The 259,510-nt window shown below is 47.8% G+C and overlaps 1 protein-coding gene across 2 annotated transcripts; it reads right to left on the minus strand.

Annotated features, from left to right (window-relative positions):
• Positions 1 to 96,511: 96,511 nt before the first annotated feature.
• Positions 96,512 to 231,255, minus strand: RNF145 (ring finger protein 145). Of its 2 annotated transcripts, none has more exons than XM_063928406.1 (11): positions 230,974 to 231,255; positions 175,931 to 176,146; positions 141,711 to 141,819; positions 139,959 to 140,050; positions 138,268 to 138,503; positions 133,629 to 133,804; positions 110,535 to 110,675; positions 109,959 to 110,141; positions 109,730 to 109,877; positions 108,621 to 108,977; positions 96,512 to 98,193 (listed from the first exon to the last, which is right to left on the minus strand). In XM_063928406.1, the coding sequence occupies exons 2-11, from the start codon at positions 176,112 to 176,114 to the stop codon at positions 97,729 to 97,731; spliced, it is 2,091 nt and encodes a 696-aa protein (XP_063784476.1). In that variant the 5' UTR covers positions 176,115 to 176,146; positions 230,974 to 231,255; the 3' UTR covers positions 96,512 to 97,728. The 2 variants fall into 2 exon arrangements, with proteins under 2 accessions (XP_063784476.1, XP_063784475.1); XM_063928405.1 differs by having other exon boundaries at positions 230,970 to 231,255.
• Between the last annotated feature and the right edge of the window lie 28,255 nt (positions 231,256 to 259,510).

Here is a 259,510-nt window from a genome sequence, read left to right on the forward strand (position 1 = left end):
TTCAGGGTAAGCAGATGCTGCTGAATCTCTGTTGGTTAGTCAGTTCATGAAAGTTAGCCAGTACTGTGTAGCTTTGTATTTGTTTGTTGCTTACTGCAAATAGGCCTGGGGATTTGGTATTACACTCTGCCAATCCAGACCTAGCAGTAAGACTGGAGTCAGTCGTTTAGCTTGCTGGGGTTCTGTTATTACTCTGTGAACTTAGCAAGTTTGCGGCTGTATTCTAACACTTGCCTGTCTAATCCTGTCTCACTGTGCTAGGTGTCAGGGGTCAGTTTAGTGGCAGTAAGCTTAAACCTGTGCACTGCAAGTGAGAATCAGGATTGTGGAGGCTCTCCTTGTGTCTATCATTCCATCTCTGACCAAGGAGTTTACTGCCACACCCGTTGGTAACCCTTTAGGGTTTTGCTGTTGCCCTTAGCAACAGCATTTCGGGTTCTCTACGTATTAAAACACAACATCTTGCTTTTTACATCTGAGCAGTTCTAATACAAGGGAGATACCCAGTTCCTTAGCCTCTGGGCTTCTCTGTTCACTGTGTGTGTATTTTGTTACCCTATCACCTTCTGTGTACGTTATGTCATATTCCCCAGTTTGTCTGTGAGTCCATTTGTTTTTGCATAACAGTTCAAACACCAGTACATTCCTGCAGACACTGGAGTGCATAACAGTTCTGACACTAGTACTTTCCTGCAGGCACTGGTGTGCATAACAGCAGCAGATATAGTACGGTAGTCCACGGCTGTAGCTACCTCTCTGTCGGCAGTCGCTGGTCCATCCATAAGTATACTAGTATCCATCCATCTCCATTGTTTACCTGAGGTGCCTTTTAGTTGTGCCTATTAAAATATGGAGAACAAAAATGTTGAGGTTCCAAAATTAGGGAAAGATCAAGATCCACTTTCACCTCGTGCTGAAGCTGCTGCCACTAGTCATGGCCGAGACGATGAAATGCCAGCAACGTCGTCTGCCAAGGCCGATGCCCAATGTCATAGTACAGAGCATGTAAAATCCAAAACACCAAATATCAGTAAAAAAAGGACTCCAAAATCTAAAATAAAATTGTCGGAGGAGAAGCGTAAATTTGCCAATATGCCATTTACCACACGGAGTGGCAAGGAACGGCTGAGGCCCTGGCCTATGTTCATGGCTAGTGGTTCAGCTTCACATGAGGATGGAAGCACTCAGCCTCTCGCTAGAAAAATGAAAAGACTCAAGCTGGCAAAAGCACCACAAAGAACTGTGCGTTCTTCGAAATCCCAAATCCACAAGGAGAGTCCAATTGTGTCGGTTGCGATGCCTGACCTTCACAACACTGGACGTGAAGAGCATGCGCCTTCCACCATTTGCACGCCCCCTGCAAGTGCTGGAAGGAGCACCCGCAGTCCAGTTCCTGATAGTCAGATTGAAGATGTCAGTGTTGAAGTACACCAGGATGAGGAGGATATGGGTGTTGCTGGCGCTGGGGAGGAAATTGACAAGGAGGATTCTGATGGTGAGGTGGTTTGTTTAAGTCAGGCACCCGGGGAGACACCTGTTGTCCGTGGGAGGAATAGGGCCGTTGACATGCCTGGTGAAAATACCAAAAAAATCAGCTCTTCGGTGTGGAAGTATTTCACCAGAAATGCGGACAACATTTGTCAAGCCGTGTGTTGCCTTTGTCAAGCTGTAATAAGTAGGGGTAAGGACGTTAACCACCTCGGAACATCCTCCCTTATACGTCACCTGCAGCGCATTCATAATAAGTCAGTGACAAGTTCAAAAACTTTGGGCGACAGCGGAAGCAGTCCACTGACCAGTAAATCCCTTCCTCTTGTAACCAAGCTCACGCAAACCACCCCACCAACTCCCTCAGTGTCAATTTCCTCCTTCCCCAGGAATGCCAATAGTCCTGCAGGCCATGTCACTGGCAATTCTGACGAGTCCTCTCCTGCCTGGGATTCCTCCGATGCATCCTTCCGTGTAACGCCTACTGCTGCTGGCGCTGCTGTTGTTGCTGCTGGGAGTCGATGGTCATCCCAGAGGGGAAGTCGTAAGCCCACTTTTACTACTTCCACCAAGCAATTGACTGTCCAACAGTCCTTTGCGAGGAAGATGAAATATCACAGCAGTCATCCTGTTGCAAAGTGGATAACTGAGGCCTTGACAACTATGTATCCGCCGTTAGTTCACAGGGAACTAGACAATTTCTTGAGGTAGTGTGCCCCCGTTACCAAATACCATCTAGGTTCCACTTCTCTAGGCAGGCGATACCGAGAATGTACACGGACGTCAGAAAAAGACTCACCAGTGTCCTAAAAAATGCAGTTGTACCCAATGTCCACTTAACCACGGACATGTGGACAAGTGGAGCAGGGCAGGCTCAGGACTATATGACTGTGACAGCCCACTGGGTAGATGTATGGACTCCCGCCGCAAGAACAGCAGCGGCGGCATCAGTAGCAGCATCTCGCAAACGCCAACTCTCTCCTAGGCAGGCTACGCTTTGTATCACCGGTTTCCAGAATACGCACACAGCTGAAAACCTCTTACGGCAACTGAGGAAGATCATCGCGGAATGGCTTACCCCAATTGGACTCTCCTGTGGATTTGTGGCATCGGACAACGCCAGCAATATTGTGTGTGCATTAAATATGGGCAAATTCCAGCACGTCCCATGTTTTGCACATACCTTGAATTTGGTGGTGCAGAATTTTTAAAAAAACGACAGGGGCGTGCAAGAGATGCTGTCGGTGGCCAGAAGAATTGCGGGACACTTTCGGCGTACAGGCACCATGTACAGAAGACTGGAGCACCACCAAAAACGCCTGAACCTGCCCTGCCATCATCTGAAGCAAGAAGTGGTAACGAGGTGGAATTCAACCCTATATATGCTTCAGAGGTTGGAGGAGCAGCAAAAGGCCATTCAAGCCTATACAATTGAGCACGATATAGGAGGTGGAATGTACCTGTCTCAAGCACAGTGGAGAATGATTTCAACGTTGTGCAAGGTTCTGCAACCTTTTGAACTTGCCACACGTGAAGTCAGTTCAGACACTGCCAGCCTGAGTCAGGTCATTCCCCTCATCAGGCTTTTGCAGAAGAAGCTGGAGGCATTGAAGGAGGAGCTAAAAGGGAGCGATTCCGCTAGGCATGTGGGACTTGTGGATGGAGCCCTTAATTCGCTTAACAAGGATTCACGGGTGGTCAATCTGTTGGAATCAGAGCACTACATTTTGGCCACCGTGCTCGATCCTAGATTTAAAACCTACCTTGGATCTCTCTTTCCGGCAGACACAAGTCTGCTGGGGTTCAAAGACCTGCTGGTGACAAAATTGTCAAGTCAAGCGGAACGCGACCTGTCAACATCTCCTCCTTCACATTCTCCCGCAACTGGGGGTGCGAGGAAAAGGCTCAGAATTCCGAGCCCACCCGCTGGCGGTGATGCAGGGCAGTCTGGAGCGACTGCTGATGCTGACATCTGGTCCGGACTGAAGGACCTGACAACGATTACGGACATGTCGTCTACTGTCACTGCATATGATTCTCTCCCCATTGAAAGAATGGTGGAGGATTATATGAGTGACCGCATCCAAGTAGGCACGTCAGACAGTCCGTACTTATACTGGCAGGAAAAAGAGGCAATTTGGAGGCCCTTGCACAAACTGGCTTTATTCTACCTAAGTTGCCCTCCCACAAGTGTGTACTCCGAAAGAGTGTTTAGTGCCGCCGCTCACCTTGTCAGCAATCGGCGTACGAGGTTACTTCCAGAAAATGTGGAGAAGATGATGTTCATTAAAATGAATTATAATCAATTCCTCCGTGGAGACATTGACCAGCAGCAATTGCCTCCACAAAGTACACAGGGATCTGAGATGGTGGATTCCAGTGGGGACGAATTGATAATCTGTGAGGAGCGGGATGCACACGGTGATATATCGGAGGATGATGATGAGGTGGACATCTTGCCTCTGTAGAGCCAGTTTGTGCAAGGAGAGATTAATTGCTTCTTTTTCGGTGGGGGTCCAAACCAACCCGTCATTTCAGTCACAGTCGTGTGGCAGACCCTGTCACTGAAATGATGGGTTGGTTAAAGTGTGCATGTCCTGTTTATACAACATAAGGGTGGGTGGGAGGGCCCAAGGACAATTCCATCTTGCACCTCTTTTTTCTTTCATTTTTATTTGCGTCATGTGCTGTTTGGGGAGTGTTTTTTGGAAGGGCCATCCTGCGTGACACTGCAGTGCCACTCCTAGATGGGCCAGGTGTTTGTGTCGGCCACTAGGGTCGCTTATCTTACTCACACAGCTACCTCATTGTGCCTCTTTTTTTCTTTGCGTCATGTGCTGTTTGGGGAGTGTTTTTTGGAAGGGCCATCCTGCGTGACACTGCAGTGCCACTCCTAGATGGGCCAGGTGTTTGTGTCGGCCACTAGGGTCGCTTAGCTTACTCACACAGCTACCTCATTGCGCCTCTTTTTTTCTTCTTTGCGTCATGTGCTGTTTGGGGAGTGTTTTTTGGAAGGGCCATCCTGCGTGACACTGCAGTGCCACTCCTAGATGGGCCAGGTGTTTGTGTCGGCCACTAGGGTCGCTTAGCTTACTCACACAGCTACCTCATTGCGCCTCTTTTTTTCTTCTTTGCGTCATGTGCTGTTTGGGGAGTGTTTTTTGGAAGGGCCATCCTGCGTGACACTGCAGTGCCACTCCTAGATGGGCCAGGTGTTTGTGTCGGCCACTAGGGTCGCTTATCTTACTCACACAGCTAGCTCATTGTGCCTCTTTTTTTCTTTGCGTCATGTGCTGTTTGGGGAGTGTTTTTTGGAAGGGCCATCCTGCGTGACACTGCAGTGCCACTCCTAGATGGGCCAGGTGTTTGTGTCGGCCACTAGGGTCGCTTAGCTTAGTCATCCAGCGACCTCGGTGCAAATTTTAGGACTAAAAATAATATTGTGAGGTGTGAGGTATTCAGAATAGACTGAAAATGAGTGGAAATTATGATTTTTGAGGTTAATAATAATATGGGATCAAAATGACCACCAAATTCTATGATTTAAGCTGTTTTTTAGTGTTTTTTGAAAAAAACACCCGAACCCAAAACACACCCGAATCCGACAAAAAAAATTCGGTGAGGTTTTGCCAAAACGCGGTCGAACCCAAAACACGGCCGCGGAACCGAACCCAAAACCAAAACACAAAACCCGAAAAATTTCAAGTGCACATCTCTACTAATATCTGAGCTACACATTTAAAGATTTTTTTTACAGTTACCAATTTTCTGCCATATCACGCTGCATTTGCATATATCCGCCCACAAGTAGGATGATGTAGTGAGAGGAAAACATAGGAAATATGGGCAGATTATTGAGAATGCACACACACTGCTAGATATTGGGAGATTGTGGCAGATATTTTTGGTCTGGGCCCATAGATCAGGAAATTGATCGTTCGTGTGTGTGGGCAAGATTTTCCTGAATTATCGGCAAAACGCCAACACAATCGTTCGTACGCACTATACAATAACTTTGGTCGTTCTTCCAATTATTGGCAAATCTGCACAATAATTGTATAGTGTGTATCTATCTTAAGTCCTGGGATGCGCAGAGACTGCACAAACAGAATTTTAGCGGCTCAGCGTAAACATAGCATCGCACTCTTGCACAGCGAAAATACACTCCTCCTGTAGGCGGCGACTATATGAATGCAGGACAGCAAAAAACGCAGCCCAGCGATCAGATCTGAATGACCTTCATAATGCAGTGCACAATGATCTCACACCAGCAGAATTATTGACCTGGGGGTTCTGAATAGGACTGTCTGTCCCTGGATTGCAGCCTTACTCTCCATATGCTATAGTCTCAGGAGGTAATTCAGATCTGATTGCTGCTGTGCGTTTTTGCATTGCACGGGTACAAAGCGGATCGCCGCTCAGTGATGGGTTTGTGCGACGGATCCGCTCACACGGGCGATCACAAGGAGATTGACAGGAAGAGGGTGTTTGTGGGTGTCAACTGACCATTTTCAGGGAGTGTCTGGAAAAACGCAAGCGTGTCCAAGTGTTTGCAGGGAGGGCTCCTGACGTCAATTTCTGTCCCGGACAGGCTGATGTGATCGCAGCGGCTGAATAAGTCCTGGGCTGTGCAGAGACTGCACAAAATCTGTTTGTACTGCTCTGCTACATATGCGTTTGCTCACTTGTACAGCTAAAATACACTCCCCCTGTAGGCGGCGACTATCTGATCACAGCAGAGCAAAAATCACTTGCTAGCGATCAGGTCTGAATTAGACCCTTAGTACATAAGTAATGGGGACCACTTATAGATAAACAATGGCTGACAGTCACTAGTCAGCTAACAACATAATCACAAATTGACCTGAAAAAAAGCAGAATTTGCGTTTTGTGTGTATGTGAAGGAATGATCTAACCTCTGACTAATGTCTTCAATTCCCGCCTGATTACTGGCACAGTTAAATGAAATTGCTGATTGTACAAAGAAACACAGAAAACGTGTTCCCTTAATATTTTATGAGACAGGATTATGAGATTGTTCATGGGTATTTGCATTGATGTAGTTTAGTGCTTTCTGTTTAATTCCCTTTCACTTTTGCTTGCACAGAGATCGCCTTCATAGGACAATTCCATATTGCAATCAATATATTTTCCTCTGCTCTAATGAAGACATGAAGGGGAGTTTTTGATGTTTTAGATTATATACATGACATAAAATCCTTCATTTCAAAGATGTGACCATCACGTTTTAAATTGTATAAAATTACAATTAAAAATACAATTGAACCTTTATTTTAGGTGAATCTGCTTAAATGTGATTATTCCATGTGTCATGTTCTGATTCACTTCTTACTGAGTTAGTGTCTGTATACAGTGTCTAATTAAGGAATCTGCACATTGGGGGGAATTAAATTGCCGGCGAATGCCGTCACCCAGCCGAATATGCTCGGCAACTACCCAGTGCCAGATTAAAGTTCGCAAGGGCCTGGAGCTGAAATTCATGATGGGCCTATTGTGTGCCGCCATAAGGGGTCTCATCAGCATCATGGAGTTGGAGGGCGTGACTAGTGCTTTGTGGTACGTTCCGTACAAGGGGTGTGGCTAGCACGACGATGGGCATAGCTACCGCCTACCTTCAGCCACCTCAATGTCCTTATATACTGTATATGTATAGGTAGGCTGACTACAGTAGACACCTATGGTGATAGGCACTTATCGCACCACCTTTGTGCAGGCATAGATGTAAGTATTGCTACACTACCACCCACTTGAATAACTGTCGCCCATCAATCAGTGCTGAATAGAGAACGTCTTATCTACTACTACTCATAGATACATAGAAACATAGAATTTGACGGCAGAAAAGAACCACTTGGCCCATCTAGTCTGCCCATTTTTTTTTATCCTTTAGGTAATCGCAACCCTTTTTGAACCTTAATTCTTTGTAAGGATATTCATATGCCTATCCCAAGCATGTTTAAATTGCTCTACAGTCTTAGCCTCTACCACCTCTGATGGGAGGCTATTCCACTTATCCACTACCCTTTCTGTGAAATAATTTTTTCTTAAATTTCCCCTGAACCTGCATCCCTCCAGTTTCAGTGTATGTCCTCGAGTTCTAATACTTCTCTTCCTTTGAAGAATGTTTCCCTCCTGAACTTTGTTAAAACCTTTGGTATATTTGAAAGTTTCTATCATGTCCCCCCTTTCCCTTCTCTGCTCCATACTATACATGTTAAGATCTTTTAGCCTTTCCGGGTAAGTTTTGTGATGTAGGCCATGCACCATTTTAGTTGCCCTTCTTTGTACACTCTCTAATGTATTTATAGCCTTCTGGAGATATGGTCTCCAGAACTGGACACAGTATTCCAGATGAGGCCGCACCAGTGACCTATACAGTGGCATTATTACTTCTCTTTTCCTGCTACTGATTCCTCTCCCTATGCAACCAAGCATCTGACTTGCCTTTCTCATTGCTTTGTTGCATTGCTTTCCTGCCTTTAAGTCACTTGAAATATTGACTCCTAAATCCCTTTCCTCCTCAGTAGTTTCCATTATACAGGTTGAGTATCCCTTATCCAAAATGCTTGGGACCAGAGGTATTTTGGATATCGGATTTTTCCGTATTTTGGAATAATTGCATACCATAATGAGATATCATGGTGATGGGACTTAAATATAAGCACAGAATGCATTTATTTTCATATACACCTTATACACACAGCCTGAAGGTAATTTTAGACAATATTTTTTATAACTTTGTGCATAAAACAAAGTGTGTCTACATTCACACAATTCATTTATGTTTCATATACACCTTATACACACAGCCTGAAGGTAATTTAATACAATATTTTTAATTACTTTGTGTATTAAACAAAGTTTGTGTACATTGAGCCGTCAAAAAACAAAGGTTTCACTATCTCACTCTCACTCAAAAAAGTCCGTATTTCGGAATATTCCGTATTTCGGAATATTTGGATATGGGATACTCTACCTGTAGTACCCTTGATACTATATTTAGCCTTTGGGTTTTTGAGACCCAAGTGCATGATTTTGCATTTTTTAGCATTAAACTGTAGTTGCCATGTTCTTGACCATTTTTCAAGCCTAGCTAGGTCATCAATAATTTGTTTTACCCCTCCTGGTGTGTCTACCCTGTTGCATATCTTTGTATCATCTGCAAAAAGGCATACTTTCCCTTCAATACCATTTGCAATGTCACCAACAAAGATATTAAAGAGAACTGGTCCGAGTACAGATCCCTGGGGTACTCCACTGGTAACATTTCCCTCCATAGATTGCACTCCATTTACTACAACTGTCTGTTTCCTATCCTGCAACCAGGTTCTTATCCATTTAACTGTTTTATAATCCACCCCCACGCTTTCAAGTTTATTTAGCAGTCTGCGATGTGGGACAGTGTCAAATGCCTTACTAAAGTCTAGGGGCGGGATGTACTAAAGCAAAAATGCGGTAAAACCCCCGAAAACGGGGGTTTTACCGCATTTTCATATTTACTAAGACCCTACCGCAGCGTTTTCGGCGTCCAGGGTTTCGCCATCTCTGGATGGCGAAACCCTATAGAAGCCTATGGGCTTCTTTTCGCCGACCGCCGCAACCCGCCGACACCGTCGACCCCCGCCGCAGACGCCGACCCCCCTTCCCCCTGGCTTACCTTCCTCCAGGCTGCCCTGGACCCGGAAGGTAGTGTCCTCCTCCCCCTAGCAACGCAGCCGGACGTCCTTCCGGCTGCAGGGGGGAGGAGGAGGTGCCGGGGGCAGCCTGCTGCTGCTTCCCGGCATCTAGCCAGTGTGGGGACCTCGGGGAGGTGACGGAGACCCCCCCGCAGACCACCTAACAGGTATCGCGGGGGGCCTCCGTCACCGCATCGCGATGTTGATCGCATATGTTAGTACATATGCGATCAACATCGCTGCGGTAACCGGCGAGGGGCGGCGATGTATGTTAATACATCCCGCCCTAGATATGCTACATCTACAGCTCCCCCTTAATCTATTATTTTCATCACAGAGTCAAAAAAGTCAATAAGATTTGTTTGGCATGATCTACCACCAGTAAATCCATGCTGTTTTGGATCCTGTAAGTTGTTTGATTTAAGATATTCCACAACTCTTTCTTTTAGTAGTTTTTCCATTACTTTCCCTACTACTGATGTAAGGCTTACTGGTCTGTAGTTATTTGCTTCTTCCTTGCTTCCACTTTTGTACAATGGAACTACATTTGCTCTTTTCCAGTCCTCTGGAATGGCACCTGTATTTAGTGACTGGTTAAATAATTCTGTTAATGGTGCCACCAGCACATCTTTTAGCTCTTTTAGTATCCTTGGGTGTATCCCATCTGGCCCCATTGATTTATCCACTTTTAGTTTAGAAAGTTCAGTTAGGACCTTCTCCTCTGTAAATGTACTTTCATCTACCTTATTTTTATGAATGTCCTTGCAACATAACTAGGGCCCCTTCCCTTCTCCTTCTTTAGTAAATACTGAGCAAAAATAATTATTTAGGTGATCTGCTATTGCCTTGTCTCCCTCCACCAAATTCACACTGTCTTAATTCTTATTATTCCTCCATTTGATTTTCTCCTTTCATTTATATACTTAAAAAAAGTCTTGCCCCCTTTAACTACTGACTGGGCTATTTTCTCCTCAGCTTCTGCCTTTCACGTCTGATCACTTTCTTAGCAACCTTCCCTCAAATGCTGAAATACCCCTGTCAGGAATCGACTCACCACTGTTATGTCGGTCCGCCGGAGCGGACTCCGTCTGGGGTCACTGCATGTTGCTGTCACCTGTCGCCCTGCTCATGGATGTCGCCGCGGGCCTGGAGGCGCCTCTGGAGTCAACGGGCGTGTGAGTGCGCCGCGTCCCTGTCGGGCCGCGGCATGGCGCCGTCATGACAGTATTCCCCAGTGTAAGTGCGGCGGCCAATCCGGAGCTTGGCCGCACCCCCTTGACTCACTCCAGCCAATGCCTGCCGGTCAGGGGGTATATCAGGAGCTGCTGGGTGAGTCAGAGGTTGTCCTGAACTTTGTGTCACTCCTGCGACTCGTGTGTTTGGACCTGTTATCCTGTTCCTCCGTGTTCCTGGATATTCACCTGATCCTCCGTGTTCCTGGATACTCCCCTGTGTCTCCGTGTTCCTGGATATTCTCCTGTATCTGCTACTCCGTGGAACTACAAGCACCAGCACCACAGCAATACCTTTCTGGCTTCACACCTTCCACACCTGCAGTGTGCTCCAGCCATCTGCAGTAGAGACTCCCTATCCAGGTGCATTCTAACAACTCACCTGTGATTCAGCCTGCAAGCTGATTGTGCTTTCCACCAGCACAGTGGACATTAACACCACGTCTCCTGCATTGCTACCAGGTTTGCTACTACTATTCCTATCTCTGCTGGCTCCACGTTTTAACCATTCCGGTTTCATTTCCATGCTACAAACTCTGCCATAGACTTTCAGTTTCAAACCATACTATTCCATTGCCATTACCATTGCCGTTACCATTGTCATTTCCATTGCATTCGTTTGTTTACTTTCTGCTGCATTATTATCTGGACTTTTCTGTTATTAATAAATCTACATTGTGCACATGCGCAGAAACCCAGTACAGCCTCCTCACTTCATTCCACCTACCTCCACTGACCCACTAGCGCCCCCTCCGGGGACACAAACAAAACCGTCTCTGACAGTAAGTTCAGGACCCATGGACTCGGACGGTGGTCAGAGTGTGGGGTCAGGGGCCTTAAAAAATCTGGTCTCCCGTTTGGATGGACAAGAGGCTGTGCAGCAGCAGATCTTCCAGTTTCTGCAAGGGATGTCCTCCCGGATTGATACGTTACAACAATCTCTGCTAAGTGCGCCTGCACCTCCAGTTCCTGTTACCCCTGCACATGCAAGTGTAGGGGGTTCTTCTTCTCCGGCTGCATCTGCTCCTGTATCTCGTTTGCACCTGCCTGTGCCTAGCAGGTATGATGGCAGTCCGAAGTTATGCCGTGGGTTCCTCAACCAGTGTGAAGTCCAGTTTGAACTTTTACCTCATAATTTTCCCACGCCAAGATCCAAGGTTGCTTATATCATTTCACTGCTCTCTGGATCAGCCCTGAGCTGGGTGTCTCCTCTATGGGAACGTGCCGACCCGTTGATGAACAACTATGCTGAGTTTGTTTCCATCTTCAGACGCATCTTCGATGAACCGGGTCGTGCAACTTCAGCCTCCGCAGATCTTCTCCAGCTCCGTCAAGGGACTCGCAGTATGGGTCAATACGTCATCCAGTTCCAGACGCTAGCCGCAGAGATCCAGTGGAATAACCAAGCCTTAGTAGCAGCTTTCTGGCATGGACTCTCAGAGAGGATAAAAGATGAACTGGCAACTCGTGATATTCCTGAGCAATTACCCGAGCTAATCTCCCTATGTATCAAGTTGGACTCTCGCATCCGCGAACGCAACAATGAGCGTGCTCGTGCTGAGTGTCGCAAACCAAGAATGGTACCTCCTGTACAGTTGCAGCCTCCACCTTCTGATGAGCCTATGCAAATTAATAGGTCCCGCTTAACTGCTGAGGAGCGGTCAAGGAGACTCCGTGAGAGACTGTGTCTTTACTGTGCGGCAGTAGGCCACCAAATAAGTTCTTGTCCAGTGCGTTCGGGAAACGCCAGATCCTGACTTGTAAGGGAGGAGTCAAGTTGGGATCTTTCAAGCAAGCTCCTTCTACCCAAGATCTCATTCTTCCTGTGACCTTAGAGACGGCGGCTGGACTCCAATCTGCAACTGCGTTGGTAGACTGTGGTGCAGCGGGGAATTTCATCACTCAAGCTGCGGTAGACAAGTTTCATCTGCCGGTCTGTGAACTTTCATGTCCCGTCTACATTACGGCAGTAGATGGTAGCCGTATCTCTAAGGGGTATATCACTCAACAAACCAGGCCAGTGATACTGGGGGTTGGGTTCCTACATTCTGAGTTAATTAAGTTTTTAGTTATTCCACAGGCAACTCAGGAGATTGTGTTAGGTATGCCCTGGCTCCAGCTACATAACCCACAGATTGACTGGTCTACATTACAACTAACTGCTTGGGGGTCACATTGCCGTCAGTCTTGTTTAGCCCAAGTTGTTCCTGTCAAGACTTCTGAAATCAAGACCCCGTCTACTCTTCCTACGGCCTACCAAGACTTCGCTGACGTCTTCAGCGAAAAGGCCGCTGATGTTCTACCGCCCCATAGAGAGTGGGATTGCCCCATCGACCTTGTTCCTGGCAAAAAACCACCTAGGGGGCGCACCTACCCGTTATCTGTTCCTGAAACCGAAGCGATGAGTAAATACATCCAAGAAAATCTACAGAAAGGATTCATCCGTCCCTCATCATCACCTGCTGGGGCAGGTTTCTTTTTTGTTAAAAAGAAAGATGGAGGACTACGTCCATGTATTGACTACCGGGGACTTAATGACATTACCATTAAGAACAGCTACCCGTTACCTCTTATTACCGAGTTATTTGATAGGGTCAAAGGAGCCCGCATCTTCACCAAGTTAGATCTCCGCGGTGCCTATAATCTCATCAGAATCCGCAGCGGTGATGAATGGAAGACGGCTTTCAATACTCGGGATGGCCATTACGAGTACCTGGTAATGCCATTCGGGTTGAGCAATGCCCCAGCAGTGTTCCAGCACTTTGTTAATGAAATCTTCCGTGACGTTCTGTACAAATATCTCGTAGTTTACCTGGACGATATCCTCATCTTCTCTCAAGACCTCTCCTCTCATCGTCTCCAAGTCCGTGAAGTTCTCCGACGTCTTCGTGAGAATCGTCTCTACGGCAAGTTGTCCAAGTGCACCTTCGAAGTTGCCTCCGTACCCTTCCTGGGGTATATAATTTCTGGATCGGATCTTCAGATGGACCCGGCAAAATTGGAAGCCATTGCCAATTGGTCCATTCCGAATACTCTCAAGTCAATTCAACGATTCCTGGGCTTCGCCAATTATTATAGGAAATTCATCCGAGGCTTTTCAACTCTCATTGCTCCTATTACCAGCTTAACTCGAAAAGGGGCAGATCATTCCAACTGGTCAGAAGATGCCCTGGCTGCGTTTCAGAAAATCAAGATGGCTTTTATGACCGCACCAGTCTTGCTACAACCTGATGTTAATAAGCCATTCGAGTTGGAGGTGGATGCCTCCACAGTAGGAGTGGGAGCTGTTCTCTCTCAGATAGGAGCTGACGGGAAGATCCATCCCTGTGGATTCTTTTCCCGCAAATTTCTTCCTGCTGAAGTTAATTATTCCATCGGAGATCAAGAGCTTCTGGCGATTAAACTGGCCCTTGAGGAATGGAGGTACCTCCTGGAAGGGGCGAAGTTTCCATTTAACATCTATACGGATCATAAAAACCTGCTCTATCTGAAGGCAGCTCAGTGCCTTAATCCTCGCCAGTCCCGATGGGCTATGTTCTTCTCCCGTTTTAATTTTAAGCTCCATTTCCGCCCAGGTTCTCAGAATACCAAAGCAGATGCCCTGTCTCGATCCATGGAATCCGAGGACGAGATGTCCGATTCAGCACCACGCTCCATCCTGGATCCTGTGGCATTTGCCTCATCACAAGTTTCTCCAGCTCCGCCTCCTGGTAAGATTTTTGTTGCTCCTGAACTCCGTTCTAAGTTGCTGTCTTGGGCCCATCAGTCTAAGTTTACTGGGCATCCTGGTGTCCTAAAGACTTTTAAATTTCTCTCCGGGACATACTGGTGGCCAAAAATGAAAGTTGACATCAAGGACTTTGTAGCGTCTTGTCCTAAATGTGTGCAGCACAAGACTCCTCGTCAGTCTCCAGCAGGTCAACTACAGCCATTATCCATCCCCAGCCGTCCTTGGTCACATCTGTCGATGGATTTCGTCTCTGACCTTCCCTCCTCCCAAGGATACAACACCATCTGGGTAGTGGTCGACAGATTCACCAAAATGGCTCATTTTGTTCCACTCCAAGGACTTCCTTCAGCTCCAAAACTGGCTCAAATCTTCCTGCGGGAGATTTTCCGTTTACATGGACTACCCACTGAAATAATATCTGACCGTGGAGTCCAGTTTGTGGCAAGGTTTTGGAGAGCTCTCTGTTCTGCCATGCAGGTCCATCTCAAGTTCTCGTCAGCATATCATCCTCAGACGAATGGGCAGACAGAGAGGGTAAACCAGGAGTTGGAAACTTTCCTGAGACTGTACGTATCATCTTCCCAAGATGACTGGGTGGATTTGCTCCCGTGGGCCGAATTCGCTCACAATTTCCGCTACCACACAGCTACTGAAACCACTCCGTTCTTCGCTGTTTATGGGCAACATCCACGAGTTCCTGATTTTCAAGACCTTCCTAGCATCGATGTTCCTGCTGCCACTACTGTCCTCAGTCAGTTCTCAACCATCTGGAGGAAGATTCATACTTCACTCAAAAAGGCTTCTGCTCGGTACAAATTCTTTGCCGACCGCAAGAGACGTGCAGTTCCCAGCTTGAAACCTGGGGATAAAGTCTGGCTGTCAACCCGGAATCTTCGTCTTAAAGTGCCTTCGATGAAGTTTGCACCACGCTTCATCGGTCCTTTCTCCATCGAAAGAGTTCTAAATCCTGTGGCTTACAAGCTCAAGTTACCCTCTTCTTTGCGTATTCCTAATGCTTTCCATGTCTCTCTCCTCAGACCATTAGTCCTGAATCGCTTCCAAAGAGCTCTTCCAGTTGGCCCCAGCATTCCAACTCAGTGGGGCATAGAGTTCGAGATAGAGAAGATCCTGGACTCCCGTCACCGGTATGGTCGTCTGCAATATCTCATCGACTGGGCCGGTTATGGTCCTGAGGAGAGGAGTTGGGTGAACTCTGCTGATGTCCACGCTCCCAGGTTGGTCCGTGTTTTCCACAGGTCTCATCCTTCCAAGCCACGTGGGTGTTCGGTGCCCACCCATAAAGGAGGGGGTACTGTCAGGAATCGACTCACCACTGTTATGTCGGTCCGCCGGAGCGGACTCCGTCTGGGGTCACTGCATGTTGCTGTCACCTGTCGCCCTGCTCATGGATGTCGCCGCGGGCCTGGAGGCGCCTCTGGAGTCAACGGGCGTGTGAGTGCGCCGCGTCCCTGTCGGGCCGCGGCATGGGCGCCGTCATGACAGTATTCCCCAGTGTAAGTGCGGCGGCCAATCCGGAGCTTGGCCGCACCCCCTTGTCTCACTCCAGCCAATGCCTGCCGGTCAGGGGGTATATCAGGAGCTGCTGGGTGAGTCAGAGGTTGTCCTGAACTTTGTGTCACTCCTGCGACTCGTGTGTTTGGACCTGTTATCCTGTTCCTCCGTGTTCCTGGATATTCACCTGATCCTCCATGTTCCTGGATACTCCCCTGTGTCTCCGTGTTCCTGGATATTCTCCTGTATCTGCTACTCCGTGGAACTACAAGCACCAGCACCACAGCAATACCTTTCTGGCTTCACACCTTCCACACCTGCAGTGTGCTCCAGCCATCTGCAGTAGAGACTCCCTATCCAGGTGCATTCTAACAACTCACCTGTGATTCAGCCTGCAAGCTGATTGTGCTTTCCACCAGCACAGTGGACATTAACACCACGTCTCCTGCATTGCTACCAGGTTTGCTACTACTATTCCTATCTCTGCTGGCTCCACGTTTTAACCATTCCGGTTTCATTTCCATGCTACAAACTCTGCCATAGACTTTCAGTTTCAAACCATACTATTCCATTGCCATTACCATTGCCGTTACCATTGTCATTTCCATTGCATTCGTTTGTTTACTTTCTGCTGCATTATTATCTGGACTTTTCTGTTATTAATAAATCTACATTGTGCACATGCGCAGAAACCCAGTACAGCCTCCTCACTTCATTCCACCTACCTCCACTGACCCACTAGCGCCCCCTCCGGGGACACAAACAAAACCGTCTCTGACAACCCCTCACTGACCATCACTCCTAACCTCATATTTTACCTAGAGATGAGCGGGTTCGGTTTCTTTGAATCCGAACCCGCACGAACTTCACTTTTTTTTTCACGGGTCCGAGCGACTCGGATCTTCCCGCCTTGCTCGGTTAACCCGAGCGCGCCCGAACGTCATCATGACGCTGTCGGATTCTCACGAGGCTCGGATTCTATCGCGAGACTCGGATTCTATATAAGGAGCCGCGCGTCGCCGCCATTTTCACACGTGCATTGAGATTGATAGGGAGAGGACGTGGCTGGCGTCCTCTCCATTTAGATTAGATTTAGAAGAGAGAGAGAGAGAGAGATTGCTGTGATACTGTAGATTAGAAGAGAGTGCAGAGTGCAGACAGAGTTTAGTGACTGACGACCACAGTGACCAGTGACCACCAGAGACAGTGCAGTTGTTTGTTTTATTTAATATATCCGTTCTCTGCCTGAAAAAAACGATACACAGTCACACAGTGACTCAGTCTGTGTGCACTGCTCAGCCCAGTGTGCTGCACATCAATGTATTGTATATAAAGCTTATAATTGTGGGGGAGACTGGGGAGCACTGCAGGTTGTTATAGCAGGAGCCAGGAGTACATGATAAATAATATTATATTAAAATTAAACAGTGCACACTTTTGCTGCAGGAGTGCCACTGCCAGTGTGACTAGTGGTGACCAGTGCCTGACCACCAGTATATTAGTAGTATTGTATACTATCTCTTTATCAACCAGTCTATATTAGCAGCAGACACAGTACAGTGCGGTAGTTCACGGCTGTGGCTACCTCTGTGTCGGCACTCGGCAGGCAGTCCGTCCATCCATAATTGTATTATATACCACCTAACCGTGGTTTTTTTTTTCTTTCTTTATACCGTCGTCATAGTCATACTAGTTGTTACGAGTATACTACTATCTCTTTATCAACCAGTGTACAGTGCGGTAGTTCACGGCTGTGGCTACCTCTGTGTCGGAACTCGGCAGGCAGTCCGTCCATCCATAATTGTATTATAATATATACCACCTAACCGTGGTTTTTTTTTCGTTCTTTATACCGTCGTCATACTAGTTGTTACGAGTATACTACTATCTCTTTATCAACCAGTGTACAGTGCGGTAGTTCACGGCTGTGGCTACCTCTGTGTCGGAACTCGGCAGGCAGTCCGTCCATCCATAATTGTATTATAATATATACCACCTAACCGTGGTTTTTTTTTCGTTCTTTATACCGTCGTCATACTAGTTGTTACGAGTATACTACTATCTCTTTATCAACCAGTGTACAGTGCGGTAGTTCACGGCTGTGGCTACCTCTGTGTCGGCACTCGGCAGGCAGTCCGTCCAACCATAATTGTATTATATACCACCTAACCGTGGTTTTTTTTTCATTCTTTATACCGTCGTCATACTAGTTGTTACGAGTATACTACTATCTCTTTATCAACCAGTGTACAGTGCGGTAGTTCACGGCTGTGGCTACCTCTGTGTCGGCACTCGGCAGGCAGTCCGTCCAACCATAATTGTATTATATACCACCTAACCGTGGTTTTTTTTTCATTCTTTATACCGTCGTCATACTAGTTGTTACGAGTATACTACTATCTCTTTATCAACCAGTGTACAGTGCGGTAGTTCACGGCTGTGGCTACCTCTGTGTCGGCACTCGGCAGGCAGTCCGTCCAACCATAATTGTATTATATACCACCTAACCGTGGTTTTTTTTTCATTCTTTATACCGTCGTCATACTAGTTGTTACGAGTATACTACTATCTCTTTATCAACCAGTGTACAGTGCGGTAGTTCACGGCTGTGGCTACCTCTGTGTCGGCACTCGGCAGCCCGTCCATAATTGTATATACCAGTGACCTAACCGTGGTTTTTTTTTCTTTCTTTATACATACATACTAGTTACGAGTATACTATCTCTTTATCAACCAGTCTATATATTAGCAGCAGACACAGTACAGTGCGGTAGTTCACGGCTGTGGCTACCTCTGTGTCGGCACTCGGCAGCCCGTCCATAATTGTATATACCACCTAACCGTGTTTTTTTTTTCTTTCTTTATACATACATACTGCAGTGCCACTCCTAGATGGGCCCGGTGTTTGTGTCGGCCACTAGGGTCGCTAATCTTACTCACACAGTCAGCTACCTCATTGCGCCTCTTTTTTTCTTTGCGTCATGTGCTGTTTGGGGAGGGTTTTTTGGAAGGGCCATCCTGCGTGACACTGCAGTGCCACTCCTAGATGGGCCCGGTGTTTGTGTCGGCCACTAGGGTCGCTAATCTTACTCACACAGCTACCTCATTGCGCCTCTTTTTTTCTTTGCGTCATGTGCTGTTTGGGGAGGGTTTTTTGGAAGGGACATCCTGCGTGACACTGCAGTGCCACTCCTAGATGGGCCCGGTGTTTGTGTCGGCCACTAGGGTCGCTTATCTTACTCACACAGCGACCTCGGTGCAAATTTTAGGACTAAAAATAATATTGTGAGGTGTGAGGTATTCAGAATAGACTGAAAATGAGTGTAAATTATGGTTTTTGAGGTTAATAATACTTTGGGATCAAAATGACCCCCAAATTCTATGATTTAAGCTGTTTTTTTGTGTTTTTGGAAAAAAACACCCGAATCCAAAACACACCCGAATCCGACAAAAATAATTCGGTGAGGTTTTGCCAAAACGCGTTCGAACCCAAAACACGGCCGCGGAACCGAACCCAAAACCAAAACACAAAACCCGAAAAATTTCAGGCGCTCATCTCTAATTTTACCATCTGTAATTCATATCACCACACTGAAATACCCACTTTAAGAGACAGTTTCTATAAAGGAGTCTCCTATTAATGAACTAAACGTGATCTTGTAACTTATCCTATATTATTCAACTATATGTAAGTGGATTTTTTGTAGGAACTGTTATTAAATTTTTTCTACAACAGGTGGAACCATTTACACCTTATATGAATAAGCTAATTTAGCTGAAAAGGGCTTTGATATTTATGTGTTTTTATTAGAGATAAGCGGGTTCGGTTCTCAGAGAACCGAACCCTACCGAACTTCACGTCTCGAGCCCGGATCCGAGTCAGGCTCGGGTTTTCCCGCCTGACTCTGAAACCCGAACACGGCAAAACGTCATCATCCCGCTGTCGGATTTTCGCGGGATTTGGATTCCATATAAGGAGCCGCACGTCGCGGCCATTTTCACTCCAGTCTCGGAGAGTGTAGTGAGAGGACGTGTCTCCGTCCTCCAGTGTCTGTGTGGGGACGGGAAAGTGGGGTGGCAAGTCTTGTGCTGTGTTGTGCTGCTCAGTCCAGTCCAGTGTAGTCAGTGTATTGTGCTGCATCAGTCCAGGCAGTCACAGTGTTGGTGTCCTCTCCTGCCAGTGTAGCTGTATAAAGTGTTGACTGTGTTGTGCTGCATCAGACCAGTGGTAGTGTCCTGTCTCATCAGTCATTCCAGTGACAATATACGCTGCTGCTATATGTCCACTGCTGTCGTATTATAATAATAATAATAACAACAACCACCACAAGTCTCTTACAGACTATTGTTGTGTTGTGCTGCATCAGACCAGTGGTAGTGTCCTGTCTCATCAGTCATTCAAGTGACGATATACGCTGCTGCTATATGTCCACTGCTGACGTATAATAATAATAACAACAACCACAAGTCCCTTACAGTGTAGCTGTGTTGTGCTGCATCAGACCAGTGGTAGTGTCCTGGACATCAGTCATTCACGTGACGATATACGCTGCTGCTATATGTCCACTGCTGCCGTATAATAATAATAACAACAACAACAACCACATGTCCCTTACAGTGTTGTTGTGTTGTGCTGCATCAGACCAGTGGTAGTGCCCTGGCCATCAGTCATTCCAGTGACGAGGCAGTCACAGTGGTATACGCTGCTGCTATATGTCCACTGCTACATTATAATAATTATAACAACAACCACAAGTCTCTTACAGTGTTTCTGTGTTGTGCTGCATCAGACCAGTGGTAGTGTCCTGGCCATCAGTCATTCCTGTGCCGCATATTGTGTTATATAACTCCAAAAAAATAATGGAGAACAAAAATTTGGTGAATAAAATAGGGAAAGATCAAGAACCACTTCCTACTAGTTCTGAAGCTGCTGCCACTAGCCATGACATAGACGATGAAATGCCATCAATGTCGTCTGCCAAGGCCGATGCCCAATGTGATAGTAGAGGGCATGTAAAATCCAAAAAGCCAAAGTTCAGTAAAAAGACCCAAAAAAAGAAATTTAAATGGTCTGAGGAGAAACGTAAACTTGCCAATATGCCATTTACGACACAGAGTGGCAAGGAACGGCTGAGGCCCTGGCTTATGTTCATGACTAGTGGTTCAGCTTCACATGACGATGGAAGCCCTCATAACTGAGGTCTTGACACTTATGTTGGTGTTAGACGTGCACCTGGTATGCGCCATTAGTGCAGTGGGATTTAGACAATTGATGGAGGTATTGTGTCCCCGGTAACAAATCCCATCTAGATTCCACTTCACTAGGCAGGCGATAGCGAGATTTTGCCATTTTATTCCAATGATTTGGACGTAAAATTACAGTGATTTTGCCAATTAATTTCAGTGATTTATAATTATTAATTACAGAGATCTTGCCAATTAATTCCAGTGATTTATAATTATTAATTACAGTGATCTTGCCATTTAATTCCAGTGATTTGGACGTATAATTACAGTGATTTTGCCAATTAATTTCAGTGATTTATAATTATTAATTACAGTGATTTGGACGTATAATTCCAATTGGAATTGTTTGTGTCGCTTGGCTTAGTCATACAGCTACCTCATTGCACCTCTTCGACATCTTTGCATGAGGTGCTGTTTGGGGCCTAATTTTTGAAAAGTGCCATCCTGTGTGACACTGCCGTATGAGTCCAGGGGTACTGATGTATTAGTCCTGGAGTACTGCCGTATAAGTCCACCAATTGCAGAATTTTTTTAAAAGTGACTGGAGCGGGCTGGAGATGCTGTCAGTGGACCGAACAATTGCAGACCCACTCTCAACATTCAGCCACTGCGTGACACTACTAGATGGGCCAGGTGGTTGTGTCGCTGAGCTTAGGCCTACAGCAACCTCGGTGCACCTTTTTTTTCTTCTTTGCATCATGTGCTGTTAGGGGCCTTTTTTTGATATCTGCCCTCCTGTCTGCCTCTGCAGTGCCATGCCTAGATGGGCCAATTGTTTGTGTCGCTTGGCTTAGTTGTAAGAGGGTGGCGGTGCAGTGTAGTGCCTGCTGCCGTGCAGGTGTAGACTCACTACTCACCAGGCGCCGTACTCTCTCACCTTCAGGTACCGGAACCTTCAACGGACCTGGAAATCTTCAATCGGACCCAGACACGATGACCTAGGGGGAAGGAGATTGCTGAGTGCCGTTCCTCCTAACTGTGGACCGAAACGCCCTCCGAAACAGAAAAATAGAGCTTTCGGGCTAGGGGAAGGTCATCCTGGGCGCATGGCCTCAGAGCCCGAATTTCACCTATCGGTACTCTCGCACCAGGTGTAAATTCAACCTTGCACCTGCGTGCAAGGTTCACCGTTCGCCCTGAAGGAAGGGAGACAGAAAGGGACAAACACACACTGAAAGGAACACACGGACAGAGGTGTTACTCACCGTTGTCAGTCTTGCACTGCAATCCTCCTCTTACTTACAGGTCCCTGTAAGGAGGCAAACAAGCAAACAGCCGTGCAGGGCCTAACTGAATCCTGATGTAACACCACTACACTAACTACAACAGCAGAGCCTTCAAACTAGCTCTGTGTGTGTGGTGCGACAAAACTAAACAAACTATAGACAACCTTGGCCCTGCACGGAAAAAACATACATCACAAATATCACAGTACAAGGTTAATCGGTGCTGTACCTTTAAATCCCTACCTGCTCTCTGGGGGGTGGGCGCCGTACAGCCTAACCACCTCCTGTACACTTACTTATACGGGGCTTAGGCCAAGCGGGCCTCCCTACCTGTACACCTTGGGGTAGCCTGTGCCTAGTGCCCAGTGCCACCTTTATTCACCTTGGGGGGGGGAAGTAACCCTCTATTTGCTGGGCCTAGTGCCCCCTATTTATCCACAGGCCCGAGGCCTGACTTTACCCTCGGGCCTAGCATCCGCCTAACTTTGGGCCCGTTGGGTGACCTGGGCCTAATGCCCAGGGCCACCTTATATCCCTTGCGGCCGCTAATGAACTAGGGCCTAATGCCCTCTAATATTCGCGCAGGCCTAATGCCTGATGTTGCCCACGGGCCTAGTGCCCGCCTACAGCGCCACAGGCCTGTGGCCTGACTGTGCCCATGGGTCTAATGCCCAAACACCTGGTGGTCTAGGGAGGAGAGAAGGGGGGGGGGGGGGGAAAGTGACAGGCGCCCTCACCGAGGGCCTACCTGTCCGTTGGGAGAGGCACCAGGGGGGTGCTTCGTTAGCTCTTCTGCATCCCTCCCCTGGTGGCCTCTCCGGATCTTCAGCCGCACTCTTCTGCCGCTGGCCCGTCCTGGCCAGCTGCGCCGCCGCCTCTTCTCTGTGTCCAGCCGCCGCTGGACATCTTCTCCCGGGATGCAGGCATCTTCTGGCCTCTTCCGCGCCCACCTTCTTCTCATCACCGCTCTTCGGCGCGGCCTCCCGTCTTCTCCTGCTCCCGGCGGCATCTTATGTCCCATCCAGGGGGCGGGGCCTATGACGCGGCGAGCGCCAATTGGCTTGCTGCACCCGCTTCTGATTGGCCGGCGCCCCGCGAGCCGTGTTTGGCTCACGGAGGGCGCCGGATTTGAAAAGACGCGGCCGGTGCTTCCCACTGGCGGCCAAATTGACGCCAAGTTTGAAACGCCACGCCGCGCCGCTGCCAGTCTGGTGCAGGGAAAAGTCTAATCCCTGCACCGGACACCCGCCGCTGCACTTCTGATGTGCCCTGTGACACAGGGCACATCTCTACATAGTCATACAACTACCTCATTGCAATTCTTTTTCTTCTTTGCATGATGTGCTGTTTGGGGCCTTTTTTTTTTATATCTGCCCTCCTGTCTGCCCCCTGCAGTGCCACTCCTAGATGGGCCAGGTGTTTGTGTTGTCCACTTGTGTCGCTTAGCTTAGTCATCCAGCAACCTCGGTGCAACCTTTTGGCCTAAAAACAATATTGTGAGGTGTGAGGTGTTCGGAATAGACGGGAAATTAGTGGAAATTAATGTTATTGAGGTTAATAATACCGTAGAAGCAAAATTACCCCCAAATTCTGTGATTTTAGCCGTTTTTATGTTTTTTTCAAAAATCATCCAGATCCAAATCCAAAACCATAACACCTTTTGTGTTTTACCAAGGCAAAACCAAAACACGAAAGTGGAATTAGAACCAAAACCAAAACACAAAACACGAAAAAAAGTGCCCGCCGCACATCTCTAGTTTTTATATATGTTTAAGTGAATTTTGTGTAGGTTTTGGGATTCTGTCAGCAAACCGGCATTCGGGATGCTGGCAGCCGGAATCCCGAAACCGGGATCCCGACATCGATCACAATGCCAGTGCCATAATCTCGACTGCCAGCATCCCAAACATAAGTATGCTGGGGCAGGTTAGGTTAGGCTGTAGGGCGGGTGTTTAGGCAGTATAGCAGGGGTGGGGAACCTCCGGCCCGCGGCCCGTATAAGGCCCGCGAAGCCGTTTGCACCGGCCCACCCGCTTCTCTCAGTGAGACACGCCTCCCCTCAGTCCGGCGGCAGCGTGTCTCAGCTGTCAGGACAGGGAGGAGAACGCGGCGGCGGCGTGTAGGACTTAAAACCAGCCGCCGGTTCGTGAGCCAATCAGAGCTCGCGGACCGGCAGCCAATCAGGAGCCACGGCTGCCGGTCCGCGAGCTATGATTGGCTCTCGAACCGGCGGCTGGTTTCAAGCCCTACATGCTGCCGCCCAACATAGCCGCGCTCTCCTCCATGTCCCGCCGAAAGGAGCAGCAAGCAGCGGTAAGCAGCAAGGGGGGAGGGGGTGGCATTTGTATACCTGGCACGAGGGGGGTAGGTGTGGCATTTGTATACCTGGCACGGGGGGGCATCTGTATACCTGGCACTATGGGGAAACCTGTATACCTGGCACACTGTGGGGGGCATCTGTATACCTGGCACTGTGGGGACATCTGTATACCTGGCACTGTGGGGGGCATCTGTATACCTGGCACTGTGGGGACATCTGTATACCTGGCACTGTGAGGGGCATCTGTATACCTGGCACTGTGGGGGCATCTGTATACCTGGCACTGTGGGGACATCTGTATACCTGGCACTGTGGGCGCATCTGTATACCTGGCACTGTGGGGGGCATCTGTATACCTGGCACTGTGGGGACATCTGTATACCTGGCACTGTGGGGGCATAAGTATACCTGGCACTGTGAGGGGCATTTGTATACCTGGCACTGTGGGGGCATCTGTACACCTGGCACTGTGGGGACATCTGTATACCTGGCACTGTGGGGACATCTGTATACCTGGCACTGTGAGGGGCATTTGTATACCTGGCACTGTGGGTGCATCTGTATACTTGGCACTGTGGGGGGGCATTTGTATACCTGGCACTGTGAGGGGCAATTGTGGATCTGGCACTGCACTATTGGGGGCATATGTGTATCACGTCCCATTTTAACTGGCCACACCCATTTTTTTGGCGCGCACACACAGTACCTCTAAGGGGCAGACCTACTGGGGGGCAGGGTAATTTTTTAAGTTGAGAATTTTTGTATGGCCACTGAAGGATTATATAAATATTCAAATGGCCCTCGGTAGAAAAAAGGTTCCCCACCCCTGCAGTATAGGGTAGGTTAGGGTAAGGCTGTGGAAGCGAGGGCTAGGCACCACCAGGGAGGGTTATCTGCAGGGAGAGAGGGTTAGGGTTAGGCTGCGGGGAGAGAAGGTTAGGGTTAGGCTGCGGGGAGAGAGGGTTAGGGTTAGGCTGCGGGGAGGGGGGTTAGTGTTAGGCACCACAATGGAGGGTTAGGGTTCGGCTTCAGGGTGATGTGAGGGTTAGGCACCACCGGGGAGGTTTAGGGTCAGGGTGCAGGAAAGGAGGGTTAGGGTTAGGGGGGTAGGAGGTTAGTGCTAGCATACTTACCTAGTAAGTGTTTCTGGGATCCTGTGTGTTTGGAGGCCCCTGTCAGTATTGTGTCCGCTGGCATCCCGATACCATCCCGTAGGTGTTATATGTATTCAGGATAATAAAAATGTATTTATTTGAATAATGTTATGTACACCAGTGCCTGCAGGAAAGTACTGGTGTCAGAACTGTTATGCACAACAAATGGACTCACAGACAGACTGGGGAATATGACATAACGTACACAGAAAGTGATAGGGTAACAAAATACACACAAAGTGAACAGAGAAGCCCAGAGGCTAAGGAACTGGGTATCTCCCTTGTATTAGAAATGCTCAGATGGGAAAAGCAAGATGTTGTGTTTTAATACATAGAGAACCCGAAATGCTGTTGCTAAGGGCAACAGCAAAACCCTAAAGGGTTACCAACGGGTGTGGCAGTAAACTCCTTGGTCAGAGATGGAATGATAGACACAAGGAGAGTCTCCACAATCCTAATTCTCACTTGCAGTGCACAGGTTCAGTTTACTGCCACTAAACTGACCCCTGACACCTAGCACAGTGAGACAGGATTAGACAGGCAAGTCTTAGAATACAGCCGCAAACTTGCTAAGTTCACAGAGTAGTAACAGAACCCCAGCAAGCTAAACGACTGACTCCAGTCTTACTGCTAGGTCTGGATTGGCAGAGTGTAATACCAAATCCCCAGGCCTATTTGCAGTAAGCAACAAACAAATACAAAGCTACACAGTACTGGCTAACTTTCAGGAACTGACTAACCAACAAAGATTCAGCAGCATCTGCTTAACCTGGAAAGAGGCCTTATAAAGCAGGTGCTGTCCACGCCCCACTCAGACCTCACAGACTGTGAGCACAAAAACCAGCACCGGATCCCCTGCCGTGCACAGAGCCTATAACCACTGCACAGCAAAAGACCCGAACCGGAGTATCAGCTGCGCTCAGGTTACTCCGCTAGTACTTGTCTCCCGGTTGCCATGACGACGTGACAGCACAGGGCAGGAGACCCTAACAGTACCCCCCCTCTGACGAGGGGTCAAAGAACCCCTACCACCGGGTTTATCGGGGAACTGCGAGAAGAAAGAGCGTATCAGTCTGGGGGCATGAAGATCACAACTGCGCACCCACGACCGCTCCTCCGGGCCATACCCCTTCCAGTGCACCAAAAATGACAGCCGACCCCGAACCACCTTGGAGTCAAGAATCCTTTCAACAACAAACTCCCTCTGGCCACGTATCAGAAGAGGGGAAGGTCTTCCACTGGAAGAAGGATTCCTAATCGCCCGTTTTAAAAGGGAACAATGAAATGTTTTATTGATACCCAAAGAACGGGGCAGATCTAACTGAAATGCCACCGGATTGATAACCCTGGTGATCTTATAAGGGCCGATGAACCGGGGGCCTAACTTATGAGATGGCTGTCTCAACTTCAAATTCTTGGTAGACAACCAGACGAAGTCTCCTAATTTGAAGCTGCAGGGTCTTTTCCGCTTATCAAAAACCCTTTTGGTCACTAATGACACAGACACAAGGGCTTTCTTCACTTTCCGCCAAATACCTCTAAGGACCGAAACCACAGAGGAACCACCAGGCGTGGAGTCCAGGGGGTCAAAAGAATTGGCCTTAGGATGATGCCCATACACACAAAGGAAGGGAGAGATCCCTGTAGCAGAGTGAGCCGCGTTGTTATAGGCAAACTCCGCCATGGACAGATGAGCAACCCAGTCAGTCTGACACTTGGAGACATAACACCTGAGGAACTGCTCCAAGGACTGGTTCACCCTTTCAGTCTGCCCATTAGACTGCGGATGGTAGCCTGACGACAAGCTGACAGAAATCTGGAGATCGGAACAAAATGCCCTCCAGAATTTGGCCACAAACTGGGATCCGCGGTCAGAGACCACATCAAGTGGCAACCCGTGGAGACGCACAACATGCAGCATAAATAATTCAGACAGGCGTCTGGCCGATGGCAGCCCAACCAGTGGAACGAAGTGCGCCATCTTCGAAAACCTGTCAACGACAACCCAGATGGCTGTCATCCCCGAGGATTTGGGCAAGTCCACCACAAAATCCATTGAAATGTGGGTCCATGGCTTAGATGGGATAGAGAGTGGATGTAATGGGCCAACAGGAACCCCTCTAGGAGTCTTATTTCGGGCACAGATGTCACATGCCCGAACCCACTGATCCACATCCTTAGCCACCGAGGGCCACCACACCGCCCTAGATAGCAACTCCCGAGTTCTGGCAATACCCGGGTGACCTGCCGACTTCTTGGCATGGAATTCCAGGAACACTCGCTGTCTTAACCTAGGAGGCACAAACAAAAGACCTACCGGAAGGTCTGGAGGAGCCTGCTCCTGTGCTCTAAGGACTAATGATAAGAGGTCCTGGGTAATGCCCACTTTAATACATGATGGGGAAACAATGGGCAACGGCTCCTCGGTGGTCTCCTGGATTGGAGCAAAACTCAGCGAGAGCGCATCAGCCTTGATGTTTTTTGACCCAGGGCGATATGTTATCAAAAAATTAAAGCGAGCAAAAAACAAAGCCCATCGTGCCTGCCTGGCATTGAGACGCTTCGCTGACTCTAAATATGCCAGATTCTTATGGTCAGTGAGAATTGAGACCACAAACTTAGCCCCCTCAAGCCAGTGTCTCCACTCCTCGAGTGCATCCTTAATAGCCAACAATTCCCGGTTACCCACGTCATAATTCATCTCGGCAGGCGAAAATTTACGGGAAAAGTAAGCACAGGGATGAAGGCGATTATCAGACACTCCCATCTGAGAAAGCACTGCCCCAATACCCATCTCAGTGGCATCCACCTCCACCACAAAAGGACGCTCTGGATCTGGGTGTCGCAGCACCTTGGCCGAAACAAATGCCCTTTTGAGACGGGCAAAAGCCGCTTTAGCCTCACAAGACCAGTGAGCAACATCCGCCCCCTTCTTAGTGAGTGCCACCAAGGGTGCCACTATAGACGAAAATCCAGCGATAAATCGTCTATAAAAATTCGCAAAGCCCAGGAAACGCTGAAGCGCCTTCAAACTAGTGGGTTGCACCCAATCCAGGACTGCCTGTACCTTGGAACCCTCCATTTGGAAACCTTCTGGGGAGATAATATATCCTAGAAATGCGATTTGCTGAACTTCAAATTCGCACTTCTCCAGCTTCGCCCCAAGCCGGTGGTCTCTGAGTTTCTGGAGGACTAAGCGTACATGCTTCCGATGTTCCTCCAGGGAATGGGAGAAGATTAGGATGTCATCTAAGTATACAACTAAGAATCTATCCAAATATTCCCTGAGCACATCATTCATGAAATCCTGGAAGACTGCCGGGGCATTACAGAGCCCAAAAGGCATCACCAAATATTCATAATGCCCTGAGTGGGTATTAAAGGCAGTCTTCCATTCATCCCCCTCTCTTATTCGGATTAGATTGTACGCACCGCGTAGGTCAATCTTAGAAAAAATGGTGGCAGTACGAAGCTGGTCAAACAAGACCGAAATGAGAGGCAGTGGGTATGAGTTTTTAATCGTGATACGGTTCAATTCCCTGAAGTCGATGCAGGGTCGCAACGAACCGTCCTTTTTACCCACGAAGAAGAACCCCGACCCAACTGGAGACTGTGAAGGTCTGATAAATCCCTTAGCCAAGTTCTCCTGAATGTACTCTGCCATAGCCTGAGTCTCAGGACGTGACAGGGAGTACAACCTGCTCTTGGGAAGCTTAGCATTTGGCAACAAATCAATGGCACAGTCATAGGGGCGATGGGGAGGTAGTACCTCCGCAACTTTTTTGGAGAACACGTCCGCAAAATCTGCATAACACCCTGGCAATCCTGGCAAACTTAGCTGCGAGAGCCTGACTGGAAGGCTCAAGCAACTCCTGAAACAATCAGTACCCCAACTAAGAATCTCCCCAGAGACCCAGTCAAATTGAGGATTGTGGGCCCTTAACCAGGGTAATCCCAACACCATTGGGGCAAAAGTACAGACAGTCACATAAAAGGACAATTTTTCAGAGTGTGTGGCTCCAATAAACAAAGAAATCTGGCTAGTGCAAGAGGTAATTTTACCTTGGGATAATGGTTCCCCGTTTAACCCACAAATCTCAATTTCCGATGCCAAGGGTACTAAGGGAACAGAGTGTTTCAGGGCGAATTGGCGGTCCATAATAACCCCGTCGGCCCCACTGTCCACAAAGGCCTCAGTCTTGACAGTTTGACCGAGGATCTTCAAGGTCACCGGAATGATAAAAGTCTTCTTGGGAAATTCTGACTTCTGGCCTGACAGGATATTTCCCATCACCCTCAGGCCCTGAAGTTTTCCGGCTTTTCTGGGCATGATACTACCACATGACCTTTATTCCCACAGTACAAACACAACCCCTGCTGTCTCCTCCGCGTCTTCTCACGCGAGGACAGGCGGGTAGCCCCAATCTGCATAGGCTCCTCGGAAAATTCCTCAGAGTCTGAGGTTCCCTTGGGAAGGAAGGAAATCTCAGTCTCCCTTTCAAGCCTACGCTCTCTCAGCCGTCTATCCACCCGGATGGATAACTGCATGAGCTGATCCAAGCTATCAGGCAAGGGATATTGTACCAGTTGGTCCTTTATCTGGTTAGAAAGACCTCTTCGGTACTGGTGTCTCAGGGCTGGGTCATTCCACTGGGTATCATGGGCCAACCTCCGAAACTCCGTACAGTAAACCTCAACTGGCCTTCGCCCTTGCTTAAGGATCGAAATCTGAGCCTCGGCTGAGGCCGTCTTGTCAGGGTCATCATACAACATGCCCAGTGCCGTAAAAAAAGCATCAACACTTTTAAGCGACGGACAGTCAGGCTGCAACCCATATGCCCAGACCTGTGGGTCTCCTTGTAGCAAGGAAATCACTATGCCCACCCGCTGAATCTCCGACCCAGAAGACTGAGGCCTAAGCCGGAAGTATAGCTTGCAGCTCTCCTTGAAACAAAAGAACTGCGAGCGATCTCCAGAAAAACGATCCGGGAGATTTACTTTCGGCTCCTTAACCCCTGCAGGTGCTGCTGCTGCGGGAGCTCCGCCAGCAGCCTGGGAGGTGTGCATTTTAATGGACAGATCATTAAATTGTCGAGTCAGGACCTGCACCTGATCGACCACCTGTTGCAACGTATTTTGAGGGGTATGCTCCATATTCCCACAAAATTTCAACAGGAGTATTAGGCTGCTGAATATGTTATGTACACCAGTGCCTGCAGGAAAGTACTGGTGTCAGAACTGTTATGCACAACAAATGGACTCACAGACAGACTGGGGAATATGACATAACGTACACAGAAGGTGATAGGGTAACAAAATACACACAAAGTGAACAGAGAAGCCCAGAGGCTAAGGAACTGGGTATCTCCCTTGTATTAGAAATGCTCAGATGGGAAAAGCAAGATGTTGTGTTTTAATACATAGAGAACCCGAAATGCTGTTGCTAAGGGCAACAGCAAAACCCTAAAGGGTTACCAACGGGTGTGGCAGTAAACTCCTTGGTCAGAGATGGAATGATAGACACAAGGAGAGTCTCCACAATCCTAATTCTCACTTGCAGTGCACAGGTTCAGTTTACTGCCACTAAACTGACCCCTGACACCTAGCACAGTGAGACAGGATTAGACAGGCAAGTCTTAGAATACAGCCGCAAACTTGCTAAGTTCACAGAGTAGTAACAGAACCCCAGCAAGCTAAACGACTGACTCCAGTCTTACTGCTAGGTCTGGATTGGCAGAGTGTAATACCAAATCCCCAGGCCTATTTGCAGTAAGCAACAAACAAATACAAAGCTACACAGTACTGGCTAACTTTCAGGAACTGACTAACCAACAAAGATTCAGCAGCATCTGCTTAACCTGGAAAGAGGCCTTATAAAGCAGGTGCTGTCCACGCCCCACTCAGACCTCACAGACTGTGAGCACAAAAACCAGCACCGGATCCCCTGCCGTGCACAGAGCCTATAACCACTGCACAGCAAAAGACCCGAACCGGAGTATCAGCTGCGCTCAGGTTACTCCGCTAGTACTTGTCTCCCGGTTGCCATGACGACGTGACAGCACAGGGCAGGAGACCCTAACAAATAAAGAGAAGTCTCCTATCAATTTTATCAATAAGCAGAAATATACCAACAATATTCCCCTATTTGTGTTTTGTGTAGGGCCAGTCAAGCAACAAGTCATTTTATTCTAAGATAAATGTATTCTATAGCACCAGTAATAGATGTTACTAGTGAGCAATAACTGTTTCTCTTGATTTCTGCATTGTGTGTCCTCCTCTGTGCCCCCCCCCCCCTCTGTCCATTATTATGCCCCTCCTCCTCTGTCTATTATTAGTCCCCCCCTCCCCCTCTGTCTATTATTAGTTCCCCTCCCCGTGTTCATTAATACTCCCCTCCCACACACTGTCTATTATTATGTCCCACACACACACACACACACACACACACACACACACACACACACACACAGTCTATTATTATGCCCCCCCACACACACACTGTCTATTATTATGCCCCACACACACACACACACACTGTCTATTATTACGTCCCCCACACACACACACTGTCTATTATTAGGCCCCACACACACACACACACACACACACACACACACACACACACACTGTCTATTATTATGCCCCCCTCACACACACTGTTTTGTTCATGTTTGTAAATCCAGTCATCAGGACACAGAGACATGTGAGTTCACTGCTGTGCTGTTTTATTTCATCACCAACTCCAGACACACTGCACACTGGACCACCCACTTCCCGGCATCCCCCTGGTCCCAGGGACCATCACTGAAGATTCAGACTTACACAGATTAGTAAAGGAGTGTCTACAAATATTAAGCATTCTAATACACTAACATCACATCCTATTTTCTTTAAAGATAAGCCCTGTACGCTTCAATGCAACAATTAACAACGTCATATTAAGAACATCATCTAACACGTTTCAATGAGTCTCTCAGGTCTGCGTATTTCCCTTTTGGGTCTTTCATACACAGTCTGTGTTTCATCTACCATGTTGGACCTTTCTAGAATCGTGGTTTGTTCACCATTATGAGGATCATCATACATGTCAGATGAAGGGTATTCTTCAGTTATGTTGTCTTCATTATGGTTAGGTTGAGATCTTAAATCCACCCGATTTCTTCTTACTTCCATTCCACGCTCTGTACTTATAGTATAAGATCTTGGTGCTACTTGTGCTTGCACAATACCTTTCTGCACCCAAATACCTTTCACGTGATCTCTGAGACGGACTTGGTCACCCAATTTTAGATCAGGTAAGCTATTTGTTCGCCTGTCATGGAACAGTTTCTGTTTCGCCTGTTGACGTTCCTTACTCAGTCTGACCAACGCTGAGTTATGTGTATTAATCAGTTCATCATGTATCGGGAGATTTGCTCTAGTCCTCCTTCCCATCAGCATTTGTGCAGGAGAAAGTCCATTCTGTAAAGGTATACTGCGGTAGATTAAAAGACTTTTGTAGAAATCTTCTTTGCCTTCTTGAGCTTTTTTCATGAGACTCTTTACAGTTTTTACTGAACTTTCCACCAACCCATTTGAGCGTGGATAGTGGGGACTTGACGTAGTATGGACAAATTCCCACTCATCAGCAAATTGTCTAAATTCAGCACTGGAAAACTGAGGACCATTGTCAGTGAACACTTATATTGGAACACCATGCCTTTGCAAAGATTGACTTCATGCAATTGATTACAGCTTTACTAGTAGTTGTATGTAGTGTCTTCACCTCAGGGTAGTTAGAGTAATAATCAGTCACAACAATGTACATTTTCCCATTACAATCAAACAAATCTGCGCCAACTTTCTGGTACGGTCTCTCTGGCACTGCGTGAGGACTCAGTGGCTCGACTTGTTGTTTCGGTCTATACGTAAGACATAATTCACATGTAGCTGTAGTCTGTGCTATGTCTTGGTTCATTCTTGGCCAATACATAACTTCACGCGCTCTCCGCTTACATTTCTCTTCTCCTAAGTGGCCTTCATGTATCTTGCACAGCATAGTTTTTCTTAGTCGTGCAGGTATGACAAACCTATTGCCTTTGTAAATAATACCATCGACAACTGTAAGGTCACTGCGGTACATCCAATAATCATGGATAGACAGCGGGCACGCATGTTTTTCTGCTGGCCAACCTTTCAGAATGATATCTTTCAACACTTTCATTGCGTCATCTGTCTCAGTTTCTTTCCTAATCTGTTCTTGTCTTGCAAGAGACACTGGTAGAGAAGCTACGATCAAATTAACATAGGCTTCTATCTCTTCATCCATCAGACTTTTGGAACCTTCACTTTTGTCCACAGCGCGAGAAAGTGTATCAGCAATGTACATGTATTTGCCGGGACAGTACAGCAAATGTACATCATATTTCTGTAGTCTGATAAGCATTCGTTGAATTCTCATGGGACAGTCATGTAATGATTTAGTCATGATGGCTACCAATGGCTTGTGGTCAGTTTCCACTGTAAATGTTTGACCATACACAAACTGATGAAATCGCTCACATGCATATGTGATCGCTAGAAGTTCTTTTTCTATCTGAGCATACCTTGTTTCAGCACTTGTCAGTGCTCTTGATGCATAGATTACTGGTTGCCATGTATCCTCATGTTCTTGTAACGGCACTGAGCCTAGGCCAAATTGCGAAGCATCTGCTGAAATTCTTATTATTTTTGTAGGATCAAAGAATTTTAGCACTGGTTGCTCTGTAATGATCTGTTTCAAGTTTTGCCAACTTTCTTCTTGTTGATGTGATCACATCCACTCGTTATCTTTGTCCAACAACCATCTAAGAGAGGCTGTTCGTTCAGAGAGTTGAGAAATAAACTTTCCTAAGTAAGTAATCATTCCTAGGAATCTTCTGACGTCGTCTTTGTTGTTAGGACGTTCTATGTTCACTATGGCTGATATTTTCCTTGGGTCTGGTTTTACACCTTGATCCGAGACCACGTCGTCCATAAAGGTAAGTGTATTCACGTCAAATTCACATTTGTCCTTGTTTAGCTTTAGATTCACTTTCTTGACAAGTTCCATTACTTGTCTCAATCTAGAATCATGTTCTTCCTTTGTAGATCCCCAGACAATAATGTCATCCATCATTGTTTCAACACCTGGAATATGTTCAAAAATCATGTGTATCTTTTTGTGATATACTTCTGGAGCAGACAATATTCCATATGGTAGTCGAAGAAATCTGTATCTACCTTCTGGTGTATTACATGTACAAAGCTTTGAGCTGGCCTCATCTAGCTTCATTTGCCAGAATCCTGAAGATGCGTCCAATTTACTGAACCATTTTGCTCCCGCAAATTGCGACATGATTTCATCTCTGGTTGGTAGTTTGAAATGTTCTCGTTTAACAGCTTTGCTTAAATCTCTGGGGTCTAGACATATTCTGAGTTGTCCATTTTTCTTTTCAACAATTACTAAGGAGCTTACCCATTCAGTAGGCTCATCAACTTTCTGTATCACACCCAAGGCTTCCATGTGATTTAACTCTTGTTTCAGTTTTTCTCTCAGCGCAAACTGCACTTTTCTACAGGGGTGTATCACTGAAGAAACTTGTGTTTCTATATTTATTTTATGCTTTCCAGGCAAACAACCTAGACCTTCAAACAAGTCTCTGTATTCTGTAAACATCGATTTGCAGTCATCTTCTACTTGTGATGTCACCATAAGAACTTTCTTTAGCAATCTTAGTTTCTCACAGGAACTTAATCCTAGAATCGGTTGCACATTTTTATCCACAATCAGTAGAGATGTTTTAAACTGTTGTCCCTTATATTTCAGTGTCACTAAGCATGTACCTTTCACAGGAATTTCCTCCCCAGTGTACCCTGTAACTTTCACTTTGGCTGGATGAATTTTAGATTTTACTCTAAAAGTCTTATAGTCTTGAAACGATATTAAATTCACCTGCGCGCCAGTATCAAGCTTAAAGGGAATGACAATCTCGTTCACAGTTAAAGGGACAATCCATTCTTTCTTATCTGCACTGCAAAGTTCAATGCAATCCACAAAGAATTCCTCTGTTTGTTTAACAGCATGCACTTTGGTTGTTTGACTTCTCATTTTACAGCATTTGGCAAAGTGATTAAGTCTAACACATTTCATGCAGGTTTTACCATAAGCAGGGCACATTTTAGGATTGTGAGCATTTCCACATCTACTACACATTTCCTTGTTAGACTGTGGCCTAGACTGCTTCATTCTTGAGAATGGAGGTTTGCTTGGCTCTGTTTTCTGCACTACATCAGCTTCCTTGTGTAACTTTTTGGCTTGAAATCTAGTTATTTCTGCAGATCTGCACAGTCACTGCCTTTTCTAGTGTTAGGTCTTGCTCTCTCAGCAATCTCTCTCTGAGTCCATTATCAGGTATTCCACAGACAATACGATCTCTAATCAGTGAATCCTTTAAATCACCAAACTCACAGGTTTTACTGAGTGATTGCAGCTCTGTATCATACTGATCAAATCCATCTCCAGACTTCTGATCACATGTGAAAAACTTATATCTTTCATATGTCACATTTTTCCTTGGCACAAAGTAATCTTCAAACTTTTGCATTACAGAAGATAGCACCATATTCTGCCCCTCATCAAACTGAAAGCTATTATAAATGTCCAGCACATCCTCTCCTATCACATGGAGAAAAATGGATGCCTTAGTTTTGTCAGCCTCTGTATCAGCTCCACGTGCAGCAAGATATATATTAAACCTTTGCTTAAATCTTTTCCAGTTTTCAGACAAGTTGCCAGACATCAACATGCCGGTTGGAGGAGCTAGTTTATCCATGGTTACTCACTGTTTGAAGAGAGGAGCACACGGCAGGCTTTGCAGACACTGAGTATCACAGCCTTACGGACTGCTGCATGATTCTTTCACACTACTGAGAGCACTAGCAGTCCAAGTTAAACTTCTTCTGACACCATGTTTTGTTCATATGTTTGTAAATCCAGTCATCAGGACACAGAGACATGTGAGTTTACTGCTGTGCTGTTTTATTTCATCACCAACTCCAGACACACTGTACACTGGACCACCCACTTCCCAGTATCCCCCTGGTCCCAGGGACCATCACTGAAGATTCAGGCTTACACAGATTAGTAAGGGAGTGTCTACAAATATTAAGCATTCCAATACACTAACATCACACTGTCTATTATTATGCCCCCCACACACACTGTCTATTATTATGCCCCCCACACGCACACTGTCTATTATTATGTGCTCACACACACACACACACACACACTGTCTATTATTATGTGCCCCCCACCCACACTCAATTATTATGCACCCCCTCCCCACACACACGCACACACACACACACACACACACGGTCTATTATTATGCCCCCCACCCCATGTCCATTATGGTGATTCTCCCCTTTGTATGTTTGGTGTTTGTGTCGTTCCATCCTGAAGTTCTATTACCTTCTTCTCTCTTCTTTGTTTCTCTGACTTGGCTCCTCCTCCAGGCTGTGGCCACGGTTCTTCTCTCCACTATAAGTCGCTGACAGCCAGGAATGTCAGGTGCTGCCAGCGATATAGCAACAGGCAGCTCTCCGCCAGTTAGGAGTATCTAGTGGTGCCTCCCGTCCTCAGTACACCCAGCCATGGCATCGCTTAGCGGCACCCACGCAGAGCCCAGCACGGTGGTGCCTATGTGACGTCATGCGGCGCAACGTCACATGGCGAGTGAAGGCACGCTATGCGGCGCAGGGAGGGTTTTAAAACCTTCCACTGCGCTGCCCTTTGAATGTACAGTGAGTCCGTCCACGGTTGTGTCCTGACACTGAGGACTGAGAGGTTCCCCAGGTTGGGTGTGGAGAGGGGGTCTGAATGGGCATCACCCCTGGTGGTGACAGGAAATTATTTTTGCCTGTCTCCAGCGGATCCTCCTTGGTGGTGTGGGCCTATTTTCACGGAGGGCCTGGAGCTGCAGCCCTACCCGCCCCATTGTTAATCCGGCTCTGCAACCGCCGCACTTTGCGGCAGCAGGAACTTGCACAAAATTGTGCACTACCCCATAGGGTAGTGAGCACTCTTGTACTAAATGGGGTGCAAATACAGTAGGCAAAGGATGCGCGAAAGGCTGCTGTTGCTGGCATTTAAACATTTCCCTTTATAGCCGTGAATTCTTACCAAGTTCTTATATCTATAAATGCTTACCAAGCATTCCTTATGTCTGTAACAGCTTACCAAGCACTTCCTATGTCTTTAAGGGCTTACCAAGCACACCCTGTGTCTTTAAGGGCTTACCAATCACTGACTATGTCTGTAAGGGCTTACCAAGTGCTGCCTATATCTGTAAGGGCTCACCACGCACGCCCTGTGTCTTTTAGGGCTTACCAAGCGCTGCTTATGTCTGTGAGGGCTTACCAAATCACTGCCTATGTCTGTACGGGCTTACCAAGCGCTGCCTATGTCTGTACGGGCTTACCAAGCGCTGCCTATGTCTGTGAGGGCTTACCAACTGCTGCCTATGTCTGTGATGGCTTACCAACTGCTGCCTATGTCTGTACGGGCTTACCAAGTGCTGCCTATCTCTGTAAGGGCTTACCAAGTGCTGCCTATGTCTATGATAGCTTACCAACTGCTGCCTATGTCTGCACGGGCTTACCAAGCGCTGAATATGTCTGTACGGGCTTACCAAGCGCTGCCTATGTCTTTACGGCCTTACCAAGCGCTGCCTATGTCTGTACGGGCTTACCAAGCACTGTCTATGTCTGTAAGGGCTTACCAAGCGCTGCCTATGTCTATGAGAGCTTACCAACTGCTGCCTATGTCTGTATGGGCTTACCAAGCGCTGCCTATGTCTGTACGGGCTTACCAAGCGCTACCTATGTCTGTAAGGGCTTACCAACTGCTGCCTATGTCTGTAAGGGCTTACCAAGCGCTGCCCATGCCTGTTAGGGCTTACTAAGCACTATCTATATCTACATGTGCTTACCAAGTAGCAGGGATGTGTGGTGAGGAAAATGCCTAAGGAGGCACTGGCTAGTACCAGAGTCAGATTTACACACAATATATGAGCCCAAGGGTGCATGTGGGCATTGCACAGGCACAGCAGTATATACTGCTGGAAATTTGGTGAATTTTGATCAGAGATGTGTGGAAAAGATAAGCAGGAGAGGCACTGACTCACCTACCATAGGCTTTTTACCCCAGAATTTTGACTACAATAATTATTAGAATAATACAAAGAAGATATTTCTAACATATTCTTTGTATTTTTTATATATTTTATACTGTCAAACCCCTGGAGTATATGTTAGTATGACAGGAAAGGCTCTGCCTCACCTCACTGCATGTCACTGCCAAGTACCTCCATATACCTTTAAAGACCTGCAAACAGTTCCAATTTTTTTGTGACAAAAAGTGTAGTGACCCATTGGTCTTACTAAAGTGTTAATTGTTTGGGGTGGATGAGGTACTGTATGGATAGGCTACCTCAGGGCGTGGTCAAATCTGTTCATATTTTCCCATCTAAAGTGTTGGCAGGAATTTCTAAAGGCCCCCATTATATCTATAAATATTTATCACGTACATCACATACAATATGTCTGAAAATGGACACCAGTGGACACGTAGGTCGTCAAATGCTCTTCATACTTTACAGATGTAGCCACCTTTATCTTGACCGATTCTCCGCCTAGACGGACGTTTAGTCACGCTAAGGCGATAGCTTAGCTTGCTGAGTTTAATCACAGGCAGGCGCGTTGAGGCGATTCTAGATACTCAGCATGCATTACACATCTCCACCACTGGGTGGCTAATGCTCCACTAATCCAGTACTTTCGATCGTATAGCGGCAGATTGATCTACAGCTCTGGCAAATGGTCAGTGACGACTGTAATGTTAATAGATGGGGACCAATGGTCAGACGGTGAGAGTTCTCAATATAAATAAATAGTTTATACAGACACAAACGAATATGTTAAAACACTTGTGTATGCAGACACAAGATTGTGTTTGGAGACGCAACTAATTGTATAAAAGGAAGTATGTACAATGCATAAACACCGTGCTTTTGAAATACAAGTAGAGTATGAGCGTCCGAGTTCCCGTGACATTCACTTTATTATAATTTTTTTTCTTTGTTATACATTCAATGGAAGGGTGCACACAGGTTTCACATAAATCTTGTCTTGTAACCTGATCGGAACTCCCTACCTGTCTACTGCATGAACTGTGCAGGCTTCCAGGGGGGAAGGGGAAAGTGGGTAGGGCGAGGCAGTGGAAAATACCGTGTTCAAAGAACGGGCAAATGCTGAAGGAGCGTCAGAATCCCCTAGCTAAAATACACAGGGTCGATAGGGATAAGCGAGGTCTATGCACATAATGATACACCAGACCCCATCGCATCACAAAGTGACAAAATGTCTGAGGCACATGAACAGGTAGCTAGGGGATTCGACGCTCCTTCAGCACTGCCCCGTAGCCTGCAAGACCTATGCCGTCACTCGCTCCATAGCTGAGTGCTGACACAAGGTGGATGTTCATGTGCCTTGGACATTTTGTCACTTTGTGATGCAATGGGGTCTGGGGTCTCGTTAAGTGCATAGACCTTGCATATCCCTATCGACCCTGTGTATTTTAGCTAGGGGATTCTGACGCTCCTTCAGCATTGCCCCGTGACCTACAAAATCTGTGCTGTTACTTGCTCCATAGCCGAGGGTCTCCATGGGGCAAGGAGTCACAGGCGGTAGCCATTTCAATTGAGTCAGCCCTGCTACAGAATTGTATGTGTACCGTATGGTGCATAGAACCTTAACAGTACAACCGCTCCTGCAGCTTTGCCCTGGTTTATGTGAATAACTCCCTCCCTGTCTACTGCATGACCTGTTCAGGCTCCCAGTGGGGAAGGGCGATGGGCTAGCGGGGTCGGTGGAAAATACCGTGCTTTTGAAATGCAAGTACTGTATGAGTCCGAGTCCCCAGTATGTTCTTCTAGTGTACTAATTAGCACGACAGATTGTAACGTACAGTGGCAAGTTTAATCTTTCTATGTATAATGGAGAGATAAAAGCTCCTCTGTAAGTTCCTAGATGCCAAATCACCGTCCTTAGTATCTCTGCACAGTATGTTCTACTAGTGTACTACTTAGCACGAACAGCTTTTAACTGGATGCCAAATCACCGTACTTAGTATCTCTGTACAGTATGTTCTATTAGGGTACTAATTAGCACGAACAGCTTGTAACGTACAGCGGCAAGTTTAATCTTTCTATGTATAATGGAGAGAGATAAAAGCTCCTCAGTAAGTTCCTGGATGCCAAATCACCGTCCTTAGTATCTATGTACAGTATGTTCTACTAGTGTACTACTTAGCACGAACAGCTTTTAACTGGATGCCAAATCACCGTACTTAGTATCTCTGTACAGTATGTTCTATTAGGGTATTAATTAGCACGAACAGCTTGTAACGTACAGCGGAAAGTTTAATCTTTCTATGTATAATGAAGAGAGATAAAAGCTCCTCAGTAAGTTCCTGGATGCCAAATCACCGTCCTTAGTATCTCTGTACAGTATGTTCTACTAGTGTACTAATTAGCACGAACAGCTTTTAACTGGATGCCAAATCACCGTACTTAGTATCTCTGTACAGTATGTTCTATTAGGGTACTAATTAGCACGAGCAGCTTGTAACGTACAGTGGCAGGTTTGATCTTTCTATGTATAATGTAGAGAGATAAAAGCTCCTCCCTAAGTTCCTGGATGCCAAATCACTGTACTTAGGGGATAATTCCAAGTTGATCGCAGCGGGATTTTTGTTAGCAATTGGGCTAAACCATGTGCACTGCAGGGGAGGCAGATATAACATGTGCAGAGAGAGATAGATTTGGGTGGGGTGTGTTCAATCTGCAATCTAATCTGCAGTGTAAAAATAAAGCAGCCAGTATTTACCCTGCACAGAAATAAAATAACCCACCCAAATCTAACTCTTTCTGCACATGTTATATCTGCCTCCCCTGCAGTGCACATGGTTTTGCCCAATTGCTATCAAAAATCCTGCTGCGATCAACTTGGAATTACCCCCCATAGTATCTCTGTACAGTATGTTATATTAAGGTATAGAAATGCTAAGCATGGTAATTTGACATCTTGGAACATAGGTAGGAGTTTTTATCTCTCTCCATTATACTTAGAAAAATACAGAGATACTAAGTACGGTGATTTGGCATCCAGTTAAAAGCTGTTCGTGCTAATTAGTACACTAGTAGAACATAATGTACAGAGATACTTTCCTGTAACATTCACTTTATTTATTATTATTTTTCTTTGTTATACATTCAATGAAATGGTGCACACAGGTTTCACGTAAATCAGAGTGGGCGGGGGATTTTCCTACATACAGTAGTATACTGTTGCACGTCTTGTAACCTGATCGGAACTCCCTCCCTGTCTACTGCATGTACTTTGCAGGCTCCCAGGGGGGAAGGGGAAAGTGGGATGGGGGTAGGGCGAGGCAGTGGAAAATACAGTGTTCAAAGAAAAGGCATAATCGAAACCATGGGGAACTTTGCGGTGTATCGTTATGTGCATAAACCTCGCTTATCCCTATCACCCCTGTGTATTTTAGCTAGGGGATTCTGGCGCTCCTTCAGCATTACCTTGTAGCCTGCAAAACCTATGCCGTTGCTTGCTCCATAGCTGAGTGCTGCCACAAGGCAGGGGTTCACGTGCCTCGGACATTTTGTCACTTTGCGATGCGATGGGGTCCGGTGTATCGTTATGTGCATAGACCTCGCTTATCCCTATCGCCCCTGTGTATTTTAGCTAGGGAATTCTGATGCTCCTTCAGCATTGCCCCGTAGTCTACAAAATCTGTGCTGTTACTTGCTCCATAGCCGAGTGCCTCCATGGAGCTAGGAGTCACAGGCGGTAGAAATTTCAATTGAGTCTGCCCTGCTATAGAATTGTATGTGTACCGTACGGTGCATAGAACCTTGACAGTAGAAACTCTCCTGCAGCTTTGCCCTGCTTTATGTAAAACTTGTGTTTTGTCAGTTTGCTATGCGATCGAGCTTGGTGTAACGTAATGTGCATAGACCTCGCTTATCTCTATCGCCCCTGTGTATTTTGGCTAGGGGATTGTGACGCTCCTTCAGCATTGCCCCGTAGCCTGCAAAACTTATGCCATCTCTCACTCCATATCCGAGCGCTGCCTACCACGTGGTGGGGGTTCAGGAGCGGCGGCCATTTTGCCAGTGTGCTATGCGATCGAGTCCGGTGTACCGTTATGTGCATAGACCTCGCTTATTCCTATCGCCCCTGTGTATTTTAGCTAGGGGATTGTGACGCTCCTTTAGCATTGCCCCATAGCATGCAAAATCTGGACTGTTACTTGCTCCGTAGCCTAGGGCCTCCGTGGGGCAAGGAGTCATAGGTGGTAGCCATTTCTATTGAGTCTGCCCTGCTACAGAATTGTATGTGTACTGTACGGTGCATAGAACCTTAACAGTAGAACCGCTCCTGCAGCTTTGCCCTGGTTTATGTGAATAAAAAATAATAATAAAGTGTCTGGAAAAAACTAACATGCATTCGTACTTTAGGAATCGAACCAGGGACTCTGAGTATAGGAAGCGGAACACTCAGTGGTGCAAGTGTGTGGGTACGGGTGGGTACGGTGTACCCGTAAGAATTTATCTGACGGACCGCCACTCCTCTTCCCTCCCTCCCTCTGCTGCTCCCCGCGGCACCCGCCGCACCTCGCCGCACCGCCGCTGATGTGAGGGAAGGAGAGTGCAGCCTGCGCCTCTCCTTCCCCTCAGTCTCCGGCAGGTGTCTCAGTTTAATTCAGTGCCGATCCGTGAGCCAATCAGAGCTCGCGGTGCAAGCTCTGATTGGCTCACGGATCGGCGCTGAATTAAACTGAGACACCCGCCGGAGACTGAGGGGAAGGAGAGGTGAAGGATGCGCTCTCCTCCCCTCACAAAGACAGGATGGCAGCGGTAAGCAGGGGGGGGGGGCATGTATACCTGACACTGGGGGATATCTGGCACTGGGGGGGGGGCATGTATACCTGGCACTGGGGGATATCTGGTACTGGGGGGGCATGTATACCTGGCACTGGGGGATATCTGGCACTGGGGGGGCATGTATACCTGGCACTGGTAACATATCTGGCACTGGGGGACTTGTGTACCTGGCACTGGGGGATATCTGGCACTGGGGGGCATGTATACCTGGCACTGGGGGCATATCTGGCACTGTGGGCATATCTGGCACTGAGGGCATACTTGTGTATCTGGCACTGGGGACATTTCTGTATCTGGCACTGGGGGCATATCTGGCACTGTGGGGGCATTTCTGTATCTGGCACTTGGGGGCAATGTATATCTGACACAGTGGGGGCATTTGTGTATCTGGCACTGTGGGTAATGTGTATCTGACACTGTGAGGCAATGTATATCTGGCACTCTGGGGTCATTTGTGTATCTGGCACAGTGAGGCAATGTGTATCTGGCACTGTGGGGCAATGTATATCTGGCACTGTGGGGCAATGTATATCTGGCACTGTGGGGCAACGTGTATCTGGCACTATTGGGGTCATACGTGTATCTGTCCCTCCCCCCATATGTGTATCACGCCCCCATTTTAATTGGCCACGCCCCATGTGGCATCTGGTCACACCCATTTTTTGGGCGCGCACACAGTACCCGTAAGACATTTTTCCTACTTGCACCACTGGGAACACTTCACCACTTCGCCGCAGACAGATGAATAAATCCATTGGTTTTGATTATGCTGTAATGGCTACAGGATTAGGACACTAACATACTGTACAAAATTCCTAATCTCAAGAGGCAATAGTGAACTTCTAACACGTCCATTTGCGACAGTGTACACTACTGGTTTTATGTTGTTTTGTCTGCGGGACTTGGACGCTCACAAGTACTGTAGATGGATCATATACTGTATGCTGTACTATTTGCATCTGTACCGTATATACTGTATTAAATAGTGCAGCGTAATGAGTATTTACTGTATTAAATAATGCAGCGTAATGAGTATTTACTGTATGCAGCGTAATGAGACGCCTTAGTAAAGTAGTACTTATTATATATTTCAGTATTGTATTTTACGGGAGACCACACGCATGCGCAGTGGTGATTGTAAAAAGCGACATCTGGTGGATGATCGCAGGTATTACACGTAAAGTTAACGCCAAACGTTCTGTCTGCCTCCGTGCAATTAGGTACGCCTCTCTGTGACTAGGCGCGCCTCCCTATGCCCCGGTACGCTGCGTATGCTCGATCGGGACAAATGCCTCAGCCAGTCAAGATAAAGGTGGCTACATCTGTACATCTTAATGGCCAGACCCTTTTTATTGTTTTTCCACTGTATCACCTTAATCAGATGGTTTAGTCAGTATATTCTGCAGCTTTTTCAGGACATAGTGTGCTTTGTTTTAATACCATATTGAAACAGATATGATTATATCCATATGTGCCTACTCTCCCGGAATGGGCGGGAGGCTCCCGAAAATTGAGTGGCGCTCCCGGCCTCCCTGAAAAGTGGACAAGTCTCCCGACTGGACCTCTTAACTTCCTACCCGAAGCTCCAGAAGTCACCTGCAGTCGCCCGCAGTTGATGCTGTCTGGCAGGAGGTCCGATTATGTGATTTTCGCTGAATCGCGTCATCGCAGCCCACACCCTAGCTCACAATGCCGGTAATCTCAGCATTGTGTAGTGGGGGAAGGGGCCGCCATGACCTGATTTTGCTGCCATGCTCCGGGACCGCTTCCATTTGGCATCACTGCTCCATCCCCCTCATGCTGCGGCCACGCAGCAAAAATACCCTGTTCTTTTATTCTTCCCACAGCTATGTACTAAGCACAACTTTCACAACACGCACTTGCTACTTACACTCCCACTCCCTGCAGCCTCACGTGTCCCTGGCATTCACCCTCAGCCATTCCAGCCGGCGCCAGCTGATGGGCGCTGCCATGACAGTCTGTACCAGCTAACCACCGTACCACCAATGTGAGATCGGTATGCTACCACATGATGTCTGTGTCCAATCCCCTGTGAGCAAGGGATATAAGGGGACTTCCTTTGCAGTCAGCCAGCGCCAGAGCAATGGGTCTCCTCCCAGAGATATAGCCTGTCTCCTGCTAGTGGCTAGCTATATTGCAATCCCTGGATAAAGTATAAAGAAGACCTCTGAGTGTTTTCCCAGCTTACTTCTGTATGTCAAGCTACAGTACTCACAGCTGTATAGGAGATAATTAGAGTTGGTCGCAGATTTTGCTTTCGCAGCAAAATCTGCAACCGTATACAGGTATTCACATACTGTGGGCCACCCAGCACAGGGCAAGGCTGCCCAGCATGTGTGACGTCGCCTCATAATGCGTTCGCAAATCAATTGCGAACACATTGAATATGAATCATAAATAAAGAGAAAAGTCCAGAAGCAGAACAATAGTCCCTCCTGGAGAAGGTCATGTTGGGAGGTATGGCAGTTGCTTCCAGCCAGTGCAGTGTTGCACTTTGTCACAACCATATCCTGATTCCTGAGTTCCTGTAAGCAGAACTCTAGGTCCTTAGTGCTAAAGGCTACAAGTGCAGTTGCTATCTGCTGCACTGCAGGTTCCGGTCTGGTTCAGAGTAACCCTCCAGTTCCAGTCCAGTCCAGCATAATCCTCTGGTTTCAGTTCAGTTCAAAGTAATTCTCCGGTGTCTCTGTATGTTCTTGTGATATCCTCCTCAGCTATCTCCATTCCCTGGCGGTCATCCTAGCCAGTGGCGGAACTAGCGAGCGGTGGACCCAGGTGCAACAAAATGCTTTGCCTCCCCCCCCCCCCGATCATCCCGTTCCAAGTCCACCCCCTCACCCCTGGAGAGGATCTGGTGAGGGTGACCTGCTCAGGGCCAGGGAAATGGATACCTAGCAACAGTGCCGTAACTAGACATGTTAGTGCTGTGTGCAAGAAACAGCATTGGCGACCCCCTTTATGTAAACTAGGGGCAGTGCGCGCCACAGGTGCGTGCAAAAAATATAGGGGCATGGCTTCATGGGGAAGGGGTGTAGCCACAAAATAATACCAATTCATATTACAGTGCACAGCAGTCTCCATTATTCAAATTACGCCGCACAGTAGTGCCACTACACCAGGTAGAGCCCCTTTTACACATTACGGCGAACAGATTCCCCTATTTACACATTACGGCAGACAGTGTCCTCTTTTTACACATTACGGCAGACAGAGTCCACCTTTTACACATTACGTCAGCCAGTCTCCCTTTTTAACACATTATGGCAGACAGCGTCCCCTTTTTTACACATTATGGCAGACAGCGTCCCCTTTTTACACATTACGGCAGACAGCGTCCCCTTTTTTACACATTACGGCATACAGCGTCCCCTTTTTACAAATTATGGCAGACAGCGTCCCCTTTTTACACATTACGGCAGCCAGTCCCCCTTTTTAACACATTATGGCAGACAGCGTCCCCCTTTTACACATTACAGCAGACAGCGTCTCCTTTTTATACATTACGGCAGACAGTCCTTCTTTTAAACACATTACAGCAGACAGCGTCCCCTTTTTACACATTACGGCAGACAGCGTCCCCCTTTTTTACACATTACGTCAGAGTCACCTTTTTTATACATTACCGCAGACACCGCCCCCTTTTTACACATTTTGATGAAGAAGAAAGAAAGAAAGAAAGAAAGAAAGAAAGAAAGAAAGAAAGAAAGAAAGAATAGATTATGCTTACTGGCTCCTCGGTGTAGGCAGTCAGGTAGATGATGATCCCGGGCAGGCAGGGAAGGAGGAGGAGGGAGGGGGGACTCGGTAGCCGCAGCAGTGCAGTGTAATTGGTGGAGGCGTGCTGCTGAACCTGTCCTCTCCTTCCACATAGGCTGGCCGTCGCTGCTGTGATGAGGGAAGCACATCCCAGCATCCACAGCGGTGGAGGACAGCCTATATGGAAGGAGAGGGGCAGCTGCAGCAGCGTCTCCACTAATCACATTGCGCTGCTGTGGCTCCAGTCCCCCTCCCTCCTCCTCCTTCTCCCCGTGGCTCCTGTGTCCCTGTGCTCTCCTCCTCGGCGGCCCACAGCGGCAGACGGCATGTAATGAGTCAGTTTGACTCATTACATGCCACGCTGGCTTTGGGCCCCTTCATAGTGGCAGGCCCAAGTGCAAGGCACCGCTTGCACTTGTGGTAGTTCCGCCACTGGTTCTAGCATACCTCCCAACTTTTGTCTGTCGTGAGGAGGGACAAATACACGTACGGCTGCCCGAAAAGGGGGTGTGGCCTACTGACAGGGGGCGTAGCCTACCGAAAGGGGGCCTGGCTTCGCGGAAGGGCCCGCGGTCATGAGCCACGCCCCTGTTTTCATCACTGAGGGGGCATGCCCAGCGCTCTGCGAGCTGCTGGCATACCCCCTCTCCTCCTGTCTCCACTGAATAGATGCTGTGTGCACGGCGTCTATTCACCGCGAGTGCAGGAGCCTCCCAACTGCCCCCCCACCGCGGGACACTGTGGCCCGCGGGTGGCACAGCGGGACAGTCCCCAAAAAATGGGACTGTCCCACGAAAATCGGGACATTTGGGAGGTATGTCCTAGTGACTCTGGGCCTAATTTGGACCTGATCGTAGCGGCTACGATCAGCCACCCTGACATGCGGGGGGACGCCCAGGCAGGGCTAGTCCGTCCCGCATGTCTGGCCCTTTCCCCCGCCTCACAGGTTAAAAGCATCGCACGGTGACGATTCTTTTGTACCTGAAGAGTAACTCCATACCTGCGCACTGGCAGGGAGCTACCCGTCGCTCTCTGGGTCGCAGCGGCTGCGTGTGATGTCATGCAGACACCGCGGCCCACCCCCCACAAGGTCTGGGCACGTCTGCAGTGCTCGGACCGTGCCCTCAAAATCAGGCAGAGGCGATCACTGGGCTGAGATGCTTATAGCATCTCTGGCATGCGCCGGCGCACTGCGGTGCCTGTGCAGTTCAGACCTGATCGACCGCTGTGCAAAAACGCACAGCAACGATCAGGTCTGAATTAGGCCCTCTGTTCGCCAGCAGTGCATTCCTTGTACCTGAGATATTATCCTGTTTCTTTGAACGTTGGAACGGTGCGAAATCCCATGTCATCGATGTTTGCTTCATCTCCGGTGTCACGTGATACACCCACGTTTCATTGCTGCTTGTAACAATATGCTGACTCCCTCCTCATGGTACTGCATCAGGTACACAAGAGACATCCCCATCCTATTGGTTTTGTGAACTTCAGTTGCTCATAAATGATATTGTGCACAGTACCCACTGAGATATTCAGTTTGTCAACAATATCACTCACTTGAATGCATCTGTCCGCCTGAATCAGATCTTCAATACGGCACAAATTGTCATCTGTGGTGGACGAGCTTGGCCAGCCAGATCGCTGCTCAATTTGAACGTCTGTCCTGCCGTTATCAAAGACCGTTCACCAATCCCAAACCTGTTCCCGTGACAAGACGTTATCACCGTACACCTCAACAAGATAGCCAAGAATTTCAGCTGCTGCTGTGTCCTTTAGATGTAGAAATCTGATCACACTACGCACCTCAATGTTTGGCCATGTTTCCTCCAGCCCCGCCATCTTACAGCTGATGCTGGGACAGTATGACTGATATGATATGATATAATAGATACGAGAGGAAGCAGTGGTCTATCTGCTCTGGCCTGGTGGGAAATTAGAATGCTATAGAGAATGACACAAATCTGAGATACCTTACTTATACCCCTTTTCCAAATAGTCGTGTAATTGCCGGGTCTACCCGGGTCAGGCGCAGTGGAAACGGCTTTCAAAAAATAACCCAGGTAATCTGACCCTGGCAATCTGACCCAGGTCTTGAGCAGGTGTTGAACGCGGGTAGGATCCGGGTTACGCGGCAGTGGAAACGGACCCTACCTGGGTTATGTGGCCCGGGTAATGCTTCTACACGGTGATTGGAGCTTCTGGGGTACTGGCAGATGATGATATTTGTCAGTACCCCGCAGAGACAGCACATGGAGCATTGCAACAGCGCTGTTGATGCTGATGCTGAGCACATAGGCAGCCTGAACCACCCGCAGGTGACCCACAGCCTCAACTGCAGGCTATCCCAAAGCCTGTCCATCAGCTTAACCTACAGCCTGTCCATCAGCTTAACCTACAGCCTGACCAGCAGCCTTAACTGCAGCCCACAGCAATACTGTGTGCAATACTGTGTGCAATGCTGTGAGCAGTCCCCCTCCCCACCACCACCACTCCCCTTATGTTTACTCATCTTTGTGAGCCAGAGAAAAAAAAAATTCTAATGACAACCATAGTGATTTATATCCCTTTCAGACCGCAATAGGTGGGTCACATTCGGGAGCCGTACACGGGTGCGACCCGCCTGAGCCCCTTTCTCACTGCTGTCCCCCGGGTTGGTGATGTCAGAGGTGAAGTGTGCGGGGGCGACCTGGGTTGAAGCCGTATTCAACCCTGGGCACTACCGCTCAACCTGGGATATTTCCCCTGGGCCCTTTCAGAACTTACAGCAACCTGAGTACCTGTGCCCTCATGTGCAATAACCCAGGTTACAAGCTGGCGGTCTGAAAGGGGTATTAAAGGGCTGACCCGGGTTCAGTGGAAATAGGGCTGACCTGGAAAAGACCCAGGTCAAAGTGCAGTGGAAACGGTGTCTGATGCCGGGTCCGACTTGGGTTGGACCAGTGTTCAAAATCCTGGGTCTGACCCAGGATTTTGGTGGAAAAGGGGTATTATTGAACCACTCTTGTATTATAAAGACAGTTACTGGAGAGGTATTATGGTAACTCACACTCCTGTGACCTCTGCCTTTTCTGTACCACATCAGCCTTATGCTGGCGCATAACGGAATGACTTCCGGTGCTTACATGAGCTCTCACAAAGTAGCAATATCTCATTCAGAACTACATGTGCATGCCTGTTTATCTTTTGGCATCAGCAGGACTGGCAGGTAACCATGGCGACAACCTCAAGCTATACTTTTTCTTGCCTAGTAAAATGCCCATAATGCTTTGCCATCATAGCTGGTTATGGTTTTCTATATAAAGAGGTGCGGGATGCGGTCAAGATCCCGCCGGACGGAATCCCGGCGGGCGGAACACCGACACCGGAATCCCGACTGGCACAATCCCAGCATATTCTCCCTCTGTGGGTGTCCACGACAACCATAGAGGGAGAATAAATTAGTGTGTCGAGCGTAGCGAGGCACCGTGCTCGCAGCATGGCGAGCGCAGCGAGCCCGCAAGGGGCTCCGTTGCGCTCGCCCCCCTGTCGGGATTGCGCCGGTCGGGATTCTGACCGCCGGGATCCTGTCCGCCGGGATTTCGTACTGATCCTAGAGGTGCAGAATATGTGTGCACTACAGTATCTATTACGTATAATCTATAATGATCCACCTGTTGCTCTTAACCCAAGTACCCTGAGAAACCCACAACATCCACCCCTCAAGCGGTACTTGGCTCAAGAGCATTAGGTGGACTTTTTTTGTTTTTTTTATGACTTAAATGGTTTGACTTTTTGACACATTCATCTTATCTGTTATTAATGATGTAATCGCATACAGTAACTCTGCAATATGCTTACCTACCTTGCTTCTGTAAGCATGATTTTGGTTGATCCTTACACTGTCTAGTTTTACATTTTTGTGTATTTGGCAGTGTCTGCCCTGTGTTATGATCTCTATAAATCATTTGGATGGATATTTCATATAATGTTTTTGTACAAGACTTGCTGTATTATGCTAGGTTTTGAGTGTCTGTTTTATATGATGCATCAATTAAAAAAAATATATTTTAGCAAAATAGTAACGTTACACTTACAGTGACGAAGACCATCTTACTAATAAATGACCTCAACCAAACAAACCAGGCCTGCGATAAATGTAAGGGCAGGAAATAACTTTGCCTTCAATTTAACTTTCTTGCCTAAAGTATATTATGGCATTTCTGTAATACAACAGCAGCATCTAGTGGTAACAATTGGGTGGTACATGTTCAATCTCCTATATAATAGCCCTATTCTGTGACCTTGTGATTCATTTGCTAACGCTGGGCGGAGTCACAACAGTGGGCGGAGTTATTCAAATGAGTCACAGAGATCTGGCCAAATCTACAGGAGACTAGGAGCAGAAGCAGATAGCATGGGCATTGGGCATGGCACAGGCAGGGCTGCATACCTCCCAGCTTTCTGCAGGAGCTTTCTCCAGGCAGAAGGAGGGAAACACACTCGGCGAAAAGGGGGCGTGGCTTCACGGGAGGGCCCCCGTTTTCGTCAGTGAGGGGGCTTGCCCAGCGCTCTGTGAGCTGCTGGCATGCCCCCAGGGGCTGATTATGAGTCCGGGGGGCACAGGGCACTTGAAACAGGGGAGCCCTATTTCATTGCTGTGCCTGCTGTGGGTTGGGGGCGTGACCTAATCGCGCCCGCGCGGCCACGCCCCCTTATGCAAATTCCGATTTTTATTTTTATTTTTTTTATGGCGGCCACGCCCCCTTATGCAAATTCCGATTTTTATTTTTATTTTTTTTATGGGATTTTGGCCCCTCAGCTAGGGCTAAATCCAGAGGACGTGGTCGCTCCCCCTACACACCCGCACAGGGAGAAGAAAGCAGAAAGACTGCTGCCTCCCTGCAACACCACAGACCTGCCAATATGCAGCAGCGTGTGCTGACTGTAGCACAATGCTGCCGCTGTTGCTGGCAGGACGGGGGGAGCTTCTGAGCTGGGACAGAGCTACTCCAGCCGGGGGTCCCCCTAAAACTGTGGGGCCAACGGTACGTATCCCCTGGCCACCCCCCCCCCCTTAATCCGGCTCTGCTGCTGGAACCCCCCCCCCCCCGTAATCCGTACCCCCTGATGCCCCCTCTCCAGTGGCGTAACTACTGCCCCCGCAGTCCTCGCGGTGGCTTGGGGGCGAGGGCTGCGGGGGCGCCACTGATTTACAGCAGATTGACATGCGGACGAGCGTCTGCATGTCAGTCTGCAGTCTCCTTCCCTCCGCCGCTTGTTGGAGGGACACGGAGGGACAGCGCGCCTCCCTGTGTCCCTCCTGCTGCATCATCTCCGGCGGCCGCGGGTCTAATAGGGGGAAGTGCCGTCCGTGAGCTCTAATTGGCTCACGAACCGGCACTTCCCCCTATTAGACCCGCGGCCGCCGGAGATGATGCAGCAGGAGGGACACAGGAGAGACGAGTGTGCCCTCCGTGTCCCTCCAAAAAGCGACGGCGGGGGGGGGGGGGAATATCTGGCACTGGGGGCATATATGGCACGGGGGGGAGGAATTTCTGGCACTGGGGCATTTCTGGCACTGGGGGGAATATCTGGCACTGGGGGCATATCTGGCACTGGGGGGGAATATCTGGCACTGGGGGCATATATGGCACTGGGGGGGGGATATCTGGCACTGGGGCATATATGGCACTGGGGGGGGATATCTGGCACTGGGGCATATATGGCACTGGGGGGGGAATATCTGGCACTGGGGGGGGGATATCTGGCACTGGGGCATATATGGCACTGGGGGGAATATCTGGCACTGGGGGGGGGATATCTGGCACTGGGGCATATATGGCACTGGGGGGGAATATCTGGCACTGGGGGCATATATGGCACTGGGGGGGATATCTGGCACTGGGGGCATATATGGCACGGGGGGAATATCTGGCACTGGGGGGGAATATCTGGCACTGGGCTCATATATGGCACGGGGGGAATATCTGGCACTGGGGGGGAATATCTGGCACTGGGGGCATATTTGGCACTGGGGGGGAATATATGGCACTGGGGGCATATGTGGCACTGGGGGGAATATCTAGCACTGGGGGCATATGTGGCACTGGGGGGGGTATATGTGTACCTGGCACATGGGGGGGACGACTATATTTGGCACTGGGGCATGTAAGTACACTGGGGACATATGTGGCACTGGGAGCACAGCTCTAGCAACAAGGACTACCTCCTAGCAACGAGCATGACACCCAGTGCATGAAACACCTGGCAACGAGCATGACACCCAGTGCATGAAACGCCTGGCAACGAGCATGACACCCAGTGCATGAAACCCCTGGCAACGAGCATGACACCCTGAGCATGAAAACCCCTGGCACCGTGCATGGAACCAAGAGCATGAAACTCCTGGCAACGAGCATGACACCCAGTGCATGAAACCCCTGACAACGAGCAGGTAATTGAAAAGTAATTAGAAGCCTTACTGTAGGACTTAATGTGTAATGGGCATTACGGTGTGTGGCATAATGTATCACGGACATTGCGGTGTGTGTCATAATGTGTCACAGGCATTACGGTGTATGGTATACTATATCGCGGGCATTGTGATATGTGGTATAATGTCTCAGGGTCATTGCAGTGTGTGGCATAATGTATCACGGACATTGCGGTGTGTGTCATAATGTGTCAGGCATTACGGTGTGTGGTATACTATATCACGGGCATTGTGGTATGTGGTATAATGTCTCAGGGTCATTGCAGTGTGGCATAATACATAACGGGCATTGCGATGTGTGGCATAGGGTATAACGGGCAGGGCATTGCGGTATGTGTCACAGGCATTACGGTGTATGGTATACTATATCACGGGCATTGTGGTATAATGTCTCAAGGTCATTGCAGTGTGTGGCATAATGTGTCACAAGCATTGTATGTGCTATAATGTATCGGGCATTGCAGTGTGTGGCATAATGTATCACGGACATTGCGGTGTGTGTCATAATGTGTCACAGAAATTGTATGTGCTATAATGTATCAGGGGCATTGCAGTGTGTAGCATAATGTATAACGGGCATTGCGATTCCTGTCATAATGTGTCACAGGCATTACGGTGTGTGGCATAATGTGTCACAGACATTACGGTGTGTGGCATAATGTGTCGGGGGCATTACAGTGTGTGCATATTGTGTCGTGCATTATTGTGTGCGGCATAATGTCTAAGGGCCATTGCAGTATGTGGCATAATGTATACTGGGCATTACTATAAGGAGGAAAAATGACAAATAATGTAAGGGGCATGAATCAGGATTATTTTTCTTTCCTGTGGTGGCCAACGTATGGGCGTGCAGGTTGCAAAACTGGGGTATAAGGTAGTCTTTTCCTGCAATACCACGCCCCTTTATGCGAAACCACACCCACTCCAACAAAACCACGCCCCTTTTTGGCGCGCGCATATTTATCCCTTTCTTGCTCCCAATTATGGAGCATGAAGGGGGGGGGGGGGGCGCCGAACAATTTTTTGGCTTGGGGGAGAAAAATTTCTAGTTACGCCACTGCCCCTCTCCCTCTGTCTCCACTATTCACCGCTGCTCTGCTAAGCAGAACAGCGAGTACAGGAGCTTTCCAACTGCCCCCCCCCACCGCCGGACACTGCGACCCGCGGGTGGGACAGCGGGACAGACCCCAAAAAATGGGACTGTCCCGCGAAAATCGGGACATTTGGGAGGTATGGGGGTGTGTGAGGGGTATGTCATACAGACAGACGGGCACCGGCTCACTGTGTGCTTGACCCCCCACATCGGCATACTCAGCAGGGTCTCTCTGGTGCGGAGGAGCGTCACTTTCTGACACACTCCACGCTTCTTAGCTGCAGTTTAGTGGGGCACCTGCCGCTGTGCAGGTTCCATACTGCCTCTGTTATCTCCAGCCCCGGCAACCCCACCGCTAGCTGCAGCGCTGCCACCCGCAGTGGAGTGCGCCCAGCTCATTCACACACTTTAGCTGGCGGGTAGCGCTGCAGAAATCCGAGCTGCTTGCAGGCTCTGACCCACTCCTCCCTCCAGCCGCAGCATCTCCTGGGAGCTAACCAGTCACTCCCAGTCTCCCCTTACCACAGTGCCCGGAAGCCGTGAGGTCCGCGCCACGTGCATGCTATGACCCCCTCCTCCCTCCAGCCGCAGCATCTCCTGGGGGCTAACCAGTCATTTCCAGTCTCACCTTACCACAGTGCCCGGCAGCTGCGCGAGGTCTGCGGTGTGTGACTGAGGAGGGGGAGAGGGATGCGGACTGGCAGAGAAAGCAGGACTCCAGCCTGAGAGAGTCAGCCATGCCAAGTCTCCAGCAGCAGCAGATCCCAACAGGTAGGAATGGAACAGCAGCAGCCAGCAGCAGTGAATCCGGTAAGACACATCTGTCTGTCACCACTGTTTTGTCCCTAATACCAATCTCTCCCGTGCCCTGTGTTCTGTCATGTCCCTGTCACCCCTGGCCTTGCCCTGCCACCCTTATTCTGGCCCTTTCACCCTTATCCTGGCCCTTTCACCCTTATCCTGGCCCTGTCACCCTTATGCTGGCCCTGTTACCCCTATCCTGGCCCTGTCACCCCTGTGCTTGCCCTGTCAACCCTATACTGGCCCCGTCACCCCTGTCCTGGTCCTGCCGACCCTACCCTGGCCCTGTCACCCCTATCCTGTCCCTATCATTTCTGTCCTGGCCCCGTCACCCCTGCCCTGGCCCCATCACCCCTGTCCTGGCCCCGTCACCCCTGTCCTGGCCCCGTCAACCCTGTACTGACCCTGTCACCCCTGTCCTGGCCCTGTTACTGCATACCCTCCAACTACCTTTTATGGCATGTACAGTACCCGCAGCGCCTCCAGACCTCTCCCCAATGCACTACACCTCCGCACCTTCCCCTCCACCACATGCGGCACTCCACCCCTCCCCCACATGCTGTGCCTCCAGACCCCCTACACCACCCGTGGCTCCCACTCCTCCACCCCTTCACCACCCACAGCACCTCCAGGCCCCTTCCACCATTCACCCCCCTTATACGTCTCCCCCCACACCAGCCCCCCTCCACCCGCAGCATCTGCAGACACCCTCCTCCATCAGCGGTCCCCCCCTCACCCACCCCGCCCCCACCAATGGCACCCCCGCACCTGCCCCTCCACCACCTGCAGCACCTCAAGACCTCCTTTCCCATCCGCCGCAACACCCGTACCTGCCCCTACCCTACCCATGGTGCCTGCGGTCCCCTACCCAACCCCCGGCACACCCATCCCACAGCACCTCCGGAACCCTTCACCCATCCACAACATCCCCACACCTGCCCCTCCCCTGCCGTGGCACCCCTGCCCCTCCCCCACCTGCAGTGCCTCCGGACCCCTCCCCCATCTGCATCCCCCACTCCTCTGCCCCTCCCCCACACGCAGCACCTCCCGAACCTTCCCCATCCGGGCCCCACTCCCACTTCTGCCTCCCCTCCACCCGCAGCATCTACAGACACCATCCGCAGTCCCCCCCGCACCCGCTACATTCTGTACATCGTGCCCTGCAGGTGCTGTTCACGCCGTCGCAAGGGGCTGCGCCTCCTTCACCATCGCACGCCCTTTCATTGTGCAATATTTAACCACTAACAAAGGAATGCAGGTAATACTCCATATAATACAAATATTAAACCCCAGAAAGGCATGCAAGGGTTAAGGGGGCGTAGCCCCTTGCGACGGTGTGAAGATCGCCAGTAGGGCGCGGTGAAGCACCTAGTATTAAGTAAGTGTACAAAATAATTATTTTGACACTACTTGATTGAAGATTTTGTTTATCACTTCTCTTACTATGGAATCTGATGCTGGTATGCTATTACAAGCAACCATCCTATGATTAAACAACTGTCCTGACATTTGCTAAAGAGTCCTCTCTTTAGCTTGTTAAAACTTTACAAATAAGTAAACACATATAAAGGCCGGGATGTAATGGAGTTCGGTAGCAGTGTGGTATACCAGACGAACTTGCACATTTTTTTAAAGGGTCAATCATGTACAAGGCTAAACCATGCCTTTAACATGATTGCACATGAATCCCAAATCTAGGTGGTCTAGGTGTTCTAGGTGGTCTACAGCAATCGTAGGGCACATAGATAACTAGTATCTATAGGCTGTGCGATTGAATCACACGTCCGTGTGTTCTACACAGCACAACGTGATACCATTGTGTCATATGCGCTGTGGAAAAGCTTACGCAGACGTGATTGTATAGACAAAGGGGTTTTCTTTGATAACGTCTGGAAATCTCCCTGGTGGACTTCCATTGGAAAGGGTGAAGCAATAGTTATTAGGCAACTGTTTTTTTTTTCACCCTACAAAAATTCCAGTGGAAAGATACCGAAAAGGAATTTTTCGCTGCCCCTCTCAGGAAAATATTCCAACAGGGCCTCCACCGAAAAGAAATTGCGGTGCTGTAAGGTCTTATAGGAGCCCTAAGTTGGGTATATCATGATCCACTATCAACAGTGTATCATAGTAGTGGCCAGCGTGGGCGAGAGCAAGTGAAAGGCACTCGGAGAGACTTTCACCGTCTGCTTGCATTGTGTATTTTGGTGCTTGTGGGAATTTTTTTTAGTTATTAAAAAGACCCACAAATAAGGGAGCCAGTTGCTCAAGCGAGAGACGTTTAGCCAGGGTTCAGGCTGGAGAATTGCGGCCGAGAGGGTCAGCAAGGTTTATTATGTGTGAGAAATATGGCTCACACACGGAGGCTTTTTGCAATGAATGGGTACGTATGACTGCTAAAGATAGGGCATCATTCCCTGGGGTGGGTAGCTTTGAATCAGAGGTACTGCAGAACATAAGGATTAAAATATGTCTGATTAAATCTAGAAAACAAAAGGTCAGACATACCGATTGTTTAAACCTATGGCAGCAAGAGGGGGAGGTGCAGAAGGAACTAGCTCGCACAGCAGATTCCAAACCTAGCGGGGAAAGCGATTGTGAGTGCACCACCACCACCATATGTTGATGGGGAGAAATTGGCTACAAGCAATGGTACATTGGTAAAGGATAGGAAAGTGATTGATCAGTGTGTTAACCCTAACCCTTGCCAGTTGTATCCCATCTTAAATTTTCCCCTGGATTGTGAACAGGAAGATGAGGCCAGCATGATATCGGCACTCTCTCTAGCAGCCACCATAAGGGACACTCAGGTGGGCACGGCCCAACCACCAAGAGCAGTAGCGATACCCCCCAGCGGAGGGGTGAGTGAGGTTGTGTCCACTGGTAAGTACGGTACCATACACTATGCAGAGACGATAGCTCCCCGCATTATGGAATCAAACAAAAATGATATAGTTGACTGAATCCTGTCAGGGTGATTGCAGTTCCCAATGGGAGAACTGACAGTCAGGGAATAACTCCCATCAGGAACATTGCCATGCATTGTCCTTGGTCCCGAGCAGAGTTAAGGTCAATTATGTCAGAATTCCCCAATCCCAGAAAAGATTTAGTCGGATACCAGAGATTCATTAAAGAGTTGGGTAACGCCCATGAGCCCACAAATAAAGATTGGCGAACAGTGCTACAGATGTGTCTACCCTCAAATATTGACATCCCAAAATTCATAACAGATTGTAAATTAGATGCAGAGGTACCTCTCACTGATGAGTACAATCAGGAGAATGTAAAGCAAATAAACCTGCAATTAGGAGTATATTTCCCTACTGTTGTTAAATGGAATAAAATCTTCTCCATAAGACAAAAGGAAGGTGAAATGGCATCCGAATATTTCCATCGAGCACTGCAGGAAATAGCTAGATACACTGGGATCGAGGATATTAAGGATAATGCACACCACAGGGAGGTAGCTGTTTCTGTGTTGATGGACGGTTTAAAGGAATCACTAAGGACAAGGGTGCAAACCTCTCTACCTAATTGGAGAGGTATCTCGGTGGTTGCGCTGAGAGAGTCCGCTATCGAGCATGATCGTAACATCAGTAAGCACAGGGAGTTGCAAGGAGATAAGCTGATGATGGTAAGTATACAGACTCTTACAGAAAAACCCCATCAGTCAAAACCCCAGACCCCTGCTGTTTGGAAAAGACCAAGAATATGTTACATTTATAAAAAGGAAGGACATTTTGCCCAGGATTGTAGGAGCAGTAGGACACATAACGTATACAGACCCCCTAGACCTGAATACGAAACACACTACAATTCACATAATTGGGACCAGGGACCACATAGGAGAGATTACGAGCCACATACAGGGGAAACAAGGAGGTACCCACCAAGGAGAGACTGGCAGGCCTCCGAAAACTCACAGCTACCCCCCTCACATATTGTAGTTGCCAATGCGCTGCTGGAGGGTCCCACTACACAATAGGGGTTGGGCCACACCTGTAGCCTGCAGCCAGTGAAGTTGATTGCTAGCCTTGGTAGTGAACCTGAGGTCATGGTTGATGTAGCTGGTGTACCATTACCTTTTCTTGTAGATACAGGGGCGGCCAGGTCAGTGTTGAATTACACATCAGGTGTAAAAACCACTGGTAAAACTATTTCGGCAATGGGAGTAACAGGAACGGTGCAACAATACCCTTTGAGTAGACCTGCAGAGATTACGTTAGGGCCCTTGCAGACAAAACATTCCTTTCTGCTGGCTGCATCGGCTCCGACTAATCTACTCGGCAGAGATTTATTGTGTAAAATTAGGTGTGTCATATATTGTACACCTGAGGGTGTTTTCTTGGATATACCTGAGAACCATGCTCAAGAAGTGCAAGATATACTAGACACCCCTCAAAGGCTAATGTCGCATTCTACTGTTATAGACACGTGTCCATCAAAGGTAGAGAAAATGATCTCGCAAATACCGGGTTCCCTTTGGACCAAAGATGGACAGGACACTGGATTGATGGCGAATGTAGCTCCAGAAGCAGTACAAGTGAAAGATGGCAGGATAGCTTCAAAAATCCCTCAATATCCTCTGAAGCCAGAGGTAGAATTAGGAGTGTACCCCGTCATAGAGCGGCTGCTACAGCAGGGCATCCTAGTCAGGACATCCAGCACCGCCAATAGTCCCATCTTCCCTGTGAAAAAGAGTGGGGGGAGGGGTTACAGGCTAGTGCAGGATCTAAGGGGGATAAACAAAATAGTTGAGAGCCAATTCTCCGTAGTGCCCAATCCAGCTATCATCCTTATGCAAATTCCCTCTACCGCAAAATTCTTCACTGTCATTGATCTCTGTTCTGCTTTCTTTTCTGTCCCTCTTCACCCTGACAATACCTCTTTGCCTTTACGTACAGGGGAGTACAGTACACCTGGACTCGTCTCCACCAAGGTTTCATTGACAGCCCAAGTATTTTCTCCCAGGCCTTGCATGACTGTTTACAATCCTTTCAACCTGAGAGTGGATCAGTGCTAATACAGTATGTTGATGACTTGTTGTGTTCTGACTCACTCGAGTCGTCCTTGAAAGATACTAGACAGCTTCTGTTTCATCTTTCCCAGACAGGACACAAGGTTTCAAAGGATAAGTTGCAGTTGTGCCGGACCAGGGTTAAATACTTGGGACATTGCTTGACACAAGGACTTAGGCACCTGACCGCTGATAGAATACAGGCGATTCGGGACATGACCTTGCAACAAACTCAGCAACAGGTCTGCACTTTCCTCGGAATGTGTGGGTACTGTCGGAACTGGATTCCAGGGTTCTTCATACTAGCACTACCCTTACAGGAGATGGTCTCTTCGAACAAACTAGAACGGGTCTCACACACAGATGAGTCCGAACTGGCATTTGAGAGACTAAAACAGTGCTTATCTCAAGCACCTGCGTTGGGTATGCCAGATTATGAAAAGCCCTTTGAATTGTACCGTACTGAAAGTGCTGGGTGCGTGGCAGGAGTCTTAACACAGAGACATGGTGATGCCAGCAGCCCGGTAGCCTACTACAGTGCACAGTTGGACACCGTAACGCGGTCTCTCCCCACTTGCTTGCAAAGTGTTGCAGCGATAGCTTTGCTGGTAAGTAAAAGCGAGGACGTAGTGTTAGGACACGACTTGACCATCCATACACCTCATGTAGTATCAGCCTTGCTAAACTCCGTCCAAACCAGACATGTCTCATCTGCTCGGTTGACAAAGTGGGAATTATCACTGATGGCTGCTGCAAACATCACCATTAAGAGATGCAGCTCACAAAATCCTGCAATTTATCTGCCAGGTGTGCCTGAACAGGCACAAAGGGTGGAGGATGAGAATGATGGTGAAGGAGGATTTAGTGCAGATACTGATACGCATGATTGTATGGAATACCTGAACTAAACTTTCACTGCGAGACCTGACATCAGTGACAACCCACTGGAAGGAGTAGATTTTACCTTCTACACTGACGGTAGTTGCCACAGACAGACGGAATCGGGAGACCTGTGCACCGGTAACGCAGTTGTAGATGACAAAGGTATTATAGAAGCTGAACCCCTTGGCCCACCGCACTCAGCACAAGTTGCTGAGCTGATCGCCCAAGGTAAGTCAGCTAATATATACACGGACTCTAGGTACGCCTTTGGAGTGGTGCACGATTTTGGGGCCCTGTGGCGCCTCAGAAATTTCATGATGGCAGCTGGCACACCTGTAGCGCATGCGTCTTACATCAAAAGGCTCCTGACAGCAATACAGGAACCAGACAGAGTGGCTGTTATCAAGTGTAAAGCACACACTTACAACCAAGACCCAGTCTCACTTGGTAACAGCCGGGCAGACGAAGCTGCTAAATCAGCAGCAAGCACAACCATACAAACGAACATCACATCACTGATGACATTTGAAACAGTTAACATGCAACAGTTAATTGAAATGCAAAATTTGTGTTCCCTACAGGAAAAGGCAGTCTGGAAGGCGAAGGGATATGGTCAGGAGTCCTCAGGACTTTGGACAGATGGACACTGTAAGCCAGTGGCGCCCAGAGCATATCTTCCAAGTCTAGCTGAGGCGGCACACGGTCTGACTCATCTGGGCAAGGAAGGTATGTGCAAGCTGGTAAGAGCCTACTGGAGTGCACCAGGATTCTCTTCTCATGCAGGTAAGAAAGCAATGACATGTCTTACTTGCTTGAGGAAGAATATTGGTAAAGCAATACCAACGGAGCCATCCCATATCCCTCCTACAGACGGACCTTTTCAGGTAATACAAATCGACTTCATACAGTTGCCACCCTGTAGGAATTTAAAATATGTGTTAGTATGTACTGATGGGTTTTCCAACTGGGTAGAAGCATTCCCTGCTGCCACAAATACTGCTGTGTTCACTGCAAAGAAAATTGTGCAGGAATTTGTGTGCAAATAATGGTTTCCCTAGAATGATTGAAAGTGATAGGGGTACCCACTTTACAGGTGAAGTCTTTCAGATCATGTGCAAACTGATGGGAATTAATAGCAAGCTGCATACTCCGTACCGACCACAGGCGAGTGCGAAGGTGGAGAGAATGAACAGCACTATTAAGAACAAGCTGAGCAAAGTGATGGCTGAAACTGGATTGCTGTGGCCAGAAGCTTTGCCACTCGTGTTGTACAGCATCAGAACCACTCCCAGGTCACCGCTTAACTTATCACCCTTTGAAATTCTTTTTGGTCGACAACCCCATGTAATGATAGACCCCCCAGGATGATTTGAAATGCAATAACGAAATAACTGTGAAATATTTGGTTAGGATGAGCCAGCAGCTGAGAAATCAACAAAGAAATCTAAAGCTGGTGATTCCTGACCTACCGAACAGTAATTGTCATGACATTGAGCCTGGGGATTATGTGATGTTTCAAAATTTTCTACACTCAGGTTGCCTCATAGACAGGTGGGAAGGACCGTACAAAGTCTTGTTAACCAGCACAACAGCACTAAAAGTTGCCGAAAGAGAGACTTGGGTCCACTCGTCCCATTGCAAGAAGGTCGCTGACCCGGAGAAAACTCGTGACAAAGAGCAAGGTGAAGAGAACCTCGTATCACTAGAGAGTTTATTCCAAGAAAGCTGAGAGGCAGGACTGTTGAACGGCACCTGAGTGCGGAGAGCAACAAGATCAAGTATGGTTGTCGCACCATTTTCTTTTTTCATCCCCCCTGCATTTTCCTTTCTTTTCTCCTCCTTACTTTCCTCTTTTCACATAACGAAATGGATCTATCACAAGAGACTGCGTTTCGGGTTCTGCTAGTAATTCTGTTTTTGCTCAGGACAATTTGTTTTGGTGAGGGTCCCAGAGAAGTCGAGCAAGGATCTGGAATGAGTTCTGATGGCGAGTACGAATTTGTAGGATCTCAGGAGCAGCACATCACTCGAGTAAAGGCTGGTATCAGTAAGCGCTCTGGTAGTCATGGAGCTCGGAGACAATGTGAGGGGTTATTGTCTGATGAATATTGTATTTGTAAATATTGCGAGAACATAGTCGAAGATGGGTGCATCCATAGATGTCAGTCCAACAGTAATATCGATATGGACCGACATCCATTGAGTGATTACCACTCATTAGTGGGTAAGGTCTTAAACCAGACAGAATGTTGGGTGTGCTCACAAGTACCTCAAGGACAGAGTAAGTCGGGGATTAGTGCCATATCCTTTAACGTTAGATGAGGTACTCGAATTATGGGGTGGGAGACCGGTGGACAAGAAATTCAATATATCTAGGCCCCCTAGCTTGAAGCTCCACCAGTATCATGTAGATAGATCACTAATATGCTTTAATGTCTCCAATTTCTGAAAACCCGGAAATTGGGAAGTAACCTGGAATAACGAGACAATGACCTTTTCACACAAAGCTGATAGGATTCCTATCGACTCTGAACTTGTACGCAAGATAGCCAACAGTGGAAAGTATTTTCGGTACCGGTATACATGTGGAAGCAAAACCATGTGGGTTGGAAAGGTATCGCAGAGGTATTGTGCCCATATCATGCAGCCCAATACTTGTACTGAGCAAATGAGAGAACTAGGGATTGGTTTCTTTACCTGGAAAATTTGCAATATGGTGTTGTTACATTATGTCCCCTATGTTCTCCCAGATGATGCCTATTTCATATGTGGGAGGAAAGCTCACTCCAAGCTCTGAGGGATTGTGTTACATTGGAAGGGTACTACCAGAGGTCATGACCTTAGAGCACGATAAAATGAAAGACATTCACAGCAGCGCTCAGACTCCTTATACTCATACTCACTATGAACACATAATCGAGAGACACATCATAGATAGGGCAGAGCACACAGCCTCTGATTTGATCCATGAATCCACCGGGATTCAAATTCTTCTCGCATTAGACATCACCTGTACTGCCAGAGGAATTATAAATTTTAGGTACATCCAAACTTGATCTATAATATCACGGAGATGTATGATGACACCTTCAGGTATACGGGCAGGGAGTTACAAGCCTACAAGACAGAGTTGGTCCAGCACAGGATGGTCCTGAATTATGTCACGGCTGTGATGGGTGGGTACTGTGTCACTTTGGCAACTCGTGAAGTGCTGTACATACATTACGAACAGCACTGATGACCCCACGGAGATCATCGATCAAAGGATTGACGAGATCTTGCAATTGAAGTGGGAGTTCCGGAGGAGACACAATCTTACCTTGACGGCTGTGGGTAATGAATTGACCGGCTGGGTCTCATGGTTAAACCCACTCAAATGGTTTTCTGGATTAGGAGAGTGGGTGCAGAATGTAATTGCAAGTGTAGGAAAGTTTCTCCTTTGTATCCTGGGTGTCGTCATAATTATTGGTTTGATATTTAGGTGTGTTCGAATTCTGACGCGGCTCAAGCACAGCACAAATTTGATGAGTCTAAGGAGCGAGGGCGTTGTTACAGCAGCAGATTTGATTTATGATCCATCCATAGAGACAGTGTTATGATAAGGATTGCAAATGAATTTCATGGCCTGTTTCTTTCACCATTTTTCTCTGTCTCCCCCTTTACCCAGAAAACATCCAACCGGAAAAAACGTCAACCCTACCCAATGTTTATGTGAATGTATTTTTATATATATATATATGTGTCTTATCTTCATCTCTGCAACCCTCAGTTAATGGCACACATAGTCGAAAGGTGTTATACACATATAGTAGCATTCACATATGTTCCCCCTCCATGTATCATCAACTAAATGTGCTCCCCATTTGTTGGAATAAGAAGCCGAAAAGAGCTCGGTAGTGTTTGTATGCCCATTTACAGACCCTTAATACAGGATGAGAAAGATTAATGTATACTTCACAATACCTCAAAGCTTACTTAGAACATATACGGCACAATGATACATGCCCCTCAGACATTGATTCATACATACATGATTTTACTATCCCACTAGGCTATACATTTCCCACCTACAACTCTCCCCCGATCATCCAAGCTTGTATGTAAATTGTATAGGTAATATTTTTAGTTTATTAGTTAAGAGTGGCAGTTATTGATGACTGCCAAAGGGTGGACTGTCGAAGTCGGAAAATATTACAGTACACACATCACGTACAAACTCCACACAGATGGCCTCCATGTGCATACTTGTTCTGCCATGTGTGCACATATTCGCAAGTTGCATATGACCGCTCACGCGATCCTGCGTATTAGCGCGTGGTATGAGTAATTATGGTAGCATTTGTACTCGCATGGAAAAGCCACAAAGACGTATCACATATTTAATCCACAATGTACACATAGCCTACATGCACCACACCAGCAAGTTATACTTGTTTAAAAGGTACAACAACAAAGGGAATCACCTTTACAGGATATGAGGGGACAGCATTAGGTTATGAGGTGGTGTTTGGTATCCAGCTGTAGGGTATTTTAAGGGCAACATTCTGGTAGCAGTTTGCAGAAGATAGCACGCTCCTGCGCATAATTATGCGCAGGAACAGAATATTACTATTATACTGTGTTTACTGTACTTTGATATGCATCTGGAACCCTGTGGAGACCAACTGCAAGCACACCTGGAACAGACATCGCCCACCTATTCAAACCAACCTATGACCCCTCCTGTACTGTAAATGACCAGCCCTTTGACTTATAGATGAAGAGGTTACAGTTTCTATTGTATTGTGTTTTTACCAACTGTATAAAAGCCAAAGCTGCCTAGCCGGTCACTCTCTCTCTGAAGGTCATCTTGCTTGATTGATCTGAGCACCGGACTGAGTGGCGCTGGCGAAACCAAATGTATGTACCATTGTATTGTAGCCTCTTTTCTCTTATTGTAATTGTATATTTGTTGTAACCCCCTTTTATCAATTATATGTTGGCGGGTCGGATCCCAACTTCTTAAATGGTGTTTTGTCTCTTTCCCTGCTAAGGTTATAAGTGTATTTCAGCCACACGTGAAGCTGCATTGTGCTCTCAGTGTGTCGGTGTGTGTGCATGCACTGTGTGTACTTTGTACGTCCGTCGCAGCGTGTGTACGCAAAGTGCGTACACGGTACGGGGCTTTTGTACACTAACTGAGTAAAAGGTATGTAGAGTAAGGATTGAATACAGCGGCCGCAGCGGCTCAATTTTAAAGTGTATTGAGTGTATTTAAAGTATTGCTTTTAGTCCTGTAAGTAAATCAGCATTTACAAGAATAAACAGCGACACTGCATATGGCAGATTTGATAACAAGACATAAATCACATGAAACATAAAGAAGATTAAAACTGTGCTCATCAGATAATGTTTCCTCAACATATTTTTGTTACTAGTAAAAGAGGGAATATACACATTGCAGTCCCAAAAAAATCAATTGACCATTTTACTGTTTGGTCATGTGTGAACCACGAGAGACCCAATACGTACAGTTACTGTCAGGTAACTATAGAATCAAACATTTGTTATAATACTGTACATGTACCAAATGTCTTATTAGTTTGCACAGTTGGTGTCTCTGCATGATCATGGTCGGACTGGCCCACCGGGGTGCAGTGTGGGCCCCACTGCGCGCGTGCGTGCGTGTGTGAAGGGGATCATGTTCCAGACTGTGCACTTGAAATGTACATTATACAGATGTTGCCTTATACTGCACTGGACTATGTGGTATTTTCTACAGTGCATACCTGTTATTAATCTGGCACATTATCATGCATGCACTAGCAGTATTTACTATACTTTACTATAATATTTATTCTCTATTGGTTAACCAAACCACTGTGGTAGCTGGCCACACCCACACAGGAGAATGGCCACCCCCTAAACATGGGCCCCTATAAATGCATTCCCCGGTGGGCCCTCCATGTCCCAGTTCGACACTGTGTGTGATGTATCAGAGTGCAGCAGTAAAAGGTCTGTTTGATCAAATTTGTCAAGCGTTATTGTACTATGAAGTACATAATTTGTACCTTTGAATATAATTTGACCAGAGAATAATCCATGTCACTGCATGCGACAGATTAATAACTATAGACATCAATCACATAAACCAGACAAGGGGTTTAGCCTGTGATTATCAAATGTTTGTTAGTAGTAACAGAGGGAATATATACAGTGCAGTCCCAAAGACACCACTGACCATTTCTACTGTTTGGTCATGTGTGAATAGTGAATGACCAAATGAGAGTACTCAGAAACTGCACAAAACTTTTTTGTACCGCTCGGCTGCACAAGCGTTCGCACACTTGCAAAGTGAAAATACACTCCCCTATGGCGGCGACTATCTGATCGCAGCGCTGCAAAAAATAGCTAGTGAGCGATCAACTCGGAATGACCCACAAGGTCTGTAAGGTCTGTGTACAAACTTCTCAAAGTATGTGTAAAACTTCTCAGGTACTATAAAAGCAAGCATGTAGAAACCATTTAACCCACTAGTAACACCTTATAAAGCAAACATTGCAATGATAACGTCACCTGGTCTCAAAGACGGTATGTTTTTTTGTCTGTGCTATTCTATTCTGTTTGAGGTTGTTGGGAACCCTTTTCCATTCTCTATCAAGAAGGCTTGTGTCTTAACCACAGTCCCTTTGGTTCCTGACAAACCTAGTTCTTACGGTACAATGGGGGTCATTCAGATCTGATCGCTGATCTGCTAATTTTGCTGTCCTGCGTTCAGATAGTCGCCGCCTCCAGGGGGAGTGTATATTCGCTGTGCAGGTGTGATCCTATGTGTACGCCGAGCTGCTAAAATCCACTTTGTGCGGTATGTGCGCAGCCCAGGATTTACTCCTACAGTGCGATTACATCAGGCTGACCGGGGCCGGAGCTGACGTCAGACACCCTCCCTGAAAATGCTTGGGAACACCTGCGTTTTTCCGGACACTCCCAGTAAACGGTCAGTTACCACTCACAAACGGCTTCCTCCTGTCAATCACCTTGCGAACGCCCGTGCGATCGGATTTTTCGCACCATCCCGTCACTGACCGGCGATGCCCTTTGTTGCTGTCTGACGCGCATGCGCATTGTGGTGCATATGCATGTACAGTCAGTACCTGATCGTCCGCTGTGCGAAAACGCACAGCAGCGATCAGATCTGAATCACCCCCTATGACTTGTGTATCTTGACTGATCATCAATGAACAGGGGCGTAGGATGGGCGGTTCCGGTGGAGCTCGAGCTCTAGGCGCCCAAGACAGTACAGGCCGCCGCAGCTGCATCAAGTCTCTCCCTCCCCTCCCCTCCCCTCCCCTCTCCTCCCCCCTCCCCTCCGGTCCGTGACTTGCGTGTGACATCACGCGTCACAGGCACGGACGGGTGGAGACGCGGCCAGCAGCAGTCAGGAAGCAGGAGCGGGCAGGTGAGTTTTTTGTTTTGTTTTGTGTTTGCGGAGCTACCAGGGGGCACAGCTACAGGGGGCATAATTACTCTGGGCACAACTACTCCGGGCACAGCTACAGGGGGCACAACTACTGGGGGCAAATCTACAGGGGGCACAACTACGCAGGGCAGCTACAGGGGGCACATCTACTGGGGGCAAATCTACAGGGGGAACAACTACTGGGGGCAAATCTACAGGGGGCACATCTACTGGGGGCACAACTACTGGGTCCATAACTACAGGGGGCATAACTGTGGCCACGCCCCTTCCCTATGAAGCCACACTCCTATTTTTGCTGCGCACTATGTTTAACCTGTGGGTTTGTGGGGGAGGGGCGCCATAGGAAACTTTCGCCCTGGATGCCACAAGGTCTACAACCAGCTCTGGTGGCCACGCCCCCAATTCAGTACAGGGGAGGAGGGCGCCAAAACATACCTTGCTCTAGGCACCATGACACCTTGCTACACCTCTGTCAATGAAGATGAGAAAATAATAATTCAATGCTCGTTGGTCCACATACTTCTGCATGTTCTCCAGTGTCAAATCCGCAGGTTGTTCAGCTCAGCCGCTGCCTGCTTCTGGAAAAGATTTCTAAGTCATTGTGTCTTTCATGCATAGATTACATTATATAACCCTATTTACTGGTATTTTCTGATGAGTGTCGGGGAGAGTGATGGTAACCCTTACCTTTTCCATCCCCAGTCATACCGTGTCTCTTTCCATCGATCTTTCCAAACTGGGCAGCAGACTATTAAGTGACCAAGGGACTGATTCAGAGTTGTATGTAAACCCGATGGTTTATGCACAAGTCCAATGTTTACCGCTCTGCAAATGTGCAGTATCTGTATACTGTGCTGTTCTATCTGCGATCTCATTCGCAGTGCCCCAAAACCGTATCATGAATGACATGCTGCGGTCATTGGGGGGCGCTGGTGAACGTTATCAACACAGGTGTGGCGTACCCGTCTGAGGCCAGGGTCTATGCCTTTCTACTCCGATATCCTGGCCCAAGCAGAGGAGATCCATCACCTATTCTGAGTAGATTTTATCGCACTGTAGGAGTAGGTCCCAGGTTACGCACAGACAGGAAAAAACATTTGATGGCGAGTTGCGAACGGATTTGCAGCTGACCAGCATTTGCTAAACTTTTCGCACAGTGTACGCAGATATTCACGGGGCGAGTACTCACTCTGGGCGGCGATTATCGGGTCACAAACCTCTGCAAATTCACAGAGGAGCGATCAGGTCTGAATTAGGCCCTTAGTTTGATACGGTTTTGCTCGAAATATAATTTATTGCTGACATTAGCTCTTTCATTGCACTTTGTTTCTGCAGTTCTACATTTGTAAAATGTATTACCTTTCCATATTACAGTATTTTGTGACAGATCTTCTCTTTAAACTGTAAGTTCTACCTTATTAGATTGACCACTGTGAACAAATCTTGATAATACAGTATGTTGTTCACATGTAGAACCAGTAGGTGTCGCCACAAGCCTATAAAAAACATCATATTCTTTCTAACGGAACCTAAAATGCAGAAGACAGGTCCTTATTCAGCTTCAGTTGTAAAAATTGAAAATTGTCTGATTATCGGCTGACTGTGCATGCACTACCGCATCGCACGTGCAGGAAGGCCTAAATGCTTTTGCAATGTAATCACAGGCCCAGCAAAGTGCGATCACATAACAATTGCCAAAAAGTGGTTGTTTGTGGGACGTTACATGGTATTTCTGGGGAGTGGTTGGAAAAAAGCTGGCGTGTCGTGGACGTTTTCGGGGTGTGCATCTGACGGCAGATGCGATTAAAAACATGGCGCTGCTGTGACTACAGCTGCATAATATCCTGCGTATGCATGGGACAACCGGAATTGTCGACGGTACTGAATTTCTGCGTTTGCATCACAATTATGCGAATGCATACGCAAATTTGCAAATGCATCGGTGGACGTCTTTTACCTTTCTGGACGGCTCTTCACATGAGTTTTTTTGTTCTAAGAAAATCGCAATGTCTGTCTTAATAGCGACCCAAGCTGAATAAGGCCCACACTTTTTGACGGCAATCCATATAAAAGCTCCATGAAATTTTGGGGTGGGGGAATTATGAATGACCAGTTTTAAACGTCAGGTTTCTAATTGTCACTCATCACATTTTGATCTCCAAAACACCAGATCCAACAGTTTAGAGCGGAGACCACTGCTATTCTAAGTTGGAGGACAACAACGTATGTTCAGGTGCCTCAGCAAATGCTAAGTAGCCATGGACCTTTCCTGGTATCTTAGAGGTGTATGGGTTGTTGGGTCGATTCAACTTAGGTCGACATGCAATATGTCGACAGGGGCAATGTGTCGACATGGTCATTAGGTCGACATGTACTAGGACAAAAGGTTGACATGGGTTTTTGGACTTTTTTGGTGTAGTTTTTTTCCGTAAAGTGACGGGAAACCCCAATTAGTGCACTGTGTTCGTTCGCCATGCTTCGGGCAAGGTGCCTCGCTCCACTACCGCTGCGCTCGGCACAGGTTACCATTCCCAATTGTAGTCCACGTGGATCGTCAAGTATGAAAAAGTCAAAAAAAGTCCAAAAAATGAAGATTTTTTTTAAAAAAACCTCATGTCGACCTTTTGACCTGTCGAGCTAGTACATGTCAACCTAATGACCATGTCGACCTATTGACCATGTCAACCTAATGCATGTCGACACTCAGTGGTCAACCTAATGACTGTTGACATAAGCTGTGTCAACCTAACGACCGTATCCCTCTTAGACAGTGTGTACCTGCATTAAGAAACAAAACATCTTGGGCTCTGTCTAAACTGTTATTTATTGGATGGTCAGCTTGTGGTTCCCTGGTGAGCACTAGTTACTTTTGTGCTATGTATTGTGAGATCTGTTATTTGCTTTATTCTATTCTACTCTTAGACCAAGAATACTTCTCACGTAGGTCTTTTTTTATACGTATGATACCATGGGCCCAACGTAATAGGGTAACTCACAAAGCAGCAATGTTAGTAAGGCAAAAACCATCACAGTATATATTGCGAGAGATATATAGAAATGTGTGCAGTTTACCCATTTTACAAAGCGGGAGGTACAATTTCTTGACTCACATGACATTTAGAAATTACTTGAAATCAGTTGAGGGATTGTACTTGGCATCCTATTTAATAAAAGACTAGCGCAGCTCCTCAACTCTACGGGGGGGGGAGTCAAGTGTTGTGCACACCGGTGGCCATTAGATGGCACCCAATGGAGCAATTTAATTGTTGCTCTGTTCGGGCGCTCACAGCCGTTGGCGCTGACATTGCGGCTATGTTGTTCCGTCATGTTGACGAGCTAGTAAGTAGTCTCTGTATAAATAATAAGAAATCGTTATTTATGCAATAAAGCTGATCGTTCTACTATTCGTCTGGCAGATGTTACAGCAACTAAAAATAGGTAGAACTGCCACAACATGTGCATCTTTAGTTTTTTTTTTTTTTTTTAAGGATTCTTGTGAGCAGCGGGAAAGGTAGGAACATGTATCAGAGTTCAAATTCCCATGGACTTGTCAGAGCATCCATAGCCTCTGCCCTGATTCTCTTGTGGCAGTAGCAGAGTCTTTCCACCTCTGGGTTGTGACCAGATGCCACAAGAGGGTCAGCTGCTGAAACACTTTTTGGTTCAGCTCGGACTCTCTTGGATGAATCTATTGCTACCCAGTCGTTCCTGCTCACCACATGCATGGCTGTTAAAGACATTAAGGGGTTCTGCCTTTAGCAGAAGTGATGTTTTCTCTAACGTCCTAAGTGGATGCTGGGAACTCCGTACGGACCATGGGGGATAGCGGCTCAGCAGGAGACTGGGCACAACTAAAGAACGCTTTAGGACTACCTGGTGTGCACTGGCTCCTCCCTCTATGACCCTCCTCCAGACCTCAGTTAGAATTTTGTGCCCGGCCGAGCTGGATGCACACTAGGGGCTCTCCTGAGCTCTTAGAAAGAAAGTAATATTTAGTTTTTTTATTTTCAGTGAGATCTGCTGGCAACAGACTCACTGCTACGAGGGACCTAGGGGAGAGAAGCGAACCTACCTGCTTGCAGCTAGCTTGGGCTTCTAGGCTACTGGACACCATTAGCTCCAGAGGGATCGAACACAGGCCCAGCCTCGGTCATCCGGTCCCGGAGCCGCGCCGCCGTCCCCCTAGCAAGAAGACGTTCCTGGAAATCGGCGGCAGAAGACTTCGGACTTCATTAAGGTAGCGCACAGCACTGCAGCTGTGCGCCATTGCTCCCCAGGCACACCACATACTCCGGTCACTGATGGGTGCAGGGCGCTGGGGGGGGGGGGGGGGGGGGGGGGCGCCCTGGGCTGCAATATAAGTACCTTACTTGGCAAATTAACACATAATATAGCCTTTAAGACTATATATGTGTAAAATCCCCTGCCATAACTGTATAAAAAAAGCAGGAGAAGCCCACCGGAAAAGGGGCGGGGCTATCTCCCTCAGCACACTGGCGCCATTTTCCCTCACGGCTCCGCTGGAAGGATCGCTCCCCAGGCTCTCCCCTGCAGTTCCAGACTACATAGGGTAAAAAAGAGAGGGGGGGCACTAAATTTAGGCACAATCTGTGATATATAAGCAGCTATAAGGGGTAAAATCACTGTGTAGTGTGTATCCCTGTTTTATATAGCGCTCTGGTGTGTGCTGGCATACTCTTTCTCTGTCTCCCCAAAGGGCTTTGTGGGGTCCTGTCCTCAGTCAGAGCATTCCCTGTGTGTGTGCGGTGTGTCGGTACGGCTGTGTCGACATGTTTGATGAGGAGGCTTATGTGGAGGCGGAGCAGGTGCCGATAAATGTGATGTCACCCCCTGCGGGGTCGACACCTGAGTGGATGGATATGTGGAAGGAATTACGCGACAGTGTCAACTCCTTACATAAAAGGTTTGACGACATATCAGATGTGGGACAGCCGGCTTCTCAGCCCGTGCCTGCCCAGACGTCTCAAAAGCCATCAGGGGCTCTAAAACGCCCGCTACCTCAGATGGCAGACACAGATGTCGACACAGATACTGACTCCAGTGTCGACGATGATGAGACTAGTGTACATTCCAATAGAGCCACACGTTACATGATTACGGCAATGAAAAATGTGTTGCACATTTCTGATATTACCCCAGGTACCACAAAAAAGGGTATTATGTTTGGGGAGAAAAAACTACCAGTGGTTTTTCCCCCTTCTGATGAATTAAATGAAGTGTGTGAAGAAGCGTGGGCTTCCCCCGATAAGAAACTAGTAATTTCTAAAAGTTACTAATGGCGTACCCTTTCCCGCCAGAGGATAGGTCACGTTGGGAGACATCCCCTAGGGTAGATAAAGCGCTCACACGCCTGTCAAAGAAGGTGGCACTACCGTCTCCGGACACGGCCGCCCTAAAGGAGCCTGCTGATAGGAAGCAGGAGGCTATCCTGAAGTCTGTTTATACACACTCAGGTATTATACTGAGACCAGCTATTGCTTCAGCATGGATGTGCAGTGCTGCAGCTGCGTGGTCAGATTCCCTGTCAGAAAATATTGATACCTTAGACAGGGACACTATATTGCTAACCATAGAGCATATTAAAGACGCAGTCTTATACATGAGAGATGCACAGAGGGATATTTACCGGCTGGCATCTAAAATAAGTGCAATGTCCATTTCTGCCAGGAGGGGTTTATGGACTCGGCAGTGGACAGGGGATGCAGATTCTAAAAGGCACATGGAAGTTTTGCCTTACAAGGGTGAGGAGTTGTTTGGGGATGGTCTCTCGGACCTCGTTTCCACAGCGACAGCTGGGAAGTCAGCATTTTTACCCCATGTTCCCTCACAGCCAAAGAAAGCACCGTATTATCAGGTACAGTCCTTTCGGCCCCAGAAAGGCAAGTGGGTTAAAGGCGCGTCCTTTCTGCCCAGAGGTAGAGGAAAAAAGCTGCAGCATACAGCCAGTTCCCAGGAACAAAAGCCCTCCCCCGCTTCCTCTAAGTCCACCGCATGACGCTGGGGCTCCACAGGCGGAGCCAGGTACGGTGGGGGCCCGTCTCAAGAACTTCAGCGACCAGTGGGCTCGCTCACGGGTGGATCCCTGGATTCTACAAGTAGTATCTCAGGGGTACAAGCTGGAATTCGAGACGTCTCCCCCTCGCCGTTTCCTCAAATCTGCCTTGCCAACAGCTCCCCCGGACAGGGAGGCAGTGCTGGAGGCAATTCACAAGCTGTAGTCGCAGCAGGTGATAGTCAAGGTACCCCTCCTTCAACAAGGAAGGGGTTACTACTATTCCACAATGTTTGTGGTACCGAAACCGGACGGTTCGGTGAGACCCATTTTAAAATAAGAATTTACTTACCGATAATTCTATTTCTCGTAGTCCGTAGTGGATGCTGGGGACTCCGTAAGGACCATGGGGAATAGCGGCTCCGCAGGAGACTGGGCACATCTAAAGAAAGCTTTAGGACTATCTGGTGTGCACTGGCTCCTCCCCCCATGACCCTCCCCCAAGCCCCAGTTAGGATACTGTGCCCGGACGAGCGTACACAATAAGGAAGGATTTTGAATCCCGGGTAAGACTCATACCAGCCACAACAATCACACCGTACAACTTGTGATCTGAACCCAGTTAACAGCATGATAACAGAGGAGCCTCTAGAAAAGATGGCTCACTACAGCAATAACCCGATTTTTTGGTAACAATAACTATGTACCAGTATTGGGCGGGAGAGTGCGGATGACTCTGCAGCACCAAATGAGAGAACTCCAGGTCCTCCTCAGCCAGGATATCAATTTTGTAGAATTTTACAAACGTATTTGCTCCTGACCAAGTAGCTGCTCGGCAAAGTTGTAAAGCCGAGACCCCTCGGGCAGCCGCCCAAGATGAGCCCACCTTCCTTGTGGAGTGGGCATTTACAGATTTTTGGCTGTGGCAGGCCTGCCACAGAATGTGCAAGCTGAATTGTACTACAAATCCAACGAGCAATAGTCTGCTTAGAAGCAGGAGCACCCAGCTTGTTGGGTGCATACAGGATAAACAGCGAGTCAGATTTCCTGACTCCAGCTGTCCTGGAAACATATTTTCAGGGCCCTGACAACGTCTAGCAACTTGGAGTCCTCCAAGTCCCTAGTAGCCGCAGGCACCACAAATAGGTTGGTTCAGTTGAAACGCTGAAACCACCTTTGGGAGAAACTGAGGACGAGTCCTCAATTCCGCCCTGTCCGAATGGAAAATCAGATAAGGGCTTTTTCAGGATAAAGCCGCCAATTCTGACACGCGCCTGGCCCAGGCCAGGGCCAACAGCATGACCACTTTCCATGTGAGATATTTTAACTCCACAGATTTAAGTGGTTCAAACCAATGTGACTTTTGGAACCCAAAACTACATTGAGATCCCAAAGTGCCACTGGAGGCACAAAAGGAGGCTGTATATGCAGTACCCCTTTTACAAACGTCTGAACTTCAGGGACTGAAGCTAGTTTTTTTTGGAAGAAAATTGACAGGGCCGAAATTTGAACCTTAATGGACCCCAATTTCAGGCCCATAGACACTCCTGTTTGCAGGAAATGTAGGAATCGACCCAGTTGAATTTCCTCCGTCGGGCCTTACTGGCCTCGCACCACGCAACATATTTTCGCCAATTGCGGTGATAATGTTTTTACGGTTACATCCTTCCTGGCTTTGATCAGGATAGGGATGACTTCATCCGGAATGCCTTTTTTCCTTCAGGATCCGGCGTTCAACCGCCATGCCGTCAAACGCAGCCGCAGTAAGTCTTGGAACAGACAGGGTCCTTGCTAAAGCAGGTCCCTTCTTAGAGGTAGAGGCCACGGATCCTCCGTGAGCATCTCTTGAAGTTCCGGTTACCAAGTCCTTCTTGGCCAATCCGGAACCACGAATATAGTGCTTACTCCTCTCCATCTTATCAATCTCAGTACCTTGGGTATGAGAGGCAGAGGAGGGAACACATACCCTGACTGGTACACCCACGGTGTTACCAGAGCGTCTACAGCTATTGCCTGAGGGTCCCTGGACCTGGCGCAATACCTGTCGAGTTTTTAATCATGTGGAAGACTTCTGGGTGAAGTCCCCACTCTCCCGGGTGGAGGTCGTGCTGAGGAAGTCTGCTTCCCAGTTGTCCACTCCCGGAATGAATACTGCTGACAGTGCTATCACATGATTTTCCGCCCAGCGAAGAATCCTTGCAGCTTCTGCCATTGCCCTCCTGCTTCTTGTGCCACCCTGTTCTTGTTCGGGCACAAAGATCTAACTGGGGCTTGGGGGAGGGTCATGGGGGGAGGAGCCAGTGCACACCAGATAGTCCTAAAGCTTTCTTTAGATGTGCCCAGTCTCCTGCGGATCCGCTATTCCCCATGGTCCTTACGGAGTCCCCAGCATCCACTTAGGACGTTAGAGAAATTTGAAATCCTTGAACACCTATATGAAAAGGTTCAAGTTCAAGATGGAATCGCTCAGGGCGGTTATTTCAAGCCTGGAGGAAGGGGATTGCATGGTATCACTGGACATCAAGGATGCTTACCTGCATGTCCCCATTTACCTTCCTCACCAGGAGTACCTCAGATTTGTGGTACAGAACTGTCATTACCAATTCCAGACGTTGCCGTTTGGTCTGTCCACGGCACCGAGGGTATTTACCAAGGTAATGGCCGAAATGATGATACTCCTTCGAAAAAAGGGAGTTTTAATTATCCCATACTTGGACGATCTCCTTATAAAGGCGAGGTCCAGGGAGCAGTTGTTGGTCGGGGTAGCACTATCTCGGGAGGTGCTACAACAGCACGGTTGGATTCTGAATATTCCAAAGTCACAGCTGGTTCCTACGACACGTCTACTGTTTCTGGGGATGGTTCTGGACACAGACCAGAAAAGGGTGTTTCTCCCGGAGGAGAAAGCCAAGGAGTTGTCGTCTCTAGTCAGAGATCTCCTGAAACCAAAACAGGTCTCGGTGCATTACTGCACGCGAGTCCTGGGAAAAATGGTAGCTTCCTACGAAGCAATTCCATTCGGCAGGTTCCATGCAAGAATTTTTCAGTGGGATCTGTTGGACAAGTGGTCCGGATCCCATCTTCAGATGCATCGGCTGATAACCCTGTCTCCAAGGACCAGGGTGTCTCTGCTGTGGTGGCTGCAGAGTGCTCATCTTCTAGAGGGCCGCAGATTCGGCATACAGGACTGGGTCCTGGTGACCACGGATGCCAGCCTTCGAGGCTGGGGGGCAGTCACACAGGGAAGAAACTTCCAAGGGCTATGGTCAAGCCAGGAGATTTCCCTACACATAAATATTCTGGAACTAAGGGCCATCTACAATGCCCTAAGTCAGGCAAGACCCCTGCTTCAAAACCAGCCGGTACTGATCCAGTCAGACAACATCACGGCGGTCGCCCATGTAAACCGACAGGGCGGCACGAGAAGCAGGACGGCGATGGCAGAAGCCACAAGGATTCTCCCATGGGCGGAAAATCACGTGTTAGCACTGTCAGCAGTGTTCATTCCGGGAGTGGACAACTGGGAAGCAGACTTCCTCAGCGGGCACGACCTCCACCCGGGAGAGTGGGGACTTCATCCAGAAGTCATTCAGCTGATTGTAAATCGCTGGGAACGGCCACAGGTGGACATGATGGCGTCCCGCCTCAACAAAAAGCTAGAAAGATATTGCGCCAGGTCGAGAGACCCTCAGGCAATAGCTGTGGACGCTCTAGTGACACCGTGGGTGTACCAGTCGGTTTATGTGTTTCCTCCTCTTCCTCTCATACCCAAGGTACTGAGGATAATAAGACGAAGAGGAGTAAGAACTATACTCATTGTTCCGGATTGGCCAAGAAGAGCTTGGTACCCAGAACTTCAAGAAATGATCTCAGAGGACCCATGGCCTCTGCCGCTCAGACAGGACCTGCTGCAGCAGGGGCCCTGTCTGTTCCAAGACTTACTGCGGCTGCGTTTGACGGCATGGCGGTTGAACGCCGGATCCTGAAGGAAAAGGGCATTCCGGAGGAAGTCATCCCTACGCTGATTAAAGCTAGGAAAGAAGTGACCGCAAACCATTATCACCGCATATGGCGAAAATATGTTGCGTGGTGTGAGGCCAGGAAGGCCCCAACGGAGGAATTTCAGCTGGGCCGTTTTCTGCACTTCCTACAGTCAGGGGTGACTATGGGCCTAAAATTGGGTTCCATTAAGGTCCAGATTTCGGCTCGAAAGAACTGGCTTCACTACCTGAAGTTCAGACATTTGTTAAGGGAGTGCTGCATATTCAGCCCCCTTTTGTGCCCCCAGTGGCACCTTGGGATCTCAACATGGTGTTGAATTTCCTAAAGTCACATTGGTTTGAACCACTTAAAACCGTGGATTTAAAATATCTCACGTGGAAAGTGGTCATGCTGTTGGCCTTGGCTTCGGCCAGGCGTGTGTCAGAATTGGCGGCTTTGTCATGTAAAAGCCCTTATCTGATTTTCCATATGGATAGGGCGGAATAGAGGACTTGTCCCCAATTTCTGCCAAAGGTGGTTTCAGCTTTTCATTTGAACCAGCCTATTGTGGTGCCTGCGGCTACTCGTGACTTGGAGGATTCCAAGTTGCTGGACGTAGTCCGGGCCCTAAAAATCTATGTTTCCAGGACAGCTGGAGTCAGAAAGACTGACTCGCTATTTATCCTGCATGCACCCAACAAGTTGGGTGCGCCTGCTTCAAAGCAGACTATTGCTCGCTGGATCTGTAGCACGATTCAACTTGCGCATTCTGCGGCTGGACTGCCGCATCCTAAATCTGTAAAAGCCCATTCCACAAGGAAGGTGGGCTCTTCTTGGGCGGCTGCCCGAGGGGTCTCGGCTTTACAACTTTGCCGAGCAGCTACTTGGTCGGGGTCAAACACATTTGCTAAATTCTACAAGTTTGATACCCTGGCTGAGGAGGACCTAGAGTTCGCTCATTCGGTGCTGCAGAGTCATCCGCACTCTCCCACCCGTTTGGGAGCTTTGGTATAATCCCCATGGTCCTTACGGAGTTCCCAGCATCCACTTAGGACGTTAGAGAAAATAAGATTTTACTCACCGATAAATCTATTTCTCGTAGTCCGTAGTGGATGCTGGGCGCCCGTCCCAAGTGCGGATTGTCTGCAATACTTGTATATAGTTATTGGTTAACTAAAGGGTTATTGTTGAGCCATCTGTTGAGAGGCTCAGTTATATTCATACTGTTAACTGGGTATAGTATCACGAGTTATACGGTGTGATTGGTGTTGCTGGTATGAGTCTTACCCAGGATTCCAAATCCTTTCCTTATTGTGTCAGCTCTTCCGGGCACAGTATCCTAACTGAGGTCTGGAGGAGGGTCATAGAGGGAGGAGCCAGTGCACACCAGGTAGTCCTAATTCTTTCTTAGAGTGCCCAGTCTCCTTCGGAGCCCGCTATTCCCCATGGTCCTTACGGAGTTCCCAGCATCCACTACGGACTACGAGAAATAGATTTACCGGTGAGTAAAATCTTATTATCTCATCCTCTTTTGGATCTTTGTACCTCTCTGCTTGTTTATGGTCAATGGAGAAAAATGCTGGAGTGCTCTCCACGCTGCTTTGGTTTTGAGCAGATTTGCACGTAACTTTTTCCTGTTCGTGTTCACAGACCGTGAGCTCTGTTTTTGCCTAGGTGGGCTCCTCAGCTGCTTCTTGGTAGTCAGTACTATTTACTGTGGCTCTGAGATCACAAACTTATCTTCCTATAATTCCATATGCCACCAAGTGAGGGCCTTGTGGGTCCCTTGTGATAGCCATATTGATCCAGGCTGCCTGGCTTGTGATCCCAAACTTTGAGCATTTTTCCTGTAGTTTCCTCACGGGCCAGGCTACTGACGAAAAAAGGATGCCAACGGCCAAGGTCGAAGAAAACATACGCAAGAGTCTTAAACATACCCTCATAGAAAATAATTTGAGAGCTTGAATTTCATTGGCCTGACTCCAAATTTTTTGGATCCTACGGAAAGGATTGCCTTGTCCCTCTGAGTGCCTATATACATCTCTAAAAATTAAATGTGATGATTGGTTTTCTGGGACCTTCATGGGTGAACAATCAATCAATTGCTAAGTATTGACTTGGTTTTATGGTTATTCTTGCTTAAACACAGAACTAATCTGTACCCCCAACATGTACAACAAACAATATACCGGTCTATGCTCCACTGATAACGTTGAGATCACCTACCCCAAATGGAGTTTGATTCACAATAGACAGAAAAAAATAAGATTTTACTTACCGATAAATCTATTTCTCATAGTCCGTAGTGGATGCTGGGGACTCCGTCAGGACCATGGGGAATAGCGGCTCCGCAGGAGACAGGGCACAAAAGCAAGCTTTTAGGATCACATGGTGTGTACTGGCTCCTCCCCCTATGACCCTCCTCCAAGCCTCAGTTAGGTACTGTGCCCGGACGAGCGTACACAATAAGGAAGGATCTTGAATCCCGGGTAAGACTCATACCAGCCACACCAATCACACCGTACAACTTGTGATTTGAACCCAGTTAACAGTATGATAACAATGAAGTAGCCTCTAAAAAAGATGGCTCACAACAATAATAACCCGATTTTTTGTAACAATAACTATGTACAAGTAATGCAGACAATCCGCACTTGGGATGGGCGCCCAGCATCCACTACGGACTATGAGAAATAGATTTATCGGTAAGTAAAATCTTATTTTCTCTAACGTCCTAGTGGATGCTGGGGACTCCGTCAGGACCATGGGGATTATACCAAAGCTCCCAAACGGGCGGGAGAGTGCGGATGACTCTGCAGCACCGAATGAGAGAACTCCAGGTCCTCCTCAGCCAGGGTATCAAATTTGTAGAATTTAGCAAACGTGTTTGCCCCTGACCAAGTAGCTGCTCGGCAAAGTTGTAAAGCCGAGACCCCTCGGGCAGCCGCCCAAGATGAGCCCACCTTCCTTGTGGAATGGGCATTTACAGATTTTGGCTGTGGCAGGCCTGCCACAGAATGTGCAAGCTGAATTGTACTACAAATCCAACGAGCAATAGTCTGCTTAGAAGCAGGAGCACCCAGCTTTTTGGGTGCCTACAATATAAACAGCAAGTCAGACTTCCTGACTCCAGCCGTCCTGGAATTCTATATATATATATATATTTTCAGGGCCCTGACAACGTCTAGCAACTTGGAGTCCTCCAAGTCCCTAGTAGCCGCAGGCACCACAATAGGTTGTTTCAGGTGAAACGCTGACACCACCTTAGGAAGAAACTGGGGACGAGTCCGCAGTTCTGCCCTGTCCGAATGGAAAATCAAATATGGGCTTTTGTAAGACAAAGCCGCCAATTTTAACAATCGCCTGGCCCAGGCCAGGGCCAACAGCATGGTCACTTTCCATGTGAGATATTTCAAATCCACAGATTTGAATGGTTCAAACCAATATGATTTGAGGAATCCCAACACTACGTTGAGATCCCACGGTGCCACTGGAGGCACACAAGGGCTGTATATGCAATACTCCCTTGACAAACGTCTGGACTTCAGGAACTGAAGCCAATTCTTTCTGGAAGAAAATCTATAGGGCCGAAACTTGAACCTTAATGGACCCCAATTTGAGGCTCATAGACACTCCTGTTTGCAGGAAGTGCAGAAAACGACCTAGTTGAAATTTTTTCGTGGGGCCTTCCTGGCCTCACCCACGCAACATATTTTCACCACATGTGGTGATAACGTTGTGCGGTCACCTCCTTCCTGGCTTTGACCAGGGTAGGTATGACCTCTTCCGGAATGCCTTTTCCCTTAGGATCCGGCGTTCAAAACCGCCATGCCGTCAAACGCAGTCGCGGTAAGTCTTGGAACAGACAAGGTCCCTGCTGGAGCAGGTCCTTTCTTAAAGGCCGATGCCACGGTTTCTCTTGGAACAGACATGGTACTTGCTGAAAGCAAATCCCTTCTTAGCTCCCGAGGCCATTAGTCCTCTGTGAGCATCTCTTGAAGTTCCGGTTACCAAGTCCCTCTTGGCCAATCCGGAGCCACGAGTATAGTTCTTACTCCTCTATGTCTTATAATTCTCAATACCTTGGTTATGAGAAGCAGAGGAGGGAACACATACACCGACTGTTACACCCACGGTGTTACCAGGACGGCCACAGCTATCGCCTGAAGGTCTCGTGACCTGGCGCAATACCTGTCCCATTTTTTGTTCGGGCGGGACGCCATCATGTCCACCTTTGGTCTTTCCCAACGGTTCACAATCATGCGGAAAACTTCCCGATGAAGTTCCCACTCTCCCGGGTGGAGGTCGTGCCTGCTGAGAAAGTCTGCTTCCCAGTCGTCCACTCCCGGAATGAACACTGCTGACAGTGCTATCACATGATTTTCCGCCTAGCGAAAAATCCTTGCAGTTTTGCCACTGCCCTCCTGCTTCTTGTGCCGCCCTTTCTGTTTACGTGGGCGACTGCCGTGATGTTATCCCACTGGATCAATACCGGCTGACCTTGAAGCAGAGGTCTTGCTAAGCTTAGAGCATTATAAATTTGCTCTTAGCTCCAGTATATTTATGTGGAGAGAATTCTCCAGACTTGATCACACTCCTTGTGTGACTGCTCCCCAGCCTCTCAGGCTGGCCTCCGTGGTCACCAGCATCCAATCCTGAATGCCGAATCTGCGGCCCTCTAGAAGATGAGCACTCTGTAATCACCACAGGAGAGACACCCTTGTCCTTGGATATAGGGTTATCCGCTGATGCATCTGAAGATGCGATCCGGACCATTTGTCCAGCAGATCCCACTGAAGAGTTCTTGCGTGAAATCTGCCGAATGGAAGCGCTTCGTAATAAGCCACCATTTTTACCAGGACTCTTGTGCAATGATGCACTGACACTTTTCCTGGTTTTAGGAGGATCCCGATTAGCTCGGATAACTCCCTGGCTTTCTCCTCTGGGAGAAACACCTTTTCCTGGACTGTGTCCAGAATCATCCCTAGGACCAGCAGACGTGTCGTCGGAACAACTGCGGTTTTGGAATATTTAGAATCCACCCGTGCTGTCGTAGAACTACTTGAGATAGTGCTACTCCGACCTCCAACTGTTCTCTGGACCTTGTTCTTATCAGGAGGTCGTCCATTTTCTTTGAAGACGAATCCTCCTTTCGGTCATTACCTTGGTAAGGACCCGGGGTGCCTTGGACAATCCAACGGCATCGTCTTGAAACTGATAGTGACAGTTCTGTACCACGAACCTGAGGTACCCTTGGTGAGAAAAGGCAAATTTTGGGACATGGAGGTAAGCATCCCTGATGTCCCGGGACACCATATAGTCCCCTTGTTCTTTGCTATCACTGCTCTGAGTGACTCCATCTGGATTTGAACCCTTGTAAGTGTTCAAATTTTCCAGATTTAGAATAGGTCTCACCTAGCCTTCAGTACCACCATATAGTGTGGAGTAATACCCCTTTCCTTGTTGTCGGAGGGGTAATTTTATTATCACCTGCTGGGAATACAGCTTGTGAATTGTTTTCAATACTGCCTCCCTGTCGGAGGGAGACATTGGTACAGCAGACTACAGGAACCTGCGAGGGGGGAAACCTCTCGACATTCCAATCTGTACCCCTTGGATACTACTTGTAGGATCCAGGGGTCCTGTACGGTCCCAGCGTCATGCTGAGAACTTGGTAGAAGCGGTGGAGGGCTTCTGTTCCTGGGAATGGGCTGCCTGCTGCAGTCTTCTTCCCTTTCCTCTATCCCTGGGCAGATATGACTCTTATAGGGACGAAAGGACTGAGGCTGAAAAGACGGTGTCTTTTTCTGCAGAGATGTGACTTAGGGTAAAAAACGGTGGATTTTCCAGCAGTTGCCCTGGCCACCAGGTCCCATGGACCGACCCCAAATAACTCCTCCCCTTTATACGGCAATACATCTTTGTGCCGTTTGGAATCTGCATCACCTGACCACTGTCGTGTCCATAAACATCTTCTTGCAGATATGGACATCGCATTTACTCTTGATGCCAGAGTGCAAATATCCCTCTGCGCATCTCGCATATATAGAAATGCATCCTTTAAATGCTCTATAGTCAATAAAATACTGTCCCTGTCAAAGGTATCAATATTTTTAGTCAGGGAATCCGACCAAGCCACCTCAGCTCTGCACATCCAGGCTGAGGCGATCGCTGGTCGCAGTATAACACCAGCATGTGTGTGTATACTTTTTAGGATATTTTTCAGCCTCCTATCAGCTGGCTCCTTAAGTACGGCCCTATCCGTAGATGGTACCGCCACTTGTTCTGATAAGCGTGTGAGCGCCTTATCCACCCTGAGGGGTGTTTCCCACCGCGCCTTAACTTCTGGCGGGAAAGGGTATACCGCCAATAATTTTCTATCGGGGGAAACCCACGCATCATCACACACTTCATTTAATTTATCTGATTCAGGAAAAACTACAGGTAGTTTTTTCACCTCACACATAATACCCTTTTTTGTGGTACTTGGAGTATCAGAAATATGTAACACCTCCTTCATTGCCCTTAACGTGTGGCCCTAAAAGAAAATACGTTTGTTTCTTCACCGTCGACACTGAAATCAGTGTCCGTGTCTGGGTCTGTGTCGACCGACTGAGGTAAATGGGCATTTTACAGCCCCTGACGGTGTTTGAGACGCCTGGACAGATACTAATTTGTTCGCCGGCCCTCTCATGTCGTCAACCGGCTTGCAGCGTGTTGACATTGTCACGTAATTCCATAAATAAGCCATCCATTCCGGTGTCGACTCCCTAGAGAGTGACATCACCATTACAGGCAATTTGCTCCGCCTCCTCACCAATATTTTCCTCATACATGTCGACACACACGTACCGACATACAGCACACACATAGGGAATGCTCTGATAGAGGACAGGACCCACTAGCCCTTTGGGGAGACAGAGGGAGAGTTTGCCAGCACACACCAAAACGCTATAATTATCCAGGGACAACCTTTATGTAAGTGTTCCTCCCTTATAGCATTTTAATATATATACATATCGCCAAATCAGTGCCCCCCCTCTCTGTTTTAACCCTGTTTCTGTAGTGCAGTGCAGGGGAGAGCATGGGAGCCTTCCCACCAGCCTTTCTGTGAGGGAAAATGGCGCTGTGTGCTGAGGAGAATAGGCCCCGCCCCCTTTTCGGCGGGCTTCTTCTCCGGAGTTTTAGATATCTGGCAGGGGTTAAATACATCCATATAGCCTCAAGGGCTATATGTGATGTATTTTTCGCCATACAGGTATTATACATTGCTGCCCAGGGCGCCCCCCCCCAGCGCCCTGCACCCTCCGTGACCGCTGTGTGAAGTGTGCTGACAACAATGGCGCACAGCTGCAGTGCTGTGCGCTACCTGATGAAGACTGAGAGTCTTCTGCCGCCTGGTTCCGGACCTCTTCATCTTCAGCATCTGCAAGGGGGGTCGGCGGCGCGGCTCCGGGACGAACCCCAGGGCGAGCCCTGTGTTCCGACTCCCTCTGGAGCTATGTCCAGTAGCCTAAGAATCCAATCCATCCTGCACGCAGGTGAGTTGAAAATCTCTCCCCTAAGTCCCTCGATGCAGTGAGCCTGTTGCCAGCAGGACTCACTGAAAATAAAGAACCTAAAAACTTTTTCTAAGTAACTCTTTAAGAGAGCCACCTAGATTGCACCCTTCTCGGCCGGGCACAAAAACCTAACTGAGGCTTGGAGGAGGGTCATAGGGGGAGGAGCCAGTACACACCATGTGATCCTAAAAGCTTGCTTTTGTGCCCTGTCTCCTGCGGAGCCGCTATTCCCCATGGTCCTGACGGAGTCCCCAGCATCCACTAGGACGTTAGAGAAATAGGATTTTAATTACCTACCGGTAAATCCTTTTCTCGTAGTCCGTAGAGGTCCACATTAGTACCATGGGGTATAGACGGATCCACTAGGAGCCACTGGCACTTTAAGAGTTTGAGAGTGTGGCTGGCTCCTCCCTCTATGCCCCTCCTACCAGACTCAGCCTAGAAACTGTGCCCGAGGAGACTGACAACTTTGAGAGAAGGATTTTACACAGATAGTGGCGAGATTCACACCAGCTCACGCACAAGGCAAACCAAGCTAACTAGCTTGAAACATTAGCAATGGCTGAACAAGGGGGCAAATTCAATAAGGATTGCAAAAATTACAAATTAGCAAAAATTGCGAGCAAAAGCAAAATTGCGAAAGCACGCCCAAACGGAAAAACTGCAACCGTAATTTAACAAAAAGGTGGCCTTGTGAAATGTGCAACTATTGCGAAAACCATCCTAATAATCGCAATTTTTGCATGCATATTACAAAGGTAAGCAATTTTTGCGTACATGTTTTTGATGTTGCTAACAACAGTGTTTTTCCCTTAAAAATTGCACAACCTACTTTCCTGCACCCAAATTAAAGAAAGTACTCAACAATTGTAAATCAATTCAATCATCACTTAATTGGTCAAATGATCTTGTGGTAATTTAGCAATTATCATCTTAAAGACACCATAGTGTTTTTCTTCAAACATTGACTAATGCCCATAACTGTGTTCAAATATATTCAACTAGAGCGTGTGAATTCTAGCTTCTAAACCCTACACAACAGCAATTATTGGTATATGTTTTAACAAAACACACTTTTTTTGGAGTCAAAATATTTTAATTTGGAAACAACAGTAACACTTATTAAAAAAAAGAGTTGTTTTTTTTATTGTGAAGTGGTCAGACATTACATATTGTTTCTTTACATACCTTACTTTAAGGAATTATGTGTAAATATTTGTTTTAATAAGTATACAAATGGAAAATAAAAAAGATGGTATTGCTGTTCTTCAACATATGTATGTGTGTAGCGCACAAATAAAAAATAAAAAATGTATGTGGGTATGTTTTGTTTAACAAAAAAATGTTGGTTGTTTAAAATAAAAAAAATGTTAGGAAGCTAAATGTCATTCAGCAGATAATCAAAATGCTTGTAAAGGTTGTTTTACATTTGCTTCTATCAAATTGTCAAACCTCGACTGTTAGTAAGTGTAAAACACAAATCGATTAGTAACATATATTTTCACAATCAACATGTGTTACAGAGTAACAATACCTTACATGTTTCTAAGTACCAATACAGCTGAATGAAGTGATTTGTGGTCTGAGGTGTGAGCTTCTTCAGCATGGTGTAATGAAGCAATGATTGCAGTGTACGTGCAGTCTACAACTGAGATCAGCTTGTGCAATTTTTAAGGTTAGACCTGTAATCACTCAGAAACTGCACATCAGAAATGTGCGATCTGTTGTAAAAGTTGCGAATACACCGTCCACCGACCATCAGCATACGCCCAAAACACGCCCCAGTTTTTTGCGAGTCCAGCCCTTTAAGTACGCCCCCTACTTTTCGTAGTGCATACGCAGTTTTTGCTAATTCTCAGAAATTGGGGGGGGGTTCTCAGTTTTTGCTATTTAAGTTGCAGAATTGGTGTTTTTACACATTTTTTGGTAATTTTGCTGATTTGTGATCTTTGTTGAAATAGGCACAATATTACTTAACTAAGTAACAAAACAGTACTCAACCAAGAACTAAGTAGTACTGAACTAAGTAACCACTGCAGGATCACAAAGCGCTGGGCAGGTGCCCAGCATCCTCTACGGACTACGAGAAAAGGATTTACCGGTAGGTAATTAAAATCCTATTTTCTCTTACGTCCTAGAGGATGCTGGGGTCCACATTAGTACCATGGGGATGTACCAAAGCTCCCAGAACGGGAGGGAGAGCGCGAAGGCTCCTGCAGAACTGATTGACCAAACTTCAGGTCCTCAGCGGCCAAAGTATCGAACTTGTAGAACTTTGCAAACGTGTTCGACCCAGACCAAGTAGCCGCTCGGCAAAGCAGTAAAGCCGAGACACCCTGGGCAGCCGCCCAGGAAGAACCCACCTTACGAGTAGAGTGGGCCTTAACAGATTTTGGACACGGCAATCCTGCCGTAGAATACGCATGCTGGATAGTGAACCTGATCCAGCGAAAAGTCGTCTGCTTAGAAGCAGGACACCCAAGTTTCATGGGATCATACAGGACAAACAGAGAGTCCGATTTTCTGTGACGAGCAGTCCTCTTCACATAGATTTTCAGAGCCTTTACAACATCCAAGGACTTTGATGAAATTGAGGAGTCAGTAGCAACTGGCACCACAATAGGTTGGTTGATATGAAATGCCGACACAACCTTCGGAAGGAACTGCTGACGCGTTTGCTCCATCTTCATGGAAGATCAAGTAAGGGCTCTTACAAGACAAAGCCTCCAACTCTGACACACGTCTAGCAGAAGCTAAGGCCAATAAAGTGACAGCCTTCCACGTGAGAAATTTTGACCTCAGCCTCCGGTAGATGTTAGAACCAATCCGACTGAAGGAACTGTAACACCACGTTAAGATTCCAGGGCGCCATAGGCGGCACAAAGGGAGACTGGATGTGCAGAACCCCTTTCAGAAAAGTCTGAACCTCAGGGAGGGAAGCCAACTGTTTCTGGAAGAAAATGGATAGGGATGAAATCTGGACCTTTACGGATCCCAACCTCAGGCCAATATCCATACCTGTTTGCAGGAAGAGGAGAAACTGTCCCAGTTGAAACTCCACCGTAGGAAACTGACACCAAGATACATATTTTTTCCAAATATGATGGTAATGTTTAGACGTTACCCCATAGGTTCCCAAACTGTGTGCCGTGGCTCCCTGGGGTGCCTCGGGACACTTGCAGGGGTGCCCTGGGTTGGTGGTCCAGGACCAATTCAAATTATTCATGGTCAATATAATAGACCACAGGTTCTCAAACTCGGTCCTCAGGACCCCACACGGTGCATGTTTTGCAGGTTTCCTCACAGAATCACAAGAAACATAATTAGCTCCACCTGTGGACCTTTTAAAATGTGTCAGTGAGTAATTAATACACCTGTGCACCTGCTGGGTTACCTGCAAAACATGCAGTGTGTGGGGTCCTGAGGACCGAGTTTGAGAACCACTGTAATAGACAAAACCAGTGCTGGTGGCTGCCAGTCATAAAATATATAGCCAAACAGAAGCAAATCTTGTCTCACCCACACAACTGACCCGAAGGATGACATATAAACGCGATCTACTTAATGTAATATTTATTTCTAAATTTCTCAATAAGAAATTTTTGGCCTAGGGGTGCCGTGAAAAAAATTCTGATATTCTAGGGCGCCGTGATTCAAAAAAGTTTGGGAACCACTGCGTTACTCCTTTCCTAGCCTGTATCAGGGTAGGAATAACCTTGCTTGGAATGCCCTTACAAGCGAATATCTGGCGTTCAACCTCCATCAAACGTAGCCGTGGTAAGTCTTGATAAGCGAACGGCCCCTGCTGCAGCAGGTCCTCCCGAAGAGGAAGAGGCCTTGGCTCTTCTAGCAGTAGATCTAGAAGATCCGCGCACCAAGCCCTTCTTGGCCAGTCCGGAACAATGAGGATTGCCTGAACTCTTGTTCTCCTTATGAGTTTTAGAACTCTTGGAATTAGTGGAAGTGGAGGAAACACGTACACCGACTGGAACACCCACGGAGTCACTACGGCGTCCACCGCCACGGCTTGCGGGTCCCTCGACCTGGAACAATACCGCCAAAGCTTCTTGTTGAGACGAGAGGCCATCATGTCTATTTGAGGTACACCCCAAAGATCTGTTACCTCCGTGAACACCTCCGGATGGAGGCCCCACTCTCCTGGATGATCGTGTCTGCTGAGGAAGTCCGCTTCCCAGTTGTCTACTCCCGGAATGAAGATTGCTGGCAGCGCCAACGCGTGTTTTACTGCCCAGTGGATGATTCTTGTTACCTCTGACATTGCAGCTCTGCTCTTCATTCCACCCTGTCAGTTTATGTAAGCCACCGTCGTTACATTGTCCGACTGCACTTGAATGGCTCGATCTCGCAGAAGATGGGCCGCTTGGAGAGGACCATTGTAGACGGCTCTTAGTTCCAGAATGTTTATTGGAAGGCTGGATTCCAGGCTTGACCACCTTCCTTGGAAGGTTTCCCCCTGAGTGACTGCGCCCTAGTTAGGGAAGCCAATCCTGGGCCATTTTTTCAATCCTGGGTATCGGGATTGAAAAGTGGCCAATCCCAGGTTTCCCAGGATTGGCTTTTAGCTATGTGGCCGCCCCCTCGCCCCACCCCACACACATAACTCACCATATTCCGGGGGCGGGTGAGTGGGGGGAACAACTTCTGATCGCTGCTGGCGGCTCCCAGCAACGGCTGACGGCGCATGACCTCTCACGATGCGCTGGGGAGCTGGAACAAGGAAGCCGGGCAGCGTCTGACCGTCCTGTGGACGCTTAACGCTGATCCCTCAATCCCCGGGATTGGAGCTTCCAATCCCGGGATTGAATCCCGGCCATTTTTGGCCCTAAATCCTGGGAACCCACCGATCCCGAACCCAGGATTGGCCACCATAGCCCCAGCTCTGGAGATTTGCATCCGTGGTTAGAAGGATCCAGTCCTGAATCCCAAACCTGCGGCCCTCCAGAAGGTGAGGTAATTGCAGCCACCAGAGGAGTGAAATCCTGGCCTTTGGCGACAGACGTATTCTCTGGTGTATGTGAAGATGGGGCCAAGACCACTCGTCCAGGAGATCCAGTTGGAAGAACCGAGATTGAAACCTCCTGTACTGCAGCACCTCGTAAGAGGCCACCATCTTCCCCAGAAGGCGAATGCACTGATGAACCGACACCTGGGCTGGCTTCAGGACATCCCAGGACCATTGTTTGAATCACCAAATCTTTTTCCTCTGGAAGAAACACCCTCTGCACCTCCATGTCGAGGATCATTCCCAGAAAGGACAACCGCCTGGTTGGTTCCAAATGTGATTTTGGAAGATTCAGGATCCAACCATGTTCCCTGAAAAGCTGGGTCATGAGAGCTATGGACCGTAACAGCTACTCCTTTGACGATGCCTTTATCAGCAGATCGTCCAGATATGGAATTATGTTCACCCCCTGTCTGTGGAGAACCATAATTTCCGCCATCACCTTGGTGAATACCCTCGGTGCTGTGGAGAGGACGAATGGCAGGGCCTGGAACTGAAAATGACAGTCCAACTTGATGCGGCAGCCAAAATCGGAATGTGGAGGTACGCATCCTTGATATCCAGGGATACCAGGAATTCCCCCTCCTCCAGACCTGATATCACTGCCCTTAGAGACTCCATTTTGAACTTGAACTCCCTCAGAAAGGGGTTTAGTGATTTTAAGTTCAGAATGGGCCTGACCAAACCATCCGGTTTGGGTACCACGAAAAGGTTCGAATAGTAACCCGTGTTTCGCATTTGTGGAGGGACTGGTACAATGACCTGTGCCTCCACCAATTTCTGGATGGCTCCATGTGGGGTAGCCTTGTGTGCCGGCAAAGCTGGCAAGCCCGATTTGAAGAATCGATGAGGGAGATCTGGAAATTCCAGCAGATACCCCTGGGATACAATATCTAGTACGCAGGGGTCCAGGCCGGACGAAACCCAGACGTGACTGAAATGTCAGAGTCTCTTCCCCCCTACCCTGCCTCCAGGCCGCGCTGTCCACCGTCATGCGGAGGACTGTGGCGTACCTGAAGCAGGCTTCTGTCCCTGGGAACCCGCCGCAGCAGGTTTCTTGGATTTTGGACGGCCTCCTGCCACCTCTAAAGAAGATGGTGGACGGTTTGGCCTCTCTCGGTTTAGTAACCCGAAAGGACTGAGATGCAGGTGAAGAAAAAGGTTTCTTCGTAGCAGGAGCTGCTGAGGGAAGAAAAGGGGACTTACCCGCCGTAGCCGTGGAGAGCCACGCATCTAGCCCTTCCCCAAAGAGAGCCTGACCTGTGCAGGGTAGGGTCTCCACACCTCTCCTGGGGGTAAATTTACTAAGATGGGAGTTCTATTTAAGATGGGATGTTGCCCATAGCAGCCAATCAGATTTCAGGTATTATCTTCTAGAAGGTGCTAGATAAATGAGAAGTAGAATCTGATTGGTTGCTATGGGCAACATCCCATTTTAGATAGAACTCCCATCTTAGTAAATGTACCCCCTGGATTCCGCGCCGGCAGACCACTGGCACAGCCACAGTCCTCGACGAGCCGAGACAGACATGGAAGAAATTCCTGCAGCCATTGAACCCAGGTCTTTCATGGATTTCACTATAAATCCTGCAGAACCCTGAATGTTACGTGAAAACAATTCAACGTCACTTTTATCCATTGTATCCAAATCCTCAAGTAATGTGCCTGACCACTTTACTACAGATGTATCCACCGTTATCTTGAGTAGTTTTCTGTGCCTAGTCACAACATGATTTATTAGCATAAACCCTTCAGCTATTGTTCTCAACTGCAATACAACACAGAGAACAATACAGCAGGGGATTAAGTCATTACAGCAGGGGATTAAGTCTGACTGGCCAGTCACAGTTAATCCTATTAACCGTCAAGATAAATGTGGATACATGTGTATAGCTCAATTTTGCGATCAGCCGGTTCCTTTAAGTCAGTACATCCGGGAACCGGTAAACCACTTTTTTTGAAAGTCTGGATACAGACGCGTCCACTATGGGTGTGTTTTCCCATTTCTTTCTATCCTCCTCAGGGAAGGGGAAAACAACCAGAACCTTTCTAGGGATCTGACATTTTTTCTCTGTGTTTTCCCATGCTTTTTCAAAAATAGCATTTAATTCTTTGAACGCAGGGAAGGTTAGCGAGGCTTTCTTATTATCAGTGAAGTAAGCCTCCTCAACCTGCTCAGGAGTTGTGTCAGCAATATTCAACACATCTCTAATAGCCTCTATCATCAACTGCAACCCCTTTAGCAAGAGATGCGGCCTCCCTGAGCACATCCCCATCACCGTCTGCCGTGTCCGAGTCGGTATCCGTGTCGTCCTGCATAATCTGGGCAAGAGCACGTTTGTGTGAACCTACAAAAGGGGGGTCCTGAGGTAACAGAACCGGACCAAACTGCCATAGAATTGTGTAAAACCTGAGTTGCAGATTCATTCTGAGGAACCCTAGTAGAAATCTGAGAAATCATAGTTTTGATAGAGGATAACCACTCAGGCTCCCTTGCTGGTATCAGTGCACTCCTGATTACATAGAATGAGATCATCTTGAGAGGACATATCCTCAGCCGCATATGACACAGAGTCCCTGGACATAGCTAACTGGAGACCTCAAACACCACACACACACAGGTGAGACTTAACAGAGTTTCCCCCCTGAGAATGGCGAGAGAGAGACAGAGATTGGAGCCAACCCAAACACAGTGCTGTTTTGATAAAGGACACCGCTTACCAGCGCCCACTGTGTACTGTAATAGTTACACAGAACTAATTTACCGCCTCCCCCCTTCCCTTCTACAACCGCCTGGTACCGCACAGGAAAGCTGGAGTTGCTTGGAGGGACAGCTCTGTCAGCGTATGTGTACAGGAACTGCAGGCAAGAAAATGGCGCTGAACGCTGCTGGGTCCGCTTTGAGAAGCTCCGACCCTTGAAGATGGCGCCTCTTCCTACACAAATTCTTTATACTGGCCTGAGGATTCCGTCCCCTGTGAGCGTCTGAGTACGGAGGATTCTGACGCTAGCCTGGGGATTCAGTCTCCGGTTAGCGTCTTTGACCAGTGTAGGGTATTAAGATGCTGGCTCAGGACTGTGTGCCGCTGAGCCTTCCCGGAGCGCAGCCTCTCAGAGCTGCGCTCCTATCCTTGTGCCGCCATATCTAGTCATCGCCTGACCTTCTGGCTCTGTAAGGGGGTGGTGGCATGCTGCCGGGGTGAGCGATCCCCTGTGGCGGGGAACGTTCGATCCCCTCAGGAGCTCAGTGTCCTGTCAGCAGAGATAGTGGCGCAGACCCCGCAGTGCGGACAATACTCCCCCCCCCCCCCCCCCCCCCTTAGTCCCACGAAGCAGGGAGGCTGTTGCCAGCAGCCTCCCTGTAATATAATAAACTCTAAAATAAACATTTACTACTACAGAAGCTCTGGAGAGCTGCCCTAGCTGTGACCGGCTCCTCCGGGCACATTTTCTAAACTGAGTCTGGTAGGAGGGGCAGAGGGAGGAGCCAGCCCACACTTTCAAAATCTTAAAGTGCCAATGGCTCCTAGTGGACCAGTCTATACCCCATGGTACTAATGTGGACCCCAGCATCCTCTAGGACGTAAGAGAAATAATGGAAATAGTCTGTATGCTGATTCAGCCAATCACTGGACCACTGATCAACAGTCTGCTGGTTATAAACTAGAAGTGATGGGTCTTCTGTTTTGTTAAAGCAGACCAAGTAAACAGTTAACGCCCATACACACTAAACGAGCCCTCACCAACGCAGATATTGGTGGCGGCGGCGGGGACCCGGTGGGGTGCCGGCATACACACTTGTGTGTGTGTGTGTGGGGGGGGGGGGGGGGGGCGTGGAATGACACCACTGTCGTTAACAAGGACCTCCCTCGTCTGTACATGTTCAGACGAGGGAGGGGGTCGTTAACGATATTGAGTGTACACAATAGACGAGATTGTAAAAGATCTTGCTCAGAATGGCCCTTCTGAGTGATATCTTTTATTTTCTCATCTAGTGTGTATGGGCCTTTACATTTTCCTTTTCGCAATACTGTAGTTGAAAGTGAGGGTCTGTGTCAAAATTGTTATTGCCTACATTATACCAATAGGTAAAAGTCACTTGGTGAGGAAAGTTTCACTAGCTATATAAACATTGAATGAGGAAGTTCAGAATATTACCCATTGGAGCTTATTCAGTTGTACGCTGCTGTGATTGTTCCACAATCTTTTGCAGTAGTCACGCTTACCAACTGTATGTAATGCTAGTATCAGCCCTTCCCATGGTGTACATAGATACATCTGAGTGTGCAGGGACTGAGCTGTCCACTTTGCCCATCTTTAGACACCACCATTGATCGCACCATCGAAATTTGCACCAGCCCCATGCGAAGGGCAGAATATCAGAGTATGGCCTCCAAATGAAAGCATCTAATGACACGCCTGCGACACTCCCGTAAGAAGGACCAACTGCGCCTCTGCATACACACCACGCAACGCATGCGCTGTACACATTTTTTTGCAATTTAAATACATGCACAGTTGGGTGTGACTCACGCTCAACTCATGGAATAATTCAAAAGGGGTTATCCAACTTCTAACTACTAATTTATTGTTTTATGCATTGAAGACACATTGTTTGTTTCTTTCATTCTGCCTTTATGTGCTTTTCAACCATATCTTTCATCAGCATCATCCCCCCCCCCCCCACCAGCAAAATACAATGCAACAATTCTTGTAAACAATCTTTGGATCCAATAAAATTGGTCGTCTACACATAGAAAATACATTCAGGTTCTTTAACAGAGTAAAAACCCCAAAACGTAATGCATGTTTAAATATAATTTATTAAGACATTCAGCCATGTCTGTCAGTCTACATCCAAATGTACCACTAAAAAAAGAGCAAATTAAACTGTTATCTAAAATAAAGAGTCACATTTTACATCAGAAAGATTGACCTCAACCTTTTTTCCTTTTACAGCCAATGTGTACTAGTATAAATTAATAATTTTTTTTTTTTTTTTTTTTTTTCTTATCAAAATTCACATAAAAAATTGTTGTTTTTTTCTTCCAACTAAAGCAAAGATCAATGTAAAAATTTAACACGACATACTGGTCGGGGCCAAAATATGAAAAGAAACCAAAACAAAATTCTCTCTCCATCTCAGAGTGCTAGCTCTACTGACAGCCTCAATATGGCATTTGCTGTATTTGATCATACACAAGAGATATGTACTCATTTCCAAAAAGTGCAAATATTGCCATTAACACTGTATTCTTTTTTTTTTTTTATAATTACAAGACCTCAGTAATGCGATTCATCTGCCCCATCTGTGCTATGAAGCTCATCCCACAAAATAGTGGTCACCTGAACTCCAAAAATACTTCATATAAGGGCTGAATAGCACTGCGACGCAATACTACTGGAAGAAAAATAAAATAAAAAGAATTTGCAGGGTCCACCGACTTGTTCATGATCCAGTGATGTCCCCGCCCCTTTAAATTCCCCCGATTGTGTATACTTCAAGTGCAAGCAAGTGAGCATGCAAGTGTGTAGCATCCTCTTCAAGGAATCACACCAGCGGAGTCAACTCCTTCCCCCCATGCTTCCGTCCATTCAGTCAAAACAGAACGTGATTGGTGCCTTTCCGTGTAGATGTTGATGGCCTTGAATCCTCCTAATTTAAAATAAAAAGATTCGTCTGCCATAATTCACAGAACGTTATTTAGCAGTAAAGGGGATGGAAAAATAAATGGTAAAACAAAAACACACTTTTCCCCATATTGAGCACCCGCAGACATGAGCAGTAATCGGTATCCATCGGCAGTGGTTGGCAGAGGTCAGAAAGAATTGTTTAATTATCGTCTTCAGCACTGAAACATTAAAAAAGAAAAAAACTGAGATCCACATGGGAAATTTTTTTGCATACGCTTTGATGAATGTCAGTGCTAAAGTCCTTTTCTGGAATTGCAGAATGCTGCATGTGGTAAGGATGGGGTTTGGCTTTGAAATGACAAGTCCCAGTGGGAGGCAAAGATTACAATCAGAATCCTGCGCAAACTCCGCTCGCTTGGGAAAAACAATTCTCTTTAAAGTCTTCGCCCTGCGGTGTGTCGGAAAGGTGAGCTGCCCTCCTGCAACACGCTCTGTCAGCCAGCCCTTCATTGTCTTTATGAAGAACCTCCTCTGTCTGTTCTGGATTACTCTCTGGAGACTCGGGGGAGTTAGTGTCTCTTGCCTGCTCCGATTCTAAAGTGCCCTGCCGCCGCTCGTTTTCTGCCACAGCTTCCGCCTCCTGCCCCCTGGTGACGTCTACTGGTTGCGGCTGGAGTGTATTGACTTCCGGGGCAGGGATTGCACCAGGGCCAGGTTCGGCCCCTGCCTGCTGAGACAGAGACTTTAGCTGGCAATGGCATAAAGGACAGGTCTCCTGCACATACAGCCACTTTTTAAGGCATCCAGCATGGAAAAAATGACTGCAGGGAGTGATGACAGCTGAATTCATGTCCTGAAAGACACAACAACAAAAAAATTACAATTTAGAAGTAAATCCAGGTTTCCCAAAAATTTATTTGTGAATGTCTGTTGAAGCTTGTACAGACACATTTTACTGAAATTACCAGTTGAACACTGGCTGCCAGTTTACAGATAAGCTGCAAATGTCCCACTTTCCTTAGTAACTTCAATGACCCCATGGACAAAACTGTGAACTACAGATTATTTACATGGTTGCAGATGTATAGAATTACCAACCAACGACAGTACTTCTAAGCATACACAAGGATGTAAAAAACAAACACGAAACACCCATATCAAGTTTTCATATAATCAATAACCAACTGTAAAAATGAAAATAAGATTTTACTTACCGATAAATCTATTTCTCATAGTCCGTAGTGGATGCTGGGGACTCCGTCAGGACCATGGGGAATAGCGGCTCCGCAGGAGACAGGGCACAAAAGCAAGCTTTTAGGATCACATGGTGTGTACTGGCTCCTCCCCCTATGACCCTCCTCCAAGCCTCAGTTAGGTACTGTGCCCGGACGAGCGTACACAATAAGGAAGGATCTTGAATCCCGGGTAAGACTCATACCAGCCACACCAATCACACCGTACAACTTGTGATTTGAACCCAGTTAACAGTATGATAACAATGAAGTAGCCTCTAAAAAAGATGGCTCACAACAATAATAACCCGATTTTTTTGTAACAATAACTATGTACAAGTAATGCAGACAATCCGCACTTGGGATGGGCGCCCAGCATCCACTACGGACTATGAGAAATAGATTTATCGGTAAGTAAAATCTTATTTTCTCTAACATCCTAGTGGATGCTGGGGACTCTGTCAGGACCATGGGGATTATACCAAAGCTCCCAAACGGGCGGGAGAGTGCGGATGACTCTGCAGCACCGAATGAGAGAACTCCAGGTCCTCCTCAGCCAGGGTATCAAATTTGTAGAATTTAGCAAACGTGTTTGCCCCTGACCAAGTAGCTGCTCGGCAAAGTTGTAAAGCCGAGACCCCTCGGGCAGCCGCCCAAGATGAGCCCACCTTCCTTGTGGAATGGGCATTTACAGATTTTGGCTGTGGCAGGCCTGCCACAGAATGTGCAAGCTGAATTGTACTACAAATCCAACGAGCAATAGTCTGCTTAGAAGCAGGAGCACCCAGCTTTTTGGGTGCCTACAATATAAACAGCAAGTCAGACTTTCTGACTCCAGCCGTCCTGGAATTATATATATATATATATATATATATATATATATATATATATATATATATATATATTTTCAGGGCCCTGACAACGTCTAGCAACTTGGAGTCCTCCAAGTCCCTAGTAGCCGCAGGCACCACAATAGGTTGTTTCAGGTGAAACGCTGACACCACCTTAGGAAGAAACTGGGGACGAGTCCGCAGTTCTGCCCTGTCCCGAATGGAAAATCAAATATGGGCTTTTGTAAGACAAAGCCGCCAATTTTGACAATCGCCTGCCCGAGGCCAGGGCCAACAGCATGGTCACTTTCCATGTGAGATATTTCAAATCCACAGATTTGAGTGGTTCAAACCAATATGATTTGAGGAATCCCAACACTACGTTGAGATCCCACGGTGCCACTGGAGGCACACAAGGGCTGTATATGCAATACTCCCTTGACAAACGTCTGGACTTCAGGAACTGAAGCCAATTCTTTCTGGAAGAAAATCTATAGGGCCGAAACTTGAACCTTAATGGACCCCAATTTGAGGCTCATAGACACTCCTGTTTGCAGGAAGTGCAGAAATCGACCTAGTTGAAATTTTTTCGTGGGGCCTTCCTGGCCTCACCCACGCAACATATTTTTACCACATGTGGTGATAACGTTGTGCGGTCACCTCCTTCCTGGCTTTGACCAGGGTAGGTATGACCTCTTCCGGAATGCCTTTTCCCTTAGGATCCGGCGTTCAAACCGCCATGCCGTCAAACGCAGTCGCGGTAAGTCTTGGAACAGACAAGGTCCCTGCTGGAGCAGGTCCTTTCTTAAAGGCCGATGCCACGGTTTCTCTTGGAACAGACATGGTACTTGCTGAAAGCAAATCCCTTCTTAGCTCCCGAGGCCATTAGTCCTCTGTGAGCATCTCTTGAAGTTCCGGTTACCAAGTCCCTCTTGGCCAATCCGGAGCCACGAGTATAGTTCTTACTCCTCTATGTCTTATAATTCTCAATACCTTGGTTATGAGAAGCAGAGGAGGGAACACATACACCGACTGTTACACCCACGGTGTTACCAGGACGTCCACAGCTATCGCCTGAAGGTCTCGTGACCTGGCGCAATACCTGTCCCATTTTTTGTTCGGGCGGGACGCCATCATGTCCACCTTTGGTCTTTCCCAACGGTTCACAATCATGCGGAAAACTTCCCGATGAAGTTCCCACTCTTCCGGGTGGAGGTCGTGCCTGCTGAGGAAGTCTGCTTCCCAGTCGTCCACTCCCGGAATGAACACTGCTGACAGTGCTATCACATGATTTTCCGCCTAGCGAAAAATCCTTGCAGTTTTGCCACTGCCCTCCTGCTTCTTGTGCCGCCCTTTCTGTTTACGTGGGCGACTGCCGTGATGTTATCCCACTGGATCAATACGGCTGACCTTGAAGCAGAGGTCTTGCTAAGCTTAGAGCATTATAAATTTGCTCTTAGCTCCAGTATATTTATGTGGAGAGAATTCTCCAGACTTGATCACACTCCTTGTGTGACTGCTCCCCAGCCTCTCAGGCTGGCCTCCGTGGTCACGAGCATCCAATCCTGAATGCCGAATCTGCGGCCCTCTAGAAGATGAGCACTCTGTAATCACCACAGGAGAGACACCCTTGTCCTTGGATATAGGGTTATCCGCTGATGCATCTGAAGATGCGATCCGGACCATTTGTCCAGCAGATCCCACTGAAGAGTTCTTGCGTGAAATCTGCCGAATGGAAGCGCTTCGTAATAAGCCACCATTTTTACCAGGACTCTTGTGCAATGATGCACTGACACTTTTCCTGGTTTTAGGAGGATCCCGATTAGCTCGGATAACTCCCTGGCTTTCTCCTCTGGGAGAAACACCTTTTCCTGGACTGTGTCCAGAATCATCCCTAGGACCAGCAGACGTGTCGTCGGAACAACTGCGGTTTTGGAATATTTAGAATCCACCCGTGCTGTCGTAGAACTACTTGAGATAGTGCTACTCCGACCTCCAACTGTTCTCTGGACCTTGTTCTTATCAGGAGGTCGTCCATTTTCTTTGAAGACGAATCCTCCTTTCGGTCATTACCTTGGTAAGGACCCGGGGTGCCTTGGACAATCCAACGGCATCGTCTTGAAACTGATAGTGACAGTTCTGTACCACGAACCTGAGGTACCCTTGGTGAGAAAAGGCAAATTTTGGGACATGGAGGTAAGCATCCCTGATGTCCCGGGACACCATATAGTCCCCTTGTTCTTTGCTATCACTGCTCTGAGTGACTCCATCTGGATTTGAACCCTTGTAAGTGTTCAAATTTTTCAGATTTAGAATAGGTCTCACCTAGCCTTCAGTACCACCATATAGTGTGGAGTAATACCCCTTTCCTTGTTGTCGGAGGGGTAATTTTATTATCACCTGCTGGGAATACAGCTTGTGAATTGTTTTCAATACTGCCTCCCTGTCGGAGGGAGACATTGGTACAGCAGACTACAGAAACCTGCGAGGGGGGAAACCTCTCGACATTCCAATCTGTACCCCTTGGATACTACTTGTAGGATCCAGGGGTCCTGTACGGTCCCAGCGTCATGCTGAGAACTTGGTAGAAGCGGTGGAGGGCTTCTGTTCCTGGGAATGGGCTGCCTGCTGCAGTCTTCTTCCCTTTCCTCTATCCCTGGGCAGATATGACTCTTATAGGGATGAAAGGACTGAGGCTGAAAAGACGGTGTCTTTTTCTGCAGAGATGTGACTTAGGGTAAAAAACGGTGGATTTTCCAGCAGTTGCCCTGGCCACCAGGTCCCATGGACCGACCCCAAATAACTCCTCCCCTTTATACGGCAATACATCTTTGTGCCGTTTGGAATCTGCATCACCTGACCACTGTCGTGTCCATAAACATCTTCTTGCAGATATGGACATCGCATTTACTCTTGATGCCAGAGTGCAAATATCCCTCTGCGCATCTCGCATATATAGAAATGCATCCTTTAAATGCTCTATAGTCAATAAAATACTGTCCCTGTCAAAGGTATCAATATTTTTAGTCAGGGAATCCGACCAAGCCACCTCAGCTCTGCACATCCAGGCTGAGGCGATCGCTGGTCGCAGTATAACACCAGCATGTGTGTGTATACTTTTTAGGATATTTTTCAGCCTCCTATCAGCTGGCTCCTTAAGTACGGCCCTATCCGTAGATGGTACCGCCACTTGTTCTGATAAGCGTGTGAGCGCCTTATCCACCCTGAGGGGTGTTTCCCACCGCGCCTTAACTTCTGGCGGGAAAAGGTATACCGCCAATAATTTTCTATCGGGGGAAACCCACGCATCATCACACACTTCATTTAATTTATCTGATTCAGGAAAAACTACAGGTAGTTTTTTCACCTCACATATAATACCCTTTTTTGTGGTACTTGGAGTATCAGAAATATGTAACACCTCCTTCATTGCCCTTAACGTGTGGCCCTAAAAGAAAATACGTTTGTTTCTTCACCGTCGACACTGAAATCAGTGTCCGTGTCTGGGTCTGTGTCGACCGACTGAGGTAAATGGGCATTTTACAGCCCCTGACGGTGTTTGAGACGCCTGGACAGATACTAATTTGTTCGCCGGCCCTCTCATGTCGTCAACCGGCTTGCAGCGTGTTGACATTGTCACGTAATTTCCATAAATAAGCCATCCATTCCGGTGTCGACTCCCTAGAGAGTGACATCACCATTACAGGCAATTTGCTCCGCCTCCTCACCAATATTTTCCTCATACATGTCGACACACACGTACCGACATCCAGCACACACATAGGGAATGCTCTGATAGAGGACAGGACCCACTAGCCCTTTGGGGAGACAGAGGGAGAGTTTGCCAGCACACACCAAAACGCTATAATTATCCAGGGACAACCTTTATGTAAGTGTTCCTCCCTTATAGCATTTTAATATATATACATATCGCCAAATCAGTGCCCCCCCTCTCTGTTTTAACCCTGTTTCTGTAGTGCAGTGCAGGGGAGAGCATGGGAGCCTTCCCACCAGCCTTTCTGTGAGGGAAAATGGCGCTGTGTGCTGAGGAGAATAGGCCCCGCCCCCTTTTCGGCGGGCTTCTTCTCCGGAGTTTTAGATATCTGGCAGGGGTTAAATACATCTATATAGCCTCAAGGGCTATATGTGATGTATTTTTCGCCATACAGGTATTATACATTGCTGCCCAGGGCGCCCCCCCCCCAGCGCCCTGCACCCTCCGTGACCGCTGTGTGAAGTGTGCTGACAACAATGGCGCACAGCTGCAGTGCTGTGCGCTACCTGATGAAGACTGAGAGTCTTCTGCCGCCTGGTTCCGGACCTCTTCATCTTCAGCGTCTGCAAGGGGGGTCGGCGGCGCGGCTCCGGGACGAACCCCAGGGCGAGCCCTGTGTTCCGACTCCCTCTGGAGCTATGTCCAGTAGCCTAAGAATCCAATCCATCCTGCACGCAGGTGAGTTGAAAATCTCTCCCCTAAGTCCCTCGATGCAGTGAGCCTGTTGCCAGCAGGACTCACTGAAAATAAAGAACCTAAAAACTTTTTCTAAGTAACTCTTTAAGAGAGCCACCTAGATTGCACCCTTCTCGGCCGGGCACAAAAACCTAACTGAGGCTTGGAGGAGGGTCATAGGGGGAGGAGCCAGTACACACCATGTGATCCTAAAAGCTTGCTTTTGTGCCCTGTCTCCTGCGGAGCCGCTATTCCCCATGGTCCTGACGGAGTCCCCAGCATCCACTAGGACGTTAGAGAAATATTGAAAAGTATTTTTACCCCACAGTTTTGTTGGGACCACAAAACGAGGAATGCGGTGTAATGCTTAGCATTACTGCCTCACAGCACTGAGGTCAAGGGGTCGATTTCAACCACAGCCCTAACTGTGTGGAGTTTGTATATTCTCCCCGTGCTTGCGCGTTTCCTCCGGGTACCCTGGTTTCCTCCCACAATCCAAAAATGTACTGGTAGGTTAATTGGATCCCAACAAAAATAACCCTAGCATGAATGTGTGTGCATGTATATATGGTATGGAATACATGTAAGCTCCACAAGGGCAGGAACTGATGTGAATGGTCAAATATTCTCTGTAAATCGCAGCAGAATATGTGTGCTATATAAATAACTGGTAATAAATAAATAATACATCTTTAAAAAAAAAATTTTTTAACTGTGTTGTATTGACTTGGGTACACACTGCTCGATATATCTGCAGATCAATTGATCTGCAGATATATCTAAAGCCGGATCGGGCAGTGTGTGGTGTGTACACACTGTCCGATATGTCGTGACTGACGTCATGAACTCAGCCGTCAATCAACGCCGGCTGCTGCAGCATGTGTACGTGTGGTCGGCTGTCCAGCCGTTCACACACAATGCTGCACCAATATATCTGTAGATAAATTTGTCATCGCGTGTGCTGCAGGGCCGACGCGATATGTCTGTAAACGATGGCGTTCACAGAAATATCGTTGTTACACACTGGCCGACGGACCCGCGATATATTGTCCATTTAATAGAACAGCTGATATCATCCAGTGTGTACCCAGCATAAGGTTCATTCAAGTTGTCCCCGATAAAACTGCCATGCTCATGCAGGGGGAGAAAGCTCTTCAAGTATTCAAGACTGCTGTGCCTTTGTAAGTGTGCCTGTTAAGTGTAGTGGGGTTATCACCAGCCTTGGGAGAAGAGTGAAGTCATGTGACTGTTCTGTAAACTTGTCTGGATGTTCTCCAGTGACAGGAGGGGAGGAGACTATGCTGGTGTGAGGAGGCTGGAAATAAATCAGGCACCACAGAGCTGTTGGAAGCTACTGCCCGGATGACTTCTTACATATAGCTTCTACTATTTCCTAACAGTTAACTAGTGATTTTATTTTAATGAAAACACCTGGAAAAATCTCTATAAGCCCAGGCTACCTCCCCAGCTACTGGTGTTGGCAGATTGAGCAGCCCTTCTCCCACACAGGGTCATCCACCTGACAGGGAAAACAGATTCATGATATCAGATATCCTGCAGTCACTCTTACCTCTGCTGTATATGGATGTTGCTGGTTGTCTAAGACAACCTGCAAGAAACGGGGCATTCACACTGGTACCTGTAACTTGTAAGGTACAGGTATCAGATGTGGTTAAACCATATGGGGAGATACTTTAACAAACACAACAACAAAAAATAGGCTTTAAACATAACATATGTCTGCCCATATGCAGAGCTTGGGAAGCGTACCAGTAGTCTGTGCATCTGGGTTTACGCCAAGCTCATATCACATGACACTTATGTCCACTTGTGTCTATATTCTAAAACATTTATTGTATGTGCAATACACACATGCTATTCTGTATCAATTAACACATAATGCCATGGTTTGTAGTGATAAACAACTTCAAACCACAAAAAAAAAAAAAAAAAAGAAAGAGAAATAATTTCCAAGACACAGGAAGAGAGACACCTCACTCCCTCCAACTCACAGGAAATCATGCCCCAGATGCGCCACAGCACAATAATAATAATAATAATAGGGAGGTATGAATGGTGTTAGCATTACTGCCTCACAGCACTGAGGTCATGGGTTCGATTCCCACCAAGGCCGTAACTGTGTGGAGTTTGTATATTCTCCCTGTACTTGCGTGGGTTTTCTTCCTCCCACAATCCAAAATATACTGGCAGGTTGATTGGCTCCCAACAAAATTAATCCTAGCGTGAATGTGTCTGTGTGTACATGTGATAGGGAATATAGATTGTAAGCTGAACTGGGGCAGGGACTGATGTGATTGGGCAGATATTCTCTTTGAAGAGCAGCGGAATATGTGTACGCAATATAAATAACTGGTAATAAATAAATAATAATACAACTAGGAAGAAGGCTGGGAAAGCCACTGAACCACCGTTCTGCAACAGCATCATAAAGCCCAATATACCAAGTGCAGACGGTCTTAAAACAAACGCAAAATCAATTAAATCAGCTCGATTGCAGCAGAAATAACTTGCAAACACACAAAGAAAAAAAGCACACTCACAAAACTGTGATCTATGCCAACGCAATGAAGAACCCATCAACGGGGTAACAGCCAATCACAAGGGTTCAGTAGTGCTGGCCACTGTCATTCAGTATTTGCACCTGCTGCTGCAGATAATACGGAGCTCTTTAACGTACAGTCTCCATGTGTACTCATCTGCGCAAATACACCCCTGCTGTAGATGGCCTGCAATCGATATGCCACAACCCATCAGGTAGCATCCACAGTGCAGGCAGCACTATGTGGCTAAGTCGCACAACTCTGCATGGATGAATGGAGAGGGAATTACATCAATAACTAACGTGGGTCATTTCCATTGGACATTAGTGTGCTCCCCACATTCTCACCCCATCCGCACTGCTCCCATAAGACCAGGACATTTATAATTTTCTCAAAATAATGTTAATACAGTTTTCCTCCATCTGTTGGTTCCTGCAAATGTATTTTTCGCTTATTTTTCTTCTTACAGCGTACTTCCACCCCACTGTGTGCTGTTCCTGAAATATTTACCTCCACTAATTGCACACCCTGCCAGCAGCACCAGATGGCTGCCTCGGATGGTTCCTCAGTGGGCAGGGTGTGCTTCATTTGGATCTTTCCGTGCAGGGTATAGCATGCCTCTACACCCGTGTCAGATTTCCCATACATGCATTTGGCCCTTGTACGGCTCATCTCCCACAGTATAACCTTCGTAGTGTGCCCAACATGGCTGCCTCATCTGGTACGCTTGTGGATGGGATTAAAAATACATGGACCTGGTGGTTTTGTTGGACCCCTACTCTAAACTTCAGGACTCTGCAATCTCCCCATTTTCTGTTATCTGTTGTAGGGGTAGACTATTCCACCCTGGGTAATTCTACGCAGTGCAACAAAGATGGCTGCCGCACCTGGTACCTTGTGAGGGTGGAATACACAACCCTTGGAAGTTATTACCCAAAATGCCTACACCAATCCTGTATAATGCTTTCTGTGTGCTCAAGGTTTTCTTTTATGCCTGTGTAACTTTATCTATTGCTGTATTACTTAAATCTTCTGTATTATGTGCATTACTTTTGATGTCTGTAAAGCACCTTGAGTCCTGTTGGAGAAAGAGCACTATATAAATAAAATTATTATTATTATAGTGCTTACTCTGCATTAAACCTAAAGAGCGCAAGGTAGTGGTATTTATTGTGAGGGCAGTGCATGCTGGGTATTCCGGTCAACCTGGCATAACTTTGATTATATAGTGAGTCAAATTTTTACTGTATGGACTATATATATATACAAAAAATCCATACAATAATGCTGGAACTCAAATGCTGTTACGTCATTACTTGCCCTGGTACTATCCCGGCACTCACCGGACTTCCAGCAGCAGAATAAAAGGCTACTGAATCTGTTCAAATCAGGTTCAACGTTTCGGTGTCTCCACCGTTATCAAGAACTCCAGGAGTTACATACATATACACATACACACACAGAAGCAATCAAATGCTTGCTATATATGGCCAAAGAGTCCTAAGCCTTTAATATGGACTCTGACTGTCATTGGCTGAAAGACTCACTGTGCAGCAAGACCTTCCAACTCTAGGGACCGATAATTATATCACTGTCAGTAGATAATCATGTGATCCACTCCCCTAATTATCTTATCACTCAGCATCCAACAGACACCCCTTATGTGCCCACAACAGTTTCAGCTGCAGAATGTCAGGGGGATGAGCTATCACAAATCACCTCCACTTTGTTGGGCCCTCACCTCGCAATGAAAACTTAGCGAAAAAAAATTGACTTAGAGAAATAGCAGGGGCCTGGGTAACACCGCGGCTTATAGAATTCCAGCAAGGGCGGGTTCAATTAGTCAAATCATTTTTAACGTGTGGAATGCAGCTTTAAGACCTTGCATGGGAACAGAGCAGCACTGAGCAGAAATGTTCCATAACTCATAGGTACAGACAGTTTAGAAAATGAAAGTTAATGTCCTATTGGCTACAACACCTCTGTTCACGTAGCACCGGGCTATTTAACCCTTCCACTGTTATTCCCTTATAGAGCATGCTTCTACTTTGGCATCTTCACAGCCAAAAGTCCTCAAGATTGTTACGGGTATGAATGTACCATAGAGTTCACAAAAAATAGCCAATAAATGTAATTTGACTGCACACCAAGGTGCATATAAATTCTACCTAATAGACTAGATTCATATTTGTAGGGCTACTACACACCTGGTAGCATATAGAACAGATGTCGTTGTGTTGCTCCAGTTGCTCTTTGGTGGCGATAGGTAAGGATTTGATCTTATTTACAGCGTCCCTGCGCAGCAGAAAGCTCTTCCATCCAAGCTGTGCCCGCAGCCAGACGTTATAGTATGAGTGGATGAAGATGATCATGGACCCCATTACAGTCCATTCCCCGAAGACTGTCTCTGAGACACCGTAGGCCACCACGCACAACGCCACTAGGAATTCTAGCAGGCGGTAGGTTCCATTAACGTAATAAATAACATCGTCCATGTTTTCAACTGGCTCCTTGCGAATCTCCTCAATCATAAACAGAACGTAGATGAAGAGAGTGCCCAGTACCTGTGGAGAGAGAGATAGGAGTGTTAGAGTGGGATTACGTCTGGTCTTCCAGCTTCTGGATGTTACCTCCGTATGGAGAACTGGAGATAAGTCAGCGGTGACACAGCAGGAAGCCTTAGGGAGTAGTACAGAAATAATGTACATCCAATTATCCTACCAATCATGCTATGGGAACCATTTACAGACATATTAAAGCGTCTCTGCTGTCTGTAAATTGATGTTTACATTATGAGTCCGACGCAGAGATGAATGCCAGTCGGCAATAACTGGTCAGGTATTACATAAACAGAACTAAATACGTATATATTCTCCCGCGTGTAGTTGTATGCCCCTATCGGTGAACTTTCTTTGACGCCAGTCATTTTCAGTGTGCACTATACTAGGTTATACTATACTAGCATTATACTAGGAGCAAAAGACCAGTTTGACTAAAAGGTGTAATTATAAGTATACAGATGGCAATACCCTTTCTAAATGTCGCCTAAGGGCAATTTCTCCCCTACCACCCTGCATAGACCCATTACCTGCAAGTGGAAAACGTCTCTGTATACCACGTACTTGCGTACGCACAGCTCTGGAGGATGTGCAGGTCAAAAACACGCAAGTCACGCTCCGCAAAACCAACTTCTGTTCAATTCTGCATCAGCCCCAATTTGAATCAGCTTCCAATAATTTTTACATGAAAAATCCCCCTCCCCCGTCACCCACATAGCTAGTCCAGGCTAGTTAAACAGACCAAGAACCTACTGTACCTGCAGAGAAGTGAGGATACTGCTTGATATTATAATCAGGAGCCAGAAGTCCATGTGGAAGAACTGGCAGATCATGTAAGCCATATAGGAAGGGAAAATCAGAAGGAACAAGCACAGGCTGACAGCACGGAAGTGCTTCCACAGGCTCCTAGAGAATAAAAGGAAGATATATAACATAATACTGCGTTTTGGGGTACTCCAGGCCCTACAATGGCCTAACGCTACTCACTTGTCTCGTGATGCCCCCAGAGCGAGGACGATGGGGTCGGCTATCTCCAGCATAGACTGCAGGATGGAAGCCACCACTATAAACAGAATAATGCTGAGAAGGAAAGCTCGATGGACTACTTGTAACTCTATCAGACCTGTCTGCACAGCAAGGATCAGCAAAGTCACCCCTTCCGTCATACCCCTGGAGAGAGAGAGAAGACTGCCAGTGACAAACCATTCACATATACTGTTCACACTAGGACAACACCACAATCTTGAATAAGCCGCTTTCACGAAATAGATACAACCAGACAACTTTATTCTGAATTTTGACAAATGGTTGTTCCGTTTGTCAAGCGTTTAGATCTACTGTCTAATCGAATCAAGCAATACAGTAGATCTGGTTATACAGCTGAGGAGCTAAATGCCTATGAAGTAGAGAACAGCCAAACACATATGGAAGTAAATATCTGCCCACAGGACTGGAAAACTAGTCTGCAATGATGATTTTGTGTACAAGTTCCTCCAATAATTCAATTCATATCTAAATGACAGAGAGAGACTGATACATGGAAATCTTTCGGAGGGGGCTCACCTGTTCATAGCAGGATCATTCATGAAGGCTCGATACCCCTGGAGATAGAACTTGCAGAGGGTCAAGACTCCAAGAGCCACAAAGGAAACCGTGAAGACCAAACCCAGGAGAGAGTAAGGTGTACTACAGCACTCTGCAATGCTGGAAGATAAAGTAACATAAAAGACAGCATTATTACCACATACTTACAATATGCCAGCATACTACGCAGCACTCTACAAACAGTAGTGAAACAAGTCAGGGTATAAACATTGTGGTAAGAAGGCTCCACAGATGTGTCCTCATACTTCTTGCCTTAATAAACCATGCAGCAGGAGATGCCTGGCGTGAGTCAGCTGGCAGCTCCACTAACTTCAGGCATCTTTTTTGCATCGCTATGCTGATTAAAATATGTGGCACGCCTATATTCTGCAACTGTATCTGCATACGAAATGCTACGTTAGTGATTTCCATGAAAACACTGTAATGCAGCATTTCGTATACAGATACAGCCACGGTCGCACACAGAATATATACATGCCACATATCATTTTAATCAGCAAAAGCTGCTTGTGCGCCCTATTCACATAGCGATGCAATTTAAACACATTTAGGGCCATATGCAATTGCGGTCGAATTGCCGCAAATGTCGAAAAACGGGGCATTTTCGACACAAAAAAAAATGATTCGACAATGCAATACAGTACTTTGACAAAAAAACGGCAGTTTCAGATTCGACTTTTTGCAATTCGACAGTTGTCAAATTCGACATGTCTGCAATGGTAAAAATGCGGCTTTTCGACAAAAGTATATTCAATTGAAGAATGTCGATTCGACAACAGTGCTTTTCGACAGTCATTTCGTCAATTTCAGTCTGCCTCATTTTGCTGGCGGCATCTAATAAAAAAATTTTTAAAAACATGTTTTTTTTGTGTGTTTTTTTGTTGCTAATAGCATATCTATTTATATTAGAAGGGATTATCTACTTGGTTTGTCTATTAGGAGCCACAAGTATTATTTCATATATTTTTTAAAATATATATATATATATTTTTTTATTTTTTTTACAGACTAAAATAATATGGAGAGATCAGAGCATGTTTTTCAGTGGAATGGAGTGGGAATGGGCTAAAAACCCTTAAAAAAAAAATGCGTGGTGTTCCCCCTCCTAAGCGTAACCAGCCTCGGGCTCTTTGAGCCGGTCCTGGTTGTAAAAATACGGGGGAAAAATTGACTGGGGATCAATTTTAACAACCAGCACCGGGCTCTGCGTCCGGTCCTGGTGCAAAAAATACAAGGGACAAAAGACGTAGGGGTCCCCCGTATTTTTCACACCCGCACCGGGCTCCACTAGCTGGAGAGATAATGCCACAGCCGGGGGACACTTTTATACCGGTCCCTGCGGCCCTGGCATTAAATCCCCAACTAGTCACCCCTGGAGGAGTGGGGACCCCTTAAATCAAGGGGTCCCCCCCCTCCAGCCACCCAAGGGCCAGGGGTGAAGCCCGAGGCTGTCACCCCCAACCAAGGGCGGCGGATGGGAGGCTGATAGCCAAGTGTCAAAGAATATTGTTTTTTTGTAGCAGAACTACAAGTCCCAGCAAGCCTCCCCCGCAAGCTGGTACTTGGAGAACCACAAGTACCAGCATGCGGGGGGGAAACGGGCCCGCTGGTACCTGTAGTTCTACTGCAAAAAAAATACCCAAATAAAAACAGTACACACACACCGTGATAGTAAAACTTTATTACATACATGCACACCGACACACACATACTTACCTATGTTGACACGAAGAATCGGTCCCCTTCTCCACGTAGAATCCACGGGTTACCTGTAAATAAAATTCTACTCACAAAAATCCTGTGTAGATCGGTCCTCTTAGTTTGTAATCCACGTACTTGACAAAATAATAAAACGCAAAATCCGATCCACGCACTGAAAGGGGTCCCATGTTTATACATGGGACCCCTTTCCCGGACTGCTGGGACCCCCCCGTGACTCCTGTCAAAGAGGGTCCCTTGAGCCAATCAGGGAGCGCCCCGTCGTGGCACTCTCCTGATTGGCTGTGCGCGTCTGAGCTGTCAGGCGGCGCATAGCACTATGCCGCTCCATTATATTCAATGGTGGGAACTTTACGGTCAGCGGTTGACCGTGAGTAACCTCAACCGCTGACGCAAAGTTCCCACCATTGGATACAATGGAGCGCCTATGTGCTACATTGTATCTCGAGTGCGCCGCCTGACAGCTCAGACGCGCACAGCCAATCAGGAGAGTGCCACAACGTGGCGCTCCCTGATTGGCTGAAGGGACCCTCTATGGTCCCGTCAGTCGGGGAAAGGGGTCCCATGTGTAAACATGGGACCCCTTTCAGTGCGTGGATCGGGTTTGCGTCTCCTGATTGGCTGTGCGCGTCTGAGCTGTCAGGCGGCGCACTCGAGATACAATGTAGCACATAGGCGCTCTATTGTATCCAATGGTGGGAACTTTGCGTGCCACGACCCCTGTCAATTTTTTCCCCGTATTTTTACAACCAGCACCGGCTCAAAGAGCCCGAGGCTGGTTATGCTTATGAGGGGGGACCCCACGCATTTTTTTTTCCAGGATTTTTTAAACACTTTTGTGCCGTCCATGAAGTCGAATCCAGGACGCACACTATGGTCAATTGGTCCGTTTTTTCGACAGCGGGACTGTCGAATCTGTCTTTTATTGAATATGTCGAATTCGGGTCCCGGCGGGAGGGTGTCTGACTGTCGAATTTAAAAACGGTAGAATTCCGGCGCAATTGCATATACCCCTATAATGGAAAAAAGTCGCACATAAAGACTCTCTGTGCTACCGAGTAACGCCACAGCATGGTGTGACTAGAAGGGCTGTTTAACGTGACTGCAGCAAAGATGTAGGAGGACACATCTGTACAAACAAAAACTATACAAAAACTTACTTGAAAAGTAACACACTAAAATCATACCACTATAAAATGTTACTGAATTACGCGTCTACCATTTCAGAGTCTTCATTCACTTTGAAAAGCATTGGTAACATGTAAATAGGGACATGACCCTGCCTTTCCTTAAAATTAGGTGTGCTTTATACAAATATAACCCTCTAAACAGACAACCAGCACTTCAGGTCTAACCTGCTCCATTTTTCTGCGGGCTTGAAATTTTGGCATCTGACAAGGTGTTAAGTGCTTGCACATTTACAGGATAATACAGAGTAAATGGGTCACGTAGTGCACGGAACACACCACAGACTGGGATGAATTTATGAAGAAGCTGTCTGATGGGGAGTCTTAAGATAAGGTTCTGTGAATCCCAATGACGCAATAAATTGTGTTTAGTGGCCTCTGATAGGGCAAGCTTTTCAGAGTAAAACACGACAGGAAGAGAGTAAAATCAACTAGAAGGGGAATTAATCAAAGAAATCCAAAAGAAAAACACGATTTCTGGTAAAGAGAACCTCCATCATGTTTTGAAATGTATGTATATTCCACGCCTCCAGCTTCTTTCATGTTATCACAGTTGATATCCCTCTTCATACCACACTCTACTTAAATCAGGTTTAGAAATTCATCTCCTTGTCATTTTTGATGATAAATTTTGAAAGAGAAAACCTCAATCCTAGCGCTGAACAGTTAAAGTCAGCAATAAGTTAAGTAAAATTGTAGGAATTTAGGGTTTAAAACTCCTTACCCACTGGGGTTTAAATGGGGCAGCTGCCTTGTCCCTGTAACCTACATGTGGGAAAAAAAATTAACCTTGCTTGCTCTACTTTATAAATTTCAAAGTAAATCTTGCACTTTATTAAGTCCAGCCATCATATGTAAACACCCACTAAGGTTTAAACAAGCCTTTATAACAGAATTAGACTGTTTTTCAATTGGGTTATGCAATATATGTACAAGTCCCATCAAAATGAATGGGCCATTTAAATGAACAAAACGTCACACATTGAAAATAGTTGTAACCACATCAATATAGAGATTAAATCAGTCAACTAATGTGATCGCAAAGCAGGGAGTCTACAGGATTCTTTTCTCCTCTGTCCGCCAATCATATCTGCCAACATGGGAAACCTCTTATGAATGGCTAAAAGGAAGTACAGGTCCATTCAGTTCAAAATTTTCACTTCAATAGACTTTTTTTTTTTCAGAGTTCTGTTTGTTATGTTATACATACAGCACTTCAAATAAAGCATAATGGAAAGGGGACCCCTTACTGTTAAGCTGGGACCACTCCAGTGGTCTCAATATTGCTCATTACCTGGGGTTTCTGTTAATGCATTTAAAAACGCATGAGACTGCTTTAAGTGCTTAACAGACTTACGCGAGAACACATTGCGTTTTCACGCTTTTCACATGCAATTTGCTTCGCTTTTTTCAGCAATAGTTTTCAATTTTTGAAGGGGTGGGACTTCAAGTTGTCATTGATGTTAAAGGGGGCTATACACAGTATTAAGAACTGGGGTATGTAAACTTTTGATCAGGGTCATTTGGATAGTTTCTGTTGTCATTATGATTTAAAAAGAGTAAACACAGTTGTTTGACAATAAATGGCTTCACCCAACCACTAACCATGAGTGAAAGAAAAGTTTGTGCGTTATCATTCATATTCTCTGACAAATGGCCAGAAAATCACAAATTCTGCTAGGGTATGTAAACTTATGAGCACAACTGTATATTACCCAAACATGACAAATATATACATATAACCGTTTCAAATAAGCAGCGGAAAATGTAGTACATCAGAGAAAGAATATTCAAATAGACATAGGTCAAGCAGTAAATTATACCAATAAATAACTTCTGATAGGACTATGGGGCTATACTGGACAAGTAAATAGATTAAAATGTATGTATAGTTAGTTAAGATGGGGGAAGGGGGAGGCACTGTCACCTTCTGTCATATATTCATGTCATGGCATCCATTTAACCATTTGAGAGGAAGCTGAAGAGAAATAAGGCATAAAACTCAGTTTCCATGGTAAAGTGGAATTGAATCTTATTAATAACCAGCGTTATAGGAGGGGTAGACGATTGCTTCCAGTTTTGGGCTATTGCCGCCCTAGCTGCAATACATATGTGTCCCAGCAGATCTCTTTGATGAGGTAATACATCCGCAGGGAAAATATAGTATATGTAGTAAAGCTAAAGCCGGAGATGGGATTAATGACAAATTCAACACGTTATTAATCAGCTTGAATATCTCGACCCAGAAATTTTGTAGAGAGGGACAGGTCCAGAAAATATGAAAAATATTGCCTACTTCTCCACAATTACACCAGCAGTACTTTGAACAGGATTGCCAAAAAGTGTGTAGTCTATCAAGAGTTAAGTATAATCTGTTTAGAAGTTTGATATGCATCTCCGTGTGATTCAAACACCTCGACATTCGATAGGATGAGGTAAATATCTGTTCCCACTGAGCATCAGACAGTGGGAGTCCCAAGTCCTCCCATTTCAACTGCACATTTGATTTAGAAATAGGGATCAAGCTTAAGAGACTTGTACCAAAAAGATCTATCTTTTTTTGATTAGCTTTGGGATAGACGCGCTAAAATGGCCTGGAATATCTGACATGGAGCCCCAACTTATCTAGGTAAACCTTTGTACCAGTGCTGAACCTGAAGAGAATGAAATAATTCCCTACTCGGGAGGTTGAAACAGGACTGCAGTAAAGAAAATGGAAGGATAGTATTACCATCCAAAAAGTCACCTAAAACACTCATATTAGTGGAATACCAGTTAGAAAGATTAAAATTGGGACTTAATTTAGCTATAGCATGCAATGAAATTCAAGCATAGGGAAATAAATGAGCAGGGAGACGGCATATCAATTTGTCCCAGATCTGCAAAGTTGTTCGCACGGATGGGAGAAGGGCTAAGGAAGAGGGTCATAATCTCAGTTGTATTTTAAGAAGGTCTTCTAGTCTTCTAAAGGAAAAACTGAACTCCTCACTCTTTCAATGGATACCCAACTCGCTTCAGATGACACATCCAACCAATGTTTGAACTGAGCTAAAACACATGCCTCCGGGTAAAGAACCAAGTCAGGCATATCTAGTCCTCCATGTCTACGAGGCAAAATCATTCTACTTCGGGCTAATCTAGGCAGGTGCGTTTTCCACACATAGCGTATTAAAATAGAACAACAATTATCTAAATATTTTGTGGGGAATAAAAAGGGAATAGTACGGTATAAATACCTCAGTTTGGGCAGGAGAGTCATTTTGAAAGCTGCGAGATGGCCTAACCAGGAAATATCATAAGATAACCATGATTTAGTCAGATCTAGAAAATTATAAATTATAGGGGGTAAGTTGGCTTCAAAGACAGAGGAAGTAGAGGGAGGGATATGGACCCCTAAGTATTGAAGTGAAGCAGAACGCCAACTGTATGGATATTGTGATCGAAGAGTGGATATTATTGGGGCTGGGATATTAATAGGGCGAGCGTCTGATTTTGTTGTGTTCATTTTACAGTATGAAACTTCACTATATTTTTGTAATATATCATGTAAGCATGGGAGAAAGGATAGCGGATCTATGATGAATAAGAGGACATTGTCCGCAAACGGGCATCATTTATGTGAATAATTGCCAATCAACACCCCTGGGAAGTCTCTAGACATCCACATTTTTTCAGCAAGAGGTTCTATGCCTAAAGTGAATATCAAGGGTGATAAAGGGCAACCCTGCCTTTTCCCATTTGTAATTGGAAATATATCAGATAGGAAGCCATTGCTAAATGCCCGTGCAGAGGGGGAACTATATAGAGCCAGCACTGAAGAAAGAATCTGACCATTAAAAACCAAACTTTTCCAATACCAAGCGCATATATGACCAATTCAGCCTATCAAATGCTTTCTCTGCGTCTCAAGAAAGGAGAAAAAAAAGCCAGTGCTGGGATTAATAAAATCAATCATATCGAATACTCTATGGGTGTTGTCAGAGGCCTGTCTTCCAGGTACAAATCCAATCTGGTCAGGATGGATCAGGGACAGTAGATATTAATGTAAGCAAGTAGCAATGATTTTAGCAAATATTTTAACATCTCCATTCAAAAAATCAATGGGCCTATAATTTTGGCAATGCGCTGGGATTTTACATGGTTTAGGAATGGTTATTACCTGGACCACTAACATTTCCTTCGGAAAAGCGCAAAAAGAAGACACTTCATTATATAGTGATGTTAATGTATGAGACACATGATTGCTTAAAGAAACATAGAACTCATTAATGAAGCCATCTGGGCCAGGGGCTTTACTACGAGGGAGTGAATTCAACACCTCTTGAGAAGTCCATGGGGCATTCAATAATTCTAGTTGTTCTGTTTTGGGAGAGGGGAGGTTAATATCCGCTAGAAAAGATTGTACAGAATAAAAAGTGGGTTGAAAGGTGAAAGGGTCAGATGAAAAGTTGTATCAACTATTACAGTATTTGGCGAACTGGTTTGCTATATCGTATGGATTGGACAGCTTATTACCTTAGGGAGAGATCAGGAATTTGATCCTATTCCTGGCCTCAAGAAGTTGACCACTCCTTCGAAGGTGGAGGATGCTTCTTTGATGTAGAAGGTACTTTAACGGAGATGTCCCAATCAGCTAGTAGTTTGACAACTGCGTCCAGATTAGACACTACGTATGAGGAATTCTCGTGTGTGATTATCAGTTCCACTGGGAAGCCCCATCTGTATCTGATTTCCTGAGAGCGCAGTGTCTCTGTGATAGGAGCAAGGGATCTGCGTTTAGAGATGGTCAGTGCGGAGAAGTCCGGAAATATTTGAAGACCTCCAAGAGTATACGAATCAGATGCCGTTCTTGCAGCCTGGTCGTAGAGAAATGAACTCGGAGGAGCGTATCTCGTGGGTATGAAGCAGAGACTGACCAGGGCTTAGGAAGGCGGTGAATCCGGTCAAAAAGTAGATCTCTCCCAACTTTGGGAGTAATTTGCGTAACAGTGTCATGACATAATCCAGGAGTTCCAAATTGCCCACCGAGTCTGGGATCCCGCGGATTTTAATATTGTTCCTCTTTGATCTGTCCTCTATATCTGCCATTTTATCTTTAAACGTCTCCATTTCAACTTGCTGTTGGTCATGTGCTGAGACAAGCTCACTGTGGGAAGTCACAAGTTCTTCCATTTTACGCTCAAGGTGGTTTTTTCTGTCACCTATAGCAGTTAACTCTACTTTGACTTCACGTATAGCTGCGGAGAGGTCCTGGGTGACCTATAATTTAAAGGCCGCAAGGACTTGACACAATGTCTTAACAGTAAGGGGATCTGTGGAGTTGGGGTCCACTCCAGGGACTGCTAAAGAATGAGCAGCGCCTTCCACAATGTGTTCAGATATACCTGTTAGTGTGACCCCAGTAGATGAGGATGAGGCACGTACACTTTTTTTATTAGAAAAAAACATAGGTGGCGGGAGTGTGCCTATGATTTTTTTAGGAGGCATTTCAAGACGGATAATACGGAGAGATATATGAAAAAATAAAAAAGGGAAAAATAAGATTTTACTTACCGATAAATCTATTTCTCGGAGTCCGTAGTGGATGCTGGGGTTCCTGAAAGGACCATGGGGAATAGCGGCTCCGCAGGAGACAGGGCACAGAAAGTAAAGCTTTTCCAGATCAGGTGGTGTGCACTGGCTCCTCCCCCTATGACCCTCCTCCAGACTCCAGTTAGGTACTGTGCCCGGACGAGCGTACACAATAAGGGAGGATTTTGAATCCCGGGTAAGACTCATACCAGCCACACCAATCACACCGTACAACCTGTGATCTAAACCCAGTTAACAGTATGATAACAGCGGAGCCTCTGAAAGATGGCTTCCTTCAACAATAACCCGAATTAGTTAACAATAACTATGTACAATTTATGCAGATAATCCGCACTTGGGATGGGCGCCCAGCATCCACTACGGACTCCGAGAAATAGATTTATCGGTAAGTAAAATCTTATTTTCTCTATCGTCCTAGTGGATGCTGGGGTTCCTGAAAGGACCATGGGGATTATACCAAAGCTCCCAAACGGGCGGGAGAGTGCGGATGACTCTGCAGCACCGAATCAGAGAACTCCAGGTCCTCCTTAGCCAGAGTATCAAATTTGTAAAATTTTACAAACGTGTTCTCCCCTGACCACGTAGCTGCTCGGCAAAGTTGTAATGCCGAGACCCCTCGGGCAGCCGCCCAAGATGAGCCCACCTTCCTTGTGGAGTGGGCCTTTACAGATTTAGGCTGTGGCAGGCCTGCCACAGAATGTGCAAGTTGGATTGTGCTACAGATCCAACGAGCAATCGTCTGCTTAGACGCAGGAGCACCCATCTTGTTGGGTGCATACAATATAAACAACGAGTCAGATTTTCTGACTCCAGCTGTCCTTGCAATATATATTTTTAATGCTCTGACAACGTCCAGTAACTTGGAGTCCTCCAAGTCACTTGTAGCCGCAGGCACTACAATAGGCTGGTTCAGATGAAATGCTGACACCACCTTAGGGAGAAAATGCGGACGAGTCCGCAGTTCTGCCCTGTCCGAATGTAAAATCAGATATGGGCTTTTGTAAGATAAAGCTGCCAATTCTGATACTCTCCTGGCAGAAGCCAGGGCTAGAAGCATGGTCACTTTCCAAGTGAGATATTTCAAATCCACCTTTTTTAGTGGTTCAAACCAATGAGATTTTAGAAAGTCCAAAACCACATTGAGATCCCACGGTGCCACTGGAGGCACCACAGGAGGCTGTATATGCAGCACTCCCTTAACAAAGGTCTGGACTTCAGGGACTGAAGCCAATTCTTTTTGAAAGAAAATCGACAGGGCCGAAATTTGAACCTTAATAGATCCCAATTTGAGACCCATAGACAATCCTGATTGCAGGAAATGTAGGAATCGACCCAGTTGAAATTCCTCCGTCGGAGCACTCCGATCTTCGCACCACGCAACATATTTTCGCCAAATTCGGTGATAATGTTGCACGGTTACTTCCTTCCTTGCTTTAATCAAAGTAGGAATGACTTCTTCCGGCATGCCTTTTTCCTTTAGGATCCGGCGTTCAACCGCCATGCCGTCAAACGCAGCCGCGGTAAGTCTTGAAACAGACAGGGACCCTGCTGAAGCAAGTCCCTCCTTAGAGGTAGAGGCCACGGATCTTCCGTGATCATCTCTTGAAGTTCCGGGTACCAAGTCCTTCTTGGCCAATCCGGAACCACTAGTATCGTTCTTACGCCTCTTTGCCGTATAATTCTCAATACTTTTGGTATGAGAGGCAGAGGAGGAAACACATACACCGACTGGTACACCCAAGGCGTTACCAGCGCGTCCACAGCTATTGCCTGCGGATCTCTTGACCTGGCGCAATACCTGTCCAGTTTTTTGTTGAGGCGAGACGCCATCATGTCCACCATTGGTCTTTCCCAACGGGTTACCAGCATGTGGAAGACTTCTGGATGAAGTCCCCACTCTCCCGGGTGAAGATCGTGTCTGCTGAGGAAGTCTGCTTCCCAGTTGTCCACTCCCGGGATGAACACTGCTGACAGTGCTATCACATGATTCTCTGCCCAGCGAAGAATCCTTGCAGCTTCTGCCATTGCACTCCTGCTTCTTGTGCCGCCCTGTCTGTTCACATGGGCGACTGCCGTGATGTTGTCCGACTGGATCAACACCGGTTTTCCCTGAAGCAGAGGTTCTGCCTGGCTTAGAGCATTGTATATTGCTCTTAGTTCCAGAATGTTTATGTGAAGAGACGTTTCCAGACTCGTCCATACTCCCTGGAAGTTTCTTCCTTGTGTGACTGCTCCCCAGCCTCTCAGGCTGGCGTCCGTGGTCACCAGGATCCAATCCTGTATGCCGAATCTGCGGCCCTCCAATAGATGAGGACTCTGCAACCACCACAGAAGAGACACCCTTGTCCTTGGAGACAGGGTTATCCGTAGGTGCATCTGAAGATGCGACCCTGACCATTTGTCCAACAGATCCCTTTGGAAAATTCTTGCGTGGAATCTGCCGAATGGAATTGCTTCGTAAGAAGCCACCATTTTTCCCAGGACTCTTGTGCATTGATGTACAGACACCTTTCCTGGTTTTAGGAGGTTCCTGACAAGCTCGGATAACTCCTTGGCTTTTTCCTCCGGGAGAAAAACCTTTTTCTGAACCGTGTCCAGAATCATCCCTAGGAACAGCAGCCGAGTTGTCGGCATTAACTGGGATTTTGGAATATTCAGAATCCACCCGTGCTGTTTTAGCACTTCTTGAGACAGTGCTAATCCCATCTCTAGCTGTTCTCTGGACCTTGCCCTTATTAGGAGATCGTCCAAGTATGGGATAATTAATATGCCTTTTCTTCGAAGAAGAATCATCATCTCGGCCATTACCTTTGTAAAGATCCGAGGTGCCGTGGACAATCCGAACGGCAGCGTCTGAAACGGATAGTGACAGTTTTGTACAACGAACCTGAGGTACCCCTGGTGTGAGGGGTAAATTGGAACGTGGAGATACGCATCCTTGATGTCCAAGGATACCATAAAGTCCCCCTCTTCCAGGTTCGCTATCACTGCTCTGAGTGACTCCATCTTGAACTTGAACTTCTTTATGTACAGGTTCAAGGACTTCAGATTTAGAATAGGCCTTACCGAGCCATCCGGCTTCGGTACCACAAAAAGAGTGGAATAATACCCCTTCCCTTGTTGTAGAAGAGGTACCTTGACTATCACCTGCTGAGAGTACAGCTTGTGAATGGCTTCCAAAACCGTCTCCCTTTCGGAGGGGGACGTTGGTAAAGCAGACTTCAGGAAACGGCGAGGTGGATCTGTCTCTAATTCCAACCTGTACCCTTGAGATATTATCTGCAGGATCCAGGGATCTACCTGCGAGTGAGCCCACTGCGCGCTGTAATTTTTGAGACGACCGCCCACCGTCCCCGAGTCCGCTTGAGAAGCCCCAGCGTCATGCTGAGGCTTTTGTAGAAGCCGGGGAGGGCTTCTGTTCCTGGGAAGGAGCTGCGTGTTGCTGTCTCTTCCCTCGACCTCTGCCTCGTGGCAGATATGAATAGCCCTTTGCTCTCTTATTTTTAAAGGAACGAAAGGGCTGCGGTTGAAAAGTCGGTGCCTTTTTATGTTGGGGAGTGACTTGAGGTAGAAAGGTGGATTTCCCGGCTGTAGCCGTGGCCACCAAATCTGATAGACCGACTCCAAATAACTCCTCCCCTTTATACGGCAAAACTTCCATATGCCGTTTTGAATCCGCATCGCCTGTCCACTGTCGCGTCCATAAAGCTCTTCTGGCCGAAATGGACATAGCACTTACCCGTGATGCCAGTGTGCAGATATCCCTCTGTGCATCACGCATATAAAGAAATGCATCCTTTATTTGTTCTAACGACAGTAAAATATTGTCCCTGTCCAGGGTATCAATATTTTCAATCAGGGACTCTGACCAAACTACCCCAGCACTGCACATCCAGGCAGTCGCTACAGCTGGTCGTAGTATAACACCTGCATGTGTGTATATACTTTTTTGGATATTTTCCATCCTCCTATCTGATGGATCTTTAAGTGCGGCCGTCTCAGGAGAGGGTAACGCCACTTGTTTAGATAAGCGTGTTAGCGCCTTGTCCACCCTAGGAGGTGTTTCCCAGCGCTCCCTAACCTCTGGCGGGAAAGGGTATAATGCCAATAATTTCTTTGAAATTATCAGCTTTTTATCAGGGGCAACCCACGCTTCATTACACACGTCATTTAATTCTTCTGATTCAGGAAAAACTATAGGTAGTTTTTTCACACCCCACATAATACCCTGTTTAGTGGTACCTGTAGTATCAGCTAAATGTAACGCCTCCTTCATTGCCAAAATCATATAACGTGTGGCCCTACTGGAAAATACGGTTGATTCGTCACCGTCACCACTGGAGTCAGTGCCTGTGTCTGGGTCTGTGTCGACCGACTGAGGCAAAGGGCGTTTCACAGCCCCTGACGGTGTTTGAGTCGCCTGGACAGGCACTAATTGATTGTCCGGCCGCCTCATGTCGTCAAACGACTGCTTTAGCGTGTTGACACTATCCCGTAGTTCCATAAATAAAGGCATCCATTCTGGTGTCGACTCCCTAGGGGGTGACATCCTCATATTTGGCAATTGCTCCGCCTCCACACCAATATCGTCCTCATACATGTCGACACACACGTACCGACACACAGCAGACACACAGGGAATGCTCCTAACGAAGACAGGACCCACTAGCCCTTTGGGGAGACAGAGGGAGAGTTTGCCAGCACACACCAAAAGCGCTATATATATATATATATATCAGGGATAGCCTTATAATAAGTGCTCCCTTATAGCTGCTTTGTTATATCAAAATATCGCCATAAATTTGCCCCCCCCTCTCTGTTTTACCCTGTTTCTGTAGTGCAGTGCAGGGGAGAGACTTGGGAGCCGTCCTGACCAGCGGAGCTGTGAGAGGAAATGGCGCCGTGTGCTGAGGAGATAGGCCCCGCCCCTTTTCTGGCGGGCTCGTCTCCCGCTATTTAGAGAAATCAGGCAGGGGTTAAATATCTCCATATAGCCTCTAGGGGCTATATGTGAGGTATTTTTAGCCTTTATATAGGTTACATTTGCCTCCCAGGGCGCCCCCCCCCAGCGCCCTGCACCCTCAGTGACCGCGTGTGAAGTGCGCTGAGAGGAAAATGGCGCACAGCTGCAGTGCTGTGCGCTACCTTTAGAAGACTGCAGGAGTCTTCAGCCGCCGATTCTGGACCTCTTCTGACTTCAGCATCTGCAAGGGGGCCGGCGGCGCGGCTCCGGTGACCATCCAGGCTGTACCTGTGATCGTCCCTCTGGAGCTTGATGTCCAGTAGCCAAGAAGCCAATCCATCCTGCACGCAGGTGAGTTGACTCCTTCTCCCCTCAGTCCCTCGCTGCAGTGATCCTGTTGCCAGCAGGAATCACTGTAAAATAAAAAACCTAGCTAAACTTTTTCTAAGCAGCTCTTTAGGAGAGCCACCTAGATTGCACCCTTCTCGGCCGGGCACAAAAATCTAACTGGAGTCTGGAGGAGGGTCATAGGGGGAGGAGCCAGTGCACACCACCTGATCTGGAAAAGCTTTACTTTTTGTGCCCTGTCTCCTGCGGAGCCGCTATTCCCCATGGTCCTTTCAGGAACCCCAGCATCCACTAGGACGATAGAGAAAAAAGGAGAGAAGCTGTAAATGTGTCACAGCCCCTGCGAACAAACTAGTATGCCGGATCCAATATAGGGACGCTATGTATGCATGGTAACACTGAGTGGAGGCATAGCGAGGCCAAAGTGCATCAAACCTTTATCCAAACATAATTACACATAGAACTTCCGTGAAGGGCTGTGTAAAGAAAAGTCAGATATGAGATAAGATATGAGATCGAATACTAGAGGAGACCAAGGTAAACTCCTTCAGCAAGGTACTCGCATATCAAGGTATAAACTTCAGGATGGATCCTGCAGCACAGTATAACGGTGTAATATTCCCATCAGAGTGAGTTGGTGAAGATGGGTGGTAGAGGACAACTCAGGGTAGAGAGCACCATTCCAGGTCCTGCCTAAGACTGGGTCTCTGACAATGTTTCAGGACTGTAAGCTGCAGGCTGCACCAGGATCCAAAATGGCCGTCTGCTGTTACTGTGTCCCTGCTAGACAGACCTCTACATTGCACTCTCCCAGCTGCTGTGAGAAAGGGCTCAGTGTTTCTCAAGGCCCACGGTCTCTGGGGATTGCCAGGGGTACCTCCGGATATGTTTTCAGCAAGCTGGGGCCGTCGGGCGGTCCCGCAGGGTGATTTTCAAGGCTCCGGAAGTCCCGCCCAGGTAGGCTCTAAAATTTAGTCCCCGGCTTCTGGGCAATAGGTAGGCTGCAATCCGCGGGAGCGTCTAAAACGGCTCCCCGATTCCGCCGCCCCCAGAAACTGTTCCCAGCAGTGTACTGTGGCTGGGGAGAGTCAGTGTGGTATGCTGCAGAGCTCCACTTACACACGTCTTCTCTCTTAAACAGCTAGGCCACTCCCTATTTTCTTGAAACAAAGGATATATGACCTTTTGAGTAATATATACACTAGACATATACTTTGCTCAAAATGGACTGTTCAGTGTCCATACACACTAACTATTCATTATAGTTCAGGCACTGGTTTATTGGTGTCTAAATATATTTACTGTTCTAGCCATAAACCAATCATATTAATAGGCAACTAGAATAGTAAACACAAAGATCTAGAGTAAGAGTGTTCCGTACGAAGTGTAACTGCAGCCCATATGATTTACTCACCAGTTATAAAATACAAGGGATAATGACCAGACATAGGCATTTCTATAATGGGTGCAGTGTGTGCCCTGGGGGCCCACACCATACACACTGCACCCACAGAATATACTTACCCTTCTGGAGCCCCGCGGCGGAGGCCCTGTTGTGCGGGCACAGATCACTCGGAAAACAGCCGCCAATGCCATTTCCGATTGATTTGCACATGCGCACTGAAGGTGTCCCCAGGTACAAAGCACGGGCGCCATGTTCCCGGAGACCTGCACATGCACAGTAGACTCTGGCATTATGCCAGAGTCTACTGCTGCCGGAGAGGAGGGGGTCCGCGACGGAGGCTGCATGCGGGACCCCTCCTCTCTTAAAACGCTGCTGTGACTAGTACTTGTAAAACCAGTATAACTACGAGTTTCAAGTGTTAAATAACCAAATGAACTTTCGGATTCTCATCAACTCAGAAAAACATGCACTGTACGTTCATTTCCAGCCTAATCTCTGGAATGTGATAAACTTGCCGAGCCAATGAATATTACACTCTCACTTTGACCAAATAACATTCCAGCCCAGAACTTGAGGTCGCTTGTGTTATCTGCTTTGCATCAGCCACACCTCAGCAACTGATTATACAAAGCAGGTTGTCAGCGATCATCTTGGGTGATGGATATAAGGAGATCACGAGCAGCCTCGGTAGTATCCTGGACAAGGCTCCCCTGACAGCTAAACCCTGCCAGGTGTTCTGAGCAGAGCAATAACAGCTGCATCAAAACTGTTTTTCTAGATGAAGTAGTATGATAAGGGCTTTACAACTGTAAGTCAGCCAGAAAATGTTTACTGTCACAGATGAAAAGATGATCATAGTCATCAGAGAAGGGCCCAATTGATGTGATGTTGCTTTTAATATCACCGGCTTGGCAACATGTTGTTTAACTGGGTAACCGATACCTCTCCAAATTCATTAAAATGTTGGATTATCGCATGGAAGATCTAAAAACTATTCCTACAAAGCTGGAAGCATTTTATGAAGTTTGGAACCAATTGACACTTTTCTGGGTCAGATGGAGTGGCCCAATGCAGAGATTATAGTCCAAAGTAATTTTATTTTATTCCACATAGTTTTTTTAACGGTTTATTGGATTTGCCAGATGGGAGAATTAAAGTGTTTTTTTTATTATTTTATTTCCTTTTCTTTCTCTCTCTATTCCTTCCAATTATATGATCATTTCAAGAAAAATAATTAAGAATATACTGTATAATTATACATAATTTATATAAAAATCTGTGCACTTCGGTGACTGCCCATATACATTATAATAAGAATTTACTCACCGGTAATTCTATTTCTCGTAGTCCGTAGTGGATGCTGGGAACTCCGTAAGGACCATGGGGAATAGCGGGCTCCGAAGGAGGCTGGGCACTCTAGAAAGATCTTAGACTATCTGGTGTGCACTGGCTCCTCCCACTATGACCCTCCTCCAAGCCTCAGTTAGGTACTGTGCCCGGACGAGCGTACACAATAAGGAAGGATTTTGAATCCCGGGTAAGACTCATACCAGCCACACCAATCACACCGTACAACTCGTGATATGAAACACAGTTAACAGTATGAAACAATAGAGCCTCTCAACAGATGGCTCAACAATAACCCGATTTAGTTAACAATAACTATGTACAAGTATTGCAGATAAACCGCACTTGGAATGGGCGCCCAGCATCCACTACAGACTACGAGAAATAGAATTACCGGTGAGTAAATTCTTATTTTCTCTGACGTCCTAGTGGATGCTGGGAACTCCGTAAGGACCATGGGGATTATACCAAAGCTCCCAAACGGGCGGGAGAGTGCGGATGACTCTGCAGCACCGAATGAGAGAACTCCAGGTCCTCCTCAGCCAGGGTATCAAATTTATAGAATTTTGCAAACGTGTTTGCCCCTGACCAAGTAGCAGCTCGGCAAAGTTGTAAAGCCGAGACCCCTCGGGCAGCCGCCCAAGATGAGCCCACCTTCCTTGTGGAATGGGCATTGACAGATTTTGGCTGTAGCAGGCCTGCCACAGTATGTGCAAGCTGAATTGTACTACAAATCCAACGAGCAATAGTCTGCTTAGAAGCAGGAGCACCCAGCTTGTTGGGTGCATACAGGATAAACAGCGAGTCAGATTTTCTGACTCCAGCCGACCTGGAAACATATATTTTCAGGGCCCTGACAACGTCTAGCAACTTGGAGTCCTCCAAATCCTTAGTAGCCGCAGGCACCACAATAGGCTGGTTCAGGTGAAACGCTGACACCACCTTAGGGAGAAACTGGGGACGAGTCCTCAATTCTGCCCTATCCATATGGAAAATCAGATAAGGGCTTTTACATGATAAAGCCGCCAACTCTGACACTCGCCTGGCTGAAGCCAAGGCCAATAACATGACCACTTTCCACGTGAGATATTTCAGATCCACGGTTTTTAGTGGCTCAAACCAATGTGATTTTAAGAAACTCAACATCACGTTGAGATCCCAAGGTGCCACAGGAGGCACAAATGGGGGCTGAATATGCAGCACTCCTTTCACAAATGTCTGAACTTCAGGTACTGAAGCTAGTTCTTTTTGAAAGAAAATTGACAGAGCCGAGATCTGTACCTTAATGGAGCCCAGTTTTAGGCCCATATTCACTCCTGCTTGCAGGAAATGCAGAAATCGACCTAGTTGAAATTCCTCTGTTGGGGCCTTTTTGGCCTCGCACCATGCAACATATTTCCGCCATATGCGGTGATAATGCTTTGCCGTAACATCTTTCCTGGCTTTAATCAGCGTAGGGATGACTTCCTCCGGAATGCCCTTTTCCTTCAGGATCCGGCGTTCAACCGCCATGCCGTCAAACGCAGCCGCGGTAAGTCTTGGAACAGACAGGGGCCCTGCTGCAGCAGGTCCTGTCTGAGCGGCAGAGACCACGGGTCCTCCGAGATCATCTCTTGAAGTTCCGGGTACCACGCTCTTCTCGGCCAATCCGGAACCACGAGCATTGTGTTTACTCCTCGCTTTCTTATTATTCTCAATACCTTTGGTATGAGAGGTAGAGGAGAGAACATATAAACTGACCGGTACACCCACGGTGTCACTAGAGCGTCCACAGCTATCGCCTGAGGGTCTCTTGACCTGGCGCAATACTTCTCTAGTTTTTTGTTTAGGCGGGACGCCATCATGTCCACCTGTGGACGACCCCATTGATTTACAATCATTTGGAAGACTTCTGGATGAAGTCCCCACTCTCCCGGGTGGAGGTCGTGCCTGCTGAGAAAGTCTGCTTCCCAGTTGTCCACTCCCGGGTTGAACACTGCTGACAGTGCTAGTACATGATTCTCCGCCCCTCGGAGAATTTTTGTGGCTTCTGCCATCGCCGTCCTGCTTCTTGTGCCGCCCTGTCGATTCACATGGGCGACTGCCGTGATGTTGTCTGACTGGATCAGCACCGGCTGGTGTAGGAGCAGGGATTTTGCTTGACTTAGGGCATTGTAAATGGCCCTTAGTTCCAGAATATTTATGTGAAGGGCAGTCTCCTGACTTCACCATAGTCCTTGGAAATTTCTTCCCTTTGTGACTGCCCCCCAGCCTCGTAGGCTGGCATCCGTGGTCACCAGGACCCAGTCCTGTATGCCGAATCTGCGGCCCTACAGAAGATGAGCACTGTGCAGCCACCACAGAAGAGACACCCTGGTTCGTGGAGACAGGGTTATTAAACGATGCATCTGAAGATGCGATCCGGACCACTTGTCCAACAGGTCCCACTGAAAAATTCTGGCATGGAACCTGCCGAATGGAATTGCTTCGTAAGAAGCTACCATCTTTCCCAGGACCCGCGTGCAGTGATGCACCGATACCTGTTTTGGTTTTAGGAGGTCTCTGACTAGAGAAGACAACTCCCTGGCTTTCTCCTCCGGGAGAAACACTTTTTTCTGGGCCGTGTCCAGAATCATTCCCAGGAACATTAGACGTGTCGTGGGGACCAGCTGTGACTTTGGGATATTCAGAATCCAACCGTGCTGGCTCAGCACTTCCTGAGATAGTGCTACTCCCACTAACAACTGTTCCTTGGATCGTGCCTTTATTAGGAGATCGTCCAAGTATGGGATAATTAAAACTCCCTTTTTTCGAAGGAGTATCATCATTTCCGCCATAACCTTGGTAAATACCCTCGGTGCCGTGGAGAGTCCAAACGGCAGCGTCTGGAATTGGTAATGGCAATCCTGTACCACAAATCTGAGGTACTCCTGGTGAGAATTGTAAATGGGGACATGCAGGTAAGCATCCTTGATGTCCAGGGATACCATGTAATCCCCCTCGTCCAGGCTTGCAATAACCGCCCTGAGCGATTCCATCTTGAACTTGAATTTTTTTATGTATGTGTTCAAGGATTTCAAATTTAAAATGGGTCTCACCGAACCGTCCGGTTTCGGCACCACAAATAGTGTGGAATAGTAACCCCGGCCTTGTTGAAGTAGGGGTACCTTGATTATCACCTGCTGGGAATACAGCTTGTGAATCGCTGCTAGCACCGCCTCCCTGTCTGAGGGAGCAATCGGCAAGGCGGATTTTAGGAAACGGCGGGGTGGAGTCGCCTCGAATTCCAGCCTGTATCCCTGAGATACTATTTGAAGGATCCAGGGATCCACCTGTGAGCGAGCCCACTGATCGCTGAAATTCCTGAGGCGGGCCCCCACCGTACCTGGCTCCGCCTGTGAAGCCCCACCGTCATGCGGCGGACTTGGAAGAGGAATCGGGGGAGGACTTTTGTTCCTGGGAACCTGCTGTTTGCTGCAGCCTTTTTCCCCTGCCTCTGCCTCTTGACAGAAAAGACCCTCCTTTTCCCCGCTTATTTTTCTGGGACCGAAAGGACTAAACCTGATAAAATGGCGCCTTCTTAGGCTGTGAGGGGACATGGGGTAAAAATGCTGACTTCCCAGACGTTGCTGTGGAAACTAGGTCGGAGAGACCATCCCCAAATAATTCCTCCCCCTTATAAGGCAAAACTTCCATGCGCCTTTTGGAATCTGCATCTCCAGTCCACTGGCGAGTCCATAAGCATCTCCTAGCAGAGATGGATAATGCACTTACTTTAGATGCCAGCCGGCAGATTTCCCTCTGTGCATCTCTCATGTATAAGACTGAGTCTTTGATATGGTCAATTGTTAGCAGGATCGTGTCTCTGTCTAACGTGTCAATATCTTCTGACAGTTTATCTGACCACGCAGCGGCAGCACTGCACATCCATGCTGACGCAATAGCTGGTCTGAGTATAATGCCTGAGTGTGTATATAACAGACTTCAGGATCGCCTCCTGCTTTCTATCAACAGGTTCCTTAAGGGCGGCCGTATCCTGGGACGGTAGTGCCACCTTTTTAGACAAACGTGTGAGCGCTTTATCCACCTTCGGGGGTGTTTCCCAACGTAACCTATCCTCTGGCGGGAAAGGGAACGCCATTAGTAGCTTCTTAGGAATTACCAATTTCTTATCAGGGGAAGCCCACGCTTCTTCACACACTTCATTTAATTCATCTGACGGGGGAAAAACTACAGGTAGTTTTTTCTCCCCAAACATAATACCCTTTTTTGTGGTACCTGGATGTAAATCAGAAATATTTAACACCTCTTTCATTGCCTCAATCATGCAGTGAATGGCCTTAACGGGCATTAAATTTGACTCATCGTCGTCGACACTGGTGTCAGTATCCGTGTCGACATCTACTTGTGCCACCTGAGATAGCGGGCGTTTCAGAGCCCCTGATGACTTTTGAGACACCTGTCGTCAAATTTTTTATGTAAGGAGTCTATACGTGTACTCATTTGCTGCCATAATACCATCCACTCAGGTGTCTGACCCCCAGGGGGTGACATCCCTGCTAAAGGCATCTGCTCCCCCTCCACATCATTATCCTCCTCAAACATGTCGACACAGCCGTACCGACACACTCCACACACACAGGGAATGCTCCAACAGAGGACAGGACCCACAAAAGCCCTTTGGGGGGACAGAGTAAGAGTATGCCAGCACACACCAGAGCGCTATATATATACAGGGACTAACTGAGTTATGTCCCTAATAGCTGCTTTTCAATATAATATACTGCATACAGTGCCAATTTTAATGCCCCCCCTCTCTTTTCCCTCTTACTGTACTGTAGACTTGCAGGGAAGAGCCAGGGAGCTTCCTTCCAGCCGAGCTGTGAGGGAAAAATGGCGCCAGTGTGCTGAAGAGATAGGCTCCGCCCCTTTTTCGCGGCGTATTCTCCTGCTTTTTATGGGATTCTGGCAGGGGTATTTACCTCATATATAGCCCCAGGGGCTATATATTGAGGTATTTTAGCCAGCCAAGGTGTTTTTATTGCTGCCTCAGGGCGCCCCCCCCCCAGCGCCCTGCACCCTCAGTGACCGGAGTGTGAAGTGTGTATGAGGAGCAATGGCGCACAGCTGCAGTGCTGTGCGCTACCTTGGTGAAGACAGGATGTCTTCATGCCGCCGATTTTCCGGACCATCTTCTTGCTTCTGGCTCTGTAAGGGGGACGGCGGCGCGGCTCCGGGACCGAACATCAAGGCTGGGCCTGCGGTCGATCCCTCTGGAGCGAATGGTGTCCAGTAGCCTAAGAAGCCCAATCCGGCTGCAAGCAGGCGAGTTCGCTTCTTCTCCCCTTAGTCCCTCGCTGCAGTGAGCCTGTTGCCAGCAGGTCTCACTGAAAATAACAAATTCTAAGACTATAACTTTCTAAGAGCTCAGGAGAGCCCCTAGTGTGCATCCAACCTCAGCCGGGCACGAAATCTAACTGAGGCTTGGAGGAGGGTCATAGTGGGAGGAGCCAGTGCACACCAGGTAGTCTAAGATCTTTCTAGAGTGCCCAGCCTCCTTCGGAGCCCGCTATTCCCCATGGTCCTTACGGAGTTCCCAGCATCCACTAGGACGTCAGAGAAAATACTGCAAATACAGAAAAGAGCATGCGATGTAAATTAATCACTTACTCTATGAATACCCACAGATCACACTTTAAAACTCCCCTTTCCTACCTATAGGTCAATCCACTCGTTGGCAAAGGGTGAGATTTGCTGTTGTAAAGGCACAGAAACGCGGCACCGCATCCCTATTATTATTACATTTTATTTATAAGGCGCCATATGTGTTTCGCAGAGCCGTACAAAGGACAGTACAGGGAGACAAAACAGCATTACAGTAAATAAATAACAGAAATAGTGTACAGGTAACATAGAGCACCACACGTTCTCAAGACATAATACAGCTAAGATGTAAGTATTGAGGGATTGATCATCGTACTACTAGAGGCTGGTGGCCATAGATGGAGATGAGCCTTTACTTGCAGGGTAAACATGGTCTTTGAGTAGGGGAGAGCTACAAGTGAAATGTGTTGAGACGAGGGCTTAGATAACAAGAGGAAAGAGGGCCCTGCTCTGAAGAGCCTTCAATCTAGTGGGGAGGGGCGACAGACAGATGACAAGAGGTGCAGGCAAGTGGGAGTTAGCCTGATGGCAGTATGCAAGCAAAGCGGAGATGTTCACGGCATGAGGCAGGGGGGTGGAGGCGCGGCTTCAGGACTGGGTTATGCATCGGGAGGGTATGCTTTGATGAATAGGTGGGTTTTTAGTCCCTATCTCACCCCTAATTCGTACAATTCTGTACAAAGCTCTACGGTGCTGCAAACAAAATTGTACTAGTCCGAGTTGCTGCATAGTGCGACAAGGATATCACTAGCATCTGGATTGACCCCTTAGATTAGAGCCTTTTCATCTTCCCCAAAATGTAACAATAATTCCAAAAGGGTGCTGTGTGCTCAAACAACAGACTATACCTTGTAAGAAAGAGGAACAGCAGCCTCTCGCGGGACGTGGGCTGGTCACGTGTGCTGAAGTAAGTGTAGATTTGGAGTGCAAACAGGACCAGCCAGAACACCATGAACAGCACAGGGACCACAAGTTGGTTCCAGAGAGACATTCCTAGTGCGAGGAGACCGTAGACTTCCACCACCTGTAGTGTAACAACACAAAACACGATGGGTGACCAGTATCCCTGCAACCTGGGGTAGAATTATAGTGCCAAGTAAAAACACTCCTCTTTTAAAAGCAGTCAGACGTAAAGCACATACAAAGATTATACATTTTCTAGTTAATAAACACTTGCTTTGATCAGTTGTGTTATTTAAAATGAAAATCGATCATGTAATATTATACTTAGTAAACAGGACTGAGCATTGTTTAGGCTTAGGGGTATATTCAATTAAAAGTCGGATCCATTCCGTCATGTATTTGTCGAAATGGATGCGACAACCCCTATTCAATCTCATCTCAATTCGACTTTTTCAAGATGAATTGAGATGCGGACCCAGAGGAGGAGAGGGAGGGCGAGCTGCGGGGAGACCAGCTGGGACAACCGGCGGGAATACAGGGGAGATCAGCGCTACAGTAGCGCTGCAGCAGGGTGTCACATAGCCGCCCGACCTAACGGCAGTGTCCACTCGGCTCCAGCAAGCGTGCTGTAGCCGGGTGGAAGCTGCCGTGAGCGGCGCGGCTGTGTGACACCCTGCTGCAGCGCTACTGTAGCACTGATCTCCCCTGTATACCCTGCGGCTCTCCCCCCTCTCCTCCTCTGGGTCTGCATCTCAGTCCGACATCATTTGATGTCGGACTGAGATGGCCGAAAAGGGGGCCCCGTTTTCGACACAAGCACGTGGATCGGCAGCTATTCCGCCAATCCATGTGCTTTTCGACAAGTCAAATTCATTGACTAGTTGAAAAATTTAGGGATATATTGAATAGGTCGAATCAGGATTCGACCTTAAAAAGTCAAAAACTGCAGACTTTTCGACAGACGGCAGTTTTCGACTTCAATTGAATATACCCCATAGTGGCTACCAGATGACAATTACAATAAAACCAGGTATTTTATGGCCTCTTTTTTTTTGTTGAATGGAAACATTAAGAGAGTTTGTACAACATTCCTGTTGGCAGGGAAATATCTGTAAAAAGTTGCAAAACCTTCACGAAGGCCTGCAGTGGAAAACCACTGGCTTAGTTGCCCTACAAAGCATGTAAAGCCATCCTGCCACTCTAACCTGTTTGCTGTAATCCTCCCACCTGCTAGTGGACATGTTTCCCATAAAGAGAGGTGGGCAGTCTGACATGAATGGGAAACTGGGTGTATTCAAAAGATCCAGAATGACCAAATAATAGAGGGGGGGGGAGGTTAAGCTTTAAGCGGGAGGAGGTTAGGCTTAGGCTAGGAGGTTAGGCTACAGGCGGGAGGGGGTGTTTAAGCTTTAGGATGCGGGGGGGGGTGAGGAGGTTAAGCTTTAGGCTGCAGGCGGGGGAGGTGGAGGATAAGCTTTAGGCTGCAGGCGGGGGAGGTGGAGGATAAGCTTTAGGCTGCAGGCGGGGGAGGTGGAGGATAAGCTTTAGGCTGCAGGCGGGGGAGGTGGAGGATAAGCTTTAGGCTGCTGGCGGGGGAGGGGGAGGTTAAGCTTTAGGCTGCAGGCGGGGGAGGTGGAGGATAAGCTTTAGGCTGCTGGCGGGGGAGGGGGAGGTTAAGCTTTAGGCTGCAGGCAGGGGAGGGGGTGGTTAAGCTTTAGGCTGCAGGCGGGGGAGGGGGTGGTTAAGCTTTAGGCTGCGGGCGGGGGAGGGGGTGGTTAAGCTTTAGGCTGCAGGCGGGGGAGGGGGTGGTTAAGCTTTAGGCTGCAGGCGGTGGGCTATTAGGTTAAGCTTTAGGCTGCGGGGGGAGGTTAAGCTTCAGGCGAGGGGGAGGTTAGGCTGCAGGCAGAGGGGGGGGGGTAGGTTAGGCTGCAGACGGGGGTGGGTGGGGGGGGAGGGGAAGGTTAAGCTGTAGGGGGCCGGAGGTGGTTAGGTTTTAGGCTGCAGGCGGGAGGAGGAGGTTAGGCTGCAGGCGGGAGGAGGAGGTTAGGCTGCAGGCGGGGGATGGGGTGGTTAAACTTTAGGCTGCAGGCGGGGGAAGGGGTGGTTAAGCTTTAGGCTGCAGGCGGGGGGGGGGCTATTAGGTAAAGCTTTAGGCTGCAGGTGGGAGAAGGAGGTTAGGCTTTAGGCTGCAGGCGGGAGGAGGAGGTTAGGCTTTAAGCCTGCAGGCGGGTGGGGAGAGGTTAGGCTTTAGGCTGCAGGCGGGTGGGGAGAGGTTAGGCTTTAGGCTGCGGGTGAGGAGAGGTTAGGCTTTAGGCTGCGGGTGAGGAGAGGTTAGGCTTTAGGCTGCGGAGAGGTTAGGCTTTAGGCTGCGGGTGGGGAGAGGTTAGGCTTTAGGCTGCGGGTGGGGAGAGGTTAGGCTTTAGGCTGCGGGTGGGGAGAGGTTAGGCTTTAGGCTGCGGGTGGGGAGAGGTTAGGCTTTAGGCTGCGGGTGGGGAGAGGTTAGGCTTTAGGCTGCGGAGAGGTTAGGCTTTAGGCTGCGGAGAGGTTAGGCTTTAGGCTGCGGAGAGGTTAGGCTTTAGGCTGCGGAGAGGTTAGGCTTTAGGCTGCGGAGAGGTTAGGCTTTAGGCTGCGGAGAGGTTAGGCTTTAGGCTGCGGAGAGGTTAGGCTTTAGGCTGCGGAGAGGTTAGGCTTTAGGCTGCGGAGAGGTTAGGCTTTAGGCTGCGGAGAGGTTAGGCTTTAGGCTGCGGAGAGGTTAGGCTTTAGGCTGCAGAGAGGTTAGGCTTTAGGCTGCAGAGAGGTTAGGCTTTAGGCTGCGAGTGGGAGGAGGTTAGGCTTTAGGCAGGAGGTTAGGCTTTAGGCTGTGGGTGGGAGAGGTTAGGCTTTAGGCTGTGGGTGGGAGAGGTTAGGCTTTAGGCTGTGGGTGGGAGAGGTCAGGCTTTACGCTACATGCGGGAGGAGGTTAGGCTTTAGGCTGTGGGCGGGGTTGGTTAGAGTAAAGCTGGGTACATACCTAAAGATTTGTCTGGCCAATCTGTCTGGTGGGATCAAAAATCTGGTAATGTATGGGAGCAACTGACAACCAACCATTTGCTCCCAAATGCTGGAAATTGGATAAAAACGGACGTCTGGGTATTTTTTTTTTTATTATTATTTTTTTTATTAGTCAAATGGATTTCACCAATTTTTCTGACCAACTACTGTCTATCAGCGGTTGGGAGCAAATGTTAATTGTCATTTGCACCCATACTATACCAGACTTTTGTTCCCACAAGTCAGATTGGACAGGTAAATCTTTAGGTGTGTACCCAGTTTTAGGCTGCGGGTGGGGAGGTTAGAGCTGGACACTAGGGGAAGGGTTAGGGAAGAAATACTTTCAAAACGGCTGGTCCCTCAGGGGTCTGTACCAGAAGCGACAGTCACACGCTCCTTAAGGAACATTGTTAGTGTTCACTCTAGACTGTATTAGCAGGGCGCCGCGCCCTGCCCGCTTTTTAGCAGGCAAAACCCACCCTGCCCCTTTTGCGGCGCCCTGCTAGAACAGCCGCCCGCTTCCTGCCCTCCCGGCGTGTATAAATGCCGTGCGCATGTGCGCGGCATCCATTCACGCATTGGAGAGAGCTGGGGGAAGCGCCCCCCCCCCCCCCCCCCAACAGTGACGTCGCTCTATAGTAGCGTCTGGGGGCCGCACCGCCCCCTAAAATGATGTGGGCGTGGCCACGCCCCCCAATTTGCGTTTGCTTTCTCAAGTGAAAAACAACCGCCAGATTATAAACTGTGGTGATTGCCATTTGTTGTGGGTTCACACATATAGCCACAGCTAAATCTATGCTAAGTTTCCTGTCTTTATTTGGTTTATAAGGGGCTTCCCTGTCCAAATCACAATTTTATTTTTGGTCATGTTTCCAGTATTGAACTATACAGCGGTACAGAGCCTGTACAGGAGACAGCAGTCACAGCCCTGCAGGAAGCACATCCACTGGATCTTGGCCTGTGTGAAGGCCTGAAATCACACAGTACAATGGGCCCGATTCAGAAATGTACACAAACCCGATCTGTATGAAGTAAAGCGATCATCGGTCACCTGGGCATATGTCTGAGTCGGACTGCAATGGTATTGCAGTTGCAGAAAGGATTTATTCACAAAATGATTGACAGTCAGGGCTGCCTCAGCCTGTGATCCTGTATGCAGCTGCAATGTCTCCATCATCTCACTTCCTGCCGCCACACTGGGTGACCACAGGGCTACTAAAAATTTCGATAATCAACTGATCTGCAACTGATACTGCGACATAGTACGCCGGTGGGCAGTTCACTACAGATCCAGGCAGCTGCGGTATTTGCATATTTCTGCACAGTCGCTGGGTACACTTTTCCAGCTGCATTAGTGTACATGTCTGAATCAAGTCTAATGTACACCATGGGTTTCCCAGACCCCATGCTTCATAGTGCGAAAACACTATGCTGCTATAATACAGACATTACTAATCAGTATTGTACAGAGCTTACAAAACAATGGCTAGTGGAAATGCTGCAAAACTACATTAAAAAGCTGAGACAATTTCCCATAGGACATAGTAATTTTACCTGGACAAGCTCCCTGTATGCCGACTTGGCGAGATTAAAGGGCACCAACAGGTTGGATGCCAGAAAGTACAGCACTTCCAGTCCAGTGAAAATCATGGCAAATCTGTTAATGAAGACAATAGTCTCAACTGGAACAAGGCAGAGACGAGCCAGTAGGGGGAGCATGTGAGCTGAAAATAGCCAGATCTGCTTCGTCTTCATCACACAGGAGCACAATGTGCAAACGACCAGCTGCCCTGCAACACACAATGACAACCACTGCCCATTAAAACAAGTTTTTTTTAATATCAGAGTGGTCGCACTCTCTACACTGAGACCCTGAATTTCCACAGTTGCCAGCAGGGCCGGATTTGGGGGGGTGGGGCGATTGGGGCGAACACTCCCCCCACCCCCACCTTACAGATACAGCCACGCCCCCTAGGATCTTTCTGTTGCTGCAACTCTGGGCATGGGGGTGAGCTGTGATGTCAGTGCGTCTACTGTGAAGGGACCCACGGCCAGCCGGCGGCTTTGTAATGAGTCATTCTGACTCTTTAGTGTGCTGCTGCTCAATCGCTGTGATTAAGAGGATGCTGTCCGGCAAGAGGAGGACAAGGCGGAGGGACAAAATGAGGCTGCTTCTGGGACTAGTCAGATGACATGTACGTATTATGTACTGTCAGACAGCTCTATTCTGAATAACGGTACAGTGTCCTGTCAATGTTACTGCACTTTGTGTTGGTAGGCAGTGTGACAGGGCAGGGGTGCAGATAGTGAACTGCATTAGGAGAAGCTGCAGTTGCACTCACTTCCGCTATTTAATTATTCTGTAAAGTTATTTATCAGGTATGTGTTTCTATGCATCTTACGTTCTCAGAAATAATGCTATGGGAACTTTTGGCATATTGGTTATATCAAGGCAGTACATTAATGAGCAGCCAGGGTATATGACACTGCATTATATGAGGTGGACAGGTGTTGCATACAGGAAGCCTTAGGAATAAACTATTTTTATTGATAAAACTTGCAGACACGTCTTCGGGTTTTATGTAAGGTATCTAATGCAAGCCTGTGTACCCTACAGTTTTTCAAGTGCAGTGGAACTGTAAGTTCCAGCATACCCTGCTCATCTCAGGGCCCTTCTCTCTCAGTCTCCTCCTGACTGACTAGGAGCTACAGTTGAGGCGGCCCTGCTCTTGCCTCCGGGGGATGACATCAGAGTCTAAACAATGGGAGGGACAGGACTGGAAGTGGGAGGAGTAATGAGTAGAGAGAGGAGGAGTCTTTATATTAATGTTTAAACCGCCCCCTCCCCCCCCAAAAAGAACAGTCTAGATCCGTCCCTGGTTGCCAGTGGGTGCACTTTTATTTTACACATCCCAATTCCTGGTCATTTTTAATTTCTAAAGCGGCAGATGCAATACACTCACTTTAAAACCATCAATTTAGCAAACTAAAATGTGGGAGGAGAGAGGAAACATCTCACAGTTGTGACCATGCCAGTATTCGCACGTATTGTGTTACACTAGTACGTGATCGGAGATACACTCAACTCTTACATGGGAGAGATGTACAGCATGTAAGTAATATGATCTATAAGAGCTGTGATCTTCAATCTCTGGTGTGCTATATAATATGTAGTAGCTTTATTCATATAAAACAATGTTCTGTTTGTCTTGGTGGTGTTTTGTAAGCAGCTACATATCACTTACCTACAAGTGCTGCGATAAACCTGTTCATGGATAATGGCTCCAGATGCATGGGACCCTCATAGCCAGACTCCAGCTCGCTGCGGACGTAATCCCTGACACACAAAAGGATGAACTACAGGTAGAAGCTCACTAGCGCTACGCAAATTATTTTTTCATTAAACATGTTTCATTACAACCTATAGCACTGAAATCAAAACCATGTTCTTTGTGCAAATGTTAATTTCTTTGTGCAAATGTTAATTTCTATGTTAGCAGCCACTAAAAGGCAGCATGTGCCAGGCCTTGCTAAATTCAATGTAATAATAATTAACGGTTGATATTCCTCCAAAAACCTCCCATTCTCCCCCAGTCAATACAGCCTGTACAGTGGAAGCAAAGTCTGCACATGAAGAATTAGGATAGGGGGGGCAGCTGTATTAAGCCTGTGAGGTGATAAAACAGTGATAAGTGCAAGGTGATAACGCACCAACCAATCAGCTCCAATATGTAAATTGACAGCTATGAGCCGATTCACTGAAGCATTATCACCTTCCACTTATCACTTCTCCAGGCTTAATGCATCTGCCCCAGAGTAACTAACACTAATTATCTGTCATCATAGATGCATCAAATTCCCTTTTTTTTTATTTTGTTTTTCCTCTGGAAAGGACTTCAGTGCCCAGAGATAATAAATAGCATTAACTGCAAGGGTATACATAACTATGTAGTGTCCATAAGATCACACTTTCTCTGCAGACTGTCACCAAGTTCCAGCTGCCGCTGACATATTAAGCTGGTTACAGGAACCCATCATCTGGATGCCAATGGCATAGTAAATTCTAATGGCCTTAGACATTTGTTTGCAATCTCAACCAATGAATAATCTATTAGTATTTTATAATGGGCATGGGATGATATGATATGTGAACTTGACATTCATTAAAAAAAAAAAAATCCTAAAAACTAGGGACCAGCAGTGATTTATTCTAGGAGCATTGGCTACAAGCACCAGGGATTTATACGGGTGTAGTACTGGTGACCGGCGGACACCCACGAGTGGAAATAGTCCCTGTTGGTCGGCATGCCGACCATCGGGATAGTGAGCCGTCGGGCTCACGGAGGAGGTCATGTGACTGTCGGTCAGCTGACCGACGGTCACATGAATACCACCCATTTATACAGTTCTATAAAGCTTTATTATTATTACCAGTTACTTATATAGCGCACACATATTTTGCAGCGCTTTACAAAGTATATTGGGCCATTCACATCGGTCCCTGCCCCAGCGGAGCTTACAATCTATATTCCCTACCACACGTACACCACACACATGCACGCTAGGGTTTATTTTGTTGGGTGTCAATTAACCTACTAGTTTATTTTTGGATTGTGGAAGGATTCTACGCAAGCAAGGGGAGAATATACAAACTTCACACAGTTAGGGCCCTGGTGGGAATCGAACCCTTGACCTCAGTGCTGTGAGGCAGTAGTGCTAACAATTACAACCGTATGTGCTACCTCATGGAACTCCATGTCATATGTACACCTATGAGAATGTGGAGAGATTACACATGTAAAGCATACGTGATCTCCCATGACAAGTCGGAGTTAAAGGGCTTGTGAGTCAGCGATTATGAACTTCTGCACATTTAAGGTAAAACACCATGACGTTACAGGTGACTGATCTACAATTATGAGGCCCGATAATCTCTTTGACCCTGTAAATGTACAATCCAGTGCCTTTCATTCTATAAACAGGAAGTGTCTTCTCACCTGGAAATCTGGTGGCCGGTGTAGAGCAGCAAAGCAGTTACAAGGTAGAGGTACAGCTTAGCCAGGTGCTGTCGAGGTAAAGTCAGAAGTACAACACTCAGGATATAACCTGCAGGGAGAGAGAAGCAAGTAAAGACCTTGTGCTAGATAAAAAAGTACACAGATGTTTGGTAGGGTGGTCTTCAGTATGCCGACTGACGGGATCCCGGCGCACAGTATACCGGCACCGGGATCCCGACAGCCGGCATACCGACACTTATTCTCCCTCGTCCACGACCCCCCTGGAGGGAGAATAAAATAGACAGTAGCGTGGCGAGCGCAGCGAGCCCACAAGGGGCTCATTTGCGCTCGCCACACTGTCGGTAAGCCGGCGGTCGGGCTCCCGGCGCCGGTATGCTGGTCGCCGGGAGCCCGACCGCCGGCATATCGTAGTGAACCCGTTTGGTAGGAGGTGGGGATTTGTGTGAATGTGTGTGTGCGGGTTTGGAATCGTTCACTATAAGTCCTAGCCATCCATGCAAAAATGATCTGTGCAAATCTACTGCTGTAAAGCTATTGCAAAACTTAAACCAAAAGATGTCCAAGTCAGCACTGCCCAGAAGAAGTGGTCCATTACAGTTCAATGAATAGTGCCATTAAATTCAGTGTGAGAACCTTAATTCTAGCTGCACCTTTGTAAAGAGAACAAATGTCAAAGCCACGCAGTAAAAAGTGTTGCAGTATCAAAGACTAGTTACCAGCCCGTAAAAATGACAGAACATCATGAAAGTGATGTCAGTGCTGGCGGCTGTGTGCGGCCGAACGGAGCAACACTAATTGCTCCATTGGGCGCCATCAAGTGGCAGCCGATGCATCAAATACTTGTATTCCCCCCCCATAGATGTGAGATGCAACTTCAAAGGTAGTTACTACAACGCATCTGCAGGGAGAGTATAATACACAAGATGTATGCACTTACAAACGTGCTAATGTTAGAAGACTTTGCCAGTCCCTTTACCTGGTATACAGGACAGCTGGAAAAAATCCACAGGGCCAGCAATATCAAACGAAAAACACTTCTATCTAAGACTTGTAACTCATAACACACCGCAAAGCACATATTAGACAGAGGTCACCTGTTCTCTACCTGGCTCAGAGCTGCCAAGTCATCTACAAACACAAAATTGTTAGTGCATACACATGCATTTTTTATTTTTTATAATAAAAGTGTTTTCACGTGGTCTGTTGCTGGCCCTGGTGACTATTTTTTTATGGCTAACCTGCATCCAGGACAGCGGGACACGCTACCCAAAGAGCAGCATGAATCGCCAACATACCCCAAAACTGCAAACATCAGCACATTTCTATGCTGCATAATGAATGGGTAAGAGATAACTAAAGAGGTGAGGGGACTGCCAAAGCACTCCGTCTGCTAACACTGGCACACTTGTAAGCACATACATTTTATGGTCTCATTATCCTGATTGTCTTGGATTTGATCTGTTGTGACTTCATCTGGTGTTTTAGCACCGTGCCCATCCCTTACATTCAATACTGGAATGGTGGAAGATATCAAATCTTGAAATGTATTACAACTGAAAGGGGAGATAAACTAGCGTCTGATGTGCATCTACAATAGGCCTCTACAAAGCTGGGTACGCATTAACGCACGGCATCGCAGGCGACGATACCAGGCAACGGCAAGTGAATATACAACTCGCTGATACCGGCAGCGACAGAGCGACGGCAGCAGCCATGCTGCATTCGCCATCATGTGTCGCCCCCCCCCCGCTAGCGAGGTCTTCTGTCGGTCCTGCATTTAGTACCGACGGAGGATGTTGATAATACCGAAGCAGACTATGTGTCCGATATGTCTGTCCGATCTGCCGTAATGTACCCAGCATTAGTCTAAAACTAACCTATATAATTATTAAACACCCTTTTCAAAATAGGGATATTAAAAGTGTGTATAGATTTTCACCCAAGTACTTACAATTTAATATTAACGAGACTATAGAATTTATTTCATACATCCTCTTTCAACAGTCTAATTCATCTGTGTTGGGAATGGCAGGCTGACATCACAGGTCACTATGTGGGGATCCGGTCATGTGACTGGCGCTCGGGATCCTGGCGGTCACCCTGCCGGTGCCAGGATCCTGCTCGCTTACCAGCACGGCAGTCGGTATACCGACTAACAGGGACTATTCCCACTCGTGGGCGTCCACGACACCCATAGAGTGGGAAGAGAACCTGTGTCAAGTGCAGCGATTTTGTCACTGTCAATCTTCTGATCGCATACTGCAAGTTATACAGATCATGCTTCAAAAGTACAAATACTAGTGGAAACAGAAAGAGGGCAGCATAGTGATGGTGTGCAGCATTAAGTAAAAAGGGGCTGTGTACACTACACAACTTTCCAGCAGTTTCACTAGTGCATATCTGAATACTGAGTACTGTTTATAGAAGTTGTCACAGACACACAATTGAAGAGGATTACGATGTGAACAGATGGGGATCTCTTATATGCATGTCCTCCATTCTCTGCATGCTTAACAGAATGATAGGAGATTAAAAGGTAGGGAATTAATGAGCCCTATTACAAACAGATGACTAGCCACACATACTGCATGCTAAACTATTTTTGGGTGTTCATCAGGGATTATGAATAATCTCCTATATATAGATATCAATGACCTTATTACAATCTCATTACTGCTTGGGACTCAATGGGTCGTGCTATGCTTAAGAGTAATGTGTCTAATTAATAATCACATATTGTAGTAGTGCAATCTTTTGGAGAATGGGGTCAAATTATGAGGACCATAAAGGGGAATTCAATTATCTGCAGGATTTACTGTTTGCTTATAGCTCTTAAACCCGGTACACACGTTCTAATTATCCCAGAGATGTGTGCTGAGTGATCTATCAGTGACCGCTCAGCACACATCTCTCCCCTCGCTCAGCACACCGCGGTGAAATGAGCGATGTGCTAGATTGTGCCTGCATGCAGGCCAATCTAGCACCGGCCATAGCCATCGCTGTGGGATATACACACGAGAGATCCATGCTTAAAATCTAAGCAATCTAGTCAGATTACCGCTTGTACCGCTGAGGTAACTTGGAGTTACACTGGAGGAGCTGCGCGTCTCTGTCCTGTCAGCGTCTGTGTCCACTGCAGAGGGAAAATGGCGCTGGTGAGCTGCTGGATACTCTCAATGAAACCCCGCCCATCAATGGCGCGCAGTCTTCACACTTTTTTTTTTTATCCTGGCTGAGGAATCTGGTGCTTAAAATGGAGAAAAACGTTTTAAGGCTGTTGTGCCAGTATGAGTCCTGTGTACGGTGACGCAGTTGTGTACTGTGTCCAGAGACGCATTCTGTCCCATTTAGAAGCTGTGCGTCTCCGTACCCTCATGCCGCCATAATGGCCGGCGCCCCGCTAGATGGGACGGCGGCTCAGTACTCACCGCTCTTCATTCTTCTGGCTCTGTTAGGGATGGCGGCATGCTGCGGGACTGTACGCTCGCCATGATGGGCTTGCAAATAGGTCCCTCAGGAGCTCAGTGTCCTGTCAGCGGGGAATGGGACCATTAACCCTTCAAGAGGTTGGGCCATTCCCTCCCCCCTAAGTCCCTTGAAGCTGCATGAAAATAACATACATAGAAAATAAATGCAGAACACTCTTCAGGAGTTTCCTTCAGCGTGACCGGCTCCTCCGGGCATATTTTCTAAATAGAGTCTGGTAGCAGGGGCATAGAGGGAGGAGCCAGCCACCCTATCAAATTCTTAAAGTGCCCATGGCTACTAGTGGACCCGTCTATACCCCATGGTACTAAATGGACCCCAGTATCCTCTAGGACGTAAGAGAAAATAAGTTCCACCTCTGAAGCTATAAAAATGTGTCAGTGAGTAATGAAAACACCTGAACACCTGCTGGGTAACCTGGGAAATTTGAACTGTTTGAGGTCCTAAGGACCAAGTCCAAGAACCACTGAAATTTTGCTTTCCATATAGTACTTTAAAGTTTGGAAAGTAGGAATAAGCCAGACCATGTTAAACTTGTGGCTGTGTAATACTGACCACAGTTACTTACACATGGATTTGTAAACAATCACCAGCATATTATTTGATTTAAGAATATGTCATTTTCTAACAAGTACAATGTATAGTCGGATGCCAAAAATATTTCATTTTTCAATTTTTTAATTTCCCCAAGTAACTCAACAGCCTGGAATAACAGGTTTGGCATTTAGTGTGGAAAGGAGTCTTTTCGGGGAAGCAAATTTACATAAGCATTTTTGTAAACACATGTAAGTGTTCGGTAGGCGCCAGTGGTGCTCCGACTATGGTTTCAGCTAATGGGAAATGGGAAGGATGGGGGGAAGGGGGGGGGGGGGGAGCAAATAATAAAAGGTATCTACAGTTATGGACTGTTCCAGTGCAGCAGCGAATAGGATAGGACACATAAATACGGCAATTGTAAAGGACCACATATTAAAAGTTTAATGTTAAGAAAATTTGGCCTAATTCAGCATGGATTGCTACTCAGAGAAAACCGCAAATCGAGCAATTATCGAATGAATGCGCATGTGTAGTGTTCGCATTGCGCACGCACGAGGAATAATAGCGACAGAAAATGTGTACAGATCATAATTGCAATGTAGCCGCTGTTTGACTGACTGACAGCCGTTTTCTGGGTGTGTCAGAAAAAACATAGGCGTGCACAGGCGTTTTTTGGGGAAGGTCTCTGATGTCAGTGTAGACCACTTCCAGGCCGTCTCAGTCGCAGATTAGTGGCAGCCTCAGACCTACTCACATTTGCTCAGACAGAAATGTTTCTTCAATGTTCTGGGAATTGTGTATGCACATGCGAGTAGCTAGCGATCTGCGATCCATTCGCAATTTTGCACGGGGTGTTATTTTTTTTCCTGTCGGGGCAGCGCCTTTCTACTCGCAGACAAATGCAATTTCTAAGATTGATCCATGCTGAATGAGGCCCATTATGCATTCCAAGGGGGATTAGTAACCTAACTGTAAATTCCAAATAATAGAAGGGAGAATGGAGTTAAGGGGGCAGAAAAGGCATTTCACGCAGGGCAAGGACTCCAACTGAAGGTCAGCGAACACTGGAGTGAAAAATGTGTGTCCACTGTTATCCAGACTTTCAATCCCCATGAGTGACTGACTGGACCTTTGCAATTTGGCCCGACATGTGTGTGTGAAACCACCAGTGGACATCAAGTGTGAACAGAAAAATAAGGTTTGTTGGCGCTGAGCAGATCTGTGTGGGTTTACACCCTGGGATTAGCAGCCACCTGGTGAAGAGGTAGCCGGCCTCCTCAAACAACAAAGTAAAAACAGACAAATACCAGGTCAGCGTTTAATTCCAATGATGTACCCAGAAATATATATAAAACACTTTATTAAACAAAACTAGAAAACATATACACAATTTAAAAAGTATTAGACCAAAGTATAATAACCATATCAAACTGAGTCATATGGTACCACTAATATTGGCAATAGTTTACACTGATTGTAAAAAGTAGAAGGTCCTCGCTAAACCTTATATTGAGGAGACTCTCAATTTGATTTTGTCAGTCTCTCAAACTTAAATGGTAGCCCACAGTTTAAGCAGGAATAAATCCTTCAGAACCATACATAAAGGTATCCTCAATCAGTATCACAGCTGGAAAATGTCAATCACCTGAATAATCCACTGAATAAGTAATTGATGCAGGAATATAAAGTTGTATAATGACTGCTACTCACTGTATATTTAGAGTTATCCTTGCTACACAACAGTTGTTATAAAGGGCCGCTCTATATCACCCTGTGCACGGGTGAGAAATCCGTCAGCGCCACGATCCGTCAGCGGTACAATCAGGCAGGGAACCGCTCTCCACCGCGCGGCACAATATTAATACAACGGTCCGCCGTACACCCCCGGCACAGTTGAAATGGTGCTCAGCAGGACAGGGTGTGGGGAGTTCCCAGTGCAGTAGGGAGAGTGAATGATGCAGTCTCGTTGCAAGTGAGCAATTGCCGGCAAATGCTAGGGGACAATCAGCTGCTGTGAAAACGGAGCTTTGTTCTTGTGGGCACTATGAGTGTTAGCGACCCCTTCTCTCTGTACCCTCAACGCGTTTCTCCGCACCTCAGGCGGCTTTTTCAAGAGGCAGAGTGTTCTAAATATACAGTGAGTAGCAGTCATTATACAACTCAAATTGAGAGTCTCCTCAATATAAGGTTTAGCGACGACCTTCTACTTTTTACAATCAGTGTAAACTATTGCCAATATTAGAGGTACCATATACCTAAGTTTGATAAGTTTATTATACTTTGGTCTAATACTTTTTAAATTGTGTATATGTCTTTTAGTTTTGTTTAATAAAGTGTTTTATATATATTTCTGGGTACATCATTGGAATTAAGCGCTGACCTGGTATTTGTCTGTATTTATCAAGTGTGAACAGCTTAAACAGAATAATAGTCAAGACCAGCGGTGGCTGCAGCGCCGTCCAAAGTGTGCAAGGGGGAGCTGGCCAGGACATATGAACATACATTTGAAGTTGTATGTACCATATGTCCTGGCTTCCTTCCCCGGGAATCAGCAGCCGCTGCAGCATAGAACACACTGTATCATTGCTCAGCCTGTCAATCATCATTTAGCATGTTCATATGTCCTGGCCAGCTCCCCACTGCACACTTTGGGCAGGACCAATTCTGTATGTTTAATAAGGGAAAGCCTTTGTAGTTGTATGAATCACCAATACATGCACAAGTCCTGCTATCTAGAAAATAGTTTACAGAACCCCGTTAAATCTTGCTGATGTCACACACAATTATCAAGCGCATTCTCCAATAGCCACTAGCAAGTGATTCCAGGACATTTAGGGGCAGATTTTTAAAGCCTGGAGAAGGGATAAAGAAGTGATAAAGCAGTGATAAGTGCAAGGTGATAACGCACCAGCCAGTCAGCTCCTGTCTTTTTTCAAATATGTAATGATTGGCTGGTACAGTAACACCATGCACTTATCACTGCTTTATCACTTCTTTATCCCTTCTCCAGGCTTAATACATGTGCCCCTTAATGAGGAGGGGAACGTCAGGCAATGAGGGGTAGATTTTTAAATAGATTATTCAAAAACGGACAAGACCGAAATCTGGACCTTGATTGATCCCAATCTTAGGCCCGCATCCACACCTGCCTGCAGAAAATGGAGAAAACGTCCCAACTCAAACTCTTCCGTAGGAGCCTTCTTGGATTCACACCAAGACACATATTTATCCAAATACGGTGGTAATGTTTAGACGTTACTCCTTTCCTGGCCTGAATAAGAGTGGGGATGACTTCCTTGGGAATACCCTTTTGGGCTAGGATCCGGCGCTCCACAGCCATGCCGTCAAACGTAGCCGTGGTAAGTCTTGATACACGGACGACTCCTGCTGTAGCAGGTCCTCGCGAGGAGGAAGAGGCCGAGGATCTTCTATGAGCAACTCCTGAAGATCTGGGTACCAAGCCCTCCTTGGCCAGTCTGGGGCAATGAAGATTGCTCGAACTCTTGTTCTTCTTATTCTTTTGAGAACTTTTGGAAACAGTGGAAGTGGAGGGAAAACATATACCGACCGAAACACCCACTGGGTCACCAGTGCATCCACTGCTATCGCTTGAGGGTCTCTTGACCTGGAATAATATCTCTGAAGCTTCTTGTTTAGACAAGATGCCATCATGTCTACTTGAGGAACTCCTCAAAGACTTGTCACCTCTGCGAAGACTTCTTGGTGGAGGCCCCACTCTCCTGGATGGAGATAGAGTCTGCTGAGGAAGTCTGCTTCCCAGTTGTCCACTCCCGGAATGAAAATTGCTGACAGAGCTCTTACATACCTTTCCGCTCAGAGGAGAATCCTTGTCACCTCTGCCACTGCCGCTCTGCTTTTCGTTCCGCCTTGCCTGTTTATGTATGCGACTGCTGTTACATTGTCTGACTGGATCTGCACGGAATGATCTTGAAGAAGATGTACCGCTTGTAGAAGGCCGTTGTAAATGGCTCTCAATTCCAGAACGTTTATGTGAAGGCAGGCTTCCTGACTTGACCAATTTCCTTGGAAGCTTTCCCCCTGTGTGACAGCTCCCCAGGCTCGGAGACTTGTATCCGTGGTTACCAGGACCCTGTCCTGAATCCCAAACCTGCGTCCCTCTAGTAGGCGAGAACTGTGTAGCCACCACAGGAGCGAAATCCTGGCTTTGGATGACAGGATTATCTTCCGGTGCATGTGTAGGTAGGATCCAGACCACTTGTCCAACTGGTCCCACTGGAATACTCTGACATGAAATCGGCCAAACTGTATGGCCTCGTAGGCCGCTACCATTTTCCCCAACAAACGAATGCATTGATGGATCGACACGCTTTTGGTTTCAATATTTGTTTGACCATTTTCTGGATTTCCAGAGCCTTTTACACTGGAAGAAAAACTCTTTACTTTTTTTGTCCAGAATCATCCCTAAAAAGGACAATCTTGTCGCTGGTTCCAACTGCGACTTTGGAAAATTCACGATCCAACCGTGTTGTTGGAGCATTGACAGGGAGAGTGCGATGTCCTGCACCAACTACTCCCTGGATCTCGCTTTTATCAGGAGAACGTCCAGATAAGGAATTATATTGACTCCTTTTTGACGAAGGAGGACCCTCTGGAACTGGTAATAGCAATCCTGTACTCAAATCTCAGATAAGCTTGGTGAGGAGGATAAATGGGAACATGCAAGTAAGCATCCTTTATGTCTACTGACACCATGAATTCCCCCTCCTCCAGACTGGAAATCACTGCCCTCAGGGAATTCATCTTGAACTTGAACCTTTTCAGGTAGAGATTCAGATTTTCCAGGTTTAAGATCGGTCTGACCGAGTCGTCCGGCTTCGGGACTACGAAGAGGCTTGAATAAAAACCTTCTACTTGCTGTGACAAGGGTACCAGGACAACGACCTGATCCTGACATAATTGTTACCGCCTCTCTTTCTGGAAGAGAAGCTGGCAAGGTCGATTTGAAAAATCGCATGGGGGGACATCTTGAAACTCCAGTTTATACCTGTGGGACACTATTTGTAAGACCCATGAGTCCAGGCCAGATTAAATCTAGATTTGACTGAAAAGTTTCAGACGTGCTCCCACCCGAGCTAACTCCCGCAAGGGAGCCCCAGCGTCAAGCTGTAGATTTGGCAGAAATAGAGGTTGACTTCTGCTCCTGGGATCCTGGAGACGCTGCGGGTTTCTTTCCTTTTCCCCTTCCCCTACCTGCAAAGAAGGGGGAACCTTCGGCCTTTCTGCATTTGTTGGGTCGAAAAGACTGCATATGAGAGTGATGTGTCTTTTTCACCGGTGCAGGAGCATAAGGCAAGAATGTCGACTTACCTGCGGTAGTCGCCGAGACTAACGCATCCAGCCCATCACCAAATAAGGCCTCAACTTTATATGGGAGAGCCTCCATATTTCTTTTGGAATCTGTATCAGCATTCCATGGCGAATCCACAACGCCCTCCGAGCCGATACTGCCATGGTAGCGGCTGTTGAACCCAAGAGTCCAATATCCTTCATAGCTTCTAGCATGTATGCAGCAGCGTCTTTGATACGACCTAATTTAGGAGTATTTTCGATAGCACGACTCCCCCACGCGCAAGCAATGGTGGGTCTGAGCAGCGTACCATTGGCCACATAAATAGATTTTAACGTAGTCTCCATTTTGCAGTTCACCCAAACTCACTCAAAAAAGAGTATTTAGCTCGAGGGAAGGAGGGAAAGTTACCTTACATTTCTTTTCCTTATAGAAATAAGCCTTCTCCTGAGGTACAGTAGGGGCTTCTGTAACTTATAAGACCTCATTTATAACAATAATCATATATTGTACGCTTTTTGCCAATTTGGGATCTATCCCCCTGGAATCACTATCGTCGACAAAGGAATCAGAGTCCGTGTCGGTATCAGCATGTACAATGTTTGCAATTTCTTATGCGACCCAGAGGGGTCGCCTGCGGATGAAAGGGCAGAACTATGAAAAATCACATCTTCCACTGATTTTCTCCAGCTTTCTGCATGAGACTCAGACTTATCTAATCTCCTACTGATATGATTCACACTATCACGTATTTCTTTCACCCATTCAGGCTCATGGTGTGCCTGCGTCACCACATTACAACTGTGTCCCTAAAATGGCTCCCTCGGGGGAAGAGCTCCCTGCCTCAGACATGTCACACACGTGCACAACCACACCACAGACACTCCGGGACTTATAGGGGATAGACCCACAGTAAAATCTGTCAGAAGGACACAGATAGGAGCAGCCAGTTTACAAACCCAGCGCTAGTAACACAATGCCTGTGAAACATAGAATGCCCACTGACATGCAGCGCTTTTTTGTCAATACACAATTTAAAGCACCAATTTCACTGTGCCCCCCCCCCCTGTTTTGCACCCTGATACTTGTATTTAGTAGTGTAGGAGGAATAGCGTTTTCTCTGTAGCCTGAGGAGAGAGAAAATGGCGCTGAGCAGTGTGCTGGCTGACTGAGGAGGAAGCTTCGCCCCCGTAATGGCGCGTTTCTCCTCAGCATTTCTGAGGTAAATTTTTATACTGGCGGTGGTAGGACTGTGCCTTGGGATCTTATGCCCCTTTTCAGCCAGTTTTATAAGGTATCATGCTGCCCTGGGCGCGCCTCCCCCCGCAGTGCCTGTGTATGTGTGGGCAACATGGCGCGCTGCGCTCCCGCCAGCCACGCGGTACCTTTAACCGTCACCTTGAATGAAGATCTCACGTCTAACACTCACCTGTCTTCTGACTTCTGGCTCTGTGAGGGGTGACGGCGTGCTGTGGGAGTGAGCATCTAGACACGGCTAGCGTTCAGTTCCCTTCAGGAGCTAATGGTGTCCTGTCAGCCAGAAGCAGATCCATGGAACTCTTTAGGAAGTTGGTTCCTACTTCTGCCCCCCTCAGTCCCACGAAGCAGGGAGTCTGATGTCAGCAGATCTCCCTGAAAATAAAAAACCTAACATAAGTCTTTTCAGAGAAACTCAGTAGAGCTCCACTGGAGTGCATCCAGTCTGCCTGGGCACATTTCTAAAACTGAGGTCTGGAGGAGGGGCTTAGAGGGAGAAGCCAGTTCACACCCTTGAAAAGTCTTAAAGTGCCCATGGCTCCTGCGGAACCATCTATACCCCATGGTCATGAAATAGACCCCAGCATCCTCTAGGACGTATGAGGAAAAAAAAAACCTTCAAATTTCCTGAAACCGTATGTACTGATAATAGCATTTATGCGCATAGTTCTGTGCGCAATCCAAAAACATAGTTGTAAGTTAATTGGCTCCTAACAAAAATTAACCCTAGCGTGAATGTGTTCGTGTGTACATGTGGTAGGGAATATAGGGAGACATTTACTAAGCAGTGATAAGAGCGGAGAAATGAGCCAGTGGAGAAGATGGTGAATGTGTTCGTGTGTACATGTGGTAGGGAATATAGGGAGACATTTACTAAGCAGTGATAAGAGCGGAGAAGTGAGCCAGTGGAGAAGATGCCCATGGCAGCCAATCAGCACTGAAGTAACATCTATCATTTGCACACTATAAAATGATACAGAGCTGCTGATTAGTTCATGGGGCAACTTCTCCGCTCATATCACTGCTTAGTAAATGTCCCCCATAGACTGTAAGCTCCGATATGGCAGGGACTGATGAGAATGGCCATATATTCTTTGTAAAGTACTGCAGAATGTGTGTGTGCTATATAAATAACTGGAAATAAACAATTTTCTGCTGCGGGGTACATTGGGCTCCACAAGGAATGGACAATGGGGTGTAGAGTAGGATCTTGATCCGAGGCACCAACAGGCTCAAAGCTTTGACTGTTCCCAGAATGCATAGCGCCACCTCCTATATCCCCCCGCCTCCCTGCACAGGATCTCAGTTTTGTGGTTGGTGCTGCAGTAGCAGGCACTTAACAGAGGGGCTGCTCCAGGCAGCCCTAAGAAGAGCTTTTTTTCTGAGGAAAAAAGTGAAGACTTCAAGGGCAGCAGCAGTGTTACATGTCAGTGGACATTCACGGCTGCAGCTCCGGCTCTCCCCAGCGGCGCTGTACACTCCCGAGCCCTGGTTGCCGGGTAACTACAGCAGGAGGCTCCGGTTTTCTTATTGTAAGGCACACATGACGGGGGCTCTCCGGGATCGCGTGGCCGCGCTTCGGGAGGTGGTAAGTGGGTCCAGGCGCGGTCAGTGGGAGGCGGGCCGCGCGCGCTGGCGGTGGACACTGTGGCAGTACAGGCGATCCCACTAGATCACCACGGCATGGGACAGGTCAGGTTCTCTCTATAAACCGTTTTTAGAGCCCGCAGTACCCGGTGGTTTTGCCAGCAGGGGGATAGAGCTTGCACCTGAAGCCCCTCCCCCAGCCCCAGGGCACCATTTTCTGCAAATGTTCCCGCCCTGGAGCTGCATATCTGTCTCTCCCTCACTCCCTGTCAGTGTCTGCGGCGCCATTATCCCTCAGCTCACTATTCCTGGGAATGCTTGGGCAAATCCTCCTATGTAAAGCCGCCTGGTTGTCAGTGCTGTGACTTTACAAGACACTTAAGTATTCTACCTGCCTTTTAAGTCAGTGTTAGTTAAGAAAGAGTGCATTTAGTCAGGGTTTCCTAGTACAATTACCCTGTGATATACATCCAGTTCTTACTGTGTACTGTTATATCTATTGTTATATAGCTGTGTAAGCTAGTCCAGTGCAGTATTATTGTTAGTAATAACCTCTGCATTGTACAAACTGTGACTATTTGTGTGTGCATTTGATAGCTGAGTGGTGTCCATTTTGTGTCTTTCACTCAACTTGCTATCCCTATATTCTATAATCTGAGGGGGCTAGGTGCGTCAGGTTTTATCTAATATAGGATTTTCACAAAGATATACTGTATTACGTATTTTTCTCTGTGATTTAGTCACCAAAACTCTCCTTTATCTCTGCTGGTGCCGACTACACTGCGCAGGGGTTTGGGCTAGAGGTATTGTGCTGCTGACAAATTGTACTGTGTTACCTGATACTGCAAGTTATATCATGTCTGCTTCTGAGGGTAACGGTTCTGGGGCTGAACACACTGCCGGTGTTGCTGAAGCCGCCGATACCTATGAGGAGCATATAGCAGCTTTGGGCTCTGGTTCTGGGGGCTCCTTGCCCCCCAGTGGGACGGTGGCAACGGGGGCAAATAATGACCCGCCGTGGGCCGCTTTTTCCACGCTTCTGCATACGCTAGTTCATAAACTAACACCACCTATGGGACCCCCAATGCCGGTACAACAGTTTGTGGTCCCTGCAGCTAACCCGCCGTGGGCGGACGATTTATCTGCTCAAATAAAAGAAGTTGAACCAGTCCCTAACTACTAAAAAGTCTGACCGTCGCTCGCCTACATCCAAGGGGTCCTCTAAGCGAGCGCTGGTCTCCTCACAATCCACTGCTGTCACCTCGTCGGATGAAGACGGCACTTACACTGACCCCACAGGTTCTGACTCAGATACGGCTGATGGGGAGGGTGGTTCACATGTGGATGTTCCTGATCTTTTGGAGGCTATTAAGTTAATTTTACACTCTGACCACCTAATTGATATAAGTCAAGAACCCTGGGAAAACCCGGGTACGAAGTTTGTGCCTCAAAAGCAGATGCTGGCTCGCTATCCCCTCGCGCCGGAGCTGTCTAAGAATTGGAAAACGCCTCCTCCAGTGGACTCACATGTGGCTAGGATGGTGGTTTCCTCAGCTCTACCGGTCACCAACATCACGTTTCTAAAAGAGCCTACGGATAAACGTGTGGAGGGTTGTCTGAAAGCGATTTACACCCTCACGGGTGCAGCACAAAGGCCCACTATTGCAGCTACTTGGGCTGCAGAGGCCATTGAAGCATGGGCCTTGGAGTTAGATGCTGAAATCTCCTCTGACCATGCTAGGCAATGCTTGTCTTATATTGTCACAGCTTCTCGTTATATAAAAGAGGCGGATTCTGATGCCGGTATCCTGGCAGCCAAGGCCTCTACTAAGTCAGTCCTGGCTCGCCGGATATTGTGGCGGAGATCCTGGTCTGTGGATCTGGACTCTAGAAAAACCCTGGAGGTACTCCCTTTTAAAAGGGAGATATTCTGTTTGGGGAGGATTTAAATAAGATAGTGGCTGACTTGGCTACTGCCAAAACTGCCTGTCTGCCAAGTACTGCTCCTTCTGTGTCGAAGGCTAAAGGTACTTCCTTTCGCCCCTTTCATCCTTCAGGTAAAGCAAAAGGTCAGGCGTACAACAAACAGGTCCGCACTTCCAAACCTGGTAAGCCTAAGCCCAAAAGAGCCTGGGCCAGCTCCCAAGACAGATACGCCTGCCGCATGGGGGGGCGGCTTCTAGGGTATACCCAGGAATGGTTGAAGACCACTTCAGATGCCTGGGTACGGGAAGTCGTCACTCGAGGATACGCCATAGCCTTCAAAAACCGACCCCCTCATCGATTTTGCCAGACAGATGTCCCGTTGGACAAGACAAAGGCAAATACTCTACATTCGGTAGTACAGACCCTCCTGGATACAGGAGTCGTAGTACAGATGTCTCTTGCGCAGAGGGGCCGGGGGTACTATTCTCCGCTGTTTCTAGACCCGAAACCGAATGGGTCCTCCCGGCCCATTCTCAACCTCAAGGCATTGAACAGGTTTGTGAAGGTTTCCAAGTTCTGGATGGAAACCCTTCGCTCTATAGTTCTGGCCCTGGAACCTGGAGACTTCATGGTCTCCCTGGATATACAGGATGCTTACCTGCATATTCCTATAGCAGTGTCTCATCAGCAATATCTGAGATTAGCGATTGGCAACTGCTATTACCAGTTTCGGGCGTTATCTTTTGGTTTAACAACGGGTCAGGATACTGCCGTATTTGGACGACTTGTTAATCCTGGCAAATTCCCCAGAACTTCTCCTGCGTCATCTAGATGTGACGGTCCGGTTTCTGCAAGCCCACGGGTGGCTCATCAACTGATCCCTGATCAGAGCAAGGTGCATCTGGGAGCACTATTGGACACTCACAACCAGCGGTTGTTCCTGTCTCAGGAGAAAGTCCTGAAACTTCAGGACAGGATTTGTTGCTTCCTATCTCGTCCGCAAGTGTCGATACATTCGGCGATGCAGGTGCTGGGCCTCATGGTGTCAGCATTCGACATGGTGGAGTACGCTCAATTTCACTCTCGCCCTCTCCAGAGGCTGATTCTAGCCAAATGGGACGGCTTGCCTCACCGGATCAGGTCTCAAATGATCTCATTGACTCCGGAGGTCCGTCTGTCGCTGCTCTGGTGGCTCCGGGACCAAACAACTGTGCAGGGGCCGTCCGTTCTGGATATCCGACTAGGTCCTGTTGACGACAGATGCCAGTCTAAGAGGTTGGGGCGCGGTGCTGGAGCAACACTCCCTTCAGGGTCGGTGGACCAAGGAGGAATCTCTCCTCTCGATCAACATTCTGGAATTGCGGGTGGTCTTCCATGCGTTGAACCTGGCCCAGCATTTAATTCAGAACCGTCCTGTTCAAGTACAGTCGGACAACGCCACCACAGTGGCTTACATAAATCATCAGGGCGGCACTCGAAGCCGCCTAGCAATGAAGGAAGTCTCACGGATTCTACAGTGGGCAGAACGCCATCTACCGGCCATATCGGCAATATTCATTCCGGGAGTCCTGAATTGGGAAGCAGACTTTCTCAGTCGTCAGGACGTGCATGCCGGCGAGTGTGGCCTCCATCCAGAAGGGTTTCAACTCCTAGTGGAAAGGTGGGGCCTTCCAGACGTAGATCTGATGGCGTCTCGACACAATCACAAGGTTCCGGTCTTCGGAGCAAGGACAAGGGATCCTCAAGCAGCATTCGTGGATGCGATGGCGGTACCGTGGAGGTTTCAGCTGCCGTACGTGTTCCCTCCGGTGCCACTCCTGCCCAGGGTAATTCGGAAGTTCAAGCAAGAAAGAGGAATTCTGCTTCTCATAGCTCCAGCGTGGCCCAGACTGCACTGGTTCTCAGACCTGCAAGGCCTATCGTCAGAACGTCCAATTCTACTTCCACAACCCCCAGACCTCCTGTGTCTACCAGGACCTAGCCCGGCTGTCTTTGACGGCGTGGCTCTTGAAGCTTCCGTCTTAAGGGCTAAAGGGTCTTCTGAGGCGGTCATTCAAACTATGTTGCGGGCCCGGAAAACGGCTTCGGCTCAGATTTACTATAGGGTCTGACATTCTTACTTTGTTTGGTGCGCATCTAACGATTATAACGCTTCCAAGTTAAGTATAGCCAAGTTGTTGGCTTTTCTTCAGCAGGGCCTGGACTTAAGCCTGCGTCTGGCCTCCCTCAAGGTTCAAATATCTGCCTTGTCGGTGTGGTTTCAGAGAAAAATTGCGACCTTACCTGATGTGCATACCTTTACTCAGGGCGTGTCCAACCTCCCTATGTCCCGCCTGTGGCTCCTTGGGACTTGTCGGTGGTTTTGGAGGCGTTACAAGAGTCTCCGTTTGAACCTCTTGGTTCAGCTGACCTTAAGTGGCTTTACCTTAAGGTGGTGTTTCTGCCGGCTATTGCTTCAGCTAGAAGAGTGTCGGATTTGGGTGCCTTGTCCTGTTGTTCCCCATATCTGATATTTCACCGTGACCGGGCGGTTCTTAGGACTCGTCCCGGCTATCTACCTAAGGTGGTTTCTTCGTTCCACCTTAATCAGGAGATTGTGGTTCCGGCCTTTGTCTCTCCTGATCTGTCTCCCAAAGAGCGGTCTTTGGATGTGGTACGGACTCTCCGTATCTATGTGAAGAGAACTGCTTCTATTCGAAAATCTGATTCTCTTTTTGTTGTGTTTCACAAACGTGGCTGGCCTGCTCACAAGCAAACTCTGGCCAGATGGATTAGAATGGTGATTGCACATGCTTATGTGAAGGCTGGTCTCTCTGCTCCTGATCACATTAAGGCCCATTCTACTCGGTCTGTTGGACCTTCTTGGGCGGCCCAACGTGGTGCGACCCTTGAACAATTGTGCAAAGCGGCTACGTGGACCTCTGTGAACACTTTCATAAGGTTCTATGCCTTCGATACTGCCGCTTCCCAGGATGCTTCCTTTGGACGCCGGGTTCTTGTGCCCGCTCTAGTGCGTCCCCTCCCATAAGGAACTGCTTTAGAACATCCCCATTGTCCATTCCTTGTGGAGCCCAGTGTACCTCGCAGAAAGGAGTTTTAACAAGGGTAAGTTCTTACCATAAAACTCGTTATCACTTGGCAATACCAAATTTACCCAAAATGGCCTAAACAGCGTTTCTTTAAATTGAAAGAAAGTGAAATAAAAGCAAATGGGTATTTTTTTCCCTTTCTAAAGGTGGGTACACACTAGGCAATGTCCTCTATGAGCGACGTCGCCTACCGTTTTCCCTCCCGGGCCAGTCGGCGGCAGGGCGCACACACTGAGCAATATGACGACCATATTGCTCAGTGACATCATGCAGCGACCGGGCCAGGTAGGCAGCTCTTGGACGACCATTCAAATTGAGCTGCCTGGACGACCGTCAGCGAAGGTCATTAACGACCTGCGGGGCTACGCAACGCTGGTCGGCGGCAGCGGCATACACACTTGCAGAGAAAGAGTGACGTCGCTCATTTTCTCGGTAAGTGTGTATGCAGCTTAACCGTATTTAAGAAATACATTGCTGTTCTTGATTCAAAATTACTCCACCTTTCCAAAAATAAGATTTTACTCACCGGTAAATCTATTTCTCGTAGTCCGTAGTGGATGCTGGGGACTCCGTAAGGACCATGGGGAATAGACGGCTCCGCAGGAGACTGGGCACATCTAAAGAAAGATTTAGGACTATCTGGTGTGCACTGGCTCCTCCCCCTATGACCCTCCTCCAAGCCTCAGTTAGGAACTGTGCCCGGAAGAGCTGACACAATAAGGAAGGATTTTTGAATCCCGGGTAAGACTCATACCAGCCACACCAATCACACCATATAACACGTGATAGGAACCCCGGTTAACAGTATGATAACAAATGGAGCCTCTGAAGAGATGGCTCACAACAAAACCCGATTTTTGTAACAATAACTATGTACAGGTATTGCAGACAATCCGCACTTGGGATGGGCGCCCAGCATCCACTACGGACTACGAGAAATAGATTTACCGGTGAGTAAAATCTTATTTTCTCTGACGTCCTAGTGGATGCTGGGGACTCCGTAAGGACCATGGGGATTATACCAAAGCTCCCAAACGGGCGGGAGAGTGCGGATGACTCTGCAGCACCGAATGAGAGAACTCCAGGTCCTCCTCAGCCAGGGAATCAAATTTGTAGAATTTAGCAAACGTGTTTGCCCCTGACCAAGTAGCTGCTCGGCAAAGTTGTAAAGCCGAGACCCCTCGGGCAGCCGCCCAAGATGAGCCCACCTTCCTTGTGGAATGGGCTTTTATTGATTTAGGCTGCGGTAATCCTACCGCAGAATGCGCCAGCTGAATAGTGCTACAAATCCAGCGCGCAATAGACTGCTTAGAAGCAGGAGCACCCAGCTTGTTGGGTGCATACAGGATAAACAGCAAGTCAGTTTTTCTGACTCCAGCCGTCCTGGAAACATAAATTTTCAGGGCCCTGACTACGTCCAGCAACTTGGAATCCTCCAAGTCCCTAGTAGCCGCAGGCACCACAATAGGTTGGTTCAAGTGAAAAGCCGAGACCACCTTCGGGAGAAACTGAGGACGAGTCCTCAATTCTGCCCTATCCATCTGGAAAATCAGATAAGGGCTTTTACAAGACAAAGCCGCCAAATCTGAAACCCGCCTGGCCGAAACCAGGGCCAACAGTATGACCACTTTCCACGTGAGATATTTTAATTCCACCGTCTTAAGTGGTTCGAACCAATGTGATTTCAGGAATGCCAAAACCACATTGAGATCCCAAGGTGCCACTGGGGGCACAAAAGGAGGCTGAATATGCAGAACTCCTTTGACAAAAGTCTGAACTTCAGGCAGTGAAGCCAGTTCTTTCTGGAAGAAAATCGACAGAGCCGAAATCTGGACCTTGATGGACCCCAATTTGAGGCCCAACGTCACCCCTGCTTGCAGGAAGTGTAGGAATCGACCCAGTTGAAATTCCTCCTTCGGGGCCTTCATGGCCTCACACCAAGCAACATATTTCCGCCAAATGCGGTAATAATGTCTTGCGGTGACATCCTTCCTGGCTTTGATCAGGGTAGGGATGACTTCCTCCGGAATACCCTTTTCCTTTAGGATCCGGTGTTCAACCGCCATGCCGTCAAACGCAGCCGCGGTAAGTCTTGGAACAGACAGGGTGCCTGCTGCAGCAGGTCTTGTCTGAGCGGCAGAGGCCAAGGGTCCTCTGCCAGCATCTCTTGAAGTTCCGGGTACCAAGCTCTTCTTGGCCAATCCGGAACCATGAGTATGGTTTTCACTCCTCGCATTCTTATTATTCTCAGTACCCTGGGTATGAGAGGTAGAGGAGGAAACACATAAACCGACTGGTACACCCACGGTGTCACTAGAGCGTCCACAGCGATCGCCTGAGGGTCCCTTGACCTGGCGCAATATCTTTTCAACTTTTTGTTGAGGCGGGACGCCATCATGTCCACCCGTGGTCATTCCCAACGGTTTACCCGCATTTGGAAAACTTCTGGAAGAAGTCCCCATTCTCCCGGGTGTAGGTCGCCCATCGGAGAATCCTTGTGGCTTCTGCCATCGCCATCCTGCTTCTTGTGCCGCCCTGTCTGTTTACATGGGCAACCGCCGTGATGTTGTCTGATTGGATCAGTACCGGCTGGTTCTGAAGCAGGGGCCTTGCTTGGCTTAGGGCATTGTAAATGGCCCTTAGCTCCAGAATAATTATGTGAAGCGAAATCTCCTTGGAAATTTCTTCCCTGTGTGACTGCACCCCAGCCCCGAAGGCTGGCCTCCGTGGTCACCAGGACCCAGTCCTGTATTCCGAATCTGCGGCCCTCTTGTAGATGAGCCCTCTGCAGCCACCACAGCAGCGACACCCTGTTTCTTGCCGACAGGGTTATCCGCTGTTGTATCTGTAGATGGGACCCGGACCATTTGTCCCACAGGAACGTCCTTGCGTGGAACCTTCCGAAAATAATTATGCTTCGTACGAAGCTACCATTTTTTCCAGGACTCGTGTGCTTCCACTGGAAGAAACACTCTTTTCTGGTCTGTGTCCAGAATCATTCCCAGGAACAGAAGACGTGTCGTCGGGACCAGCTGTGACTTTGGAATATTGAGAATCCAGTCGTGCTGTTGTAGCACTTCCCGAGAGAGTGCTACCCCCACTACCAACTGTTCTTTGGACCTCGCCTTTATCAGGAGATCGTCCAAGTACGGGATAATAAAAACTTCCTTCTTGCGAAGGAGTATCATCATTTTCGGCCATTACCTTGGTAAAGACCTTCGGTGCCGTGGACAACTCCAACGGCAGCGTCTGGAACTGATAGTGACAGTCCTGTACCACACATCTGTGGTACTCTTGGTGAGGAGGGTAAATGGGGACATGCAGGTACGCATCCTTGATGTCCAGGGAGACCCTGTAATCCCCCTCGTCCAGGCTCGTAATAACCGCCCTGAGCGATTCCATCTCGAACTTGAATCTTCTGATATAAAAGTTCAAGTATTTTAATTTTAAGATGGGTCTCACCGAACCGTTCTGTTTCGGTACCACAACCATTGTGGAATAGTAACCCCTTCCTTGCTGAAGGAGGGGCACCTTGACAATCACTTGTTGTGATTATAGTGTTGAATAGCCACCAACACCGCCTCCCTGGCAGAGGGAGGTGCCGGTAAGGCAGATTTTAGGAAACGGCGGGGGGAAGAACGTCTCGAACTCCAGCCTGTACCCCTGAGATACTACTTGAGAAGGACCCAGGGATCCATGTGAGAGAGCCCACTGGGCGCTGAAATTTCTGAGACGGGCCCCCACCGTACCCGGGTCCGCCTGAGCAGCCCCAGCGTCATGCTGTGGACTTACCGGACGCAGGGAGGACTTCTGCTCTTGGGAACTAGCTGTGCGCTGCAGCTTTTTCCTCTACCTTTGCCTCTCGGCAGAAAGGATGAGCCTCTAGCCCTCTTGCTTTTCTGGGGCCGAAAGGACTGTACTTGATACGGTGCTTTCTTTTGTTGTGGGGTAGCCTGTGGCAAAAAAGTCGATTTCCCAGCAGTAGCTGTGGAAACGAGGTCTGAAGACCATCCCCAAACAGTTTTACCCCCTTATAGGGCAAAACTTCCATGTGCCGATTCGAGTCGGCATCGCCTGACCATTGCCGAGTCCATAACCCCCGTCTGGCGGCAATGGACCTAGCGCTTATTTTTGATGCCAGCCGGCAAATATCCCTCTGTGCATCACGCATGTATAAGACCACGTCTTTTATATGCTCTATTGTCAGCAAAATATTGTCCCTATCCAAAGTTATTTTCCGACAGGGAATCTGACCACGCAGCGGGAGCACTGCACATCCATGCCGAAGCAATGGCTGGTCGCAATATAATGCCCGAGTGTGTGACTATATCTTTCAGGGTAACCCCGCTTTTTATCAGCAGGTTCCTTCAGGGCGGCCGTATCCGGAGACGGTAGTGCCACCTTTACTGATAAGCGTGAAAGCGCTGTATCTACCCTATGGGGTGTTTCCCAACGTGACCTATCCTCTGGCGGGAAAGGGTACGCTGCCAATAACCGTTTAGAAATTATCAATTTCTTACCGGGGGAAGACCACGCTTCCTCACACACCTCATTTAATTTCTCAGATGCAGGAAAAACTACTGGTAGTTTTCTCTCACCAAACATAATACCCTTTTATGTGGTACCTGGGGTATTATAATAAATGTGTAATACATTTTCTCTAACGTCCTAAGTGGATGCTGGGGACTCCGTAAGGACCATGGGGAATAGCGGCTCCGCAGGAGACTGGGCACATCTAAAGAAAGCTTTAGGACTATCTGGTGTGCACTGGCTCCTCCCCCTATGACCCTCCTCCAAGCCTCAGTTAGATCTCTGTGCCCGAACGAGAAGGGTGCACACTAGGGGCTCTCCTGAGCTTCTTAGTGAAAGTTTTAGTTTAGGTTTTTTATTTTCAGTGAGACCTGCTGGCAACAGGCTCACTGCATCGAGGGACTAAGGGGAGAAGAAGCGAACTCACCTGCGTGCAGAGTGGATTGGGCTTCTTAGGCTACTGGACATTAGCTCCAGAGGGACGATCACAGGCCCAGCTTGGATGGGTCCCAGAGCCGCGCCGCCGCCCCCCTTACAGAGCCAGAAGGCAGAAGAGGTCCGGAAAATCGGCGGCAGAAGACGTCCTGTCTTCAACAAGGTAGCGCACAGCACTGCAGCTGTGCGCCATTGCTCTCAGCACACTTCACACTTCGGTCACTGAGGGTGCAGGGCGCTGGGGGGGGCGCCCTGAGACGCAATAAAAACACCTTGGCTGGCGAAAATACATCACATATAGCCCCCAGGGCTATATGGATGAATTTTAACCCCTGCCAGAATCCATAAAAAAGCAGAAGAAAAGTCCGCGAAAAAGGGGCGGAGCCTATCTCCTCAGCATACTGGCGCCATTTTCCCTCACAGCTCCGTTGGAGGGAAGCTCCCCTGGCTCTCCCCTGCAGTCACTACACTACAGAAAGGGTTAAAAAAGAGAGGGGGGCACTAATTAGGCGCAGTATTAACTATACAGCAGCTATAAGGGGAAAAACACTTATATAAGGTTATCCCTGTATATATATAGCGCTCTGGTGTGTGCTGGCAAACTCTCCCTCTGTCTCCCCAAAGGGCTAGTGGGGTCCTGTCCTCTATCAGAGCATTCCCTGTGTGTGTGCTGTATGTCGGTACTTTTGTGTCGACATGTATGAGGAGAAAAATGATGTGGAGACGGAGCAGATTGCCTGTAATAGTGATGTCACCCCCTAGGGGGTCGACACCCGAGTGGATGAACTGTTGGAAGGAATTACGTGACAGTGTCAGCTCTGTATAAAAGACAGTGGTTGACATGAGACAGCCGACTACTCAGCTTGTGCCTGTCCAGACGTCTCATAGGCCGTCAAGGGCTCTAAAGCGCCCGTTACCTCAGATGGCAGATATAGACGCCGACACGGATACTGACTCCAGTGTCGACGGTGAAGAGACGAATGTGACTTCCAGTAGGGCCACACGTTACATGATTGAGGCAATGAAAAATGTTTTACACATTTCTGATAATACGAGTACCACCAAAAAAGGGGTATTATGTTCGGTGAGGAAAAACTACCTGTAGTTTTCCTGAATCTGAGAAATTAAATGAGGTGTGTGATGATGCGTGGGTTTCCCCCGATAACAACTGATAATTTCTAAAATGTTATTGGCATTATATCCTTTCCCGCCAGAGGTTAGGGTGCGTTGGGAAACACCCCCTAGGGGGGATAAAGCGCTCACACGCTTGTAAGGGCTCTACCTTCGCCTGAGATGGCCGCCCTTAAGGATCCTGCTGATAGAAAGCAGGAGGGTATCCTAAAAGGTATTTACACACATACTGGTGTTATACTGCGACCAGCAATCGCCTCAGCCTGGATGTGCAGTGCTGGGTTGGCGTGGTCGGATTCCCTGACTGAAAATATTGATACCCTAGATAGGGACAGTATATTTTTGCCTATAGAGCATTTAAAAGATGCATTTCTATATATGCGTGATGCACAGCGGAATATTTGCCGACTGGCATCAAGTCTAAGCGCGTTGTCCATTTCTACCAGTAGAGGGTTATGGACACGTCAGTGGTCAGGTGATGCGTATTCCAAACGGCATTTGGAAGTATTGCTTTATTAAGGGGAGGAGTTATTTGGGGTCGGTCTTTCAGACCTGGTGGCCACGGCAACAGCTGGGAATTCCACGTTTGTACCCCAGGTCGCCTCTCAACATGAGAAGACGCCGTATTATCAGGCGCAGTCTTTTCGTGGACAAGCGGGCAAAAGGTTCCTCATTTCTGCCCCGTGACAGAGGGAGAGGAAAAAGGCTGCAGAAATCAGCCAGTTCCCAGGAACAGAAACCCTCTCCCGCCTCTGCCAAGCCCTCAGTATACGCTGGGGCTTTACAAGCAGAATCAGGCACGGTGGGGGGCCCGTCTCAATGAATTTCAGCGCGCAGTGGGCTCACTCGCAAGTAGACCCCTGGATCCTTCAGGTGATATCTCAGGGGTACAAATTAGAATTCGAGACGTCTCCCCCTCGCCGTTTCCTAAAGTCGGCTTTACCGATGTCTCCTTCTGACAGGGAGACAGTTTTGGAAGCCATTCACAAGCTGTATTCCCAGCAGGTGATAATCAAGATACCCCTCCTGCAACAGGGAACGGGGTATTATTCCACACTGTTGTGGTACCGAAGCCGGACGGCTCGGTGAGACCGATTCTAAATCTAAAATCTTTGAACACTTACATATAGAGGTTCAAATTCAAGATTGAGTCACTCAGAGCAGTGATTGCGAACCTGGAAGAAGGGGACTACATGATGTCTCGGGACATCAAGGATGCTTACCTTCATGTCAAAATTTACCCTTCTCACCAAGGGTACCTCAGGTTTATGGTACAGAACTGTCACTATCAGTTCAGACGCTGCCGTATGGATGGTCCACGGCACCCCGGGTCTTTACCAAGGTAATGGCCGAAATGATGATATTCCTTCGAAGGAAGTGAATTTTAGTTATCCCTTACTTGGACAATTCCCTGATAAGGGTAAGATCCAGGGAACAGTTGGAGGTCGGTGTAGCACTATCTCAGGTAGTGTTGCGGCAGCACGATTGGATTCTCAATATTCCAAAATCGCACCTGGTTCCGACGACGTGTCTTCTGTTCCTAGGGATGATCCTGGACACAGTCCAGAAAAAGGTGTTTCTCCCGGAGGAGAAAGCCAGGGAGTTATCCGAGCTAGTCAGGAACCTCCTAAAACCGAGCCAAGTCTCAGTGCATCAATGCACAAGGGTTCTGGGTAAAATGGTGGCTTCCTACGAAGCAATCCCATTCGGCAGATTCCACGCAAGAACTTTCCAGTGGGACCTGCTGGACAAATGGTCCGGGTCGCATCTTCAGATGCATCAGCGGATAACCCTGTCACCAAGGACAAGGGTGTCCCTCCTGTGGTGGTTGCAGAGTGCTCATCTTCTAGAGGGCCGCAGATTAGGCATTCAGGACTGGGTCCTGGTGACCACGGATGCCAGCCTGCGAGGCTGGGGAGCAGTCACACAGGGAAGGAATATCCAGGGCTTATGGTCAAGCCTGGAGACATCACTTCACATAAATATCCTGAAGCTAAGGGACATTTACAATGCTCCAAGCTTAGCAAGACCTCTGCTTCAAGGTCAGCCGGTGTTGATCCAGTCGGACAACATCACGGCAGTCACCCACGTAAACAGACAGGGTGGCACAAGAAGCAGGAGGGCAATGACAGAAGCTGCAAGGATTTTTCGCTGGGCGGAAAATCATGTGATAGCACTGTCAGCAGTATTCATTCCGGGAGTGGACAACTGGGAAGCAGACTTCCTCAGCACGACCTCCACCCGGGAGAGTGGGGACTTCACCCAGAAGTCTTCCACATGATTAAAAACTCGACAGGTATTGCGCCAGGTCCAGGGACCCTCAGGCAATAAGCTGTAGACGCTCTGGTAACACCGTGGGTGTACCAGTCAGGGTATGTGTTCCCTCCTCTGCCTCTCATACCCAAGGTACTGAGATTGATAAGATGGAGAGGAGTAAGCACTATATTCGTGGTTCCGGATTGGCCAAGAAGGACTTGGTAACCGGAACTTCAAAAGATGCTCACGGAGGATCCGTGGCCTCTACCTCTAAGAAGGGACCTGCTCCAGCAAGGACCCTGTCTGTTCCAAGACTTACCGCGGCTGCGTTTGACGGCATGGCGGTTGAATGCCGGATCCTGAAGGAAAAAAGGCATTCCGGATGAAGTCATCCCTATCCTGATCAAAGCCAGGAAGGATGTAACCGCAAAAACATTATCACCGCAATTGGCGAAAATATGTTGCGTGGTGCGAGGCCAGTAAGGCCCGACGGAGGAAATTCAACTGGGTCGATTCCTACATTTCCTGCAAACAGGAGTGTCTATGGGCCTGAAATTGGGGTCCATTAAGGTTCAAATTTCGGCACTGTCAATTTTCTTCCAAAAAGAACTAGCTTCAGTCCCTGAAGTTCAGACGTTTGTAAAAGGGGTACTGCATATACAGCCTCCTTTTGTGCCTCCAGTGGCACTTTGGGATCTCAATGTAGTTTTGGGTTCCAAAAGTCACATTAGTTTGAACCACTTAAATCTGTGGAGTTAAAATATCTCACATGAAAAGTGGTCATGCTGTTGGCCCTGGCCTGGGCCAGGCGCGTTTCAGAATTGGCGGCTTTATCCTGAAAAAGCCCTTATCTGATTTTCCATTCGGACAGGGCGGAATTGAGGACTCGTCCTCAGTTTCTCCCCAAGGTGGTTTCAGCGTTTCACCTGAACCAACCTATTTGTGGTGCCTGCGGCTACTAGGGACTTGGAGGCCTCCAAGTTGCTAGACGTTGTCAGTGCCCTGAAAAATAAGAATTTACTTACCGATAATTCTATTTCTCGTAGTCCGTAGTGGATGCTGGGGACTCCGTCAGGACCATGGGGAATAGCGGGCTCCGCAGGAGACAGGGCACATCTAAAAAGCTTTTTAGGTCACATGGTGTGTACTGGCTCCTCCCCCCATGACCCTCCTCCAAGCCTCAGTTAGGTACTGTGCCCGGACGAGCGTACACAATAAGGAAGGATCTTGAATCCCGGGTAAGACTCATACCAGCCACACCAATCACACCGTACAACTTGTGATCTGAACCCAGTTAACAGTATGATAACAAAACGAAGTAGCCTCCGAAAAGATGGCTCACAACAATAGTAATAACCCGATTTTTGTAACAATAACTATGTACAAGCATTGCAGACAATCCGCACTTGGGATGGGCGCCCAGCATCCACTACGGACTACGAGAAATAGAATTATCGGTAAGTAAATTCTTATTTTCTCTAACGTCCTAGTGGATGCTGGGGACTCCGTCAGGACCATGGGGATTATACCAAAGCTCCCAAACGGGCGGGAGAGTGCGGATGACTCTGCAGCACCGAATGAGAGAACTCCAGGTCCTCCTTAGCCAGAGTATCAAAATTTGTAAAATTTTACAAACGTGTTCTCCCCTGACCACGTAGCTGCTCGGCAAAGTTGTAATGCCGAGACTCCTCGGGCAGCCGCCCAGGATGAGCCCACCTTCCTTGTGGAATGGGCATCTACATATTTCGTCTGTGGCAGGCCTGCCACAGAATGTGCAAGCTGAATTGTACTACAAATCCAGCGTGCAATAGACTGCTTAGAAGCATGAGCACCCAGCTTGTTGGGTGTATACAGTATAAACAGCAAGTCAGACTTTCTGACTCCAGCCGTCCTAACTATATATATATATATATATATATATATATATATATATATATATATATATATATATATATATATATATATATATATATATATATTTTAGGGCCCTGACCACGTCTAGTAACTTGGAGTCCTCCAAGTCCCTAGTAGCCGCAGGCACCACAAGAGGTTGTTTCAGGTGAAAACGCTGACACCCCTTTATGAAGAAACTGGAGACGAGTCCCAGTTCTGTCCTGTTCAAATGGAAAATTTTAATATGGGCTTTTGTAAGACAAAGCCGCCCATTCTGACAATCGCCTGGCCGAGGCCAGGGCTAACAACATGGTCACTTCCCATGTGAGATATTTGTCAACAGCATGGTCCCTTTCCATGTGAGATATTTCAAATCCACAGATTTGAGCGGTTCAAACCAATATGATTTTAAGAAATCCCAACACTATGTTGAGATCTCACGGTGCCCCTAGGGGCACAAAAAAGCTGTATATGCAATACATCCTTTACAATCTGGACTTCAGGAACTGAAGTCAATTCTTTCTGGAAGAAAATCTACAGGGCCGAAATTTAAATGTTAATGAACCCCAATTTGAGGTCCAAAACACTCCTGTTTTCAGGAAGTGTAGAAATCGACCTAGTTGAATTTCCGTCGTGGAGCCTTCCTGGCCTCACCCACGCAACATATTTTCACCACATGTGGTGATGACGTTGTGCGGTCACCTCCTTCCTGGCTTTGACCAGGGTAGGTATGACCTCTTATGGAATGCCTTTTCCCCTCAGGATCCGGCATTCAACCGCCATGCCGTCAAACGCAGCCGCGGTAAGTCTTGGAATAGACATGGTACTTGCTGAATCAAGTCCCTTCTTAGCTCCCCAGGCCCTTAGTCCTCTGTGAGCATTTCTTGAAGTTCCGGGTACCAAGTCCCTCTTGGCCAATCCGGAGCCACTAGTATAGTTCATACTCCTCTATGTCTTATAATTCTCAATACCCTGGTTATGAGAAACAGAGGAGGGAACACATACACAGACTGGTACACCCACGGTGTTACCAGAACATCCACAGCTATCGCCTGAAGGTCTCATGACCTGGCGGAATACCTGTCCCGTTTTTTGTTCGGGCGGGACGCCATCATGTCCACCTTTGGTCTTTGCCAACGGTCCACAATCATGTTGAAAAACTTCCCTATGAAGTTTCCACTCTCCCGGGTGGAGGTCATGCCTGCTGAGGAAGTCTGCTTCCCAGTCGTCCACTCCCGGAAAGAACACTGCTGACAGTGCTATCACATGATTTTCCGCCTAGCGAAAAATCCTTGCAGTTTTCACTGCCCTCCTGCTTCTTGTGCCGCCCTTCTGTTTACGTGGGCGACTGCCGTGATGTTATCCCACTGGATCAATACCGGCTGACCTTGAAGCAGAGGTCTAGCTAAGTTTAGAGCATTATAAAATTGCTCTAAGCTTATTTATGCGGAGAGAATTCTCCAGACTTAATCACACTTCCCTGGAAATTTTTTCCCTGTGTGACTGTTCCCCAGCCTCTCAGGCTGGCCTCCGTGGTCACCGGCATCCAATCCTGAATGCCGAATCTGCGGCCCTCTAGAAGATGAGCACTCTGTAATCACCACAGGAGAGACACCCTTTTCCTTGGATATAGGGTTATCCGCTGATGCATCTGAGGATGCGATCCGGACCATTTGTCCAGCAGATCCCACTGAAGAGTTCTTGCGGGAAATCTGCCGAATGGAATTGCTTCGTAATAAGCCACCATTTTTACCAGGACTCTTGTGCAATGATGCACTGACACTTTTCCTGGTTTTAGGAGGATCCCGATTAGCTCGGATAACTCCCTGGTTTTCTCCACTGGGAGAAACACGTTTTTTCTGGACTGTGTCCAGAATCTTCCCTAGGAACAGTAGACGTGTCGTCGGAAAAAGCTGCGATTTTGGAATATTTAGAATCCACTCGTGCTGTCGTAGAACTACTTAAGATAGTGCTACTCCGACCTCCAACTGTTCTCTGGACCTTGCCCTTATCAGGAAAGCGTCCATGTTTCTTTTAAGAAAAATCATCATTCCGGCCATTACCTTGGTAAAGACCCGGGGCGCCGTGGACAATCCAAACGGCAGCGTCTGAACTGATAGTGACAGTTCTGTACCAGGAACCTGAAGTACCCTTGGTGAGAAGGGCAAATTTGGACCTGTAGGTAAACGTCCCTGATATCCAGTGACATCATATCGTCCCCTTCTTCCTGGTTCGCTATCACTGCTCCGAGTGACTCCATCTTGATTTGAACGCTTGTATGTAAGTGTTCAAATATTTCAGATCTCACCGAGCCGGTTGGCTTCAGTACCACAATATAGTGTGGAATACTACCCCCTTCCTTGTTGTAAGAAGGGTACTTTGATTATCACCTGCTGGGAATACAGCCTGTGAATTGTGTGAGGGGGAGACGTCTCGAATTTCCAATGTACACCTGGGATATTACATGTAGGATCCCGGAGTTCCCTTGCGAGTGTTGCTGAAACTCTTGAGATGACCCCCTACCGCACCTGAGTCCGCTTGTACGGCCCCAGCGTTATGCTGCGGACTTGGCAGAAGCCGTGAGGAGCTTCTGTTCCTGGGAATGAGCTGCTTGCTGCAGTCTTCTTCCCTTTCCTCTCCCCCTGGGCAGATATGACTGGCCTTCGCCCGCCTGCCCGTATGGGGACGAAAGGACTGAGACTGAAAAGACTGTGTCCTTTTCTGCCAATATGTGACTCGGGGTAACAAAAGGTGGATTTTTCAGCTGTTGCCATGGCCACCAGGTCCAATGGACCGCCCCTTTATACGGCAATACTTCCATATGCCGTCTGGAATCTGCCTCACCTGACCACTGTCGTGTCTCCGTCTGGCAGATATGTACATCACATTTACTCTTGATGCCAGAATGCAAATATGCCTCTGCGCATCACACATATATAGAAATGCATCCTTAAAATGCTCTATAGACAATAAAATCCTGTCCCTGTCAAGGGTATCAAAATTTTCAGTCAGGAAATCCGACCAAGCCCCCTCAGCGCTGCACATCCAGGCTGAGGCGATTGCTGGTCGTAGTATAACACCAGTATGTGTGTATATACTGTTATGATATTTTCCAGCTTCTGAGGGCGGCCGTATCTGGAAACGGTAACGCCATGTTTTTTATAAGCGTGTGAGCGCCTTGTCCACCCTAAGGTGTGTTTTCCAACTCGCCCCTACTACTGGCGGGAAAAAAGGGTATACCGCCCATAACTTTCTGTCGGAGGAACCCCACGTATCATCACACACTTCATTTAATTTATCTGATTCAGGCAAAACTACAAGTAGTTTATTCCCACCCTACAAAATACCCTTATTTGTGGTACTTGTGGTATCAGAAATACGTAACACCTCCTTCATTGCCCTTAACATGTAACTTGTGGCCCTAAAGGAAAAATACGTTTGTTTCTTCACCGTCGACACTGGGGTCAGTGTCCGTGTCAGTGTCTGTCGACCGACTGAGGTAAATGGGCGTTTTTACAAGCCCCTGACGGTGTCTGAGACGCCTGGACCGATACTAATTTGTCCGCCGGCTGTCTCATGTCGTCAACCGGCTTGCAGCGTGTTGACATTATCACGTAATTCCATAAGTAAGCCATCCATTCTGGTGTCGACTCCCTAGAGAGTGACATCACCATTACAGGCAATTTTCTCCGTCTCCTCACCAACATTTTCCTCATACATGTCGACACACACGTACCGACCTACAGCACACACATACAGGGAATGCTCTGATAGAGGACAGGACCCACTAGCCCTTTGGGGAGACAGAGGGAGAGTTTGCCAGCACACACCAAAAGCGCCATAATGTATATAACAACCCTAGAAGGTGTTGTTTCTATATATGGGCTCTTAATATATAATTATATCGCCAATTTATGCCCCCCTTCTCTTTAACCCTGTTTCTGTAGTGCAGGGGAGAGTGGGAGCCTTCCTCACCAGCGGAGCTGGTCAGGAAAATGGCGCTGAGTGCTGAGGAGAATAAGCTCCGCCCCTTTCACGGCGGGCTTTTCTCCCGGTTATTAGGAAAACTGGCCTGGGTTAAATACATACATATAGCCTTAATGGCTATATGTGATGTATTTATTTGCCTCTAAGGTAATCTATATTGCTGCCCAGGGCGCCCCCAGCAGCGCCCTGCACCCTCCGTGACCGAGATCAGTGAGCCGTGTAGCAACAATGGCGCACAGCTGCAGTGCTGTGCGCTACCTTCATGAAGACTGAGGAGTCTTCTGCCGCCTATTTCCGGACCTCCGTTCTGCCGTTCTTCAGCGTCTGTAAGGGGGATCGGCGGCGCGGCTCCGGGACGAACCCCAGGCTGACCTGTGTTCCGACTCCCTCTGGAGCTCAGTGTCCAGTAGCCTAAGACTTCAATCCTCCTGCACGCAGGTGAGTTGCAAGTCTCTCCCCTAAGTCCCTCGTTGCAGTGATCCTGTCGCCAGCAGGAATCACTGATTAGAAACCTAAAAAAAACTTTTCTAAACAGCTCTTTAAGAGAGCCACCTAGATTGCACCCTCTCGGACGGGCACAAAAACCTAACTGAGGCTTGGAGGAGGGTCATAGGGGGAGGAGCCAGTACACACCATGTGACCTAAAAGCTTTTTAGATGTGCCCTGTCTCCTGCGGAGCCCGCTATTCCCCATGGTCCTGACGGAGTCCCCAGCATCCACTAGGACGTTAGAGAAATATATGTTTCCAGGACGGCTGGAGTCAGGAAATCTGACTCGCTGTTTATCCTGTATGCACCCAACAAGCTGGGTGCTCCTGCTTCTAAGCAGACTATTGCTCGTTGGATTTGTAGTACAATTCAGCTTGCACATTCTGTGGCAGGCCTGCCACAGCCAAAAATCTGTAAATGCCCACTCCACAAGGAAGGTGGGCTCATCTTGGGCGGCTGCCCGAGGGGTCTCGGCTTTACAACTTTGCCGAGCAGCTACTTGGTCAGGAGCAAATACGTTTGTAAAATTCTACAAAATTGATATCCTGGCTGAGGAGGACCTCGAGTTCTCTCATTTGGTGCTGCAGAGTCATCCGCACTCTCCCGCCCGTTTGGGAGCTTTGGTATAATCCCCATGGTCCTTACGGAGTCCCCAGCATCCACTTAGGACGTTAGAGAAAATAAGAATTTACTTACCGATAATTCTATTTCTCATAGTCCGTAGTGGATGCTGGGCGCCCATCCCAAGTGCGGATTGTCTGCAATACTTGTACATAGTTATTGTTACAAAAATCGGGTTATTATTGTTGTGAGCCATCTTTCAGAGGCTCCTCTGTTATCATGCTGTTAACTGGGTTCAGATCACAGGTTATACGGTGTGATTGGTGTGGCTGGTATGAGTCTTACCCGGGATTCAAAATCCTTCCTTATTGTGTACGCTCGTCCGGGCACAGTATCCTAACTGAGGCTTGGAGGAGGGTCATAGGGGGAGGAGCCAGTGCACACCAGATAGTCCTAAAGCTTTCTTTAGATGTGCCCAGTCTCCTGCGGAGCCGCTATTCCCCATGGTCCTTACGGAGTCCCCAGCATCCACTACGGACTATGAGAAATAGAATTATCGGTAAGTAAATTCTTATTTTTCATTGCCTCAATCATGTAACGGGTGGACCTATTTGGAGGGTACACTAGTCTCATCGTCATCGACACTGGAGTCGGTATCCGTGTCGACATCTGTTTCTGCCATCTGAGGTAGCGGGCGTTTTTAGAGCCCCCCATGACATTTGAGACGCTGGAACAGGCACAAGCTGAGTAACCGGCTGTTCTGTGTCGTCGACCTTTTGTGTAAGGAGTTGACACTTTCACGTAATCCTTCCATAAGTCCAACCACACCGGTGTCGATCCCGCAGGGGGTGACATCACATTTACAGGCATTCGCTCCGCCTCCACATCATTATCCTCCTCATACATGTCGACACAGCCGTACCGACACACAGCACACACACAGGGAATGCTCTGACAGAGGACAGGACCCCACAAAGCCCTTTGGGGAGACAGAGGGAGAGTATGCCAGCACACACCAGGGCGCTATATATCACAGGGATATCACATATAAAGAGTGTTTTCCCTTATAGCTGCCTATATATATTGTACTTTCTTCTAGGAGCTCAGGAGAGCCCCTAGTGTGCATCCAGCTCAGCCGGGCACAGAAATCTAACTGAGGCTTGGAGGAGGGTCATAGGGGGAGGAGCCAGTGCACACCAGATAGTCCTAAATCTTTCTTTAGATGTGCCCAGTCTCCTGCGGAGCCGTCTATTCCCCATGGTCCTTACGGAGTCCCCAGCATCCACTAGGACGTCAGAGAAACAGCAAGAAGATGAATTCTACCCAAAGTTTTAATAAAATCTGCACTTGAAAATGATTACGCTTTTGTACACACTGACCCTTTAAAAGGAAGACATATTTGCTATTAGAGTGATGACAATTACTATTTCTATCAACAAATACAGCACAGAATTGCTACTGGTGAGAAAATCCACAAAGGCAGCTCTGAAGAGTTTTGAATCCAATTTATACTTTGGGCTCAGGTACTTATTTCCCTTTCTGTATTCCCTTCCATTCCCTTTATTCTTCTCTTATTGTTTACAAAACTCACAACAGTCAAGAAAGAAGAAAGTAGATGTTTAGAAGAGCAGAAATTCTTTTATAGACAGAGGACAGACACCCCAAGAATAACGAGCAGGGGGGGGGAGATTGGGAGGCGTGACGTACCAACATAATGCATGTTGAGTGCCAGGTACTTGTACTGGAAGAGAGGGTTGTTGTTGAGGTTGCTTCTTTGGATCTGCTGGAAGAAGGAGCTGACATCCCATCGATATAAGACATCTAGCAGCATAATGCTGGGTACGCGTAGGGCCACATTCAACATGGCTTCCAGTTTCTCTTTCGCGCCCATACTGGTTACCTTTCGAATGAGTTACAGTGAAACTGTGAAAACAAAAAACAAAACGACCAGTCAGATATCACATAAGCATCTATTCCAAACAAATAAGTAACTTCCAAACAAGTCAGTCAGCTTTGCCCCCTATCACCGTTAGAGAACCCTGAATATAGAGAAGTCCCCATTTTCAAAGGCACTGTTAAGGTTGGAAGAGCGACTCGTGAGCCAGACATGCAGGCTTGCTTTTCACAAATGCAGAGCATGGACTAATGGATTCATATACATGTGTTGGACCAACATTGTCACAGCCAGTACTGGATTAGAATAGACCTGGAATGGACATAAGAAAAGGGCCTAGTCCAACAATGAGCCCACGGCTCTGGTTCCAGTAATCACCACGTTTAATTTTTCTGGGAGAAATAAAACTCTCTGGCATCTCCGCGATAAACCATTGTGGAATGCATCTGCAACTTTTCTCTCACTACGCATAGACCAATCTGTGTGTAGCCAGGCATCAGCACATCATATACAAAATTAACCCCCCCCCCCCCCAGTGGTCGCTATATGTCATACATTACACAGCGAGTAAATTTTTGACCTTGGGGCTGAAAATGTTCAAGGGCCCATTCTGAGAAGTAGAGAATGTGTGGCCAGTGCTGTGTGGGCGTGTACACTTGCTGCACTAATCAGTCCCAATGTCTCCCTAAATACGTAAAAGTAGAAAAAATAAGATTTTAAACCTACCGGTAAATATTTTTCTCGTAGTCCGTAGAGGATGCTGGGGACTCCGTAAGGACCAAGGGGATAGACGGGCTCCGCAGGAGACATGGGCACTTTAAGAAAGACTTTAGGTCTGGGTGTGCACTGGCTCCTCCCTCTATGCCCATCCTCCAGACCTCAGTTAGAGAAACTGCCCAGAGGAGACGGACAGTACGAGGAAAGGATTTTAGCTAATCCAAGGGCAAGATTCATACCAGCCACACCGTATAACTTATGATATACTATCTAGTTAACAGTATGAAAAAACAACATAGCATCGGTCCAAAACCGATGAAACTATAACATAACCCTTACGTAAGCAATAACTATATACAAGTCTTGCAGAAGTAGTCCGCACTTGGGACGTGCGCCCAGCATCCTCTAAGGACTACGAGAAAAAGATTTACCGGTAGGTTTAAAATCTTATTTTCTCTAACGTCCTAGAGGATGCTGGGACTCCGTAAGGACATGGGGATTATACCAAAGCTCCCAAACGGGCGGGAGAGTGCGGATGACTATGCAGCACCGATTGAGCAAACAGGAGGTCCTCCTCAGTCAGGGTATCAAACTTATAGAACTTTGCAAAGGTGTTTGACCCCGACCAAGTAGCAGCTCGGCACAGCTGTAGTGCCGAGACCCCTTGGGCAGCCGCCCAAGAAGAGCCCACCTTCCTAGTGGAATGGGCCTTAACCGATTTTGGTAACGGCAATCCTGCCGTAGAATGCGCCTGCTGAATCGTGTTACAGATCCAACGAGCAATAGTCTGCTTTGAAGCGGGAGCGCCAACCTTGTTGGCTGCATACAGGACAAACAGTGCTTCTGTCTTCCTGACTCTAGCCGTTCTGGCCACGTAAATTTTCAAAGCCCTGACCACATCAAGGGACTCGGAATCCTCCAAGTCACGCGTAGCCACAGGCACGACAATAGGTTGGTTCATATGAAAAGATGAGACCACTTTAGGTAGGAATTGAGGACGAATCCGCAATTCCGCCCTATCCATATGGGAAACCAGATTGGGGCTTTTATGTGATAAAGCCGCTAATTCTGAAACTCGCCTAGCCGAAGTCAAGGCTAACAACATGACCACCTTCCAAGTGAGATATTTCAACTCCACCATTTTAAGTGGTTCAAACCAATGTGACTTAAGGAAACTTAACACCACGTTAAGGTACCAAGGCGCCACCGGAGGTACAAAAGGAGGCTGAATATGCAGTACTCCCTTCACAAAAGTCTGTACTTCTGGGAGAGAGGCCAATTCCTTTTGAAAGAAAATGGATAAGGCCGAAATCTGAACCTTAATAGATCCTAATTTTAGGCCCAAATTCACTCCAGTTTGTAGGAAGTGAAGAAAACGGCCCAGATGGAATTCTTCCGTAGGAGCATTCCTGGCCTCACACCAAGAAACATACTTTCGCCATATTCGGTGATAATGGTTTGATGTCACGTCCTTCCTTGCCTTTATTAGTCTAGGAATGACCTCATCCGGAATACCTTTTTCCGCTAGGATCCGGCGTTTAATCGCCATGCCGTCAAACGCAGCCGCGGTAAGTCTTGGAACAGACAGGGACCCTGTTGCAACAGGTCCTGTCTTAGAGGAAGAGGCCACGGATCTTCTGTGAGCATCTCCTGCAGATCCGGATACCAGGTCATTCGTGGCCAATCTGGAACAATGAGGATTGTTCTCACTCCTCTTTTTTCTTATTATTCTCAACACCTTGGGTATGAGAGGAAGAGGAGGAAATACATAGACCGACCGGAACACCCATGGTGTCACTAGGGCTTCCACAGCTACCGCCTGAGGGTCTCTTGACCTGGTGCAATACCTTTGTAGCTTTTTGTTGAGACGGGACGCCATCATGTCTATTTGGGGCAGTCCACACTGACTTGCAATCTGCGCAAAGACTTCCTGATGAAGTCCCCACTCTCCCGGATGTAGGTCGTGTCTGCTAAGGAAGTCTGCTTCCCAGTTGTCCACTCCCGGAATGAACACTGCTGACAGTGCGCTTACATGATTCTCCGCCCAGCGAAGAATTCTGGTGGCTTCCGCCATCGCCACTCAGCTCCTTGTGCCGCCTTGGCGGTTTACATGAGCTACTGCGGTGATGTTGTCTGACTGGATCAGAACTGGTTGGTCACGAAGTAATGCCTCCGCTTGACGTAGGGCGTTGTATATGGCCCTCAGTTCCAGGATTTTGATGTGGAGACAAGTCTCTAGACTTGACCAAAGACCTTGGAAATTTCTTCCCCTTGTGACTGCTCCCCAACCTCGGAGGCTCGCGTCCGTGGTCACCAGGATCCAGTCCTGAATGCCGAACCTGCGGCCCTCTAGGAGGTGAGCACTCTGCAGCCACCACAGGAGAGATACCCTGGCTCTGGGTGACAGGGTGATCCGCTGATGAATTTGTAGATGTGACCCGGACCACTTGTCCAGTAGGTCCCATTGGAAAGTCCTCGCATGGAACCTGCCGAAAAGAATGGCTTCGTATGATGCCACCATCTTTCCCAGTACTCGAGTGCAGTGATGCACTGACACCTGTTTTGGCTTCAATAAGTTCTTGACCAGAGTCATGAGTTCTTGAGCTTTTTCTGTCGGAAGAAAAACCCTTTTCTGGTCTGTGTCCAGAATCATGCCCAAGAAGGTCAAACGAGACGTAGGATTCAGCTGCGACTTTGGAATATTGAGAATCCAGCCGTGTTGCTGTAACACCTTCAGTGAAAGTGATACGCTGTTCAGCAACTTCTCCCGTGATCTCGCTTTTATGATGAGATCGTCCAAGTATGGGATAATTGTGACACCCTGCTTGCGCAGGAGCACCATCATTTCCGCCATTACCTTGGTGAAAATCCTCGGGGCCGTGGAAAGCCCAAACGGCAACGCCTGACATTGGTAATGACAATCCTGTACCGCAAATCTCAGGTACGCCTGATGAGGAGGATATATGGGAACATGCAGGTATGCATCCTTTATGTCCAGAGATACCATAAAATCTCCCCCCTTCCAGGCTGGCGATGACCGCTCTGAGCGATTCCATTTTGAACTTGAACTGTTTTAAGTAAAGGTTCAGGGATTTTAAATTCAAAATGGGTCTGACCGAACCGTCCGGTTTCGGGACCACAAACAGAGTTGAGTAGTATCCCTTCCCTCTTTGAAGCAGGGGAACCTCGACCATCACTTGTTGAAGACACAATTTGTGAATCGCATGTAACACTATCTCCCTTTCTAAGGGAGAAGTCGGTAGCGCCGATTTGAAAAACCGGCGAGGGGGCACCTCTTCGAATTCCAGCTTGTATCCCTGAGAAACAATTTCTATTGCCCAGGGATCCACCTGTGAGTGAACCCAGATGTGGCTGAAAAGTCGAAGACGTGCCCCCACTGGAGCGAACTCCCTCAGGGGAGCCCCAGCGTCATGCGGTGGATTTTGCAGAGGCCGGGGAGGACTTCTGTTCCTGGGAACTAGCTGTGTTGTGCAGCTTTTTCCCTCTGCCATTACCTCTGGCAAGAAAGGACGATCCACGTACTCTTTTGCTTTTATTTGAACGAAAGGACTGCATTTGATAATGAGGCGCTTTCTTAGGTTGTGAGGGAACATAAGGCAAAAAATTCAATTTACCTGCCGTAGCTGTGGAGACGAGGTCCAAGGGGCCTTCTCCAAATAATTCTTCACCCTTTTAAGGTAAAAACTCCATATGCCTCTTTGAGTCAGCATCACCTGTCCACTGTCGGGTCCATAAGACTCGCCTAGCAGAAATAGACATAGCGTTTATTCTGGAACCCAGTAAACTAATGTCCCTTTGAGCATCCCTCATATATAACACAGCATCTTTTATATGCCCTAGGGTCATTAAAATGGTATCCTTATCTAGGGTCTCAATTTCCGCTGATAAGGAATCTGTCCATGCTGCTACAGCACTACAAACCCAGGCCGACGCAATTGCCGGTCTGAGTATCGTACCAGAATATGTGTAAATGGACTTCAAGGAAACCTCCTGCTTGCAGTCAGCAGGATCCTTGAGGGTAGCCGTATCTTGGGATGGCAGCGCTATCTTTTTTGATAAGCGTGTCAATGCTTTGTCTACCCTAGGGGAGGATTCCCACCGTATTCTGTCCTTTGGCGGGAAAGGATACGCCATAAGAATCCTTTTGGGAATCTGCAGTTTTTTGTCTGGAGTTTCCCAAGCTTTTTCGCATAATTCGTTCAGCTCATGTGAGGATGGAAAGGTGACCTCAGGCTTCTTTCCTTTATACATGTGTACCCTCGTGTCAGGGACAGGGGGTTCCTCTGTGATATGCAAAACATCTTTTATTGCAATAATCATATATCGAATACATTTAGCCACTTTTGGCTGTAATTTTGCATCATCGTAGTCGACACTGGAGTCTGAATCCGTGTCGGTATCTGTGTCAACTATTTGGGATAGTGTGCGCTTCTGAGACCCCGAAGGTACCGGCGAAATTGGGACAGACATGGTTTGACTCCGACTGTTCCCTAGCCTCAGCTTTGTCTAATCTTTTGTGCAATAAATTTACATTAGCACTTAAGACATTCCACATATCCATCCAGTCAGGTGTCGGCGCTGCCGGCAGAGATCTTACATTCATACACTCCCCCTCCTCCTTAGGTGAGCCTTCAACCTCAGACATGTCGACACACGTGTACCGACACACCACACACACACACACACACAGGGAAGCTCTTTTCTGAAGACAGGTTCCCCACCAGGCCCTTTGGAGAGACAGAGAGAGAGTATGCCAGCACACACCCCAGCGCTATATGACCCAGGAAAAACACAGAATGTTTACCCAGTAGCGCCTTTATGTATGTATATGCGCCAATTATGTATCCCCCCCCCCCCCCCCTCTTGAAAACCCTCTGTCACCGTGAGTAAGCAGGGGAGAGTCCGGGGAGCTTCCTCTCAGCGCTGTGCTATGGAGAAAATGGCGCTGGTGAGTGCTGAGGGAGAAGCCCCGCCCCCTCGGCGGCGGGCTTCTGTCCCGCTCAAAATTCTTAAAAACATGGCGGGGGCTCTTTACATACATGTACAGTGCCCAGCTGTACATGTATATATGTACTTTTGCCACAGGAGAGGTTTATATTGCTGCCCAGTGCGCCCCCCCTGCGCCCTGCACCCTTACAGTGACAGATGTGTGTGAGGTGAATGGGAGCAATGGCGCACAGCTTCACTGCTGTGCGTTACCTCTATGAAGATCAAGATGTCTTCTGCCGCCTCTGAAGTCTTCTTGTCTTCTCATACTCACCCGGCTTCTATCTTCCGGCTCTGCGAGGAGGACAGCGGCGCGGCTCTGGGACAGACGGCGAGGGTGAGACCTGCGTACCAATCCCTCTGGAGCTAATGGTGTCCAGTAGCCTAAGAAACAGAGCCTTGAAACTCAGAGAAGTAGGTCTGTTTCTCTCTCCTCAGTCCCTCGATGCAGGGAGTCTGTTGCAGCAGGCTCCCTGAAAATAAGAAACCTAACTAAAGTACTTTCTGACAGGAAACTCAGGAGAGCTTCCTGAAAGCACCCAGTCTCCACTGGGCACAGTATCAAACTGAGGTCTGGAGGAGGTGCATAGAGGAAGGAGCCAGTGCACACCCAGATCCAAAGTCTTTCTTAAAGTGCCCATGTCTCCTGCGGAGCCCATCTATCCCCATGGTCCTTACGGAGTCCCCAGCATCCTCTAGGACGTTAGAGAAATTGTATTATTTTGTGAGGAAATTACAATTTTTCTGCTTTTAATTTATGGCAGCCATGTGGTCAGCCGGAGCGGTTAATCATCGTCATTGTTGTGTTTTCATGATGGGCCTATTTTTAGCTGAGGCCTGGAGCTCCGACCGCCATTCTGTTAATCTGGCCCTACCTGTACGAGATACTATCAGGACATGGTCCTATAGATGAGGGAATGGTTACAGCGATCTGGGACAGAGTGGGGAAAGCTGCAGTGTAATGTCTGGTAAACACTGAACAGTGGGGGGGTTTCTACATTGTTTATACCTAAAGTTTTTACTTTTTGCTTTAGTGGTCCTTTATGATGTTTGAATGTAACAATATTTTCTTCAAGAGCATAAGATAGGAAGTTGGTCCTACAGCACAGAAGTTGGTCCTATAGCACACCACAGCAAGAGCAGTGCATATAATTAAGTCAAGATATAGAAACGCATTCTTGTAAAATGGCTGTATGAAACAAGCTACACACAAGGGCCAATATAAAGACAATCACTTATTTCAAATCATGTATAGCTTGTTATAACATAGTAGAGAATATAACATGGTGAGGGAATTAAAGCAGAAAAATATTTTCAAAAGCAAAAATCAGGGGCTTTAAATCTCTCTGCAAAATCCGCACCCTATTGCATTTGTCCCCACTGAGTTTAAAAGATCTCCCTTTAATAAAATGTCCTAATACAAAATAAACATCAGACGCAAATCTCGGAATCATTCACATCACTGCACACTAAGGGGTGTATTCAATACCTGTTGGATCCAACAGGTCAATATTCAATGCCGGGCCAAACCAGACAGGTTTGGCCCGTTTCCGACAATGACAATCCTACTTTCTTTGAACGGGGCTAAAACCTGTCAGGATTCCGACAATTCACATGAAAAAAAAAAAATCAGCCGGCACTGAATAGGTCGGAACCCCTTCCGACCTAAACCTGACGGAAACTGCCGTCTTTCCGACAGGTACTGAATACACCCATAAGCGGTAAATTTCCTAAAGTGTGGGTTTTCAGAAGAGAGGTTACCCATATCAACCAATCAGATTCTACTTAAGCTTTACCTAGTACCATCTACAAGATAGTAGCTAGAATCTGATTGGTTGCCATGGGCAAAATTTCTTCTGAAAACCCACACTTTAATAAATATACCACTAACCGAGCAGGCAGTAGGACCATTAATCCCAATGCAGAGAGACAATCAGATACTCACACACCGTGGCCGTCACAATACTTGGAGCTCCACACTGAGCCTTTACTAGTAAGAAATGATGTGCCCGTATAAAAGTAGCCAATCCCATTCAGAAAGGACTTGAGAGCAAGGTAAGGGAGATGGATTCTAGCGTTTCTAGAGAACAATGCAGCTCAGTCTTGGAAAATGTGTCATCAGGATGGCATTATCACACGCAGACACACCATAGTTGAAAGTTCAAGGAACTGTAAAGATAAAACTGCTCCTTGTACACCAGCCACAGACAGGCAAATACGAAAGTCAAACTATTCAATAGATGTGCATGGGAGAAATCACGTCAGACGAAATGCATTCCCTGTACATTAAGGGCAATTAGATTCACTGTGCGACATAATAAATGAGCCTATATATTCCTAAGATAAATAACATACCTGAAATAACTAAAGTGTTTATAAAGCGGTCTATCCTGCTCGTTCACTCCTTTGTGCATTTATTACTATAATAGGAGGCAGCAGAGTAAAGGTGGGTACACACTAGGCGATAGGCTCTGTGAGCGACGGCGCCTAGTGTTTTCCCCTCCCGGGCTGGGCGGTCGGCGGCAGTGCATACACACTGAGCGATAGGACAACCATATCGCTCAGTGACATCACGCCGCAGCCGGGCAGGCAGCTCTTGGATGACAAAGTAAACAACGTCACTAAAGGGGGTACTCACGGAGCGATATTCTAAGCAATCTGACTAGATTGCTTAGAATATCAGCCTGATCGCTCCGTGAGTACCCCTTACAGCGATAGCGATGCGCAGCCCCGCGCATCGCTATCGCTGCTGCTAGATTGGCCTGCATGCAGGCCAATCTAGCGGGTTGCTCACTTCACCCGCTGGATAAAGTGAGCGCCCCCCCGTCTCGCACGCTCAGCACAGATCGCGCTGTGCTGAGCGGCGGGAGAGATGTGTGTTGAGCGGTTCGCTCAGCACACAACTCTCATGCATCGGCCCGTGGGTACTGGGCTTTAGGAAGGGTGAAAATGAGCGACGTCATTTTCTTTCTCTGCACCTTATGAGTGACACCGTGGTAATATACTGTTTTACAGCGACTCAAATACTGTAATAAACCATACTGAACTCTTTAATGGAAGTGCTTTGGATTAAAAAGGCAAAGACTGAACAACACATTTTACCTCCTTACATAAAAGTTTTGCCATTTACACCCTTTTCAGACAGAAAGTCTAATTAACCGTTGAAGCAGTTCTACCCGGTAATTTGCCAGTTGTCAAAGGGTCCTTTTTTCAGTGTGAAAGGGTGAACCCAGGTTTAAATTCCCAGTACTTCTACCCAGGAATTTACCAGGGTCAGACATTCGGGAATTTCGACCCAGGCTTACCCTTTCACACATACAAAACACCCGTGTTGATCCGCAAATTACCGGGTAGGAATACTGAACCCGGTAATTTGCTTGTCTGTGTGAAGTGGGGGGGGGGGGGGGGGGGGGGTCAGGCAGTAATCAGCAAAACTACCTGGCACTCAATGTCACGATTTTCAGACATTACTGTTTGAAAAGGGTATTAATGAACCTAAACCTGCCACGCTAGTGAACAGAACATATAGGGGTATATGCAATTGCGATCGAATTCCCGAAAATGTCGAAAAACGGGACATTTTCGCCCAAAAAAAAAAATTCGACAATGCAATTCAGTACTTTTCGTCAAAAAAACGGACTTTCCAAATTCGACTTTTTGAAATTCGACATTTGTCAAATTCGACATTTCTGCAATGGTACAAATGCGGCAATTCGACAAAAGTATATTCAATTGTAGTTTGTAAATTCGACAACAGTGCTTTTAGACAGTAAATTCGTCATTTTCAATCCGCCACACTTTGCTGACGGATTCTAATAAAAAATGTAAAAACATGTTTTTTTTTGTGTGTTTTTTTATTGGTAATAGCATATCTATTTATATTAGAAGGGATTAGGTACTTGGTTTGTCTATTTTGGAGGCACAAGTATTATTTATATATTTTTAAAAATATTTTTTTTATTTTTTATTTTATTTTTTAAATGGAATGTTAAAAATCAGAAAAAAAATTGTGTGGGGTCCCCCCTCCTAAGCATAACCAGCCTCGGGCTCTTTGAGCCGGTCCTGGTTCTAAAAATCCGGGGGGAAAACTGACAGGGGATCCCCCGTATTTTTAAAACCAGCACCGGGCTCTGCACCTGGTGCAAAAAATACGGGGGACAAAAAGCGTAGGGGTCCCCCGTATTTTTTACACCAGCATCGGGCTCCACTAGCTGGACAGATAATGCCACAGCCGGGGGTCACTTTTATACAGCGCTCTGCGGCCGTGGCATTAAATATCCAACTAGTCACCCCTGGCCGGGGTACCCTGGGGGAGTGGGGACCCCTTCAATCAAGGGGTCGTCCCCCCAGCCACCCAAGGGCCAGGGGTGAAGCCCGAGGCTGTCCCCCCATCCAAGGGCTGCGGATGGGGGGCTGATAGCCTTGAGAAAACTAGAGAATATTGTTTTTTCCCAGTAGTACTACAAGTCCCAGCAAGCCTCCCCCGCAAGCTGGTACTTTGAGAACCACAGGTACCAGCATGCGGGAGAAAAACGGGCCCGCTGGTACCTGTAGTTCTACTGGAAAAAAAATACCCAAATAAAAACAGGACACGCACACAGTGAGAGTAAAACTTTATTTCACACATGTCGACACACACATACTTACCTATGTTCACACGCCGACCTCTGTCCACTTGTCCAAGTAGAATCCACGGTGTACCTGAAAATAAAATTATACTCACCTGATCCAGTGTCCTGTGGTCTTTTATTATAATCCACGTACTTGGCAAAAAAACAAAAACGAACACCCGGACCAGGCATGGGACCCCTTTCCCCGAATGCAGAGACCCCCCCCGTGACTCCTGTCACAGAAAGGTCTCTTCAGCCAATCAGGAAGCGCCACTTCGTGGCACTCTCCTGATTGGCTGTATGCGCGTCTGCTGGCAGACAGCGCATCGCACAGCTCCCTCCATTAGTTTCATTGGTGAGAACTTTGCGGTCAGCGGTGGGGTTACCCGCGGTCAGCCGCTGACCGCGGGTGACCTCACCGCTGACCGCAAAGTTCCCACCATTGAATATAATGGTAAGGCTTTGCGATGCGCTGTCTGACAGCTCAGACGCGCATGGCCAATCAGCAGAGTGCCACGACGTTGCGCTCGCTGATTGGCTGAAGGGACCCTCTGTGACAGGAGTCACGTGGGGTCCCGGCATTCGTTGAAAGGGGTCCCATGTGTAAACATGGGACCCCTTTCAGTCCGTTTGGTCCGGGTTGCCGTTTTGTCGTTTTGCCAAGTACAAGGATTATTTAAAAAGATCCGGACACCGGATCAGGGGAGTATAATTTTATTCACAGGTACCCCGGATTCTTCAGTGACGAGGGGGGCGTGGCAGTCGGCGGGTCAACCTAGGTAAGTATGTACGTGTCGGCATGTATGAAATAAACTTTTACTTTCAAGGTGTGTGTCTCCTGTTTTTATTTGGGTATTTTTTTCCAGTAGAACTACCAGGTACCAGCGGGCCCGTTTTTCCACCCGCATGCTGGTACTTGTGGTTCTCCAAGTACCAGCTTGCGGGGAGGCTTGCTGGGACTTTTAGTTCTTCTGGAAAAAACAATATTCTATCATTTTACTCAAGGCTATCAGCCCCCCATCCGCAGCCCTTGGATGGGGGGGGGGGGGGGGGGGGGGGGACAGCCTCGGGCTTCACCCCTGGCCCTTGGGTGGCTGGAGGGGGGGGACCCCTTGATTGAAGGGATCCCCACTCGCCCAGGGTACCCCGGCCAGGGGTGACTAGTTAAATATTTAATGCCACGGCCGCAGGACGCTGTATAAAAGTGACCCCCGGCTGTGGCATTATCTGTCCAGCTAGTGGAGCCCGATGCTGGTGTAAAAAATACGGGGGACCCCTACGCCTTTTGTCCCCCGTATTTTTTGCACCAGCACCAGGCGCAGAGCCCGGTGCTGGTTTTAAAAATACGGGGGATCCCCTGTCAGTTTTTCCCCCGGATTTTTAGAACCAGGACCGTCTCGAAGAGCCCGAGGCTGGTTATGCTTAGGAGGGGGGACCCCACGCAATTTTTTTTCGTGGTTTTTGCCGGGTTTTTTTGCATTTTTACAAGTCTAATCAAAATCCGTCAAATCGGCCGTTTTTCGACAGCGGGACTGTCGAATCCGTTTTTTATTGAATATGTTGAATTCCGGCATCCACTTGCCGGAATTCGATGGTCGAATTGTGTCGAATTAAAAAACGGGCGAAAAATTTACGAGATTCGCCGGCAATTGCATATACCCCATAACATCTGTGCAAAAAATATATCATGTTCTGCTGAATAACGTACTGGGAAATGCAGGAAAAATGTTAGTAAATTTTATTTTAATTTACATTTTAAAAGTAATTTCAAGTTGTTGTTTTTTGTTTGGTTTTTAATTAAATATAGGTTCTGTCATCCCATTTGAACAATGTTTGAGTAACCGCTGATCAAAAAGGAAAGCTCCACAATTCACTCAATAAAAACTAAAAAAAAAATCCTAAATAGACCACAAGCTGCCTGCTCAGCAGTTATGTAACAGTAAAGTTTACTTAGCCCAGGCAGTTAGCCAAAAGTAACAAAGGGAAATAAGTGCTATAAAATAATCATCATTGTTAGCATAGACTTACACATTCATAACCAACAATACTATAGCTATGGTAGGAGCATTAAGGCAAGCTATGGACAGCCACAATTCTGTGTCATTGTGCAACTTGGCTCAACGCCAGTTACTAAAGAGATGGGTATTCACGATTCCATTATTTTTTCCCGACACCAAGAATGGGGCAGATTCAATTGTTTTGGCCGTCTAAAAATTCTGTCTAAACCAGACATTTTAGACGCCCAAACAATAGTCACAATTCAATTGCGTTTGGGAGCCAATGCACATTGCGCATGTCGCACCCAAACAGATAGGGTTTAGCTGCCTAAAACGGCTAAATTCCCTGAAAATGGACGCCTAAAGTGACCAGTTTACACACATTTTTTTCCTGCACCTCATCTGCGATAAAAAAAAAAAATGTGTCCTCCGCGGCCACTGGGCACCCAAATGGTAGAACAATTGAATTGCTACTATTGGGAAGCCATGGAAAAAAACATTTGAATCGGCCCCAGAGATTCTAACAAAGTAAAAAGCATGAAAACAGCACTGCTACAATATTAGCTAAAAAAGGCAAAATGCATCGAATCTAGGTTATAATGATATATGGGTAGCAACACTTATCATGGACATTGTGACTATAGAATTCCAACTTTGTTTTGGGGCCCAAAAAGCACCATTCTTAAGGCCTGCCAGATATATACATCAAAATGCATGGTTGGCGTAGTGGTTAGCATTACTGTTTCACAGAACGGAGGACTTAGGTTCAATTCCCACCAAGTCCATATCAGTGTGGAGTTTGTACGAGGGTGGTTAATTAAGTAAAGTAAAAAGACCTCTCATATGCAATGTTCTCTATTTCATTCTGATTTCTCAGCAGCCCTTACACTGCGCCATCAGTCAAACTGTTCCAATATCAGTCGTAAGATGGGTCTGGCGGAAGCATGATCACACATTGCGGTGCATCGTGTGATCAGATTTCTGCGTCTAAAGGGCACATCAGTAGCTGAAGTTCATCGCCACCTTGACGAGGTGTATGGTGGTAACGTCATGTCACAGAAACAGGTTGGGGTCTTTTGCACTGCCTATGGTGGACTTGCTTGGCTGGCCGTTCATCTTGAACGTCTGTCCTACATTTATCAAAGGCAGTACACAAAATCCCAAATACTTTGAAACATCGTTATGTATTAGAACCTTGATAAACCATGTTGATATGATTTATCCTACATCCGTCAATAAAATCATTTTATTACTGCCTATTATTCTATTACATCTGAATATATGTACATAGAGTAGACCAAACATATTAACACACACAAAGTACACTTAGAGATGACGAAATTGAAAATAACAAAGGGGTTGATTCGAATCAATTCAACGCAAATTGAATAGCGCCAGGAATGAGGTCCCGAAGCTATTCAATTTAGAGCGCTGCTATGTCGGAGAATGGCGCATTCTCCAACCTAAGCGCCCCACCGTGATGCTCTTTGCACCGAGCTAGGGCACAAAATTGCAGACCTAGTTTTGTCGGATTTCTGCTTGCACCCCAGGATGGGTGCAAGCAGAAATTCACTAGTCAGACTTAAAAGCGCACTAAACTGAATAGCTCCATGACCTTCTTCTCGGCACTAAACAATTTCTGTTGCATTGAATCGACCCCCAATGTTAGTTGTGGTTTTCTCCTGTCCTGTACGATTGTTAGGAGAGGAGTTTGTGGAGTCTTAGCTGATACTAGGCAGATTTAGTACCTCTCTGAAATGGTTCACCCTCCCTATTTCTCGGTTGTGTGTGAATTTACTGCATAGGTTAAGCCACTCAAATGAAGACCAAAAGGAACAAGAATGTGGAATAATACTAGAGGGATTCCCTTATAATAAGCTCTTTTTTTTTTTTTTTTTTTAAAGACGTCACGTGCGCCTTTGGTCACTGTATAAAAATTAAAACACAAAAAAAATTGTTTATTTATTACATCTGGTTTAAACAAAAAATAAGAATTTACTCACCGGTAATTCTATTTCTCGTAGTCCGTAGTGGATGCTGGGAACTCCGTAAGGACCATGGGGAATAGCGGCTCCGCAGGAGTCTGGGCACAACTAAAAGAAAGCTTTAAGACTACCTGGTGTGCACTGGCTCCTCCCACTATGACCCTCCTCCAAGCCTCAGTTAGGATACTGTGCCCGGAAGAGCTGACACAATAAGGAAGGATTTTGAATCCCGGGTAAGACTCATACCAGCCACACCAATCACACCGTATAACTCGTGATACCATATCCAGTTAACAGTATGAAACATAACTGAGCCTCTCAACAGATGGCTCATAACAATAACCCTTTAGTGAACAATAACTATGTACAAGTATTGCAGACAATCCGCACTTGGGACGGGCGCCCAGCATCCACTACGGACTACGAGAAATAGAATTACAGGTGAGTAAATTCTTATTTTCTCTGACGTCCTAGTGGATGCTGGGAACTCCGTAAGGACCATGGGGATTATACCAAAGCTCCCAAACGGGCGGGAGAGTGCGGATGACTCTGCAGCACCGAATGAGAGAACTCAAGGTCCTCCTCAGCCAGGGTATCAAATTTGTAGAATTTTGCAAACGTGTTTGCCCCTGACCAAGTAGCAGCTCGGGAAAGTTGTAAAGCCGAGACCCCTCGGGCAGCCGCCCAAGATGAGCCCACCTTCCTTGTAGAATGGGCTTTAACTGATTTAGGATGCGGCAGTCCAGCCGCAGAATGCGCCAGCTGAATTGTGCTACAAATCCAGCGAGCAATAGTCTGCTTAGAAGCAGGAGCACCCAGTTTGTTGGGTGCATACAGGATAAATAGCGAGTCAGTTTTCCTGACTCCAGCCGTGCTGGAAACATACATTTTCAAGGCCCTGACTACGTCCAGTAACTTGGAATCCTCCAAGTCGCTAGTAGCCGTAGGCACTACAATAGGTTGGTTCAAATGAAAAGCAGATACCACCTTAGGGAGAAACTGGGGACGAGTCCTCAATTCTGCCCTATCCATATGGAAAATCAGATAAGGGCTTTTAAATGACAAAGCCGCCAATTCTGATACACGCCTGGCCGAAGCCAAGGCCAATAACATGACCACTTTCCACGTGAGATATTTTAGATCCACGGTCTTTAGTGGCTCAAACCAATGTGATTTTAGGAAATTCAACACCACGTTGAGATCCCAGGGTGCCACTGGAGGCACAAAAGGGGGCTGAATATGCAGCACTCCTTTTACAAATGTCTGAGCTTCAGGTAGTGAAGCTAGTTCTTTTTGGAAGAAAATCGACAGAGCCGAGATCTGTACCTTAATGGAGCCTAATTTTAGGCCCATAGTCACTCCTGCCTGTAGGAAGTGCAGAAATCGACCCAGCTGAAATTCCTCTGTTGGGGCCTTATTGGCCTCACACCAAGCAACATATTTCCGCCATATGCGGTGATAATGTTTTACAGTTACATCTTTCCTGGCTTTAATCAGCGTAGGAATGACATCCTCCGGAATGCCCTTTTCCTTTAGGATCCAGCGTTCAACCGCCATGCCGTCAAACGCAGCCGTGGTAAGTCTTGGAACAGACAGGGCCCCTGCTGCAGCAGGTCCTGTCTGAGCGGCAGAGGCCATGGGTCCTCTGAGATCATCTCTTGAAGTTCCGGGTACCAAGCTCTTCTTGGCCAATCCGGAACCACGAGTATTTCCTTACTCCTCGTTTTCTTATTATTCTCAGTACCTTTGGTATGAGAGGCAGAGGAGGGAACACATAAACTGACTGGTACACCCACGGTGTCACTAGAGCGTCCACCGCTATCGCCTGAGGGTCCCTTGACCTGGCGCAATATCTCTCTAGTTTTTTATTTAGGCGGGACGCCATCATGTCCACCTGTGGCCGTTCACAACGATTTACAATCAGTGTGAAGACTTTTGGATGAAGTCCCCACTCTCCCGGGTGGAGGTCGTGTCTGCTGAGGAAGTCTGCTTCCCAGTTGTCCACTCCCGGAATATACACTGCTGACAGTGCTAGCACGTGATTTTCCGCCCATCGGAGAATCCTTGTGGCTTCTGCCATTGCCGTCCTGCTTCTTGTGCCGCCCTGTCGGTTTACATGGGCGACCGCCGTGATGTTGTCTGACTGGATCAGTACCGGCTGGTGTAGAAGCAGGGGTTTTGCCTGACTTAAGGCATTGTAAATGGCCCTTAGTTCCAGAATATTTATGTGTAGGGAAGTCTCCTGACTCGACCATAGTCCTTGGAAGTTTCTTCCCTGTGTGACTGCCCCCCAGCCTCGAAGGCTGGCATCCGTGGTCACCAGGACCCAGTCCTGTATGCCGAATCTGCGGCCCTCTAGGAGATGAGCACTCTGCAGCCACCACAGCAGAGACACCCTGGTTCTTGGAGACAGGGTTATTAGCCGATGCATCTGAAGATGCGATCCGGACCATTGGTCCAACAGGTCCCACTGAAAGATTCTGGCATGGAACCTGCCGAATGAATTGCTTCGTAAGAAGCCACCATCTTTCCCAGGACTCGCGTGCAGTGATGCACCGACACCTGTTTCGGTTTCAGGAGGTCTCTGACTAGAGATGACAGCTCCTTAGCTTTCTCCTCCGGGAGAAACACTTTTTTCTGGACTGTGTCCAGAATCATTCCCAGGAACAGTAGACGTGTCGTCGGAACCAGCTGTGACTTTGGAATATTCAGAATCCAACCGTGCTGGTGTAGCACCTCCTGAGATAGTGCTACTCCTACCAACAACTGCTCCCTGGATCTCGCCTTTATTAGGAGATCGTCCAAGTACGGGATAATTAAAACTCCCTTTTTTCGAAGGAGTATCATCATTTCCGCCATTACCTTGGTAAACACCCTCGGTGCCGTGGACAGTCCAAACGGCAGCGTCTGGAATTGGTAATGGCAATTTTGTACCGCAAATCTGAGGTACTCCTGGTGAGGATGATAAATGGGGAAATGCAGGTAAGCATCCTTGATGTCCAGGGATACCATGTAATCCCCCTCGTCCAGGCATGCAATAACCGCCCTGAGCGATTCCATCTTGAACTTGAATTTTTTTATGTATGTGTTCAAGGATTTCAAATTTAAAATGGGTCTCACCGAACCGTCCGGTTTCGGTACCACAAACAGTGTGGAATAGTAACCCCGTCCTTGTTGAAGAAGGGGCACCTTGACTATCACCTGCTGGGAATACGGCTTGTGAATTGCCTCTAGCACAGCCTCCCTGCCTGAGGGAGTTGTTGGCAAGGCAGATTTGAGGAAACGGCGGGGGGGGAGACGCCTCGAATTCCAGCTTGTACCCCTGAGATACTACTTGCAAGATCCAGGGATCCACCTGTGAGCGAGCCCACTGATCGCTGAAATTTTTGAGGCGGCCCCCCACCGTACCTGGCTCCGCCTGTGGAGCCCCACCGTCATGCGGTGGACTTGGAAGAAGCGGGGGAGGACTTTTGCTCCTGGGAACCTGCTGTTTGTTGCAGCCTTTTTCCCCTACCTCTACCTTTTTAGGCTGTGAGGGAACATGGGGTAAAAATGCTGACTTCCCAGCTGTCGCTGTGGAAACTAGGTCCGAGAGACCATCCCCGAATAACTCCTCACCCTTATAAGGCAAAACTTCCATGTTTAGTGGTACCTGGGTTTATATCCGAAATGTGTAACACCTCTTTCATTGCCTCAATCATGCAACGAATGGCCCTAGTGGACATTAGATTAGACTCATCGTCGTCGACACTGGTATCGGTATCAGTATCCGTGTCGACATCTGCGTCTGCCATCTGAGGTAGCGGGCGTTTTAGAGCCCCTGATGGCCTTTGAGACACCTGGGCAGGCACGAGCTGAGAAGCCGGCTGTCCCGCATTTGGCATGTCGTCAAATTTTTTGTGTAAGGAGTCGACACTTGCACGTAATTCCTTCCATAAAACCATCCACTCAGGTGTATGCCCCGCAGGGGGCGACATCACTTCTATAGGCATCTGCTCCGCCTCCACATAATTTTCCTCATCAAACATGTCGACACAGCCGTACCGACACACCGCACACACACCGGGAATGCTCTAACAGAGGACAGGACCCCACAGAAGCCCTTTGGGGAGACAGAGAGAGAGTATGCCAGCACACACCAGAGCGCTATATAATGCAGGGACTAACTGAATTATGTCCCCTATAGCTGCTATAATATTTACTGCACCTAAATTTAGTGCCCCCCCCCTCTCTTTTTTACCCTTTTCTGTAGTGTAGACTACAGGGGAGAGCCAGGGAGCTTCCTTCCAGCGGAGCTGTGAGGGAGAAATGGCGCCAGTGTGCTGAGGGAGATAGCTCCGCCCCTTTTTCGCTGACTTTTCTCCCGCTTTTTTAAGGATTCTGGCAGGGGTAATTATCACATATATAGCCTCTGGGGCTATATATTATGATTGTTTTGCCAGCCAAGGTGTTTTTATTGCTGCTCAGGGCGCCCCCCCCCCCAGCGCCCTGCACCCTCAGTGACCGGAGTGTGAAGTGTGTATGAGGAGCAATGGCGCACAGCTGCAGTGCTGTGCGCTACCTTGGTGAAGACAGAAGTCTTCATGCCGCCGATTTTCCTGACTTCTTCTTGCTTCTGGCTCTGTAAGGGGGATGGCGGCGCGGCTCCGGGACCGAACACCAAGGCCAGTTCCATGCGGTCGATCCCTCTGGAGCTAATGGTGTCCAGTAGCCTAAGAAGCCCAAGCTAGCTGCAAGCAGGTAGGTTCGCTTCTTCTCCCCTTAGTCCCTCGTTGCAGTGAGCCTGTTGCCAGCAGGTCTCACTGTAAAATAAAAAACCTAAAATATACTTTCTTTCTAAGAGCTCAGGAGAGCCCCTAGTGTGCATCCAGCTCGGCCGGGCACAAAAATCTAACTGAGGCTTGGAGGAGGGTCATAGTGGGAGGAGCCAGTGCACACCAGGTAGTCTAAAAGCTTTCTTTTAGTTGTGCCCAGACTCCTGCGGAGCCGCTATTCCCCATGGTCCTTACGGAGTTCCCAGCATCCACTAGGACGTCAGAGAAAATATATTTTGATATGTTCTCATTTTCTGTTGCATGTCAAAACAGTGGTTAATTGGAAAATAAAAGTTGTTCAATGTATGCTGCCATATTTTCAGCACTTCACATCACTGTGGCCACAGGTTTGATTTTGCGCAGGGTACTATCTGTGTGGAGTTTGTATGTTGTTTTCGTGTTTGTGGGAGTTTAAAGTAGGTGCTTAAGTTTCTGCCCACATTCCAAAATCATGATGGCAAGATAACTGGATTCTGACTAACCAAAACAAATGTGTGATGGCTGCCTGGGAATGTAGACTGTAAACTTAATTTAGGAGTTATGAGTGAGTGATGTGAAGGATTATATAGTCTTTGCACAGCGTTAACACATACATATATATATTTTTTTATTTTTTATTTTTATTTTTTTTTATTTCAGAGATGAACGGGTTCGGATTTATTCGGTTCTTAACGTCAGAATGATCACAAGTTTTTTTTTCTGGATTTGACATATTGGCTAACCAAAACACGGGACGTCCGTGAGCCAATAAGGAGATTCAGATTCTGGTAAATCCGAATAAAACCGAAACCGCTCATCTGTAAAAAAATAATAAGATTTTAAACCTACCGGTAAATCTTTTTCTCGTAGTCCGTAGAGCAGAGGTTCTCAAACTCGGTCCTCGGGGGCACACACAGTGCATGTTTTGCAGGTCTCCTCACAGAATCGCAAGTGAAATAATTAGCTCCACCTGTGGACCTTTTAAAATGTGTCAGTGAGTAATTAATACACCTGTGCACCTGCTGGGTTACCTGCAAAACATGCACTGTGTGTGCCCCCGAGGACCGAGTTTGAGAACCTCTGCCGTAGAGGATGCTGGGACTCCGTAAGGACCAAGGGGATAGACGGGCTCCGCAGGAGACATGGGCACTTTAAGAAAGACTTTGGATCTGGGTGTGCACTGGCTCCTCCCTCTATGCCCCTCCTCCAGACCTCAGTTAGAGAAACTGTGCCCAGAAGAGACGGACAGTACGAGGAAAGGATTTTTGTTAATCCAAGGGCAAGATTCATACCAGCCACACCAATCACACCGTATAACTTGTGATATACTAACCAGTTAACAGTATGAAAACAACATAGCATCAGTCCAAGACCGATGAAAACTATAACATAACTCTTATGTAAGCAAAACTATATACAAGTCTTGCAGAAGTAGTCCGCACTTGGGACGGGCGCCCAGCATCCTCTACGGACTACGAGAAAAAGATTTACCGGTAGGTTTAAAATCTTATTTTCTCTAACGTCCTAGAGGATGCTGGGACTCCGTAAGGACCATGGGGATTATACCAAAGCTCCCAAACGGGCGGGAGAGTGCGGATGACTCTGCAGCACCGATTGAGCAAACAGGAGGTCCTCCTCAGCCAGGGTATCAAACTTATAGAACTTTGCAAAGGTGTTTGACCCCGACCAAGTAGCAGCTCGGCACAGCTGTAGTGCCGAGACCCCTCGGGCAGCCGCCCAAGATGAGCCCACCTTCCTAGTGGAATGGGCCTTAACCAACTTTGGTAACGGCAATCCTGCCGTAGAATGCGCCTGCTGAATCGTGTTACAGATCCAGCGAGCAATAGTCTGCTTTGAAGCAGGGCCGCCGACCTTGTTGGCTGCATACAGGACAAACAGTGCTTCTGTTTTTCTGATCCTAGCCGTTCTGGCCACGTAAATTTTCAAAGCCCTGACCACATCAAGGGACTCGGAATCCTCCAAGTCACGTGTAGCCACAGGCACGACAATAGGTTGGTTCATATGAAAGAATGAGACCACCTTAGGTAGGAATTGAGGACGGGTCCGCAATTCCGCTCTATCCATATGGAAAACTAGATAGGGGCTTTTATGTGATAAAGCCGCTAATTCCGAAACTCGCCTAGCCGAAGCCAAGGCTAACAACATGACCACCTTCCAAGTGAGATATTTCAACTCCAGTGTTCTAAGTGGTTCAAACCAATGTGACTTAAGGAAACTTAACACCACGTTAAGGTCCCAAGGTGCCACCGGAGGTACAAAAGGAGGCTGAATATGCAGTACTCCCTTCACAAAAGTCTGTACTTCAGGTAGAGAGGCTAATTCCTTTTGAAAGAAAATGGATAAGGCCGAAATCTGAACTTTAATGGAGCCTAATTTAAGGTCCAAATTCACTCCAGTTTGTAGGAAGTGAAGAAAACGGCCTAGATGGAATTCTTCCGTAGGAGCATTCCTGGCCTCACACCAAGAAACATATTTTCGCCATATTCGGTGATAATGTTTAGATGTCACGTCCTTCCTAGCCATTATTAGCGTAGGAATGACCTCATCCGGAATACCTTTTTCCGCTAGGATCCGGAGTTCAACCGCCATGCCGTCAAATGCAGCCGCGGTAAGTCTTGGAACAGACAGGGACCCTGTTGCAACAGGTCCTGTCTTAGAGGAAGAGGCCACGGATCTTCTGTGAGCATTTCCTGCAGATCCGGATACCAGGCCCTTCGTGTCCAATCCGGAACAATGATTATTGTTCTCACTCCTCTTTTTCTTATTATTCTCAACACCTTGGGTATGAGAGGAAGAGGAGGGAATACACAGACCGACTGGAACACCCGCGGTTTCACTAGGGCGTCCACAGCTACCGCCTGAGGATCTCCTGACCTGGCGCAATACCTTTGTAGCTTTTTGTTGAGACGGGACACCATCATGTTTTTTTTTAGGGCAGTCCCCACCGACTTGCAATCTGTGCGAAGACTTCCTGATGAAGTCCCCACTCTCCCGGATGCAGGTCGTATCTGCTAAGGAAGTCTGCTTCCCAGTTGTCCACTCCCGGAATGAACACTGCTGACAGTGCGCTTACATGATTCTCCGCCCAGCGAAGAATTCTGGTGGCTTCCGCCATCGCCACTGAGCTCCTTGTGCCGCCCTGGCGGTTTACATGAGCTACTGCGGTGACGTTGTCTAACTAGATCAGAACTGGTCGGTCGCGAAGTAAGGTCTCCGCTTGATGTAGGGCGTTGTATATGGCCCTTAGTTCCAGGATGTTAGTGTGAAGACAAGTCTCTTGACTTGACCAAAGGCCTTGGAAATTTCTTCCCTGTGTGACTGCTCCCCAACCTCGGAGGCTCGCGTCCGTGGTCACCAGGATCCGATCCTGAATGCCGAACCTGCGGCCCTCTAGAAGGTGAGCACTCTGCAGCCACCACAGGAGAGATACCCTGGCCCTGGGGGACAGGGTGATCCGCTGATGCATTTGCAGATGTGACCCGGACCATTTGTCCAATAGGTCCCATTGGAAAGTCCTTGCATGGAACCTGCCGAAGGGAATGGCTTCGTACGTTGCCACCATTTTTCCCAGGACTTGAGTGCGCTGATACTTGTTTTGGCTTCAACAGGTTCTTGACTAGAGTCATGAGTTCCTGAGCTTTTTCTATCGGAAGAAAAACCCTTTTCTGGTCTGTATCCAGAATCATGCCCAAGAAGGTCAGACGAGTCGTAGGAACCAACTGTGACTTCGGGATATTGAGAATCCAACCGTGTTTCTGTAACACCTTCAGTGAAAGTGACACGCTGTTCAACAACTGCTCTTTTGATCTCGCCCTTATTAGGAGATTGTCCAAGTATGGGATAATTGTGACTCCTTGCTTGCGTAGAAGCACCATCATTTCCGCCAATTACCCTGAAATTGGTAATGACAATACTGTACCGTAATTCTCAGGTACGCCTGATGGGGCGGATAAATGGGAACATGAAGGTATGCAGCCTTTAATCCTAGATACACCATAAAATCCCCCCCTTCCAGGCTGGCGATGATCGCTCTGAGCGATTCCACCTTGAATTTGAACCTTTTCAAGTATAGGTTCAGAGATTTTAATTTTAAAATAGGTCTGACCGAACAGTCTGGTTTCGGGACTACAGCCAAGGTTGAGTAATATCCCCTTCCTTGTTGAAGGAGGGGAACCTTGAGCACCACCTGTTGGAGATACAATGTGTGAATTGTATTTAATATTATCTCCCTTTCTGGGGGAGAAGCCGGTAGGGCCGATAAGGAAAACCGGCGAGTAGGCACCTCTTCGAATTCCAGCTTGTAACCCTGAGAAACAATTTCTATTGCCCAGGGATCCACTTGTGAGTGAACTCAGATGTGGCTGAAGAGTCGAAGACGTGCTCCCACTGGGGCGGACTCCCTTAGCAGAGCCCCAGCGTCATGCGGTGGATTTAGTAGAGGCCGGGGAGGACTTCTGTTCCTGGGAACTAGCTGTGCCCTGCGCCCTTACCTCTGGTAAGAAAGGACGCTCCTCGTACTTTCTTGTTTTTCTGCGACCGAAAGGACTGCATTTGATAATGTCGTGCTTTCTTAGGCTGTGAGGGAATACAAGGCAAAATATCAGATTTACCAGCTATAGCTGTGGAGACCAGGTCAGAGAGCCCTTCTCCACCCAATTCCTCACCCTTGTAAGGTAAAACCTCCATATGCCTCTTTTAGTCGGCATCACCTGTCCATTGCATGTTCCACAGGGCACGTCTAGCAGAAATCGACATAGCGTTGACTCTAGAACACAGTAGACCAATGTCTCTTTGAGCATGTCATATATAAGACAGCATCTTTTATATATCCTAGGGTCAATAACATGGTATCCTTATCTAGGGTTTCAATCTCCGCTGATAAGGTATCTGTCCACGCTGCTACATCGCTATAAACCCCTGCCGACACAATTGCCGGTCTGAGTTGTGTACCAGAATGTGTGTAAATGGACTTCAAAGTACTTTTCTGCATGCTATCTGCAGGATCCCTGAGGGTAGCTGTATCTTGGTATGTCAGCGCTACCTTTTGGGTAAACGTGTCAACGCCTTGTCCACCTTAGGGGAGGATTCCCATCGTATCCTGGCCCTAGCAGGGAAAGGATACGCCATGATAATTCTTTTGGGGAACTGCAGTTTCTTGTCTGGAGATTCACGCTCTTTTTCACACAATTCATTTGGTTCATGAGAGGGGGGAAATGTTCTCTCAGCTTTCTTCCCCTTAAACATGTGTACCCTCATGTCAGGGACAGATGGGTCATCAGTGATATGCAAAACATCTTTTATTACAATAATCATATATTGAATACTTTTCTGCCAGTTTTGGCTGTAACTTTTCATCATCGTAGTCGACACTGGAGTCAGACTCCGTGTCGGTATCAGTGTCTATTATTTTGGATAGTGGGCGTTTTGAGACTCTGAAGGTCCCTGCGACATAGGGACAGACATGGGTAGATTCCCTGTCTGTTCTCTAATCTTTTGTGCAATAAATTTACCTCAGCACTTAATTCCACATATCCAGTCAGGTGTCGGCGTTGTCGACAGAGACACCACACACACACATTTGCTCCATCTCCTCCTTAGAAGAGCCTTTTACCTCAGACATATCGACACACACGTACCGACACACCACACACTCAGGGAATCCTCTTATCTGAAGACAGTTCCCCCACAAGGTCCTTTGGCGAGACAGAGAGAGAGTATGCCAGCACACACCCAGCGCTAATACCCCAGGAAAAACACACAATGTGTTTGCCCAGTAGCGCTGTAATACTATTATTTGCTGCCAATTATGTGCCCCCCCTCTTCTCTGAAACCCCCTTTCACCGTGGATAAGCAGGGGAGAGTCCGGGGAGCTTCCTCTCAGCTGTGCTGTGGAGAAAATGGCACTGGTGAGTGCTGAGGGAGAAGCCCCGCCCCCTCTGCGGCGGGCTTCTGTCCCGCTTAAATATAATAAAAACTGGCGGGGGCTCTTTATATATACAGTGCCTAGCTGTATATATATATATCTCTTTTGCCAGAAATTAGGTTTATATTGCTGCCCAGGGCGCCCCCCCTGCGCCCTTACAGTGACTGCCGTGTGTGAGGTGTGTGGGAGCAATGGCGCACAGCTGCACTGTTGTGCGTTACCTCAGTGAAGATCATGAAGTCTTCTGCCGCCTCTGAAGTCTTCTTTTTCTTCTTATACTCACCCGGCTTCTATCTTCCGGCTCTGTGAGGAGGACGGCGGCGCGGCTCCGGGACAACTCCAGGGTGAGACCTGTGTTCTGACTCCCTCTGGAGCTAATGGTGTCCAGTAGCCTAAGAAGCAGAGCCTTGAAACTCACAGAAGTAGGTCTGCTTCTCTCCCCTCAGTCCCTCGATGCAGGGAGTCTGTTGCCAGCAGGCTCCCTGAAAATAAAAAACCTAACAAATATACTTTCTGTCAGGAAGCTCAGGAGAGCTCCCTGAAGTGCACCCATCTCCTCTGGGCACAGTATCAAACTGAGGTCTGGAGGAGGGGCATAGAGGGAGGAGCCAGTGCACACCCAGATCCAAAGTTTTTCTTAAAGTGCCCATGTCTCCTGCGGAGCCCGTCTATCCCCTTGGTCCTTACGGAGTCCCATCATCCTCTAGGACGTAAGAGAAAATGAAAATAAATTGAAAACATTTGCACATGATGCACACAGAAAAGAAAAGAAAAAAGCTGTAAGGCAAATAATGTTATAATTTGTTTATAATTCTCTGTAATCACCACTCATGTCTCTTTCACTGTGGATGAATCATCTGGCACATCAGTGAGGGTTATGCAGCCTCCCCCCTCTTTCCACAACATGTGCGAGACCACATTTAAAAAAAAAAAGTCTTAACATAAAACCAATTCTTTATATGAAAGAGCTCATAGACATATCAGGGTGGGGTTGGGTATGCGTGACCGGCTTACAGATGCCCAGTGGGGGGAGCAGACGAAGCCCTTTGCGGACTCGGTGGCACCACAGGTTCTATTCCCACTCTATGGGTGTCGTGGACACTGACGAACGGGAATAGTCCCTGCTAGTCGGCATGCCGACTGACGGGACTGCAAGGGTGCAGGATTCCGGCGTCCGTATTGTGACCGGCGGTCTCCTGACTGCGGGTCACATAACTGCCTCCCATATAAGGACTTAAAAACACGATTGAGCTGGACACATTTGTGGGTGGAGTCATAACGATTTTTCTGAAGTCCAAAAACTTAGGTACTATGGTAGACTACTTGCTGAGACACATACACCTTGGTTTTAACAAAACATTCTGAATATTAAGTGGATATGTCGACTTGATACCACGAACAATATATAAGGGGGGGGGGGGGGGGGGGGGGGGGGGTGTCAATTGCTTTCTCACGCTTACAGCTCCCTTCTGAAGTTACTTGCGTTATTCAATTGTTTGTGCTATGACTAAATGCCCTAGGATTAGTCACACAAAGCAACGAAACACATGCAAATCACTGGGCCTGACCTTGGGCAGATTTCTGCTAGCCACCTACGGAGGATGCAAGCAGAAATAATGGGGGCCCAGGGCACACGCATCCAGCGGCACAAAGCCCCTGATGACTTTAGACGTTAGCTGCGGCAGCGCAAAACAATTCTCTCCCCACCGCCCCTAAGAGGGATATTATAGTAACCAAATTTTTTTCATTAATGAAATACCAATAAGACGGATTGTCTTCTAATGTAACTAATCAGCGCACACATTTCCATGCAAAGTGATTGTAAGATCACCCCCATCACACAAAAAATAAGAATTTACTTACCGATAATTCTATTTCTCATAGTCCGTAGTGGATGCTGGGGACTCCGTAAGGACCATGGGGAATAGCGGCTCCGCAGGAGACTGGGCACATCTAAAGAAAGCTTTAGGACTATCTGGTGTGCACTGGCTCCTCCCCCTATGACCCTCCTCCAAGCCTCAGTTAGGATACTGTGCCCGGACGAGCGTACACAATAAGGAAGGATTTTGAATCCCGGGTAAGACTCATACCAGCCACACCAATCACACCATACAACTTGTGATCTGAACCCAGTTAACAGCATGATAACAGAGGAGCCTCTAGAAAAGATGGCTCACTACAGCAATAACCCGATTTTTTGGTAACAATAACTATGTACCAGTATTGCAGACAATCCGCACTTGGGATGGGCGCCCAGCATCCACTACGGACTATGAGAAATAGAATTATCGGTAAGTAAATTCTTATTTTCTCTAACGTCCCAAGTGGATGCTGGGGACTCCGTAAGGACCATGGGGATTACACCAAAGCTCCCAAACGGGCGGGAGAGTGCGGATGACTCTGCAGCACCAAATGAGAGAACTCCAGGTCCTCCTCAGCCAGGATATCAATTTTGTAGAATTTTACAAACGTATTTGCTCCTGACCAAGTAGCTGCTCGGCAAAGTTGTAAAGCCGAGACCCCTCGGGCAGCCGCCCAAGATTAGCCCACCTTCCTTGTGGAGTGGGCATTTACAGATTTTTGGCTGTGGCAGGCCTGCCACAGAATGTGCAAGCTGAATTGTACTACAAATCCAACGAGCAATAGTCTGCTTAGAAGCAGGAGCACCCAGCTTGTTGGGTGCATACAGGATAAACAGCGAGTCAGATTTCCTGACTCCAGCCGTCCTGGAAACATATATTTTCAGGGCCCTGACAACGTCTAGCAACTTGGAGTCCTCCAAGTCCCTAGTAGCCGCAGGCACCACAAATAGGTTGGTTCAGGTGAAACGCTGAAACCACCTTAGGGAGAAACTTAGGACGAGTCCTCAATTCCGCCCTGTCCGAATGGAAAATCAGATAAGGGCTTTTTTAGGATAAAGCCGACAATTCTGACACGCGCCTGGCCCAGTCCAGGGCCAACAGCATGACCACTTTCCATGTGAGATATTTTAACTCCACAGATTTAAGTGGTTCAAACTAATGTGACTTTTGGAACCCAAAACTACATTGAGATCCCAAAGTGCCACTGGAGGCACAAAAGGAGGCTGTATATGCAGTACCCCTTTTACAAACGTCTGAACTTCAGGGACTGAAGCTAGTTCTTTTTGGAAGAAAATTGACAGGGCCGAAATTTGAACCTTAATGGACCCTAATTTCAGGCCCATAGACACTCCTGTTTGCAGGAAATGTAGGAATCGACCCAGTTGAATTTCCTCCGTCGGGCCTTACTGGCCTCGCACCACGCAACATATTTTCGCCAATTGCGGTGATAATGTTTTTGCGGTTACATCCTTCCTGGCTTTGATCAGGATAGGGATGACTTCATCCGGAATGCCTTTTTTCCTTCAGGATCCGGCGTTCAACCGCCATGCCGTCAAACGCAGCCGCGGTAAGTCTTGGAACAGACAGGGTCCTTGCTGGAGCAGGTCCCTTCTTAGAGGTAGAGGCCACGGATCCTCCGTGAGCATCTCTTGAAGTTCCGGTTACCAAGTCCTTCTTGGCCAATCCGGAGCCACGAATATAGTGCTTACTCCTCTCCATCTTATCAATCTCAGTACCTTGGGTATGAGAGGCAGAGGAGGGAACACATACCCTGACTGGTACACCCACGGTGTTACCAGAGCGTCTACAGCTTATTGCCTGAGGGTCCCTGGACCTGGCGCAATACCTGTCGAGTTTTTCCCAACGGTTTATAATCATGTGGAAGACTTCTGGGTGAAGTCCCCACTCTCCCGGGTGGAGGTCGTGCTGAGGAAGTCTGCTTCCCAGTTGTCCACTCCCGGAATGAATACTGCCGACAGTGCTATCACATGATTTTCCGCCCAGCGAAGAATCCTTGCAGCTTCTGCCATTGCCCTCCTGTTTCTTGTGCCACCCTGTCTGTTTACGTGGGTGACTGCCATGATGTTGTCCGACTGGATCAACACCGGCTGACCTTGAAGCAGAGGTCTTGCTAAGCTTAGAGCATTGTAAATGTCCCTTAGCTTCAGGATATTTATGTGAAGTGATGTCTCCAGGCTTGACCCTAAGCCCTGGATATTCCTTCCCTGTGTGACTGCTCCCCAGCCTCGCAGGCTGGCATCCGTGGTCACCAGGACCCAGTCCTGAATGCCGAATCTGCGGCCCTCTAGAAGATGAGCACTCTGCAACCACCACAGGAGGGACACCCTTGTCCTTGGTGACAGGGTTATCCGCTGATGCATCTGAAGATGCGACCCGGACCATTTGTCCAACAGGTCCCACTGGAAAGTTCTTGCGTGGAATCTGCCGAATGGGATTGCTTCGTAGGAAGCCACCATTTTACCCAGAACCCTTGTGCGTTGATGCACTGAGACTTGGCTCGGTTTTAGGAGGTTCCTGACTAGCTCGGATAACTCCCTGGCTTTCTCCTCCGGGAGAAACACCTTTTTCTGGACTGTGTCCAGGATCATCCTTAGGAACAGAAGACAAGTCGTCGGAACCAGCTGCGATTTTGGAATATTGAGAATCCAATCGTGCTGCCGCAACACTACCTGAGATAGTGCTACACCGACCTCCAACTGTTCCCTGGATCTTACCCTTATCAGGGAATTGTCCAAGTAAGGGATAACTAAAATTCCCTTCCTTCGAAGGAATATCATCATTTCGGCCATTACCTTGGTAAAGACCCGGGGTGCCGTGGACCATCCATACGGCAGCGTCTGAACTGATAGTGACAGGTCTGTACCATAAACCTGAGGTACCCTTGGTGAGAAGGGTAAATTTTGACATGAAGGTAAGCATCCTTGATGTCCCGAGACATCATGTAGTCCCCTTCTTCCAGGTTCGCAATCACTGCTCTGAGTGACTCAATCTTGAATTTGAACCTCTGTATGTAAGTGTTCAAAGATTTTAGATTTAGAATCGGTCTCACCGAGCCGTCCGGCTTCGGTACCACCACAGTGTGGAATAATACCCCGTTCCCTGTTGCAGGAGGGGTATCTTGATTATCACCTGCTGGGAATACAGCTTGTGAATGGCTTCCAAAACTGTCTCCCTGTCAGAAGGAGACATCGGTAAAGCCGACTTTAGGAAACGGCGAGGGGGAGACGTCTCGAATTCTAATTTGTACCCCTGAGATATCACCTGAAGGATCCAGGGGTCTACTTGCGAGTGAGCCCACTGCACGCTGAAATTCATTGAGACGGGCCCCCCACCGTGCCTGATTCTGCTTGTAAAGCCCCAGCGTATACTGAGGGCTTGGCAGAGGCGGGAGAGGGTTTCTGTTCCTGGGAACTGGCTGATTTCTGCAGCCTTTTTCCTCTCCCTGTCACGGGGCAGAAATGAGGAACCTTTTGCCCGCTTGTCCACGAAAAGACTGCGCCTGATAATACGGCGTCTTCTCATGTTGAGAGGCGACCTGGGGTACAAACGTGGAATTCCCAGCTGTTGCCGTGGCCACCAGGTCTGAAAGACCGACCCCAAATAACTCCTCCCTTAACAAAGCAATACTTCCAAATGCCGTTTGGAATACGCATCACCTGACCACTGACGTGTCCATAACCCTCTACTGGTAGAAATGGACAACGCGCTTAGACTTGATGCCAGTCGGCAAATATTCCGCTGTGCATCACGCATATATAAAAATGCATCTTTTAAATGCTCTATAGGCAAAAATATACTGTCCCTATCTAGGGTATCAATATTTTCAGTCAGGGAATCCGACCACGCCAACCCAGCACTGCACATCCAGGCTGAGGCGATTGCTGGTCGCAGTATAACACCAGTATGTGTGTAAATACCTTTTAGGATACCCTCCTGCTTTCTATCAGCAGGATCCTTAAGGGCGGCCATCTCAGGCGAAGGTAGAGCCCTTACAAGCGTGTGAGCGCTTTATCCCCCCTAGGGGGTGTTTCCCAACGCACCCTAACCTCTGGCGGGAAAGGATATAATGCCAATAACATTTTAGAAATTATCCGTTGTTATCGGGGGAAACCCACGCATCATCACACACCTCATTTAATTTCTCAGATTCAGGAAAACTACAGGTAGTTTTTCCTCACCGAACATAATACCCCTTTTTTGGTGGTACTCGTATTATCAGAAATGTGTAAAACATTTTTCATTGCCTCATTCATGTAACGTGTGGCCCTACTGGAAGTCACATTCGTCTCTTCACCGTCGACACTGGAGTCAGTATCCGTGTCGGCGTCTATATCTGCCATCTGAGGTAACGGGCGCTTTAGAGCCCCTGACGGCCTATGAGACGTCTGGACAGGCACAAGCTGAGTAGTTGGCTGTCTCATGTCAACCACTGTCTTTTATACAGAGCTGACACTGTCACGTAATTCCTTCCAACAGTTCATCCACTCAGGTGTCGACCCCCTAGGGGGTGACATCACTATTACAGGCAATCTGCTCCGTCTCCACATCATTTTTCTCCTCATACATGTCGACACAAAAGTACCGACATACAGCACACACACAGGGAATGCTCTGATAGAGGACAGGACCCCACTAGCCCTTTGGGGAGACAGAGGGAGAGTTTGCCAGCACACACCAGAGCGCTATATATATATACAGGGATAACCTTATATAAGTGTTTTTCCCCTTATAGCTGCTGTATAGTTAATACTGCGCCTAATTAGTGCCCCCCTCTCTTTTTTTAACCCTTTCTGTAGTGTAGTGACTGCAGGGGAGAGACAGGGAGCTTCCCTCCAACGGAGCTGTGAGGGAAAATGGCGCCAGTGTGCGGAGATAGGCTCCGCCCATTTTTCGCGGACTTTTCTCCTGCTTTTTTATGGATTCTGGCAGGGGTTAAATGCATCCATATAGCCCAGGAGCTATATGTGATGCATTTTTTTTGCCATCCAAGGTGTTTTTATTGCGTCTCAGGGCGCCCCCCCCCCAGCGCCCTGCACCCTCAGTGACCAAAGTGTGAAGTGTGCTGAGAGCAATGGCGCACAGCTGCAGTGCTGTGCGCTACCTTGTTGAAGACAGGACGTCTTCTGCCGCCGATTTTCCGGACCTCTTCTGCCTTCTGGCTCTGTAAGGGGGCCGGCGGCGCGGCTCTGGGACCCATCCAAGCTGGGCCTGTGATCGTCCCTCTGGAGCTAATGTCCAGTAGCCTAAGAAGCCCAATCCACTCTGCACGCAGGTGAGTTCACTTCTTCTCCCCTTAGTCCCTCGATGCAGTGAGCCTGTTGCCAGCAGGTCTCACTGAAAATAAAAAACCTAATCTAAAACTTTCACTAAGAAGCTCAGGAGAGCCCCTAGTGTGCACCCTTCTCGTTCGGGCACAGAGATCTAACTGAGGCTTGGAGGAGGGTCATAGGGGGAGGAGCCAGTGCACACCAGATAGTCCTAAAGCTTTCTTTAGATGTGCCCAGTCTCCTGCGGAGCCGCTATTCCCCATGGTCCTTACGGAGTCCCCAGCATCCACTTAGGACGTTAGAGAAAATGGCACTGGTTGTGCAGAATTGTGTGATTGCAGCTCCCGTTACAATGTTATTGTCATAAGAAATCATTGCCCATTCATCCATCTGTAACTCTATGCAAGCTGAACATTTCATTCAGATCACGGTTGATGCTAGATCCAAGTGGCCTAAGGGACCTTTTCCGTCAGGGGGAGGAGCCACGACACAAGGGGGAGGAGCTAGGCCAGCGGGATAGTTGGTCTACTGTCCACGCCACCAACTATTACCTTTAGTAATCAGGTGGCGAGCGGAGCGAGCCACCGAGCCCGAAGCGTGGCGAGCGAAGCGAGCCCGCGAGGGTACTTTTCGGGTACCCTGTTCGCCCGTAGCTCCTCCCCCTAGTGACGTGTCTCCTCCCCTTGAAACGTCAGAAGGTCCCTTCTCCCACTCCGAAATAGAATCAACCTTCAGATCACATTGGTTTATGTAACTCCCACACATGTAAAGAATATGTCCTCATACATCTTTTCTGCAGTCACACCAAACAGCCCCTCTTGGCAGGCAAGGTCGCACAAGGAGATTGTGCTGATTAATTTGATATATGACACTTGTATCTCTATGTGCGGCTGAGTCTCTGAATCTGTGTACAAAGTGCTGCAATGAAGCAGCAGCGGCTTTTTTCCAATACACGTTCTGTTCCGTATACAGACTCAGTCACACAAAATAGGTGTCATATCACATTAATCAGCACAGTCTCCTAGCGCTTCCTAATTGCATTGTGTTGTGTCTAAAGGCCCGAACACACTGGCCGATATATCGGCCGTTCTCTTGAACGGCCGATATATCGCGGGTCTGTCGGCCAGTGTGTACGGCTGATACGTCTGTGAACTCCGTCGTTCACAGACGTATCGCGTCGGCCCCGCAGCACAGCCGACGGACAATATATCTACCGATATATTGGCGCGTCGCTGTGTGTGTACAGTGGTTGGCCGACCGCCTGTACACATGCTGCGGCGGCCGGCGGTGATTGACAACTGAACTGGGCGGGCGTGTGTACATGGCCGCCCAGTTCATGACGTCAGTCCACGACGGATCGGGCAGTGTGTATGCTCAACACAATGCCCGATCCATCCATAGATATATCTGCAGATCAATTGATCGGCAGATATATCTATCAGTGTGTACCCACCATAAGATGCATTTTCGTTATTAATAAAAAAAAATTAAAAAAAGACACTCGACGTTAGAAGCTCACTCATGTCAGACAGCTTGCACTGCCTAGTGTATTGTGGCTAGATGTATGAGGACACGGTTCCGGTATGAATGGTCGACAGTCATTAGGTCGACCACTATTGGTCGACATGGACAAATGGTCGACATATTAAAATGGTCGACACATAAAAAGGTTTTTTGACTTTTTTGGGTGTCGTTTTTTGTGTAAAGTGACGGGGAACCCCAATTAGTGCACCGCATTCGCTCGCCATGCTTCGGGCAAGGTGCCTCGCTGCGCTCGGCACAGATGTTTTCATTCGTAGTCCACGTGGATCGTAAAGTATGGAGAAGTTCCACAAAACAAAAAAAATAAAAATTTACTTACCGATAATTCTATTTCTCGGAGTCCGTAGTGGATGCTGGGGTTCCTGAAAGGACCATGGGGAATAGCGGCTCCGCAGGAGACAGGGCACAAAAAGTAAAGCTTTATGATCAGGTGGTGTGTACTGGCTCCTCCCCCTATGACCCTCCTCCAAGCCTCAGTTAGGATACTGTGCCCGGACGAGCGTACACAATAAGGAAGGATTTATGAATCCCGGGTAAGACTCATACCAGCCACACCAATCACACCGTACAACCTGTGATCTAAACCCAGTTAACAGTATGATAACAGAGGAGCCTCTGAAAGATGGCTCCCTACAACAATAACCCGTTTTAGGTAACAATAACTATGTACAATTATTGCAGATAATCCGCACTTGGGATGGGCGCCCAGCATCCACTACGGACTCCGAGAAAATAAGAATTTACTTACCGATAATTCTATTTCTCATAGTCCGTAGTGGATGCTGGGACTCAGTCAGGACCATGGGGATAGCGGGCTCCGCAGGAGACAGGGCACATCTAAATAAAGCTTTTAGGATCACATGGTGCGTACTGGCTCCTCCCCCTATGACCCTCCTCCAAGCCTCAGTTAGGTACTGTGCCCGGACGAGCGTACACAATAAGGAAGGATCTTGAATCCCGGGTAAGACTCATACCAGCCACACCAATCACATCGTACAACTTGTGATCTGAACCCAGTTAACAGTATGATAACAAAAAACGAAGTAGCCTCTGAAAAGATGGCTCACAACAATAGTAATAACCCGATCTTTGTAACAATAACTATGTACAAGTATTGCAGACAATCCGCACTTGGGATGGGCGCCCAGCATCCACTACGGACTATGAGAAATAGAATTATCGGTAAGTAAATTCTTATTTTCTCTAACGTCCTAGTGGATGCTGGGACTCCGTCAGGACCATGGGGATTATACCAAAGCTCCCAAACGGGCGAGAGAGTGCGGATGACTCTGCAGCACCGAATGAGAGAACTCCAGGTCCTCCTTAGCCAGAGTATCAAATTTGTAAAATTTTACAAACGTGTTCTCCCCTGACCACGTAGCTGCTCGGCAAAGTTGTAATGCCGAGACCCCTCGGGCAGCCGCCCAAGATGAGCCCACTTTCCTTGTGGAGTGGGCCTTTACAGATTTAGGCTGTGGCAGGCCTGCCACAGAATGTGCAAGTTGGATTGTGCTACAGATCCAACGTGCAATCGTCTGTTTAGACGCAGGAGCACCCATCTTGTTGGGTGCATACAATATAAACAACGAGTCAGATTTTCTGACTCCAGCTGTCCTTGAAATATATATTTTTAATGCTCTGACAACGTCCAGTAACTTGGAGTCCTCCAAGTCGCTAGTAGCCGCAGGCACCACAATAGGTAGGTTCAAGTGAAAAGCCGAAACCACCTTAGGGAGAAAATGAGGACGTGTCCGCAGTTCTGCCCTGTCCGAATGGAAAATCAGATATGGGCTTTTGTATGATAAAGCCGCCAACTCTGAAACTCTCCTGGCTGAAGCCAGGGCCAATAGCATGGTTACCTTCCATGTAAGGTATTTTAAATCTACCGATTTTAGAGGCTCAAACCAATGAGATTTGAGAAAATTCAAAACTACGTTCAAATCCCACGGTGCCACTGGAGGCACTATTGGGGGTTGTATACTGTATGTAGTACACCTTTGACAAAAGTTTGTACTTCAGGCACTGATGCCAATTCCTTCTGGAAGAAGATTGATAAGGCCGAAATTTGAACTTTAATGGACCCCAATTTTAGGCCCATAGACAATCCTGCTTGCAGGAAATGTAAGAATCGACCCAATTGAAATTCTTCCGTTGGAGCCTTCTTGGCCTCACACCACGCAACATATTTTCGCCAAATGCGGTGATAATGTTGTACAGTCACTTCCTTTCTAGCCTTAATCAAGGTAGGAATAACTTCCTCTGGAATGCCCTTTTCTTTTAGAATCCGGCGTTCAACCGCCATGCCGTCAAACGCAGACGCGGTAAGTCTTGGAACATACAAGGTCCCTGCTGAAGCAGATCCCTTCTTAGAGGTTGAGGCCATGGATCCTCCGTGAGCATCTCTTGAAGTTCCGGATACCAAGTTCTTCTTGGCCAGTCCGGAGCCACCAGTATTGTTCTTACTCCTCTTTTCCGTATAATTCTCAGTACCTTTGGTATGAGAGGCAGAGGAGGGAACACATACACTGACTGGTACACCCACGGTGTTACCAGAGCGTCCACAGCTATTGCCTGAGGGTCTCTTGACCTGGCGCAATATCTGTCCAATTTTTTGTTTAGGCGAGACGCCATCATGTCCACCTTTGGTCTTTCCCAACGGTTCACAATCATGTGGAAGACTTCTGGATGAAGTCCCCACTCTCCCGGGTGAAGGTCGTGTCTGCTGAGGAAGTCTGCTTCCCAGTTGTCCACTCCCGGGATGAACACTGCTGACAGTGCTATGACATGATTCTCCGCCCAGCGCAGAATCCTTGCAGCTTCTGTCATTGCTCTTCTGCTTCTCGTGCCGCCTTGTCGGTTTACGTGGGCGACTGCCGTGATGTTGTCCGACTGGATCAACACCGGCTGACCCTGAAGCAGCGATTTTGCCAGGCTTAGAGCATTGTAGATCGCTCTTAGCTCCAGTATATTTATGTGAAGGGACGTCTCCAGGTTTGACCACACGCCCTGGAAGTTTCTTCCCTGTGTGACTGCTCCCCAGCCTCGTAGGCTGGCATCCGTAGTCACCAGGACCCAGTCCTGTATGCCGAATCTGCGGCCCTCTAACAGATGGGCACTCTGCAACCACCACAGGAGAGACAACCTTGTTCTTGGTGACAGTGTTATCCGCTGATGCATGTGCAGATGCGATCCGGACCATTTGTCCAGCAGATCCCACTGAAATGTCCGTGCATGGAATCTGCCGAATGGAATCGCTTCGTAAGAAGCCACCATCTTTCCCAGGACTCTTGTGCATTGATGTACTGACACAGTTCCTGGTTTTAGGAGGTTCCTGACAAGTTCGGATAACTCCCTTGCTTTCTCCTCCGGGAGAAACACCTTTTTCTGAACCGTGTCCAGAATCATTCCCAGGAACAGCAGACGAGTTGTCGGGGTCAATTGAGATTTTGGAAGATTCAGAATCCACCCGTGTTGCTGAAGCACTACCTGGGTTAGTGCTACACCGACTTCCAGCTGTTCTCTGGACTTTGCCCTTATCAGGAGATCGTCCAAGTAAGGGATAATTAATACGCCTTTTCTTCGTAGAAGAACCATCATTTCGGTCATTACCTTGGTAAAGACCCGAGGGGCCGTGGACAAACCAAACGGCAGCGTTTGAAACTGATAATGACAGTCTTGTATCACGAACCTGAGATACCCTTGGTGTGAGGGGTAAATTGGGACATGCAGATAAGCATCCTTTATGTCCAGGGACACCATGAAGTCCCCTTCTTCCAGATTCGCTATCACTGCTCTGAGTGACTCCATCTTGAACTTGAATTTCTGTATGTACAGGTTCAAGGATTTCAGGTTTAGAATAGGTCTTACCGAACCGTCCGGCTTCGGTACCACAAATAGTGTGGATATAATACCCCTTTCCCTGTTGTAGGAGGGGTACCTTGACTATCACCTGCTGAGAATACAGCTTGTGAATGGCTTCCAAAACCGACGTCCTTTCTGAGGGAGACGTTGGTAAAGCAGACTTTAGGAACCGGCGAGGGGGAGACCTTTCGAACTCCAACATGTAACCCTGAGATATTATCTGCAGGATCCACGGGTCCACTTGTGAGCGAGCCCACTGATTGCTGAAAATCTTGAGTCGACCCCCCACCGCTCCTGAGTCCGCTTGTAAAGCCCCAGCGTCATGCTGATGGCTTTGTAGAACCCGGGGCGGGCTTCTGGTCCTGGGCAGGGGCTGCTTGCTGCCCTCTCTTACCCTTTCCTCTGCCTCGCGGCAGATAAGACTGTCCTTTTGGTCGCTTGTTTTTATAGGAGCGAAAGGACTGCGGCTGAAAAGACGGTGTCTTTTTCTGTTGGGAGGGGGTCTGAGGTAAAAAAGTGGATTTGCCGGCAGTTGCCGTGGCCACCAGGTCCGAAAGACCGACCCCAAATAATTCCTCTCCTTTATATGGCAATACTTCCATATGCCTTTTGGAATCCGCATCACCTGACCACTGTCGCGTCCATAAACTTCTTCTGGCAGATATGGACATCGCGCTTACTCTTGATGCTAGAGTACAAATATCCCTCTGAGCATCTCGCATATAAAGAAAAGCATCCTTTAATTGCTCTAGAGTCAATAAAATACTGTCCCTATCCAGGGTATCAATATTTTCAGTCAGAGAATCCAACCACACTACCCCAGCACTGCACATCCAGGCTGAGGCTACTGCCGGTCGCAGTATAACACCAGTATGTGTGTATATACTCTTCAGTGTAGTTTCCAGCCTCCTATCTGCTGGATCCTTGAGGGCGGCCGTATCAGGAGACGGCAACGCCACTTGCTTTGATAAACGTGTGAGCGCCTTATCCACCCTAGGGGGTGTTTCCCAGCGCGCCCTAACCTCTGGTGGGAAAGGGTATAATGCCAATAACTTCTTGGAAATTAGCAGTTTTCTATCTGGGTTAACCCACGCTTCGTCACACACGTCATTCAATTCCTCTGATTCTGGAAAAGCTACAGGTAGTTTTTTCACCCCCCACATAATACCCCTTTTTGAGGTACCAGCAGTATCAGAGATCTGCAAAGCCTCCTTCATTGCCGTGATCATATAACGTGTGGCCCTATTGGAAAATACGTTTGTTTCTTCACCGTCGACACTAGATTCATCTGTGTCGGTACCCGTGTCGACTGACTGAGGTAAGGGACGTTTTACAGCCCCTGACGGTGTCTGAGACGCCTGAGCCGGTACTAACTGGTTTTCCGGCCGTCTCATTTCGTCAACTGACTTTTGTAATGTGCTAACATTATCACGTAATTCCATAACTAAAGCCATCCATTCCGGTGTCGACTCCCTAGGGGGTGACATCACCATTACCGGCAATTGCTCTGCCTCCACACCAACATCGTCCTCATACATGTCGACACACACGTACCGACACACAGCAGCCACACAGGGAATGCTCTAATCGAAGACAGGACCCTCTTAGCCCTTTGGGGAGACAGAGGGAGAGTTTGCCAGCACACACCAAAAGCGCTATAAATGTATATAAACAACCCTAGAAGGTGTTGTTTTTGATATAAGCGCTTTTAATATATCAATATCGCCAAATTATGCCCCCCTTCTCTTTGTTACCCTGTTTCTGTAGTGCAGTGCAGGGGAGAGTCCTGGGAGCCTTCCTCACCAGCGGAGCTGAGCAGGAAAATGGCGCTGAGTGCTGAGGAGAATAAGCTCCGCCCCTTTTTCGGCGGGCTTTTCTCCCGGGTTTTAAGAAAACTGGCCTGGGTTAAATACATACATATAGCCTTAATGGCTATATGTGATGTATTTATTTTGCCACTAAAATAAGAATTTACTTACCGATAATTCTATTTCTCGGAGTCCGTAGTGGATGCTGGGGTTCCTGAAAGGACCATGGGGAATAGCGGCTCCGCAGGAGACAGGGCACAAAAGTAAAGCTTTCCGATCAGGTGGTGTGCACTGGCTCCTCCCCCTATGACCCTCCTCCAAGCCAGTTAGGTACTGTGCCCGGACGAGCGTACACAATAAGGGAGGAATTTTGAATCCCGGGTAAGACTCATACCAGCCACACCAATCACACCGTACAACTTGTGATCTAAACCCAGTTAACAGTATGATAACAGCGGAGCCTCTGAAAAGATGGCTCACAACAATAATAACCCGATTTTTGTAACTATGTACAAGTATTGCAGATAATCCGCACTTGGGATGGGCGCCCAGCATCCACTACGGACTCCGAGAAATAGAATTATCGGTAAGTAAATTCTTATTTTCTCTATCGTCCTAGTGGATGCTGGGGTTCCTGAAAGGACCATGGGGATTATACCAAAGCTCCCAAACGGGCGGGAGAGTGCGGATGACTCTGCAGCACCGAATGAGAGAACTCCAGGTCCTCCTTAGCCAGGGTATCAAATTTGTAGAATTTAGCAAACGTGTTTGCCCCTGACCAAGTAGCTGCTCGGCAAGGTTGTAAAGCCGAGACCCCTCGGGCAGCCGCCCAAGATGAGCCCACCTTCCTTGTGGAATGGGCATTTACATATTTTGGCTGTGGCAGGCCTGCCACAGAATGTGCAAGCTGAATTGTATTACACATCCAACTAGCAATAGTCTGCTTAGAAGCAAGAGCACCCAGTTTGTTGGGTGCATACAGGATAACAGCAAGTCAGTTTTCCTGACTCCAGCCGTCCTGGAACATATTTTCAGGGCCCTGACAACATCTAGCAACTTGGAGTCCTCCAAATCCCTAGTAGGTGCAAGGCACCACAATAAGCTGGTTCAGGTGAAACACTGACACCACCTTAGGGAGAGAACTGGGGACGAGTCCGCAGCTCTGCCCTGTCCGAATGGACAAACAGATATGGGCTTTTTTGAGAAAAAACCACCAATTTGACACTCGCCTGGTCCAGGCCAGGGCCAAGAGCATGGTCACTTTTCATGTGAGATGCTTCAAATCCACAGATTTGACTGGTTTTAAACCAATGTGATTTGAGGAATCCCAGAACTACGTTGAGATCCCACAGTGCCACTGGAGGCACAAAAGGGGGTTTGTATATGCAATACTCCCTTGACAAACTTCTGGACTTCAGGAACTGAAGCCAATTCTTTCTGGAAGAAAATCGACAGGGCCGAAATTTGAACCTTAATGGACCCCAATTTGAGGCCCATAGACACTCCTGTTTGCAGGAAATGCAGGAAACGACAGAGTTGAAATTTCTTTGTGGGGCCTTCCTGGCCTCACACCACGCAACATATTTTCGCCACATGTGGTGATAATGTTGTGCGGTCACCTCCTTTCTGGCTTTGACCAGGGTAGGAATGACCTCTTCCGGAATGCCTTTTTCCCTTAGGATCCGGCTTTCCACCGCCATGCCGACAAACGCAGCTGCGGTAAGTCTTGGAACAGACATGGTACTTGCTGAAGCAAGTCCCTTCTTAGCGGCAGAGGCCATAAGACCTCTGTAAGCATCTCTTGAAGTTCCGGGTACCAAGTCCTTCTTGGCCAATCCGGAGCCATGAGTATAGTTCTTACTCCTCTACGTCTTATAATTCTCAGCACCTTAGGTATGAGAAGCAGAGGAGGGAACACATACACCGACTGGTACACCCACGGTGTTACCAGAACGTCCACAGCTATTGCCTGAGGGTCTCTTGACCTGGCGCAATACCTGTCCCGTTTTTTGTTCAGACGGGACGCCATCATGTCCACCTTTGGTATTTCCCAACGGTTTACAATCATGTGGAAAAAACTTCCCGATGAAGTTTCCACTCTCCCGGGTGGAGGTCGTGCCTGCTGAGGAAGTCTGCTTCCCAGTTTCCATTCCCGGGATGAAACACTGCTGACAGTGCTATCACATGATTTTCCGCCCAGCGAAAAGTCCTTGCAGTTTTTGCCATTGCCCTCCTGCTTCTTGTGTCGCCCTGTCTGTTTACGTGGGCGACTGCCGTGATGTTTTTCCCACTGGATCAATACCGGCTGACCTTGAAGCAGAGGTCTTGCTAAGCTTAGAGCATTATAAATTTACCCTTAGCTCCAGTATATTTATGTGGAGAAAAGTCTCCAGACTTGATCACACTCCCTGGAAATTTTTTCCTTGTGTGACTGCTCCCCAGCCTCTCGGGCTGGGCTCCGTGGTCACCAGCATCCAATCCTGAATGCCGAATCTGCGGCCCTCTAGAAGATGAGCACTCTATAACCACCACAGGAGAGACACCCTTGTCCTTGGATATAGGGTTATCCGCTGATGCATCTGGAGATGCGATCCGGACCATTTGTCCAGCAGATCCCACTGAAAAGTTCTTGCGTGAAATCTGCCGAATGGAATTGCTTCGTAGGAAGCCACCATTTTTACCAGGACCCTTGTGCAATGATGCACTGTTTTTAGGAGGTTCCTGACTAGCTCGGATAACTCCCTGGCTTTCTCTTCCGGGAGAAACACCTTTTTCTGGACCGTGTCCAGAATCATCCCTAGGCACAGCAGACGTGTCGTCGGGATCAGCTGCGATTTTGGAATATTTAGAATCCACCCGTGCTGTTGTAGCAGTATCCGAGATAGTGCTACTCCGACCTCCAACTGTTCCCTGGACTATGCCCTTATCAGGAGATCGTCCAAGTAAGGGATAATTAAGACGCCTTTTCTTCGAAGAAGAATCATCATTTCGGCCATTACCTTGGTAAAGACCCGGGGTGCCGTGGACAATCCAAACGGCAGCGTCTGAAACTGATAGTGACAGTTCTGCACCACGAACCTGAGGTACCCTTAGTGAGAAGGGCAAATTTGGGACATAGAGGTAAGCATCCCTGATGTCCCGGGACACTATATAGTCCCCTTCTTCCTGGTTCGTTATCACTGCTCTGAGTGACTCCATCTTGATTTGAACCTTTGTAAGTGTTCAAAAAAATTTTTTAGAATAAGTCTCACCTAGCCTTCTGGCTTCAGTACCACAATATAGTGTGGAATAATACCCCTTTTCTTGTAGTAGGAGGGGTAATTTAATTATCACCTGCTGGGAATACAGCTTGTGAATTTTTTCCCATACTGCCTCCTTGTCGGAGGGAGACCTTGGTAAAACAGACTTCAGGAGCCTGCGAAGGGGAAACGTCTCGACATTCCAATCTGTACCCCTGGGATACTACTTGTAGGATCCAGGGGTCCTGTACGGTCTCAGCGCCATGCTGAGAACTTGTCAGAAGCGGTGGAACGCTTCTGTTCCTGGGAATGGGCTGCCTGCTGCAGTCTTCTTCCCTTTCCTCTATCCCTGGGCAGATATGATCTTATAGGGACGAAAGGACTGAGGCTGAAAAGACGGTGTCTTTTTCTGCAGAGATGTGACTTAGGGTAAAAACGGCGGATTTTCCAGCAGTTGCCGTGGCCACCAGGACCGATGGACCGACCCCAAATAACTCCTCTTCCTTTATACGGCAATACACCTTTGTGCCGTTTGGAATCTGCATCACCTGACCACTGTCGTGTCCATAACATCTTCTGGCAGATATGGACATCGCATTTACTCTTGATGCCAGAGTGCAAATATCCCTCTGTGCATCTCGCATATATAGTAATGCATCCTTTAAATGCTCTATAGTCAATAAAATACTGTCCCTGTCAAGGGTATCAATATTTTTAGTCAGGGAATCCGACCAAGCCACCCCAGCTCTGCACATCCAGGCTGAGGCGATCGCTGGTCGCAGTATAACACCAGTATGTGTGTATATACTTTTTATGATATTTTCCAGCCTCCTGTCAGCTGGTCCTTGAGGACGGCCCTATCTATAGACGGTACCGCCACTTGTTTTGATAAGCGTGTGAGCGCCTTATCCACCCTAAGGGGTGTTTCCCAACGCGCCCTAACTTCTGGCGGGAAAGGGTATACCGCCCATAATTTTCTATCGGGGGGAACCCACGCATCATCACACACTTTATTTAATTTATCTGATTCAGGAAAAACTATGGTAGTTTTTTCACATCCCACATAATACCCTCTTTTGTGGTACTTGTAGTATCAGAAATATGTAACACCTCCTTCATTGCCTTTAACGTGTGGCCCTAATAAGGAATACGTTTGTTTATTCACCGTCGACACTGGATTCAGTGTCCCTGTCTGTGTCTGTATCGACCGACTAAAGTAAACGGGCGTTTTAAAACCCCTGACGGTGTTTTTGAGACGTCTGGACCGGTACTAATTGTTTGTCGGCCGTCTCATGTCGTCAACCGACCTTGCAGCGTGTTGACATTATCACGTAATTCCCTAAATAAGCCATCCATTCCGGTGTCGACTCCCTAGAGAGTGACATCACCATTACAGGCAATTGCTCCGCCTCCTCACCAACATCGTCCTCATACATGTCGACACACACGTACCGACACACAGCACACACACAGGGAATGCTCTGACAGAGGACAGGACCCACTAGCCCTTTGGAGAGACAGAGGGAGAGTTTACCAGCACACACCAAAAACGCTATAATTATATAGGGACAACCTTATATAAGTGTTTTCCCTTATAGCATCTTTTTTATATATTTCTAACGCCAAATTAGTGCCCCCCCTCTCTGTTTTAACCCTGTTTCTGTAGTGCAGTGCAGGGGAGAGCCTGGGAGCCTTCCCTCCAGCCTGTGAGGGAAAATGGCGCTGTGTGCTGAGGAGATAGGCCCCGCCCCTTTTTCTGCGGCCTCGTCTCCCGCTCTTAACGGATTCTGGCAGGGGTTAAATATCTCCATATAGCCTCCGGAGGCTATATGTGAGGTATTTTTAGCCAAAATAGGTATTCATTTGCCTCCCAGGGCGCCCCCCTCCCAGCGCCCTGCACCCTCAGTGACTGCCGTGTGAAGTGTGCTGAGAGGAAAATGGCGCACAGCTGCAGTGCTGTGCGCTACCTTTAGAAGACTGAGGAGTCTTCTGCCGCCGATTCTGGACCTCTTCTTACTTCAGCATCTGCAAGGGGGCCGGCGGCAAGGCTCCGGTGACCATCCAGGCTGTACCTGTGATCGTCCCTCTGGAGCTGATGTCCAGTAGCCAAGAAGCCAATCCATCCTGCACGCAGGTGAGTTCACTTCTTCTCCCCTAAGTCCCTCGTTGCAGTGATCCTGTTGCCAGCAGGACTCACTGTAAAATAAAAAACCTAAGCTAAACTTTTCTAAGCAGCTCTTTAGGAGAGCCACCTAGATTGCACCCTTCTCGGCCGGGCACAAAAATCTAACTGGCTTGGAGGAGGGTCATAGGGGGAGGAGCCAGTGCACGCCACCTGATCGGAAAGCTTTACTTTTGTGCCCTGTCTCCTGCGGAGCCGCTATTCCCCATGGTCCTTTCAGGAACCCCAGCATCCACTAGGACGATAGAGAAAGGTATTTAATATTGCTGCCCAGGGCGCCCCCAGCAGCGCCCTGCACCCTCCGTGACTGAATCAGTGAGACGTGTAGCAACAATGGCGCACAGCTGCAGTGCTGTGCGCTACCTTCATGAAGACTGAGGAGTCTTCTGCCGCCTGCTTTCCGGACCTCCGTCTTCAGCGTCTGTAAGGGGGATCGGCGGCGCGGCTCCGGGACGAACCCCAGGAGGACCTGTGTTCCGACTCCCTCTGGAGCTAAGTGTCCAGTAGCCTAAGACTCCAATCCATCCTGCACGCAGGTGAGTTGGAAATCTCTCCCCTAAGTCCCTCGATGCAGTGATCCTGTTGCCAGCAGGATTCACTGAGATTTAAACCTAAAAAAACTTTTTCTAAGCAGCTCTTTAGGAGAGCCACCTAGATTGCACCCTTCTCGGACGGGCACAAAAACCTAACTGGGGCTTGGAGGAGGGTCATAGGGGGAGGAGCCAGTACGCACCATGTGATCCTAAAAGCTTTATTTAGATGTGCCCTGTCTCCTGCGGAGCCCGCTATCCCCATGGTCCTGACGGAGTCCCAGCATCCACTAGGACGTTAGAGAAATAGAATTATCGGTAAGTAAATTCTTATTTTCTCTATCGTCCTAGTGGATGCTGGGGTTCCTGAAAGGACCATGGGGATTATACCAAAGCTCCCAAACGGGCGGGAGAGTGCGGATGACTCTGCAGCACCGAATGAGAGAACTCCAGGTCCTCCTTAGCCAGGGTATCAAATTTGTAGAATTTTACAAACGTGTTCTCCCCCGACCACGTAGCCGCTCGGCAGAGTTGTAATGCCGAGACCCCTCGGGCAGCCGCCCAAGAAGAACCCACCTTCCTTGTGGAGTGGGCATTTACCGATTTTGGCTGTGGCAGGCCTGCCACAGAATGTGCAAGCTGAATCGTACTACAAATCCAGCGCGCAATAGTCTGCTTAGACGCAGGAGCGCCCAACTTGTTGGGAGCATATAGTATAAACAGTGAGTCAGATTTCCTGACTCCAGCTGTCCTTGAAATGTATATTTTTAAAGCTCTGACAACGTCCAACAACTTGGAGTCCTCCAAGTCGCTTGTAGCCGCAGGCACTACAATAGGCTGGTTCAGATGAAATGCTGACACCACCTTAGGGAGAAAATGCGGACGACTCCGCAGTTCTGCCCTGTCCGAATGGAAAATCAGATATGGGCTTTTGTAAGATAAAGCTGCCAGTTCTGACACTCTCCTGGCCGAAGCCAGGGCTAGTAGCATGGTCACTTTCCATGTGAGATATTTCTTCTGGAAGAAAATCGACAGGGCCGAAATTTGAACCTTAATAGATCCCAATTTGAGACCCATAGACAATCCTGATTGCAGGAAATGTAGGAATCGACCCAGTTGAAATTCCTCCGTCGGAGCACTCCGATCCTCGCACCACGCAACATATTTTCGCCAAATGCGGTGATAATGTTGCGCGGTTACTTCCTTCCTTGCTTTAATCAAGGTAGGAATGACTTCTTCCGGAATGCCTTTTCCCTTTAGGATCCGGCGTTCAACCGCCATGCCGTCAAACGCAGCCGCGGTAAGTCTTGAAACAGACAGGGACCCTGCTGAAGCAGGTCCCTTCTCAGAGGTAGAGGCCACGGATCCTCCGTGATCATCTCTTGAAGTTCCGGGTACCAAGTCCTTCTTGGCCAATCCGGAGCCACTAGTATCGTTCTTACGCCTCTTTGCCGTATAATTCTCAATACTTTTGGTATGAGAGGCAGAGGAGGAAACACATACACCGACTGGTACACCCAAGGCGTTACCAGCGCGTCCACAGCTATTGCCTGCGGATCTCTTGACCTGGCGCAATACCTGTCCAGTTTTTTGTTGAGGCGAGACGCCATCATGTCCACCATTGGTCTTTCCCAACGGGTTACAAGCATGTGGAAAACTTCTGGATGAAGTCCCCACTCTCCCGGGTGAAGGTCGTGTCTGCTGAGGAAGTCTGCTTCCCAGTTGTCCACTCCCGGGATGAACACTGCTGACAGTGCTATCACATGATTCTCCGCCCAGCGAAGAATCCTTGCAGCTTCTGCCATTGCACTCCTGCTTCTTGTGCCGCCCCGTCTGTTTACATGGGCGACTGCCGTGATGTTGTCCGACTGGATCAACACCGGTTTTCCTTGAAGCAGAGGTTCTGCCTGGCTTAGAGCATTGTAGATTGCTCTTAGTTCCAGAATGTTTATGTGAAGAGACGTTTCCATGCTCGACCACACGCCCTGGAAGTTTCTTCCTTGTGTGACTGCTCCCCAGTCTCTCAGGCTGGCGTCCGTGGTCACCAGGATCCAATCCTGTATGCCGAATCTGCGGCCCTCCAATAGATGAGCACTCTGCAACCACCACAGAAGAGATACCCTTGTCCTTGGAGACAGGGTTATCAGCTGGTGCATCTGAAGATGCGACCCTGACCATTTGTCCAGCAGATCCCTCTGGAAAACTCTTGCGTGGAATCTGCCGAATGGAATTGCTTCGTAAGAAGCCACCATTTTTCCCAGGACTCTTGTGCATTGATGTACAGACACCTTTCCTGGTTTTAGGAGGTTCCTGACAAGTTCGGATAACTCCTTGGCTTTTTCCTCCGGGAGAAAAACCTTTTTCTGAACCGTGTCCAGAATCATCCCTAAGAACAGCAGACGTGTTGTCGGAATTAACTGGGATTTTGGAATATTCAGAATCCACCCGTGCTGCTTTAGCACTTCTTGAGACAGTGCTAGTCCCATCTCTAGCTGTTCTCTGGACCTTGCCCTTATTAGGAGATCGTCCAAGTATGGGATAATTAATACGCCTTTTCTTCGAAGAAGAATCATCATCTCGGCCATTACCTTGGTAAAGACCCGAGGTGCCGTGGACAATCCAAACGGCAGCGTCTGAAACTGATAGTGACAGTTCTGTACGACGAACCTGAGGTACCCCTGGTGTGAGGGGTAAATTGGAACGTGGAGATACGCATCCTTGATGTCCAAGGATACCATAAAGTCCCCTTCTTCCAGGTTCGCTATCACCGCTCTGAGTGACTCCATCTTGAACTTGAACTTTTTTATGTACAGGTTCAAGGATTTCAGATTTAGAATAGGTCTTACCGAGCCATCCGGCTTCGGTACCACAAATAGAGTGGAATAATACCCCTTTCCTTGTTGTAAAAGGGGTACCTTGACTATCACCTGCTGAGAGTACAGCTTGTGAATGGCTTCCAAGACCGTCACCCTGTCGGAGGGGGACGTTGGTAAAGCAGACTTCAGGAAACGGCGAGGTGGAGACGTCTCTAGTTCCAACCTGTAACCCTGAGATATTATCTGCAGGATCCAGGGATCCACCTGCGAGTGAGCCCACTGCGCGCTGAAATTCTTGAGACGACCCCCCACCGCCCCCGAGTCCGCTTGAGAAGCCCCAGCGTCATGCTGAGGCTTTTGTAGAAGCGGGGGAGGGCTTCTGTTCCTGGGAAGGAGCTGCCTGTTGCAGTCTCTTCCCCTTTCCTCTGCCTCGTGGCAGATATGAATATCCCTTTGCTCTCTTGTTTTTAAAGGAACAAAAGGGCTGCGGCTGAAAAGTCGGTGTCTTTTTCTGTTGGGGAGTGACTTGAGGTAAAAAGGTGGATTTCCCGGCTGTAGCCGTGGCCACCAAATCCGATAGACCAACACCAAATAACTCCTCCCCTTTATACGGCAAAACTTCCATATGCCGTTTTGAGTCCGCATCACCTGACCACTGTCGCGTCCATAAACTTCTTCTGGCCGAAATGGACATAGCACTTACCCGTGATGCCAGTGTGCAAATATCCCTCGCATGCATCACGCATATAAAGAAACGCATCCTTTATTTGCTCTAAAGACAGTAAAACATTGTCCCTATCCAGGGTATCAATATTTTCAATCAGGGACTCTGACCAAGCTACCCCAGCACTGCACATCCAGGCTGTCGCTATAGCTGGTCGTAGTATAACACCTGTATGTGTGTATATACTTTTTTGGATATTTTCCATCCTCCTATCTGCTGGATCTTTAAGTGCGGCCGTCTCAGGAGAGGGTAACGCCACTTGTTTTGATAAGCGTGTGAGCGCCTTGTCCACCCTAGGAGGTGTTTCCCAGCGCGCCCTAACCTCTGGCGGGAAAGGGTATAAAGCCAATAACTTCTTTGAAATTAGCAGTTTTTTATCGGGGGCAACCCACGCTTCATCACACACCTCATTTAATTCATCTGATTCAGGAAAAACTATAGGTAGTTTTTTCACACCCCACATAATACCCTGTTTTGTGGTACCTGTAGTATCAGCAATATGTAACGCCTCCTTCATTGCCAAAATCATATAACGTGTGGCCCTACTGGAAAATACGGTTGATTCGTCACCGTCGCCACTGGAATCAGTGCCTGTGTCTGGGTCCGTGTCGACCGACTGAGGTAACGGGCGTTTTACAGCCCCTGACGGTGTTTGAGGCGCCTGGACAGGTGCTGATTGATTGTCCGGCCGTCTCATGTCGTCAAACGACTGCTTTAGCGTGTTGACACTATCCCGTAATTCCATAAATAAAGCCATCCATTCTGGTGTCGACTCCCTAGGGGGTGACATCCCCATATTTGGCAATTGCTCCGCCTCCACACCAATATCGTCCTCATACATGTCGACACACACGTACCGACACACAGCAGACACACAGGGAATGCTCTTAAAGAAGACAGGACCCCACTAGCCCTTTGGGGAGACAGAGGGAGAGTTTGCCAGCACACACCAAAAGCGCTATATATGACAGGGATAGCCTAATAATAAGTGCTCCCTATATAGCTGCTTTAAAATATATAATTTTGCCACAATTTTGCCCCCCCTCTCTTGTTTTACCCTGTTTCTGTAGTGCAGTGCAGTGCAGGGGAGAGCCTGGGAGCCTTCCTGACCAGCGGAGCTGTGTGAGGAAAATGGCGCTGTGTGCTGAGGAGATAGGCCCCGCCCCTTTTTCGGCGGGCTCGTCTCCCGCTCTTTAACGGATTCTGGCAGGGGTTAAATATCTCCATATAGCCCCCGGAGGCTATATGTGAGGTATTTTATGCCAAAAAATAGGTTTACATTGCTTCCCAGGGCGCCCCCCCCCAGCGCCCTGCACCCTCAGTGACTGCCGTGTGAAGTGTGCTGAGAGCAATGGCGCACAGCTGCAGTGCTGTGCGCTACCTTAAGAAGACTGAGGAGTCTTCTGCCGCCGATTCTGGACCTTCTTCTCTTTTCAGCATCTGCAAGGGGGCCGGCGGCGAGGCTCCGGTGACCATCCAGGCTGTACCTGTGATCGTCCCTCTGGAGCTAATGTCCAGTAGCCAAAGAAGCCAATCCATCCTGCACGCAGGTGAGTTCACTTCTTCTCCCCTAAGTCCCTCGTTGCAGTGATCCTGTTGCCAGCAGGACTCACTGTAAAATAAAAAACCTAAGCTAAACTTTTCTAAGCAGCTCTTTAGGAGAGCCACCTAGATTGCACCCTTCTCGGACGGGCACAAAAACCTAACTGAGGCTTGGAGGAGGGTCATAGGGGGAGGAGCCAGTACACACCACCTGATCATAAAGCTTTACTTTTTGTGCCCTGTCTCCTGCGGAGCCGCTATTCCCCATGGTCCTTTCAGGAACCCCAGCATCCACTAGGACGATAGAGAAATTGTGAAAAACTCATGTCAACCTTTTCATGTGTCGACCAATAGTGGTCAACCTAATGACTGTCGACCATCCAAATGGATACCCGAGGACACATCTGTGATCAAAGCCTAACTAATTGTACGACTGTACTGTAACATTTGTGCCATTAATTGTCAATACAATGTCTAGTCTCAGGGGAATAAAATAATAATTTTCATAAACAAAGTGCATTTTACAAGCTTGCCAAGTAGTGGAGCACACCATATTGGAATTATACGACACACAAAGAGGCAGGGGATCCCGCTTCCATACGACAAACAGAGAGGCGGGGATGCCCTGCTTCCAGACGACAAATAGTGGTGGGGGTGCCCGGCTTCCAGACGACACACATAAGGGGGAAGGACACTCTTCCACATGACACACACATAAGGGGGAAGGACACACAGTAGGGGAGGAGGGAAGACGTCCATATGACGCACAATGGGGGCGGGCACACAACCATACAACACACATAAGGAGGACGAGCACACTTAATTGCGACGCCTATAAGGGGGATGGAGGGCACGCATCCATATGCCACGCATAAGGGGTAGGGCGGGCACTCTTCCATATGCCACGCATAAGGGGTGGGGGCGGGCACACTTCCATATGCCACGCATAAGGGGTGGGGGCGGGCACACTTCCATATGCCACGCATAAGGGGTGGGGGCGGGCACACTTCCATATGCCACGCATAAGGGGGTGGGGGTGGTCACACTTCCTTATGACACACATAAGGGGGTGGGGGTGGTCACACTTCCTTATGACACACATAAGGAAGGGGGGGGGGGGGGTTGTGGTCACACTTCCATCTGACACACATGAGGGGGGGTCACTCTTCCATCTGACACACGAGGGAGGGGGGGATCACACTTCCATCTGACACACATGAGGGGGGGGCGATCACACTTCCATCTGACACACATGAGGGGGGCGATCACACTTCCATCTGACACACATGAGGGGGGGTCACACTTCCATCTGACACACATGAGGGGGGCGATCACACTTCCATCTGACACACATGAGGGGGGGGGGGTCACACTTCCATCTGACACACATGAGGGGGGGGGGGTCACACTTCCATCTGACACACATGAGGGGGGGGGGGGTCACACTTCCATCTGACACACATGAGGGGGGGGGGGGTCACACTTCCATCTGACACACATGAGGAGGGGGGGGTCACACTTCCATCTGACACACATGAGGAGGGGGGGGTCACACTTCCATCTGACACACATGAGGGGGGGGGGTCACACTTCCATCTGACACACATGAGGGGGGGGGGTCACACTTCCATCTGACACACATAAGGGGGGGGGGGGGTCACACTTCCATCTGACACACATGAGGGGGGGGGGGATCACACTTCCATCTGACACACATGAGGGGGGGGTCACACTTCCATCTGACACACATGAGGGGGGGTCACACTTCCATCTGACACACATAAGGGGTGGGGGCGGGCACACTTCCATATGCCACGCATAAGGGGTGGGGGCGGGCACACTTCCATATGCCACGCATAAGGGGTGGGGGCGGGCACACTTCCATATGCCACGCATAAGGGGGTGGGGGTGGTCACACTTCCTTATGACACACATAAGGGGGTGGGGGTGGTCACACTTCCTTATGACACACATAAGGAAGGGGGGGGGGGGTTGTGGTCACACTTCCATCTGACACACATGAGGGGGGGTCACTCTTCCATCTGACACACGAGGGAGGGGGGGATCACACTTCCATCTGACACACATGAGGGGGGGGCGATCACACTTCCATCTGACACACATGAGGGGGGCGATCACACTTCCATCTGACACACATGAGGGGGGGGTCACACTTCCATCTGACACACATGAGGGGGGCGATCACACTTCCATCTGACACACATGAGGGGGGGGGGGGTCACACTTCCATCTGACACACATGAGGGGGGGGGGGGTCACACTTCCATCTGACACACATGAGGGGGGGGGGGGGTCACACTTCCATCTGACACACATGAGGGGGGGGGGGGTCACACTTCCATCTGACACACATGAGGAGGGGGGGGTCACACTTCCATCTGACACACATGAGGAGGGGGGGGTCACACTTCCATCTGACACACATGAGGGGGGGGGGTCACACTTCCATCTGACACACATGAGGGGGGGGGGGTCACACTTCCATCTGACACACATAAGGGGGGGGGGGGGTCACACTTCCATCTGACACACATGAGGGGGGGGGGGGATCACACTTCCATCTGACACACATGAGGGGGGGGTCACACTTCCATCTGACACACATGAGGGGGGGTCACACTTCCATCTGACACACATGAGGGGGGGGGGGTGTCACACTTCCATCGGACACACATGAGGGGGGGGATCACACTTCCATCTGACACACATGAGGGGGGGGGGGTCACACTTCCATCTGACACACATGAGGGGGGGGTCACACTTCCATCTGACACACACGAGGGAGGGGGGGGTGTCACACTTCCATCGGACACACATGAGGGGGGGGGGGTCACACTTCCATCGGACACACATGAGGGGGGGGGGATCACACTTCCATCGGACACACATGAGGGGGGGGGGGGATCACACTTCCATCGGACACACATGAGGGGGGGGGGGAGGGGGATCACACTTCCATCGGACACACATGAGGGGGGGGGGATCACACTTCCATCGGACACACATGAGGGGGGGGGGTCAAACTTCCATTTGACACACATGAGGGGGGTCACACGTCCATCTGACACACATGAGGGGGGGGGGGGTCACACTTCCATCTGACACACATGAGGGGGGGGGGGGGGGGGTCACCCTTCCGTCTGACACACATGAGGGGGGGGGTCACACTTCCGTCTGACACACATGAGGGGGGGGGGTCACACTTCCGTCTGACACACATGAGGGGGGGGGGGGGTCACACTTCCGTCTGACACACATGAGGGGGGGGGGGGTCACACTTCCGTCTGACACACATGAGGGGGGGGGGGTCACACTTCCGTCTGACACACATGGGGGGGGGACACACACTTCCATCTGATACACATGAGGGGGGGGGGGTCACACTTCCATCTGATACACATGAGGGGGGGGGGGTCACACTTCCATCTGACACACACGAGGGGGGGGGGGGGGGGGAGTCACACTTCCATCTGACACACACGAGGGGGGAGTCACACTTCCATCTAACACACATGAGGGGTGGGTGGGCACACTTCCATATGATACACACATAAGGGGTGGGTGGGCACACTTCCATATGATACACACATAAGGGGTGGGTGGGCACACTTCCATATGATACACACATAAGGAGTGGGTGGGCACACTTCCATATGATACACACATAAGGGGTGGGTGGGCACACTTCCATATGATACACACATAAGGGGTGGGTGGGCACACTTCCATATGACACACACATAAGGGGTGGGTGGGTACACTTCCATATGACACACACATAAGGGGTGGGTGGGTACACTTCCATATGACACACACATAAGCACACTTCCATATGACACACACATAAGGGGTGGGTGGGCACACTTCCATATGACACACACATAAGGGGTGGGTGGGCACACTTCCATATGACACACACATAAGGGGTGGGTGGGCACACTTCCATATGACACACATCATACCCTCCAACATGACCCGCCCCACTAGGTACAAAATGCTCTGTTTCTGGACTTCCCTCATAATTTATTATTGCCATCACCTGTGAAGAAACATCATTTAACTAGTTCAACACAGGTGATGAAAATCATAAATTAAGAGGGAAGTCCAGAAACAGAGCATTTTGTACCTAGTGGGACGGGTCATGTTGGAGGGTCTGCACACATAAGGGAGGGACACTTCCATATGACACACGGAGGACCTTTCCGTATGACAGGACACGCATCCAGTGTTCCCCAGGAACATCCCCCACACAGGACGACCGACCCTATGCGCTGTGTAGGCCGCAGACCCCTGTAACAGTGACACCTAACCCTGATGAGTAAAGGGTCACCCCGAGCGCCGTGTCCAGGCCTGTCCGTCCCTATCCCCGGGCGCCAGCCTCTACCTGCCTGCGTATCCTCACTGTCTCTCAGGATCCATATCAGGGCCTCCGGCCGTCCCTCCGAGTGCGGCCGAGCTGCGGCCACTTCCGGCGTCTCCCCGCTTCTCCAACACCAGGCTTCCGTCACTCCGGTACGGTTGTTCTCCAAACGGCTCTCTCACGGATTTCCGGCCCACACAGACTCACGGGCCGCTCACGCAACACACATCCACACTGACCGCCCACAATAACAAACGGTACACACACCGCGCATGTGCGGCCCGACCCCGCCCACAGACTGGCACCCTAGTCGGGCGCAGAGCGCATGCGTCCACAGCCAGCAGCGCATGCGCAGTCTAACTCCGCCCACATACTGGCACCCTGGTCGGGAAAAGCACGCATGCGTCAGCACAATGCCGCGCGTGCGCAGTCCGACACCGCCCACATATTAGCAAGAGGGCCGGGTGCATGACGCATGCGCAGGAGAGCGTCTATGGCACTGTGGCCGCTGTTTAATGGGTAGCATCTAGTTACCCTTCGTGAAGAGGTCCTTTCCCATAATCCCAACCAATACTAATGTGATAATAGTGCAGATGCAGCGTACCTACCATAAATGCTATACCCCCCCAACATGACCCTCTCCAGGAGGGACACAATGCTCTGCTTCTGGACTTTTCTCTTAATGTATGATTGCTGGCACCTGTGTTGAACAGGTTAATGGATAGGAAAGACGTTTCTGCACAGGTGACGGCAATCATAAATTAAGAGAAAAGTCCAGGAGCAGAGCATTGTGTCCCTCCTGGAGAGGGTCATGTTGGGAGGTATGTATTGTACTGTATGTTGTGTGGTGCACATCAGGTACACATGCAATTAAGGGGTACATTTACTAAGCAGTGATAAGAGCGGAGGAGTGAGCCAGTGGAGAAGATGCCCATGGCAACCAATCAGCACTGAAGTAACATCTATAATTTGCATACTATAAAATGATACAGAGCTGCTGATTGGTTGATGGGGAAATTTCTCCACTGGCTCACTTTTCCACTCTTATCACTGCTTAGTAAATGTTCCCCATAGTTCTTAATGAAATTGTTCTATTTAATCCCCATGACACACAAAAAAAGTACACTGACATGATGAACAAGTATAAATAGGTGACAGAGGACATGAGTAATTTCATCCTGCGCAAACTGGAAGTGGGTGCTACAAACTTCTTCTACAGTGTATGTCATACACACGCATATACACAGAAACTCACATTTACAGACCCTCCAACACATACCTCCCAACTTTACAGTTCCCTAAAGAGGGATCCTGAAAAGGAGGTGTGGCCTAAGAAATGGGGGAGTGGCTTCGCGGAGGACCCGCGGTCGCGAGCCACGTCCCCATTTTCGTCACTGAGGGGGCATACCCAGCGCTCTGAGCCGCTGGCATGCCCCCTATCCCTCTGACTCCAGTGAATAGACGCTCAGCGTCTATTCACCGCTGCTCTGCTAAGCAGGGCAGCGAGACACAGAGGCTACCAACTGCCCCCCCCCCCCACCGCGTGACACTGCGGCCCGCGGGTGGGACAGTCCCCAAAAAACGGGACTGTCCCGCATAAATCGGGACAGTTGGGAGGTGTGCCAACATCATACCTCCCAACTGTCCCGGTTTTCGCGGGACAGTCCCGTTTTTTTGGGTCTGTCCCGCTGTCCCTCCCGCGGGCCGCAGTGGGGGGGGGGGGGGGGGGGGGGGGCAGTTAGGAGGCTCCTGATCACTCACTGCTTTGCTCAGTTGAGAGCAGAGCAGCGTTGAATAGACGCTGTGCGCACGCGCACAGCTACTATTCCAGTGAGTTAGAGGGAGAGGGGGCATGCCAGCAGCTCACAGAGCGTTGGCCATGCCCCCTCAGTGACGAAAACGGGGGCCTGGCTGGCGATCGCAGGCCCTCCCACGAAGCCACGCCCCCTTGTACACAGGCCACGCCCCCTTTTCGGTCACGGGCGCACTACGCGCGCCAAGATGTCCCTCCTTCCTCTACTTCAGTGTTTCCCAACCGCGGTACTCAAGGCACACTAACAGTCCTGGTTTTTGTGATATCCAGGCTTGAACACAGGTGACTTAATTAGTACCTCAGTTATTTTGATTTAACCATCTGTGCTGAAGCCTGGATATCACTAAAACCTGCACTGTTGGTGTGCCTTGAGGACCGTGGTTGGGAATGCCTGCTCTACTTCAATGTTGGGAGGTATACAACATGATCCGCCCCACTTAGGTACAAAATGCTCTGTTTCTGGACTTCCCTCTTAATTTATGATTTCCATCACCTGTGTTGAACTAGTTACCGTATATACTCGAGTATAAGCCGACTTTTTCAGCACTTTTTTTTGTGCTGAAAAAGCCTCTTCGGCTTATACTCGAGTCAGTATTTAGGAGGCACACGGAGGGCACAACGCGCGGCTCTCCTGTGTCCCTCCTGCGTCTCTGGCGGCAGCGGTGCGTGTGTGTTAAAGGAAGTGCACGAACCGGCACTTTTCTTTAACACACACACGCTGCTGCCACCGGAGACGCAGGAGGGACACAGGAGAGCCGCGCGCTGTGCCCTCCGTGTCCCTCCTTCAGAAGACAACGCTGGAGCGATGGAGGGTAAGTACGGTAACTGGCACTGTGGGGCATATCTGGCAGCATGAGGGCATATCTGGCACATCTGGCACTGTGGGCATATCTGGCAGCATGAGGGCATATCTGGCACATCTGGCACTGTGGGGCATATCTGGCAGCATGGGGGCATATCTGGCACTGTGGGGCATATCTGGCAGCATGAGGGCATATCTGGCACATCTGGCACTGTGGGGCATATCTGGAATAATGAGGGCATATCTGGCATTGTGGGGCATATCTGGCAGCATGAGGGCATATCTGGCACTGTGGGGCATATCTTGCAGCATGAGGGCATATCTGGCACTGTGGGGGCATATCTGGCACTATGAGCATACCTCCCAACTTTCTGTTGTTGTGGCGCGGGACACTCGCGCGGCAAAGCCACGCGCGCTCCCGAAAAGGGGTGTGGCCTATGGAAAAGGGAGCGTGGCTTCGCGGGAGGACCCGCGCTCGTGAGCCACGCCCCCGTTTTCGTCACTGAGGGTGCAGCTGGCATGCTCCCTCTCCCTCTGACTCCACTGAATAGACGCTGTGCGCATGCGCACAGCGTCTATTCACCGCTGCTCTGCTAAGCAGAGCAGCGATTGACAGAGCCTCCCAACTGACCCCCCCCCCCCCACCGCGGGACACTGTGGCCCGCGGGTGGGACAGCGGGACAGTCCCCAAAAACGGGACTGTCCCGCGAAAATCGGGACAGTTGGGAGGTATGCTATGAGGGCTGTGTACGGCTAGAGCTGCATTTCCCACCCTAGGCTTATACTCGAGTCAATAAGTTTTCCCAGGTTTTTGTGGTAAAATTAGGTGCCTCGGCTTATATTCGGGTCGCCTTATACTCGAGTATATACGGTAAATGATAAGAAAGCTGTTTCTTCACAGGTGATGGCAATAATAAATTAAGAGGGTAGTCCAGACACAGAGCATTTTGTACCTAGTGGGGCGGGTCATGTTGGAGGGTATGCATTTACTAACCATTGGTATTGCAGGGGTTTACAGACTGGTGGGATCTGCTGCCGATTGACGTCTGGTTCTAATGGCAAAAATACAGCATCTACTAATAGTTGTTGTTTTTTTACTTCTGAACAGAACCCACCTCTCAATGGTTTATGAACCCTAATCCAGACACAATTTGCAAGGTTGTTGTTTTTTTTCAAATGCAAAAATTTGAAAGAACAAAAAAAACAGTGGTGGTCATTCCGAGTTGTTCGCTCGCAAGCTGCTTTTAGCAGCATTGCACACGCTAAGCCGCCGCCTACTGGGAGTGAATCTTAGCTTAGCAAAATTGCGAATGAAAGATTCTCAAAATTGCGAATAGAAATTTCTAAGCAGTTTCTGAGTAGCTCCAGACTTACTCAGCCATTGCGATGAGTTCAGTCAGTTTCGTTCCTGGTTTGACGTCACAAACACACCCAGCGTTCGCCCAGACACTCCTCCGTTTCTCCAGCCACTCCCGCGTTTTTCCCAGAAACGGTAGCGTTTTTTCACACACTCCCATAAAATGGCCAGTTTCCGCCCAGAAACACCCACTTCCTGTCAATCACACAACGATCACCAGAACGAAGAAAAAACCTCGTAATGCCGTGAGTAAAATACCAAACTTCTTAGCAAATTTACTTGGCGCAGTCGCAGTGCGAACATTGCGCATGCGCAGTTTGCAGAAAATCGCTGCGATGCGATGAAAAAGAACAAGCAAACAACTCGGAATGAGGGCCAGTGTGTAGTCTCCCCAAGATTATTAAGCAGCTGTAAAAATTGGGGGAGCAAAATTAGAGTGCAGTTCCACTTTTTCCAGTAGCCAGCACTAGGTGACATTATAAAAAAGGGGGACACATCCCCATTCCCACACCATGGTGCCAACCAGCCCTAGTGCATACACCACTGGGGCTGGTGGAGTCTGCACAAAAAAATTCACATGTAAAATAAAGCAGTGGCGGATCTAGACGTAACTTTTAGGGGGGGGGGGGGGGTCGGTTTAAGAATTATGACTCCTCCCTCCTAATCATAGCTCCTCCCACTTAGAAATGCCCCTCCTGTTCGCTTCAAAAATTTCCTATTGTTGCCATTACTAATAAAATGTTGCCAGTTAGTGGAGAGAACCCTGCGCACTGGTGATACAGACTGGCGAATCGCCATTCCTGCATGCATCTGCACATTTGTAGATCACACATGCACAATCATGCAGCCCAGATTTGGGCTACCACTCCACTTTCAGAGAGAAAAAAGTGAAATACATTTATTTTAGCAGGAAAAAAATGGTTTATTTAAATACTAATTTCTTTTAATAGATCCTGTGATGGGATAGGAGAACAATGGTACACATTACTGCACACGGTATGAACCGAAATTCACATTATAGCATACTGTGTGAGCCGAAATTCACATTATAGCACACGGTATGAGCCGAAATCCACATTATAGCACACAGAATGAGCCGAAATTCACATTATAGCACAAAGAATGAGCTGAAATTCACATTATAGTACATGCTATGAGCCGAAAATTCACATTATAGCACACAGTATGAGCCGAAATTCACATTATAGCACACAGAATGAGCTGAAAATAGGATTTTAATTACCTACCGGTAAATCCTTTTCTCGTAGTCCATAGAGGATGCTGGGGTCCACATTAGTACTATGGGGTATAGACAAGTCCACTAGGAGCCACTGGCACTTTAAGAGTTTGAGAGTGTGGGCTGGCTTCTCCCTCTATGCCCCTCCTACCAGACTCAGTCTAGAAACTGTGCCCGAGGAGACGGACAACTTTGAGAGAAGGATTTTACACAGATAGTGGTGAAATTCATACCAGCTCACACATACAAGGCAAACCAAGCTAACTAGCTTGAAACATCAGCAACGGCTGAACACTATTACTTAACCAAGTAACAAAACAGTACTAAACCAAGAACTAAGCAGTACTGAACAAAGTAACCACTGCAGGATCACGAAGCGCTGGGCAGGCGCCCAGCATCCTCTACGGACTACGGGAAAAGGATTTACCAGTAGGTAATTAAAATCCTATTTTCTCTTACGTCCTAGAGGATGCTGGGGTCCACATTAGTACCATGGGGATGTACCAAAGCTCCCAGAACGGGAGGGAGAGCGCGGAGGCTCCTGCAGAACTGACTGACCAAACTTCAGATCCTCAGTGGCCAAAGTATCGAACTTGTAGAACTTTGCAAACGTGTTCGACCCCGACCACGTAGCCGCTCGGCAAAACTGTAAAGCCGAGACACCCAGGGCAGCCGCCCAGGAAGAACCCACCTTACGTGTAGAGTGGGCCTTAAGAGACGTAGGACACGGCAATCCTGCCATAGAATACGCATGCTGGATAGTGAACCTGATCCAGCGAGAGATCGTCTGCTTAGAAGCAGGACACCCAATTTTCTTGGGATCATACAGGACAAACAGAGAGTCCGATTTTCTGTGACGAGTAGTCCTCTTCACATAGATTTTCAGAGCCCTTACAACATCCAAGGACTTTGATGAAATTGAAGAGTCAGCAGCAACTGGCACCAGAATAGGTTAGTTGATATGAAATGGAAGATCAAGTAGGGGCTCTTACAAGACAAAGCCGCCAGCTCCGACACACGTCTAGCAGAAGCTAAGGCCAACAAAGTGACAGCCTTCCATATGAGAAACTTGACCTCAACGTCCTGTAGAGGCTCGAACCAATCTGATTGGAGAAACTGCAGCACCACGTTAAGATCCCATAGTGCCGTAGGTGGCACAAAGGGAGGCTGGATGTGCAGAACCCCTTTCAAAAAGGTCTGAACCACAGGAAGGGAAGCCAACTGTTTCTGGAAGAAAATGGATAGGGCCGAAATCTGGACCTTTTCGTATCCCAACTTCAGGTCCATATCCACACCTGCTTGCAGGAAGAGTAGAAACCGTCCCAGTTGAAACTCCACCGTGGGAAACTTCTTGGATTCACACCAAGATGCATATTTTTTCCAAATACAGTGGTAATGTTTAGACGTTACTCCTTTCCTAGCCTGTATCAGGATAGGAATAACCTTGTTCGGAATGCCCTTCCAAGCTAATATCTGGCGTTCAACCTCTATGCCGTCAAATGTAGCCGTGGTACGTCTTGATAAGCGAACGGCCCCTGCTGCAGCAGGTCCTCCCGAAGAGGAAGAGGCCTCGGCTCTTCTAGTAGTAGATCCAGCAGATCAGCGTACGAAGCCCTTCTTGGCCAGTCCAGAGCAATGAGGATTGCCTGAATTCTTGTTTTCTTTATGAGTTTTAGAACTCTTGGAATGAGTGGAAGTGGAGGAAACATGTACACCGACTGGAACACCCATGGAGTCACTAGGGCGTCGACCACCACGGCTGGTGGGTCCCTCGACCTGGAACAATACCGCTGAAGCTTCTTGTTGAGACGAGAGGCCATCATGTCTATTTGAGGTACACCCCAAAGATCTGTTACCTCCGGAAACACCTCCGGATGGAGTCCCCACTCTCCTGGATGGAGATCGTGTCTGCTGAGGAAGTCCGCTTCCCAGTTGTCTACTACCGTAATGAAGATTGCTGACAGCGCCAACGCGTGTTTTTCTGCCCAGAGGATGATTCTTGTTACCTCTGACATTGCAGCTCTGCTCTTCATTCCGCCCTGTCGGTTTATGTAAGCCACTGTCGTTACATCGTCCGACTGCACTTGAATGGCTCGATCTCGCAGAAGACAGGCCGCTTTGGAGAAGACCATTGTAGACGGCTCTTAGTTCCAGAATGTTTATTGGTAGTCTGGATTCCAGGCTTGACCACCTTCCTTGGAAGGTTTCCCCCTGAGTGACTGCGCCCCAGCTCAGGAGACTTGCATCCGTGGTTAGAAGGATCCAGTCTTGAATCCCGAACCTGCGGCCCTCCAGAAGGTGGGGTAGTCGTAGCCACCAGAAGAATAAAATTCTGGCTTTTGGCGACAGACGTATTCTCTGGTGCATGTGTAGATGAGATCCCAACCACTTGTCCAGGAGATCCAGTTGGAAGGGCCAAGCATGAAACCTTCTGTACTGTAGAGCCTCGTAAGAGGCCACCATCTTCCCCAGAAGGCGAATGCACTGATGAACCGATACCCGGGCTGGCTTCAGGACATCCCGGACAATTGTTTGTATCACCAACGCTTTTTCCCCCGGAAGACACACCCTCTGCACTTCTGTGTCGAGGATCATTCCCAGAAAAGACAACCTCCTGGTCGGCTCCAAATGTGATTTTGGAAAAATCAGGATCCAACCGTGTTCCCTGAGCAGATAAGTCATGAGAACAATGGTCTGCAACAACCTCTCCCTGGACGCTGCCTTTATCAGCAGATTGTCCAGATATGGGATTATATTCACCCCTTGTTTGCGGAGGAGAACCATCATCTCTGCCATCACCTTGGTGAACACCCTCAGTGCTGTGGAGAGGCCGAATGGTAGTGCCTCGAATTGATAGTGACTGTCCAACGGTGCAAATCTGAGATAAGACTGGTGGGGTGGCCAAATCAGAATGTGGAGGTACGCATCCTTGATATCCAGGAATACCAGGAACTCTCCCTCCTCTAGACCTGAAATCACAGCTCTGAGAGACTCCATTTTGAATTTGAACACTCTCAGATAAGGGTTCAACGATTTCAAGTTAAAATTGGTCTGACCGAACCGTCCGGTTTCGGTACCACGAAAAGGTTTGAATAATAACCCTTGTTTTGCATATGAGGTGGAACTGGGACAATGACCTGTGATTTTTCCCAATTTTAGGATGGCTTCCTGTAGGATAGCTCTGTCTGTCAGCAAGGCTGGCAAGCCTGATTTGAAGAATCGGTGAGGCAGGAGTTCTTGAAACTCCAGTCTGTACCCCTGGGACACAATATCCTGTACCCAGGGATCCAAGCCGGATGACACCCAGACGTGTTTGAAACGTCTGAGTCTCGCACCCACCAGCCCGTCCTCCAGGCTTTGAGGTCCACCGTCATTCTGAGGATTTTGGGGAACCAGAAGCAGGTCTCTGGTCCTGGGAGCCTGCGGGGGCAGGCTTTTTGGATTTTGCACGACCACCTCTAAAAAAAGTGGTAGAAAGCTTGGGCTTTTATGTCTTAGCGGTCCTAAAAGAACTGCTGCACAGCTGAAGAAATGGTTTCTTTGTAGAAGAAGTAGCAGAGGGAAGGAAAGGTGACTTACCCATGGTTGCCGTGGAAATCCATGCATCCAATGCTTCCCCAAATAGAGCAGTGACCTGTGTAGGGTAGGTTCTCCACACTTCTCCTGGATTACGCGTCTGCAGACCATTGGCGTAGCCAGAGTTCCCTGCGAGCTGTTACCGACATGGAAGATATCCGCACAGTCAGCGTACTCAGGTCTTTCATGGATTCCACCATGAACCCCGCAGAATCCTGTATGTTACGTAAAAATAATTCAATGTCACTTCTATCCATTGTATCCAAATCCTCTAGTAATGTGCCTGAACACTTTACTATGGCTTTAGAAATCCATGCACAGGCAATAGTGGGCCTTAAGGCCACTCCTGAAGCAGTGTATATGGATTTGAGTGTAGTGTCAATCTTACAATCAGCCGGTTCTTTCAATGAGGTAGAACCAGGGACAGGTAAAACCACCTTTTTAGACAGTCTGGAGACAGATGCGTCAACAATGGGTGGGTTTTCCCATTTTCTCCTATCTTCCTTAGGGAAGGGAAAAGCAGGCAGAATTCTTTTTTTGGGATCTGGAATTTTTTCTCTTGGTTTTCCCAGGATTTTTCAAATATAGCGTTTAATTCTTTAGACGCGAGAAAGGTTAGCAGGGCTTTCTTATTGTCAGTGAAGTAAGCCTCCTCAACATGCTCAGGTGGCGTCTCATTAATGTTTAACACATCTCTAATGGCCTCAATCATGAGCTGCACCCCCTTTGTAAGGGATGCCGCCCCCCCTCAGCACGTCCCCATCACCGTCTGAAGTATCAGAATTGGTATCCGTGTCATCTTGCATAATTTGGGCAAGTGCACGTTTCTGTGGGAACATGCTAGGGGATATTGCAGGAATAGGGACAGAGCCTGACCAAACTGCCATAGACTTCTTCAACACCTGAGCTTCAGTCTCAGTATTAGCTTCAACAATAGGGATCTGAGACAAAGCATTACAATCCTGTGTACATGGAATGGATCCCTCCTGAGAGGAAACATCTTCTGCAGCATATGACACAGAGTCCGTAGACCTGGCTATGTGAGATAGTAAACACACACACACACACACACACACACACACACACACACACACACACACACACACACACACACAGGGAAATGTCAGACACAGTTTCCCCCCAAGTATGCCACAGAGAGGCACAGAGATTGGAGCCAACCCACACACAGAGCTTTTTAAGGTAGAACTAATGAAACTACCAGCGCTTTCTGTGTACCTTAATAGACTACACAGACTTTACACAGCCTACCCCCTCCCTTCTACAACCCCCTGTACCGTTCAAGATATCTGGAGTTGACTTGGAGGAACAGCTCTCCCTGTCAGCGCTTCTGCAGTCAGGAAGATGGCGCTGAACCCTGCTGGGTCCGCTCTGAGGAGAAGCTCCGCCCCCTTTCATGGCACTGCTTCCCGCTCTCCTGTAGTTTATACTGGCCTGAGGAATCGTGCTGGCAGTGATCCTGGGACTCTGACAGGCTTGCTGGACATTGTAGGGTGTAGGCGCTGGCTCAGCGCACCGCTCACAGCGCCGCACCAAGTACCGCTGAGCCTGCTGCGCTCCCTACCGTTTTGCCGCCATCTTTACACTGGCTCCCCGTTTGCCGGGAAGGGGGAGTGGCTAACTCGCCACTGAAGTCTTCTGGCTCTGTAAGGGGGTGGTGGCATGCTGCTGGGGTGAGCGATCCCCTGTGGCGGCGAACGTTCGATCCCCTCAGGAGCTCAGTGTCCTGTCAGCGGAGATAGTGGCTCAGATCCCTCAGGGCGGACACTACTCCCCCCGTAGTCCCTAGAAGCAGGGAGGCCGTTGCCAGCAGCCTCCCTGTAAAATAATAAACTCTAAAAAAAACTTTTACAAGAGTAACTCTGGAAAGCTTCCCTATCTGTGACTGGCTCCTCCGGGCACATTTTCTAAACTGAGTCTGGTAGGAGGGGCATAGAGGGAGGAGCCAGCCCACACTCTCAAACTCTTAAAGTGCCAGTGGCTCCTAATCGACCCGTCTATACCCCATGGTCCTAAATCACATTATGCCACATGGAATGAGACAAAATTCAGGGAGAGTGACAGCAGGGACATGGGGACAGGGAGAGTGACAGTAGGGACATAGGGACAGGGAGAGGGACAGGAAGGGCATACAGTAGGGATTAGGGAAAAAGAAAGGCAGCACGGTAAGATTACCTATTTAGCAGCGGCGGTGCTGAGGATGCTGTGGTCTACTGTGCAGTGGATAAGGGGGCTGTGGTTGGCATGGTGTGGAGGAGGCGGAGGTGCAGAGAAGGACTGAGGTCCGCGGCGGGGCACAGTTATTAAAGTTACAAATTCAGCCCGTGAGCATAAGGAGTCGATTGTGTTCTTTCTGCGGTTGTGAAAGGGATCATCACCATGCCCGCTCCTCTGCTGCTGTGAAAATGGAGCCTGCCTCTGAACGACGTCCTCAAATGCCTTCTGCGCATGACAGTGTTTGTCATTGCGCAGAGGCATGATGACACTCAGGGCAGGATGTATCATACGTTACCACCGTTTCAGGCTGTTGTTAACGTTGCGCCGGTACATCCATGTATGTTATGTACTAATAAAGTTTTATCGTCCTGCCCTCTTCCTGTTTCCGCCTCCCTTCCCTGCGTCTCTGCTTTGCCGCTGTTGTTAGTTTCTGTGGTATCCAGGGCGGCTCGTATGTACTAACAGCCACTGCCTGTTATTTTCGTAATTCTTTGGTCTGTGCACTCCGCCACTCCAGCCACAGGCAGGTGTTGTCATCATTGCAGGGGCTTCTCTGAGAGATCATTTTAGTTATCCTTAGTTTTAGTGTTTTTTTAAAGTATAATGTAAGTGTTTTTTCTAAGTTTAAAATCTACTTTGTAATCTATTTAATGTATTTTCACAGTTATCATTAAATTAAGTTTAAGCTTTAGCCTTACAACCTGTAATGCTGCTTTTAGGCATTCCTTATCAAATACATTATTTTAAATAAATTTGTTCTCCTGCGTGCCCTGGCCCAGGCCGGGTAACGACCATCCATTCTGACCATACATCCCGACACCAGCATTCCCCCCCCCTCCCCCCCATCCCCGCTGCTGAGAGTCTGAGAGCAACTTGCAAGGCGCCGGGGGCCGGGGAAAGCAGAATACCAAATTTAATTCAAATTTCTGCTGCGGGGTACACTGGGCTCCACAGGGAATGACATTGGGGGTGTAGAGTAGGATCTTGATCAGAGGCACCAACAGGCTGAAAGCTTTGACTGTTCCCAGAATGCATAACGCCGCCTCCTCTATAACCCCGCCTCCGTGCACAGGAGCTCAGTTTTGTAGTTGGTGCCATGCAGTACAGGCATACAACAGGGGGGCTGCAGCCCTGAGAAGAGCTTTTAAAGTGAAAAATGAAGACTTCAAGGGCTGCAGCAGAGACACTGGGGTAAATTTACTAAGGTGGGAGTTCTATTTAAGATGGGATGTTGCCCATAGCAACCAATCAGATTCCAGGTATTATCTTCTGGAAGGTGCTAGATAAATGAGAAGTATAATCTGATTGGTTGCTATGGGCAACATCCCATCTTAAATAGAACTCCCATCTTAGTAACTTTACCTCACTGTAAGTATTAGATGTCAGTCAGACATCTCCAGCTGCAGCTCTATCACCTCCCCCAGCGGTGCTGTACACTCCCGCGCCCTGGTTGCCGAAGGCTCCGGTTTCTCTCAAGTTAGTCACACACACCACCGCTGCTCTCCAGGATCGCGTGGCCGCACTCAGGGAGAAGGTAAGTGGGTCCCTAAGACGGGACCCATTGGAAATCGCGATCCCACGCGGCCGGTGGGAGGCGGGCCGCGCGCGCTGGCGTGGACACTGTGGCAGTACAGGGACCCCACTAGACCACCAGGGCAAGGGCACAGGTCGGTTTTAATAAAAAAAAGTTTATTATATAGCCCACAGTTCCCGGTGGTGAAGTATTGCAGGGGGATAAGGCTTTGACCTGTAGCCCCTCCCCCAGCCCCAGAGCGCCATTTAGAGTAAATGTTCCCGCCCCGGAGCTGCATATCTCTCTCTTCCTCACTCCCTGTCAGCGTTTGGGCGCGATTAGGACAATCTGAGCTGATCCTGGGACTGCTTGGGCAAATCCTCCTCTGTAAAGCCACCTGCATGTCAGCGCTGTGCATTTTACAGGACACTTAAGTATTCTACATGTCTTCTGACAGTGGTGGTCATTCCGAGTTGATCGCTAGCTGCCATTGTTCGCAGCGCAGCGATTAGTCTAAAAATCGGCATTTCTGCGCATGCGTATGGGCCGCAGTGCGCACGCGTGACGTACTTTCACAAAAACTATGCAGTTTCACACAAGATCGAGTGACGCTTTTCAGTCGCACTGGTGATCGTTGAGTGATTGACAGGAAGTGGGTGTTTCTGGGTGGTAACTGACCGTTTTCCGGGAGTGTGCTAAAAAATGCAGGCGTGTCAGCTAAAAACGCAGGCGTGCCTGGGGAAACAGAGGAGTGGCTGGCCGAACGCAGGGCGTGTTTGTGACGTCAAAGCAGGAACTAAATAAACTGAAGTGATCGCAAGGAAGGAGTAGGTCTGCAGCTACTCTGAAACTGCTTGGAAAAATGTCAGCACTGTTCTGCTAACCTTTCATTCGCACTTCTGCTAAGCTTAGATACACTCCCAGAGGGCGGCGGCCTAGCGTTTGCACTGCTGCTAAAAGCAGCAAGCGAGCGATCAACTCGGAATGAGGGCCAGTGTTAGTTAAGAAAGAGTGCATTTAGTCAGGGTTATTTAGTACAAGTACCCTGTGATATACATCCAGGTGGTCATTCCGAGTTGTTCGCTCGTTGGCGATTTTCGCTATGCTGCGATTTGTTGCTAAATGCGCATGCGCATGGTACGCAGCGCGCCATGCGCTAAGTTATTTAACACAAAACTTAGTAGATTTGCTGGTGTTCGTACAACGCTTTTCAGTTGCACTGCTGTTCGGTAAATGTTTGACAGGAAAGGGGCGTTTCTGGGCGGCAACTCAGCGTTTTCACGGCGTTGGCTAAAAAACGCAGGCGTGTCAGGGAAAAACGCGGGAGTGTCTGGAGAAACAGGGGAGTGGCTGGCCGAAGGCAGGGCGTGTTTGTGACGTCAAACCAGGAACTAAACGGACTGAGCTGATCGCAATCTGTGAGTAGGTCTGGAGCTACTCAGAAACTGCAAAGAATTATTTAGTAGCAATTCTGCTAATCTTTCGTTCGCAATTCTGCTAAGCTAAGATACACTCCCAGATGGCGGCAGCCTAGCGTGTGCAATGCTGCTAAAAGCAGCTAGCGAGCGAACAACTCGGAATGAGGGCCTCAGTCTTTACTGTGCATTGTTATATCTATTGAGTGTATAGCTATACTTAGTACTACTTTGTATTGCTAGTCCAGTGCAGTTTTATTGCATGTCATAATTTCTGCATTGTACAATGTTACTATGTGTGTGTGCATATAGCTGCTGTGTGACCTCCATTTCGTGTATCTCACTCAGATTTCTATCCCTATATTCTATAACCTGAGGGGGCTAAGTGCATCAGGTTTATTATTTAATATAGGTATTTCACAAGATATACTCAGTGTGTATTTTTCTCTGTGATTTTTAGTCACCATATACCTCTTGAATTCCCTGTTTGTGCTGTTACACTACACAGGGGGTTCTTGTCAGGTATTGTGTTGCTGATATTGTACTGGGTTGCCCTGCATTAAGCTTTTGGATATGTCAGCTACAAAGGGCAATGGTTCTGGGGCTGATCCCACATTGTGTGGTGGTGACGCTGTAGACATATTTGAGGAAAATATAGCAGCTGAGGGCTCAGGATCTGGGGGCTCCTTACCCCCCAGTGGGATCGTAGCAACGGGGGTTCAAAATGACCCACCTTGGGCTACTTTCTCCATGCTATTGAATACGCTGGTAACTAGATTAACGCCCCCTATGGGACCTTCTGTGCTGGTACAACCGCTTGTGGTCCCCGCGGTTAACCCGCCATGGGCAGATCAACTGTCTGCTCAGTTACAGCGATTGAACCAATCACTGACTACTCAGAAGTCTAACCCTCACCCGCCTAAGACCAAGGGGCCCTCTAAGCGGGCCATTACTTCTTCACAATCCACAAACATCCCATACACCTCGTCTGATGAGGATGGCATTTATACTGACCCCACAGATTCTGATCCTGACGCTTCTGATGGGGAATCTGTTTCACAGGTGGATGTTCCTGACTTGTTGGAGGCTATCAGGCTCATTCTTCAAATTACTGATGACCCGGAGCCTGATGCAGCCCCTAAGAAACCGGACAGGTTTAAACGTCAGAAAGTGGTTAAACAAGTTTTACCTCATTCTGATCATTTAGTTGACATACGTCAGGAGTCCTGGGAAAATCCAGGAAAGAAATTTACGCCTCACAAGAAGATGCTGAATCGCTATCCCCTCGCTGCGGAGCTAAGTAAAAATTGGGAGACACCCCCGCCAGTGGATTCGCAGGTGGCAAGGCTGGTGGTATCCTCAGCTCTGCCAGTAACTACCGCCACGTCTCTGAAAGAACCAACGGATAAGCGTGTGGAGGGATGTTTAAAGGCGATTTACACCCTAGCAGGTGCTGCGCATCTGCCCACCATTGCAGCAACATGGGCTGCAGAGGCTATTGAAGCGTGGGCTCAGGAGTTGGAAGCTAAGATGTCTTCCAACGCTTCTGATCATGCTAGACAATGCTTATTGAATATTGTCACAGCCTCTCATTACATTAAAGAGGCGGCTACTGATGCCGGTATTCAGGCGGCCAAGGCTTCTACTACGTCCATACTGGCTCGCCGGATTCTATGGTTGCGATCCTGGTCCGTGGATTTGGACTCTAAGAAAACCCTGGAGGTACTCCCTTTTAAGGGAGACATCCATTTCTGAGAAGACCTCAACAAGATAGTGGCTGACTTAGCTGCTAAAACAGCTTGTCTACCTAGTACTGCTCCTTCGGTACCGAAGGCTAAGAGTACTTAATTTCACTCCTTTCATCCTTTAGGGAAAGCAAAGAGTCAGGCGTACCCAAAACTGGCTCGCACTTCCAAACCCAATCAGCCCAAACACAAACGGGCCCGGACTGCCCATCAGCCTGATTCCAAGACTGACAAGCCTGCCGCATGATGGGGCGGGCCTCCCTCTGGGGGATCCCAGGGTGGGGGCCCGACTTCTAGAGTATACCCAGGAATGGTTGAAGACCACTTCAGATGCCTGGGTACGGGAAGTCGTCACTCGAGGTTACGCCGTATCCTTCAAAAATCGTCCCCCTCATCGATTTTGCCTGACAGACGTCCCTTCAGATCAGGTGAAGGCAAAAACTCTTCATTCGGTGGTACAGTCCCTCCTGGACACAGGAGTGGTAGTACAGGTGCCTCTGGCTCAGAGAGGCAAGGGGTACTATTCACCGCTGTTCCTAGTCCCGAAACCGAATGGGTCCTCCCGGCCCATTCTCAACCTCAAGTCCTTGAACAAATTTGCGAAGGTCTCCAAGTTTCGTATGAAAACTCTTCCCTCTATTGTTCTGGCATCGGAACCTGGGGATTATATGGTCTCCCTGGAATATAGGATGCTTACCTGCATATTCCCATTGCAATGTCGCATCAGCCATACCTGAGGTTCGCGGTTGGCAACCTCCATTACCAATTTCGGGAGTTATCTTTTGGTTTGACCACGACTCCGTGAGTCTTCTCCAAGGTCATGGCGGTAATGATGGCTGTGCTCCGCCGTCAAGGGGTCAGGATCCTACCGTACCTGGACGACTTGTTGATCCTGGCAAATTCCCCAGAAATTCTCCTATGCCATCTGGATCTGACTATCCAGTTTCTGCAATCCCACAGGTGGCTCATCAACTGGAAGAAATCTTCCCTGTTCCCTGCTCAGAGCATGGTGCACCTGGGGACGTTGTTGGACACTCACAACCAGCGGTTATTCTTGTCTCAGGAGAAAGTCCTGAATCTTCAGGACAGGATTCGATGTTTCCTATCTCGTCCGCAAGTGTCGATACATTCGGCAATGCAAGTTCTAGGTCTCATGGTGTCGGCTTTCGACATGGTGGAGTACACTCAATTCCATTCCCGCCCTCTGCAGAAGCTGATTCTTGTCAATTGGGATGGTCTGCCTCACCGGATCAGGTATCAAATGATCTCCTTGTCTCCGGAGGTCCATCTGTCACTGAGCTGGTGTCTTCAGGACCAACGATTGAGCAGGGGTCATCCCTTCTGGATCTCCAACTGGGTCCTTCTGATGACGGACGCCAGTCTGAGAGGTTGAGGTGCGGTGTTGGAGCAACACTCCCTTCAGGGTCGGCGGACCAAGGAGGAGTCTCTCCTCCCGATAAATATTCTGGAATTGCGGGCAGTGTTCAACTCATTGAACTTGGCCCAGCATTTAATACAGAACAGACCTGTTCAAGTACAGTCGGACAACGCCACCACGGTGGCTTACATTAATCATCAAGGCGCCACTTGAAGCTGCATGGCAATGAGGGAAGTATCAAGGATCCTTCAGTGGGTGGAACGCCATCTGCCAGCCATATCGGTAGTATTCATTCTGGGGGTCCTAAACTGGGAAGCGGACTTTCTCAGTCGTCAGGTCGTACACGCCGGAGAGTGGAGCCTCCATCCAGAAGTGTTTCAACTCCTCGTGGACAAGTGGGGCCTTCCAGATGTGGACCTGATGGCATCTCGACATAATCACAAGGTTCCAGTCTTCGGAGCAAGGGATCCTCTGGCAGTTACATGGACGCACTGGCAATTCCATGGAACTTTCAGCTGCCATACGTGTTCCCTCTGGTGTCACTCCTGCCCAGAGTAATAAGGAAGTTCAAGCAAGAAGGAGAATTCCTACTTCTGATCGCTCCCGTGTGGCCCAGACGGCATTGGTTCTCAGACCTTCAGGGTGTCTCGATAGAGCGTCCACTTCTACTTCCACAGCACCCAGATCTCCTCGTTCAGGGCCCCTGTGTATATGAGGATTTAGCCTGGTTGGCTTTAACGGCGTGGCTCTTGAAGCTTCCGTCTTGAGGGCCAAAGTATTTTCTGAGGCGGTCATTCAAACCATGTTGAAGACACGGAAACCGGCTTCTGCTCAGATTTACCTTAGGGTCTGGAATTCTTACTTTGCTTGGTACGCCACTAATAATCATGACGCTTACAAGTCTAGTACGGCCAAACTTTTGGCCTTTCTACAACAAGGCCTAGACTTGGGCCTTTGTCTGGCCTCCATCAAGGTTCATATTTCTGCCTTGTCGGTTTGATTCCAGAGAAAAATTGCAACGTTACCTGATGTATATACGTTCACTCAGGGTGTGTTGCGGATTCAACCTCCCTATGTCCCGCCTGTGGCCACTTGGGACTTGTCGTGGTTTTGGAGGCGTTGCAAGGGTCTCCGTTTGAGCCTCTTGAATATGCAGACCTTAAGTGGCTTTCTCTTAAGGTGTTGTTTCTGCTGGCTATTGCCTCTGCTAGACGGGTGTCGGATTTGGGTGCCTTATCTTGTAGGTCACCATATCTGATTTTTCACCGTGATCGGGCGGTTCTTAGAACACGTCCCGGGTATTTACCTAAGGTGGTGTCTTCTTTCCACCCAGGAGATTGTGGTTCTGGCCTTTGCCTCTCCTGAAATGTCTTCCAAAGAACGGTCTTTGGATGTGGTACGGGCTCTCCGTATCTACGTGAAGAGAACTGCCTCCATCAGGAAGTTGGATTCTCTCTTTGTTCTGTTTGGTTTTCACAAACGTGGCTGTCCTGCTCACAAGCAGACCCTAGCCAGATGGATTAGAATGGTGATTGCACATGCTTATGTACAGGCTGGCCTTCCACCTCCTGCTACCATAAAGGCCCATTCTACTCGGTCGGTTGGACCTTCTTGGGTGGCCTGCCGCGGTGTGACCCTTGAACAATTGTGCAAGGCGGCTACGTAGTGCTCAGTGAACAGGTTCATAAGGTTCTATGCCTTCGATACTTCCGCCTCCCGGGATGCTTCCATCGGACGCTGGGTTCTTGTGCCCGCTACAGTGCGTCCCCTTCCATAAGGAATTGCTTTAGGACATCCCCAATGTCATTCCCTGTGGAGGCTAGTGTACCCCGCAGCAGAAAACAAGATTTTCTACCTCTGTCCTTCTGCCTGTTCCCATCTTGTCCACCTCCTCAATCTCTCCCTCTCCACTCCACTGAAACTGCCCTCACAAAAGTCTACCTCCTTTCTGCTAAGTCCAAGGGCCGCTGCTTTCTGCTTATTCTCCTTGACTTCTCTGCTGCTTTTGACACTTTGGACCACCCTCTCTTCCTTCTCTGTCTCCTCTCATGACTTTACCTCCCCCCCTCCCCACTCCCACTAGCTGTAGGTGTCCCCAAAGGTTCTATTCGTTGTCCTATCCTTTTCTCTCTATATACATCCTCTTCAGGTGAGCTCATTCACTCTTTTGACTTACGATATCGTCTCTATGCTGATTATACTCAAAACTACCTTACCTCCCATGACCTTGATAATGTAGACTGAATACACGCGCTACGCACTTTGTACGCTATTTGCGTACAGAGTCCCGTACGTGGTACGTACTTGGTGTACACACGCCGCGCTGAGTGTACAGAGTACGCACAGCGCGCGCACACACAATTGATAACCTTTAAACCTTATTAGTAATACAATGTAATAATATGGTTACACTTTAAACCTTTATGCAGCAAAGCACTGCAATGATGTTATACCTTAAATCTTAAGTAGCGCTGACGGTATAAAGTACCCGCAGTGCGTACACCTTATCAATACTTATAAACCTTATACAGTTAAATACGCTTTAAACCCTAGCAGGGAAATGAGGACACAACACCGATATGTAGTTGAACCACAGGGTTCTAAGGCCACAGTGGATTATTTCAAAAGGTAAAACAGTACAAATTATACACTACAGGCTAACAAGATAAATCTACAACAGAATAATGGCTACAGTCAATGTACATACGTGTGAATAATCGCGTGCGCTTCCCGGTCCCGGTCCTCCGCTAATCAGGTTGAAAGCGTTAAGAGTTTGTGATAGTGACCTGGCCTGCAGCTCGCTCTTTATTCAGTAGATCAAAACATAATACAATAGACACTGTGTGCTCTTCTTCCATTGGTTCGGGGGTGAGACATATCCTGTGCACCGGGGACCATTGGTCAGTTCAAGAAGTGGGCGATGGCTAGGACTTGAGATGTGGTTTCTGTTGTTTACATCTGAGTTCCCGCCCCATGATCAGTTAAACCCATCACATTAATCATAAATCTGGTATTATTAATAACTTAATGGGGTAATATTTAATAATGTTCTTATTCCCACCAGATTAAGGTTTACGTGTCTCTGAACAATATGATCCCACACATGATATGATTATCTATTTCAATCTTCAAGATATACATATATCCACATATTCATATATATATATATATATGTATATATATACATATATACATATATATATATATATATATATACACACGTACACACATACTCCTGCTATTACAATTTGTTAGGAATCATATATTTATTCATTCATATATATATATATATATATTGTATATATATATATATATATGTATATATATGAACACCTACATTTCCATGGGTTTTAGACTAGGAATGTTAATATCTTAAAATTTCTATCTGTCTGGTCTTGTTGTGGTTAGCTATTGTTTCTGATTTTCTAAGCAGAATCGGTTCCTGGGTATTGTCACTTCGTTTGTTTTTACTTTCAGGTGAGACAATGACAATTCAGTACTCATTGTTTTAAATAGAAACTTTGCTATTTCAGTAAACAAAGGTGTATGCCTTCTTTATAGAATTTCAAAGCTTAGTGTAAATAAGGCCATTGTATTTTAGTCTCTGGGAGTTTTAATTTATGTGTGACTGATTTTCAAGCTATTTAAAGGTTAACGCAGACAGTGTGGGATTTATACAATATATATATATTAGATTTATGATATGTCTTTGTGGCTTTTCCATGAGAGTACAAACTCCACTGTAATTACTCATACCACGCTCAACCCACGCAGGACCGTGGGTGCGACCAAACGCAATTTGTGAATATGTGCACGCATGGCGGAACAAGTGCATGCGCAGCGGGCATGTGTGTGTGGTTTGTACGTGATGTGTGTACTGGAATATTTTTTCGACTTTGACAGTCTACCCTTTGGCAGTCAACAATAACTGCCACTATCTAATCACTAAACAGAAAAATATCAATACAATATCTACAGAAGTTTGGGTAATCGGGAGAGAGGGGTAGGTAGGAAATGTATGACCTAGTGGGATAGTAAAAAGCATGTATGTATGAATCCATGTCTGAGGGGCATGTATCATCGTACCGTATATGTTCTAGATAAGCTTCGAGGTATTGCGAAGTATACATTAAATCCTTCTTATCCCGTATTAAGGGTCTGTAAGTGGGCCAACAAACACTACCGAGCTCTTTTCGGCTTCTTGTTCCAACAAATGGGGTGCACATTTAGTTGATGATACATGAAGGGGGAACATATGTGAATGCTAATATATGGATATCACCTGTCGACTATGTGTGTCACTACCTGAAGGTTGTAGAGATGAAGATAAGAAACATATCAAAAATACATTCACATAACATTTGCGTAATCATTCTTGGGTGTTGATTGAAGTCTTTTCCGGATGGGTGTATTTTTGCTGAGGGAAAACAAAGGAAAAACGGGTGAAAGAAACGGGCCGTGGAATTCATTTGCAATCCTTATCACAACATTGTTTCGATAGATGGGTCATAAATTAAATCTGCTGCTGTAGCAATGCCCCTGCTCCTTAAACTCATCACTTTTGTACTGCGCTTGCGCCGCATTAAAATTCGAACACATCTAAATATCAAGCCAATAATTATGACGACTCCCAGGGATACAAAGGAGAAACTTTCCTACACTCATAATAACATTTTGAGCCCATTCTCCTAAACCTGAGAACCAATTGCGTGGGTTCAACCATGAGACCCAGCCGGTCAGTTCATTACTCACAGCAGTCAGGGTAAGGTTGTGTCTCCGTCGGAACTCCCACTTCAACTGCCAGATATCGTCCATCTTTTGATCAATGATCTCAGTTGGGTCGTCAGTGCTGTTTGTAATATACGTGCAGCACTTCAAACCATGTTGAGTTGCCAATGTGACACAGTACCCTTCCGTCACGGCTATGATATAATTGAGGACCATCCTGTGCTGGATCAGTTCCGTTTTGTAAGCTTGCAACTCCCTTCCTGTATACCTGAAGGTGTCATCATACATCTCGGTGATATTATCTATCATATTCGCTAGCGCATGGATGTACCTATAATTTATAATTCCTCTGGCAGTACGGGTGATATCTAATGCGAGAAGGAATTGAATCCCGGTGGATTCGTGGATCAAATCAGAGGCTACGTGCTCTGTCCTATCTATAATGTGTCTCTTAACGATGTGTTCATAATGAGTATGAGTATAAGGAGCTTGAGCACTGCGGTGAACGTCTTTCATCTTATCATGGGTTATGGTCATAACTTCTGGCAACACTCTTCCAATGTAACACAATCCCTCTGAGTTTGGGGCACGCCACTTATAAGCCTTCCTCCCACATATGAAATAAGCATCATCGGGGAGAACATATGGGACAGAATGTGACATTACCATATTGCAAACTTTCCAAGTGAAAAATCCTATCCCTATCTCTCTCATCTGTTCAGTACACGTATCAGGCTGTATGATATGCGCACAGTACCCTGGTGATACTTCTCCAACCCGCATGGTCTTACTTCCTAGAGTATACCTATACCGAAAATACCTTCCGCTGTCGGCTGTTTGGCGTATAAGTTCAGAGTCTACGAGTATCCTATCAGCTCTGTGCGAAAATGCCATGGTTTGGTTATTCCATGTCACCTCCCAATTTCCCGGCTTTCGGGAATTGGAAATTTTGAAACACACTAGCTTCAAACTAGGGGGCCTAGAAATATTAAATTTCTTGTCCACCGGTCTCCCACCCCGTAATTCGAGTACCTCATCTATTGCTAAAGGGTACGGTACTAGTCCTGACTTGCTCTGACCTTGAGGTACTTGTGAGCACACCCAACATTCTGTTTGGTTTAAAACCTTACCCACTAGTGAGTGATAATCACTCAATGGATAACGGTCCATGTTGATATTAAGGCTGGACTGACATCTCTGGATGCACCCGTCCTCAACTATGTTTTCACAATTTCTACAAATGCAATTTTCCTCAGCCAATAACCCTTCACAGTGCCTCCTAATTCCCTGACTACCAGATCGTTTTCTGATACTCGCCTTTGCTCGAGTGATGTGTTGCTCTTGGAATTCTACAAATCCTTCCTTGCCATCAGAACCCATTCCAGATCCTTTCTCGACCTCTCTGGTACTCTCACCAAAACAGACTGCTCTCATCAACAACAGGATTAACAGGAAAACCCGAAATGCAGTCTCTTGGGGTAAGTCCATCTTGTTAAGGGGAGAGAAAGGGAACAAGAAGGGGGAGGAAAGGAAGGTAATGGGAGATGGAGAAAATAATAAAAAGGAAAAAGAAATCTGGTGCGACAACCGCCTCTGATCTTGTTGTTCTCCGCGCTCAGGTGCCGTGACAATAGTCCTGCCTCTCAACCTTCCCGGAACAGACACTCCAGTGATACTATGTTCTCTCCGAGTCAGCGACCTTTCTATAGGGAACATGAATCTTGCATTACAAAGTGTTTAACTGTTGTGTATTATCAGTTGTGTGAAGTAAACCATCCGTGGAAAGTGAAAAAGAGAGAGAAAATAATAAAAAGAAAATTTGTCAGATTTGCGTTCACCATCAGGCTGTCACACCATCATGTCTATCGGTATCTATGCACAGTCTCCTTTCACCAGTATTTCCACTCTCCACCCTTTGTGCATGGCCAGGCACAGTGATGCTGGTGAGATATACTGGGTTTGGGCAAACCTCTGAAAAGACCGAGTAGACATGTGACGTTTGAGCTGTAAATCTGTCGGTGAACGTCAGAGATGAAGAGGAAACTTTGAAGACAAATCACAGAGTTTAGTAACAAAGAAGATTTTACAAAGTTTGACATCTGGATTGGGCACTACGGGGAATGATTCCCTAATCAGGCTGTTCCCTTAAAAAAAATTCTATGTGTGTTATATCTCTACTGGGACTATCCCAGCCATCAATCCAGTGTCTTGTCCATTCTAAGTTCATAGGGAACCCGGTATCTTTGAGATAATTTCCTCTACCTGTGATGGACATGCATCTAAAACAGTGGAATGCAATATTAGTCTTCGTGGGTATTTTAACATATTTTGTGCTGCCTGGGTGGGAGCACTCTATATGTATACCATCTCTAACAAAACTCCTGTTAAATTACTTAGAGGTCACTTATGCTAGAGAGAGAGAAGCAGAAGTTTAGAATCCTCCTCCAAATCTCCGTAAATTCTGTCAAAAGGGTAAAGTTGCATTTATTCTGTTCTTCCCATTAACCGAATCTGTGTTTTTCTATACTGCTCGTGATTCCTTACTATATGTCCCTTGACCCTGTCTATGTGTTTACTAACGTGGCTTATTTATTCTGTCTAGGGGTCTATATTGGCTATGTGTTCTACTACTCCTACAATTTCTAGCAAAATGTCCTTTATTTTTACAAATGTAACATTATATCGGTTTTTTGTTACTACTAGGGTTTTGGGGTTTGGGCTGATGAGACTTTGGTGTAAGAGCCTGCATACTTTCAATCCTCAGCCTCTCCTCTCGCAGTTTTCTACGCCTAGCAATATTCCTATGATGTTCAATTGCGCACTCTCTAAGGCAAGCTACTGTGACCCCTCTCCAACCAGGCAAAGATGTTTGTACTTTGTCCCTCACTGTCTGATCGAGTCCGTCCATTAGCACAGACACAGCTACCTTTCTGTAATTTTCATCGTTCCCTGCATCTAATACCCCCATGTGTCTATCCATTTCCTGCAGTGCTCGGTGGAAATAATCAGATGTCATTTCATTTTTCCTCTGTTTTATGGAGAAAATTCTTCTCCACTCAGTGGGAAAACACAACTCTAGTTGCTTATTAATTTGTTCTATATTTTCCTGATTGTTTCTGTCAGTCATAGGACTATTCGACTCTAGCCTACAATCAGTGGTAAATTTTTTTTTTTTGGGTGTCAATATTAGGGGGTAAGCATGCTTTCAAAAATGTCCGCCAATGTTGGTTTGTTGGTTCATACACATTACCCAGATCTCTGATACATTTCTGACATCTGGCTAAATGCTTCAGAGGGTTGGGGACTTCTGAAATGATTGATTGCAGCTCATCTCTGGGCCACGGGCAATACATTGCATTATTCTCGGTGAGGACTACTCCCTGACTATCGGTTCCCCCATTGGGAGTTACTATTTCCAAGACAGGGTGTAATCCTACCATTCCATTCCTAATCTGTTTACTGTGTGGTGTTGTTTCTGTGCAATGAACTGTCTCATACTTACCGGTAGCTGTGACCTCACCCGTTCTTTCATTGGGGAATACTGTTACTGCACTACCTGGTTGGACAGGTCCCACCTGAGTTTCCTGCAACATGACTGCTTGGAGGAGAGCTGCGATTTGGCTGACTCCTTCATCTTCCTGTGACCTAAAACCTTGGAGAGACTTCAAAACAGGATACATTTTGCAAAAGTTAGGGTTAATACATTGCTCTTTCATATTACTATCATTTACGGATGTTTCATTGACTGTAGCCTTCTGTTCCCCTTCGACCTGTGTCGACAATGGTGTGTTTGTGTTCTCATTCCCGCTAGGTTTGGAACCGATTGCATATGTTAATTTCTCTTGCATATCGCCCTCTTGCTGCCATAAATTTAAACAGTTTGTGTGTCTGACCCTTTGTTTTCGGGATTTTATCAGACATATCCTAAACCTTAAATTCTGCAACACCTCTGGTTCAAAACTGCCTACCCTAGGGAACGGTTCCCTATCTTCCGCAGTCATACGTTCCCATTCATTGCATAAAACCTCTGCGTGTGATCCATATTTCTCACACAATATGTACCTCGCCGACCCCTTGGGCCGCGGAATATCAACCTGAACCCTGGTTGATCGTCCCTTACTTGAGCAACTGGCCCCCATATTTTGCAGGTATTGCCTTCTCAGCTAATTCCTACAAAAAACCAAAATACTCAATATAAGGCAACGGTGAAAGTTCAACGAGTGCTCTCACCCACTCTCGCCCACGTTGGCCAATACACCTAAACACTGTCCTCAGCACCAGTACGTACCCAACCTAGGGCCCCTGTGTAACCTCTATTCACTGGAAGTATATGGAAGGGACTTACCCTTCCCAGTAAATATTGGTCGTTGGAGATTTCCTGAGTGACCAGAGAAACTCCCTTAAAAATAAAAAAACTGTTACACAAATCACGTTGCGTGTGCTAGACCTAGCGCTTATGATCCCGCGATTTTACGCAAAGGTCGTAAAAGGGTATCACGTTAAGCTAAATATTGCACCCATGAACGCGCGGTCCAATCGCACAGCGTATAGGTAACTGTTACTTATCCGCCGTACGACCAATGGAATCGTTTTTCAGACTGCGAAACCTCAGCCGGAGCGTATCTGAACTGGCCTATATGGGTTCTATGCCAACCACCTGGGCTGGCTCTCTAAACAAAAACCTCGCTGACCTTTGGTCTGCGGTACTCTATACCTTCGCTGACCTTTGGTCTGCGATGTCTACTACTTTGCTCCATTGTACTTTAATCATTGTTAACGTGAGCAAGCCACTCTCACGCCACCAAGTGTCCACTCACCTGGTGTGGTCTCCTACGGGATCCCGAATTCCCTGGGTCCACAAAACCTTTATTGTTTGCACACTCACGTTCGTTCACTCATATACACTTTGGTTTTTCTGTACAGAAAATTAACTTTCATTTAGGTGAACAGCCTTAGTACCAGAGGTAATGCAGTATAAAAGGTTTTGTTTAAACTAAATCTTGGACACTGAGCAATTTGTGCTATTATCGCGTGGCTACCGTCTTGCGCCTAAACTAAAACAATGCTATTGTGTGATTTGTACTTAGCGGTCGTACCTGTACGCACGCTGCGTAAACACGCCACGTGTATATGCCTTTACGTTGCGTACGCAGTCCCGTACTTTGTCCGAGACACGTGTACAAAGGCCATACGTACGCAGTACTACAAATCCCACACTTCTATAAATGTAGAATATGGGTGTGTAAACAGCGCTAGAAAAACTGGATATGGAAATTAATAATCACAATTTATTATAAAAGTTGTTGCAACAAATAAAACATTGAATTCATATATATATGGATATATTAGTAAAATAAATTCAATAAAATGATGTCAAAATAGGGCAGGCACAGCTAATTAGTTTGGTGTATTACCACACGAGGATGCCGGACATGATGTACTGAAGAAAGTCCTTGGAATTATGCCACAGTCCTGGGTGCACTTTGCAATGCTAGCAGATGAATGTCCAAAGATTGTGCGAACCTTGTTTGCTTGGTTCCAAACCGGAAGAAGACCTCTTTATAGCTGGATCTCTGGTGCTTGCATGGACTTCTGCTAATTCCCAATTGCTAGGGGACTCCTAGGCTTATTCCAGGTATGATTGATGGTTCAGTAGTACACGGCTCCTCCAGACCAACGCGTTTCGCTGTATCCACAGCTTTTTCAAGGTATGTGTGCCCATAGTGTGAGTGCCCTTTTTAAAGGCTGTGCTAATTGCCCATCATTGACAGCTGAGATCATTTACAAGTTTTGAAATAAATAAAAAAACAAAACCATATCCAGTTTAATTCATTTATATATATAGGAGACAGATGTATATGAACTTCAAACTTAGCTTTGAATAATATCAAATGATTTATATATCAGAACCTTTTAAAACACTTCCTGTTTGGATGTATGGGTCACATGACCGCATACCTGGACATCCTGTCAGTGGAACGCATACTTGCTTTTTATTGGTTTAAATTAACATATTTTCCGATCACGTGGCCCTTAGGCTGTTAATACAGACCTCCACGTGATCGGCATACCCGCAGGGCTCCCGCCGCTCGCACTGAGCCGCTCCCCTCATTTCCCTGTACGCCGAGTCACGTGACACGCACGCTCACGTGACCGGCGCCGATGATGTTTTTTTGTTTTTTTATTTATTTCAAAACTTGTAAATGATCTCAGCTGTCAATGATGGGCAATTAGCACAGCCTTTAAAAAGGGCACTCACACTATGGGCACACATACCTTGAAAAAGCTGTGGATACAGCGAAACGCGTTGGTCTGGAGGAGCCGTGTACTACTGAACCATCAATCATACCTGGAATAAGCCTAGAAGTCCCCTAGCAATTGGGAATTAGCAGAAGTCCATGCAAGCACCAGAGATCCAGCTATAAAGAGGTCTTCTTCCGGTTTGGAACCAAGCAAACAAGGTTCGCACAATCTTTGGACATTCATCTGCTAGCATTGCAAAGTGCACCCAGGACTGTGGCATAATTCCAAGGACTTTCTTCAGTACATCATGTCCGGCATCCTCGTGTGGTAATACACCAAACTAATTAGCTGTGCCTGCCCTATTTTGACATCAATTATTGAATTTATTTTACTAATATATCCATATATATATATGAATTCAATGTTTTATTTGTTGCAACAACTTTTATAATAAATTGTGATTATTAATTTCCATATCCAGTTTTTCTAGCGCTGTTTACACACCCATATTCTATCTGTTCTA

This window comes from Pseudophryne corroboree, chromosome 6, assembly GCF_028390025.1.
Source record: "Pseudophryne corroboree isolate aPseCor3 chromosome 6, aPseCor3.hap2, whole genome shotgun sequence".
In the NCBI taxonomy this organism is placed as follows: domain Eukaryota; kingdom Metazoa; phylum Chordata; class Amphibia; order Anura; family Myobatrachidae; genus Pseudophryne; species Pseudophryne corroboree.

What these genes read in the sequence shown, in the direction of transcription:
- RNF145 (XM_063928406.1), bottom strand. Translation starts at nt 176,114, where the DNA reads ATGGGCGCGAAAGAGAAACTGGAAGCCATGTTGAATGTGGCCCTACGC. An exon ending in AATGATCCTGCTATGAACAG is followed by an intron (nt 110,142 to 110,534) that starts GTGAGCCCCCTC and finishes CTCTCTCTCCAG; the next exon opens with GGGTATGACGGAAGGGGTGA. An exon ending in GTATCCTCACTTCTCTGCAG is followed by an intron (nt 108,978 to 109,729) that starts GTACAGTAGGTT and finishes CTCTCTCCACAG; the next exon opens with GTACTGGGCACTCTCTTCAT.